General features: G+C 41.5%; 1 protein-coding gene and 1 long non-coding RNA gene across 9 annotated transcripts; one reads left to right on the plus strand and one right to left on the minus strand.

Annotated features, from left to right (window-relative positions):
• The first annotated feature begins 38,759 nt into the window (after nt 1–38,759).
• On the plus strand, nt 38,760–206,083 carry LOC134354150 (protein EFR3 homolog A-like). 8 transcript variants are annotated; one of them, XM_063062985.1, is made up of 26 exons: nt 38,761–38,887; nt 39,419–39,500; nt 63,276–63,363; nt 63,929–64,066; nt 73,658–73,734; nt 83,265–83,392; nt 97,948–98,098; nt 109,562–109,683; nt 119,713–119,862; nt 124,493–124,630; nt 135,855–135,933; nt 137,184–137,319; nt 142,743–142,892; nt 159,941–160,049; nt 164,500–164,551; nt 167,715–167,887; nt 168,755–168,830; nt 171,075–171,236; nt 177,074–177,205; nt 178,633–178,694; nt 188,131–188,258; nt 197,805–197,893; nt 200,981–201,029; nt 202,079–202,182; nt 202,732–202,781; nt 203,267–206,083. In XM_063062985.1, the coding sequence occupies exons 4-26, from the start codon at nt 63,976–63,978 to the stop codon at nt 203,373–203,375; spliced, it is 2,517 nt and encodes an 838-aa protein (XP_062919055.1). In that variant the 5' UTR covers nt 38,761–38,887; nt 39,419–39,500; nt 63,276–63,363; nt 63,929–63,975; the 3' UTR covers nt 203,376–206,083. The 8 variants fall into 8 exon arrangements, with proteins under 8 accessions (XP_062919091.1, XP_062919055.1, XP_062919065.1 ...); XM_063063003.1 differs by having other exon boundaries at nt 38,796–38,832; XM_063062995.1 differs by lacking the exon at nt 63,276–63,363.
• Nucleotides 206,084–268,260: 62,177 nt separating this feature from the next.
• LOC134342893 (uncharacterized) lies at nt 268,261–287,718 on the minus strand. Its single transcript, XR_010017135.1, has 3 exons — nt 287,636–287,718; nt 283,001–283,054; nt 268,261–268,294 (listed from the first exon to the last, which is right to left on the minus strand). It is a non-coding gene; the product is annotated as an uncharacterized LOC134342893 (long non-coding RNA).
• Nucleotides 287,719–288,358: the final 640 nt, after the last annotated feature.

The raw sequence follows: 288,358 nt of genomic DNA on the forward strand, positions 1-288,358 counted from the left end.
GTTAGAGAAGTCAATGTTCATGCCATCAGGTTGGAGGCTACCCAGATGGAATATAAAGTGTTGTTCCTCTAACCTGAGTGTGGCTTCATCTTGACAGCAGAGAAGGCCGTGGATAGACATATCAGAATGGGAATGGGACGTGGAATTAAAATGTTTGGCCACTGGGAGATCCTGCTTTCTCTGGTGGACAGAGCATAGGTGTTCAACGAAACGATCTCCAAGTCTGCATCGGGTCTCACCAATATATAAAAGGCCGCACCGGGAGCACCGGACACTGTTGTGTACATACATCTATTGATGCTTCTGGACACATCTTCAGTGATGTTCCTGGAATCATCGGGTGTTTCGGGTCTTTCAACATCATACAACCTCCTCCAGGTGACCCAGCCGGGGCTGATCAGACCCCAGCTTGTGTCCAAATGGCTAGCTACTTATGACTCCATGGCTCCTCTCTTTTGAGCCACAGCCATCTTGAGGCCCTCTCTGCAGCATCGGTGGTACTGCGGATAGCTCTCCTCTTCCTCTCTCCCTCGATGCTCAAAATGCTGAAGGCTCTAACTAAAGAACGGGCTATGAATCCCCTACAACCAACATCCACTGGGAGACACCTCGCTGTCCATCCAGCCTGCTGATAGTTGCTGACCAGTCCTGCATACTTGGAGAGCTTCCTTTCAAAGGCCTCCTCCAAGCTATCTTCCCATGGGACTGTCAGCTCCAGCAGCACCACTTGCTTAGTAGACTCAGACACTAGGACAATGTCTGGTCGCAGGGTGGTGGCTGCAATATGGTTGGGGAACTTCAGCTGCCCTTCGAGGTCCACCAACAGCTGCCAGTCCCTTGCAGAGGTCAGAATGCCTGCAGATGTTCTTTTGGCAGGTATTGGCTGCTCCCCAGCTCTGACAAAGGCAATGGTCTGCTGGGAGGGTCAGGACCACTTCGCCCACTCAACTCCTGCACTCATGGCTTCAGCGATGGTCTTCAGGACCTGATCATGCCTCCACCTATACCGTCCCTCACCAAGTGCCCTTGCACAGCCACTGAGGATGTGCTCCAGAGTTCCTCGCTTGGAGCACAGTGGGCACGCAGATGACTCTGCCTTGCCCCATGTGTGCAGGTTTGATGGGCTTGGAAGCACATCGTACACTGCCTGGATGAGAAATTGGATGCGGTGTGGTTCGGCTTTCCAAAGATCAGCCCAGGGCACTTTCCTCTCAACCGCATTCTCCCATCTTGTCCAAGCTCCCTGTTGCTTCATTCCCACTGCCTTGCAGGCTCTCATCCCCTCCACTACTGCTCTCACCTCCTCCTGAACTAGACGACGCCTTTCCTTCCTTCTGGTGTCCATTTGGGGAGTTGGAAAGGATCCTAGCCCAGCTCGGCCTCGTGTGACCACTCCCACCAGCCTCCTGTGATGCAGCCTTGCCTCTGCTTCCTGAACAGCTTCCTCTGCCCTCCACTTCCTGCCAGTACTTAGTTGGATCCCTGCTCTAGCCACCTTCGGGTCACTTGAGTCCCTATACTGTAGCACTTCTCTGGCTCTTGTTACCTTGAATTCTTCCTCCAAGGATTTGAAGGGCAGTTGCAGTTTGTTGTGGTGTCCATAGAGTGCGATGCTGCTCAGGCTCTTTGGCAGCCCCAGCCATCTCCTGAGGTGGTTGCTAACCCTCCTCTCTAAGGTTTCGACTGTCGAGATCGGAACTGCATAGACAAGGAGGGGCCACAGGATTCTGGGAAGAATGCCATGCTGATACACCCAGGCTTTAAACTTCCCAGGTAGGCCAGACTTGTCCACAGATTTCAGCCAGCCCTCCAACTCGGTGCAGGTTGTCTGAATGGATGTTGTGTTCCTTAAAGAGCTGTCAAAAACTTTGCCTAAGCTCTTGACTGGCTTTTCTGTGATGGTTGGGATGGCTGTGCCTGCGATGCTGAACCGGAACTTGTTCTCCACCTTCCCTTTCCTCAGCACCATCGATCTTGATTTGGTATATAGGGACTGGATGTCCATGGTGAAAATAAGGCAGTGGGGGCCAGGGAACTTAAAAGCATTGAAAAAATTCAGAGCGTGAGAAGTGTCATGAACATAGGTGGGAAGGGATTGAACAAGGGGGGATAAAACAGTGTTGAAGTATGCAGAGATGAGTTCGGTGGGGCAGGAGCAAGCTGAGACAATGGGTCTACCTGGACAGGCAGGTTTGTGGATCTTGGGTAGGAGGTAGAAATGGAAAGTGTGCAGTGTGGGAACTATGAGGTTGGTGGCAGTGGATGGGAGATCCCCAGAGCTGATAAGGTTGATGATGGTGTGGGAGACAATTTCCAGTACTTAGCTTCATCCCTCCCCCTCCTGTCTTCTCGTATCATTTTGGATCTCCCCCTACTCCTCCCACTTTCAAATCTCTTACTATCTCTTCTTTCAGTTAGTCCTAACGAAGAGCCTCAGCCCCAAACGTTGACTGTACCTCTTCCTATAGATGTTGCCTGGCCTGCTGTGTTCCACCAGTATTTTGTGTGTGTTGCTTGAATTTCCAGCATCTGCAGATTTCCTCATGTCTGCATTTGTATTATACCACTATGTTTATGAGAGTAGGAGATTTATTAGCTGAAATTAACAATGCACAGTCTACAAAACTCAAAAAGGATCTGTTTATATGTCAGACACAGCTACCCCATCCATTTACTGCATGCTTCAAACTGATTTGGACCATGAATAATCCTCTGACTACTGCAATTATCCTCAAGGCACAGACTGAAGATTATTTTATTTATAAAGAAACCAGTACGAGTCTATAATAAATCTTTACGCCTTTATTACTTTAGATGACCTTTTGAAAAGATATCAATAAATTCACAAGTTTTTGAAAATTATTAGCCTTTTCTGTTACCATTTTCAAGACACTCAGAAGTGAAAGAATGGCAAGTTACATACACTGTGCATTAGGACAATCATTATAAGCAAGAATGACTATCTTTGCTCTGGATTTTGTATGCAAGTCGTGAGATCATCAGAGGATTAGAGTATTGTTATGCACAAATTATCAAGAAAGGGGTGTGAGCCTATTACAAACCATGATATGAAAGCAGAAACTAAGGGCATGAAGAAATATTATTGCCCAAAATTGGATCCCATTGTCTGTTGTTTTCTGAGTGCAATGTGATCGGAGATCGATGAAACCTGGAGTATGTTGTGCTGACAGTCACTCCCAAGTGAAATTGTGCCAATTATGAAATTGCACCTGACAATTTCTGGTCAGTCCATAATATCATACAATGACATCAATCACAGGTAACATACTTTGAAAATCTCCCAAGATAAATTGGAGCTTTCAGATCCAGAAAAGTTGAAACTAACAAATAAAACAAAAAGTACAACTCAAGAATGTCAATACTTAGACAGAAAAACTTTACAGGGCAATGATAGAACTCCAAATAGCACAGTGCAGTTCTTTAAGAACCTAACCATAGAAGAACTCTTTAAGAAATGGCCTTCTGGCCTCATTAGGAGGAAGGCTCACCTCCAGACTGTTAGGATTCTGTGCTAAATCTAAGTATCTTGCTTCTTATTCATGGCTGTTCATGTCTCTAAGGATGAAATAAACCACATTACATACATGGAGATTTCTGGGGGTAATATCCATTGGGGGACAGTTAGACATGAGATGTATATTGAGTGAGAGACAGAGAGTGTATGTATCTCAGTCTCTGTCTCTATCTATAATCCTTTGAGATAGGAACCCTCACTGCTGGCATCTGCACACTTTTCAGATCAGAAGCTGGCCAAATCAATGGAGTCTTTTGCACTCACCGAAATGGTGACATTTCAACCACCTCTTACCTTGCAGCACTACTGAGAACAAAGAATCTCCCAGCCATTGCATCAGCAGGCAGTCTCCACCAGCAGAAATCCAAACCACACCGAGATTTTTAGCTGACTTGAACTGCAAACACTAGAAGGTTCACTGAAATCCCAGGAGGGAATGAGATATCTGACTCAAAGAGGGACTCAGGAGTGGGATGAACAAGAGCATAACAATACTAGAAGTCTTGATAAAGGAGTGAGCACCAATTCTAGGTGAAGAGGGTATGTATACCAGTAATAGCACAGTTCTGTACCAGAACTCTCAGACTCTGTGCTAGAGTTCATGATCACCATTTGCCCTTCAAAGTTTACCTGTGGGCAGTTATGTGTTGATGGGTTTCAGAACCTTGGCATAATTGAAAAGGTCTTAACAAAAACAGCTGAATTCTATTTAGAGAATAATATGATCAGGTGAAAATATGATATTTTCAAGACCAACACAAATTTACAAATCTTAGAGTGGTTCTGAAGCAATGCTATTCAGACAGAGTTATGCAAGGAAATAAAATGTTGTACAGAATTACAGTATACAAACATACAAAAATACAATTAGGAACATAAGTTGGCCATCAGGGCCCTCAAAAGTCCACCATTTAATATGATAACTTCAACTCTGCATTCTTATTGGCAGTAATATTACATAGCTCAAAAATATTTAGAAACTACTTTCATTGCGCTTTAGGAAAGAGAGCTCCAAAGACTTAAATTCTTTGAAAGAAAAATCTATTTTGTCATAGATTTAATTGGGAAACCTTTTATTTTTAAACTGTAGCCCTAGTTCGAGATTCTCCCATTAGGATCTTATACTGTATCTTTCAATCAATTCTGAATGCTTCTATAGATATCCAAAGAGCCGCTCAATTAAAATCAAATTAGATACTAAAATAATCAAAGAATTATCTACTTACCTATTTATCAAATTAAATGTTGCAGTGAGACAGCATTATACACTCATATCTAGTAAATTAGACACCCAATATGCCACTTAATTGCTTATACAGGACAAATGCAGGACTCAACTTGAGAAAGCTGTTTCCTGGAGGATATGCATTTAAAGCTGGCAACATGAGCCAAGCACACAAATGAGGGCATAGAATAGAATTCATTGCAATTCATTGAAGGCATGGAACAGAATTCATTGGTAGATTGTAAAATTATATTGGGGAAACAATGTTACTTATGCTTTGCCAAGTGGTGCACATTGTGACCGTTACTTTTGAGTCAGAAGCCGGACGAGACACTTAGACTCAGATTTTTTTCTCTGGCGTTGCTCCATTGTATCCAGGTTCTCCCTTCTGGCATATATTTTCTTCATCTGCACTTCAAAGTCTCCCTTCATGAATCTCAGTGATGAGAACTGCTGTAGTAGCTAACACTGTTGCACACTCGATTAAAGGCATTTTTGTGATCTTTTTGCAGGTTCCAGTTTGAGGTTGATGCTAACAATGAAGACATTAATTTATTTGAAACTGGAGTGAGAAGCTAAGGAAAGCATCAGACTCAGATATGCATTGCTTAGGAAGGATTCCAGCAGCTAAAGGCAAAAATACTCAGAAACATATGTTAAAAAATTTAGACATCGGGATCAGAAATGTTAATGCGGTTGTCTATGAGCTGCCAGTGGAAGTTTTGGATTTAGCTACAATTATGCTATTTGAAAGGCATATGGACAAGTACTTGGATAGGAAAGGCACAGATGGACATGAGCCTATTGGGGGAAATGAGATTAGCATACATAGGTATCACAGCATAGACAAGATGGGACATAAAGGGCCCACTTCTCTGTTCATATGATTCTATCCGCATGGTCCCCAGCACATGGATAACATGAGAATAGCTTCTATTGTTTAATTCAGTCATGAATTATTTTGAGTCATTAAACTTTTCGTCACAATAAACTAACCTAAGGACAATCAACATTAATCCAGACAATAAAGTCCCTTAAAATCACATGGTATTTATCCATCATAAGGATCATATGAGCTTCACTCCGATGACAGGCTCTGACTTACTTTCCTGCACCTCCTTGTATGTACAACCTGTCAGTTTGCTTCTGTCTGCTTATCCTCCTCAAGTCTGATCCAGTGATGTCTCACGGAGGCTTTTGATTCTGTCTTTCAACTTACTGGAAGCACAGTTTGGACTTCCATTAATCAGAGCCATCAGAAAAAAAGAAGCTGCAGAAAAGTCACATTCACATTCCTTGAAGTATGCAGCATGTGAAATTTCTTCCCATCAGTCTCAGGGTGTTTCATTTCTGCCAAACTGATCCTGTAAAAGTGGCTCCAAGTGTGACATTTCTACTGCATGTGGTCCTTAACCATTGGCTACAGCTATTGGTGTATGACGTGCCTATGTTTTGGCAGCCTTAGGACATCAAAGACAAGAAACATTCTTTACCTGTCTCAGATGGTACACACAATTGTAATTTACAAAATTCCATTTAAAAATATGAAAATTATAAATTTAATACTGTTTAGTATGATTGAAAATATTCTAAAATGGACTTTAAAACAAGAAGAGAAACTGCTTCACTTTCAGAAAAATCTAAAGCAAATTATCAGCAAACACAATGTGGAATTATGTGTGTGTATATATATATATATATTTAAATGTGATGTAATTTTTAATAAATATCTGAAATCGAGAATACAATATGATCCATAACTTCATGTTGGAAGCATGGCTTATTTTAGCATCCAATCATGAATGTGGGATGAAACATTATTAAAATATATTCAATTTATTTGATGCAATAGATCTTTCTTTATGTTCCTAGTGTCTTACTGAACAATGTCAAACAATTACATTCCTGGGGGTTAACTAAAATTCACAAGTCAGAGGAAACTTTGGACAGTAAATTGTGCTGCTCTTCAGAAACTAACTTGATGCAAGCTCCACTTTTCCCTGCTCCAGTTATCTAAGAATTAGTTTTATCCCAGGATTGTGAGTTTACTGCTCAGCACCTGACCCTTATTGCTTGGAACATGTGCTTGGAGGCAGAGGATTTGGGCAAGGTTCTAACTGAGTACTTTGCATCAGTACTCAAGTAGAAGGACATGAAGGAGAGTGAGATCAGTGTCCAGCATGCCATTTGATATAAAGACAGAGGTAATGTTCAGTTTCTTCAAGTGTGAGTTGTTGGACTTTGGGAGATCTTGGGGTAAACAGAACGTATTTGACGGTTATTCTTGTCTGTTGGCAACCATACCCCCACCACCACCGGTCGGCCGGTCCGCAGTGCAAAAAAGGTTGGGGGCCCCTGCATTATAGGAAGGGTGTGCAGGCTTTAGCGAGGGTGCAGAAAAGGTTTACCAGGATAATTCTGCATTAGAGGGCCAATGTTATAAGGAAAGCATGGACAAACTTGGGTTGTTTTCTGTGGAGCGGCAAAGGCGGAGAGAAGATCTGATTAAAGTCTATAAAATTATGAAAAGCATAGATATAGCAGTTAACCAATGTCATCTTCCTAGGGTGGAGATAATACCAAAGGATATGCATTAAAGGTGAGAGGAGGTGTGCAGGGCAAGTTTTTTTCCACATAGAGAGTGTGCTGCCAGGGTAAGTAATGGAAGCAGATATCATAGAGATGCTTAAAAGGCCCTTAGAAAGACACATGAATATGCATCTTACAGGCAAAAGGTTGATCTCTTTTGCTGAGCAGGTATTCAGCTATGTAAGACTAAGAAGACATTTTAGCTGGAATTTTGATTTCTGGAAAAAAAACAGTGCAAGCACTAAATGCACATTGATCCATTAATCCAGCATGCTCAGAAATTTGGTAGTGCTTGACTTATTATTGTTACTGAAGATGTTATATCAACTATTACCCCAATGCACTTTAATTCAGTTTTAAACAGAAGTATTTATATTTCCCAGTAAACAGAGAGTTTAAAGGGAATGCAGAAACTGAGGCTCCAATGTGTGAAATAGGTGCTGCTTGTCAGTGAGTATGGGAACCAAAGCTCTGGCATGTCAGAGGAAGTGCAGTAAAAATTCTTAGTGAGCTTGATGTCGAATAGTTGGGATTTTGGAATACTGACAGCAGATTATTGAACTTTCTCCGGAACAGTTTTTTTTGTAGACTTTCTTTCACAGCAAGTGCACAAGGACTCTCAACATAATTACCAGTGTGCATTGCTACTTGCATAAGAAATATGCACTGCTTTGCATACCTTATTTTAGAGCTTAAAACACTACAGTGTTGACAAATCAGACACAGGTGATTTAGAATATCTTGCAAATTATATCTGACATTTATTTATACACAGACCACTAAAACTCTGAAACGTATAGACATAGAACATTTATAATACGGTACAGACCCTTTGGCCCACAATGTTGTGCTAACCTTTTAATCTATTTCAAGAGCAAATTAATTACATATAGAATTTGATAGCTCTCCGTTTATCAGATTCCTTACAACTATTAATGTGTGTCTGTTTATTTCTGATAAAAGTGGAATGTTTAAAACAATGAGCCCATCTAATTTAATTTTGATCAAAGTTTGAATTCTTCAGCCCTTTCTTTTCAAAAATAAATTGTAGCACCAGTGACAGCTTCAAGGGCATAAGGATGATGGAGCATTAATGGTCCCGATTTCTTAAGTAAAAATCATGGTGCCAAAACAGGAGTAATTTTCATTTGGTCAGTGCTAAAACTTCACTCACATTTTACAAGATTGAGACTATTCTAAAAATTACAAAATTGGAGCTCTCATGGAGATAAAAGTATCATGAGGGTGCTGTCAAAAATATGACAGACCTATATTGCTTTCTAATCTTTCTAAGTCTGCTGGAGGTAATCAAAATATGGTTACAGTCGAAACGCTGTAAAATACTGATTATAGATAAGTTCACAATAATGAAACAGTCTGTCATGGGTTGCAGCTACAAACCAGACTCATGAATTTGTTGTATTTTTTCATTTGATAAGATACATGCTTTCTGAATTTTAATGTTAGGACTTATATTTTCTAAATATCTGTACTAAAGCCTGATGCAAACATACAATTTATTCCATATGTGGTTGACGATATGACAACACATCTATGTTAACTGGCAAACAAATGAATTAATTCTGTCATCATCTGTGTTATGGATAAACTATAGCGGAAATATACTTACTCCCAATACCAATTTTCTTTGTTTCAACAATTACAGCAAAATGGTGCTGCATTAGAAATGAATGTGTATGATCATTTCTATTGTACTTATATGATACAAGCAAGAATCAATAAGATCATTAAAGCTCATGTTTCAGTATTTCTACTGGCAAGGGCATTCCATGAGGAATTATTTCTGATGAGAAAATCAAAATATTATATATCAAAATTCAAAGTAAATTTATAATCAAAGCATATATTTGCTACAGCAAAAAAGAGCTTTGACCAGCAACCAATATGTGTTTGGGATTGATTGACAAAAGCAAATTAAAGGAAGGCAGGGGCAAGTGCAGCAGCCGTTGTTTGAGTGGACATAGTCATATTGTTGATCTTGAGGCTTCAGTCAGAGAAGGCAAAGGAAAGAAAAGCTTAAGGTTATTTTTTTCCCTTCCCTTCTTTATAATAAGACCATAAGTCAAAGGAACAGAAGTGGACCATTCGGCCTATCAAGTCTGCTCCACTATTTTATCATGAGCTGATCCATTTTCCCTTTTAGACCCACTCCCCCTTCTCACCATAACCTTTGATGCCCTGGTTACTCAGATACCTATCAATCTCTGCCTTAAATACACCCAATGACTTGGCCTCCACTGCTGCCTGTGACAACAACAACAACCATAGATTCATCACCCTCTGGCTAAAAATTTTTTTTCACATTTCTGTTCTGAATGGGCACCCTTCAATCCTTAAGTCATGCCCTCTTGTACTAGACTCCCCCATCATGGGAAACAACTTTGCCACATCCACTGTCCATGCCTTTCAATATTCGAAATGTTTCTCTGAGGTCTCCCCTCATTCTTCTAAACTCCAAGGAATACAGTCCAAGAGCGGACAAACATTCCTCATATGTTAACCTGCTAGTGTCCCTTTCCAGTCAACTTTGGCCAGTTCCTCTCATGCCAGTATAATTTCCTTTACTCCACTGAAATACGGACACATCAGATTTTGGCTTCTCTTTCTCAAATTTCACAGTGAACTCAATCATGTTATGACCACTGCCTCCTAAGGCTTCCTTCACCTCAATCTCTCTAATCACCTCCAGTTCATTACACAATACCCAATACAGTACAGCCGATCCCCTAGTGGGCTCAACAACAAGCTGTTCTGAAAAGCCATCTCGTAGATATTCTACAAATTCTCCCTCTTGAGATCCAGTGCTGACCTGATTTTCCCATCCACTCGCATGTTAAAATCCCCTACAATTATCATAACACTGCCCTTCTGACAAGCCTTTTCTATTTCCTGTCTGTACGGGGGAATTCTCCAAGGGCAAAAAAGAGTTGGTGCCTCGCTCACACCTCTTCCCGTTACCACCTAAGCCTGTTGAGCCAAAGCCCTACACTGCTACCACTCACTCCGCTGCCCGCTGTACAAGGTGGTCTCCTTTTTAAACTCTCCGCACTGTCCTGTCTACGTCACACGCCTGCGCAGTCTCCTCCTTCTTGCACTTGAAGAAGTTTTTTAAAAAACTGCCTTCCTTCAGAATTCAGCTCTCATGCTGCTCTTCTCGTCCCGATCCAAAAACAGCCGTTGGAAATCCCCTTCCTTTTAATCTGCTCAGCTAGGGCAGTAGAGATGCTGGGCAGCATAGCTGAATGCTCTTCTTGCAGGATATGTGAAGACAGGGAGACCTTCAGTGCCCCTGACAACTACAGCTGCAAGAAGTGCTCCCAGCTGCAGCTTCTAATAATCTGCATTAAGGAGTTGGAGCTGGAACTGGATGTGCTCTGGATCATTCGGAGGCTGAGGGAGTGATAGAGAGGTAGTCATGCCCAAGGAGCAGGACACAGGAAACTGGGTGACATTCAGGAAGGGGAAAGGAGTTAAGAAGCCAGTGCAGAGTACCCCTGTGGCCATCCCCCACAACAACAGCTATATCTCTTTGGATACTGTCAGGTGGGGGGGGGTTGACCTAATGGCCTCTGTGCTCAGAAGGGAAGTGGGGAGAAGGGGCAACCGGTGGTGATCGGGGATTTGTCAGTTAGGGGAATGGACAGGAGGTTCTGTGGTGGGCAAGAATAAGATTCCTGGATAGTATGTTGCAGTATGTTGCCTCCCCGAGTGCCAGGGTCCGGGATATCTCGAATCGAGTCCTCAGCATTCTTAAGTGGGAAGGTGAACAACCAGAAATCATGGTCCATGTTGATACCAATAACATTGGTAGGACGACTGACGAGGTTCTGCACAGGGAGTTCAGGGAGTTAGGTGCTAAGTTAAAGGGCAGGACCTCCAGGATTGTGAGCTTGTGATTGCTACCCGTGTCACATGCTAATAAGGCCAGGTTAGGAAGATTATACAGTTTAATATGTGGCTAAGGATTTGGTGTAGGGGGAAGAGCATCAGATTCTTGGATGATTGGGTTCTCCCAGAGAAGGTGGGACCTGTACAGAAGGGATGGTTTGCACCTGAACTGGAGGGGGACAAATATCTTAACAGAAAGGTTTCCTACTGCTGCATGGTGGGGTTTAAACTGAGTTGTGGGGGGATGGGAACCAGAGTGCCAGTACAGTTAGTAGAGAGGTTGTGGAGGCAGCAGTTGGTAAGGCCTCAGACAAGGTTAGGAATCAAAAGGTTGAGCATGGTGTGACTAGTGTCCTGAGCTGCGTATAGAAGTATCACAGGAAAGGCGGACGATAATGCTGAAGACAAGGAAGCTGGTTTACAAAAGGAAGCAATGTGTAGTGAGTAGAAACTTGATCAGGGAAAATTGCGGTCAACGGGATGAATTGCTACATAAAAGGTGGACAAAATCGAAAAGGGTGATGAATACAGGACTGAAGGTGTTGTATGGAATAAGATAGATGAACTTGCAGCACAGTGGCAGATTAGCACGTATGATGTTGTAGACATCACTGAATCATGGTAAAAGAAGATTATAGCTGGGAGCTTAATGCCCAAGGATACACATTGTATCAAAAGGACCAGCAGGAAGGCATAGGGGTTGGTGTTGCTCTGTTAGTAAAAAATGAAATCAAGTCATTAGAAAGAAGTGTCATAGGGTTGGAAGGTGTTGAATCATTGTGGATACAGCTAAGGAACTACAAGGGTAAAAAAGACACTGATCAGAGTTTGCTTACAGACCCCAAACTGTAGTAAGAATGCGGTCTGCAAATTACAATGGGAGAAAGAAAATGCATGCCGAAAGGGCAATGTTACAATAGTCATGGGGGATTACATGTAGATTGGGAAAATTAGGTTGGTGCTGGATTCCAGGAGAGGGAAATTCTAGAGTGCCTACGAGATGGCTTTTTAGAACAGTTTGGCACTGAGCCCACCAGAGGATCAGCTATTCTGGATTGGGCATTGTGCAGTGAAAGAGAATTGCTTAAAGAGTTTAAGGTAAAAGAACCCTTAGGGGAGAGTGATCATAATATGATTGAATTCACCCTGAAATTTCAGAAGGAGAAGCCAAAGACAGATGTATCAGTATTGCAATGGAGGAAAGAGAATTACCGACAAGAGAGAGGAGTTGGCCAGAAGTGATTGGAAGAGAACACTGGCAGGGATGATGGCAGGGCAGCAATGGATGGAATTTCTGGAAGCAAATCAGAAGGCACAGGATCTATACATCCCAAAGAGGAAGTAGTTTTTGAAGGAAATGATGACACAACCATGCTAACAAGAGAAGTCAAAGCCAACATAAGAGCCAAGGAGAGGACATTTAATAGACCAAAAATTAGTGGGCGTTAGAATATTGGAAAGCTTTTAAGTACCAACAGAAGGCAACTAAAAAGTCATTAAGATGGTAAAAATGGAATATGAAAGTAAAATAGCCAATAATATTAAAGAGGATACCAAAGGATTCTTCAGATACATAAGGTGTAAAGAGAGGTGAGAATGTAGATTGGACCATTGGAAAACAATACTGGAGAGGTAGTAGTGGGGGACAAGAAAATGGCGGACAAACTGAATAAAAATTTTGCATCAGTCTTCACTATGGAAGACACAAGCAGTATGGTGGAAGGTGTCAGCGGGCAGGAAGTGTGTTAAGTTACCATAACTATGGAGAAGGTTCTTGGGGAACTGAAAGGTCTGAAGGTAGATGTCACCTGGACCAGACGGTGTACACCTCAGAGTTCTGAAAGAAGTGGCTGAAGTGATCATGAAGGCATTAGTAATGATCTTTCAAGAATCATTAGATTTTGGAATGTTTCCAGAAGACTGGAAAATTGGAAATGTCACTCCATTCTTCAAGAAGGGAGAGAGGCAGAAGAAAGGAAACTATAGGCCAGTGAGTCTGACCTGAGGATGGGAAGATGTTGAAGTCCATTATAAAGCATGAGGTCTTAAGGTACTTGGAGGCACATGATAAAATAGGCCTTCCTGACGAATCTGTTGGAATTGGTTGATGTTGCATAATGGATTTTCAGAAGGCCTTTGACAAAGTGCCACACTTGAGGCTGCTTAACAAGCTATGAGCCCACGGTATTACAAGAAAGATTCTAGCATTGATAAAGCAGTGGCAAATTGGCAGGAGGCAAAGATTGAGAATAAAGGAAGCCTTTTCTGATTGGCTGCCAGTGACTCGTGGTGTTCCACAGAGGTCTCTGTTGGGACCAATTCATTTTACACTGTACGTCAATGATTTAGATGATGGAATTGATGGCTTTGTTACAAAGTTTGCGGACGATATGAAGATAGATGGAGGGGCAGGTAGTTTTAAGGAAGTAGAGAAGCTTTATAAAGCATTGGCGAGGCCTCATCTGGAGTATTGTGTGCAGTTTTGGGCCCTTTTTCTTAGAAGGATATGCTGAAGGTGGAGAGGGTTCAAATGAGGTTCATGAAAAATGATTCCAGGATTGAAGGGCTTGTCGTATGAAGAGCATTTTGGGGCTATGTGTCTGTATTCACTCAAATTGAGAAGGATTATGGGTGACCTCATCGAAACCTATCGAGTGGTGAAAGGGTTTGATAAAATGGATGTGGAGAGGAAGGTTTCTATGGTGGGAGAGTCTACGACCAGAGGGGACAACCTCAGATTAGAGGGGTGTCCTTATAGAATAGAGATGAGGAGGAATTTCTTCATGCAGAGAGTGGTGAATCTGTGCCACAGGCTGCTGTGGAGGCCAAGTCTATGTTTAAGACAGAGGTTGATTGATTCTTGATTGGTTCAGGGCATGAAAGGATATGGGGAGAAGGCAGGAGATTGGGGCTGAGGGGGAAATTGAATCAGCCATGATGAAATGGTAGAGCAGACTTAATTGGCCAAGTGGCCTAAAACTGATCCTATATCTTATGGTCTTATATATATCACCATATACAATCCTGAGATTCATTTTCTTGCAGACAATCACAGTAACTACAAGAAGCTCAATAGAATTGATGGAAGACTGCACCCAGCAGGGTGAGCAAGCAACCAATGTCCTAAAAGTACAACAAATTGTGCAAATACAAAATGAAAGAGAATAATTAATAAATAAATAAATAAGAAAGAAAGAAAGAAATATCGCAAATATGAGATGCGGAGTCTTTGAAAGTGATTCCATAGGTTGTGGCAACAGTTCACCGAATGGGCAAGTGGACCTGAGTGAAGTTATCCCTGTTGATTCAATAGCCTGATCACTGAGGGGTAATAACGATTCCTGAACCTGGCAGTACGGGTCTTGAAGCTCCTGTACCTTCTTCCTGTGTATATGTATGCTAACAAAACATCAAATTATGTAGATACCTGCTTTAATTCAAAAAAAGATCAAGAAAGGAAAATGTGCCTTTTATTAATATTATTTTCGTAAACAAATTTAATAATTTATAGGAATTTACTCATTGGGTATATTTTCTTCAAGTTTTGATAAATTCTTTGTTAATTTTAATGCTTAATAAAACTCTCTACATATTAAACTCTAAACACATTTTTCTGTGTACACTCTTTTGTGCTTTACACACTGAAATCCAGAAATCTCCAACAATACACATACTTTATCAAGATGTAGCATACATAATTTTTTTCATTTCAACATTGATAATGCTTCTCAAGATGAAATGAAAATAACAGGCTGTTGCAGTAAATGTCTCGTGCGAGGCAGGGACTGGCCCGTGTAAGGAGTATTGCAGCCCCTTCCACTTGTTCCCATTTAGCTGATGACATCATGGTAGGGTTTATATCTAGCACACGGTAAGCATGTGGTCTTTTCTGCTCTCGAGTCACCATGGACTAGGTAGACAAGGTGCCGTGGATATGGCAGACAGTGGGGTTGTGCTGCAGTGCAAGGGGCCCAGGTGCACACTCCTGGTAAGTATTTGTCATTGTATGCCTAGTTAATATCTGTTTTTCCCTTCCACTTCAGGCACTCAGTTTAGATAAGTATCTGCAACCAAGTTTGGCTTGAAGGGTTTGCGGAATGTGAAGTGTCTGTTTTGTCTTGTAAATAAACCATTAACTTTACTGGTAGTGAGTGTCTTCTGTTCTCACTCAGCAAACTGGCAAACCTGATTTCCCACAACACATGCACATGAAAATTTCTCTGTAAAAGTAAATACCATTCATGCCTTACCTGTAAAACCAGAAGTCCCCATGTTTCATGAACTGCCACCTGAGTATGGAAACATTCAATCACCTGCTACTCAGCAAGTTGGGTGATTATGTTATATTACTGGATGGTTAAAATTCATGTTCTATGAGGAATTATCAAATTACATCCAGAAAAAAACTTTCTGCATGTAGAGGATGAATATGTTGTATTTAAAACTGGACTTCATGTAGGACTGACCTGCAATAATTTAATGTGATGTATAAATAATACATTCAGACAAAGAAAGCCTCAAACTTTTCAGAGTGTCCAGGGGTTTGGCACAGGGAGAATGGATTACGGAAATGGAAGACAAGAATTTGATCAATATTGGCCCGAGGGCTATATGGAAACAAATACAATAATCAATGGATGAATGACATCAACATTGCTTTCATCCCCTTTGCTTTCTTCCTTTGCAGGATCAAGCATAATGAGTTATAGATTTTAACAAAGCAGACATAATAACTGGAAATTGTCTTTTAAAGTCATAGAAACAGGCCTTTCAGCACATCTAGTCTGTGTCCAAATATTTATCTGCCTAGTGTCATCGATCCGCACCTAGAACCCTCCCTTTCTATCCATGTACCTATCCAAATTTCTCTTAAATTTTGAAATCAAAACCCGCATTCACCACTTGCAGTGGTGGCTTGTTCCACAATCTCACTACCCTCTGAGTGAAGTTCCCCCTCATGTTCTCCTTAAACATCTCACCTTTCACCCTTAACCCAAGACCTCTGGTTGTAGCCCCACCCAATCTCAGTAGAAAAAGACTGCTTGTATTTACCTTATCTATACTCCTAACTCTCAATCTTTTATGTTCTAGGGAATAAATTCTTAACCTATTCAACCTTTCCCTATAACTCAGATCCTCAAGTCCTGCCAACATTCTTGTAAATTTTCTCTGCACTCATTCAATCTTATTTACATCTTTCCTACAGGTAGATGACCATAACTGGACACAATACTCCAAATTAGGCCTTACCAACATCTTATAAAATGTCAACATAATATCCCAACTCCTGTACTCAATACTTAGATTTACGAAGGCCAATATGCCAAAAGCTTTCTTTATGATCATATCAACCTGTGATGCCATTTTCAAGGAGCTATGGATCTGCATTCCCAGATCCCTTTGCTCTACCACACTTCTAAGAGCCCTCCCACTCACCATGTAAGACCTACATTGGTGGGTCCTCCCAATGTACAACATCTCACACTTGTCTGCATTAAATTCCGTTGACATTTTTTCAACCTATTTTTCCATCTAGTCCAGATCCCACTGTAGGCTTTGATAGTCTTCCTTGCTCACCACTACACCCTCAATCTTGGTGTCACCCCACAAATTTGCTGATCCAATTTACCACAATATCATCCAAATCATTGATAGTGATGATAAACATTAATGGACCCACCTGCGGCACTCCACTAGTTACAGGCCTCCAGTCAGAGAGGCAACCATCTACTAACACTCTCTGGCTTCTCTCACAAAGCCTATGTCTAATCCAATTTACTACTTCGTCTTGAATGCCAAGTGACTGAACCATCTTGACCAACATTCCATGAAGCACCTTGTCTAAGGTCATGCTAAAGTCCATGTAGACAACATCCACTGCCCTGCCTTCATCATCTTTCATCTCTCCTTCAAAAAGCTCTGTAAAAAGAGTTAGACATGATTTACCATGCACAAAGCTGTGTTGGTTGTCCCAAATTATGCATTTTTTTATTAACACACAGCATGAAGTTGGTCCTACCAGCCCTTCAAGCTTCAATCCCCCAATTTAACCCTAGCCTAACCATGAGGGAATTTACAATTTTAGTGACAAAGTAACCTACTAACTGGTGCGTCTTTTGAATATACGAGGAAACTGGAGCACTGGGAGGGAACCCAAGTGGAAACAGTGAGAATGTATAAACTCCTCACAGGCAATGGCAGGAGACCCTGCCTATCCAAATACTTACATATCCACTCCCTTACAGTACCTTCCAACAACCTTCCCAGTACTGATTTCAGGCTTACTATCCTATAATTTACAGAGTTATTCTTAGAGCATTTCTGAAACGACAGAACATTAGCTATCCCCTAATACTCTGACAGCTCAAACGCGGCTAAGGATATTTTAAACACCTCTGCAAAGGTCCCTGCAGTTTCTGTACTGGCTTCCCACGGGGTCTGAAGGAACACCTTATCTAGCCCTGAAGAATTATTCACCTTAATTTGCCACAAAACAGCAAAAACCACCTCCGCCGTAATCTGGATACAGTCCATTACCTCACTGCTGCATTGCCTCACATCCATAGACTCCATATCCATCTTCCAGGTAAACACAGATACAAAAAAATCCATTTAAGATCTCCCATACCTATCTCGGCTCCATATATTGGTTGCAGCTCTGGCCTTCCAAAAGATCAATTTTGTCCCTTGTTATCATTTTGTTCTTAATATATCTGTAGAAGCCCTCAGGGTTTTTCTTCACTTTGTCTGCTGGAGCAACCTCATGACTTCTTTTAACCCTCCTAATTTACTGCTGAGTGTTCTCTTGCATTTCTTATACTCCTGAAGTACCTCATTTGTTCTTACCTACCTGTAGCTGCTATGCATCTCCATTTTCTTTACCAGGGCCTCAACCAGTTATTCTTGCTGTTTATTCTGAAGGGAAGATACAGATTCTATAGTCTTAAAATTTCACATTTGAAGGCCTCCCACTTACCAAATACACCTTTGCCGGAAAACATCCAGTTCCAATCCACACTTGCCAGATCCATTCTCACACCATCAAAACTGGCCTTTTTCCAATTTAGAATCGTATCCCAGGGGCCAGACCTATTCTTTCCCATAATTGCCTTGAAACTAATGGCATTACCATCACTAGATGCAAAGTGTTTCCCTAGATAAACCTCTGTCAGCTGGCCTGTCTCATTCCCGAATAGGAAATCTAGTATCACACTCTCTCTGGTTGGGACTTTTATGTACTGAAACTGTCCAGAGCACAGTTAACAAAATCTTTCCCACCCAGACTTATTACTGTATAAGATCCACAGTCAATACGTGGAAAGTTAAAAACATCCACTATCAGAACCCTACGTTTTTTGCAAAAAGGTGCAATCTCTCTGCAGATTTGCTCTTCTAAGTCTGCCAACTGTTGGGTAGTCTATAATGTAACCCCATTAACATGATCATATCTTTCTGATTCCTCGGTTCTAACCACAAAGAAGCACTAGACGAGCTCTCCTGTCTGCCATGACATTTTCCCTGAGTAGTAAGGACATCCCTCCTGCTATGTCACGATAAAAACAATGGACCCCTGAACATTGAGCTGGCAATCCTGCCCCTCCTGCAACTAAGATTTCCTAATGGCTACAACATCATAATTCCAGGTGTTGGTCCATGCCCTTTCCTACAAATACTCCTTGCATTGAAATATACGCAGCTCATCTTTCCTATAAATCCAGTTCAGAGCTTAAGTTCCACCATGTTCGACCTTTCCATTCCTGACTTTGTACTTAGGCTTAAGAACAACTTTCTCCACAACCATTCCACTGCCTGTTCTGCTTTGGTTCCCATCCCCCTGCAATTTTAGTTTAACCCCCACCCATCCTGTGCAGCACTAGCAAACCCTTCCACTCCAGATCAGGTGCAAACTGTCCCTTCTGTACACATTCCACATTCCCTGGAATAGAGCCCAAAAGTCTAAAAATCTGAAATCTCCCTCCTGCATCATCCCCTTAGCCACATGTTAAACTGCATTGGCTGATCACTCTCCCACTTAAGAATGCTGAGGACTCGATCTGAGATGTCCCTGATCCTGGCACCTGGGAGGCAATGTACCATCTGGGAGTCTCGTTCTCATCAGGGGCACAGTAGCGTAGTTGTTAGCACAACACTTTACTGTGCAGGCGACCAGGTTCAATTCCCAGCATTGCCTGTAAGGAGTTTGCACATTCTCCCTGTGACTGGTTGGGTTTCCTCCGGGTGCTCCAAAGACGTACCAATTGGTAGGCTAATTAGTTATTGTAAATTGTCTTGTGATTAAGTCGGGGGCCGGAAGGGCCTACTATATGCTGGATCCTTTCTTTGGCATCCGTTAGTCTCATGAGACCATGGATTTGCGCCTTGGAAGGTTTCCAGGGCGCAGACCTGGGCAAGGTCGTATGAAAGACCAGCAGTTGCCCATGCTGCAAGTCTCCCCTCTCCACGCCACCGATGTTGTCCAAGGGAAGGGCATTAGGACCCATACAGCTTGGCACCAGTGTCATTGCAGAGCAATGTGTGGTTAAGTGCCTTGCTCAAGGACACACACGCTGCCTCAGCCAAGGCTCGAACTAGCGACCTTCAGATCACTAGACGAACGCCTTAAACACTTGGCCACGTGCCAACACAACGCGCTGAATCCCAATAAATTAAAAAAACCCTCCTTTCTTTTCCTCTAACCAAAGAATCTCCTATCACTGCAGCCTGCCTCTCCTCCCCACTTCTGAGCCTCAGAGCCAGACTCAGAGCCAGAGACCTAACCGCTGAGACTTTCCTCTGCTTGGACATCCCTCCAACGATGTCCAAAGCAGTATAATTACTGTTGATGAGAACAACCGCAGGGGTACACTACACCAGCTGCCTAACCCCTTTCCCTCTTCCTGACGGTCATGCAGTAACCTATGTCCTGCAGTTTGGGTCAACTACCTCCCTGTATGTTCTGTCTATCAACCACTCAACTTCCCGAATGATCTTGAGTTCATCCAGTTCCCGTTCAAACTCCTTAATACGCTCTGGTAGAAATTGCAGCTGGATGCATTTCTTGCAGGGGTTGTAGTCAGAGGCTAGAGGTCTCCCTACCTTCCCACATCCCACAAGAGGAGCATTCCACTATCCGGCCTGGCATCCCCACTGCTCTAAATGTGCAAAAAGAAAGAAAGAAAGAATAGATAATGATTTTTTTAAATCTACCTATGGCCTACACATCTCCTAAGCCCCAATGTCCCATAGCCTCAACTCCCCACTGTAACACTGGCCCACTCACACAGTAGCCACTCTCAGAATGTCTGCTTCACTTAAACCTAACTTTTTATCAACCCATGCCAACTGCTTAATTATGCACAATCTAATGTCTCGTTGGGAACTGTGGTGCACTGAATGACCCAACTACGTTACCCTCCCCCCCTTTCTTTTAAACACCCTCTCCCTCTATGCAATCTGATGTCTTCTCAGGAACTGTGGCGTGCAAAATATGCCGACAGCCACCATTTGCTTCTTTTAAACTCCCTCTCCCTCGATGAAATCAATGTCTGCATGGGGACTACGGTGCACAGAAAGCTTCATAAAACAGCATTAGCTCTCTTCCAATCCTCCATCACCTCACATGTGGCTATGTATGTTTTAAATATCTCTGTTAGGGCCACTGCAATTTCTGCACTAGGCTTCCACAGGGTCTGAGGGAACACTTCGTCAGGCCCTGGGGAGTTACCACTTTAATTTACCTCAAGGCAGCAAACACTTCTTCCTCTGTAATCTGTATAGGATTCACGACTTCACTGCTGCAATGTTTCACATCTATTGACTCTGTGTCCAGCTCCTGAGTAAATACAGATGCAAAAAGATCTCCCCCATCTCTTTTTTGGTTCCATTCATGGATTACCACCCTGATTTTCCAGAGGACCAATGTTGTCCCTTGCTATCCTTTTGTTCTTAATATTTCTGTAGAATCCTTAAGTTACTCCTTCACCTTGTATGCTATAAACAACCACATGTCCAGACTTAGCCATCCAAATTTCCTTCCGAAGTGCTCCCTTCCATTTGTTATACTCCTCAAGTACCTCATTTCTTCCTGCCTGCCTATATCTGCTATACACTTTCTTCTCTTTCTTAAGAAGGGCTTCAATATCTCTCAAAAACCATGGCTTCCTATACCTATGTTTCTTGCATTTTATTCTGACAAGAACATACAAATTCTGTACCTTTGCAAGACGAAAAGTAGATTTGCATGTCTAAAATCTTCATCCTGTGCACTAAATGACCTGTACTTTTCCTTCTCATTTAAAACTCTCAGTAAAATGGTATTTTTAACCAGGTTTTTAGTGACTGATCCTTGTGTTATTTTACATTGATCCCTGTGGCTCTGTGACAAAGCATTTATGCAGGTCTTTGGAAAATTGTTTTCAATAAAATATATTCGTTAATATCAATTCTTTTGGATGTGTGAGCTAACTGGATAAGCATCTTTCAATGCAATGGTATCAGTAGAAGACTTAGTATTTCTTTTGAACCTACAGAAAGTGATGAGAACTCTGGCTACTCTGCATCTGTGATTGACAGTAACAACCATTTATTTAACAATAATCTGAAAATATTCCTTTATTTAAGGAGAGTAACAGAATCAGAATCACGTTTAATGTCATTGACATATGTAGCTAGGATGCCTAAGACTTTTGCACAGTACGTGGAGCAGAGACCAAGTTTGTAAATCTGGCGGAAGCAAAGGATGTTGAGAATGACAAAGGTGGAGCACTATGGGAGGGGTGTGGAGCAGGTGGCAGAGAAGGAGTGCCAGGGTAGGGGTGTGGCACAGGTGCAGACACACCCAGCCTAGAGACACGAGCAACACACACAGAATGCTGGAGTCTTCAGGCTCCTCTACCTCCTCTTTGATGGTAGCAACGAGAAGAGGGCATGTCCTGAGCGATGAGCGATCCTTACTGACTGAATGCCACCTTTTTGAGGTATCACCATTTGAAGATATCCTTGATGTTGGGGAGGCTGGTGCCCATGAAGGAGCTGGCTGAGGTTGCAGCTTCTTGCAGCTTTTTCTGATCCTCTGCAGTGACCCCTCCATACCACAAGGTGATGCAACCAGTTCTGTATGATACATTTGTAGAAATTTGTGAGATTCTTACATACCAAATCTCTTTAAACACAATATAGTCACTGTCATCCCGCCTTTGTAATTGCATCTTCAGAAATGTTCTAGAACTTTAAACTATTCACTCTTTCCACTGCTGACCCCTTGCTGAGGACTGGTGTGTGTTCCCTCAACTTCCCTTTCCTCGTCCACAATCAATTCCTTTGTCTTAGCGATGCAGAGTGCAAGATTGTTGTTTCAACACCTTCAACCAGATGATCCATCTCTCTCTCTCTCTCTCTACTCATCACCCTCTGAAATTGAGCCAACAACAGTTGTGTCATCAGCAAATTTATAGATGGCATTTGAACTGTGTCTAACCTCAGAGCCATGGATATAGAGAGTAGAGCAGTGGGTTAAACATGCTTCCTTGAGGAGAACTAGTGTTGATTTTTAGTGAGGTGGATATGTTAAGTCTGATCTGTTCAGACTATGGTCTCCCAGTGAGGAAGTTAAAGATCCAGTTGCAGAGGGAGGTAGAGAGGCCCAGGTTTTGGAGCTTGTTGACTCGAACCGAGGGTACGATGGTATTGAACTCTGAGCTGTAATGAATAAACAACAACCTGATGTAGGTATTGCTATTGTTAAGGTGATTCAAGGTTGAGTGAAGAGCCAGTGAGATTGGCCATGGTCAACCTCTCAAAGCACTTCATCCCAGCAGATGTGAGTGCAACTGGGTCATACCCATTGAGGCAGCTCACCCTGATCTTCTTGGGCACTGGTATGATTGTTGCCCTTTTGAAACAGGTGGGAAATTCAGACTGCAGCAGTAAGAAATTGAAGATGGCCTTGCACACTTCTGCTAGTTAGTTGGCACAGATGTTCAGTGCCCTACCAGGTACACCATCAGGGCGTGATGCCTTGCAAGAGTTCACCCTCCTGAAAGAGGTTCTGATGGAGGCCTCCAAGATAGAGATCACAGGACGACCAATGCTGCAAGGATTTGCACGGGTGTGGTTTTATTCTTCCTTTCAAAGCGTGTGTAAAAGGCGTTGAGCTCATCTGGGAGTGAAGCATCACAATCGTTCGTGATGTCAGGTTTCGCCTTATAGGAAGTAATGGCCTGCAAACCCTGTCAGAGATGACATGCATCTGATTCCATCTCTAAGTTCAATAGGAATTATTTTCTTACTCTTAAAATAGCCTTCTGAATGTCATACCTGGACTTCTTGTATAGTTCTGGATCAGTGTTCTTGAATGCCACAGATCTAGTCCTCAGCAGACTGTGAATCCCTGATTCATCAACATTTGGGTATGTCCAGTAGGTTCTGAAAGGTACACACTCATCCATGCAGATCTTGATTAAGTCAGTGAACTCTATGGCATACTTATTTGGATTCGAAGATGAATCCCTAAGTACCATCCAGTCCACCAACTCAAAGCTGTCCTCTAAGTGCTCCTCCACCTTGCTTGACAATACTTACTTGGTCCTCACCACTGGTGCTGTGGTCTTTCGTCTCTGTCTGCTCGTCGGGAGTAGAAGTACAGCCAGGAGAATGGACTTTACAAAGTGAGGGAGTGAGAGGGCATGGTAAGTGTCCTTGATGACTGTGTAACAGTGGTCAACTGTGTTTGCTCCTCTGGTTCCAGGGGTGATATGTTAGTGGTAATTGTTCAGAGACTTCTTCAAGCTGGCCTGGTTGAAATTCCCTGCAATGATAGGAAAGGCATCAGGGTGCGCAGTTTTAAAACTGTTGATCATGGTGCTTAGCTCCTCCAGTGCCTGCCTAATGTCGGCCAAAGGTCGAATGTACATTGCTGCAAGGATGAGGGTGAAAACTTCCTCAGCAGGTAAAATAGATGACACATGACTGCTAGATGTTCCAGTCTGGCCTCTTGCTGTATTATAACAAGGCCCTACTCAGGCTTAAGGAATAGTAGGTTCAATAGCTACATTTAATGTCAGAGAAATGTATACAACATACATCCTGAAGTTCATTTTCTTCACAGACATTGACAAAAACAGAGGAGTGCCCCAAAGAATGAATGACAGTTAAATGTTAGAACCCCAAAGCCCCTCCAACCTCCCCTCCCACAAACAAGCAGCAGCAATGCAATGAGAAGCCACCCACCCCCACCAGCAAAAAAGCATCAGCACCCTCCACCGAACATTCAAGCGTGCAGCAAAGCATTAACAAAGACACAGACTTGCAGTACCTGAAAAACCACTTGTTCACCCAGTAATTTGACATAACACAGTCTCTTTGTAAACATAGAAAACCCACAGCACAATACAGGCCCTTTGGCCAACAATGCTGTGTTGAACATGTACTTATTTTAGAAATTACCTAGGGTTACCCAAGCTCCATGTACCTATCCAAAAGTCTCTTAAAAGACCCTATCGTATCTGCCTCCACCACCATTGCTGGCAGCCCATTCCAGGCACTCACCACTCTGCATAAAATCTTACCCCTGATATCTCCTCTGTACCTATTTCCAACCAACTTAAAACTGTGTCCTTTCATGCTAGCCATTTCAGCCCTGGGAAAAATCCTCTGACTATCCACATGATTAATGCCTCTCATCATCTTATACACTTCTTTCAGGTCACATCTTATCCTCCGTCGCTCCAAGGAGAAAAGGCCAAGTTCACTCAACCTATTATCATCAGGCGTGATCCCCAATCCAGGCAACATCCTTGTAAATCTCCTCTGCACCCTTTCTATAGTTTCCACATCCTTTCTGTAGTGAGGTAACCAGAATTGAGCACAGTACTCCAAGTGGGGTCTGACCAGGGTCCTATATAACTGTAATATTACCTCTCGGCTCTTGAACTCAATTCCACGATTGATGAAGGCCAATGCACCGTATGCCTTCTTAACCACAAAGTCAACCTATGCAGCAGCTTTGAGGGTCCTATGGACTCAGACCCCAAGATTCCTCTGATCCTCCACACTGCCAAGAGTCTTACTGTTAATACTATATTCTGCCATCATATTTGACCTACCAAAATCAACCACCTCACACTTATCTGGGTGGAACTCCAACTGCCACTTCTCAGCCCAGTTCTGCATCCTATCAATGTCTTGCTGTAAACTCTGACAGCCCTCCACACTATCCACAACACCCCCAACCTTTGTGTCATCAGCAAATTTACTAACCCATCCCTCCACTTCCTCATCCAGCTCATTTATAAAAATCATGAAGAGAAGGGGACCCCAGCACAGTTCCCTGAGGCACACCACTGGTACTGACCTCTTTGTAGAATAAGGGAAAAAGACATGTCCCTGTTTCGCAGTGAGAGGGGACATAAAAAATAACTCACTGATTTACGAAGTTAAAAGTCTGTTGCATCCCATTTTAATTAGCTCTGTATCCAGAGTCGGCACCAAAAAGGCACAGGTCTCCGGACACACAACCGCTGGCAGCTAACCCACTGCTCCCGATGTTACGTGTTCTCCCGCGACACCTCAGTCAGGGGCATCAGCCTAGAATCAGCATGTCCTCAGAGCCCCCAACACCTGGAACCCTGAAGGTACGCTCATCTTCCAGGCTGCGTCCTTGGGATATCAAAAAGCGGCCGGTTGTGAGGCCCTGAGAGCGGGAATCATTCCCGCAAAGAACCAAAATCAGAGTGTAGCAGTGTCTTCGAAAGAACCCCCCACACCCTGAAAAGGAAAAAAAAGAAATGTCAAAGATAGAAATAATGCTGTTTCCGACAATTCAAGAAAAGGAGTCACCATTTAGCACCATCTTGACTTCATCCCGCCTCCAGCCTTAACTTCTGTCAGGACTTGTTGCAGTTATCCAGTGTTAATATCAAATTTTCCAAATTTAGATAATTCTCTTTCTCAGTCTATATTGAAACTGGAAATTTCTGCTTAAGCTCATCCTTCAGAGACATTGGTTCAGTTTCTCTCTGTCTATTAGTTCTGTCTGACTAGTTGAACATGATCTCCAGTCCTGTTATTAGCAGAAGATAACACTGACAGAAAAGCAAAATCATTCATGCAATATGAGTCCAGCCAGCGCAGATAAAATTCCCATTGTTTCCCACTTTATTAAGCCTCCCTTATATCATAGCCAGCCATATGCTGACTTCACATCAAATTACACTTAACTCATCAAAAGAATTTGGTTCACATATTCATGTTTACACCGAGTTTGCAATGAAATCTGGATGTGAGTGGTCTGGATGGAACCCAAACTGAACATCAGTGAGCCACAGTGTGATTAAGCCACACAGAGCCTATAGCAGGGAGCCAAAAAAGAACTTTATTCAAAACAGCAGATCTTTTAGAGAATCTGTTTCCCCTCTTCTCTGACACTCAAGAGTACATTGATACTTTCTACTTTTAAAGACAAAGACAATAAGCGATTAACTGCACCTCAAATGGCTATAATAACCTGCTATAACACCTTGACTGTTTAGAGCTAACTTTCGTAGTATTACATATCCACATGGCAGAACCAGACAGTTGGCTGGTCAGAGGAGTTCCGAGCACAAAATACCAGATAATGAAAGAGTACCTCTTTTGTCACCGTGTTGAAGGATAACTCTCTGAATATACTAACAACCAGAATATTAAGTCCTGAACTGTGTATTACATAGAACATAGAATAGTACAGCACAGTACAGGCCCTTCAGCCCACAATGTTGTGCTGACCCTCAAACCCTGCCTCCCATATAAGCCCCCATCTTAAATTCCTCCATATACCTGTCTAGTAGTCGCTTAAACTTCACTAGTGTATCTGCCTCCACCACTGACTCAGCCAGTGCATTCCACGCACCAACCACTCTCTGAGTAAAAAACCTTCCTCTAATATCCCCCTTGAACGTCCCACCCCTTACCTTAAAGCCATGTCCTCTTGTATTGAGCAGTGGTGCCCTGGGGAAGAGGCGTTGGCTATCCACTCCATCTATTCCTCTTATTATCTTGTACACCTCTATCATGTCTCCTTTCATCCTCCTTCTCTCCAAAGAGTAAAGTCCTAGCTCCCTTAATCTCTGGTCATAATGCATACTCTCTAAACCAGGCAGCATCCTGGTAAATCTCCTCTGTACCCTTTCCAATGCTTCCACATCCTTCCTATAGTGAGGCGACCAGAATTGGACACAGTACTCCAAGTGTGGCCTAACCAGAGTTTTATAGAGCTGCATCATTACATCACCACTCTTAAACTCTATCCCTCGACTTATGAAAGCTTACACCCTATAAGCTTTCTTAACTACCCTATCCACCTGTGAGGCAACTTTCAGGGATCTGTGGACATGTACCCCCAGATCCCTCTGCTCCTCCACACTACCAAGTATCCTGCCATTTACTTTGTACTCTGCCTTGGAGTTTGTCCTTCCAAAGTGCACCACCTCATACTTCTCCGGGTTGAACTCCATCTTCCACTTCTCAGCCCACTTCTGAATCCTATCAATGTTTCTCTGCAATCTTTGACAATCCTCGACACTATCTACAACACCACCAACCTTTGTGTCATCTGCAAACTTGCCAACCCACCCTTCTACCCCCACATCCAGGTCGTTAATAAAAATCACGAAAAGTAGAGGTCCCAGAACAGATCTTTGTGGGACACCACTAGTCACAATCCTCCAATCTGAATGTACTCCCTCCACCACCACCCTCTGCCTTCTGCAGGCAAGCCAATTCTGAATCCACCTGGCCAAACTTCCCTGGATCTCATGCCTTTTGACTTTCTGAATAAGCCTACCATGTGGAACCTTGTCAAATGCCTTACTAAAATCCATATAGATCACATCGACTGCACTACCCTCATCTACATGCCTGGTCACTTCCTCAAAGAACTCTATCAGGCTTGTTAGACACGATCTGCCCTTCACAAAGCCATGCTGACTGTCCCTGATCAGACCATGATTCTCTAAGTGCCCAGAGATCCTATCTCTTAGAATCTTTTCCAATAGCTTTCCCACCACAGACGTAAGGCTCACTGGTCTATAATTACCCAGACTATCCCTACTACCTGTTTTGAACAAGGGGACAACATTTGCCTCCCTCCAATCCTCCTTTACCATTCCCGTGGACAACGAGGACATAAAGATCCTAGCCAGAGGCTCAGCAATCTCTTCCCTCGCCTCGTGGAGCAGCCTGGGGAATATTCCGTCAGGCCCCGGGGACTTATCCGTCCTAATGTACTTTAACAAGTCCAACACCTCCTCTTCCTTAATATCAACATGCTCCAGAACATCAACCTCACTCATATTGTCCTCACCATCATCAAGTTCCCTCTCATTGGTGAATACCGAAGAGAAGTATTCAGTGAGGACCTCGCTTACTTCCACAGCCTCCAGGCACATCTTCCCACCTTTACCTCTAATTGGTCCTACCTTCACTCCTGTCATCCTTTTTTTCTTCACATAATTACATGGCAGGGATATTGGAATTGGAATTAGACCATAAAACAAAGAAGCAGAATTAGTCCATTCGGTCCATTGAGCCTGTTCTATCATGGCTGACTTATTACCCCTCTCAACCTCCATTCTTCTGCCTTCTCCCAATAACCTTTGATGCCTTGACTAATTGAGAACCTATCAAAATCTGCTTCAAATATACTCAGTGGCACTGGATTTCAGAGGTCCACCACCCTCTGGCTAAAGAAATGCCAAAGGACTTTCTAAAGGAATTGTTTTACTATTGTTACGTGTACTGAGATACAGTGAAAAGCTTGTCTTGCGTACTCTTCATTCAGATCAACTCATTACATAATGCTTTGGGGTGGAACGAGGTTAATCAAAAACAGAATGCAGAATAAAGTGTAAGAGCCACACAGAAAGTACAGTGTAAGTGAACAATAAGGTGCAAGATCATAACAAGATAGATTGTGAGGTCATTAATCTATTATATCATCCTTGGAAGCTACTCAATAGTATTTTAATAGTGACAGAGAAGCTGTCCTGGAGCCTAGTGTTATGTAAATACCAGAGATGGCTATTTAATTCCTTTCTTGATCTCATCAAGAGGGTTAGCAGTGAGAACCAATTAATACAACCATTCATATATTATCTTGCAATAGTTACAATGGTACAAACTCAAAATGCCTCACACCCAACATTGGTTTCAATAGCCATGAAGTATCAATGCAACTTAAATTGCAAACAATTTTTTTGGAACAATGATTTTCATATTAATTCTTACTTATATGTGCTCCATATAATTTTGTAAGTCCAGAATAATCTTCAGCTAGTTACTCCATTTAGTACATGCCACTTCCGAGCAATGTTGAGGACAACATCCACTTCTTGGAGAAGTAAAAGTTGAGCTTCGTGTTTTAATTGGTAAAAGATTCTGAAAATGGGACCATTGCACAGATAATGATGATGAGCTCCTTACTGAGGTACACTGCCACCTCTTGAGGATCTCCTGATGGTGAGGAAGGTTATGCCTGTGATGGAGCTGGCTGAGTCCATAACTCTCCATTATGTTTCCTTGTTCATCTATAGATATGTGTAAGCATCTTTGGTGACATAATGGATCTCTTCAAATTCCTAACAAAGTAGAGATGTGGTGTGTCCTTTTTCATGATTGCATCTAAAATTCAAAGTTAAAAGTAAATTTGTTAATAAAATACATATATGTCACTGTATACAACCCTGAGATTTATTTTCTTGTGGACATACTCAATAGATCCATAATAGAACGATAATCATAATATAACCAATGAAAGGCTGCATCTGAGTGTTCAACTAGTGGCAAAGCCAAAGACTGTGAAAATACAAATATAAGTAAATAATTATGATAAATAAATAAGCAATAAATATTGAGACCATGAGATGAAGAGTCCTTGAAAGTTAGTCCATTGGTTGAGAGAGCATTTCAGTGATGAGGCAAGTGAAGTTGAGTGAAGTTATCCCCTTTGGTTCAAGAGCCTGATGGTTGAGGGGTAATAACTGTTCCTGAACCTGGAGGTGTGAATCCTGAGGCTCCTGTACCTTTTTTCTGAGAGCAGCAGTAAGAAGAAAACAAGTTCTGGACAGTGGGGAGTCCCTGATGATGGATGCCGTCTTCCTGCGACAATGCTCAATGTAGGTGTGCTCACTGGTGGAGCAGGCTTTACCTTTGATGGACAGGGGCATATCCATTACCTTTTGGAGGAATTTCTGTTCAAGGGCACTGGTGTTTCCATACCAGACTGTGCAGCCAGTCAATATCTATACATCTATACAAGTTCGTCAAAGCTTTAGAAGTCTTGCCGAATCTTCGCAAACTCCTATGGAAATCCACTTAACTACTATGCCGTACTGTGTTACTATTCCTCAGAAATAATAACACCAAGGATTTGAAAGTTACTGACCCTTTCCACCTCTGATCCTCCAATGAGGACTGTCTTATGGACCTCTAGTTTCCTCCTCCTTAAGTCAATAATCAGCTGCTTGGTCTTGCTGACATTGAGTACGAGGTTGTTGTTCCGGCACCACTCATCCAGATTTTCAATCTTCCTCCAATATGCTGATTCATCACCACCTTTGATTAGGTCTACGACATGGGTGTCATCAGCAAACTTGAATATGGCATTAGAGTTGTGCTTAGCCACACTGTCATAAGTGTAAAGCAAGTAGATCAGGGGGCTAAGCACACAGCCTTCTGGTGCATCTGTGCTGATGGAAATCACGGAGGAGGTGTTGTTTCCAATTGGAACTGACTGAGGTCTGCAAGTGAGGAAATCGAAGATCCAATTGCACAAGGAGATATTGAGGCTAAGGTCTTGAAGCTTACTGATTAGTTTTGAGGAGAACGTCTTCAATGTGTTAGGCCCAGGATAGAACCTCTGAGATATTGACAGCCAGGAACTTGAAGCTGTTTACCCTTTCCATCACTGATCCCTCAATGAGGACCTGTGTTTATTCACCCAACTTCCCTTTCCTGAAGTCCACAATCAATTCCTTGGTCTTGCTGACATTGAATGCAATATTTTTGATGAGACACCTCTCAACCAGCCAATCTGTCTCACTTCTGTATGACTCCTCATCACTGTCTGAGATTCTACCAACAACAGCAGACTCATCAGTGAATTTATAAATGCCATTTGAACTGTGCTTAGCCACACAATCATAAGTGTAGAGATGGTAAAGCAGTGAGTTTGAGGTACGCTTATTTTGATTGTTAACAAGGAGGAGGATGTTATTGCTGGGCCACTCTGACTGGTCTCCCAAAAACAATCTTGTTGTAGAGAGAGATACAGTGACCAAGGAACTGAGGCTTGGTAATTAGTTCTAAGTGGATGATAGTGTTGAGTGCCAAGCTGTAATCAATGAAGAGCAGCCCAGTGTACATTTTACAGTTGGCTAGGTGCTTCAAGGCAGAGTGGAGAGCTAGCAAGATTGAATCTACTTGTAACCTTGCTTTGGAGGTAAGCATATTGCCAAGTCCCTGCTTAGGCAGAAGTTAATTTCAGACATAATCAATGATTTGAAGCAATTTATTATGGTAAACGAGTGCTACCTGGCAATAGTTGTTGAGCTTACTCTCCTGGCTCTTTTTTGGCACTAGTTTTATTGCTGCATTTTGAAGCCAGTAAGAAATCTTAGACTGCAGCAGTGAAGGTTGAAGATGTTCTCAAACACTTCCACCAGTTACCAGCACGGGTTTTCAGTATTCATCCGGGCGTGCCATTAGGATCCAACTCCTTGCAAGAGTTCATTCCCATGAAGGATGTTCTGATATCAGCCTCTAGGACAGAGATCACAGGGTCACCAGATACTGTGGGGATTCACACAGGTATATGTGGAAGTGCGGAAGTGGCTATGAGTGGCAACTCTGCATGCAGCTCCAATGAGAATCTTCAAGTATTCCTGTTTAGGACTACTACAGCTGAAAACCGCAGTTACAGCCATGGATAATTCACTAAGCAACATCATTTTAAGGTGATTAAACAATCTATCGATCCTCAAAATCTACAAACCGCAGGTGGCAGACTTAGGTCGTGAATGTAGTCTCCCTTTAAAAAAATGGAAGTGGGATAGGCACACTGGGGTACAAGTATGATTGAAACACAGAGGCCTTCAAACTCCACTCCCAACTATCCAGCTGATGAATGTAGAGTCTCCGAAAAATAAAACTGAAAACTTCAGAGAACGTTTACAGTGCAGAGGGACATCAGGGATTGCTGTGTACTTTGCATCATTGAAACATGGTTAATCTTCGTCATTTTGGACACAGTACTGCAGCCTAATGACTTCACCATTCTCTGCAAAGACAGGTCAGTTCAGTCCTCTAAAGATAGAGCAGGGGGAGTATGCTTCATGATTAACTCATCATGGTGAATAGACATATTGGTTTGGTCTCAGTCCTGCTCAGCTGATCTGGAACATCTAGTGGTCATAACCCAGCGTTTAGGCAGAGACTAAAGGCCGCAGTACCAGTGGTGAGGACCAATTTGACACAACTTGATCGATGTGGCAGAATTTCAATTGGTATCTACAGGAGTGACATAGGTCAGCTGGTTGGATGGTGCCACAACAACAACTTTGCACACGACATCAGCAAGACCAAGGATTTGATTGTGGAAGGATAAATTGAGGGAACACATACCAGTCCTCATCCAGGCATCAGCAGTGGTAAGGGTAAGTAGTTTTAAGTTCCTGCGTGTCAACATCTCTGAAGATCTATCCTGGGACCAACATATTGATGCAATTATAAAGAAGGATCAACAGTGGCTACATTTCATTAGGGGTTTGAGGAGATTTGGTATGTCACCAAAGACACTAGAAACTTTCTGCAGATATATCGTGGAGAGCATTCTAACTGGTTGCAGCACTATCTTCTACGGAAGGGGCCACTGCACAGGATCGGAAAAAGCTGCAGGAAGTTGCAAACTCAGCCAGCTCCATCATGGGCACCAGACTCTCCAGCATCGAGGGCATCTTGAAAAGGATGCCTTAGAAAGGCAGCATCTATTGTGAAAGACCCCCTTCACCCAGGACATGCTCCCTTCTCATTACTACCATCAAGGAGGTGGTACAGGAGCCTGAAGAGGTACACTTGTACATGTGACATTTCAGGAGCAGCTTCTTCCCCTCCGCCCTCAGATTTCTAAATGGACTATGAATCCATGTACACCACCTCACTATTTTTGCCCTCTTTTTGCACTACTTTCTTAATTTATATATAGATATGTATACACTTTACATAGCTTTTTATTATGTATTGCACTGTACTACTGCCGCAAATCAACAAATCTCACGACATACTGTATGCCAGTGATATTAAGCCCAATTCTGATTCACATAGAGGTCAGTCAGAATGGACACAAGTTGGAGAATTAAGGTAGCAGAGGAAACAGGAAATTTAAAAGTTACCCAGTAGACAGGACTCAGGTACTCTGCATTGTCACCATCCTATCTGCATTCGGTATCTCCAACATGCAGGGACACCACATAATGAATGCTAAACTCAGTGCAGTAGACTTGACAAAGTGCCAGAGAATCACTGTTTCACCTGAGAAGAGGTGAAAGGGCAGGTGTTGCACCTCCTGTGGTTGAATGCCTCAAGATGAGGGGTGGTTGATAATGACAGAGGAGTGGACTAAAGCATTGCAGGGTGTATGATCTCTTCAAAGCACAAACGAGGGAGGGGAATAGTGGTGGAATCATTTTGGAGTTGGAAGAACTAAGTGGAACAGTATAGTCTGCTGAATGCAGAGGATAGCGCAATGAGAGCAGAGGACCAGGAAACTCCATACTTGATCTTTCTTAGAGAACAAAGATGAAACATAGTCAAGGACTCCATTCACAATGGTGGAATGGAATCCATGGTTTAGGAAGAAGGAAGACATTTCAGAGACCTTTATGAGGAAGGTCTCATCATCTTATTATCAGTGCTGGAGGTAGGAGAATGGGACAGAGTTTTTACTGGAGGAAGACGATAGTTTGACAGTGTGTTTGAAGAACCATCTGACAGGATCCACTATCTCCTTTCTTCCAGGGTTTCAAAATCATTCATGTACATCTCAAACAAAAGAAAATCTGCAGATGCTGGAAATCAAAGCAAAACGCCGAAGGAACTCACCAGCCAGGCAGCATCAATGGAAAAGGGTAAATAGTCGAGTAAAGAGCTGGGAAGTCGACTGGTGAAAGAGATAAAGGGCTGGAGAAGGGAGAATCTGATAGGAAAGGACAAAAGACCATGGAAGGGGTAGGAGCACCAGAGGGAGGTGGTGGGCAGGTAAGGAGATCAGGTGAGAGAGGGAAATAGGAATAGGGAATGGTGAAGGGGGGGGCAATTATTGGAAGTTTGACAAATCGATGTTCATGCCATTGGATTGGAGCCTACCCAGACAGAATACAAGCTATTGCTCCTTCAACTTGAGTGGGGCCTCATTGTCACAGTAGAGGAGACCATGGAGTGACATGTCAGAATAGGAATGAGAAGTAGAATTGTAATAGGTGGCCACTGGGACATCCTTCAGCCCTCATCTCTTTCACCAATTGACTTCCCAGCTCTTTACTTCACCTACCCACACTCCCGGTTTCACCTATCACATACCCCTCCTCCCGGTTTCACCTATCACATACTACCCCCCCCCCAAGTTTCAACTATTACATACTACCCCACCTCCCGGTTTCACCTATCACATACTACCCCCCACTCTCCCGGTTTCACCTGTCACATATTACTCCACCTCCCCTCCCAGTTTCACCTATTACACACTACCACCCCCCCAAACCGGGTTTCACCTATCACATACTACCCCCCTCCCAGTTTCACCTGTCACATACTAACCCCCCTCCCAGTTTCAGCTATCGCATACTACCCCTCCTCCCGGTTTCACCTATCACATACTACCCCCCCCTCCCAGTTTCACCTATCACATACTACCCCCCCCTCAAGTTTCACCTATCACATATTACCCCCCCCTCCCGGTTTCACCTATCACATACTACCCCCCTCCCGGTTTCACCTATCACATACTACCCCTCTTCCTGGTTTCACCTATCACATACTACCCCTCCTCCCAGTTTCACCTATCACATGCTACCCCCCCCTCCGGGTTTCACCTATCACATACTACCCCCCTCCCAGTTTCACCTATCACATACTACCCCCCTCCCGATTTCACCTATCACATACTACCCTCCCCCCCAAGTTTCACCTATCACATACTACCCCCCGCCCCCAAATTTCACCTATCACATACTACCCCACCTCCTGGTTTCGCCTATCACATACTACCCCCCGTTCCCCGTTTCACCTATCACATACTACAGCGGTCCCCAACCACCGGGCCGCGGACCGGTACCGGGCCGCAAAGCATGCACTACCAGGCCGCGAGGAAACAATATGATTTGGCAATAGGAGTCAGCTGCACCTTTCCTCTTTGCTTGTCACGCCCACTGTTGAGCCATTACTCATGCGAGGTCATTACCCGTGCGTCATCCATGTCAGCGCGGGAAGAAGATCAACTTCTCGAGCTTGCAAATGACGGCGGGCTGAAAAGTATGTTTGACATAACATCTCTGCTGGCATTCTGGATCAAAGTCAAGGCTAAATATCCTGAGATAGCCACGAAAGCACTGAAAACGTTTCTTCCATTTCCCACATACCTCTGCAATGAATGAATGGAACGAAAACCAAATTGCGTAATAGACTGGACATAAGGAACCCCGTTCAAGTATTGCTGTCTCCCATAACCTCTCGATGGGACCATCTTGTTGCAGGGAAACAAGCATTCAGCCCAGGGCTCCCACTGATTCAGCGATATTGGTGTGTTGCAATATGTTCATACGGGGAAAATATGTGCTGTGTATTTAATATCCAAACGTTACTTAAAATGTTATGATGCTATTGGTAAATGCTAGGTGGTAAATTGGATTAGACATTGGCTCAATGGAAGAAGCCAAAGAGTGGTAGTAGAGAATTGCTTCTCTGAGTGGAGGCCTGTGACTAGTGGTGTGCCACAGGGATCAGTGCTGGGTCCATTGTTATTTGTCATCTATATCAATGATCTGGATGATAATGTGGTAAATTGGATCAGCAAGTTTGCTGATGATACAAAGATTGGAGGTGTAGTAGACAGTGAGGAAGGTTTTCAGAGCCTGCAGAGGGACTTGGACCAGCTGGAAAAATGGGCTAAAAAATGGCAGATGGAGCTTAATACTGACAAGCGTGAGGTATTGCACGTTGGAAGGACAAACCAACGTAGAACATACAGGGTTAATGGTAAGGCACTGAGGAGTGCAGTGGAACAGAGGGATCTGGGAATACAGATACAAAATTCCCTAAAAGTGGCGTCACAGGTAGATAGGGTCATAAAGAGAGCTTTTGGTACATTGGCCTTTATTAATCAAAGTATTGAGTATAGGAGCTGGAATGTTATGATGAGGTTGTATAAGGCATTGGTGAGGCCGAATCTGGAGTATTGTGTTCAGTTTTGGTCACCAAATTACAGGAAGGATATAAATAAGGTTGAAAGAGTGCAGAGAAGGTTTACAAGGATGTTGCCGGGACTTGAGAAACTCAGTTACAGAGAAAGGTTGAATAGGTTAGGGCTTTATTCCCTGGAGCGTAGAAGAATGAGGGGATATTTGATAGAGGTATATAAAATTATGATGGGTATAGATAGAGTGAATGCAAGCAGGCTTTTTCCACTGAGGCAAGGGGAGAGAAAAAACAGAGGACATGGGTTTAGGGTGAGGGGGGAAAAGTTTAAAGGGAACATTAGGGGGGACTTCTTCATGCAGAGAGTGGTGGGAGTATGGAATGAGCTGCCAGACGAGGTGGTAAATGCGGGTTCTTTTTTAACATTTTAGAATAAATTGGACAGATACATGGATGGGAGGTGTATGGAGGGATATGGTCCGTGTGCAGGTCAGTGGGACTAGGCAGAAAATGGTTCGGCACAGCCAAGAAGGGCCAAAAGGCCTGTTTCTGTGCTGTAGTTTCTATTGGCTTACTTATATAACCATATAACAATTACAGCACGGAAACAGGCCATCTCTGCCCTTCTAGTCCGTGCCAAACACTACTCTCACCTAGTCCCACCGATCTGCACTCAGCCCATAACCCTCCATTCCTTTTTTGTCCGTATACCTATCCAATTTTCCTTTAAATAATATCGAACCTGCCTCTACCACTTCTACTGGAAGTTCGTTCAACACTTACTGTTGTTCAAGCTCCCCTGTCCTTCCCTGATAATTGACTTATCATTGTATTCATGCGAGGAAAATATGCGCTGTGCGTTTAATATTAAATTCGTTAGATAAACCCTTTTAGAAACGAGATTGAGTGTATTAGGCACTTATCACCTATATTCCGGTCATGATTAACATCCCCCCCCCAACAGAATCACCAAAATCAGTTTGTAGAAAACATCTGCACGTACACGCATACGCAAAGCACGCATGCGCACTGGTGCCCTCTCAAGGATTCATGGTCATTGTAGTCTCGCTGTGTAAACAGCGTATTGGCTCTTCTCTTGTCCGTTGGCAACCCTACCCCCCCTCCCCCTGTCAATATGAAACCGGTCCGCAGTACAAAAAAGGTTGGGGACCCCTGACATACTACCCCCCCTCCCAGTTTCACCTATCACATGCTACCCCCCCTCCTGGTTTCACCTATCACATACTACCCCCCCTCCCAGTTTCACCTATCACATACTACCCCCCCCTCCCGGTTTCACCTATCACATACTACCCCCCACCTCCCGGTTTCACCTTTCACATACTACGCCCCCTCCCGGTTTCACCTATCACATACTACCCCCCTCCCAGTTTCACCTATCACATACTACCCCCACCCCCGTTTCACCTACCACATACTACCTCACCTTCCAGTTTCACTTATCACATACTACCTTGCACTTCTTCCTCCCCTCACCTATCACATACTACCTTGCACTTCTTCCTCCCCCTCTCCCACCTTCTTACTCTGACCTCTCATCTCTTTTTCCAGACCTAATGAAGGGTTTCAGCCCAAAGTGTTGGCTGTTTACACTTTCCTATCTATGCTGACTGTCCTGCTGAGTTCCTCCAGCATTTTGTGTGTATTACGATTCACCTGGCTGGCCGGTGGATTAGGGTGTACTCTGTATTACGATTCACCTGGCTGACTGGTGGATAAGGGTGTACTCTGTATTAGGATACAGACATTTCTACAAGGGCAAGATGAAAGGACTTGGTTTAAGCAAATGGAACATGCTGGGACAGCACCGCTGATCCTTCACACCAAACCTATGAGCTTCTGAAACTTAAAAAAAAGGGAAAACAATTTAGCAAAAGGCCCCAAACCCTCCAGATGAAGGATCTCGGCCCGAAACGTCGACTCTTTATTTCTTTCCATAGATGCTGCCTGACCTGCTGAGTTTTGCTGACGTTACTCTGGATTTCCAGCAGCTACTGTTTCACGTTTCCAAAACACTCCTTCTTGCTTTGCCCCGCCCATCTGTGACGGTGACAGGAACTTCCCTGTTGATTGCCGGAAGTATTTTCCCCATCAGTCCGAAATCCGCTGCAAGGTATTTTAAAGCGATTAGAAAGATGAAGATTAATAAAACGGCGGGGTTTCAGGAGGTAAAAGGAACGGACGAAAGGGGGTGGGCGGCGGCGGTTGCGTGAACAACGAAAATCCGGTTCCTAGATGAGGTTCAGGGTGACATAGCGTCTCCGGGTTTCAGGCCCCGGTAATGGGGCAGCTGGTTTTCACCGCTGATGGGGCAGAGGGTTGTCTGCCTTACTGACCACCCCGCACCCCAACCGTCTGTGCCATTGATGTGGCGGGAGGGGTGTGTTCTGCATTACGGACTCCTACTTAGCTGGATGGGGCGGGGGTTATTCCTGTTACTCGCAGGAGTTGTCTACAATGTCTCTGGCGAGAAACGCCAGTGTTGATGCAATTGCCCCTTCTATCCTTGGAGGAAAAGCACTTGTGTCCGCTAACTGAGGCTTGCGGTCACTGAGGGGGATGAAAGCCGAGGCTTGTAGTCACTGAGGGGGATGAAAGCCGAAGCTTGCGGTCACTGAGGGGGATGAAAGCTGGGCAAGAGTTGAATTGGTTTGCGTACGATGCTAGTCCTGATCATGTTTGACTCCTTTATGTTGCAGGTGTTGAAATGATTTATTAGGTACATCGAGTAAGTCTAGTTCGACAGGATTATATGATTGTCGAGACCCAAGATGCCAGCAGGTAAAGACTAGAGTAACCTATGCAAGAGGAAAAAATATTTACACACTTCTCCATAGTCTCTTGTGAAACTTTATTTGTGAGTGATAAATGGTTGGTCTGTGATGCTTTAGTAGAAAGACACTTTGTAAGCCAGGCTTGCAATCTTCTGTTATCTTATGAACTGTGCTAATGCTGTTGAAAGTTAATAAGTGTTTTTGTTAAAAAAATATAATTTGTAATATTTGCTTTTAAGTAGATGAGAGAATTTGTTGTTGCTCCTTTCCTGTATAAGTTGATGTGGCTGGTTAACTTTATTCAAGATTGTTGGGAGAAAAGTGAGTTTTGTAGGATCAGATTCAGCAAAATGTTTAGTTTTTATTTGTGATAGCATTCTTTGATTTTTAAAAAATGTGCTATTATTGTAAGTATTTTTGTGACTGTTTTAAACCTCTTTAAAATAGTCACTTGTAGTTTAAGTTATATGAAATGAAGTTGCTTTGTATTGTACATGTAAAGATATGATAAGGAGTAGCAGCCTGGTAGATATTTCATACGTAGAAGTTTATATGTTGTTGTTTTTAAAAGTGATATGCCCCTCTTACCATGTTTGTCATAACTTAATATTTTAAAATGGTTTAAACTTACCTTGACATACTACCAAGACATATTAGTTGTGTAAATATGTAGGGACATGAGAAAGCAGATGCTGTAATCAGAAACAAATAAAAAAACTGCCAGAGGAACTGCATCTGTGGAAGCAGAGAGACTGCAGGAGTTTTGTGTTGAGACGATTTACAGATTCAAAGATTCAAAAAACTTTATTGTCATTCTAACCGTACATCAGCTCTGCAGGGCAGAATGAGACAGCGTTTCCCAGGAGCAGTGCAATCATAACATAACAAACGCAGCACTAAATAATAAACATAACAATAAATAGTAAAACACAACAGCCGCATGTCAGTTAAAATCAAGTTATAAGTGCCCAGTGCAAGTTAAAAGTGTCCAAAGCAGAGTCAGGTGGAGCAGCTATTTAGCAGTCTGACTGCCTGTGGGAGGAAGCTGTTCAGTAGCCTTGTGGTTTTAGTTTTGATGCTCCTGTAACATTTGTCTGCTAGCAGAAGAAGATGCTGCCTGACCTGAGTTTCTCCAGCTAGTTGTTTCTTTTATATGAGTTTGACATTTTCTGTTATTTGATACTTCAGTCATGTATATGATGCTAATACTTCCACCACCCTCTTCTCATTATTACCATCAGGAAGGAGGTACAGGTGCCAGAAGGCGCACACACAGTGATTCAGGAACAGCTTCTTCCCCTCTGCCTTCTGATTTCTAAATGGACTTTGAACCCAGAACACTACTTCAATAGTTTTTTTTACGTTTTCTGTTTTTGCACTACTTATTTTAACTATTTAAGACGCAGAGTTACAATTACTGTAATTCCTTTTTTCCATACTTTATCATATTGCATTGTACTGCCACAAATTTAACAATATGTCAGTGGTATTAAACCCGATTCTGATTCAGAGCATTTTCAAAATTAGTTACAATAGTATGTTTGGTGCTTAACCTAAAATTTAATCTAGGATAAAATAACCAGCCTGTATAAATTTTGTAGGATTTATTACTATGCAATCAAAGAATAAACTTCAAAAAGATAATTCTTACTTCAAAGGAAAAGTAACTTTCAATTATTTTAGGATTCTGTTTGTTCTGTAATTGTCTTCTTGCTTTATTTTGGCCTGATTAATTTAGAATGTGATTTAGTTTTATGAATTGATGTTTCACTACAAATTTTAAAGCAAATGTGTTCATTTTTCAGGATGTGGGCATTCCTGAGTAGTTATTATCCATCAAGAAGGCAGAAAGCTACCTTCTTTTGAAGGTGTTACAAAGATGTTCTTGGGTGGGAAGATCTACGTTTTTGACCCATCAATTATAAAGGAACATTGGGAAGCTGTGCAACATGGAAGGAAGCCTGCAAAATGCTGGTACTCCTGTGCACCTACCGCCTCTGTTCTCCAGAATGGAGAAGGCCGGGTTAGAGGGTAGTGTTGAAATATCTACACAAGTAATTGCTGTGCACTTCGTTGTCCACAACAGTCTCTGGGTTCCAGTGTTGAAGGAATGAAGCTGGTGGATGGGATGGCATTCAAGTGAGCTGGTTTGCCATTTCATTGCCTTCCTTCCTGGTTAATGCCGTGCTGATCTAAGCAGGAGGAAAGCATCATGCAATTGGCATGTGAGAAAATGAGTTATTTGCTGCAGTTTACCAAGCTTCTAATCTGATCTTGTAGTCACACTATTTAAATGGTTTTTCAGTTGCTTTTTTTTTAAGAACTTAGTGATGAGAGGAATCTTCTCTGCTTTTATGATGAGAAGGTCATTGCTGAACGTGGTTGAGCTAATGACACTGTGCTGAAGAACACCTACATTGATATGCAGATAGTATGATTGTCTTCCATCAACCACACCATTTTCCTTTGTGTGAAAGATGACTCCAACAATTAGTAATAGGCAAATCATTTGTACTAAGCTGCTTGATGTCACATTTCAGCAATTGCTGACAATGTCAAAAGCAGACACTGATTCCCTGAATTTCAGCTCTTTGGTCGACATTGGTCCAAGTTGGTGATTGTATCTGGAACAGAGAAGATGTTGCACAACCCAAATGGGGGCATCGGTGGACATGTTATTGAAAGCACTGTTGATGATACCTTCCATTACTTTGAAGATTAAAAGCAGCCTGGTTAGTTGCCTGCCTTTTTGTTGGCTTTGTGGAACAATCTATGTTCCGTGCTTATTCTGGTATCTGTCCCCCACTTTTCCTTCACTACATCGACGACTGCATTGGCGCTGCTTCCTGCACGCATGCTGAGCTCGTTGACTTTATTAACTTTGCCTTCAACTTTCATCCTGCCCTCAAGTTTACCTGGTCCATTTCCAACACAGCCCTCCCCTTTCTAGATCTTTCTGTCTCTGTCTCTGGAGACAGCTTATCCACTGATGTCTACTATAAGCCTACTGACTCTCACAGCTATCTGGACTATTCCTCTTCTCACCCTGTCTCTTGCAAAAATGCCATCCCCTCCTCGCAATTCCTCCATCTCCGCCGCATCTGCTCTCAGGATGAGGCTTTTCATTCTAGGACGAGGGAGATGTCTTCCTGTTTTAAAGAAAGGGGCTTCCCTTCCTCCACCATCAACTCTGCTCTTAAACGCATCTCCCCCATTTCACGTACATCTGCTCTCACTCCATCCTCCCACCACCCCACTAGGAATAGGGTTCCCCTGGTCCTCACCTACGACCCCACCAGCCTCCGGGCCCAACATATTATTGTCCGTAACTTCCGCCACCTCCAACGGGATCCCACCACTAAGCACATCTTTCCCTCCCTCCCCCCCCCCCTGCTTTCCGCAAAAATCGCTCCCTACGCGACTCCCTTGTCCATTCGTCCGCCCCATCCCTCCCCACTGATCTCCCTCCTGGCACTTATCCTTGTAAGCGGAACAAGTGCTACACATGCCCTAATACTTCCTCCCTTACCACCATTCAGGGCCCCAGACAGTCCTTCCAGGTGAGGCGACACTTCACCTGTGAGTCGGCTGGGTTGATATACTGCGTCCGGTGCTCCTGATGTGGCCTTCTATATATTGGCGAGACCCGACGCAGACTGGGAGACCGCTTTGCTGAACACCTACACTCTGTCCACCAGAGAAAGCAGGATCTCCCAGTGGCCAAACATTTTAATTCCACATCCCATTCCGACATGTCTATCCACGGCCTCCTCTACTGTAAAGATGAAGCCACACTCAGGTTGGAGGAACAACACCTTATATTCCGTCTGGGTAGCCTCCAACCTGATGGCATGAACATCGACTTCTCTAACTTCCGCTAAGGCCCCACCTCCCCCTCGTACCCCATCCGTTATTTATTTTTATACACACATTCTTTCTCTCACTCTCCTTTTTCTCCCTCTGTCCCTCTGACTTATACCCCTTGCCCATCCTCTGGGTCCCCCCCCCTTGTCTTTCTCCCTGGGCCTCCTGCCCCATGATCCTCTCATATCCCCTTTGCCAATCACCTGTCCAGCTCTTGGCTCCATCCCTCCCCCTCCTGTCTTCTCCTATCATTTTGGATCTCCTCCTCCCCCTCCCACTTTCAAATCTCTTACTAACTCTTCCTTCAGTTAGTCCTGACGAAGGGTCTCGGCCTGAATCGTCGACTGTACCTCTTCCTAGAGATGCTACCTGGCCTGCTGCGTTCACCAGCAACTTTGATGTGTGTTGCTTGAATTTCCAGCATCTGCAGAATTCCTGTTGTCTGGTTAGTTGGTAATTAGCTGTGTTCTGACCCTGATTTTTGTGAACAAGCCATTTGTGGATATATATTTCTGAAAGATGCTACTTTTGTGACAATAAGACAGAGCAGAATTAGGCCATTTGGCCCAACAAGTCTGCTCTTCCGTTTGACCATGGCCAATCCATTTCCCTCTCAACTCCATTCTGCCATTTCCCTGTAACCTTTCGTGCTCTGACTAATCAAAAATATATCAACTTCCCCTTAAATACACCCAATGATCTGGCCTCCACAGCTGCTTGTGGCAATAAATTCCACAGACTCACCACCCTCTGACTAAAGAAATTGCTCCTCATCTCCACTATGAGGTTGTGTCCTCTGGTCCTAGACTTCGCTACTGTAGGAAACATCCTATCCACATCATTGAGTCCTTTGAACATTTGATAGATTTCAAAGAGACCTCTCCTCTTTTCCCCCCCCCCCCCGCCACCCCCATGCTTCTGAATTCCAGTGAGTACAGGCCCAGATCCATCAAACACTCCTAATATGATCAGCCTTTCATTCCTGGAATCATTCTTTTGAACTTCCTTGAACTCTCTCCGATGTCAGCACATCCTTTCTTAGATGAGGGGCCCGGAACACTTCAAATGAGGCCTCAACGATGGCCTCTAAAGCATCAGGATTATATCCATGTTTTTATATTCTATTCCTCTTGAAATTAATACTAACATTGTCTTTACCTTCCTCACTACCAATTCGACCTACAAATTAACCTTCAGGGAATCTTACATGAGGGTTCCCAAGTACCTTTGCACCCCAGAGTTTAGAATTTTCTCTGATTAGTCTACACTATACGTCCCAACCTTGTATTCTGTCTTCCACCTCTTCACCCATTCTCCTAATCTGTCCAAGTCCTCTGTAACCTCTCTGCTTGCTCAGCACTACCTGCCCCTCCACCCTTCTTTGTATCGTCTGCAAATTTGGTCACAACGCCATCAATTCCGTCATGCAAATCATTGACATACAATGTAAAAGATGCGGTCCCAACACCAACCCCTATGCCAATCAGCCAATGCTTTAGCCATGCTAGTATCTTTCCTGTAATACCATGGACTCTGATCTTGCTAAGCAGCCTCATGTGGCACCTTGTCAAAGGCCTTCTGTAAATCCAAGTACACAACATCTTGCTTGGTATTTCTTCAAAGAATTCCAATAGATTTTTCAGGCAAGATTTTCCCTTCAGGAAACCATGCTGGCTTTGGCTTATTTATCATCAGACTCCAAGTACCCTGAAGCCTCATACTTAATAATGGACTCCCAACAACTTTCCAACCAGGCCAGGCTATCTGGATTATAATTTCCTTTCTTCTGCCTTCCTCCTTGTTTGAAGAGTGGAGTGACATTTGCAATTTTCCAGTCCTCTAGAACCATGCTAGAATCTATTGATTCTTGAAAGATCATTGCTAATGCCGCCACAATCTCTTCAGCTACCTTTTTTAGAACATTGGGTTATAGTCCATCTGGTTCAGTTGATGAATCTATCTCCAGATCTTTTACCTTCCCAAGCACCTTTTCCCTGGTAATATCAACTGCATTCACTTCTGCTCCTGACACTCTTGAACCTCCGGCATACTGCTAGTATCTTCCACTGTGAAGACTGATGCAAAATACATTCAGTTCATTTGTCATTTACTTGTCCCCCATTACTACCTCTCCAGCATCATTTTCCAGCAGTCCAAGATCTACTCTCTCCTTTCTTTTACTCTTTATATATCTGAAAAAAAAACACTAGTGATATCCTGATATTATTGGCTAGCTTACTTTCAGATTTCATCTTTTTCCTCCTTATGGGTTTTTTAGTTCTTTCCTTGTGGTTTTTAAAAGCTTCGCAATCTTCTAACTTGCTACTAATTTTTGCTCTATTATATAACTTGCTTATTTGTTGGCTTTGACTTCCCTTGTAGTCCACAGTTGCATCATCCTAACCTTTACAATACTACTGTTTTGCAATGTTTCTATCCTGTGCCTTCCAAATTACACTCAGAAACTCCACCTATTGCTGCTCTGCTGTCATCCCTGCTATTATTCCCTTCCATTCAACTTTGGCCAGCTCCTCTCTCGTGCCTCTGTAATTCCCCTTACTCTACAGTAGTTCTGATACATTTGATTTTAGCTTCTCCCTCTCAAATTGCAGGGTGAATTCTGTGATCACTGTCTTCCAACTTTTCCTTTACCTTAAGCTCCCTAATCAAATCCAGTTCATTACACGACACTCAATCCAGAATAGATGATCCCCTTGTGGGCTCAATCACAAACTGTTCTGAAAAGCCAACTTAGACATTCTACAAGTTCTCTCTTGGGATGAAAATCAGCATCAACCCAATTTCCTGAATCTTCCTGCATGTGATAATTAGAAGTGAGGGAACAGATGGATTTAATTGCATATTGCACTGTTCGGCTGCTGGAAAACAAAAAAATTCACGACCTATGCTAATGGTATTAAATCTGATTCTGAGCCTGTGATTGCTATTCACGTAGATGGGGATGTTCTGGAAGCCATGGTAACCACCACCATTCAAAGCTATGCAAATTCAGGTCAAAATGAATGGTGGTTAGCTTCGATGATCAATAAGATAATCCTCCAGATTTAAAAAAAAGTGAACAGGGTCTGCTGAGAATTTTTTGGAGTGAGATTGTGGGAACAGTTACTTGTGGAGAGTAAATACCAGATTTTAAGAAGTGAGCGGAGCCTGTGAGAACTTTCTGCAGAGCGCTGGATCATTTGGGTTAATAGGCACTTTGAAAGGGCCAATAAAAGTGAGGTTTAAGTAGAGTGGCCACTGTGTAAGTGGGACAGTTCAGTGAGAAACTGAGGCTTTTGTTCAGATGTTTCTACAAGAGAGGTGAGGCTAGGTTGAAGTTGCTGTTAAGTTTCTCTTACTTTCTTTGCGCCTAGCTAGAGTAGTGAGAATGGATGATCAGGGATAGCGCCCTGTGAGAATTGCATCGTTACAGACCATGTTAGGGAGCTGGATGACTCTTTTAGGAGAAGGGGGAGGTCACAGGGAGGTGGTCGTACATAAGTTGCAGGAGGCAGTTAGTTATTTTAGTGCATGAACTAAAATAACAAGGGTGATTAACTTGGAGCGTAGATCAAAGCATGGAGCTGCAAGCATTTTGGCAATTACAGAGACTTGGCTGGAACAAGGGCAGGGAGAGCTACTGAAGACTCGGGTTTAGATTCTTCAAAAGGAATAGGGAGGGAGGTAAAAGAGGTGGGAGAGTGGCATTACTTATCATGGATAGTATTGGAACTGCAGAAAGGGGAGGTATGTCCTGGAGGGATTGTCTACTGAATGTGTGAGTGGAATTCCGAAAGAAGAAGGGAGCAATCACTCTTTTCAGACTATTCTATAGACTCTTGGTAGCAACAGAGACATAGAGGAGCAGATAGTGTGGCAGATTTTGGAAAAGTACAAAAATAACAGGGTTGCTGTCATGGCTGACTTTAACTTCCCTAATATTGATCAGTATCTCATTAATGCAAAAGATTTAGATGAGGCAGAATTTGGTAGGTGTGTCCAGGAAGGATTCATAATTCAATATGCAGATGGGCTGACTGGAGGAAAGGTTCTGGGCACTGGCTCTGGTTCTAGGCAATGAACCTAGTCAGGTGACAGATCTCTTGGTAGGTGAGCATTTTGGAGATAGTGACCACATTCAGTGACTTTTACCATAGCTTTGGACAGAGAGAGAGGAGCAGACAGCATGGGGAAAGTATTTAATTGGGACAGGGGGAATTAGGAGGCAAATTGGGATCAGATATACCCATGGAAATACACAGCAGAAATGCGGAGGTTGTTCAGGGAGCGTTTGCAGAGAGTTTTGGATAGATCTGTCTCATTGTGGCAGGGAAACGATGGTAGGGTGAAGGAACTATGGTTTACAAGAGATGTGGAGCATCTAGTCAAGAGGAAGAAAACTTATGTAAGGTTTAGCAAAGAAGACAAGGCTCTAGATTGTTACAAGGTATCCAGGAAGCAGCCTTGGAGTGGACTTGATTCTCTAGATGTTCCTCTGTGCTTCTCACGGCTGTCTCCATCATATCAGAATTGTGCACAGTACCCTATTTAACAAATACGATATCGTTTCACTGGACAGGCTGTGCCGCGCTGCCATCTTAAGAATCCTTTTAAAATTTTGGCCAAACAATACTGATTTTTCTGTTGATGAATGATGAATCTTCTAGCCAACTATAATCATTAAGTTCAATGCATTGTCTACAGTTTTGCGTACTAAATTTGACACACCACCTTCTGCCCATATCCAGACTCTTGTTAAATATGCATTGTCGTTACTGAAGAGATGACACCAGGGAACAAAGCAACTAAAGGAGATGTCCTTGACAATTTGTGAAACTACTTCTGTACTTTGTTCAAACATGATTTGCTACTATTGGAATCTGTGATCTACATTTTGATGGTGTGTTTTTGGGCCGATTGAGCGATCTGACACTTTGCTGTATCCAAGGGAGCTCAGTGAAGTTTGGAGCAGAGTGCTGGGTCTGGAGCCCATGATCAACTCCTTTTTTCACCAAAGTGGCAAACATGATTGAAATCAACGAGGACAACAGTGGAAGGTGAGCAAGTGTTCAGCTCTGACTGCTGCCTGCGTTTGACCGGTCTCTCTCTTTTTCGACCCCCACCCCCATTTATTCTGCTGGAGGAAGGTGGCTGGATTTGACCGGTCTCCGTCTTTTTCTTTCGCTCGATTCTGTCAGAGGATGGTGCCAAAATCTTGTTTTAATCGATGCAGCTTGAGAATTGGAGTTTATAGTTCTTATTATCATGTGTTTCTACTTTCTGGTTACTCCCTTTTCTTTTTATTGTTATTTTTGTGTGATTTTGATCAGGGCAGATGAGCTCAGCAGCCTGCAGTCAGTAAACAACACAGCACTAAATTGACCAGAACTGAATGTTCCTAGACTATTTCACTGGTTTGATATTTTATATTCTGTTTTTTGCTTGTTTTGTGTGTTTCTTTTTGGTGCGTTGGGTGTTTATTTCTTTTCTCATAGCTGTTTGTGGGAAGACTAATCTCAGGGTTGTATACTGCATACATACTTTGATATTAAGTGCACTTTGTATCTTTGAATCTATCCCTCCTGACTTGCCTAATTTGGCTCCTGGTCTTTCTAGTTTACAAGATGAACAAGTTATTGTGAAGATGTGGTGGTTTTCTTCATGTACACCTTCAGCATGAAGACACTCTTGTCTCTTAAGTTGTATATCAATTAATTTCACTGTGTATTTATTTGAAGCACCTTCTGTCTTTCTTGTCTTCAGCACTGAGCAGGCCGAATACTGGAGTTACTTTGCATATGCCAGAACATAATCTGTTTTAAACTCTTTGGAGCAACACACTCTTTGGATTTCTTTCTTTTTTTCCCCGTGTTGGTAAAATCCACATGAGCATGTGGTGTTCTGACTCTTGCAATTTCACATTCAAGTAATGCTTGCTGGACATTTTTACCACATTATTACTAATATTGTGGGTTCAAACATTATAATAGGAGTTCTTTCACAAAACTGCAGAAACTGCAACACTGGAAAGCAACAAAATATATTCCTGCATTCTCATTGGCTGAGCAATAAATTGCAGTTCAATCTTTAGTAATTTGGTTATCTTCAGCTTTCCCTCCCCAGGGCATCATCCTTTGAACTCTATGAAGTAGTTACTTCAGCTTAGTCGTTCAGTCTGCTCATCCTTCTGAAATTTATTCAGGTCAATGGAAGTGTATGGCTGTTGAGGTTTACATACACGCTTCTATTATAATTTGAACTGTGCTTGACTTAGATTTATTGTGTACACCCAAGCAAATAACAAGATTTGAAATGCTAATTGGAGGATGAAACTGTTTTTGCATTCCTTCATTTAAAATAGTCTGGTCTCATAAAATGTTACTGATGAAGCAACAATAACATGTATTCATTGGTACAGTGTTTGAATATTGTTCTTATTCGCCAAACATCGAGTGAACAAGATGATAGTGTGCGACAAGCTGGTCAACCATTAAGAATGATTTTTAGGTTTTGTTGTAATAGGGGAAAAAATACAACATCGCTTTTGTATAGTGTTAAGCTGGGGACTTGTGCAATATTCATATAAAACAGGACCTGAGTAAATCTGCCCCTTTGTGATTTGAAGGTACCAAATCTAAAGCACTGAATATTGGAAGTTAGGTGGCTGTTCAGAGTTTGCCTACCTATTAGTTTGATACTTGGAACTACTATAATTTTTATCTTTCTTTTAAATCAAATAAAGCTTGTGGTGTGGCAAGTGATACAATATATAATCAAAGTAATTCTACTTCACTAAAAAGTTTCTAAATTAAAATTTTAACTATAATAAGAATACTAAAGCTACCAAGTTGCCTGCCAGTTCTCAGTGCTGATCTACCTGCTGTTTGCCAGAATTGTACGAATCCCCTGATGAGAATGCCAATTATAAAGCCTAAGCAACACAGCCATTTTAATGTCACTCTATTGTACGAGATTTGCTTGTAGGGAAAAGATGTGGGAGAGCTACTGGGAGAAGTTTCAATAGATCTGACGGCTAACAAAGTGAAGCTGCCCAGCATGGAGCACATCAGAAACACTGGTGAATGCAATATTAAGAACTGTTGAAAAACTATTTAAGAATGAATTAAGTTCGTGTTAAAGTTAATGAAAATAATGGCAGAAGATAAAAGATTAGAAGTAGAATTGATGGAATTCTGCTGAAGGCACTTGGCCAGAAATGAAAAATGCATAGACTGCACTTGGTCAGCTATAGTACTTAAATGATCCAGATCGTGGCTGTGGCAAATATCTGAACCATGGACTTTGGAGTAATTCAGGATTGTAAATGAAATTGAGAGCATTTAAGTAATTAAGTTAATCTAATAGTTTTTAGTTAAAATGAATTTGGGTAATTTTTGGATTCTTGAGTCTGTTAGGAATGTTATTAACACATCCCTTGAAACTGAAGTTTTTCAGATATTTTCAAAACTGCGGCTGCCAAACCCCTGCTTAAGACAAACCTTGATAGTGAGGTCCTAGCTACTACAGACAGATATCAAATCTTCCCTTCCTGGACAGGATTCTTGAGAAAGCAAGTTTTTACCAACTCCACAAATTTCTGAATGAGAGCAGTATTCTAGAAAAGTGTGTCAGGTTTTCTAGTAAACTGCAGCATGGAGATGGCCATTATCAAAATTGTCAGTGACCTTAGTCTCAGCACAGTGAACAGAATCTCAGTTCTAATTCTTCTAGATCCTAGTGCTGCTTTTGACAAAATCGACCATGGCATTCTCTTAGATTGCATTGAACTGGATTGGTCTCTTTGACAGTGCCCTTAATTGGTTTTGTTCATTTTTCTTTGTGTATGTCTTGGAGACCAATTTTCAATGAGATACAATGTACATTTTGGTGTTGCTCAGGGAAGCTGTCTTGGTTCCCTACATTTCTCCTTGTACATGCTTCCTATAGGAGACATCATTAGAGAGCACAAACCTGATTTCCCAATTATGCAGATGATACACAATTGTAAGGAGAGGTTCATGAAAATGGTTCCAGGGTTGAATAGCTTATCATATGAAGATGGCTGTGGGGCTGTATTCACTAGACTTCAGAAGAATGAGAGGCGACCTCACTGAACCCAGGAGAATGGTGAAAAGCCTTGATTGAGTGGATGTGGAGAAAATGTTTCCTAAGGTGGGAGTCTTAAGACCAGAGGACACAGCCTCAGAATAGAGGGGTGTCCTTTTAGAACAAAGATGAAGAGGGATTTCTTTAGCCAGAAAGTGGTGAATCTGTGGAATTCTTTGCCAAAGGTGGCTGTGGAAGCCATGCCTTTATGTATATTTAAGGCAGAAGTTGGTAGGTTCTTGAATGGTCGAGGCATGAAGGGATACAGGGAGAAGGCAGGAGATTAGGACTGAGAATAAAATTGGATCAGCCATGATGAAATGGTGGAGCAGAATCAATGGGCCAGATGGCCTAATTCTGCTCCTATATGTGTCAGTCTTGTACATTTCAGCTGAGCTTGTCTGCTCTGTCGTCTGGTATGGCTGCAATAAACAATTGGATGAGCAAATTCCCAAAACTAAATGAAAATAAAACTGAAATACTTTTGCTTTGATCCAAAGGGGAAATTTTGAGAGTGCAGAGTTTGTATGTTCCTGTCAGGATTAAAGGCAAATTGAATAGGAATAAGGAACCTTGGTTCTCAAGGGATATTGCAACTCTGATAAAGAAGAGGGAGTTGTATGAAATGTATAGGAAACGGGGTAAATCAGGTGCTTGAGGAGTATAAGAAGTGCAAGAAAATACTTAAGGAAGAAATCAGGAGGGCAAAAAGATGACATGAGGTTGCCTTGGCAGTCAAAGTGAAGGATAATCCAAAGAGCTTTTACAAGTATATTAAGAACAAAAGGATTGTAAGGGATAAAATTGGTCCTCTTGAAGATCAGAGTGGTCGGCTTTGTGCGGAACCAAAGGAAATGGGGGAGATCTTAAATAGGTTTTTTGCGTCTGAATTTACTAAGGAAGCTGGCATGAAATCTATGGAATTGAGGGAATCAAGTAGTGAGACCATGGAAACTGTACAGATTGAAAAGGAGGAGGTGCTTGCTGTCTTGAGGAAAATTAAAGTGGATAAATACCCGGGACCTGACAGTGTTCCCTCGGACCTTGAAGGAGACTAGTGTTGAAATTGCGAGGGCCCTGGCAGAAATATTTAAAATGTCGCTGTCTACGGGTGAAGTGCCAGAGGATTGGAGAGTGGCTCATGTTGTTCCGTTGTTTAAAAAAGGATCGAAAAGTAATCCGGGAAATTATAGGCTGGTGAGTTTAACGTCAGTAGTAGGTAAGTTATTGGAGGGAGTACTAAGAGACAAGCATTTGGATAGACAGGGGCTTATCAGGGAGAGTCAACATGGCTTTGTGCGTGGTAGGTCATGTTTGACCAATCTGTTGGAGTTTTTCGAGGAGGTTACCAGGAAAGTGGATGAAGGGAAGGCAGTGGATATTGTCTACATGGACTTCAGTAAGGCCTTTGACAAGGTCCCGCATGGGAGGTTAGTTAGGAAAATTCAGTCGCTAGGTATACATGGAGAGGTGGTAAATTGGATTAGACATTGCCTCGATGGAAGAAGCCAGAGAGTGGTGGTAGAGAATTGCTTCTCTGAGTGGAGGCCTGTGACTAGTGGTGTGCCACAGGGATCAGTGCTGGGTCCGTTGTTATTTGTCATCTATATCAATGATCTGGATGATAATGTAGTAAATTGGATCAGCAAGTTTGCTGATGATACAAAGATTGGAGGTGTAGTAGACAGTGAGGAAGGTTTTCAGAGCCTGCAGAGGGACTTGGACCAGCTGGAAAAATGGGCTGAAAAATGGCAGATGGAGTTTAATACTGACAAGTGTGAGGTATTGCACGTTGGAAGGACAAACCAACGTAGAACATACAGGGTTAATGGTAAGGCACTGAGGAGTGCAGTGGAACAGAGAGATCTGGGAATACAGATACAAAATTCCCTAAAAGTGTCGTCACAGGTAGATAGGGTCGTAAAGAGAGCTTTTGGTACATTGGCATTTATTAATCGAAGTATTGAGTATAAGAGCTGGAATGTTATGATGAGGTTGTATAAGGCATTGGTGAGGCTGAATCTGGAGTATTGTGTTCAGTTCTGGTCACCAAATTACAGGAAGGATATAAATAAGGTTGAAAGAGTGCAGAGAAGGTTTACAAGGATGTTGCCGGGACTTGAGAAACTCAGTTACAGAGAAAGGTTGAATAGGTTAGGGCTTTATTCCCTGGAGCGTAGAAGAATGAGGGGAGATTTGATAGAGGTATATAAAATTATCCCTGGAGCTTAGAAGAATGAGGGGAGATTTGATAGAGGTATATAAAATTATGATGGGTATAGATAGAGTGAATGCAAGCAGGCTTTTTCCACTGAGGCAAGGGGAGAAAAAAAACCAGAGGACATGGGTTAAGGGTGAGGGGGGAAAGTTTAAAGGGAACATTGGGGGGCTTCTTCACACAGAGAGTGGTGGGAGTATGAAATGAGCTGCCAGATGAGGTGGTAAATACAGGTTCTTTTTTAACATTTAAGAATAAATTAGACAGATACATGGATGGGAGGTGTATGGAGGGATATGGTCCGTGTGCAGGTCAGTGGGACTAGGCAGAAAATCGTTCGGTACAGCCAAGAAGGGCCAAAGGACCTGTTTCTGTGCTGTAGTTTCTATGGTTCTATGGTTCAAAGCCAGAAGAGAGAAACTTGTTGATTAACTTGGGAACTTGGCTCCCCTTGTAAGATCAGAAGTAACTTGCCTGAGTGTTATCCTTGATTCAGATTTGTACTTTAATTCCCACATTTTAAACAAAGTGACCAGGGCATCATTTCTACACTTATAGTATTGCAAAGGTATATATCCACGTCACATAATGATGCTGAAAACCTAATTCATGCCTTTATATCAAAATAGACAAGATTACTGCAATGCACGTTTTACTGGCCTTCCAAAGAGCAGTCTATTGACAAACTTCAACTTGCTGCTAGACATTCAGTCAAAAGCAGGATAAGGGAAGATATCATTTCTATACTAGTTACTCTGCAGTAGCCTCCTGCATCTTTTAGAATTTATTTTAAGACTCTCTTCACAAACAAAAGAAATTTTGGAGATGCTGGAAATCCAAAGCAATGCACACACAATGCTGGAGGAACTCAGCAGGCCAGGCAACATAGACAGATGGAACATTCCAGTCCTGATGAAGGGTCAGCTGGTTTCATATGCTGCCTTAATGGCGAGTGCTTTTATGAAACTACAAATTATGTTTTGTTTGTTTGAAGAAAAAAATCTCATCCAGAATAGTGGTTGGCATCCGTCTGTCTTGAAGGACAATAGGTGGTGATCATCATCACAAGCCTGGGTGGAAGGTACGGAGATCCTGAGATGCCCAGCCCTCAAGATCCCCCTCTCGACCTTACCAGTGTAGTCCAAAGGAAAGTTTATGAAGCAGTGTGTTTGGCACCAACTTGGCTGCAGAAGCTGCTGGAAGGATGCTCAATGATGCCCAGCCACCTTGGGGGCTCCACTCCGGATCTGCTGTCTGGGTTTACTCCCGTAGCCTTCGTCTCTCCTGAGGCTGCCCACAAGGCAGTGGGGCTATTTACCCATAGTTGAGGATCTGGTTCATGAGCACAAGGGAGTGTCCACACACCAGTGAGCCTGTGTGCTATGTGTGCAGGGGCCAGACCACCTCCCCATCCTCTGTAGTTCAGCTTGAGTCCAAAAGGAGTCCAGTTTCCCGTGTGCCACCAGTGAGGAGGCACTACATGAGGCTTGCGGTTGGAGAGGCTATGTACTGGTAGGGAGAGACTCGCACATTCAGCTCTCCTTTTTGCAAGACTGCTAGCCAGCGGTGGAAGCTGAAAGTGGGAGCGGCAAGCACTACCCACTACACTACCACACTAGACAACCACAACAACCATTTTGACACCAGAATACTGCTTGTTGAAATAATGCCTAGAGAACAATGTCCATTTGATTTAATGGAATCTTAATTATTGATTCATCTGAGATCAGTTGTTTTACAATCTCACACTCATCCCTATCAAAGTATAAAAGATACACACTTGCCATAGGCACTGGAGTTGGATGGAGGGAATAAATATGGGAGGTGCTAGTCAAATGGATTAGTTTGACTTGGAATTGTGGAATAACACCTTCTAAAGTAGGTATTACTTTGGGCCTGTACTCACTGGAATTTAAAAGAATGCCGGGTGGGTGGGTGGGGGATCTCGTTGAAACCTACTGAATGGACTAGGTAGGGTGGATGTGGAGAGGATGTTTCAAATGGTGGGGGTATCGAGAACTGGAGGGCACGGCCTCAAAATTGAGGGGCGACTTTTAAGAACAGAGGTAGGAGGAATATTTTTAACCAGAGTAGTGAATCTGTGGAATGCTCTGCCAGACTGCAGTGGAGGCCAAGTTGGTGGGTATATTCAGAGTGGAAGTTGAGTTTTCTGATTGGTCAGGGCTTCAAAGGATATGGCGAGAAGGCAGGTGTATGGGGTTGAGAGGGATCTGGGAGCAGCCATTATGAAATGGCGGAGCAGACTCAACAGGCTGAATAGCCTAGTTCTGCTCCTATGTCTTGTTTACTTTAGACCACAAGTTTGTTTTATTTGCAAGTGGACTACTGTAGATTGGCTACAAGTCACAGCAAGTTGAAATTCAATTTTAACAAAAAGTGAATATTTCATTATCTTGATAATTGTTAGGAATACTATGCTCCTTTGTACCCAGAGGGTCAGATGATCTTCTGTTTTTGCCATGAACTTTAAATTCTAGAGAATAAAGTGCAAAAGTATTACCAATTTTAGAAAATAACAAAGGCCTTAAACCAGAATTATTAGGCATTGTGTAGTGGAAGCAAAGTTGTGATGCATATACTGCTATTACACATGCGCTCACCTAATCCAGGTAACCTTATCTGCTAGTGTTTTTAAACACAAATAATTCAGTTGGCTTCTAGTTTTCAGGACACCAACCTGACCTGGAGTTTGTACCTTTGATCTTGATGTAGTTTCTGTTTCATTTCCTATTTAAAACATGGCATTATGATGCAAGAAATGAGTTAATTACCCAACAGCTTTGCAGTTTAGTAATTTAAAATAAGCCAAAACTTTCTTCGTGATCCCAACAATAAATCCTTTCTACATACATGATCATGCTTCAACAGTCAAATAACCTTTCCACTTTCTCATCAAAAAAATAAGATAGTGTAAAATTTCTAAGTTGCGTGGTTAAAGTTGTAAATGCTTTACTGCCAGTGGCTAATTGTCTTCAAGTATAGGTCACGTATGTGAAATGACCCATTGGTGCATTTTAAACTCCATGTTAATGGTATAAAAATTATTTTGTTTGTAGGGTTCATTGCCAAAAACTGCATTGATTTTTATGATTGGGTTTCAATTTAGATCCTGACCACTTTAGACCAAATTTAAAATGTCTGCTGTAAACAAAAAATTATGGTGCAATTTGTAAGGTTCAAGAATTATTCACTGTAACTAAAATGTAGCATTTTGCCTATCTAGGGTCTTGACTGAGCTTTCATTTGTTATGACCTTGGGGGAAAAAACAAAGCACTGCAGTCAGTGAAACATTTTGGAAATGTTACCTCTGTGACAGGAAATCTTGAATAGTCTTCCATTTTATGCCACCATCTGGTCTATGTTTTTTTTTGAAACAAGTAATTAGAACATTGAACTTCAAAGATTCAGAGAGAAGTCACTAGATTTGTTCTTAGTCTAAAATATATTAGTTATCCAGGTAGGTGGAACTGGTTATATCTGGGCAGGGCCAAAAGTACACAAGGCTGAATTGAACCGCCGTTCCCTCCAATAGCATAGTGGATTGGATAGTAAATGGGTTTGGCACTCAAGCTAAAAATGTTGTTTCTTATATTTCTATCTGTGTGATTGCTAAAGGGGTTTGGATGGGTGGAGTTTAAAGCAGAGTTGCAGGGGGATGGGATCAGAGTGCCAGAACAGATAGTGGAATGGTTGTGGAGACGGATGTTGTTAAGACCTCAGATGTCAGGAATCAAAAGGTTGAGTAGGGTGAGACTAATGTTCTGAGTTGTGTATATTTCAATGCAAGAAGTATTGTAGGAGAGGCAAATGTGCTCAGGGCATGGTTCAATACATGGAATTATGATATTGTAGCTATTAGTGAGTCTTGCTTGCAGGAGGGGCAGGACTGTGGTTAGACATTCTGGGGTTTAGTTGTTTCAGACGCAACAGAGCAGGAAGGATTCAAGGGGGAGGATTGGCGCTAATAGTGTCAGAGAAAATATCACGGTAGTGCTCGGTCATGATGGGCTGGAGTACACATCCAATGAGGCTTTATGGATAGAACTGTGAAAGGAATAACCACATTAATGGGGCTATATTATAGACCATCCAACAGTCCGCAGGATTTAGAGGAACAAATTTGTGGACAGATCGCAGACTGATGCAAGAAACAGAAGGTTATGAGAGCAAGTTTTTTTAACTTTCCACATATTGACTGGGACTCCTATTCTGTAAAAGGACTAGATGGGAAAACACATGAAAACCTGCAGATGCTGGAAATCTAGGCAACACACACAAAATGCTGGAGGAACTCAGCAGACCAGGCAGCATCTTTAGAAAAAAGTAAACATTTGATGTTTCGGGACTGGAAAAAAATGATGAGAAGTCAGAGTAAGAAGGTGGGGGGGGGGAAGGAAGAGAAGAAATACAAGCTGGTAGGTGAAACCTGAGGTGGGGAGGAGAGGAGGGGTGAAGTAAAGAGTTGGGAAATTGATGGGTGAAAGATAAATGGTTGGAGAAGGGGGAATCTGATGGGAGAGGATAGAAGACAATGGAAGAAAGGGAAGGGAGAGGAGAACCAGAGGGAGGGGATGGACAGGTAAGGAGATAAAGTGGGAGGGAAACAGGAATGGGGAATCAAGGAGAAGAGCCCAGTGAGCGGTAGGGCATTGAAGAGTGCAGTAGAACAAAGGGATCTGAGATTACAGGTAGATAATTCATTGAAAGTGGTGTCACAGGTAGATTGGGTCGTAAAGAAAGCTTTAGGTGCGTTGGCCTTCATTACTGTTGAGTACAGGAGGAAGAAAGTTATGCTTAAGTTGTACAAGATGTTTGTGAGGCCCACTTTGGAGTATTGTGTGCAGTTTTGGTCACCTACCTGCAGGAAAGATGTAAATAGTATTGAAAGAGAACAGAGAAAATTTACAAGGACATTGCTGGGACTGAAGGACATGAGTTACAAGAAGAGATTGAATAGGTTAAGACTATATTCTTCAGAATGTAGAAGATTGAGGGGAGATTTGATAGTGGTATACAAAATTATGAGGGATATAGGGTAAAAGCAAGCAGGCTTTTTCTACTGAAGTTGGGTGAGACTACAACTAAAGATCATAGGTTGAGAGTGAAATGAAAAGTTTGAGTAACATACAAGGAAACTTCTTCACTCAGAAGATGGTGAGTGTGTGGAATGAGCTGCCAGCACAAGTGGTGGTTGCAAGCTCTATTTCAGTGTTTAAGTGAAGTTTGGATAGGTACATGGATGGGGGTGTATGAAGGGCTATGGTCTGGGTGCAGGTTGAATGAACTAGGCAGGTTAAATGGTTTGGCATGGACTAAATGGGCTGAGGGTCTGTGCTGTAGTTTTCTAAGACTATTGGCCTGGGTTAGCTTTGTTTTTCCACTTCTCTTAGGAGATAGAGTGGAACATGTTACATAATAAAGTTGAAGGTATGATAAATGAGATACTGCTGACGCTGGAACTCTTGAGCAACACATAGAAAATGCTGGAGAAACACAAAGTCAGGCAGCGTTTGTGGAGGTTAATAAACAGTTGATGTTTTGGGCCAGAAACCTTCATCAAGACAGAAAAGGAACTGGGCAGAAGGCAGAGAAAGGTTGGGTGAGGGGAACAAGTACAAGCTGGCAGGTGATGAGAGAGACCAGGTAAGAGGAATGGAGGGTAGCTGAAGGGTTGAAGTAAGATGCTGGGAGATGATATGGAAAGAAGTGAAGTGCTGAAGAAGGAATCTCACAAGAAGATAGTAGACTATGGAAGAAAGGGAAGGTGGGGTGGGGGTAACCAGAGGAAACTGATAAGTGAGGAGAGAAGGGGAAAGTGTAGCCAGAATGGGGAATGGAAAAAAGGAGGAAGGATAAGTGATTATTGAAAGTTAGAAAAATTACTGTACATGCCATCAGTTTGCAGGCAACCCAGATGGCTTATGAGGTGATGTTCCTCCAAGCTGAGTTTGGCCTCATTGTGTTCAAAGAGGCCATGGGAAGACATGTCAGAGTGGGAATGGGAAGTCAAGTTCTACTGAAATGAAATAGCAGGTATGACAACTCCATTGGGCAGTCTGAATGGGGCTGAAACTGTTGATCACAATTTGATTGTTCATCAGTATTTGTAATGTGATGTTTTGTAATTAGGCCAGCAACCCCCCGCCCCAGCCCCAGTCCCAGTATAGCAATGGCAAACACCAGAGGAAAGTTTAGAGACATAGAACTAATGTTTTTTTAAAAAAAGTGGAGTGTGCCTGGAGCGCAGTCAGGGGTAATGGTAGCGGCTGATACAATAGTGACATTTAAAAAGCTCTTAGGCACAGGGATATAATAAAAAAAGGGAAGATTATGGGTTGTGTAGGATGGAAAGGCAAGATTTATCACGGAGTAGGTTTGTATAGGTCAGCACAACCACATCGATGAAGTGCTGTAATGTTCCAAATTCTATATCCTAACCTGAGGCATGTGAAGCATTTTGAGATTGAAAATAATATCAAAAGTAATGACTTTCAAATGAACATTGGTATTTTGAAACATGGGTTAGATGCCAAATATTTGACATACTGTTGTAATAGACATCGAGAAGATAAAGGCAGGAGACTTTGTTTCAGTGACTTCCTAAAATATTACTGAAATTGGAAGTGCAATCATCTTAGCTGGCAGTCTTCTTCAAGTGTATACACCTTGTTGCATTTGAATCCTGTTGATTTTAAATTATTTATCAATTACATTTTCAACTGGGTCTTAGAAAATGTTGTACTTAATTTGAAATCAGATTAAGATCATAAGACCATAAGATACAGGATCAGAATTAAGCCATTTGGCCCATTGAATCTGCTCTGCTATTTTATCATGGCTGATCGATTTTCCCTCCCAGCCCCAATCTCCTGCCTTCTCCCTGTATCCTTTCATGTCCTGACTAATCAAGAATCTACCAACTTCTACCGTAAATATAGCCAATGATTTGGCCTCCACAGCTGCCTGTGGCAAATACTTCCAGACTCACCACTCTCTGGCCAAAGAAATTTCTCCTCCTCTCCATTCTAAAAGAACAGCCCTCTATTCTGAGACTCTGTTCTATTGTTTTAAAACATTGAATCACAGTGGATTTAATTTGGCTTTTCTGAGACTGATCAACAGGAAAGACTTTTGTGAAAACAAATTTCTACAAACTAGTCTAAATTTATTACAATTATTAAATATACTTGCATGATTACTCACCCCATTCAAGTTGGTGTTTAGTAGATGCACCTTTGGCAGCAGTTACAGCCTTGAATCTTTATGGATAGGTCACTATCAGCTTTACACATCAGGACACTGCAATTTTTCCTCCAGTCTTTGTTACAAAACTGCTGAGCTCTGTAGGATTGCATGGGGATCATGAGTGAACAGCTCTTTTCAACACCAGCCACAAATTCTCAATTGGATTGAGGTCTGGACTCTGACTTGGCCACTCCAGGACATTAACTTCATTGTTACTGAGCCATTTCTGTGTAGCTTTAGCTTTGGCTTTATGCTTGAGGTCATTGTCCTGCTGGAAAACAAATCTACTCTAAAGTCACAGTTCTCTTGCAGACTGCTTCATGTTTTCCTCCAGGATTTCCCTGCATTTATTTTACCCTCTACCTTCACAAGCCTTCTAGAGCTTGCTGCAGTGAAGCATCCCCACAACATGATGCAGCCACCAGCATGCTTCACAGTAGGGATGGTGTGTTTTTATGATGTGCAGTGTTTGACTTGTGCCAAATATAGCATTTAATCTGATGGTCAATCTGGATACTACTTCCAGCTGACTTCATGGTCTCCCACATGCCTTCTGGCAAAGTCTAGCCAACATTTCCTGTAAGTCTTTTCAATTGTGGCTTTCTCTTTGCCACTTTCCCATAGCTGCAACTAGTGAAGCAATTGGGCAACAGTTGTATACACAGTCTCTTCCATCTCAACCACTGAAGCTTGTAACTCCTCCAGATTTGTCATAGGTCTCTTGGTGGCTTTCCTCACTAGTCCCCTTCTTGTACAGTCACTCAGTTTTTGAGGACAGCCTGCTCTGCACGGAATTACACCTTTTATGCTACAATCAATTGAAACACCTTGACTGCACACAGATAATCTCTATTTAACTAATTGTGTGACTTCTAAAACCAATTGGCTGCATCAGTGATGCATTGGTGTATCATGCTAAAGGACATGAACACTTGTGCAATCAATTATTTTGTGTTTATATTTGTAGTTAATTTAGATCACTTTGTAGAGATCTGTTTTCACATTGACACAAAAGAGTCTTTTTCTGTTGATCAGTGTCAAAAAAGCCAAATTAAATTCACTGTGATTTAATTTTTTAAAACAATAAAACATGAAAACTTCCAAGGGTGTTGAATACTTTTTATAGGCACAGTAAATCATTAATTATCAAATCATATTTTCTAACATTGTTTATATTTTGGATTTCTAATAGCAGAATTGATAAGGGTTAGCCATTTCATGTGGTGTATCGGGCTTTCAGAAGATTTTTAATTATTAAGCAAAATTGAAGTGTACAGAATTGAGGATAAAATACTGACATAGATTAAGAAATGAATTATTGGCAGGGATAGAACAAACAGATCCTTTTTGGGTTGGGAGGCTATGACTACGGGGGAGTGGTGGCGTTGGTGCTGTTGCCCATCTGCTTATTTTTTTTTATCAAAAAAAGTAAGTAGATCAAGAGTAATATACCCGAATATGATATAAAGCTAAGTGGTATTGTGTGCTGTGAGGAGGAGGGGTTATAGACAGGTTCAGTGAAATGATAGGAATATGGCAGATGGAGCTATTCACTTTGTTCCACACTTCCTGCAGGCTGTTGTTTTCTGGCAGTCGGATCTCATTGAAACACACAGAATTTTAACAGGGCATGAGAAGGTGGGTGTGAGGTATCTGAAAATGAGTGTAATTCTTTCAACAGAAGTTGTTTGTCATCCAGGAGAAGTTGACAAGAAATTACTTCTTTCAGAGGGTAGCATTGTTTGTATTGATGCTGGTGAAAATGAGGAAAGGCTCTTAGAAGTTGTTTTGAGTGAGCACATGGAAAATGAATCAGTGCACAGTTGATTTGACATCAGTGGCTGAAAACACCAGTGGATTTCCTAGTGGAATGTCATGTACCAAATGTTTGAGGAACTTGGCAAGTCAGGCAGCATCTATGGAGGGAAATTTATCATTCCACCTTTTATGCTCTACTTGCCAGTAAAATGCTTGCTGGGACCATTTTTTTTAAACTCTCGTCCGGGATGCAGGCCTGCTTGCATATCAAGTTCCCACTGGTTTAACCATCTTATGTCTGATGTAATGGACCACAATAGGCACTGTTGCCTTTTCATGCCACCGTTGCTCTCTACACCACGATCATCTAGGCACACAAGCAGGTTGAATATTACATTTATTTTTCTACTTTTAAAAAAAGTACTTCCATTAAGATTTGTGAGGAATTGCTATAGCTGTTGCATTGATTTGAGCCAATTTCTTCCTGATAAAATGTTTAGGCTTGGAGTGATCGAATTTTGTGACACATCCATGAATCTGCACTTACTAACTGTTGCCATGCTTTTCAGGTCTTTTACTGGTCTAACTTTATGGAGCTGAATGTTCCCATTTCATGTATCCTGGACAGATGTCGAATTACAAATGCAGAACATTGTTGTAAGCGCAGTTAGCATGTTTGCTCATCTTTACTGGAAGCATTGTGTTGCTCCCTAATCATTATTCATGCTGTGCAGTCTACTTCTTTTAAACCTTAATTGTACTAGAGGAGATTGTTGCCATCTATTTTGTTTCTGCAGAGATTGTGAAACAGCAAATAGTTTATGATTTGGGGTAATAACATTACTGGTATTTCATTTCCAAGGTGGCTGAGGCTACAAGATTTTTAAGACTAGTCAATCCAAATTCTGTTAAATTGGAAAACAAAACTCCACCATTTGGAGTACACTGAATGGCAAGATACTTTTTTCATTAAAGTAACAGTTCGTTTCATTCTGGACTATATGATTTGTATCATTTTGGTACTGAGAGTTCTTTTTACATCAAAGCTAATTATTATAACTTTTTAAGGCCATATATTCACAGTTTTGGCATCCTGTTTGTGTAGCCAATGGCCATCCTTGATGCTAATTAGTAAGTAGTCTATCCGATATCAAGTCGTCTAGTGTTACTGTAAATGGAATTCAAAGATCACATGTCTGATTATGGGTATACAATTCTGTAGGTGCAGTGAAATCTAAGTCTTAAGTCTGAAGCTACAGAGTGTACAGGATGCGAAGGTATATTCAGGTACCAAGAACTGAACCTGAACAAGTCTACAGGTTTAACACTGGGTGGGAACCAAGACCCTTGCTGTCATGTGGTAAGTTAGAATAAAGCACATTATATGTTTATGCTTTTGTCTGGACGATTGTAATGTATTTTTCTAGGAGGTAAATAAGTTTTGTATTTGCAAAGTACATACTATTAACACCTAATCAGTTCATTATATTTTATAGGGTTTCTTATGATGTTGGAAAAAAAAGTTGCATTTTTACAGTTCAAAAGTTTTTTAGTGCTCTCTCAACCAGCGTGTTGATCTCCAGGTTCAGAAACTCCAGAAAAATGACATGAGTTGTTCAACTTGTTCCTTCTAAGTTCATTGATATATTGCCTGAGAATCCACTTCAAATTGCAAAAAAGTTTCAGTAGATATTGAATGAAACAAAAATCTTGCATTTATTATTTACATAGCAATTTCAGCTCCGAAACAATCCCTTTGAGCCAGCCAGTCCATATCCAGACATGCTCCATAGAAACTCCTTCGTTTTTCTTCATCTACTTTACATCAGTACTATTGCCTGCTCCTCATGATTGAGTCCCATTGTTTGGGTTAAGAGGTTTCTCCTGCATTTCTATTAATTGGTAAGTATATTCATGGCTCCTGGTCCTGATCTCTTCTGCAGGAGGAAGTCTTTGGTTTTGCGTGCCGAATTCTATATAACTTTCAAGGTCTTCAGTCAAGTAATTCCAGTCTTTGATTGGAGATGGGAGCTCTAGCATATTCAGTTTCTGATAGGATTAATGTTGTGCTTCTGGTATTATGCTATTTGTTTTTGCATCTTCTCTAAAAACTTGCACTTCAGAACTGTGAGTGTTGCATTTCCAAAGATCTACGTTTTCAACATCTCTTTTCATTGTAGGAATCCCAACTGCTTTGTTTCTTTTTAGGTTACTTAATGGCCTGCATTGCTCATTATGCTGATGTCTATACCTTAGGACCTCACTTAGTTAAATAATTTGCTTGTAGTTCCTGATTCATTCTATCTACATCTGTTGGCTCAACTTCTTGAACTGAAGATCTTTTGCCAGTTGTGCATATAGATAACAAAGTTTTGAGTAGTGTTCTATTTTGCATCCTTCTATGTGTGATACACAAATTTTGAAGTTGTATCTTCGATTCAGTGTTAAATCATAAGTAAATGATGAAGAGTAGTAATCTCATGACTAGTTCACATGGAGCGGCCCTTGTTACTTTGTATCCTTTTAGTAGCACTTAACCATTTGTATTTCTGTTTTGTAGCCATGTTGCTATTCATTCTGGTATTTTTTTCTGACTCCAGTCTAGCTGAGTATTTACATATCATGAGTTTAATGATATCTAAATATATTGCTTTACTAGATTAACTTTGTCCATTGTTCACTTTCTATGAAAGAAGTCAATGAGTGGACAACCATGATCTGCATTTGGTACTCAATTAGTTCAGTTTTAAAGGACATCTTGTATTTATTCATCCTCTGTCTATATGCATGGTGTTTGAGTATGTTCTTTTACTTTGGCTTCAGTGTCATGCTTAGTTTTGTCATCTATGGCATTTCCTTGCTGATTGGTTTGTTCTAGACCTTTAGTGGAACTTATTTCCCTTGGATATTCCTGGCTATTTTTAAATGTTTCCTCTATTTTTTCAGTTTCTTTAAATAATATGTTGGATTTTCTATTAGTTTTCTTATCAAGTAGGTACAGGGATTAATTACCAGTGGCAGAAGGCAAGGTGCTCTTTGATATCTGATGTCTGTTCTTAAAGTTCTGTTATCTGCAGTACAGGAAACATGAGTTATATACGTTTTATATCAATATGACCATGCAATAAATCACTGATTTGTTTATGCAATGTTATGTCTTGCCACATTTTGTATTATTATAGAAATATTCTTTTGCCTATTTTATTACTAGTCTATCTAATGTACAAATTGCATCTCCTGAAACTTATGTAAACCTATTCACAATTCTGTTGGGCTCCTATTAATATATTTCTATTAAATAGATTTTTGTGTTAATTTAAGAACATAAGAACTTAAGAAATAGGAGCAGGAGTAGGCCATCTGGCCCGTCAAGCCTGCTCCACCAGTCAATAAGATCATGGCTGATTTGACCTTGGACTCATCTCCACCTAACTGCCTTTTCCCCATAACCTTTAATTCCCCTACAATGTGAAAATTTATCCAACCTTGTTTTAAATATATTGCTGAGGTTGCCTCCACTGCTTCATTGGGCAGAGAATTCCACAAATTCACTGTCCTCTGGGAAAAACAGTTCCTCCTCATCTCCATCCCAAATCTACTCCCCCAAATCTTGAGGCTATGGCCCTTCATTATAGTCTCACCTATCAATGGAAACAACTTTCTTGCCTCTTATCGCTTTCATAATCATGAATATTTTTTGTAAGATCTCCTCTCATTCTTCTGAATGCCAGCTAGTACAGTCCTAAGTGACTCAATCTCTCCTCATAGTCTAAACCCTCATCTCTGGGTTCAACCTGTTGAACTTCCTCTGCACCGCCTCCAAAGCCAGTATATCCTTCCTCAGTAAGGAGACCAGAACTGCATGTGGTACTCCGGATGCAACCTCACCAGTACTCTGTACAGTTGCAGCAAGTCCTCCTGTTCTTTAATTCAATCCCTCTAGCTATGAAGGCCAACATTTCATTTGCCTTGATAGCCTGCTGCACCTACAAACCAACCTTTTGTGGTTCATGCACAAGCACTCCCAAGTTCCTCTGCACAGCAGCATGCTGCAATCTTTTACCATTTAAATAATAATCTGCTCTTCCATTTTTTTCCTTCTCCATCTGCCAAACCCTTTCCACTCACTGAACCTAACTATATCTGTCTGCAGACTCTCCGTATCTTCTGCACAATTTGCTTTCCCTCTCAATTTAGTGTCATCAGCAAACTTAGATACGCTACACTTGGTCCCCTCTTCCATATCCTTAATGTGTATCATGAATCACTCACCATTGATTGCCAAACAGAGTAACACCCATGTATCCCCAACTCTCTGCTTTCTATTATTTAACCAATCCTTACCCATGCTAGTACATCACCCCCAACTCGATGCATCCTTAGTCGTTTATGTGATGCCTTATCAATTGCCTTCTGGAAATCCAAGTAAATAACGTCCATCTGTTCCCCTCTATCCACTGTGCTCATTATATCCTCAAAGAACTGCAGTAAGTTTGTCAAACAGGACCTGCCTTTGCTGAATCCATGCTGTATCTGCATGGTGGATGGATTTCTTTCCAGATGCCTCGCTATTTCTTCTTTAATGATAGCTTCAAGCATTTTCTCAACATTAAACTAACTGGCTTAAAGTTATCTGCTTTTTGACTACATCTTTTTTTTGAACAGTGGTGTGAAATCCGCTGTCTTCCAATCCGCCGGGACCTGGCCAGAGTTTCAGTACCCTGAGATGCATTCCATCAGGACCAGGGGACTTGTCTATCTTCACGTCCACAACTTTGCTCAGCACTACCTCTTTAATGGTAGCTATTGTATATATTGAAGCCCTCACCTCCCATGGCATCCATAACATCTCTCTTTGGCATGTTAGATGTGTCCTCCACTGTGAGCACCGACACAAAATAGTCATTCAAAGCCTCTGCCATTTCCTCATTACCCAATATCAATTTCCCTTCTCGTCCTCCAAGAGACCTATGTTCACTTTAGCCACTCTTTTCTGCTTTATATTATTATAAAAAAACTTGTACTATCTGTTTTATATTTTGTGCTTGTTTATTTTCTTAATCTCGTTCCCTTTGTTTTTTTGCTCGCTTACTGATTTTTTTTTGTTGCTTTTTAAAGTTTTCCCAATCGTCCAGTTTCCCATTAGTCTTGGCGACTTCGTATGCACGAGCTTTTAGTTTGATGCCTTCTTTTATTTCCTTAGTTATCCAAGGCTGGCTCTCCCAACCCTTACTGTCCTAACTTTTAACTGGAATATACTTTTGTTGAACGCCATGAAAAATCTCTTTGAAAGTCTTCTACTGTTCCTCAGCCATCCCACCATATAGCATGTATTCCCAGTCTACGCTAGTCAAATCCTCCCTCATCCCATTGTGGTCTCCATTGTTTAGTCAAAGCACACTGGTTTTAGATCCTCCATTTGTATGTGACTGATTTACCTAAGTAACATTAAATTAATAAAATAGACCAAACCTGGCAAATCTGTTGAAGTTCTTTAAGGAAAAGATGAGCAGAAAGCAAAGAGTGGGAATAAAGGGGGCATGATTCTCTTTGGTTGCTGGTGACGAGTGATGTTCTGCAGAGGTTGCTGTTGGGACCGCTTCCTTTTATGTTGTATGTCAATGATTTGGATGACAGAGTTAATGGCTTTGTGGCCAGGTTTCTGGATGACACAGAATAGGTGGAGGTACGGGTAGTGCTGAAGAAGCAGAGAGGCTGCAGGAGGACTTAAGACAGATAGTGAAGAATGGGCAAAGAAAAGGCAGATGGAATACAGTGTTGTGAGTGTAAGATCATGCACTTTGGTAGAAGGAGCAAAAACATAGATTATTTTCTAAACTGAGAGAAGACTAAAAATTTTGAAGTCAAGGGGACTTGAGAGTTCCCCAAATGTTAACTTGCAGGTTGAGAGGACTAGAATATAAAAGCAAGGATGTAATGTTGGTGCTTTATAAGGGACTGGTGGGGCCTCAGTTGGAGGATTTTGAGCAGTTTTGGGCCCCTTATCTGAGGACATTGGGGAGGGTTCAGAGAAGGTTCACAAGAATGTTTCCAGGAATGAAGGTGTTATTGTATGAGGAGGGTTTGATGGCTCTGGGCCTGTATTCACTGGAATTTAGAAGAATTGGGGGGGAGTCGGGGGTGGGGTGGAATCTCATTGAAACCTATCAAATGTTTTCGGCCTAGATGGAGTGGATGTTTAGAGGATGTTTTCTATAGTAGGTGAGTCTAGGTCCCCACTACAAGTTGCACAGCCTCCGAATAGAGGAACATCTATTTAGAATGGAGATGAGGTGGAATTTTTTTAGCCAGAGGATAGTGAATCTGTGGAATATATTGCCACTTATGGATAGGTCATTGGGTGTTTTATGGCAGAGGTTGGTAGTTTCTTGATTAGTCAGGATGTGAAATATTACTGGGAGAAGGCAGGAGAATTGGGGTGAGAGCGAAAATGGATCAGCCATGATGAAATGACGAAGCAGACTCAATGAGCTGAATGACTTAATTCTGCTCCCATGTTTTAGAGTCTTTTTTGACCTCATAACATTTTGGAAATGGTGTTCAGTCACTTAGGACAATATTTTCAGCCAGATCAGAAATTCTTCATGCTGCTGAGTGGATCTCTAAATGCAAAAAAAGTGTTCTTACCAATAATCTCCCTCTATTTTTCTTTATTAAATTCAGTGTTATGTTATGGTAGATGTAGAAGAGCATAGCTGGCAAGGAAAAGAATTGTCAAAGACATTTGTGATACCTTTTGTGAAGGGTGATAGAATTCTACTTCCTAATTGTCCCTGCCATGTTTCTACAATGCTCAAAAATCTTCACCAAGATTTAGGGGACCAGGATGAAAATACAGATGGAAGAATTCATTAAGATCATGACTAATCTGAAGTACATTTTCCTGTCAAAAACCCATAGAATTGTTGTGTCATTCTGAAGAAATATGTTAATTCATTACATTGAAATTGGATAACTCACAAGGCAAATCATTTTTTTTTCAGTCTTTCTTTGCTTACTTGTTATTTCTTTTTACATAAAATGCTATATTTAAGGCTAGCTTTGTTGGGACTATTAGATTCTATGTCAGTATTGAAACCTGAGGTTCTACCAGGCAGCAACAGCTGCAAAAGCTTGAATTTCGTGATTGTTAGCAATTGAAAACTTTAGTCTCTTAGCAGTAATTTGGGCATTGTCTGTGACAACTTCATTTCTCATCATGAGGATTCAGTTGCACAGATTGTGGCATTAATTGTGATTATTGCACAATGCTAGTCTTAAAAGTATAAAAAATATGTTCTTGTAATTAAAATAGTATTAAGTTTTTTGCTTCAATACGATATGAGTTCAGAGACAACTGAAAATGATAAATGATACTTCTCCCTCAGTGTTCAGATCTGATTTCCTGACGAGTGGAATTGAGCAATATAATTAAGACTAAATTTTTGATGACTACAGGGAAACCTTTCTTTAACCATTCATAAAATGCTAAGTGTTTTTACTATCTGAAAGCAAGAACTGGCATGGAAGAGAATATAATCTGTAAACATTTTATTTTCAATTGTGGATGGGCCCTGTTTTGCACAAAATATAAAGCAACTGTTGATGTTTTTATTTTGGTCTTGAATTGGTTAATTTTAATCTAAGTTTTTTTTAAAATATACAATTGAATTACCAGTGCCCGGTTGTCATGACTACAGTGTTGACAACTTTTGGATTTTTTTAACCTGGAATGGCTTCAGGCCTAGAATGTTGCCCAATTATGTAATGTTATTTACTTTTCTAAAATTATCCTTAAGAACCAAACATTTGAGGATCCCTATTGTTGAATCCAATATGCACTTAAATGTAACAATTATTTAGAATCAATATTCAGGTAAAAGCTATTAGTTCTTGAGGGTCTTGTAGTTTCACTTGTAGACCCAATACTGAAGATGATCTTATTTATTTAATCTGCATTGCCTTAATACCTAATGAAGTGAACATGGGAGGTGGCAAGATAGTCTAGCAATTACAGCTATCACTGATCAGGATTCAATTCCCACCGCTGCCTGCGTGGGCGCTCTGGTTTCCTCCCACATTCCAAAGACTTAGTGTTGGGGTTAGTGAATTGTAAGCATGCTATGTAGATGCTGGAAGTGTAGTAATACTTGGGCACTACCCAGCACAATCCTTGTTGACTGATTTAACTCATTTCACTGTATGCTCTGTTGTACATGTGACAAATAAGACTAATCTTTAATCGTTCATCTTTCTTAATGACACGTTATTGAGTTGATAGTTCTGAGTTCCAGCTATAGATCTTGTAATGCTACTGTGACACTGTAATTTCCTTTGGGATCAATATAGTATCTATCTATCTAGATATCTTTCTTCACAGCTTTCCTTCTGATTTGTCAGTTATAGTTATCACTTTACCTCTGATGGAAGGTGAAAAACTGAGTGTCAGAGATGTTTATTGGACCATGGTGTAAAAATTTCAGTTTGACCCAGGAATATCATCAGCAGGCTGTACTAATTCACAGTAAATGGGCCAAATAAATGCGATTACCACAAGTGATTTTTAACACAATTTCAATTTGTCATTTTGTTCCAGTTTGCTACCCAGATCTAAGTTTAGCTTCTCTCAATGTTTTGAATTGGTAAAAATAATGTGACCCTAGATATTGGATTAGAATAGAAAGCATTTGCCCTTTCTGAAAGTATAAATCACATGATGTACATCCATTTCTGGTGGATGACGTGGCCATTGTCAACAACATTATATAATGCACTTCCTGTCATCATTCACCCTTCTGTTGTCATTTCTGTGCCATATTTCTCCCAAGTAGTCATGTTATAACAACTGAAGTTGCATCTACAGCTTGTAATCCTCCACCTTCATCGTTCACTCACTGTTAAAACTTGGAAGTTGAACATCATGTGATTTAATGGGTCACCCAGACTTGCCACAGGAATTAGTTAAAATTCCACATTTTGAATAAAGTGGATTCTGGTGAATTGAGACTGATCAGATCTAGTATATTTTGGCCCAGTTAACCAAAGTTTAATTGAAATAGTGGAAAAGGTTTTTTTTTAAAAAGACAAGCTAATTGACAAATTGTGTATTTAAAGAAATACAGAACAAATTAGAACACGACCAATGGTACTACAGTACTATAAAACTATGTATTGGTTCCTGATAGTTATTAACGGAGGAATTCAATACAATGAACAAAATCAGTGCAGACACTTAGTGCAGATAATGCATTGTCTTCATATAATGCTTTCAATGGTTACATCCTAATCTTCATTTTCATTGCAACATTCAAGATCATTTATTGATACCTTAATTCTTCGTAGCTCCTAACTTGATGTTGCAGCGAGATCATTTCATTTTCACTACTGGACTTTTTTTAGCATTTCCAAGCCTGAATGCTTGAAAGTGCAGTGAGCAAAACAGTTCTGAATTGACTTGTTGCTTATTTTTCATCAGCTTTCAGTGATAAAAATCACTAATTTTTTTAAACACAAACACACACTGGCACTATTTAAATACTGTTTGCTTTAAGAATGGTGTAGCGTCTATCGACCATTATGCGCGTAACTGAAGCTAGTTAGAACCTGTTCAGCAAGTCTCGTGCCCCAGTTAAGCCTCATAGTGTCACAAATAAACAGAGAATCCCAATTATTTTCTTGATTTGTTTTTGTTCTGTAAGAGTTGTACCAAATAAGATTAACCAATGGCCCAATTAAATGGAATCCACTGAACTTGTATTATACTCCATAATCCCTTTTCTCTGAAAGGGCAAAGAATACCAGCCTGTGTTGTTGCTTTCCACGTATCCCTCCATCTCATCAAGCCAGTGAACCTCCTGTGAACCTTTTGCAAGGTTTTTGCATTGATGCTTCTTACGACGTAGAAGGATGTCATTTGGCACACGGGATGCATGTCCACTCGGCATTGAGTAATCCAAGAGTCCTATTGTCCCTTTTGTATTCCTGTAATTCTCTCTCGCTCTCTCTCGCGCTCGCTCTCTCACTCGCACCTTTTGATATTTTTTGCCTTTTATCTACACCAGGAGAGAATAATAGTAGCAAATTAACCACCCAGGGCAGCCCTATGATGTGGGGGGAAATGGTGAACCTTCATGGTGAATTTTTCAAATTATTTACCATTATTAGAGATGCTAAAATGCATTGAATATAAACAAATAGTGGGACGAATGTTCCAACGTGCATGCACAAATCTGAAAACCTACATATCATTGAGAGCATTTGAAAGGCACTACACTTGCCCTACTTTACTTTCTAGAATTAGATCCATCGAACTTGTTGAGCTAGAAACAAGTAATTAATAAAGCTTACCTTTTAAACACATTTTTTTGTGAATCTTGCTCTCCATTTTCTTTGTGCTATATACGCTCTGCTGTCCCAAGTGTATGTTAAGGTAATAGACGTCCACCATTACTGCTGTTTTTTAACAGTCTCTTGAGATTTTCCCACAGTTTTTTTTATCCTCTGTTTCATCCAATATATTGAACACCCAGCATGTAATGACCCCCTTGCAATGCTATAGTAAGTACTTAAAATATTTAAAACTAGTCTGTAGAGCTGTAACAATATCTACACAATTGCTATGACTGGTCTCTACTCCTTTTAATTTGTTTTCTGTCCTGACTATGTCGCAGTTCCTACCCGTGTTTGCAGTTAGTGTCTTCTATAGTCCCTTTTTCATAACCTATATTACAGCTGTAACTTGCCATACTTCTTCACTAGTTCCCTTATTAGCCCACATGCAAACCATGATGCTGCTGTGATCTTCTCCTGTTAATTCCTGCTCTATTCTTTTGATGCAGTTATTCTACTTTCCTTGCTGCTTGAATTGTGTGCACCTGGTATTGCTACTGCTGTTGGTGATCCACCCTCACCAGTTTGTTTAAAGCTTGTTTATTTTTATGTATTTCTGCAGGAGTATGTGGCTGCTGTGGCGCATTGCGCCCAAGATACAAACGCCTGGTTGATAACATTTTCCCTGAAGATCCAAAAGTAAGTCAATCTTTACTTGCTGAATTTTTTTTCAATCAAAAATGCTTAACCTAATCACAACTTCCTGGAATGGTTCTGGAGGACTGAAAAATCGCAAGTGGCACTCCATTCTTGACTGGCTGTATCACAGCTTGGGGTATGGAAATACCAATGCTCTTGAACAGAAGATCCTACAAAAAGTAGTGGATATGGCCCTGTCCTTCACCATTGAGCACATCTACATGGAGTGTTTCATCACAGGAAATCAGCATCCATCATCAAGGACCTCCACCGCTAATTTCCCGTCCACATCGCTGAACTGTTCCCACGATCTACAGACTTATTTTCAAGGACTCTTCACCTCATGTCCTCAATACTTACTGTTTGTTGGTTTATTTATTGATCATTATTATTTTTTTTTTCTTTTCATATTTGCAGTTTGTTGTTTTTGTACACTGGTTGCCATATTACTGTGTCTTTCATTGATTCTGTTATGGTTATTGGATTTATTGAATATGCCTGCAAAAAAAATTCAGTGCTGTACAGTATATGGTGACAAGTATGTACTTTGATAATTTGAAGGGAGGGAGGCAGAAGAAAGGAAATTATAGTTTGGGAAGATGTTGGTGTCCATTATTAAGGATGAGGTTTTGGGGAACTTGGAGGCACATGGTAACATAGGCCAAAGTCAGTATGGTCTCCTTTAAGGGTAACCGTTACCTGACAAATCTGTTGGAATTCTTTGAGGAGATAACAGGGAAGATAGACAAGCAATGGATGTTGTTTACTTGGATTTTCAGAAGATCTTTGACAAGGTGCAACTGCTTAACAAGGTAAGAGCCCATGATATTACAGGAAAAATCCTAACATTTAGAAGGTTGGCTGACTGATAGGAGGCAAAGAGTGGGAATAAAGGGGCCCTTTTCGGTTGGCTACCAGTGACTAGTGGTGTTTCGCAGGGAGTGGTGTTGGGACGGCTTCTTTTCATGTTATATGTGAATGATTTGGATGCTGGAATTGATAGCTTTGTGGCCAAGTTCGCAGAAGTTACAAAAATAGGTGGAGGGGCAGGTAGTGTTGAGGAAGCAGGAAGTCTGCAGAAGGACTTGACAGATTGGGAGAATAGGAAAAGAAATGGCAGATGGAATATAGTGTCAGGAAGTTTATGGTCATATACTTTAGTAGAAGGAATAAAAGTGTAGGTTGTTTTCTGAAGGGAGAGATCACTCAGACATCAGACATGCAAAGGGACTTGGGAGCCCTGGTGCAGGATTTCCTAAAAGTTATCTTGCAGGTCGAGTCTGGTAAGGAAGACAAGTACAATGTTAGTATTCATTGTGAGGAGACTAGAATATGGTTTTGGTCAGACCGCATGGACTGTTGTGAGCAGTTTTGGGCTCTTTCTCTTAGAAAAGACATGTTGGCCTTGGTGAGGTTCCAGAGGAGGTTCATGAGAATGATTCTGGGAATAAAAGGGTTAACATGTGAGGAAAGTTTGATGGCTCTGGGCCTGAATTCGCTAGAGTTTAGAAGAATGAGTGGGGATCTCATTGAAAACTCTCAAATATTGAAAGGTCTGGACAGAGGATGCTGTCTAAGTTGCATGCCATCTTGGTCAATGTCTCCCATCCACTACGTAATCTACTGGGTGGGCACAGGAGTACATTCAGCCAGAGACTCATTCCTCCAAGATGCAGCACAGAGCGTCATAGGATGTCATTCCTGCCTGTGGCCATCAAACTATCAAACTTTACAACTCCTCCCTTGGAGGGTCAGACACCCTGTGCCGATAGGCTGGTCCTGGACTTATTTCATAATTTACTGGCATAATTTACATATTTAATTTACATTTAACTATTTATGGTTCTATGACTATTTATTATTTATGGTGCAACTGTAACGAAAACCAATTTCCCCCTGGGATCAATAAAGTATGACTATGACTACTATGTTTCCTATAGTGGGTGAGTCTAAGACCAGAGGGCACAGCCTTAGACTAGAGGGACTTTAATTTAGAACAGAGAAGAGGAAGAACTTCTTTAGCTAGAGGGTAGAAAATCTGTAGAATTCATTGCTGCAGGTGGCTGTGGGGGCCAGGTCATTTAAATTGGAGGTTTATAGGTTCTTGATTTATCAGTGTGTCAAAGGTTTCAGGGAGAATGGATTGAGAAGGACAATAAATCAGTCATTATGGAATGGTGGAGCAGACTAAACAGGTCAAATGGCCTAAATCTGCTTCTATTTCTTATGGTTTAATCCAAAAGACATATAATGTAAATTAGTAAACTAACCAAATTCTGTCCATTTTTTACTTCGCTGGGACTAATTTAATAATTGATATACTAGAAAAAAATGTTCATATAAGTCATTGTAGGAAACTTGTGCGAATTGTCCAGTGGTCCAATCTAACTTAACCTAAGTATTATAGATTATTAGCCATAGATTACATCTATTAATGCTTCAGATTATCAATGCCAAAGTAAAATTTATTATCCGAGTATATACACGTCACTACATACAATCCTGAGATCCTTTCCTGCGGGCATACTTAGCAAATCAATAGAATAGTAACTGTAAATAAGATCAATAGACAACAAACTTTGCAAATGCCGATATAAATAAATATCAATAAATAAGGAGCATGAAATAACAAGATAAGAGTTCTTAAATGAGTATTGTTATCCCCTTTTGTTCAAGAGCCTGATGATTGAGGGGTAGTAACTGTTTCTGGACCAGGTGGTGTGAATCCTGAGGCATTTGGACTTTCTACCTGATGGCAGCAGTGAGAAAAGAGCATGGGCCTGGGTGGTGAGGATCTTTGATAATGGATGCTTCTTTCCTGTGGCGATGTTTCATGTTGATGTGCTCAGTGGTTGAGTGGGTTTTACCCGTAATGTACTGGGCCAAATCCACTACCTTTTTGTATGATACTTATGCTCAAAGGCACTGGTGTTCCCCTACCAGACAGTAATACAGCCAGTCAACACAGTTTCCACCACACATCTATAGAAGTTTGCTGAGGTTTTTGATGACATGCCAAATCTCCCCAGACTCCTGAGGAAGTAGAGGCAATGTTGTGCTTTCTTTACAATTATATTTATATGATAGGGCCAGTACACACCCAGGAATTTAAAGTAACTGGGCCTCTCCACCTCTGATCCTCCGATGATCATGGACCTCTGGTTTCCCTGTTCTGAAGTCTACAATTTGTTTCTTGATTTTGTCGACATTGAGTGAGAGGTTGTTGTTGGTACACCACTCAGTCAAATTTTCAATCCCTCTCCTGTATGTGATTCATCACCACCTTTGATACAGCCCACAACAGGTCGATGGTGTTGGAGCTGTGCTTGGCCACAGAGTCATAAGTGTAAAGCAAGTAGAGCAGGGGGTACACATCCTTGCTATGCTGCTGGACATTGTGGAGCAGATGATTTTGCCTACTGGGGCTGACTAAGGTCTACAAGTGAGGAAATCCAGGATCCAGTTGCATACAGGGATATTGAGGACCAAGTCTTGGAGTTTACTGATTAGTTTTGAGGGGATGATGGTGTTAAATGCTGAGCTGTAATCGATAAAGAGCATCCTGATGTATGTATCCTTACTGTCCAGATGTTAGAGGGTTATGTACAGAACCAATGAGATAGCAACAGGTCTATAGCAGATGCTTTGGTAGGTGAATTAGAGTGGATCCAACATGCCACTCAGACAGGAGTGATATACTTCAACAGCAGCCTCTCAAAACACTTCATCATTGTGGATAACACGCACAAAAAGTGCTGGTGAACGCAGCAGGCCAGGCAGCATTATAGGGAGAGGTACAGTCGACGTTTCCACCAGCATTTTGTGTATGTTGCTTGAATTTCCAGCATCTGCAGATTTCCTGGTGATCATTGTGGATACAAGCGCAACTGGGTGATAGTCATTTAGACAGGTTACCACGCTGTTTTTGGACACCGGTACGACTGAAGCCTAATTGAAGCAGGTGGATACCACACACTGCCAGAGTGAGAGATTGAAGATATCAGCCAGTTGGTCAACACAGGTCTTCAGTACTCGGCCAGGTACTCTGCCCAGACTGGATGCTTTCCGTAGATTCACTCTCTTGAAGGCAGTGCACATGACATCTTCAGTTACTGAGACCAAAGGATTATTGGAAGACATGGGGGTGTGTGAGGGTTCCTCCCCATTCTGATGGTCAAAGCAAGCTTAGAAGGCATTACACTGATCTGGAAGTGAAGCTCTGCTGACCCCTATGTTGCAAGATTTAACTTAATAGGAGGTTATGGCATTCAAATCCTGCCACAGCTGTCAAGCATCCCTCATTGATTCCAGTTTAGTCCGAATCTCCAATATGTCCATGAGATGGCTTTCCGGAGATCATACCTGTAGCACTTGTAGCTTTCTTGGTCTCTAGACTTGAATGCCTCCGATCTGGCTCTCAGCAGATTCCGGACTTCGTTGTTCATCCTGGGCTTCTGATTAGGGAAAACCCTGAAATGTTAGTCAATGATATTTTAACATTTTTGGAGCAGTAGGGGTGAACTTTGCCTTCAGATGTAGGAAAATGCCTCTCCATCTCCAGGATTAGTGAGAGAAATTACAATAGTGGGAAAATAAATACAATCTGTGAATACACAACAGAGAATAATAACCTTTGCAGCACACTTAAAATGCTGGAGGAACTCAACAGGCCAGGCAGCATCTATGGATAAAAATACAGTTGACATTTCGGGACAGAACCCTTTGCAGGTCCTGCATTTTGTGTGTGTTGCTTAGATTTCCAGCTTCTGCAGAATTTCTCTTGTTAACAATGACCTCTATTATACTTGTCAAAATGTTTGAAATAGTTCATTGTACTGATTGAAATTGCCCTTCAATGTTGCTTCATGATTGGTATCGATCTTGTGAGTTATTTCAATGGAAATAATACTGTTCATTACTGGTTCTTACTAACTGGATTGTTAGATGTTAAGTTAAAATTTGCTACTTGAAGGAAATCTTGTTTATCACTTCAATTATATAGTTATTGCAGGATGAAGTTGGTATCCCGATGTACAATCATTCTGCTCATTTAATAGCTTTGCACTTCAGCTATTTTGCTGAATGATCTAATTGAGCGCTGAATGTCCAAAGAGCATTGTAGGGCTAAGAGAATTAGGATCATAGTCAGGTTTGTTATCACTAACATATTTCTTGAAATTTGGTGTTTTGTGGGAACAGTACAGTGCAAGACGTAAACATTTACCATAAAATCACAAGAACAAATAGTGCAGAAGAGGAATAGTGAGGTAGTATTCATGGTCCATTCAGAAATCTGATGGCAGAGGGGGGAAAATGTTCATTGTGGGTCGTTAGGTTCCTGTAACTCCTCGCCGACATTAGCAATGAAAAGAAGGTGTGTCCCAGATGATGTGGGGTCTTGGTAATGGATGTTGCCGGTTTGAGGCTCTGCCATTTATAGATATCGTCGGAGGTGGGCGGGTTGTGTCCATGATGGAGCTGTCTGAGTCTACAGTTGTCTACAGCCTTCTGCACATTGGAGCCGCTATACCAGGCAGTGAGGCAACCAATCAGAATGCTCTCCACTGTATATCTGCAGAGATTTGCTTGGGTCTTTGTTGACATACCAAGTTTCCTCAAACTCCTAATGAAGTATAACTGCTGGTGTACTGCCTTCATCATTGTATCAATGTGCTATTCAAAGGGCAGAATGGATTGATGGAGAATGCATTCCAAATACCGGTCAGAAACTGGGTAATGAAGGATACCATACAATATAAATTCCAGCAGAGATCCTGTGTCAGGTAGTTGAAGGCATCTGTTTCTTTAAAATACCTTATGGTGGTAGCTGTATCAATTGCTGGGGAAATGCATTCTATGTATCAAACATTGAGGGAGAATTAGAAATATGCTAAATAATGCTGTCATGTCAGTGCCTACTCTACAACGAAGACTTGTGTTTCAAACAAGTAAGACCAGAAGACCATAAGATAAAGGAGCTGAAGTAGGCCATTCGGCCCATCGAGTCTGCTCCACCATTTTATCATGAGCTGATCCATTTTATCCTATTCAGTCCCACTGCCCCGCCTTCTCACCATAACCTTTGATGCCCTGGCTACTCGGATACCTATCAATCTCTGCCTTAAATACACCCAATGACTTGGCCTCCACTGCTGCCCGTGGCAACAAATTCCATAGATTCACCACCCTCTGACTAAAAAAATTCCTTCGCATTTCCGTTCTGAAAGGGCGCCCTTCAATCCTGAAGTCATGCCCTCTCGTACTAGACTCCCCCCATCATGGGAAACAACTTTGCCACATCCACTCTGTCCATGCCTTTTAACATTCGAAATGTTTCTATGAGGTCTCCCCTCATTCTTCTAAACTCCAAGGAATACTGTCCAAGAGCGGACAAACGTTCCTCATATGTTAACCCTCTCATTCCCAGAATCATTCTAGTGAATCTTCTCTGTACCTTCTCCAACGTCAGCACATCCTTTCTTAAATAAGGAGACCAAAACTGCCCACAGTACTCCAAGTGAGGTCTCATCAGCACCTTACAGAGCCTCAACATCACATCCCTGCTCCTATACTCTATTCCTCTAGAAATGAATGCCAACATTGCATTCGCCTTCTTCACTACTGACTCAACCTGGAGGTTAACTTTAAGGGAATCCTGTACGAGGACTCCCAAGTCCCGTTGCATCTCAGAACTTTGAATTCTTTCCCCATTTAAATAATAGTCTGCCCGTTTATTTTTTCTGCCAAAGTGCATAACCATACACCTTCCAACATTGTACTTCATTTGCCACTTCTCTGCCCATTCTTCCAATCTATCCAAGTCTCTCTGCAGACTCTCCGTTTCCTCAGCACTACCGGCCCCTCCACCTATCTTCGTATCGTCAGCAAACTTAGCCACAAAGCCATCTATTCCATAATCCAAATCGTTGATGTACAATGTAAAACGAAGCGGCCCCAACACGGACCCCTGTGGAACACCACTGGTAATCGGCAGCCAACCAGAATAGGATCCCTTTATTCCCACTCTCTGTTTCCTGCCAATCAGCCAACGCTCTATCCACATATGTAACTTTCCTGTAATTCCATGGCTCTTATCTTGTTAAGTAGCCTCATGTGTGGCACCTTGTCAAAGGCCTTCTGAAAATCCAAATATACAACATCCACTGCATCTCCCTTGTCTAGACTACTTGTAATTTCCTCAAAAAATTGTAATAGGTTTGTCAGGCAGGATTTTCCTTTAAGGAATCCATTCTAAGTTCTGCCTATCTTGTCATATGCCTCCAGGTACTCTGTAACCTCATCCTTGACAATCGACTCCAACAACTTCCCAACCACCGACGTCAAGCTAACAGGTCTATAATTTCCTTTTTGCTTCCTTGCCCCCTTCTTAAATAGTGGAGTGACATTTGCAATCTTCCAGTCTTCTGGAACCATGCCAGAATCTTATCGACTTTTGAAAGATCATCGCTAATGCCTCCGCAATCTCCACAGCTACTTCCTTCAGAACACGAGGGTGCATTCCATCTGGTCCAGGAGATTTATCGACCTTTAGCCTATTCAGCTTCCTGAGTACTTTCTCTGTCGTAATTGTGACTGCGCACACTTCTCTTCCCTGCCACCCATGAGTGTCCGGTATCCTGCTGTCTTCCTCAGTGAAGACTGATGCAAAATACTTGTTCAGTTCCTCTGCCATCTCCTCATCTCCCATTACAATTTCTCCAGTATCATTTTCTATCAGTCCTATATCTACTCTCACCTGTCTTTTACTCTTTATATACTTGAAAAAGCTTTTAGTATCCTCTTTGATATTATTTGCTAGTTTCCTTTCATAGTTAATCTTTTCTCTCTCAATGACCTTCTTGGTTTCCTTTTGTAAGGTTTTAAAAATTTCCCAATCCTCTGTCTTCCCATTAATTTTTGCTTCCTTGTATGCCCCCTCCTTTGCTTTAACTTTGGCTTTGACTTCTCTTGTCAACCACAGTTGCATCCTTTTTCCTCTCGAAAATTTCTTCTTTTTTGGAATATACCTGTCTTGCACATTCCTCATTTCTCGCATAAACTCCAGCTACTGCTGCTCTGCCGTCTTTCCTGCCAGTGTCTCTTTCCAGTCAACTTTGGCCAGTTCCTCTCTCATGCCACTGTAAATTCCTTTACTCCACTGAAACACCGACACATCAGATTTCGGCTTCTCTTTTTCTAATTTCACAGTGAACTCAATCATGTTATGATCACTGCCTCCTAAGGGTACTGTATCTATTCTTCAATTTTTTTATTTGACTTAGTGAAAACTGGCAAATGAGTTGTATTTGAAATAGACTGCCAATTGAATTGATTTCCATTAAATGAGTTGGATTGAACCTTTCTATTGTTGATAGTTGATTCTAAATCAATTCAAGCTGAAGTTTATTGTTATCTGACTGTGCGTATATACAACCAAATGAAACCACGTTCCTCTGATCCACGGTGTACCCACAATATATATCACACACAGTACAGAAAGTAAAATATTATACTATAAATAAGTTAACAAAATATTCAAAATGTATGTAGTAAAGCACAGCATAGGTAAACAGTACAATAAACAGCTCGCTGTCCTATTGATGAGAGCATGGTGGTGACAGGGTATTCATTAGTCTCACAGCCTGAAGGAAGAAGCTGTTACCCAGTCTGGCAATTCTAGTCCTGATGCTCCTGCACCTCCTATCTGTCTGTAGTGGATCAAAGAGACTGTGGGATGGATGCTAGGCAGAAACAATTGCCCCTTAAAAAGAAATTGGTGGAATGGAAGTATACATACCAAGAGGTAAATGAATATAAACATTGTTTGTTTGGAGAGCTGTTCTTTGAACAATATGGCTTCTAAGCAGATTTTTTTTTTGCCATTTATGAATGTGTTACAGATCAAGGAGTATAATACCACCTAATGGTCAAAATTGTAAATACGGCTAGAATGCATGGAGAGCAAAAATACTGTTGCCTATACCATGAATATAAATCTATAGATGGGGCTTTATTCTTAAATATTATTGTGTTATGTATGCCTTTTATATTTGAGATTCAAGGAAATAAGATTAATGAATAGATTAAACCGTGCCACTGAGTGAATTATTGCAGATTTTGAGTACAAAGATGTCTTTGCTTTCTCCCCAGAGGAAAAGCATTTGTTTTTTGAATTTTAAAACTGAATTCTTGCTTTTATAAAATAAATAAATCTAGTGGTGCGAGATATTTTGTCTTTCTGTTTTTGTAACAAAGATTTTATAATGCAGAGCATGAATTGTACATGAATTCATGAATTTGTAATGTACAACATTTGATGCTTGAACATTTGGTTGAAGTATGTTGTTGATTAGGAAGAGTAGAAGTTATGTCCGGGAAGGCTGGCTGGGAGCACCAATGCTATATGATTATTATCCTGACAAGTACATGATTTGGTTTCAGTAATAATATATGGGGAGGAAAAATTCAATGCGTAACAGCATTGTAAGGGGAAAGAATGCTTCTTAACTTACTCAATACTTTCTAACTAGGATGGTCTTGTGAAGGCTGACATGGAGAAGTTGACGTTTTATGCAGTTTCAGCACCAGACAAATTGGATCGAATCGGAAAGTACCTTGCAGAAAGGCTCAGTCGGGATGTTATCAGGCATAGATACGGGTAAGTAACTATTAATATTTTAAAACTGCATTGTCACTTATTTCAATGTGTTACTTACTTAAAAAGTGATTCAAGTGACAATGGGACTTAAATTACCTAGACAATTCCAAGACCAAATGGATCATGAGCTTTTTGATTTTGGTCACATCACACCTTGTATGTGTAGATAAAGATGGCATGGGTGTTGACCTATTAGGAACAGCAGGCAGATAATCCTGGAGTACCCCATAATCCATATTGCCCATTAAGAGATTTTGCCTTTTCCAGTTAGAATTATAGTACGGCACCACGATTGGCTCAACTCCATGGAAGGAACAGAAGAAGAGTGTGAAGACAATAGTGAGGGGTATAGATAGACATTTCTTTGGCTGTTGAAATGATTCCAATGTGGTATGTTGTTGTCTTGTTGCCAGCATATATGCAAAGCAGCCTGAAGGGGGAGGGTGATGATGCAGAAGTAATGGTACTGATATAGGAGTGATGAGGTCCTGTGAGAGATTTTGGGGAGATGAGAGGTTTAAAGAAAACACTGGCAAATTTTTAGAGGTTTTGAGAGCGTACTTATTGCCACATGGCAGTTAAGATCGGAAATCACAAATTAAATTGTGGTTGGAGAGATGAAGCAGGAGGGTGGACCTATAGACACTGGAATCTCTACTGGGGCAGGTAGTTCAAAGTAAATTTATTATCAAACTGCACGTAAATCACCATATACTACCCTGAGATTCATTTTCTTGTGGGCATTTGTAGTTCGTTTGCTCATCGTGCATTGATGAAAACCACTCTAGTCATCCATGATTTGTAGAGGCTGGAGTGGTCTGTGGGTATGCAGATGGCTAGAGAGGCAAATCCATGCTTAGTTCTTTGACAGTGGGGACAAAAGATGGTAGCCACGTTGGGTTGGTGTATGCTGGAATGGGTTTCCTGGCCAATCTATGCCTCTCTGCTGGAATTGTCCTTTCTGCCTTGTGTCACTGCATCCTTATGGAGGAAGGAGTGCCACTCGACCTGATCCATGGCAATATGTTCCCATATGTCTCGGCTGATGCCAAAGGCTTTTAGTGAAGTTTTTAGGATATCTTCATAGCATTTCATTTGGCCTTTACAGGAACGCTTTTATTTATGTAGCTCACAGTAAGGCAATTTCTTAAGCAGCCAATTGTCTGGCATGTGCCCTCTTCACACTGTTACCATTGGGAAGGAGGTACAGAAGCCTGAAGGCACACACTCAGCGATTCAGGAACAGCTTCTTCCCCTCTGCCATCTGATTCCTAAATGGACATTGAACCCATAAACACAACCTCGATACTTTTTTTCTCCTGTTATTTTTGCACTAATTATTTTAATTTAAGCAAGCACATGCACACGCACTTTAATTCAGCTTTTTCCCTGTATTCAATGTAACTGGGACTGCATCAGGATGGTATAGATGCTGGGCAGGCCCACATTATAAGTTTCTCAGTGTCAAGGATTCTATCTTGTCACTTAATTTTCATACCGTCTTGAAATGGTTCAGTTTCTTGGCATGTTGTTGGTACACTGTCCATGATTCGCAGGCATAAAGCAGAATGGGAAGCACTGCGGCCCTATGCACCTACAGCTTCATCTGTAGACTTGTGCCACTTTGTTTGAGACATTGATACTATTGTTTCTTATTATACCAATGATAAATCACATACAACCGAAATGGCCAAACAACCAAAGTACAAAAGGCAACAAACTAGAAATAAAAAAAAGGAAAGAAAAAATAAATAAGCAATTAATATCAACCATATGAGTTATTGAGTCTTTAAAAGTGAGTTCATAGGTTGTGGAATCAGTTCAATGTTGAGGTGAGTGAGGTTGAATTAAGTTATCTCCTCTGATTCAAGAGTCCAGTGGTTGAGGGGTAATAACTGTTCCTGAACCTGGTGGTGTGGGATGTGAGGGTCCTGTACCACTTCCCTGATGGCAGTATCAAGAAGAAATCATGGACTGGATGGTAAGGTCCTTGATGATGGATGCTGCTTTCCTGTAAAAGTGCTCTATGTAGATGTGCTTAATGGTGGGACAAAGCCACTTGAAAAATTGGAAACATCACTCCACTCTTCAAGAAGAGAAAAAGGCAGAAGAAAGAAAGCTGTAGGCCAGTTGGTCTGAACTCTAGTTGGGAAGATGCTGGAATCGATTGTTAAGGATGTGGTTATGGGATACTTGGAGGCACATGATAAAATAGGCCTAGTTAGCATGGTTTCCTCAAGGGAAAAGCTTGCTTGACAAACCTGTTGAAATTCTTTAAAGAAATAACAAGTAGGATAGACGAAGGAGAGTCGCTTGATGTTGTGTATTTGGTTTTTCAGAAGGCCTTTGACAAGGTGCCATACATGAGGCTGCTTAATGAGCTACAAGCCCTTGGTATTGCAGGAAAGATTCCAGCATGGATAAAGCAGTGGCTGATCGGCAGGGGGGCAAGGATTGGGAATAAAAGAATCCAATCACAAACGAGAAAATTTGCAGATGCTGGAAATCCAAGCAACATACAAAATGTAAGAGAAACTTAGCAGGCCAAGTAGCATCTAGGAAAAGAGAACAGTCAGGCCAAAACGCTTCCTTTTGTCTTGTATGTCAATTGGCTTGTCATATGAAGAGCATTTGATGGCTCTGGGCTTGTGTTCACTGGAATTCAGAAAGATGAAGGCTGACCTCATTGAAACCTACTAAGTTGTGAAAGACCTTGATAGTGGATATAGAGAGGATGTTTCCTATGGTGGGAGGATCTAAGACCAGAGGACACAGGCTCAGAATAGAGGGCCTTCTTTTTGGAATGGAGAAGAGGGGGAATTTCTTTAGCCAGAGTGGTGAATCTGTGGAGTTCTTTGCCATAGGCAGCTGTGTAGGATAAGTCTATCTAAGGCAAGGTTATTGAGCCAAATGGTCTGATTCTGCTCCTATATCTTATGCTCTTCTGATCTTGTATCCACTACTTTTTGTAGGCTTTTCTGTTCAAGGGCATTGGTGTTCCCATACCAGGCTGTGATGCAACTAGTCGGTATACTCTCCAAGCTTGTCAAAGTTTTAAATGACGTGCAAATCTGTGTAAACTTCTAAGAAGGCAGAGGCACTGCTGCGCCTTCTTTGTAATGGCAGTACAAAGTACCTTGTAGTGCACTAAAAGGGACTAATATTCTCAGAGCAAGGTTTGGGGAATGTTTAAACTAGCTTAGTAGGGAATCAAAACCTTAGAGTGTCAAGATAGACAGAAGAACAGCTAGAATTGCAAGTTAGGTTGGTCCTGACTAGACTGAACTCCTGCCTCAGCAAGGACCTGGACCTGTTGCAATTTGCCGATCACCACAATAGGCCAATGGCAGATGCGATCTCAATGGCTCTCCATGTGGCTTTAGACCACCTGGACAACACAAGCACCTATGTCAGGATGCTGCTCATCAATTATGGCTCAGCATTTAATACCATCATTCCCACAATCCTGATAGAGAAATTACAGAATTTGGGCCTCTATACCTCCCTCTGCAATTGGATCCTTGACTTCCTAACCAGAAGACCACAGTCTGTGTGGATCTCCTCCTCGCTGATGATCAGCACTCGTGCACCTTGGGGGTATGTGCTTAGCCCACTGCTCTACTCTCTATATACCCATGACTGTATGGCTAGGCATAGCTCAAATACCATCTGTAAATTTGCTGACGATACGACTATTGTTGGTAGAATCTCAGGTGGTGACAAGGGAGAGTACAGGAGTGAGATATGCCAACCATGGAGTGGTGCTGCAGCAACAACCTGGCATTCAACGTCAGTGAGATGAAAGAGCTGATTGTGGACTTCAGGAAGGGTTAGATGAAGGAACACATACCAATCCTCATAGAGGGATAAGAAGTGGAGAGAGTGAGCAGCTTTAAGTTCCTGGGTGTTAAGATCTCTGAGGAGCTAACCTGGTCCCAACATATCGATGCAGTTATATAAAAGGCAAGGCAGCAGCTATACTAGGAGTTTGAAGAGATTTGGTATGTCAACAAATACACTCAAAAACTTCTATAGTTGTACCGTGGAGAGCATTCTGACAGGCTGTATCACTGTCTGGTGCGTGGGGGGGCTACTGCACAGGAACGAAAGAAGCTGCAGAGGGTTGGAAATTTAGTCAGCTCCATCTTGCGTACTAGCCTACAAAGTACCCAGAACATCTTCAAGGAGTGGTGTCTCAGAAAGGCACCATCCATTATTAAGGACCTCCAGCACCCAGGGCATGCCTTTTTCTCACTGTTGCCATCAGGTAGGAGGTACAGAAACCTGAAGGCACACACTCAGCGATTCAGGAACAGCTTCTTCCCCTCTGATACCCAATGCCTAAATGGACATTAGGACCCTACCTCACTTTTTTTAAAATATATAGTATTTCTGTTTTTTGCACTATTTTTAATCTATTCAGTATATGTATACTGTATAGAATACACTGAATAAGCTTTATTATTATTTTATTTTTTTCTTCTATGTATTGCATTGAACTGCTGCTAAGTTAACACACTTCACATCACATGCCGGTGATAATAAACCTGATTCTGATTTTGAATGTAATAAGCCAAATAAAGAAATGGTGAAAACAAAGGTAATGGCAAATATTGAACAATAAAACTATATTTAGAGGTGCTTTATCTAAATGCAAGCTACACCTGCAACAATTAATGGTGTGAATAGTGTTAAATGGATAGGAGCTAATTACCTGCAAAATGAAAGGATCTTGGGCTTTATTGTAGAGTATCAAAAAGGAACTTGGTTTGGTATGTCAAAATATAGAATTAGTTTGCAGCAGGCATACTGCTGGGAGATGACTAAATACCTCCAATTTAGTAGTGGTGGCGTTAATGAGGAAAATGAACGTGCATGTAACATGAATGATTCCGCTTTAATCTATGAATGGACAGACTAATTCCAATTAGTATTGACAATGTCGAGGATAAATACCTGGATTGTGTATGAGATGGATTTCCAGTCGTTATGTTGAGAAATTGACAAGGGACCAGGTTAGTTGAGATTTTTGCAGATCAGAAATGACGCCTCCTCACTGATGATCAACACTTGCGCACCTCAAGGATGTGCTTAGCCCACTTCAGTACTCTCTCCATACCCATGATTGTGTGGCTAGGCATACCCCAAATACCACCTGGAAATTTGCCAACAGCACAACTATTGTTGGCAGAATTTCAGATGGTGACGAGGAGGCGTACAGGGGAGAGATAGATTAGCTGCTTGAGTGAGTGGTGTTACAGCAACAATCTTGCACTCAATTTCAGTAAGACCAAAAAATTGATTGTGGATTTTTGGAAGGGAGAGTCGAGGGAACACATACCAGTCCTCATTGAGGCATCAGATGTGGAAAGGTTGAACAGTTTCAAGTTCCTGGGTGTCAACTTCTGAGGATCTATCCTGGATCCAACATATTGATGCAATTATAAAGAAGGCAGCGACTATATTTCACTAGGAGTTTGAGTGGAATTGGTATGTCACCTTAGACTGACTCACAAATTTCTACATATGCACCATGGAGAATATTCTGAATGTTTGCATCACTGCCTGGTATGGAGGGGCTACTGCAAAGAATCGGAAAAAGCTGGAGGAAGTTGTAGACTCAGTCAGCCAGCTTCACTATGGGCACGAGCCTCTCCAGCATCCAGGACACCGTCATAAGCCGATGCCTCAAAAAGACAGCATCCATCATTAAGGACCCCTATCACCCAGAACATGCTGCCTTTTCATTACTACCATCCAGGAGGAGGCACAGGAGCCTGAAGCCACACACTCAATGTTTCAGGAACAGCTGCTTCTCCTCTGCCATCAGATTACTGAGTGGATAATCAACCCATGTACACTACCTCAGTATTTTTCCCCTCTTTTTGGATTACTTAATTTTCTTTTTTATATATACTTATTGCAATTTATAGTTTTTATTATTATGTATTGCAATGTACCGCTGCCACAGAGCAACAAATTTCATGACATATGTCAGTGATATTAAACCTGATTATGATTCTATTACAAGAAAAAGTTAATGAGTAATCTTGTTGCAGAGCATTCCATAGGAACGAGTAACAATAATATGGTAGAATTTTGTATTAAGTTGAAAGTGATTTAATTTGCTTAGATTGAATTCACCTGCGAAAGTGGGAGAGACCGGTTGTCTGTGGTATATTGAGAATTGGCTTTAAAAGGTATATGTCAATGGCTAGCATTTTAAAGTAAAACATTGTTTGCAACAAATATACATTTGATTAGGAATAGTCAGCATGCCTTTGTTAAAGGCATGTCGTGCCTTACGAGCCTGATTGAATTTCTTGAGAATGTGACTAAACACCTTCATGAAGGTAGAGCCATAGATGTGTATGTGGATTTCAGCAAGGCATTTGATAAGGTACCCCATGCCAGGCTTATTGAGAAAGTAAGGAGGCATGGGATCCATGGGGACTTTGCTTTGTGGATCCAGAATTGGCTTGCCCACTGAAGGCAAAGAGTGGTTGTAGACGGGTCATATTCTGCATGGAGGTCGGTGACCAGTGGTGTGCCTCAGGGATCTGTTCTGGGACCACTTTCCCTTTTGTGATTTTTATAAATAACCAGAATGGGGAAGTGAGGGATGGGTTAATAAATTTGCTGATGACACAAAGGTTGGGGGTGTTGTTGATAGTGTGGAGGGCTGTCAGAGGTTACAGCGGGACAACAATAGGATGCAAAATTGGGCTGAGAAGTGGCAGATGGAGTTCAACCCAGGTAAGTGTGAGGTGGTTCATTTTGGTAGGTCAAATATAGTATTAATGATAACACTCTTGGCAGAGTGGAGAATCAGAGGAATCTTGTGGTCCGAGTCCATAGGACACTCGAAGCTGCTGCACAGGTTGACTGTGTTGCAAAGAAGGCATACGGTGTATTGGCCTTCATCAACCGTGGGATTGAGTTTAAGAGCTGAGAGGTAATGTTATAGCCATATAGGACCCTGATCAGACCCCACTTGGAGTATTGTGCTCAGTTCTGGTCACCTCACTACAGGAAGGATGTGGAAACCATAGAAAGGGTGCAGAGGAGATTTACAAGGATGTTGTCTGGATTGGGGAGCATGCCTTATGAGAAAAGGTTGAGTGAACTTGGCCTTTTCTCCTTGGAGCGGTGGAGGATGAGAGGTGACCTGATAGAGATGCATAAGATGATGAGAGGCATTGATCATATGGATAGTCAGAGGCTTTTTCCCAGGGCTGAAATGGCAACACAAGAGGGCACAGTTTTAAGGTGCTTGGAGGTAGGTACAGAGGAGATGTCAGGGGTAATTTTTTTATGCAGAGAGTGGTGAGTGCGTGGAATGGGCTGCCAGCGACGGTGGTGGAGGCGGAAACGATAGAGTCTTTGAAGTGATTCCTGGATAGGTACATGGAGCTTAGAGAAATAGAGGGCTATGGGTAACCCTAGGTAATTTCTAAAGTGAGTACATGTTCGACACAGCATTGTGTGCCAAAGGGCCTGTATTGTGCTGTAGCTTTTTCTGTGTTTCTATGTTTTATGTCATAATGGCACAAGTGACCTTTTTATTGGGAAAACAAATTACAATGAGTAAAATGGTATACAGCATTAAAAAATATTTGGAGGTATATAAAAAGAAAAGGTAGCAGGAGCAATTGTCAGTCCTTTACAGAGTGGAGCATTTATAGTTGTGTATAAGAAAATAGCAGAGAAATTATGCAAATATGTGAGCCTCCTATAGTGAAGGTAGCCAAAACAACCATAGAAATAACGGGGAACCAAGGTTTCTATGGAAATAAAGGAGTATTACTAGAAAGAAGTATGAGCCTGCAAACTGAATTTATCAATATCCCAGAGTTTTGAAAGATGAGGTTGTGGAATTTGTGGAAGTTTTAAATATTATATTGTGGCGACCCACTTTCTGGCACACATGAACCGGCTCACAACAGCGCGCGCAGGCAGAGGGCCGGCCCCAGAAAGGGCGCCAGGCCATCTTCACCAGTGCGCGGAAAGGGTCTGGGAATAGGCAGTCCCCACGGTAGTCCCGCCCAGGGAGGGCGGGAACGGGAAGGCTGTAAACCAGGCCGTGAAGTTAGAATAAATCTCTTTCATCGCAACTCTAACTCACCAACTCCGTGTGGTTATTCTAGCGCTGTGTGTAGCACACCGCTACAATTGGTGACCCCAACGGCCCAAATGATATTTGGACCAGAGATGACCGACGCCGCATCTGTTCACGCAGTTTTGTTAAAACTGCCAAGCTTCTGGACGAAGCGATCCCATTTATGATTCGAACAAGCAGAAGCACAATTCCGCATTTGGCAGATAACCTCGGAGTCCACTCGCTACTACTACGTGCTGAGCTCCCTCAACCAGGAGACAGCTGCACAAGTTGAGGAGTTTATACAGTCGCCCCCGGAGGACGGCAAATACACAGCATTTAAAGCCCTGCTCATAAGGACTTTCGGACTCTCACGGCGCGAACGAGCACGCTGCTTAATGCACCTGGATGGTTTGGGAGACAGACCGTCGTCAGCATTAATGAACGAGATGCTGGCCCTGGCTGAAGGACACAAACCGTGCCTCATGTTTGAGCAGGCGTTCCCAGAGCAACTACCCGAAGACATATGCCTGCTGCTGTCCGACGCAGATTTCAGCAACCCCTGAGAGGTGGCGGCCCGAGCAGATGTGCTGTGGAATGCCAGGAAAGAGAGAGGGGCGCCCGTCGCACAGATCACCAAGCCGCGTGCCCAATGACAGACCAGACCAGGCCCGGCAGCAGAGCCTACAAAATCCGGCGATGGGAGTGAGGAGCCCAACAAACAATGGTGCTTCTACCACCAGCGGTGGGGCACAGAGGCCCGCCGCTGCAGACCGCCCTGCAAATTCCTGGGAAACGCCAGGGCCAGTCGCCGCTGATGACTACGGCGGCTGGCCATCAGGACAGCCTCCTGTACGTCTGGGACAAGCAGTCAGGACGCCGCTTTTTGGTCGACACCGGAGCAGAGATCAGCGTCTTACCTCCAACGAGTTATGATACCTGCAACAGAGAACCGGGACACACCCTGAGGGCCGCAAATAGCAGCACAATACGAACCTATGGCACCCGCACGGTGCGGCTACAGTTCGGCTCCAGCCGGTTCACGTGGGACTTCACACTGGCCGCCGTGGCCCAACCGCTCCTGGGGGCGGATTTTCTACGAGCCCACAGCCTGCTGGCCGACCTGCAAGGGAAGCGATTAGTCCACGCCAGGACTTTTCAAACTTTCTCCCTGGGTGAAGCACAGTTGTCAGCCCCACACCTGGACTCCATCACGCTGTCCGACGACAAATTCACCAGGGTCCTGGTGGATTTCCCATCAGTACTGACACTGCAGTTCACGGCAGCCATGCCCAGACACGGAGTACAGCACCACATCCCGACCCAGGGACCACCCCTCCACGCCCGTGCTCGAAGGCTTCCCCCGGACAAGCTCCAACTGGCGAAGGAGGAGTTCAAGAAGATGGAAGAATTGGGGATCATACGACGGTCCGACAGCCCATGGGCCTCCCCCCTTCACATGGTGCCCAAGGCAACGGGGGGCTGGAGACCATGTGGTGACTACCGCAGACTGAACGAGGCTACAACGCCAGACCGCTACCCTGTGCTGCACATTCAAGACTTCGCAGCAAACCTACACGGCGCAAGGATCTTTTCCAAGGTAGACCTCGTCCCGGGATACCATCAAATCCCTGTACATCCGGACGACATCCCCAAAACAGCACTTATCACCCCGTTCGGACTTTTCGAATTCCTCCGAATGCAGTTTGGTTTAAAGAATGCCGCACAGACTTTCCAGCGGCTAATGGACGCGGTGGGACGCGACCTGGACTTTGCATTCATCTATTTGGACGACATCCTCATAGCAAGCAGTAGTCGGCAGGAGCATCTGTCCCACCTCCGCCAGCTCTACTCCCGCCTGAGCGAATTTGGCCTTACAATCAACCCAGCCAAATGCCAGTTCGAACTCAACACCATCGACTTCCTGGGCCACAGGATTACTAAAGACGGGGCAACCCCGCTGCCCGCCAAGGTAGACGCGGTCCGCAACTTCCCCCGACCCAACACAATCAAAGACCTGCAGGAATTCGTGGGTATGGTGAATTTCTACCACCGTTCCCTCCCCTCAGCAGCCCGAACCATGCGACCCCTGTTCACTCTAATGTCGGGTAAGGGCAAGGACATTACCTGGGACGAAGAGGCCTCAACCGCTTTCGTTAAAACGAAAGAAGCCTTGGCAAACGCCGCGATGCTAGTGCACCCCAGAACGGACGTTCCTACTGCCCTCACGGTGGACAACACAGCGGTCGGTGGAGTGCTGGAACAACTCATCGAGGGTCGCTGGCAACCCCTGGCATTCTTCAGCAAACACCTACGACCACCTGAACTCAAATACAGTGCTTTCGACCGGGAGCTATTGGCAGTATACCTGGCAATCCAGCATTTCAGTTACTTCTTAGAAGGTAGGCCCTTCACCGCATTCAACGACCACAAACCGCTTACCTTTGCGTTCATGAAGGCGTCCGACCCCTGGTCGTCCCGCCAGCAGCGACATCTGTCCTACATCTCCTAGTACACGACGGACATCTGGCATGTCTCTGGAAAGGACAACGTCGTGGCGGACGCACTTTCCAGACCTACCATACAGGCCCTGTCCCAGGGGGTGGACTATACAGCGCTGGCAGAGGCACAGCAGACAGACGCTGAGATCCCCAGTTACAGGACTGCAGTCTCCGGTTTGCAGCTCCAAGACCTCCCCGTAGGCCCAGGTGAGAGGACCCTACTGTGTGACGTAGCTACCGGCCAACCCCACCTTGTCGTCCCAGCAGACTGGCGCCGGCAGGTTTTCGAGTCCATTCACAACTTAGCGCACCCCTCCATCAGGACAACCGTCCGGCTGGTCTCCAACAGGTTCGTGTGGCATGGTCTGCGTAAACAGGTCAGTGAATGGGCCAAAACGTGCATGCAGTGCCAAACGGCCAAGGTGCAGCGGCACACCAAGGCTCCACCGCAGCGGTTCGAACCCACCCGCCGGAGGTTCGACCACATCCATGTGGATATCGTGGGGCCCCTGCCAGTGTCGCGAGGAGCGCAGTACCTACTAACTGTGATAGACCGGTTCACCAGATGGCCAGAGGCAGTCCCGCTCACCGACACCACCTCCGAATCCTGCGCCCGAGCACTGATCGCAACCTGGGTAGCCCGCTTCGGGGTACCGGCCCACATTACCTCCGACAGGGGCGCCCAGTTCACCTCCAGCCTGCGGTCGGCTATGGCCAACCTTTTAGGATCGCAGCTACACCACACAACTGCCTACCACCCACAGTCAAACGGACTAGTGGAGCGTTTCCACCGTCACCTGAAGTCGGCTCTCATGGCCCGCCTGGAGGGACCTAACTGGGTGGACGAGCTTCCCTGGGTCCTGCTCGGAATCTGCACGGCGCCCAAAGAGGATCTGCACACCTCGTCGGCCGAATTGGTGTACGGCGCACGCCTGGTAGTCCCAGGAGAGTTCATACCAGCCCCAAGGGGGCAAGAGGAAGAACCCACAGCAGTCCTGGACAGACTACGGGACAGGCTGGGTAACCTGGCCCCCATCCTCACTTCACAGCACGGACAGAGCCCTACCTGCGTACCCAAAGACCTGCAGAACTGTAAGCTTCTTTTTGTACGACGGGGCGGACATCGGGCACCGCTACAGCGGCCCTATGAGGGGCCGTTTAAGGTGATCAGGAACAATGGGTCCACGTTCGTGCTGGACATTGGGGGGAGAGAGGAGGTTTTCACGGTGGACCGACTCAAACCGGCCCATGTGGACTTGGCGCAGCCGGTCCAGGCTCAGGCACCGCGGTGCAGGGGCAAACCTCCCAAACAGAGGCCGATCCAGACTGTGGACATTGGGGGAGGTATCGCCGGTTCTGGGGGGGTGGGTGGGTTATGTGGCGACCCACTTTCTGGCACACACGAACCGGCTCACAACAGCGCGCGCAGGCAGAGGGCCGGCCCCAGAAAGGGTGCCAGGCCATCTTCACCAGCAGGGGGAAAATCCTGCGCGCGGAAAGGGTCTGGGAATAGGCATTCCCCATGGTAGTCCCGCCCAGGGAGGGCGGGAACGGGAAGGCTTTAAAGCAGGCCGCGAAGTTTGAATAAATCTCTTTCATCGCAACTCTAACTCACCGACTCCGTGTGGTTATTCTAGCACTGTGTGTAGCACACCGCTACAATATTTTAAAATTATGGTTCTGGGATAGTTTCAGTAAATTGGAGGCAAAGTGACCCCACTATTTAGGAAAAGGAGAAGAGCTGGGGAACTAGTTACCTGCTTGCCTTATATCAGTGGCAGTACAAATACTGCATTTTATCATGAAGAAGATCATGTCAAGGTCAAGGCATTTGGAAAATAATAGCATGGATTTGTGAAAGTGAAATCATATTTGTGTAACCTTTTGGCATTCTTTGAGGGTGTTCCTAGTAGAGTGGATGAAGGAGCACACGTTGATGTGATACTTTGACCTTCAATAGACCAAAGAGATAGTGACAACAATGTAATAGAATTCCAGATGCAGCTTGCATTGAAAACCACTTCACCATATCGACATTCTTCAACTTAAGGGAAGTTATAACAGAATGGAGGAATTGTCTAAGGCGGACTGGGAGGAATGATGGCAGATAGGCAGATATTCCACAACCCTCAGCAGGAATTCATTCCATGGGGAAACAGCACAATCTGTGATTAACAGAAGGTCAAGGCTAATACAAAATGGAAAAAGTGAGGAATACAAAGTGGCAAATGCTGGTGGTAGGCTAAAGGGCAGGGAAGTCTAGGATCCAGCAGTGAAAGACTAAAGAAATCAAGAAGGGAGACAATTGATCTTGAGAGAAAACTTGCACGTAATTATTAAAACATACAGTCAGAGTAGATATAAGGTGGCTAAGTTTGCTGTGTTCTTTAATCATTTATAAAATTTAAATGTAATCATACTTGGTCAATATGTTGAATCCTCTGAATTTTTGACCCTGAAGGAGTGTGGAGATTTGGTTATTACATTCAAAACTAATGAATTTATTTCTGAATATGAGAATTAAGGGTTAAGGGGCTAGGACTAGATATTGAGATAGAATATCAGCCATGATCTTGTTGAATGATGAGCAAAAAAAAGGGACTCATTGGCCAATCAATTTTTGATATTTTTTAAACTATTAACAGACTAAAGCATATTTTCTGAGTTGTGACTGTGTGGAGAGCGTATGGAGGGAGAAATGGTGGAAGGGTATTTAAATTTAAGGGATACTGTAACTGAAGATGCTCAGTAGGTTAGGTGGCATCTGTGGAAAGAAAAACATTTAACATTAATGTTTTACATTTGGGATCCTTCATTAGAGTACTTCCATTTCAGAGCATGATTTAAGAACAAATACCATTGAAGACACCCCACTTGTTTGCAACATCATTCTGCTCTTTCTCCCCCTTTTCTCGCACTTTAAAAATTCTGACTTGAATAAATTGTTGCTAACGCTAAGTCCACAGCTTGTCTTTGTGTAAATTCTCTTCAGTTATTTACTAAAAACCTAGTTAAATTATTAATATTAAAATACCAGTCATAAAATCTTAAACGCAGCATCATGAATCTACTATTCTACACCATTCTCTATAAAGACATAAACTAATCACTGTTCTATCAATAACTGTATTGCTTGAAATTGCACCTTTTTCCCTGAAAAATTAATTCTCTATTTCAATAAACACATTATTTGATCTACTGAATTTCTTGTTATTGTCAGAATCTTTGTGTATTCTTGTTTCCTTAACATAGAATTTAAGTCTACATGGATACTTCTGTGGGATCATTTTGTAGCAGTGTTCTTTAAAATATGATTAAGATTTTTATGTTTGTTTATCTCCTCTTCCTTGCTTGCCCAATCCCAATATATACCTTGGACCACATACTTTATGAATATTGTGCTTTAATTTGGTTTCTACTTATTATGAAAATGTTGCTGTGTAATGACGTCCAAGCATTCATTGCTCTCTATTTCTGGAATTTGGATCCATTGAAGCTAAATACATATTTTGCTTCTTTTCATGTTCACCTCTTTTTTTCCTTGTCCCTTCATCATTTTTATCATTTAATCTTTCCTTTTTTTGTATCCTAAATCTTTCCTCATTTTCTTCTGCCTCTGTACTTACAAAACTTGTAAGTAAAATAACACTGTCTTCATCAACAGATGCTGCCTGAACTGAACATTTATATTTTATTTTCTTTTCATTATATACAGTATATTTCCCTTGTGATTTCTTGAAAAATAAGCCTTCATTAAAATGTTGAAGAAATAAATATGAATTTAATGTTTATTTTTGTGCATTGTCTGATTAAGCAGTCCATTTTTTATTAGTTTATTTGTATTCTTTCAAATCCTAAAGTTGGATGTTAAGAACTACAGAATATTTGGAAAGGATGAGGGAAAGAAGGGGGAGAAGTGATTGTTGCTTTAGTTCATCATTCCTTTTTTGTGCCAGGTATGTTTTCATTGCGATGGAGGCATTGGACCAGTTGTTGATGGCTTGTCATTCCCAAAGCATTAATCTGTTTGTTGAAAGCTTTCTTCAAATGGTAGCCAAGCTACTGGAGTCAGGAGAGCCTGAGCTACAAATTCTTGGCTCCAATTCGGTAAGTAAGATGGCCAAGCTTCTTAATTTAAATGGGATAGCTCCCATGCATTTTAGCTTGAATCTTTCTTGGTTCTGATATATCTACTGCACTGCTATTCAGGATGAAGCAGAAGTCACAATTTTAAAATGTGTGCAGATTTCTTAGTGTTTGTGTAACGTGTATTTGTGGAGCATATGCAATATAAAAACCAAGAAAATAGGAGCAGAAATAATCCCACTTGAGCCTGCTCAACCATTCAAAATGATCACAGCTAATCATCCAATATTCAGTTCCTGGTATATATTTAATTGCAGGTATTCACAATATCAGACTAGAATGGATTGAAAACGGTCTCAGAATTGGAATAAATATGTTCCTTTCAGACTGGAGGGTGGTAACTAGCAGAGTACCAGAGGGATCAGTTTTTATCCCACAATTGTTGGTTATTTGTATCAGTAGTCTGGAGGAAAATATAAATAATTTTGTCAATGATACTCAAATGAGTGGAAGGACACATTGTGAGAACGGACAATGCATTTCTGTGACAGGATACAGATATCTCTGAGAAGGAGAATGGCAAATGGAATTTAATGTGGGGAAATGTGAGCTTGTGTACTTTAGAAGGTGTTCAAAAAGCAAATTGTATATAAGGGAAGGGACTGAGTAAAGTATAGAACCATCAAGGTGTTATAGTGCATGAATTGCAAAAAGCTAGCAGCCATGTCAATGTAGTTAAGAAGGCAAATGACATTTTGGTTTTCATTGGGAGCTTAAAAATAAGGAGGTTTTGTAGTTTCTAACTTCCCTTTGTGAACGTAAATTAACTTTTACAAATCATATTGACCATTGTTCCTAACTTCTGACCATTTAGAAAATACTCTGATCTATCCATTTTAGAGTAGATAATCTTTCATTTATCCCCATACAACTTCATCAGCAAGTGTTGTACCCAGTCATTTAATCCAGTATCCCATTGCAACTTAATTTCCATCTACACAACTTGCTGTGTGTCTAACATAACATTATCAGCAGATTTAATTATAAGGTTCCCTATGTTTTGATCAAAGGCGGTTATAAATATAGCGAAAACCCAATGCTCCAGTGTAGTTTCCAAGGAGATATCATTCTGCTAGTTGGAGCACACACCTCTTAATCTTTCTTTCCTCTATACCAAAGCTCATCTTTACACTTTTGCTTGCATTTCCTTTAATTTTTGTCTCTGTTCTTATGAAAGTTCACTTTTTTTTATCTTTTGAACATCAGTAAAAGACGTTTTTAAAGTGATTTTTTTTTGGTACAGAGGTTTTTTGGGTAGATTAGTAACTTCTGATACCTTAAGGTGATAAGAACCAATTTTTAAATGATCTCGCTAAAACATATGGTAAAAGAGAAAAGTAAATTGAGTATTCACTTACTAAACAGATCTTCTAGTCAGAGTAATATGGGAGTGCTGTGATTATACCATAGAAATGGATTCCATATATATTCCCACACTCTAGGGCATTCATTTAAGTATTTGTAGCAAATATTATTATAGTTAAACAGCGTAGGGACTTTGGCCCAACACTTCAATGCAAAAACATATCTCTCTAACCCTTTCCTATGCATGTAGCTGTCTAAATGTCTTTTAAAACATTGTAATGATCTTACCTTTACCACTGGCAATTATTTCCATATACCCTCCACTCTGTGAAAACCTTTCCGCTGTCACATTAAACCAGTGCCCTATGGTTTTATACTTCTGTGCCCTGGAGAATAAGATGGTGATAATTCTCCTTATCTAGGCACATCATGCTTTCATAAGGCCACCCTTCAACTTCCTATACTCTGGTGGAATAGCCACAATCTACCCTTTTAATTCAAGCCATCTGATCCAGAAAAATCCTTCTGAATCTTTTCTGCACTTTTTTTTTGATTTAATGTCCTTCCTTCTATAGCTGGGCAACCAGAATAATACACAATATCCAAGTATAGTCTCATCAACTTCTTGTACAGCTCCTTTACTCAGTGCCCTGATGCATGAAGGCAAGGATGCCAAACCCTTTCACCACCTTGTCTGTGTGTCATAACTTTCAAGGGACAATGAACTTGTTTCCCTAAGGATCTGTAGTCTACAACACTCTCCAGGACCTTGCCATTTACTGCACAAGCCCTGCCTTCAATTAACTTCCCAAAATACAACACTGCACTTGTTCAAGATTGCAACTGCCATTCCTTGGCTTACTTTCCGAGTTGATTTACATTGAGTTGTATTTTTTGATAACCATCTTGACTCTCCACAATGCACCTGAGTATGGTGACATCTGCAAACTTACTAACCATGCTCCTTACATCATATGAGATTTGTTAATGAAGATTGTTGACAATGGGGCACCCAGCACTGATTACTATCGCACACCACTGGCATAGGCCTCAAATCTAGGGGAGAAAAAACAATTCTCTCATTTCTACACAAAGCCAATTTTGTGTACAGTTGACTTGCTGACCTTGTATCCCATGTGTTTTAATCTTTAAGATGGCCCTTGCAATTTATTTCCCTGGCTTCCCACAATTTCCTTGGGTACATTCGGGTGTTTTATATGCAGTTCTGACTTGGTGGGCTGAATTGCCTGTTTTCATGCTGAACAACTGAATATGCAAACTGCATACAAATAGCATTAAGGTCAGGACTCTGCTTACTCCACCATGCTGTGAAACACCTGGATTTCCTGCCTGTCCCCAACAAAGTGAATGTATAATACCTTGATTTCCTTTGCCCAGAAGAGCAATGTTGACTTTGCACTAACACTCCATTAACCTAAGTTAGTGATTTTCATGTTGTTACTAATGTATTGTGCATGCTTTAGAAATGTTCTAAAATTGCTGGGAATACCGACTGTCCAAAGAGGAAGACACTTTTCCTATTTTTTTTAAGCTTTTTCTGCCATATTAGTGTTTAACAGCAATGGTAGAAGCTTTGGAAATAGGATGGTACTTTGAATTTCTTGGAATAGTTTCAAACTCTGCCATTATGTCTATAATGATGGAGTTTCAACCAAAAGTCTGAACCTCTCAACTCTACTGATAATTGATGTAAATATATGGAAAGCCTTGTCCACTTTTCAGAACAATCCTTATATGTTAGCAATATGTATTTGTCACTGATTCATTGGTTAAATCTCTCTCAAAATCTTAATACTGTATTTGAGAAAACAAATCTAATAACTGTTCTAGTTCATTAATAAAAAATATTTAATATGAAATATTTAATATACTTGAAAGGTATTGTGAGGTTTATAAAATAAACGGACTTACATGGTGATGCTTTATGTAGCTGGTGTACTATTTAAGCAGCTCTTGATTTGCAATGCTCCTGCTAATTGTTTGAATCATTTTATTGAATTGTGCCACTGACTCTTTGTTCAAAATGTAACTTTGTTTTATTGACCCATCTATTTTTCAAGTCAGTGCTCTATTTTGGGATAATTGAGCAGGAATTTTATGTTGGAGTAAATGAACATAGTGAGCAAACTAAATTCTCATAGTTCAGTATGTACAGGGATCCTGAATTTCCAGCATCTACAGATTTCCTTGTGTCTTGATTTTTTTTTCCCTCAAGTTTTGATTTTGTTTCCTCTATTAGACGAGCTTCAAGTCTGTCAGTGAAGTTGCAAGGATCTAACCCAATTATTTCTACCTACATGTGAATAACGAGCCTGCTCCAAGTCTCAGGCTCTGGTAGCAGTTATTTAATTTCAGTCATCAACATAAAAGAGATATTGGATAGCCAGAAAATGTTGATTATTAGCTCTCCACTGATGTGGCCCAGTTTTTGTGCAGACTGAGGTGTCATTCTAAAGTTGATTGCAACAACCAGTGAAGAATTCAGAACAAATTGTATCCCTTCAAATAAAATGTTAATAGAGCCATTCTGTGTTCTACAACACAGAAACAAGTCCTTCGGCCCACCTAGTCAGTGCTGGGTCATTAATCTGCCTGGTCCCTTTGACCTGCACATAGTCTGTAGCCCTATATACCCCTCCCATCCATGTATCTATCCATATTTCTTTAATGTTGAAATTGAACCCGCATCCACCACTTGCACTGGCCGTTCATTCCATACTCTCGCCACCCTCTGAGTTAAGAAGTTCCCCCTCATGTTCCCCTTAAACACTTTACCTTTCACCCGTGACCCATGACCTTTAGTTGCAGTCTCATCTAATCTCAGTGGAAAAAGCCTGTCTGCATTTACCCTGTCTATACCCCTCATAATTTTGTATACCTCTATCAAATCTCCCCTCAATCTTCTACATTTTAGGGTATAAAGTGCTAAGCTATTCAATCTTTCTTTATCGCTCAGGTCCTCGAAAGTCCCAGCAACATTCTTATAAATTTTCTCTGCACATTTTCAATCTTGTTTATATCTTTCTTGTAGGTAGGTGACAAAAACTGTACATAATACTCCAAATTAGGCCTTACTAATGTCTTATACAATTTCAGTATAACATCCCATCTCCTGTACTCAATACATTGATTTATGATGGCCAATGTGCCAAAACCTTTCTTTATCCTTCTTTGTATCTGTGATATCACCTTCAAGAAATGATGGATCTGTATTCCCAGATCCCTTTGTTCTACTGCTTACCGGGTAGACCCTGGCTGATCCTTCCAAAGTACAACTCCTCACACTTGTCTGCATTAAATCCCTTCTGCCATTTCTCAGTCCATTTTTCCAACTGGTTGAGATCCTGCTACAAATTTTGATAGTCTTCCTCGCTGTCTACTACATCCCCACTACCACTCTCCCGCTAAGCCAATGTCTCATCCAGTTTACTACCTCATCTTGAATGCCAATGACTGAACCTTCTTGACCAAACTCCCATGTGGGGCTTTGTCAAAGTCCATGTAGCCAACATCCACTGACTTGCCTTCATCAGTTTTTCTGGTAATTACTTTAAAAAATTCTATAACATTGGTTAGACATGACTTACCATGTGCGAAGTCATTCTGACTGTCCCTAATTGGTCGCTGTCTATCCAAATACTTGTATATTCAATCCCTTAGAATATCTTCCAATAACACTAATTCAGGCTCACTGACCTATAGTTTCCTGGCTCAATTTTAGAACCTTTCTTAAACAATGGGACGGCATTAGCTATCCTCCAATACTCCAGCACCTCACCTGTGTTTAGGGATGTTTTAAATATCTCTGTAAGGGCCCCTTCAATTTCTGCACTTACCTCCCACAGAGTCCAAGGGAACACCTTGTCAATCCCTGGGGATTTATCCATCTTAATTTGCCTCAAGAAAAATAACACCTCCTCCTCCATAATCTGTATAGGGTGGATGACCCCAATGATGTGAGGCAATGCAGCATGGTCTGTCCATCTCCCGAGTTAATACAGATGCAAAAAATCCATTTAAGATCTCCCCGCCCCCCCCCCATCTCTTTTGGCTTCCCGCATACATTACCACTCAGATCTTCCAGAGGACCAGTTTTGTCCTTCGCTCTACTTTTGTCCTTAATATATCTGTAGAAGCCCTTGGGATTTTCCTTCACCTTGTCTGCTAGAGCAACCTCATGTCTTCTTTTAGTTCTCCTGATTTCCTTAAGTGCATTTTTAATAGTCCTCAAGTACCTCATTTGTTCCAGCCTGCCTATACCTGCTGTGTGCCTTTTTTTTTAAACCAGGGCCTCAATATATCTCGAAAACCAAGGTTCTCTAAACTTGTTATCCTTGCCTTTTATTCTGACGGGAACATACTAACTCTGTACTCTCAAAATTTCGCTCCCACTTACCAAGTACACCTTTGCCAAAAGACAATCTGTCCCAATCCACACTTGTCAAATCCTTCCTGATGCCATCAAAAGTGGCCTTTCTCCAAGTTAGAATTTTAACCCGAGGATCTGACCTATTAGACCATAAAACAAAGGAGCCATTCGGCCCATCGAGTCTGCTCCACCATTTTATCATGAGCTGATCCATTTTATCCTATTTAGTCCCACTGCCCCACCTTCTCACCATAACCTTTGATGCCCTGGCTACTCAGATACCTATCAATCTCTGCCTTAAATACACCCATTGACTTGGCCTCCACTGCTGCCCGTGGCAACAAATTCCATAGATTCACCACCCTCTAACTAAAAAAATTTCTTCGCATTTCTGTTCTGAAAGGGTGCCTTTCAATCCTGAAGTCATGCCCTCTCGTACTAGACTCCCCCATCATGGGAAACAACTTTGCCACATCCACTCTGTCCATGCCTTTTAACATTCGAAATGTTTCTACGAGGTCTCCCCTCATTCTTCTAACCTCCAAGGAATACAGTCCAAGAGCGGACAAACGTTCCTCATATGTTAACCCTCTCATTCCCGGAATCATTCTAGTGAATCTTCTCTGTACCCTATCCTTTTCCATAATTACCTTGAAACTGATGGCCTTACGATCATTAGATGCAAAGTGATTCCCCAACACAAATTTCTGTCACCTGTCCTTTTCCATTCACTTATGGAAGATCACACGCTCTCTAGTTGGGACTACTATGTACTGATTAAGGAAACTTTCCTGAACACATTTGCAAAACAGTTTTCTATCCAGCTGTTTTACAGTATGGGAGTCCCAATCAATATGTGGCAAGTTAAAATCACCCACTATTACAGCCTATGTTTCTTGCAACAGTCTGCGATCTTTCAACAGATTTGTTCCTCTAAATCTCGTGGACTGTCGCGTTGTCTATAATATGCCATTAACCAATCTTATTCCTCAGTACTGCCCATAAAGCCTCACAAGACGAGCTTTCCAGTCTGTATGGGCTGAGCACCACTGTGACTTTTTCCCTGACTAGTGTTGCCACCCTTCCCCCTTTAATCCCTCACACTCTATCATGTCAAAAACAACAGAACTCTGGAAGATTGAGCTGGCAGTCCTGCCCCCTCCTACAACTAATTCTCACTAATTCCTACAATGTCATAATTCCACTTGCTGATCCATGCACTAAGCTCTCCTTCTTTCCTACAATACTGTTTGCCCTGAAATATATGTAGCTCAGAAAATTGGTCCCACCGTGCTTGGCCTTTTGATTCCTGACTTTGTATGTAGGCTTAATATCATCTTTCTCCACAGCTCCTCTATTATCTGTTCTGGCACTCTAGTTCACATCCCCACACAACTTTGGGTTAAACACCGCCCCCCCCCAACTCCCGTGCAACACTACCAAATGTTCCTGCAGAGATCTTGGTCTGCCTCCAGTTCAGATAGAAACCATCCTTTCTGTACACATCCCACCTTTCCTGGAACAGAGTCCAGTGATCCAAAAATCTGAAGCTCCCTTCTTGCACCATCTACTTAGCCTTGTGTTCAACTGTATGATCTTCCTAGTTCTGTCCTAACTGGCACGTGACACAGGTAGCAATCCTGAAGTCACTACCCTGGAGGTCTGTCCTATATCATTACATGTAACTCCCTGAACTCACTTTGCAGGACCTCATTTCTTCCGGCTGCTCACCCTCCCACTAAAGAATGCTGTGGACTTGATTCGAGATGTCCCTGACCCTGCACCCAGGAGGCAACATACCATCTGGGGATCTCATTCTCTTCCACAAAATTGCCTTCTGTTACCCTAACAAACAAATAATCTATCACTACAGTTTGCCTCATTTCCCTCCTTCCTTTCTGAAACACAGAGCCCAACTCTGTGCCAGAGACCTGACTGCTGTGATTTTCCTCTGCTAGGTTATTGCTGTCCTTTCCCAAATGTATCTAAAGCTGTTTTAGAGAGGTACGGCCACAGAGGTACTCTGCACTGGTTGCCTATCAACTCTTATCCTCTCCTGATGGTCACCTGGTTTCCTGTGACCTGTACTTTGGGTGTAACTACCTCCTTATATGTCTTCTCTATCAACCCCTCAGCCTCTTGAATGATCTGGAGTTCATCCAGTTCCACTTCCAGCTCCTTAACATGGTCTAATAGAAGCTGCAGCTGGATGCACTTCTTGCAGAGGTAGTTGTCAGGGACACTGGAGGTCTCCCTGCCTTCCCACATCATGTAAGAGGAGCATTTCACTATAATGTCTGACATCCTCATTGTGCAAAAAGAAAGGAAGAAAGAATAAATAATGATTTTTAAAAAAAATCTACTTGTGGCCTCTGCCATTCCTAAGCCTCGATGTCCTAAAGCAACAATTCCCCACTCTAATGCTAGTTTACTCACACAATAGCTGCTCCATCTAAACCTAACTTTGTTATATTGGCCCTTGCCAAGTGCATAATTATTCACAATCCAATCTCTCCTCAGGAACTGTGGCGTGCAAAAAATGCCAACTGCCCCAACTTGCTTCTTTTAAATTCTCTCCTTCAATGCTATCTGATATCTCCAGAGTATCTGTGATGCACAAAAACTTCATAAAACAGCTCTTTGTTTTTGCAGAGTTACTTTTCAACAATGATAAAGTTTATGTTACTATTTAGAAAGAAAAAAATTGGTGCATTTTAGCTGGAGATTTGTTTCATAATCATCAAAAATATTTACCATTATTCATAATATACATGTTCTGCACAATTATGGTAAAAGTAGAGCGTAGAACCATACAGTCCCTTCAACCCACAAGGTGTGCAACCTTTTAATCTACAAGATCAATCTATCTAACACATCCTTCCCACATAGCCCTCTATTTTTCTTTCACTTATGCGTCTATTGAAGAATCCTCTTCTAGCTCCCTAATGTAGATGCCTGTGTCACCATCCCTGCTAGTGCATTCTGTGCACTTACCACTCTGTGTTTTTAAAATAAACCTACCCCGATATCCCTGTAATGCTTTCCTCCAATCACTGTAAACTTACTCCCACTAGTATCAGCCATTTCTCCAATCAGTGTGAACTTATTCCCACTAGTATTAGCCATTTCTGCTCTGGGTAAAAGCGCTCATACTGTGTTCACTGGAGCAATGGAGGCTTAGGGCATGGGTAACATAGTCAATTTTTCCTGGATGAAGCTTTTGGGTGCTGAAGGACGTGGCTTTAAGATGTACGTTTTAAAATAAAATGTGGGCTCCATTGAGTGCTGGATGCCTGGAATGTGCTTCTGGGGTGGTGGTGAAAGCAGACAGGATATGGTACTTAAGAGGCATGAACACAGGCATGTGAGCAGCTGAGGATGGAGAAATCGGGATCATATGAAGGCAGATGGGTTGACTTTAATTTGCCATCACAGTTAGCACAGACATGGTGGTCCAAAGGGTGTGTTTCTGTGCTGTATTCTCTGATGGCTGCAGTCCTTGGGTCAGGGAATCTAAATGTACGTGGGTGCAGGTTTAAGGTGAGAGGGGAGAGATCTGAAGGTGTGGTGAATATGTGTAGGAGCTGCCAGAGAGATGGGGTACAATTACAGCATTTAAAATGCATTTGGTCAGGTACATGGATAGAAACCATTTAGGGGGATATGGGCTAAATGCAGTCAAATGGGACTAGCCCAGATAGGCGCCTTAGCTAGCATGGACAGGTTAGGCTAGAGGGCCTGTTTCTGTGCTATGATTCAATGGCCTTGCTCTGTGAGGAAGTGAGGAGACAGCAGGGAAACCATGGGTTTGAATCCTGGAGTGGGTGGGGATTGCAACACTCTGGCCCCTGACCTCTAGCACTCACCTGTACCTGTGTACCTGTAACAGATGGTGCGCTTCTGCAGAGCCAAGCTGGGTCATCCCTGGTGATATTTCCACCCCGCCACCTGGTCTGCACTTGCCTGAAACCTCAGGAGTCAGGCCTCTGCTTGGGTTGGCGATGGTGTGGTGAGAGGGACTCCCGCCAGGCATCACTTGGCTCTCTTCCTGCCTGCCCAACTCCGTGGTCCCAGCATTGTGCAACTTCCTACGCACTTTGATCCATGGGCGATGGGAGCAGGTGTGGGGTGTCGAGAGCAAACAGATGTGTCCTGGGTGGAGGGTGGCAGCTGGGACATCCTTGCCTCTCAGAAACCTGTTTGCCACTCCAGCATGACCCCTGCCTTTCACCTGAGACCATTTTCCAACAGCAGCTGTCAGTTCCTCAGCACAGGGGCTCATTGTTTTAGTCAAGTTACACAGGTAATGAAAATACCTGTTCAGCTCAGGAATGAAACATCTAACATGTAGGCTAGAATGTAGTTCTAATATGTATTATACACAAAATGCTGGAGGAACTCAGAAGGCCGGGCAACATCTATGGAAAAACTTTTTTCCATGGATGCCACCTGGCCTGCTGAGTTTCTCCAGTATTTTGTGTGTGTTGTTCGGATTTCCAGCATTTGCAGATTTTCTTTTCTTTGTTCTCTTGTTTGTAAATATGCATTATGCCAGGTTTGGAAACTGCAAATAATACCTGATGAATGATCTCAGCCCAAAACATTGACTGTTTATTGTTTTCCATAGATGCTGCCTGGCCTGCTGAGTTCCTTCAGCATTTTGTGTGTTGCTTAGATTTCCAGCATCTGCAAATTTCCTCTTGCTTGTGATTGAACTAATATCTGGGCCAGATTGTGTTTATGGTTACTGCCAGCTTCATGGAGAAATACCAGTCAGCTGCAGTGCATTGTTGAAAACATTCTTTGATTGTATACTGTAATATTTATTCTTTAGTATGGTTGTGCGCCAAGGGGCTGGATGGTTCTGATCAGTGGAGGCATTTCGAAATAGTGAAAAGGCCTTCTGAAGATCTGAATTCATCAGCAAACTTTTAGATTATTTTGGAGCAATGGGGCACAGGTTAGAAAGAGCAGTTGATGGTTCCCAATTTTATGGTTGAGTAGAGTTAAGGTTTTTTTACTTTGGATCATACATTTTATCAACAAAGGACATTCACGATTCCTGTTCCTTGTGCTGTCTCTCTTTTATAATGTTTTCTGAACTTTCCATATAACATCTAGCCTTTTCAAATCTTTTGAAATGATGTAGATTACTTAGATAATCAGTCAGTCAGTCAGTGGGTGCCGTCCCGAATGCGGGGTTGGCGGCTATGCACCTCCATCTTCTTCGATCTTGCGACAGCACCAAGTACAGCCTCTCCTCCAGTTTGTTCTTGCTGGCAGCCTTGGCACCGCCCACCGCCGCCCCCTTTGATCTCGAGCCCAAGGCCGCGTCGACCTCCAGCCACGGTTGCTTTTTCGAGCTCAACCCTTCCTTAGGCGGAGACCTTGGGCAGGTCCAGGCACATGGTGCAGCACCCAAGTTCATCGTGTCTCTTCTAACTAAGTGCGTAGCATACGATTCGTAGATACGTGGTGAGGCTTTAATCTCTTCCACGGAAGATGGCTGTTGGTTCACAAGGAGCTCATCCGCCCTTCGTCAGGTCTTGTTTTTTTTAGTCCTGCTGGGTGTCCTCACACCCTCCTCACCAGACTAAGTCCTGTGGGGGACTCCCCTCACCGGACTTAGATAATCAATTGTGCCCTAAAGTGCTAGGGCAGAGAATTGTATCTTAACAATCTGTGTTTATGTCTATCCTAGTATTAATCTTGCATACTATTTACCCTAGTTTGTCAAGTTTGCAAACATCGAGGAAGACACTGCTTCATACCATCGACGCTATGATTTCTTCGTGTCTCGATTCAGTGCAATGTGCCATTCCTATCATGATGATTTGGATACCAGGACTAAGTGAGTACAAAAGGCTATTCCTGATTGTTTTAGAATCCTTTAATTCATGTTCAGATATTATCCAGCATTGCATGTTGTTTTTTTTACAGAGGGTACAGTAAAATTTCCAAAAAGAATTTTTCCTCGTACTTTACAGATGGCATTCTGCATCAATTAAATCTTGATCTGATTAATGCAGACAGGTTTTCACACAACTCTTTCTCACAACTGACAGCAAGAGCTGCAGATCCCAGTTTTTAAAAATAAAACCCCTTAAAACATGAAATTTCTGTGATGAATAAGGGTGCTAATTTAAACCCTGGAAAATGTGCTAATTATTGCAGGAAAGTATTCAGATGACGCAAGTTGTGTTTCAGTAGCACTGTTTCTATTTTTGTTCCGCTCAGTACCTTCTAACATGTAAAGTCTGTTCTCTGGTTTTGTGTTTAATTTGCAAGTTGACAGTCAGAGACTTGCAAAAGCAATCTTCTTCTGCATTAGAACCTAATAATTTTCAGCATCTGTTTTTCTTCGGAATGTGTACATAATTATTTAACTTTTGGATGTATAGAAGTATATTAAAACTACTTTTAGTCTTTGGTTTGGCATTTAGAGAGTCACAGGCAATACTGGCTACAAACTGAATTCTAGGATTTGGGATTCTTCCCTACATATCTTTGTTGACTGTAATTGCAGCCTATAGTTATGGTGATAAGTAATTTATTAAATTTCTCACTGTAGGGGTTGGGGATAGAAGCAGTGCCAGCAGAACAATGCAATTTGTTTTTATTTTATGTCTGCTATTCAAATTTCATTAAGACATTTTGCTGTATTCTGACCATCTACATATGCTTGTTTCCTTTCTGTTGAATTCTGGATTATAATCATATAACATATAACCATATAACAATTACAGCACGGAAACAGGCCATCTCGGCCTTTCCAGTCCGTGCCGAACGCTTACTCTCACCTAGTCCCATCTACCTGCACTCAGCCCATAACCCTCCATTCCTTTCCTGTCCATATACCTATCCAATTTTTTTTTTAATTACAAAATCAAACCTGCCTCTACCACTTCTGCTGGAAGCTCGTTCCACACAGCTACCACTCTCTGAGTAAAGAAGTTCCCCCTCGTGTTACCCCTAAATTTTTGCCCCTTAACTCTCAACTCATGTCCTCTTGTTTGAATCTCCCCTACTCTCAATGGAAAAAGCCTATCCACATCAACTCTATCTATCCCCCTCATAATTTTAAATACCTCTATCGTCCCCCCTCAACCTTCTACGCTCCAAAGAATAAAGACCTAACTTATTCAACCTTTCTCTGTAACTTCGGTGCTGAAACCCAGGTAACATTCTTAGTAAATCTCCTCTGTACTCTCTCTATTTTGTTGATATCTTTTCTATAATTCGGTGACCAGAACTGTACACAATACTCCAAATTTGGCCTTACCAATGCCTTGTATAATTTTAGCATTACATCCCAACTCCTATACTCAATGCTCTGATTTTTAAAGGCCAGCATACCAAAAACTTTCTTCACTACCCTATCCATATGAGATTCCACCACTGACATCAAATTATTTCAAACATTTTGTCAGCTTTTGAATATTTTAGGTTTTTCCATTACATGCTCTAGATTTTCAACCTCATTTTTAGTTAAGAAATTACTGATTGCATACAGGTCTGAAAATTAGATGTCTTGTGAAGTGAAATGAGGCAGATTTTATTTTGTTTACCTAAGTCAATGGAGATCCGGTTCTTTCCCCTGTAGGCCCTGTGGCACTGAGTCAATTGAAGTTAAGATTGAGACATTAGACTTCTGTTTGGTTACTGAAAATAGGCAAATAGAGCTGAAGCACAAGTCTCAAACAAGAGAAAATCTGCAGATGCTGGAAATCCAAGCAACACACACAAAATATGCTGGAGGAGCTCAGGAGGCCAGGCAGCATCTATGGGGAAAATAGTACAGTCGACATTTCAGGCCAAGACCCTTCGGCGGGACTGGAGAGAAAAAAAGATTAGGAGTAGATTTGAAAGGTGGGGGAGGGGAGAGTGAAACACAAGGTGATCGGTGAAACCAGAAGGGGGAGGGATGAAGTAAAGAGCTGGGAAGTTGACTGGTGAAAGAGATACAGGGCTGGAGAAGGGGGAGTCCAACAGGAGAGAACAGAAGGCCATGGAAGAAAGAAAAATGGGGAAGAGCACCAGAGGGAGGCAGTGGGCAGACAAGGAGATAATGTGAGAGGGGGGAAAAGGGGGATGGGGAATGGTGAAGGAGGGGGTTGGTGCATTACCAGAATCTGGAGAAATTGATGTTCATGCCATCAGGTTGGAGGCTACCCAGACAGAATATAATGTGTTGTTCCTCCAACCTGTGTGTGGCCTCATCATGACAGAGGAGGCCATGGATTGACATATCAGAATGGGACGTGGAATTGAAATGGGTGGCCACTGGGAGATCCTGATTCTTCTGACGGACAGAGCGCAGGTGCTCGGCGAAGCTGTCTGCCAATCTATGTCAGTCTCGCCAATATACAGGAGGTCACACTGGGAGCACCAGACACAGTATGTGACCTCAACAGACTCAAAGATGACATGTTGCCTCACCTGGAAGGACTGTTTGGAGCCCTGAATGGCAGTGTAGGAGGTGTATTCCGCTTGCAAGGATAAGTGCCAGGAGAGAGATCAATGAGGAGGGACGAATAGGCAAGGGAGTTGCTTAGGGAGCAGAAAGTTGGTTTGGGGGGGGGGCCTGGTGATGGAAAGATGTCCTTAGTGGTGGGATCCCATTGGAGCTAGAGGAAGTTCCGGAGAATTATGTGCTACACGCGGAGGCTGGTGGGGTGGTAGGTGAGGACAAGAGGAACCCTATCCCTGGTAGGGTGACAAGTGGATGGCATAAGAGCAGGCATGTATGAAATGGGAGAGATGCAGTTGAGGGCAGCGTTGGTGGTGGATGAAGGGAAGCAACTTTCTTTGAAAAAGGAGGACATGTCTTTCAATCTAGAATGGAAAGCCTCATCCTGAGAACAGATGAAATGGAGGAATTGAGAGAAGGGGATGGTGTTTTTACAAATCTGCTCTGATTTACCTAAGTGGCGAAATACTGGTGAGGTTAATTGTCTACTTTGGTTCCCATATGTTTATTATTTTGTTACTATTAGTTAAAAATCTTTGTTTCCATTATTTGAGTAATTAACTTAGATTCATTGGGCAAATCTACCCAAGCTACTACCACGCATCTGCAATGTTTGATTTCCTCTTGATGGAAACTTGCTCAGAAATGTATGCATGATGCAGGGCAAATCTGACTTGGCAAAATGCTTCCATATTGGACATTTTCCTCCTTAAGCAACCAGATGTCAAACAATACTTACTAATGACCTATTCTCTAGTGCTTTTTTGTAGGTTCTTTGAGGACTTTTTGGTTCCTGACTGTTATAATCTTCATCTAAATCTGGAGAGAGCTTATTTTGGGGTTGTTTAATCAATAATGTGCCCTCTATTATTAAATGGTGGAATGCTTGCTGGTGGTTTATGCTCATATTTTTAACTTTTAACCCCTTGATGAGTACTGTTACATACTTAAAATATTCATTGCCTATGGTACAAACCCGCCAGAGTTTGCTAGGTGACATGGGCACCAAATCTTTGGCTTCTGCATTATCTGGCATTCCTTAGGAAATTTGAACATTTATTTCTCATATAACTTGGTGTGGTGGTGAAATTGTTAACAGCTTGCATTCTAGAAACTCTGAAGAATGCAGAAGAAAAATTTTACGAGATTGCATTGCAGAATTTTCTGCCGCCACAAGTTTCATTTAATCACATTTATTCAACTGATAAAGTCATGGTTGGTTAATGAAAAGTACTTAAATTAGTCAACCTTTGCTGAATTTGCTTAATTTGTCAATCCTAGTTTGCTTAATTATCAAACTTTACTTCAAATGCCACATTGATTGAAAACTAAATTAGCCTGAAAGCAATCTTGTTTACAAAGATTTGTAGTATGTTTGATAAGTAATGGCAATCTGCATTTCTGATCCTGAATTTGACCAACTATTTATGCTGTCATTTTCTTTATGTATTTGAATATTTGCATGAAATTAAAAGGGGTAAAATGAATGTAATTTAAAAATATAGGTGATTCTACATCAATGAAATGGGGAAATGCCTTTCTGATACACTGACCAGAAGAAAACATTATGGTTTAGTGGTTATGAATGCAGCTCTGTAATGTGATGTGGGACCTGGAGAATAAGATTATGTACTTGTGAAATCATTATCACTCTTTCTAATTATAATGAACCCGTGTGCCACTGAAGCTAGGATTCTGCAGCAAAGTGAGTGGATTTCATGTGTGCAGTGGTCTTTCCACTCAAAACTTTCCCAACAGAATTCTTTTGCGAACCTCATTCCACCACCTGCTTGTTAGTCCAGGTCGCTTGGCAAAAGTGCTGCAGCAAAGCAGAAAGGAATTGGTGGTTCCTTTCCAAGCAGAGAAGAAACTTGATGGAATACCTGGAAAATTATATTCATTTTAAAATAACACTTCTCAAACGTTTTAAGGGGGAAGTAAAGAAAAGCTGCAATATCCATTGCCTGCACAAAAACTTGATGGTCACTGCTGGGTGATTGTATGCAATTGTTGAAAAACTCTAATAAAACATATTTATTCTTTGAACAATGGAATGTCTGGACCCTTTCTTCTGAGAGGAGAGCAGCTCTTCAGACAACCAGCCTATCACAATAATATTGAAGCACTATATGAGACAAGATGGGAGAAAGTTCCATCTCTGAGCTGGACAGTCAATAACTTCTGTAAAGATGAAGCACTTGATGAAGTCAGGTCAGTAGAATTCACTTGTAATCAGGCCAGATTTTTCCTAAAAACAACTTGATTTCCTCTTGGCCTGAATAAGTAACTCCCTGAAGCCCCTCAATTCCTCAAGGCATTTTATCATGGTTAGTGCTTATGCAGCAGCATGACCACAGCAGTAGAAAGTAATCCTCTGAACTGCACCTCATCCTCAAGCCAGCATCTGCAAGTGATGAACTCGCCCTGGTGGGGTGTTTCATAATTGAGTTTGGTAAGAGGTGGCAGTAAAGTGGAACAGTAATGGAACAATTTAGAATGAATGAGCAGCAATGTCCATCGCTAATAAATGCAATGGATGTAAAACAGACGTATTTGCACTTCGTACAAATTTTGGAATATGATTAACCACTGCCAGCCAGACATTGCGAGTGGCAGAATTAACAGAGCCATGAGTAGTGCAGATTTTTGGACAGGCCAAAGACTGGTATAAGTGATGTACTGTCTCCCCAAAGCACAACCCTCCTCCCTCCCTCACCTCTACAAGCTCAGCACCATAGATTTAAGCATAATAAAGATCAAGCACATTGGTATCAATATCATTTAGTACAAGTCACTATCGACTTGTCAGTTGTGACCTAACATTGGATTTGGTTCAGAGATATAGCCATTAATATAACTAACTCAGTGCTGGGGCAACACTAATTGTATCAGAATTGATTTGAAACATAGAAAACCTAGAGCCCAATACAGGCCCTTCAGCCCACAATGCTGTGCCGAACATGTACTTACTGTAGAAATTATCTAGGGTTACTCATAACCCTCTATTTTTCTAAGCTCCATGTACCTACCCAGTGTAGAATACACCTGCTGGTGCTACTTGGACACGTTTTCAGTGATGTACCCGGGGCCATAGGGTGTTTCGGGTCTTTAATCATCAGACACCCTTGCCCGGTCGACCCAGCTGGGGTGATCAGCCCCCGACTTGTGTCCAACTGGTACACTAATCCACGGACTCCCCCCACCACCGGATCCACAGCCACCGCGAGGCCTTTTCAGCAGCCTCTAGAATATTCTTGTGAACATTCCACTTTAATTCTAATGAAATACTACAAAACTCTTTGAATCACTTTCACGAGAATTATCCAAATTTCTGTCTCACTTGTTATCTTTTTATAATCCCTTAACATTTGTTCAATTGACACGTAACATAATTGAGCACCCTTCCTATTTCTTATCTATACTCTTACACTTGGCTTCTCAAGGTTTCATTTATTCCTTCTCAATGCTGTGGACACTAGTTACTTTAATGATTTTGTGAGCAGCATCTGTGAGTGTCATTTTAAAGGTCCATTCCATTAATAGTTTAAGACAAGAAACATGATGTTTCTAATTTTTTAAAGCAAACAACCAAGTTTCTGTTGTTCAGGCATTTATTGTATTTAGAATATTTGGTGATGGTATATATTTGTGCATTCTTTATTTCCAAAATAATACATTGTGTCCTTTGTTTACTTGACTACTCCACTGCGGTGTAGTTACAACTACAGAAAAATCTCATAATCTTGGTGCTGCTTGACCTGTTCTGGTGCTAGCCTAGTATATTTTATTGGCTTTTGAAGGTTACCCCTATTAATACCCAAACACGATTAATGTTTTTATATGTTACACAACAGTATATTTTCACCAGTAGAATGGGAAATACATCAGCATTCCTGGGCTCTGGCTGCAAGCCTAGCCACTGTCCTGACCTCTGTCTGGACCCCCAGCTCACATTGTGGACTAACCAGTGCATCCGATGCCAAACAATCAAGCTTTCTAAATAATCTAACACTGGATTTAATTTTTTTTTTATTGCCTTGGTCATTTATATTTTTGATTTAAAATGATTCTTTAATTATGCAGACTACTATCACAATAACTTGTAAATGTAATTTTTTTGATACAACATGTGACTTTTTAATACATTATTGTGTTCAGATTATTGTGGAAGCTCCTCTGAATTAAGATTTATTAAAGAGTGCAATTAAATTAGTTGGTTAAAGGATAGGAAATTCTATAATATTTGAGCATGTTATATCAGATTGAAGATTAGTAAACAGCCAGGGATCAGTGTTTGGACCAGGGTAGCACGATACTATTGCAGAGTCGGAGTTTGGAGTTTGATTCCGATATCGTCTACAAGGAGTCTGTACGTTCTTACCCTTGATTGTGTGGGTTTTCTCCAGGTGCTACGGTTTCCTCCCACAGTCCAAAAGATGTACTGGTTAGTAGAATAATTAATTTTTGAAATTGTCCCTTGATTAAGCTAGGTTTAAAGCGGGATTTGCTGAGCAGCGCAGCTCAAAGAGCTGGAAAGGCCTATGTGGTGCTGTATCTTAATCAATCAATCAATAAATAGCATAAGATATAAGAGCAGGAGTAGGTCATCTGGCCCATTAAGCTAGCTCCACCATTCAATAAGATCGGGGCTGATTTGGCTGTGTACTCAGCTCCACCAATTTTTCCCCTCAATAACCCTTAATACTCCTGCTATGCCGAAATCTATCTGTATCTTAAATATATTTAGTGCCTGCCTTGTTTTGTTCTGCTTTCTTTTTATCTATATCAAACAATTGATTATAAACTTGGCAGGAAAAGCCTAAAATTTCAATATGCAGACCATAAGACCGTAAGGTATAGAAGCAAAATTAGGCCATTTGGCCCATTGAGTCTGCTCCTCCATTTTAACATGGCTGATCCATTTCCCTCACAGCTCCAATCGCCTGCCTTCTCCCCGTATCCCTTCATGTCCTGACTAATCAAGAATCTATCAACCACTGCTTTAAATATACCCAATGACTTGGCCTCCATAGACAACTGTGGCAGTGGACTTCACAGATTCACCACCCTCTGGCTAAACAAATTCCTCTTAAATGAACAGGCCCTGAGTACAGGCCCAGAGCCATCAAATGCTCTTCATATGATAAGCATTTCAATCCTGGAATCATTTCCTTTGAATCCTCTCCAAAGTTAGCACATCCTTTCTTAGATAAGGCACCTAAAACTCTTCATAATATTCCAAGTGATAAATCCTCAACATTATATCCTTGCTTTTATATTCTTGTCCTTTTGAAATGAATGCTAACATTTGCCTTCCTCACCAATGACTCAACCTGCAAATTAACCTTTTGGGGAGTCCTGTGTGAGTCTTCTAGGTCCGAATGTAGCCCCTATGCTTCCTCAAATCTACCTGCCCCTCCACCTATCTTCATATCGTCTGCAAACTTGGCCACAAAGCCTTTGATTTTGTCATCCAAATCATAGACACATAACATTGAAAAGAAGCAACAGATCGTGAGAATGGGCAAATAAGTGGCAGATGGAATACAGTGTCATGAAATGTATGTTCATACACTTTGGTAGAAGAAACAAAAGCATAGACTATCTTCTAAATGGTGAGAAAAGTCAATAATCTGAGGAACGAAGAGAGTTGGGAGTCCCGTCAAATCTGTTGGAATTCCCCAACAGGGCGGACAAACAACCAATGTGCAAAAGGCAACAAGCTGTGCAAATGCAAAAGAAAAATAAATAAATATCGAGAACATGAGATGAAGAATCCTTGAAAGTTAGTCCACAGGTTGTGGGAAGAGGTCAGTGATGGAACAAGAGAAGTTGATTGAAGTCATCCTCACTGATTCAAGAGTGTGATGGCTGAGGGGTTATAACTTGGGTTTCCTCATGCAGGATTCCCTGAAGGTTAACTTGCAGGTTGAGTTTGTGCTGAGGAAGGCAAAAGCAATGTTAGCATTCATTTCGAGAGGACTAGAATATAAAAGCAAGGATATAATGCTGAGGCTTTGTAAGGCACTGGTGAAACTCACTTGGAGTATTGTGAGCAGTTTTAGGCTCCTTATCTAAGAAGGGATGTGCTGACATCGGAGAGGGTTCAGAGGAGGTTCACGAGAGTGATTCTGGGAATGAAAGGCTTATCATATGAGGAGCGTTAGTCTCTGGAATTTAGAAGAATGAAGGGGGATTTCATTGAATGTTGAAAGACTGAGAAAGAGTAAATATGGAGATGATATTTCCTATACTGGGGGAGTCTAGAACTAGGGGGCACAGCCTCAGGATAGGAGGCATCCTTTAGAATGGAGATTAGAAGGAATTTCTTTAGCCAGAGAGTGGCAAATCTCTGTAATTCACTGCCACAGGTGGCTGTGGAGGCCATGTTGGGGTTTATTTATTACTGAGGTTGATAGGTTCTTGATTTGTCAGGACAAAAAAGATTACGGGGAGAAGGCAGGAGAATGGGGTTGAGAGGGAGAGGTGAATCAGCCATGATGAAATTGCACAGCAGGCTCAATGGGCTGAATGGGCTAATTCTGCTCCTGTCAATTGTGGAATGCAAAGCAAATTGATCAATAATGCAAATGACAGTACCAAAACTTAATGCAAAATGATGTGACTTTTTTGTGAGTAAATTGGTAATGCACCTAATAGTTTTAAAGGGGGTAGAAAAACAATTTTGCTTCAAGGCATCTGTTAAACTAGGAGATTTATGATTTGGTCTAACAAACTATGGTATCTTAGGTTTTATAATTACAGAATATAAAAGAAGCAATGGCAAACCTTTACTTGTCTTTGTTAGCATCCTGTTAGAATATTCTGTCCAATCTTGCACATTCTTCTGTAGCGATCCAAGCAGCAGAGGTAAAGGGTTAAGAGATTTGCTAAAGTGAATGTGAAATAAATTATGTTCACGAAGGGAGATGTAGTGAAAGCTTTTAATAAGTATAGTTGTTAGGATATGTTGCATCTATCAAAAAAAAACTCTGGAATTCATAATTTTCCTCAAATAGAGCTCTTGGGATGTGGCAATAGAAGTAATTGAGACCAAATGATTGCACCGATATTATAGCTTTTTATGTACTTACAAAAGTTTCCAGTGGTCAAACGCATTGGCTCATTTAAATAACCATATTACATAGTACGTGTAGAAGAGAATGATATGAATTATTAAAAATATATTTTTAACTTGGTAGTTGCTAATTTTTACTACCTGTACTGTTCAAAACAGAAGTTGTAAGAAAAACATGAATAAAATGGTCAAAAATGTGAATGAGTTTGGTTCTGCCTTATGAATATGAATTTGAAGTTGCGTTTTGAAGTCATGATCTGTATAAACTTTGCTACAGACTTGAAGGGTAAAATGGATGATCATTGTAACGATTAAATTTGTTTTGTTGACAGGATCAGGATTGCAGGCATAAAAGGTATTCAAGGTGTCGTACGGAAAACGGTGAATGATGAGCTCCAAACTATAATCTGGGAACCTCAGCACATGGATAAGATTGTTCCTTCACTACTTTTCAACATGCAAACAACAGAGGAACTTGACAGGTTAGGACGCAACAAGAAGGGAATTGAACCGTGTTATGAAAATCTTTGAGGTATGGTAGTTTGTAGTTGCTGTTTCCTTCGCAAAGTGGAAGCAGGTTTAGTTTATAATTATTGCCTTTTGATATTGTTACATACTAGGGTGGTTAGTGAGATGTAGCCTTCAGCTTTCTTTGATGTTTAGAATTGCAGACTCTTTCTCTCTGAGAAATCTCCAGAACATATTATTCCATTAAAATTGGTGATTTTATAGGTTTTTGGTCCTTACCAAAAACCTCTCTTATGCCTCTTAGTATAATGGGATAATCAAGCAGAAGGGCCCTATTGTGGTTGATCTTGCAGCGTACAACACTTCCATAGTAGAATAGCCATGCTCCAGCACTACTTCAGCTGTGTTTTGTGGTTCTGTCCACTCTTCTCACTGTGGAAATCCATTGGCTACATAAACCAATCAACAAAGTGCTGGAGGAACTCAGCAGGTCAGGCAGCATCTATGGAAACGAATAAACAGACACTTCTTCAGGATTGGAAAGGAAGGGGGAGGATGCCAGAATAAAAAGGCGTGGGAAGGTGAAGGAGGACAGCTAGAAGGTAATAGGTGAAGCTAGGTTGGTAGGGAAGGTAAAAGGCTGGAGTGGAAGGACATCTTGTATTCCATCTGGGTAGCCCCCAACCTGATGACATGAATATTGATTTCTGCTGCTGGTTTAAAAAAATTCTTTCCCCTCCCCTCCTCTTCTATTCTTCACTCTGGTCTCTTACTCCTTGTCTGCCTATCACCTCCCCCTGAATCCCTCCTCTTTCTTTCTTTCTTCTATCATCCGGTCTCCTCTCTTAATCAGATTACTTCTTCTCCAGCCCTTTATCTTTTCTACCCACCTGGCTTCACCATCACCTTCTAGCTATTCTCCTTCTCCCTCCCCCCCCCCCCCACCTTTTTATTCTGGCATCTTCCCCCTTCCATTCTAGTCCCGAAGAAGGGTCTAGGCCCAAAACGCCAGCTTCAGCATTTGTGTTTCTAGGCAAACCTTGGCTAACATCACCAGTATCAAGTCTCTAATTATTCATTGTTAATTATGATGGACTGACCAAATTAATGCACACCCAATCTGACTCCAAAGCAGTTATTCTTCAAGCTAAATAACAGCAAGAGACTGCCAAGTGGACAGAGGAAACTTTTAAGAACTATTCAAGCATGTTTGAAGAAGTCTTATCATTCCCATTGACACTTGGGAATCCCTAGACAAACTTGCTTTTTTTTAAAAAAAAAGGAATACTTAGGATGGCATTGTGAATCTCCTCTTTTGGGTGCAGTGGGTTTATTGCAAAAAAAATTATTTGCTTCATAGTATCCATTATTGACAAAAGTTTTCCATTCCAATTGTCCTTTAAATACTTTCAATACTGTTGCACTGCAATTGGAATTTCTGCTTGTCAAAAGTTCAGGCCTCTATATATTAGTCCAGTGCTGGTTACTATCATTTAACATCATTTTACAAAATATGCAGGTATTCCAATAAGTGTTTCAATTTATTTATACAAACATGAAAACACAGTTAGAAAATGTTAGCTGAGGATATGTGAAAAGTTAAAGGACAATGTTTCAGTCCAATGAATGTAAAGTATGCCTTCCAACATGTGTAGCTGTTAGTGAATAATATTGCCAGTGGGAATAATCATGAGCACTACTTGAGATTTTTCTTCTAGAAATTGAGAATATCTGTGCCTTTATTACAAGTGAAGAAAGTGTGTGCCCAAAGGTTATATTTTTAAAAAAGCTAAAAATTATACATAGCAATGTGCTGACTGTTGAAAGTTCATTATCAATTACTATTTAGTGAGGTTATTTTAAGCTTTAAAATACCATATTCATTTTGATTTTGAATTAATTTGCTTCAATACCAGGAGCGGCTGTATTTGCGATTTGGTTTTTATGTTAATGATTCTACAGGTCATTTAATTTTACAATAGCTTTCAGTTATTGAGAATATTTTTAATACTGTAGAAATTAAGTAGCTGGAATTATCCAGCCCAAGCAATATGATACTATTAATTGCTTTCCAGGAGTGAAATCTACAGGGAATTAATCATGTGATTTAATTGGACATGTTTTGCATTAAGCACTATATAAAATTGTCTTGTAATATCAGGAATACTCAACATGTTTTTTTTAATCAGTTCTCAGTAGGCAAGGTTATACCATTTGAAAGATGCGTCTATTTTTGTTCTGCAACTTTCACAAATTATTACTGCATGGTTAACTCAGCAAATAGATTTATTTTTAGAGAAGTGGTAATGCAAAAGTTTGAGTAGGAATGCTGCTTATACAGGCAAATAGCCTCAAATTGGGCATGGATTTCTATGTTATCATTTAAAGTCTTTTGTATCTTTACCATTAACTGGAAGGCAGCTTTTAAAATGAAAGGTTTAGCAGGTTTCAACAATCTGCTATCCTCCAAAAAGAAGATTAGTTAACTCTTGATCTTCCATAACAAATTTTACAGAAGTTCTGTGTGGAGATAAATAGTCAATGATGTAACCCTCATATAAAATAGAGTTTAGGACTGGACACAGCAATAGGCCCTATCAATGTAAACTGTAGTTGCAGCCACCCTGTAAATGTTGTTGCCGTTCCTCTTTACACAGCTGATTTCTAGAAAACTTTGTTAGTGATTTTTGTTAAAAGTCTCCACTCTTGCTTGCTGGGCTCACTTTACCTGATCTTGCCATGGTCACAACATATTTTATTGGATTTGCTAACAGCTAGTCTGAGAGTCTATGTTAGGGTCATCAGTCTAAATGGCTTGCCTTTGAACGTTATATGTAGCATGAGCTCCAGTTTCCAGATCTGAAATGTGCAGTTGTTCCTTTTTAGTAAACCTTGTATTTGGTATTGAGCAAATGAATTTTGATATCTGTTAACTACAGATTAGTCTGTAAATTAATATTTTATGGAAAAACTATTTCCTAGCTGGTAGCATAATGATAGGAGTGTTACCCCCAACCAAACTTTAGCAACACACTCAAAATGCTGGAGGAACTCAGCAAGCCAGGCAGCATCTATGGAAAAGACCACAGTCAACGCTTTGGACTGAGACCCAACCAAATTTTTATCTTTCACGTGAGATTTGCAATTATTGTACAACAGTCACTTGGGGTCTTTGTGCCGCTGTTACAACTGACCTTGGGATGTGCTCCAGAACTGAGCATTAAATATAGCAAAATAAACCATGTAGGAAAACTGCAACATTGTTGTTGAAGTCAAAATGCATCAGGACATAACTACACATATAATGTGTTTTTAATTGTGTCCTGAAGTATATGAGCTGATACATCAATAACAATATGCAACTTGTGCTCAAATCTTGTCACCTTTCCAGAAAAAATGCTGCTCTTTGATATTGAATGAAGAGAAATGAATGCTCGTCATATTTTAGCCGTATGAACCCTTGCCGTTTTTTAGCTTTTGTATGTTCTGTTCCAATGAACTGGTAATCGTATCCTCTGATATTTTCGAACTTTAATTCAAATTGCTTTATAGGATCATCTCCACTTGCCCCCTTCAAATGTGTTGTGGCTATTTATGATATTTGTGGAAGAGAATTACATATATTCTGGAGGGGCTAGAAGTGAGCCTATCTTGGCCATTAAATTATTTTCTAAATCGGCAATATTGTGCTTGTGTTTACCATCAAACAGGTGTCAGGAATACTGGGTAACATACATAAGAACATAAGAAGTAGGAGCAGGAGTAGGCCATTTGTCCCACCGAGCCTGCTCCGCTATTCATTAAGATCATGTTTGATCATGCTGTCCAGTTTTCCAAGGTTTATTTTGCAGAGTTACATTGGGTGTAAAACCACCTGAGATAATTGTAAAGTAGAAGGAGTAGTAGTAGAAGTTCTTATTATAGGGTAAAGTTTATACTCATTAAGATTTGTTTTTCTTTGTGTTATTTTCTATTTGGAATTGCACACATTGTTCAAGTAAAGATTAAACCTCTTTGTTCAGGCATAAAATAAAAAGTGCTAAGAAAGCTTGTTATTAAGCAGTAAGGTAACTGGGGGAAAGTAATGTTTCCTTTAATTTAACACCTGTCAAAGTATTGAATGCCCAATATTTTGACAGGTGTTGTAGGAACAAACCATTAAATCTGATTGCTGCACGTTAAAATTGCAATTTCTTCATTCTGCTTTGCAAATTTGAGAATATGGGTGGAGCGCAACTCTTGTGCTTCCGGATACACCAGAATAACAGACCAGGCAAAAGACTGGACAGATACTGAAATTGTAGTTTCATTTTGATGGCCTTTATTTTTGATCATTGGCTAGTAGAAGGTCATGCGTTTGTGTTTGCAAAGCTGGTACTGACAAGATATGGGTCCACTTTGTTGGCAGTGAACAAAACTGCTAATGGTTCAACTACATTTACTTTTTTGATGCAATGTTCACACCTAGGAGGTCTTGTTCCTTGTTGGTATGTTGCATTGGATTTTAAATTCTCTGACCTGTACAAGTAAAATTAATTTTTGCTTCACTGATTTTATCCGGTTCAAAATTTAAAAAAATATTATTAAGCATATGTATAACCATAATTTAAGATATATATTTAACATTCTGCTTTCATCTTTCAGCAGGAGCAACCATCCATCAATATCACGAACTGCTGATAAAGATGAGAACCCTGCTACTCTAGCAGAGAGTTGCTTCCGGGAATTGCTGGGTCGAGCAGCTTATGGTAACATGAACAATGCCATCAGACCTGTACTAGTGTAAGTTGTATAGTGCTTCTTCCAAGACCTGATAAGACAGTAGAGAGTAAAACTTGAAACTGCTTTCATTTGAAAGTCAGTTCAGATTGAACAATATGTTAATTGAAATATGGAGTGGGGCATTAGCGAAGGATTGAGATGCAGGTGTATTGTAAGGTTTGCTCAGTAAAAGGGAAGGAGGAAAATTGTGAAGCATCTTTATGTGGTAGGTGGTGTTAATTAGGTCTTTCTCTTAACGAGAGAAATAGAAAAGTAAGCAGAGGTTTTGGTCAAGTTAGACCATCTTCATATCAGGCGGTTGCAGCACAAGGGAAGAAAGAGCTAATTCAAGTAACACCTACCATAAATAAATGTAACATGAGTTTTACTGAGGCTGTATGAATGTTGGCAGGCCGAGGCTGGTTAACACTTCTGGGAAGTCCAGCAGCAACACGTGCTTGAGATGTAACTGCCATGTGTAGTATATTTTTGGGCATTAATATAAAATTTCTACTTTTAAAAGATAATCCTTTTGTTCCAGAGTTACTGTATTTGCTCTGGAATTTGGTAAGTGTGTTATAACTTGCAATCAGAGAGTAAATTCTGTTATTCCATGATCCTTTTAGGTTTTCGGCCATAAAACTGAATAAAACATGTGCTTGTGCGTACCTACGTGTGTCCATTGGACTTCACCCTCTTGGTGCATAATAGGGCATAAGTACTCAGTAATTTTTTTCCTGAGAGTGGACAAAGAATCAGAACCACAGCACAGAAATGGGCCCTTTCAGCCAACGTCTATCGTGTCAACCATGATGCCTAGCTATGCTAATACAGGTTGTCTGCAACATATTAGGCCTGTATTTCCCTGGAACCTTTCCAATCTAATTACCTGTACCTGTCCATATTCCTTTTAAACAGTATGGTTCTATCTGCTTGTACCATGTCCTCTCATTGCTCACCCTCTGGATTGTGAGTGAGTGTAGTGAATGAGCCACTTACCTCTCAAATCTTCTTTCATTTCTAGACTCCCTGCCCTGCAAAATGGTTCTGACTGTCTGCCCTATTCAAGCACTTCATTTATTTTATAAGCTTCTGTGTTCCATTGAGAATAAACCAAACCTATCCAAAGTCTCCTTATAATTCTGGTGCTCCATCGCAGGCAACATCCTGATGAATCTATTCTCCGTAATTCTTGCTTTCTGTCACATCCTTTCTACAACATGACCAACATTCATACTCAGAACCTCCGCGTATAAAGCCCGGCATACGAATTTTTTTTCACCTCCCTATCACCTTGTGATACCATTTTCAGGACGCTATGAGCTTGCACCCCTGGGTCTGTCTGCATCAATACCCATAATGTCCTTGCCATTTACAGTATCTGTCCTACCACAATTTGCCCTCCCAAAGTGTGTTGTACTTGAATGGCTAAAACACCACTTGCTCCTGCTCTGTCTGACCTTCCTGTTGCATCCTTGGACAGTCTTCATTGCCGTCCACAACTCCAATATTTAATGTCATTTGCAAGCTTTCTATTCAGACCATCTACATTCTCATTGACAATTACAAACAACAAAGGTTCCAGCACCAATCCTTGTAGTTTCCAGTCAGATTTTGAATTAGGGTTTAGAATTGTTACTTTTCTTGAATTTTCCTTGTAGTTTAACACACCTGTGCTTGCTTATATTTTTATATAATCATCCATATACGTACATGTAATTGTTCAGTGAATGTTCCAGTAATTACGGTCTAGTTGCATCCATATTCTTCCAGAAGCCTAGTTTTCAATAGCCACGTGAATCTGACTATAGGTTAATTGTTATCACCGGAATTTTATCTCTCGTCTGAGTATGAGATGAACACGACTGCTTTATCCTTTGTTCTCTCAGCTCCTTTTTCTTTATTCATTACCACAACATTTAATAAAACTGCTTAGCTATAAATTTTATGCCCCAATCTTGACTTCCAAACATCCTTTAGATCACAACACAGGTCATCCACCTCTGCCCTTTGCTTCCAATCACCCAACCAATTTTGGATCCATTTTGCCAACAAGTCACAAATCCCTATTATCTTCTGGACCAGAACACTTCCCATAGCAGCTAGAACAACAAAAAAGACTGGCATGAAGATGAAGGAAAACATTATGATAAAAAACATTCCCCCCGCCCCCATATATATGAACACTTCCAGTGCAATAGGCTGGCCCACTTGATACCTGAGCCATGAGAGGTTTTGGTCCACTCCAAGGACTGGGCTGATGACGAGGATAGTGATTGCAGCATGAAGTTTAGAATTGATTTGCACAGAGTTGTTGTGATTAATGAAAGGAGCAGCACAGAGTCATTTTCCTATAATCCTGACTGCTTAAAACCGAAGCTGGCAAATGCTATATGCAGCATATGGTACAGTGATGACCCTTTAATTGCCGTATTATCCCTTTGCTTAATAAGGAAACCTGGGTTGATAGGTTAAGAAAAGAAAACCTGTGTTTCAGGTATAGTGAGCAAATTGGGGTCTTTGGGGGATACAAGGAATGTAGGAGTACAAAGAAACACAAAGGTTTGTAGAAAACCTACTGCACAATACAGGCCCTTTGGCCCACAATGCCATGACGAACATGTACATACTTTAGCAATGACCTAGGGTTACCCATAGCCCTCTATTTTTCTAAACTCCATGTACCTATCCAAGAGTCTCTTAAAATACCCTATCGTATCCGCCTCCACCGCCATCGCCAGCAGCCCATTCCACGCACTCACCACTCTCTGCATTTTAAAAAAAACAACGGCAACTTACCCCTGACATCTCCTCTGTACCAACTTCCAAGCACCTTAAAACTGTGCCCTCTCATGCTAGCCATTTCAACCCTGGGAAAAAGCCTCTATCTATCCACACGATCAATGCCTGTCATCATCTTGTATACCTCTATCAGGTCACCTCTCATCCTGCACTGCTCCAAGGAGAAAAGGCCAAGTTCACTCAACCTATTCTCATAAGGCATGCTCCCCAGTCCAGGCAACATCCGTGGAAATCTCCTCTGCACTCTTTCTATAGTCTCCACATCCTTCCTGTAATGAGGTGACCAAAACTGAGCACAAAAGTCCAAGTGGGGTCTGACGAGAGTCCTATGTAGCTGTAACATTACCTCTCGGCTCTTAAACTCAGTCCCATGGTTGATGAAGGCCAATACGCCGTATGCCTTTTTAATCACAGAGTCAACCTGTGCAGCAGCTTTGAGTGTCCAATGGACTGGGACCTGAAGATCCCTCTGATCCTACACACTGCCAAGAGTCTTACCATTAATACTATATTCTGCTATCATATTTGACCTACCAAGATGAACCACCTCACACTTATCTGGGTTGAACTTTATCTGCCAGTTCTGAGCCCAATTTTGCATCCTATCAGTGTCTTGCTATAACCTCTAACAGCCCTCCACACTATCCACAACACCCCCAACATTTGTGTCATCAGCAAATTTACTAACCCCACCCCTCCACTTCCTTATCCAGGTCATTTATTAAAATTACAAAGAGAAGGGGTCCCAGAGCAGATCCCTGAGGCACACCACTGGTCATTTGACCTCCATGCAGAATATAACCCATCTACAACCACTCTTTGCCTTCAGTGGGCAAGCCAATTCTGGATCCACAAAGCAATGTCCCCTTGGATCCCATGCCTCCTTACATTCTCAATAAGCCTGACATGGGGTACCTTATCAAATGCCTTGCTGAAATCCATATACACTACATGTACTGCTCTACCTCCATCAACGTGTTTAGTCACATCCTCAAAAAATTCAGGCTCATAAGGCATAACCTGCCTTTGACAAAACCATGCTGACTATTCCTAATCATATTATACTTCTCCAAATGTTCAGGATCTTTTTCATCAACCTAGCAACCACTGAAGTAAGGCTCACTGCTCTATAATTTCCTGGGCTATCTGTACTCCCTTTCTTGAATAAGGGAACTCACCAATCCTCCGGAACCTCTCCCGTCCCCATTGATGATACAAAGATCATTGGCAGAGGTTCAGCAATTTCCTCCCTCACCTCCCACAGTAGCCTGGGGTATATCTCATCCAGTCCCGGAGACTTATCCAACTTGATGCTTTCCAAAAGCTTCAGCACATCCTCTTAATATCTATATTTTCTAGCTTTTCAATCTGTAAGTCATCCCTACAATTGCCAAGATCCTTTTCCATAGTGAATACTGAAGTAAAGAATTCACTAAGTACCTCTGCTATCTCCTCCAGTTCCATACGCCATTTTCCACTATCATACTTATTCACTCACGCCTTATCCTCTTGCTCTTCACATACTTGCAGAATGTCTTGGGGTTTTCTTTAATCCTGCTCGCCAAGGCCTTCTCATGGCCTTTTCTGGCTCTCCTAATTTCATTCTTAAGCTTCTTCCTGCTAGCCTTATAATCCTCTGGATTTCTATCATTACCTAGTTCTTTGAACCTTTCATTAGCTTTGCTTCTTGACTAGATTTTCAACAGCCTTTGTACACCACAGTTCCTGTACCCTACCATCCTTCCCGTCTCATCGGAACGTACCTATGCAGAGCGACACGCAAATATCCCCTGAACTTTTGCCATATTTCTGCCATACATTTTCCTGAGAACATCTGTTCCCAATTTATACTTCCAAGTTCCTGCCTGATAGCTTCATATTTCCGCATACTCCAATTAAACACTTTCTTAACTTGTCTGTTCCTATCCCTCTCCAGTGCTATGGTAGAGGAGATAGAATTGTGATCATTATCTCCAAAATGCTCTCCCACTGAGAGACCTGACACCTGACCATTTCCCAATACCAGATCTAGTACAGCCTCTCCTCTTGTGGGCTTATCTACATATTGTGTCCCTAAACCTTCCTGAACACACCCAACAAACTCCACCCCATCTAAACCCCTTGCACTAGGGAGATGCCAATCAATATTTACTACATGAGAAAGAAATTTGGGGCAAAAGGGAGCCAATAGATATCCCTGGCAGATCAGATAAAGAATCATCCTGAAAGATTCTCCAAGTACATTAAGACTAAAAGGATGGCTGTGGAGAATGTAGCCCTTTATGGATCAATCTGGAGTCACTGGAAATGGCGAGGTCTAAATGAATTCTTGTCTGTGATGAAGAACACAAAAGCAGATGAATTCTGGGGGATGAGCAATGATGGTTTGAATGTCAGTATTATGATGGAAGAGATGTTGAAGATCTTGAAACTTGAAGGTAGATAAACCTCTGGATCTTGATTATATGGATCCTGGGATATTATGAGAAACAAGGAAGGTAGTCACTGGGGCCCTGTTAGAGAGTTTTGTATCTGAGTCAGAGAAAAGGTACCACAAAGCTGAAGGTTAGCTAATGGGTCCTTGTTTAAGTAATTAAGGAACTACAAGCTGGTGAGTCTTGCTTTATTGGTAGGAAAGTTCTGAGAAGGGATCTGGTGAGGCAGAATTTATTCGCATTAGGAAAAGCAAGAACAGATTGGTGATAGATAAGACAGCATGTAAAATCGCAGCTCAAATTTAAGCAAGAAACGAGATGGTTCATGAATTCAAAAGGTCATGAATTTAGTAAGACCTCTAACAAAATCCCACACAATTGGCTTGCCTGGAAGATTAGATCATGGAATCCAAGGTAGCATAGCCAAGTTTAGTTTAGAGATGGGAGGCAGTGTGGTAGTGGTGGGTTCTTTTATTCTTAATGATTTCTAACATATTTAGCAAGTTTGAAGATGACACTAAAATTGCTGGTGTTGCTGGCAGTGAAGGAGATTGAGGTTAAAACAAGATGTAGATCAACTGGGAGTGTGGGCAAGGGAATGGCAGATGGAATTTAGGTTAAACAGGTGTGGTGTGATGCATTTTGGGAAGTTAAGCCAGAGCAGGATGCACTTTGGGAATTTGAACTAAAGCAGGATATAGACAGTGAATGGCAGGGCCTTGGGAATTGTTGTTGAGCTGAAAGGTGTTGGGATGCAAGGACATGCTTCCCTGAAAGTGACAATACAGGTAAGTAGGTACACAGAATGTGAAAGTGATTTATGGCATGATTGCCTTTATTGGCCAAGGCATGGAATACAAGAGTTGGGATATTATGTTACAATTATATAAAATGTGGAGTTCTAGTCACTGCACTATAGGAAAGCTGTGATCAACCATATAACAATTACAGCATGGAAACAGGCCATCTCGGCGCTTCTAGTCCATGCTGAACTCTTACTCCCACCTAGTCGCACCAACCTGCACTTGGCCCATAACCCTCCATTCCTTTCCTGTCCATATATCTTGTCCTCTTGTTTGAATCTCCCCCATTCTCAATGGAAAATGCCTATCCACGTTAACTCTATCAATCCCCTTCATAATTTTAAACACCTTTATCAAGTCCCCCCTCAACCTTCTTTGACGAGGGTAGTATCTGGGTAGGAGGGCTTGAGTTGTTAGGATAGAGTGGAGAGGCTGGGTCTGCTTTCTATGGAACAAAGAAGACTGCAAGGTGATTACAGTAAGTCCCCGGGTTAAGAACGTCCGACTTACGGACAACTCGTCCTTACAAACGGACTGCCATAAAACCTGTTATAAATTTTGAGTTAAGTATAATGGTTCGTAATAAGGAACGCACACACTACTTTGTGACGCTCATGAAAACATTGCACGGCTTCAGTGGTTGGTTGGCTCGGGGAAGGAGAATGCCATCCGCCATTTAAGTCGGATCACGTTGCCGTTAACTTGTGTTGAGTGTGTAACTTTACATTTGGCTTAAATTGATACACACAGATTCTGTCTGTCTCTCTCTCCAGTACAGTACCGTATGTAGTTACTTTTATGATTACTGTATTATGTTTAAGATGTTTTAGTGTATTTGGAAGTGTTTCTTAAGTGTTTTATATGCATAGAAAGGTAAAATATATACTATATTGTAAGACAAACATTTGACTAACTGACGCTAAATAAGAACCGTATGTACCTGTTCCGACTTACCTACTATCTGGACTTAAAGACAGACTTAAGAACGGATCTCGTTCGTAACCTGGGGACTGCCTGTATCAAAGAGGAATTTAAAATTGAGAAGCATAGATTGATAGCCTGTCTGCTTTCTATGATAGTGGTGTCTAAAGCTAGAGCATATACTACTAAGGTAATAAGGAAGAGCTTTAAAGGGATCTGAGAGCTCAACTTTCTACATTAATTAGTATCTGGAATGAGCTGAGGAGATAGTTGCGGTAGCAATATTAAAACATTTAATAGGTATCTGGACAGGTACTTAAATAAGCAAAACCTAGAGTAGTATGAAATTAATACAGGTAAATAAATATGTTTTGTTGTTTCTTAACTTTGCTCACAATGATCCCAACCCTCATTATTATAGATAGGCATGATGGTCAGCATAGACAGAGTGGGCCAAAGGGCCTATTTTGACTCTATTGATATCTCCAGTTCATTTGTCCAGCTGGTGAGATTTTTCTTTCTCTCTCATGGGACTATTTAATGCACCTTTCTCTAACGGCAAAAGGATCAGATTTTCTTTAAACTTCATTAGCTGATTTGAAAGTAGCAACCAATTAAAAAAAGAACAATGAACAGACAGATGACATTTAACTTATCCCACAGCTTGCACAAACCTTTAACAAGGTAACCAGAACCGGAGCTTTAATCTGCAAGATGTTTGTTCACGTCAAAGAAAAAGCAGATGAAAGGGTTGTAGTAGTATGCTTTGCATTACCTATTACAATCCCAGTAGTGCTGTGAAGTGCTAATTTCCTAATTTAAAAATTGCAGTGTATGTAATGAAAATATTCTTGCTATAATGTACATAATTCAAAAACTTGGTGTTTTGGTTAATTTGTGACAGCACACGATTTTTCATTCAGTTTTTAAATTGTAAAATTATACAATATTTGCACACCTAATCGCTGTCATACTTTGGAAACTAGTTATTACAATATATACTATATAATATTTTTGAATATTTTTCTTCAGACAGACTGTAAGGTATGGATGTGTTTGATCTTTAAAAAAAATACTCTGTAGTTCCTTGAAAAACATTAGTTTACATCTGATGAAACAGCAAAGCTGAACCTTTTATTTTTCAGTTATGCTGGTATCTCTGTACAGATTTTCCCATTGGATTAGTCAAACTGCAGCACAGAAGCGAGCTCTATGTTCATCTAATCTGAGTTTAACTATTAATCTGACTCGTCCCGTTGATCTGCACCGGGACCATAGCCCTTCGTACCACTCCATACACATACCTATCAAAATTTCTCTTTAATGTTGAAATTGAACCCACATCTACCACTTCCACTGGCAGCTCGTTCCACACTCTTACCACCTTCTGAATGAAGAAATTCCCTCTCATGTTCCCCTTAAACATTTCATCTTTCACCTTTAGCGCAAGACCTTAGTTCTAGTCTCACCCGACCTCAGTGAAAAAACCTGCTTGTTTTACCCGATCTATACCTCTCATAACTTTGTATACCTCTATCAAATCTCTTCTCAATCTTCTACATTCCCTGGAATACAATTCTAACCTACTTAACCTTTCCCCAGAACTCAGCTCCTCAAGTCCTGGCAAAATCCTGGTAAATATTCTCTGCACTCTTTCATCTTATTGACATCTTTCCAAAAGGTAGGAAACCAAAACTGCACACAATACTTCAAATTGGGCCTCACCAGCATCTTGTACAATTCAGGATCCTGAATATTGCTTCAAGAGGTTCTACAAAACCTTTCTGAAGCCCACTTCTCCATGTGAAAGATTAATCTGAATTTCCTTAAATTGTGTGAATAACAATGTTAGTGCCAAGTTGCACCAAAAATTTAGACAGAGCATGTTTCATTTTTTGTTCAACTATTCTCCATAGCTGTACACCCCTTTCTTTTGAATTCAACTATCTGACAATAATTAGGCCTTTTCATGATTGTTACCTTCCTAATGTTTTAACTTGTTTGTTTTAAACATTTTGACTGTTCTTGATCCTTTGTTTAAATCGTGGTATCTTTTAAAAGGTATTTGATGAGCTACTCGGTAATAGCCTTGTTAGAACAATTGATGCTTATAAGGAGGCTTTGTTACTCAGCTCAGTTTTGCCTTGAAACTTGAGGACAAAGAATTAAAACTTAAGGCACTGAAATGTGAGAAAAGTGTTAATGAAATTCAGATGGTATTCCCTTTTCTCAATTCCTTCATCGCTGCTGCATCAGTTCCCAGGCTGATGCTCTCCTTTCCAGGACATCTTCAATGAATGGGGTTTAGCTTCCTCCACCATTGAAACTATCCTCAGCCTTTTCTCTTCCATTTCCTGGACATCTGCGCTCACCCCATCTTCCCGCTGCCTGAAGAGAGGTGGAATTCCTCTTGATCTTGCCTACCGCCCCATCTCCGCATCCAAAATATCACTCTCCGCAACTTCTGCCATCTTCAAGGGTATCCTACCACCAAGCACATCTTTACCTCCCACTCTCTGCTTTCCTCAGGGACTGCTCCCTCTGTGATTCCCTTGTCCATTCATCCCTCCCCATGAGTCTCCCTCCTGGCACATATCCCTGCAAGTGATAGAAATGCCTATTCATGTCCCTTACCTCCATTCAGGGCCTCAAACAGTCCTACCAGGTGAGGCAGCACTTCACCTGTGAATATGTTAGGGTCATCTATTATATCCAATGCTCCCCATGCATTCTCCTTTACATTGGTGAGACCCAAAGTAAATTGGGGGACCGCTTTTCCGAGCACCTCCATTCTATCTGCCAAAAGCGGGATTTCCCATTTCAGTTCCCATCCCTATTCCCAGTCCATAATCACCTCTTTTGCCACAATGAGGCCACTCTCAGGGTGGAGGAACGACACCTCTTATTCTGTCTAGGTGGCCTCCAATCTAACGGCATGAACATCTATTTCTTCTTATGGTAATTTTTAACCCCCTCTTCCCACTTCTTCTATTCCCCACTCTGACTTCTTACCTCTTCTCCTCACTTACCTGTCACTTCCCCCTGGTGCCCCCCCCTTCCTTTTCTCCCATGGTCAACTCTCCTCTCCTATCAGACTCCTTCTCCTGCCCTTGCCTTTCCATCCCACCTGGCTTCACCTATGACCTTCTAACTTGTCCTCCTTCCCTTCTTCCCTCCCCCCATGAAGTCTTCCTCTTCCTTTCCTGTCCTGAAGAAGGGTCTCGGCCTGAAACATTGACTGTTTATTCAATTTCCTTAGATGCCGCCTGACCTGCTGAGTTCCTCCAGCATTTTCTGTGTGCATTGCTCTTGATTTCCAGCACCTGCGGAATCTCTTGCGTTCTCTACAGTTCTATTCTTCCTATTTAATGATTTCTTGTCTAGAAATTCTACCCTGTTCAGTAACACGAGATATGCCATAACATTTCTAAAGACCATGTTTTAATGTAATAAGAAAACATGAAAAACTGTCTGCTGAGTCCTGCTTTGTCTTGTCCACTTATGGGCGACATTGTAGCGTAGTGGTTAGCACGATGTTACGCATTCCAGATTTCATTTCTGGTGCTGTTCTGTAAAGAGTGTCTGTACATCCTCCCTGTGGAATGCATGAGTTTTCTCTGGGTCCTCGTGTTTCCTCCCATACCGGGTAGTTTAATTGATCATTGCAACTGGTCTTGTGGTTAGGATAGGGTTAAATCAAGGTTGTTAAGGGCTGCTGATTGGTGTGACTCGAAGGGCTGAAAGCCTATTCCATGCTCTGTCTCTAAATAAAACAAATATATTGTTTGGTCATTAAGCAAATCTTCTGTTTAAAACGTCTCACTTTAGTAGCCTAGCCTCCATCTGCGAAGGCTGAGATTTGGAATTCCCTTTCTAAACCTAATCCACTCCTCTTACCTCCAATACTCATGAAACTTCGTCATGGTTTTGGAAATTCACTTCATTGTCAGAATTTTCCTGTGAGATAGCATGGTGTATTTTACCATGTTAGAAATATCACACAAATAATAATTGGTGAATACTCTTTCATCAACATTCAGGAAATATTCGGTCAAAATCGGTGTTTTTTAAGTGAAACTTTGTGTACTTTCCTCCCTTCAAAATAACTTGGCTAATAATATATGTAATGTAGAAATACTGATTTTGATATAAATCATCCAAACAGAAATTTGGTCTTCAGGGTTTTACTTGTTCACTCTGCTGACTGCTTGCATTATAAATTTGCTATGATTAATAATTTCTGGAATGTATTTTAATTATACTTTTTTATTTTTGTATTAATAGGCATTTAGACAACCATCACCTCTGGGACCCAAATGCATTTGCTGTTTCCTGCTTTAAAATTACAATGTATTCCATACAGGTTAGTGTGTAATATTTTGCAAAGCAATTTTTGTTATTTCTGAAAGCCATTTTACTGCTTTTCCTACCTCTCCTTAAGTCCATTATGGATTGAATAAAAATATTGAAAAGTCTAATTTAATTGCTATGAGTCCAGTGGCAATATACTGCACATTTGGAGCGCATGGAAATTTTTAAAAAACTGCCGATGCTAAAAATCCAGAATAAAAACAAAATGCTAAAACATTCAGCGGGTTAGTCAAAGTCTGTAGAAAGAGAAAGAGTTAACAATTCAGCTCAAAGATCCTTCTGCTGAGCTAGGCAAAATAGGAAAACATATCATTTCCTATATCATTTGCAGAGAGGTGGGTGAGACAAAGTAAATTTGAGTTGTGGGGATGAAGGTGATCTGGCTAATAGGTTAATGAAGGAAGATAGGGAATCTTGAACAAAGGACCAGGAACACAATAAAATGAGGCATTTGGTGCATAATAATATCAAGGAACGTAAGATTTCCCTATATCATTTCCAATCCAGCCTTTCTGTCCATCGCCTCCTGCTTTGTTACTACAGAGGTTGATGTGAGCTTGAGGAACAGTAACTTATTTTCCATCTAGCCACCTAGTGGCTCCTGGCTTATTACTAAATTTTTCAACTTGTGACTCCCTATCAGAATTGGCAAGCCTGTCGATGATACTTGCTCAGTTCTTACTAGCACAAATTGATCTGCCTGGCTTGTTGTACAGCCCTACATTTCACAACTTTACATTCCTTTGTTTGCTTTTACCCTTCAGCTCCTTTGATTTCATTGCTTGTATGTTTTTGTTCAGATTCTCTAACTTATTAACCCATTGAAGCAGCTGACCTTGTTTACAGCTCACTCCTAACTGTAACTTCTCAGGCAGTCGTTTAGTGTTATTCATCCCTTTCCATCCTTAAAATAACTGTTTTCTCTTTTTGCTGGTTCTCACAAAGAGTCATTAACCAGAAACATTTCACATATGTTGTCTGATCTGCTGGATGTTTCCAGCATCTTGTTTTATTTGAAGCAAGTGGGCTTCATTTTTGTTGGGCTTTTTTATAATAGCATTTTATCCATTTCATCCACGATGAGGTCGAGTGAAATAATGTGTGTAAAGTGCATGGAAACTTAACATTTTCTGCTTAGTTTCATTTTAAAGCTCTCTTCCTGGCCTTGCATAGAAGTTGTTCTCTAATGTCTCAATTGCATGTGCTCTTGGTGTACTCGTTACAATATAGCTAATGTTACAGGCTCAGCATTCTCATCATGTGATTCAGCAAATTCTTCGACACCTGGACGCTCACAACAAGGATTCTGCAAGGGTCCGAGCTGGCATTGTACAAGTCCTTTTAGAGACTGTTACTATCGCAGCAAAAGGTTCTGTTGGTAAGTAGCGCTAACCGTTGGAGGGATAGCGAGTAAATGCTGATTACATGTTCATTTATTTGCTGTGTATGCAAGAGTAATAGTAAGCTATAAACTTACTGATTCTCTCTTCAGTCTGCCACCACTATCTCGATGATGGTTTTTCTGAGTTCTAGAGTGTTTGTGTACGTCTGCATCATTCTTTTGTATCTGGTGTTTATTCTGGAATGTAGTTTGTTCCACATTTTCAATGAATCATGGATTCAAGATTATTATCAGCTTCTCTAATATAAACTGGGACCACTTTATTGTAAGGGGTTTAGATGGGGCTGAATTTGTTAAGTGTATCCAGAAAAATTTCTTCTATCAGTGTGTGGACTGTCCATTGAGATGAGGGGCCTAATGTTGGATAATGAGCCTGACCAACTGACTGATCATTTCGTGGGTGAACATACAGGGAACAGTGACCCACAACTCCTCATCTTTCAGGATAGCTATAGATAAGGATATGAGGGCATTAGGCAGTAGCTAAGAAGTGTTAATTGGGAACATTTTTTTCTCTGGCATGTCCATATCAGACATGTGGAGGGTGCTTAACGATCAATTGTATGAGTACAGGAAAGATATCCTCCTTTTAGAAGGAAGGATGGGGATGGAAAGATGAGAGAACTTTGGATGTCCAGAAAGATGATGAATTTAGTCAAAAAGATAAAGGAAAAGTATGTAAACCTTCAGAAATCAGGTCAAATGAAGGACATGAGTATAACAAAGTACGAAAAGAACTAAAGGAGGCAATTAGGAAAGCCTGGAGGGGTCTTGGAAAGTCTTTGGTAAGTTGGAATAAGATGAATCCCAAGGCATTCTGTACATATATAGGGAGTAAAAGGATAACTAGGGAGAGAGTTTGACCACTTAATGATGAAGAGGGCTTCTACAAAAAAGGATCTTGGCAATTGTAGGGATGACTTGCAGCAGACTGAAAAGCTTGAGCATGTAGATATTAAGGAGGATGTTGTGCTGGAGCTTTAGGAGAGCATCAAGTTGGATAAGTCACCGGGACCAGAAGAGATGTACCTCAGGCTACTGTGGGAGGTGAGGGAGGAGATTGCTGAGCCGCTAGTGATGATCTTTGCGTCATCAATGGGGATAGGAGAGGTTCCGGAGGATTGGAGGGTTGCGGATGTTGTTCCCTTATTCAAGAAAGGGCATAGAGATGGCCCAGGAAATTATAGACCAGTGAGTCTTGCTTCAGTGGTTGGTATTGGAGAAGATCCTGAAAGCAGGATTTATGAACATTTGGAGAGGCATAATATGATTAGGAATAGTCAGCATGGCTTTGTCAAAGGCAGATCGTGCCTGACGAGCCTGACTGAATTTTTTGAGGATGTGACAAAACACATTGATGAAAGTAGAGCAGTAGATGCAGTGTATATGGATTTCAGCAAGGCACTTGATAAGGTACCACATGCAAGACTTATTGAGAAAATAAGGAGGCATGGGATCCAAGGGGACATTGCTTTGTGGATCCAGAACTGGCTTGCACACAGAAGGCAAAGAGTGGTTGTAGATGGGTCATATTCTGCATGGAGGTTGGTGACCAGTGATGTGCCTCAGAAATCTGTTCTGGACCCCCTAGTCTTTGTGAATTTTATAAAAGACCTGGATGAGGAAGTGGAGGGATGATTTGTAAATTTGTGATGACACAAAGGCTGGGGGTGTTGTGGATAGTGTGGAGGGCTGTCAGAGGTTACAGTCGGACATTGATAGGATTCAAAACTGGGCTGAGAAGTGGCAGATGGAGTTCAACTCAGATAAGTGTGAAGTGGTTCATTTTGGTAGGTCAAATATGATGGCAGAATATAGTTTTAATGGTAAGACTCTTGGCAGTGTGTAGGATCAGAGGGATCTTGAGGTCTGAGTCCAAAGGACACTCAAAGATGCTGCACAGGTTGACTCTGTGGTTCAGAAGACATACAGTGCGTTGGCCTTCATCACTCAGGATTGAGATTAAAAGCTAAGAGGTAATGTTGCAGCTATATAGAACCCTGGTCAGACCCCACTTGGAGCACTGTGCTCAGTTCTGGTTGCCTCACTAAAAGAAGGATGTGGAAACCATAGAAAAGGTGCAGAAGAGACTTACAAGGATGTTGCTTGGTTTGGGAGCATTCCTTGTGAGATTTGGTTGAGTGAACTCAGCCTTTTCTCCTTGGAGCGACGGATGATGAGAGGTGACTTGATAGAGGTATACAAGATGATGACAGGCATTGATCGTGTGGATAGTCAGAGGATTTTTCCCAGAGCTGAAATGGCTGGCATGAGAAGGCATAGTTTTAACGTGCTTGGAAGCAGGTACAGAGGAGATGTCAGGGGTAAGTTTTGTATTCAGAGAGTGGTGAGTGCATGGATGGGCTGCCAGTGACGGTGGTGGAGGTGGAAACGATAGGGTTTTTTAAAAGACTCTTGGATAGGTACATGGAGTTTAGAAAAATTGAGGGCTATGGGTAACCCGAGGTAAATTCTAAGGTGAGGACATGTTGGCACAGTCTGTATTGTGCTGTAGGTTTTCTATGTTTTTATTTGCTTGGATGCAGAGAATGTGAGTGAGGTATTTGAAGTGCATTACTTTAGTATTTACCAAGGAAAAGGATATGGAGGACCAGGAGATCAGTGCTGAGTGTATAAATACATTAGGGTGTTTAGAGGACAAGGAGGAGGAAGTATTGGGGCTCCTAAGGAACGTTAAGGTGGGTAAGTCCCCAGGGCCTGATGGGATTTACCCCATGTTATTGGAGGATGCAAGAGATGAGTTTGCTATATCCTTGACTAGTATCTTTATGTCCTCTTTCACCACGGGCGAGGACCCAGAGGACTGGCGAGTGGCTAATGTACCTCTATTTAAGAAGGGAACAAGAGAAAAACCTAGGAACTATAGACCGGTGAAACTCATGTTAGTTGTAGAGAAATTGGAGGAGAAGATTCTTAGGGACAGGATACATGAGCATTTGGAAACCCACGGCGTAATTTGGGAAAGTCGGCATGGCTTTGTATGGGGTAAGTCATGTCTTACCAACTTGATTGAGTTTTTTGACAAGGTGATGAGAGAGATTGGTGAGGGTAGGACAGTGGATGTTGTCTACATAGCTTTTAGTAACCAGAAGATTAAGATGCATGGGGTCTGCGGCGAATTGATTGTTTGGATGAAGAACCGGTTTGCACATAGAAGACAGAGGGTAGTGATTGAAGAGACGTATTTGAGCTGGAGGTCTGTAATTAGTGGACTTCCATGGGTATTTGTGTTGGCACTTCTGCTGTTTATAATGTACATAAATGACCTGGATGAAAATGTAAGTGGGTGGGTTAGTTAATTTAAGAATGACACGAAGATTGGTGGAGTTGTGGATAGTCTAGAAGACTGGTAAAGAATACAGTTGAAAATATGGGCTGAGGAATGGCAGATGGAGTTTAACCCCAATAAATATAAGGTGTTGCACCTTGATAGGGCAAATGCAAGGAGAAACTACTCTGCTAAAGGCAAAGTAGCTGTTGATGAACAGAGAGATATTGGGATCCAAATTCATTGCTTCTTGAAGGTAGCTACACAAGTCAATAAGGTGATTAGGAAGGCTTATGGAATACTTGCTTTTATTAGTCGAGGCATTGAGTGCAAAAGTCAGGAGGTTATGTTGCAACTTTATAAAACTCACTGAGGCCATTTCTGGGGTATTGCATACAGTTCTGGTTGCCCTACTATAGGAATGATGCCAAGGCTTTGAAGAAAGTGCAGAAGAGTTTCACCAGCATGCTACCTGTTTTAAAGGGCATGTGCTATCATGAGAGCCTGGATGAGCTAGGCTTGTTTTCTCTGGAGCGTCGGAGGCTGAGGGGAGATCTGATAGAGGTTTACAAAATTATGAGGGGCATAGACAGAATGAACAGAAAGTATCTGTTTCCCAGGGTAGAAATGTCTAATACCAGAGGGCATGCTTTGAAGGTAAGAGGGGGTAGGTTCAAGGGGTAAGTTTTTTACTCATTGTCGTGGTTGCCTGGAATGCACTGCCTGATATCGTAATAGGGGCAAATACATTAAATGGCCAGTTCCTGTGCTGTATGTTCTAAGAGCATGGAACTGGACCTTCTTGGCCCACAACTTGCATGCTCAGCACAATCCCATTTGACTGCTTAGATAGGAAAGGTATAAGAGGGATATAGGCGTAAGTGAGGATTCCTGAGGAGACTGAGGTCCTTTAACATCTGCCGGACGATGCTGAGGATGTTCTACGAGTCTGTGGTGGCCAGTGCTATCATGATTGCTGTTGTGTGCTGGGGCAGCAGGCTGAGGGTAGCAGACACCAACAGGATCAACAAACTCATTCGTAAGGCCAGTGATGTTGTGGGGATGGAACTGGACTCTCTGACGGTGGTGTCTGAAAAGAGGATGCTGTCCAAGTTGCATGCCATCTTGGACAATGTCTCCCATCCACTACATAATGTACTAGTTGGGCACAGGAGTACCTTTAGCCAGAGTCTCATTCCACCGAGATGCAACACAGAGCGTCATAGGAAGTCATTCCTGCCTGTGGCCATCAAACTTTACAACTCCTCCCTTGGAGGATCAGACACCCTGAACCAATAGGCTGGTCCTGGACTTATTTCCTGGCATAATTTACATATTACTATTTAACTATTTATGGTTTTATTACTATTTATTATTTATGCTGCAACTGTAACGAAAACCAGTTTCCCCCGGGATCAATAAAGTATGACTATGACTGAGTAAACTTAGTTTAGAAGTGAGCAGACTAGCTCAGTTTTGGAGCAGGCCTAATGCTGTTTATACGCTGCCAGTTGTTCTTGCCCCGCATGACAGTTTCTTCTTCAGTGATCTGATTATTGTCTTTTGCTTCGGCTCAAGGCTATGTAGGAACTTCAGTATTAAAGATAGTGCTTAAAATCGTAACTATTAAGACACATGCACATTTTAAAACATCTAGAACATTTAATCTTCAATTGAATAGTAAGATTTAATACTTTTCTACTAGCAATCTTTATTTCCTTCCCCTTACTTGAAGGTTAGTGGAGCTAGTAAATCTGGTGGATTCCAAGGGACCAATGGGAAAAGTCTATGGAACTAGAACGGAAGTCCCACAGCCAAATATATTGCTGATCTAGGTGGACTATATGACCCATTTGTTTTCTTTTCCCCCCTTGTGGGATTTCTTTAGATTATTTCTAACAGAAGAAGTAAGAATGTATTTGTGGATTATTCTTATTAAAATTGCTTACAACTTTTGTAGCGTGCTATATGCTTAATTGCTGTATGTCTAATTCAGACTGTGCTTGATCACTTTTATTTAGACATGCCTTTCATTTGTATTTTCTTTTAGAAATGTTATACAGTTAATAACTTGGAGAGTACTAACCATAAAGTTGTTTTCCCACGTCAGGTCCAACTGTTTTAGAGGTGTTTAACACATTGCTGAAACATTTGCGCCTCAGTGTTGATTTTGAGTTGTCAAATCAGGATGCATCTACTGGTGCTTTATCAACAAGCAATGATGAGAAGGTAGTTCAGGATGCAATTATCCAAACGATTGGTGAGTACATATTTTAGCAATGTGAAATTGTGTGTTATTTACAGATGACACTAATTCTCCATGGATGTTAATGGTGTAAATTGAAATGGAAAATATTTAGCATGAAATCCATTTTGTGTGGTGAACTTGTACAAAACCTCCTGAGCCTTCAGTAGGTGTGAAGCTGTGTGTAATTTACTGGTTTTATTGATTAGTTAAGCTCCATGTTGTAGCACCAAGCATAATTTATGGGCCAGAACATGTGTGAAATGCTAGGGCTCGAGTGGGTAAATGTCAGCAGCCAGGCTGCGCGCAAAAGACGCAGAAGTCCCACAGTTGTTCACCGAGCTGCATGATGATTTCCGAGCTGCATTTATGTATAGACGTTCATAATTGTGCAGCATTTGTACTGGGGAATCTTCCCACTCTATGTACTTCTGCTTGGACTGGGCTAACGTCTAGGATCCTACTGATCTCAAATAGGACAGCTATAAGGAAGAACATTAAAAGTAAAATGTTCAGGTTTTTTAGATGTTTTAATAATTTAAGTTCTGTTTTGGAATGTTTCTGAATGCTGAAGACATTTAAAAGGCAAGAAACAGTTGACAGTGTAGCTTTGACAGTTGTCATAGTTTCCAGTTATCTTACAGACTGAGCTTGGTTTGATTGTCACCTTATCAGCAATTAAATGTTCAAAGTTCTGTCATATAAGCTTTGCGGTTTTGGATCCTGAGTTAGCTTAGAGCAAGTTCAGCCTTTGGTTTTCAAATCAGGTGTGGAATCCTGCTGTTGCTCAGTGGTTAGTGGAGCTGGTGTCCTATAATCAGGAACTTTGGGACTATATATTTTGCTTGAGAGGAGAAGAATTTCCTTGGTATATAGGGTTAAGTTTATGTTGGGTACTGAAGACTTGCATTATAGTGTTTTGAAAAAAATCTGTCACCATAGTAACTGTTTCCATTCAAATATCATCATTATTTATGAACCAGCTCTTGCATTTTTTCCTCTAGCTAGTAATGATATTGATATGAGATCACAAGAAAAGATGAGCCTGCATCATTTGATTTGTGAGTTCTTACTGCTAGCTGTGAATGAAATTATTGGGAGGTTGACAGCTTTTGATGTTGATGCAGTTGATGTTATGGGGTTAACTGAACATCCGTTAATCTTGCGAGACCATGGATCTGCGCCTGGAAAGTCTTCACTCTCCAGGGCACAGGCCTGGGCAAGGTTGTATGGAAGACCAGCAGTTGCCCATGCTGCAAGTCTCCCCTCTGCACTACACCAATGTTGTCCACGGGAAGGGCATTAGGACTCACAGCTTGGCACCAGTGTCGTCGCAGAGCAATGTGTGATTAAGTACCTTGCTCAAGGACACAACACATTCCCTCGGCTGGGGCTCAAACTCATGATCTTCAGGTAGCTAGTCCAATGCCTTAACCACATGCCACGTGCCCACATGTTAACTGAACATGATTCAAATTTATTACATATTGCTGGTGTTGCTTTGGTAATAAGGCCTTAGTCTCCTGTTTCTAATATTGGTGGACTTAGGAGTACGATGTGAAACTGGACCAAACCATCATTGCCTGCGATTTTCTTTCTGTTAAAAGTTCAAAGTAAATTTATTATTGATGTACAAGTGATGTCACCATACACAATCCTGAGACTCCTTTAATTGTGGACATTCACAGTAATCACAAGAAACACAGTAGAAAGAATGAAAGTACATCCCCGACAGGGCAGGCAACAACTGATGTTAAAAAATAACAAGCTGTGTGCAAATATAAAAGAAAGAAAAGTAAATACGTAGGCAGTAAATATCAAGAACATGAGGTGACGAGACCTTGAAAGTGAATCCAGTTCATTAATTGGGTGAGTGAAGCTCTTCCCTCTAGTTTGACAGCCTGATGGTTGGGGGGTAATAACTGTTCCTGAACCTGGTGATGTGGCTCTTGAGGGCCTGTGTTCCGCCTTCCTGATGGCAGCAGTGAGAAGAGAGCATGGCCTGTATGGTGGATGCTGCTTTCCTGCGACAGCCCAGTGTAGAGGTGCTCAGTGGTGGGGAGGGCTTTACCCGTGATGGACTGGAGACTAATGATAAAACAAGTCAAAGTCAGCATGGTTTCTATGAAGGGAAATCTTGCCTGGAAAATCTGTTAGAGTTCTTCGAGGAAGTGGATGTCATTTACTTGGATTTTCAGAATGCATTTGATAAGGTGCCACACAGGCTGCTCAACAAGTTGAAATCTTATGGCATTACAGGAAAGATACTGGCATGGATAGTGGAATGGCTGACAGGCAGGGGGCAGTGAGTGGGAATAAAAGGGACCTTTTCTGGTTGGCCACTCGTGACTAGTGGTGTTCCTCGGGGATCAGCATTGGGACCGCTGCTTTTCACATTATAGAGTTATAGAATAGTACAGCACAGTACAGGCCCTTCGGCCCACAATGTTGTGCCGACCCTCAAACCCTGCTTCCCATATAAGCCCCCACCTTAGATTCCTCCATATACCTGTCTAGTAGTTTCTGAAACTTCACTAGTGTATCTGCCTCCACCACTGACTCAGGCAGTGCATTCCACGCACCAACCACTCTCTGAGTAAAAAACCTTCCTCTAATATCCCCCTTGAACTTCTCACCCCTTACCTTAAAGCCATGTCCTCTTGTATTGAGCAGTGGTGCCCGAGGGAAGAGGCACTGGCTATCCACTCTATCTATTCCTCTTATTATCTTGTACACCTCTATCATATCTCCTCTCATCCTCCTTCTCTCCAAAGAGTAAAGCCCTAGCTCCCTTAATCTCTGATCATAATGCATACTTTCTAACCCAGGCAGCATCCCAGTAAATCTCCTTTCTACCCTTTCCAATGCTTCCACATCCTTCCTATAGTGAGGCGACCAGAACTGGACACAGTACTCCAAGTGTGGCCTAACCAGAGTTTTATAGAGCTGCATCATTACATCGCGACTCTTAAACTCTATCACTCGACTTATGAAAGCTAACACCCCATAAGCTTTCTTAACTACCCTATCCACCTGTGAGGCAACTTTCAGGGATCTGTGGACATGTACCCCGAGATCCCTCTGCTCCTCCACACTACCAAGTATCCTGCCATTTATTTGTACTCTGCCTTGGAGTTTGTCCTTCCAAAGTGTACCACCTCACACTTCTCCGGGTTGAACTCCATCTGCCACTTCTCAGCCCACTTCTGCATCCTACCAATGTCTCTCTGCAATCTTTGACAATCCTCTACACTATCTATAACACTGCCAACCTTTGTGTCGTCTGCAAACTTGCCAACCCACCCTTCTACCCCCACATCCAGGTCGTTAATAAAAATCACGAAAAGTAGAGGTCCCAGAACAGATCCTTGTGGGACACCACTAGTCACAATCCTCCAATCTGAATGTATTCCCTCCACCACCACCCTCTGCCTTCTGCAGGCAAGCCAATTCTGAATCCACCTTGCCAAACTTCCCTGGATCTCATGCCTTTTGACTTTCTGAATAAGCCTACCGTGTGGAACCTTGTCAAATGCCTTACTAAAATCCATATAGATCACATCCACTGCACTACCCTCATCTATATGCCTGGTCACCTCGTCAAAGAACTCTATCAGGCTTGTTAGACACGATCTGCCCTTCACAAAGCAGTGCTGACTGTTCCTGATCAGACCATGATTCTCTAAATGCCTATAGATCCTATCTCTAAGAATCTTTTCCAACAGCTTTCCCACCACAGACGTAAGGCTCACTGGTCAAAAATTACCCAGACTATCCCTACTACCTTTTTTGAACAAGGGGAACAACATTTGCCTCCCTCCAATCCTCCGGTACCATTCCCGTGGACAACGAGGACATAAAGATCCTAGCCAGAGGCTCAGCAATCTCTTCTCTCGCCTCGTGGAGCAGCCTGGGGAATATTCCATCAGGCCCCGGGGACTTATCTGTCCTAATGTATTTTAACAATTCCAACACCACCTCTCCCTTAATTCAACATGCTTCAGAACATCAACCTCACTCATATTGTCCTCACCATCATCAAGTTCCCTCTCATTGGTGAATACCGAAGAGAAGTATTCATTGAGGACTTCGCTCACTTCCACAGCCTCCAGGCACATCTTCCCACCTTTATCTCTAATCGGTCCTACCTTCACTCCTGTCATCCTTTTTTTCTTCACATAATTGAAGAATGCCTTGGGGTTTTCCTTTACCCTACTCGCCAAGGCCTTCTCATGCCCCCTTCTTGCTCTTCTCAGCCCCTTCTTAAGCTCCTTTCTTTCTTCCCTATATTCCTCAATAGACCCATCTGATCCTTGCTTCCTAAACCTCATGTATGCTGCCTTCTTCCACCTGACTAGATTTTCCACCTCACTTGTCAACCATGGTTCCTTCACCCTACCATTCTTTATTTTCCTCACTGGGACAAATTTATCCCTTGCATCCCGCAAGAGATCTCTAAACATCGACCACATGTCCATAGTACATTTCCCTGCAAAAACATCATCCCAATTCACACCCGCAAGTTCTAGCCTTATAGCCTCATAATTTGCCTTTCCCCAATTAAAAATTTTCCTGTCCTCTTTGATTCTATCCTTTTCCATCATAATGCTAAAGGCCAGGGAGCGGTGGTCACTGTCCCCCAGATGCTCACCCACTGAGAGATCTGTAACCTGACCTGGTTCATTACCTAGTACTAGATCTAGTATGGCATTCCCCCTAGCCATATACTGTGACAGGAATCCGTCCTGGACACACTTAACAAACTCTGCCCCATCTAAACCCTTGGAACTAATCAGGTGCCAATCGATATTAGGGAAGTTAAAGTCACCCATGATAACAACCCTGTTATTTTTGCACCCTTCCAAAATCTGCCTCCCAATCTGCTCCTCTGTATCTCTGCTGCTACCAGGGGGCCTATAGAATACCCCCAGTAGAGTAACTGCTCCCTTCCTGTTCCTGACTTCCACCCATATTGACTCAAAAGAGGATCCTGCTACATTACCCACCCTTTCTGTAGCTGTAATAGTATCCCTGACCAGTAATGCCACCCCTCCTCCCCTTTTTCTGCCCTCTCTATCCCTTTTAAGGCACTGAGATCCAGGAATATTGAGAATCCATTCCTGTCCTGGTGCCAGCGAAGTCCCTGTAATGGCCACTACATCATAATTCCATGTATGTATCCAAGCTCTCAGTTCATCACCTTTGTTCCTGATGCTTCTTGCATTGAGGTACACACATTTCAGCCCTTCTACCTTACTGTCTTTACACCATTTATTCTGCTTCTCTTTCCTCCAAGCCTCTCTGTATGTTAGATCTGGCTTTACTCCATGCACTTCGTTCACTGCTCTATCGCTCTGGGTCCCATCCCCCTCGCAAATTAATTTAAACCCTCCCGAACCATGCTAGCAAACCTACCTGCAAGGACGTTGTTTGTCAATAATTTAGATAGAGAAATTGAAGGCTTTATGGCAAAGTTTGAGGATGATATGAAGATAGGTTGGGGGGGTAGGTAGTGCTGTGGAAGCAATGCAGTTGTAGCAGGACTTAGACAAATTGGAAGAATGGGCAAAAAAGTGGCAGATGGAATACAGTGTTGGAAATTGTGTGATGCATTTTGGTAAAAGGAACAATAGTTTGGACTATTACCTAAAATGGGGAGAATGTTCGAACATCAGAGGTGCAGAGAGACTTGGGAGTCTTCATGCAACACTCTCAGAAGATTAATTTACAAGTTGAGTCTGTGGTAAAGAAGGCAAATGCAGTGTTGGCATTTACTTCAAGGGGAGTAGAATATAAAAGCAAGAAAATAATGCTGAGCCACTATAAGGCACCAGTCAGGCCACACTTAGAGCATTGCCAACAGTTTTGGGCTTCATATCTCAAAGTCCAGAGGAAGTTCACGATGATTCCAGGAATGAAGGGGTTAACATATGAGGAACATTTGGCAGCTTTGGGCCTGTACTCACTGGAATTTAGGAGAATGTGTGGAGATCTCATTGAAACCTCCCAAATGTTGAAAGGACTAGATAGAGAGGATGTGGAGAGGATGTTTCCTATGGTAGGGGCACTCAGAACTGAGGGGAAACTATTTAGAACAGAGGTAAGGAGGAACGTTTTTAGCCAGAGAGTAGTTAATCTGTGGAATGCTCTGCCACAAACTACAGTGGAGGCCTAACAAATAACATGCCCTGTTGGTTGAACCTGTCCTCTGTGAACAACCCATAGAAACCATAGAAACTATAGACACTACAGCCCAGAAACAGGCCTTTTGGCCCTTCTTGGCTGTGCCGAACCATTTTCTGCATAGTCCCACTGACCTGCACACGGACCATATCCCTCCATACACCTCCCATCCATGTATCTGTCCAATTTATTCTTAAATGTTAAAAAAGAACCTGCATTTACCACCTCGTCTGGCAGCTCATTCCATACTCCCACCACTCTCTGTGTGAAGAAGCCCCCCCTAATATTCCCTTTAAACTTTTCCCCCCTCACCCTTAACCCATGTCCTCTGGTTTTTTTCTCCCCTTTCCTCAGTGGAAAAAGCCTGCTTGCATTCACTCTATCTATACCCATCATAATTTTATCAAATCTCTATCAAATCTCCCCTCATTCTTCTACGCTCCAGGGAATAAAGTCCTAACCTATTCAACCTTTCTCTGTAACTGAGTTTCTCAAGTCCCGGCAACATCCTTGTAAACCTTCTCTGCACTCTTTCAACCTTATTTATATCCTTCCTGTAATTTGGTGACCAAAACTGAACACAATACTCCAGATTCGGCCTCACCAATGCCTTATACAACCTCGTCATAACATTCCAGCTCTTATACTCAATACTTTGATTAATAAAGGCCAATGTACTAAAAGTTCTCTTTACGACCTTATCTACCTGTGACGCCACTTTTAGGGAATTTTGTATCTGTATTCCCAGATCCCTCTGTTCCACTGCACTCCTCAGTGCCTTACCATTAACCCTGTATGTTCTACATTGGTTTGTCCTTCCAACGTGCAATACCTCATACTTGTTTGTATTAAACTCCATCTGCCATTTTTCAGCCCATTTTTCCAGCTGGTCCAAGTCCCTCTGCAGGCTCTGAAAACCTTCCTCACTGTCTACTACACCTCCAATCTTTGTATCATCAGCAAATTTGCTGATCCAATTTACCACATTATCATCCAGATCATTGATATAGATGGCAAATAATTAATGGACCCAGCACTGATCCCTGTGGCACACCACTAGTCACAGGCCTCCACTCAGAGAAGCAATTCTGTACTACCCCTCTTTGGCTTCTTCCATTGAGCAAGTGTCTAATCCAATTTACCACCTCTCCATGTATACCTAGCGACTGAATTTTCCTAACTAACCTCCCATGCGGGACCTTGTCAAAGGCCTTACTGAAGTCCATGTAGACAACTGCCTTCCCTTCATCCACTTTCCTGGTAACCTCCTCGGAAAACTCCAATAGATTGGTCAAACATGACCTACCATGCACAAAGCCATGTTGACTCTCCCTAATAAGTCCCTGTCTATCCAAATGCTTGTAAATTCTGTCTCTTAGTACTCCCTCCAATAACTTACCTACTACCGACGTTAAATTTACTGGCGTATAATTTCCCAGATTACTTTTCAATCCTTTTTTAAACAACGGAACAACATGAGCCACTCTCCAATCCTCCGGCACCTCACCTGTAGACAGCGACATTTTAAATATTTCTGCCAGGGCCCCCGCAATTTCAACACTAGTCTCCTTCAAGGTCCGAGGGAACACCCTGTCAGGTCCTGGGAATTTATTCACTTTAATTTTCCTCAAGACAGCAAGGTCCTCCTCCTTTTCGATCTGTACAGTTTCCATGATCTCACTACTTGTTTCCCTTAATTCCATAGACTTCATGCCAGTTTCCTTAGTAAATACAGACGGAAAAAACCTATTTAAGATCTCCCCCATTTCCTTTGGTTCCGCACATAGCCGACCACTCTGATCTTCACCAATTTTATCCCTTACAATCCTTTTGCTCTTAATATACCTGTAAAAGCTCTTTGGATTATCCTTCACGTTGACTGCCAAGGCAACCTCATGTCTTTTAGCCATCCTGATTTCTTTCTTAAGTATTTTCTTGCACTTCTTATACTCCTCAAGCACCTTATTTACTCCCTGCTTCCTATACATGTTATACAACTACCTCTTCTTCTTTATCAGAGTTGCAATATCCCTTGAGAACCAAGGTTCCTTATTCCTCTTCACTTTGCCTTTAATCCTGACAGGAAACATACAAATTCTGCACTCTCAAAATTTCTCCTTTGAAGTCTTCCCACCTACCAATCACATCCTTGCCAGAGAACAACCACGCTTTTTTAGATTCTTTCTCATTTCTTCAAATTTGGCCTTCTTCCAGATAAGAACCTCAACCCTAGGCCCAGATCTATCCTTGTCCATGATCAAGTTGAAACTAATGGTGTTATGATCACTGGAACCAAAGTGCTCCCCTACACAGACTTCTGTCACTTGTCCTAACTCATTTCCTAACAGGAGATCCAATATTGCATCCCCTCTAGTTGGTCCCTCTATATATTGATTTAGAAAACTTTCCTGAACACATTTTACAAACTCTAAACCATCTAGACCCCTAACAGTATGGGAGTCCCAATCAATATATGGAAAATTAAAATCCCCTAACACCACAATTTTATGTTTCCTACAGTTGCCTGCTATCTCTCTGCAGATTTGCTCTTCCAATTCTCGTTGACTATTGGGTGGTCTGTAATACAATCCCACTAATGTGGCCATACCTTTCCTGTTTCTCAGCTCCACCCATAAGGACCCTTTTCAGTTGGTTTATCAATGTCCGTCCTTCATAATGTTGGAAATGGGTATGTTCACTGATGAATGGATAACATTGAATTCCATTAGCAACTCCTCAGCAAATGACTGCATGGAGCAAGACCTAGAGAACATTCATTAATAAGCATCAATTAACAAGGACATGACAGATAATTTGTATCAGGAAGAAGATGAAGAGCTTTGTGTCATGGTATCATGACAGCAACCTTTCCCTCGATGTTTACAGAAGAACTGGTCGTTGACTTCAGAAAGGGTGGTGGTGCATATGCTCCTGACTACATCAATGGTGTTGTTGAATTGAGAGCTTCAATTACCGACTGTAGGTGTGAACATCACCGGTAGCCTGTCCTGGTCCAAATATGTTGATGTCATAGCCAAGAAAGCTCACCCACACCTTTACTTCAAGAGGATAAACACATTTGGCATATTCCCATCAATCCTAATCAATATTTTATCGACATACCATAGAAAACAGTCTGTCCAGATGCATAACATGGTAACTGGCATAGCTCAGTACATCTTCTCGTCCAAGGACTCTGATTATGCTGGCTGCTTTACTGAGGCAGCGAGCAGTATAGACAAAGTCCCCACCCACCCTGGACATTGTCTCTGCTCCCCTCCCTTTGGGCAGAAGATAGAGAAGCGTGAAAGCACATACAGTCAGGCTGAAGAACAGCTTCTGCCTCACTGTTGTCATACTGCTGAATGGACCTCTTGTGGGATAATATGGACTCTTGGCCTCATAATTTACCTTGTTATGATATTGCACTGTTTCGTTTATCTGCACTTTTCTGTAGCTTTTACACTTTATTCTGTCATTGTTTTACCTTGTGTTGGCTTAATGTGCTGTGTAATGATTTGATCTGTATCAACAGTATGCAAGATGAGGTTTCCACAGCACCTTGGTACTTTGCAGAATGATTGTAGCTCTTGGCCCTCAATTATTTACAGCCATTAATAATGACTTGAAGGGAGCGGAGTGTAAGATATCTACATTTACTGATGGATCATGGATTTAATCTAGGAAAGTGTGAAGTAATGCACTTTGCTAGGAGGAATCAAAAGGCAGATGGCAATCACAATGGAAAAGTATGCAAATGATCACAGCAAATCAGAGTGTGCTTGTGCCTGAAATACAAAGTTATGAAGGTGTAGCAAATCGTTTAAAAGGCAAATGGCATAGTAAGAGGTTGAAGAAGCCTGATCTGTATTCTTGCCCAGTTCAGTAGAATCAGAGGTGATGTTGTTAAGACATTTAAAAGGCAGGGTAGGTGTGAAAATATTTCCACTAATGGGAGCGATTCAAGTGAGGGGCATTGTTGGAAGGCAAGCAATCATTTAAAACTGCATTGTGTGGGAATTCCTTCACACAATAGTTGTGAATTTCTGAGATTCTTTGTTCTGGGGTTGCGGAGAGTTGTCATGCCACAAAAGTGCTGGACAACAACTATCTGTAAGAAAGAAATCTAGTCACCTGTTCTTGACATTCAATGGCATAATAATTGTAAAATTACCCACCATCACTGTCCTGGAATGTCACCATTAACCAGAAATTCAATTGCATAAATTTCATAGGCACAGGAGCAGACTAGAGACCGTTGCATGATTTACAAGGTACAGTTTAGGAATGTGTTTGAATACTCTTCAGTTACATAGAGAAGTGCAATACCAGCAACTCTCAAGAAGCTTGATGCATCCAGATGTTGCACACTTGGACACAAAAGGGACTTCCAGGCATGCAGAAGTTTAAAATAACGTTTTTATTTTCCTTTCTGGAAATACAGGAACACAAGCGCATCGGCTTACCATCACTCACAACACGCTGGAGGAATTCAGCAGGTCGGCTTACCATGCATGCTGTGGGGCCGTCTCCACCTACTCCATCACGTGCGCACTCCCGTGCCCCCCAGGACCCCTCAGCTGCCCTCAGCTTTGCCCCTTGTCACCATAAACCAACCCACTAAAATATTACCGTTGCTAGTGCAACTGAACATTAATCAAATTGTGAACGAACAAAATAACAAACCAAAGCAATAAAAATAATATGAACATAATATAAGAAAATTAGGGGGGTATCCAGTGTCCATTAATATGCTCCGCATTACTGTGGGTCCCACACAGAACAAAGCAGTCTGCTCGACTGGCATCATTCACTGTATCACTATTGCACGGTAGCTGCTGTATGAACCTTCTCCAGAGCTGCACCACTGTTACGCACCCAGGCACTATCCAATTCTGTGATCTCTACCATAAGCACCTGCGGATTCCCCTTAAAGTCGTTTATTGGCCACATAGCATCAATTTCATCATCTGGAGTATTAACATATAACATGAATGTTAGTGGATCCAACACCAGCCCCTGTGAAGCACCACTGGTCACCAGCAGCCAAACAAGAAAAGGCCCCTTTATTCCCACTGTTCCTCTTCAGCCCAGGCTAGTACCTTTCCTGTATTACCATGGTCTCTTATCCTGTTTAACAGCTTCATGTGCGGCACCTTCTTAAAGACCTTCTGAAAATCCATGTTTGGGAGTGAAAGGGTTAATGTATGAGGGGCGGTTGATGGTCCTGGGCCTACATTCTCCGGAGTTTAGACAAATGAGGGAGCTGAAAGGTAATGTTACAGCTATCTAAGACCTCGACCAGACTCCACTTTAAGTACTGTGCTCAGTTCTGGTCACCTCACTACAGGAAGGATGTGGAAACTATAGAAATGGTGCAAAGGAGATTTACAAGGATGTTGCCTGGATTGGCGAGCATGCCTTATGAAAACAGGTTGAGTGAACTTGGCTTTTTCTCCTTGGAGTGACAGAGGATGAAAGGTGACCTGAGAGAGGCGTATAAGATGATGAGAGGCATTGATCGTGTGGATGGTCAGAGGCTTTTTCCCAGGGCTGAAATGGCTAACATGAGAGGGCACAGTTTTAAGGTACTTGGAAGTAGGTACAGAGGGGACGTCAGGGGTAAGTTTTTTACGCAGAGGGTGGTGAGTGCGTGGAATGGGCTGCCGTGGACTGTGGTGGAGGCGGATGCAATAGGGTCTTTTAAGAGACTCCTGGATAGGTACACGGAGCTTAGAAAAATAGAGGGCTATGGGTAACCCTGGGTAATTTCTAAAGTAAGTACATGTTCGGCACAGCATTGTAGGCTGAAGGGCCTGTATTTTGCTATAGATTTTCTGTTTCTAAATCAAGTTGAAAACCACTGGATATTGAAATAGAGTGTTCATGGAGAGGATGTTTCCTATAGTCTCCCGCTGGAGAGTCTGGAACCAGTAGGCACAGCCTTAGAGTAGATGGATATTCCCATTACAGCAGAGATGATGAGAAATTCTTTGAGGAAATAACAAGCACAGTAGACAAAGGAGAATCAGTAAATGTTGTGTACTTGGGTTTTCAGAAGGCCTTTGGCAATGTGCCACATATGAGGTTGCTTAACAAGTTAAAAGCCCATGGTATTATAGGAAAGATACCAGCATGGATGGAGGATTGGGTGATGAGCAGGAGGCAAAGTGTGGGAATAAAGGGGACCTTTTCTGATTGGCTGCTGGTGACTAGTGGGGTTCCATGGGGGTCAGTATTGGGGCTGCTTCTTTGTACATTATATGTCAATGATTTGGATGACAGAATTGATGGCTTTGTGACCAAGTTTGTGGATGATATGAAGATAGGTAGAGGGGGCCAGCTAGTGTTTAGGAAGCGGGGAGGCAGTAGAAGGACTTGGACAGATTAGGAGAAGGGTCAAAATGGGAAATGGAATATAGTGTCGGTAGATGTATGGTCATGCACTTTGTAGAATGAATAAAAGCATAAACGATTTCTAAATGGGGAGAAAATTCAGAAATCCAAATTGCAAAGGAACTTGGGAGACCTCGTGCAGGATTCCCTAAAGGTTAACTTGAAGGTTGAGTCAGCGGTGAGGAAGGCAAATGCGATGTTGGCATTCATTTTGAGAGGGCTAGAATATAAGATCAAGGCTGTAATACTGAGACTTCATAAGGCACTGGTGAGTCCTCACTTGGAGTATTGTGAGCAGTTTTGGGCTGCTTATTTAAGAAAGGATGTACTGACATTGAGAGGGTTTGGAGGAGATATACCAAAATGATTCTGGGAATGAAAGGCTTATCATATGAGGAGTGTTTGATGACTCTGGCTTGTACTCACTGGAATTTATAAGAATGAGAGGGGTTCTCATTGAAACCTATCGAATGATGAAAGGCTTAGATAGAGTGGATACGGAGAGGAGGTTTCCTATAATGGAGGAGTCTAAGATCCGAGGGCACAGCCTCTGAATAGAGGGACGTCCATTTAGAAAGGAGATGAAGAGGAATTTCTTCAGCTAAAGAGTGGTGTATTTGTGGAATGCGTTACCACATGCAGCTGTGGAGGCCAAGTCATTGGGTGTGTTTAAGGCGGAGGTTGATAGGTTCTTGATTAGCTAAGGTTTGAGAGGGAAATGGATCAGCCTTGATGAAATGGCAGAGCAGATTCGATGGGCCGAATTCAGCTCCTAAATCTTACGGTTTAAATTTCTTTTGCCACAGGGTGGTGGATCTGTAGAAGCTAATGCCCCAGATGGTTGTAGAGATCAAGTTATTTTGTATATTTAAAGCAGAAGTTAATGGACTCTTGTTGAGTTAAGTGTGTCAAAGGTTACAGGAAGAAGGCAGGACGATGGGGTTGAGGATGAAAGCAAATCAGCCATGATTGAATAGCAGTATAGAGTCCATGAGCTGAATGGCCTAATTCTGTTCTCATGCCTTTTCATCTTGTGATCCTAAGTGGTACACAATATAACTTGGTAGAAGCAGGACTCAGTGGAACAACGAGCTTGAAATGAAGATGTCATTACAAGAAACTAAAAATAAATTATGAAGCAGCATATCTGACAACTTAATTTTGGTTATAAATGGCACATCCTGTTGTAGTGGGATATATACAGTGGTATGCAAAAGTTTGGGCATCCCGGTCAAAATTTCTGTTACTGTGAATAGTTAAGTGAGTAGAAGATGAACTGATCTCCAAAAGTCATAAAGTTAAAGATGAAACATTCTTTTCAACATTTTAAGCAAGATTAGTGTATTATTTTTGTTTTGTACAATTTTAGAGTGGAAAAAAAGGAAAGGAACATCATGCAAAAGTTTGGGCACCCCAAGAGATTTGAGCTCTCGGATAACTTTTACCAAGGTCTCAGACCTTAATTAGCTTGTTAGGGCTATGGCTTGTTCACAGTCATCATTAGGAAAGGCCAGGTGATGCAAATTTCAAAGCTTTATAAATACCCTGACTCCTCAAACCTTGTCATGAAACCAAATCAGCAGTCATGGGCTCCTCTAAGCAGCTGCCAAGCACTCTGAAAATTAAAATGATGCCCACAAAGCAGGAGAAGGCTATAAGAAAATAGCAAAGCATTTTCAGGGAGCCGTTTTCTCAGTTCATAATGTAATTAAGAAATGGCAGTCAGTAGGAATGATGGAGGTCAAGTTGAGGTCTGGAATACCAAGAAAGCTTTCTGAGAGAACTGCTCGTAGGATTGCTAGAAAGGCAAATCAAAACCCCCATTTAACTGCAAAAGGCCTTCAGGAAGATTTAGCAGACTCTGGAGTGGTGGTGCACTGTTCTACTGTGCAGCAATACCTGCACAAATATGACCTTAATGGAAGAGTCATCAGAAGAAAACCTTTCTTGCATCCTCACCACAAAATTCAGCGTCAGAAGTTTGCAAAGGAACATCTAAACAAGCCTGATGAATTTTGGAAACAAGTCCTGTGGACTGATGAAGTTAAAATAGAAATTTCTGGCCGCAATGAGCAAAGGTATGTTTAGAGAAAAAAAAGGTGCAGAATTTCATGAAAAGAACACCTCTCCAACTGTTAAGCAGGGGGGTGGATCGATCATGCTTTGGGCTTGTGTTGCAGCCGGTGGCACGGTGAACATTTCACTGGTAGAGGGAAGAATGAATTCAATTAAATACCAACAAATTCTGGAAGCAAACATCACACCATCTGTAAAAAGAAAATAAAAGCTGAAGATGAAAAGAGGACGGCATCTACAACAGGATAATGATCCTAAACATACCTCAAAATCCACAATGGACTACCTCAAGAGGCGCAAGCTGAAGGTTTTGCCATGGCCCTCACAGTCTCCCGACCTAAACATCATCGAAAATCTGTGGATAGACCTCAAAAGAGCAGTGCATGCAAGACGGCCTGTGAATCTCACAGAACTAGAAGCCTTTTGCAAGGAAGAATGGGCGAAAATCCCCCAAACAAGAATTGAAAGACTCTTAGCTGGCTACAGAAAGTGTTTACAAGCTCTGTTACTTGCCAAAGGGGGTGTTATTAAGTACTGACCATGCAGGGTGCTCAAACTTTTGCTTCTGGCCCTATTCCTTTTTCGTTATTTTGAAACTATAAAAGATGGAAATAAGAAAGTAATCTTGCTTAAAATATTAAAGAAATGTGTCATCTTTAACTTTATGCCTTTTGGAAATCAGTTCATCGTTTACCAGCTTAGCTATTCACAGTATCAGAAATTTTGACTGGGGTGCCCAAACTTTTGCATGCCACTGTACATAAATAAACAATAATTTAATTACAAATTTTGGGCCAAGGTAACATGGTTTTAGGCAATAGTTGATTAGTGGCTTAGCAAAGATATTTTTGTTCTTGCTCTGACATGTTTTGGTATAAGATAGTGAACTAGATTCATAGTTCTGCTCAGAGAAATGGGCCTTTTAGCCCAACTTTTCCATGTCATCCTGAGCTTGGTACCATTTGTCTACATTTGGCTGGGATCCCTCTACACCTTTCCTATCTATATCCCTGACTAAATGTATTTTAAGCTTTATAATTGAAACTGTCTTTACCATTTCCCCGGCAGCTTGTTCCACACGCCCACCACCCCCTCTGTGGGGTGGAAAAAGTTGCCCCCCTCAATTTCCCTTTAAATATTTCCCCTCTTACCTTAAACCTACTCCCCCTCGTTTTAGCAACACACATAAAAGTTGCTGGTGAACGCCGCAGGCCAGGCAGCATCGCTAGGAAGAGGTACAGTTGACGTTTCAGGCCGAGACCCTTCGTCCTGACGAAGGGTTTCGGCCTGAAACATCGACTGCACCTCTTCCTAGAGATGCTGCGTTCACCAGCAACTTTTATGTGTGTTGCTTGAATTTCCGGCATCTGCAGAATTCCTGTTGTTTGCCCCCTCGTTTTAGACTCTTTTTTCCTTGGCGAAAACAAACTGTTTATCAGTAGGTAATAAAGACGCACTTTGCATTTTTTTACTGATTTTTTTTTAAAAACGATACTGTTAGATATCAAACCATATTAATAATGGTCCGTGATTCAGTGTCTCACTGCATTTTTGTATTAACTTTTAAAATTTAAATCTTATCATAAGTAACAGCTTAGTAGAAACTTGGCCCTCCTCTGTGCGACACGATTGTTTCTTAATTTCTGATTCAGTTGTTCCATCAGCTGTAAAGGCTGATCGCTAACAAAGTTCAGTTAATCCACCACGTTAGTGGTCTGATTTGCATATACATGAGTATATGTGGAGGAGAGCATCTCTGCAAGATTACTTCATTATACAACCTGCAGTGAGGGTAGTTGGTCCGATCTTAAGTATAATTATCTCAAGCTGTTATCCTTTGTCCTGCAATCTGCAGACCATTTATCCAGAAATTACATGGTTGAACAGCCAAAGCTACATGTGTACAGTGATGTTTGTGCAGAACCTTAAATTTTGGGCAATATATTTTAACATTTGCCTTGCAACTAATAGAACATGATTCTGGTATAGCATAAAAAGCATAGATTTATAGAAATTGCATGAGGAGGGTGGGTGTTGAGATGTTTAAAGTTTCTCTTATTCTTGCTCCAAGACTAATTGCTGTTCTGTCCAAAAATATTTAAGCTGTTGTTAGTAGGAGAATACTGGGCCCTCAGAACTGTTAATAATTAAGAAGGGAGTCAGTGTAATGTCTCCAAGTTTAACTATAACAGGCTAAGTAGAAAAGTAAGTTGAGAGAGGTGAGGACTGTCTGCAAAATTATATCAATTTAAGCAGGTCAAATATACAGTAAATATAGAAAATGTTAAGTCTTGTTTAGACTTAGGTTAGTCTTTTGATGTGTGAGAATTTTATTACAAAATTTTGTCATTGTGTATTAAAAATTTAACTCATCGTAAAAATGGCTGAACTTGTCAACTTTGTTTTAGGCTCTTTTGGGAGCAATCTTCCAGATTATCAAAGATCTGAAATAATTATGTTTATTATGGGAAAGGTGCCCACCTTTGATGCTGGAGCCCTGGAGTCGAGCTACTCTGGGTAAGTTGTGATTCTGACTTGTGCTTTCTCATTAATAGGTACTGTCATGTGTTACCTTCTGGTTTAGATCAGATATTAAAATATTGTTATCTGGTTGGTTTATGCTTTGGGCATGTTAGCCACTGCAATCAAATATACCACTAACAGCAAGGTTCATAATGATGGGAAATGTACTGAAGACACTGCACATCCATGCTGTCATATCCATTATGGATCAATACCTCAAAGTGAAATGACTTCGTATTGTCCTATCCTTAAAAAATCTTTCTTATTTTGATACTATTTTAACTCCTGCTCCTTTGTTCAGTTTATTTCTTCTCATTTCACTATTCCTTTCAGTACCTCTGTGTCTGCCAAGTTTAACTCTCCATACCAAGGACTGGCGAATCCCCCTTCAAGGGCTTTGGTCCCAGCTTTGATGTCCAATATACCTGGCCAGTGCCGGTGCTATGTTCCTTCGAGCTAGCCTAATACTGCAGGTACTAGGCGTTCTCAGGATTGCTGCCAGTGCTACGTGATAGTGATGGTAAGAATTGGAGGAGATGGCAGTTGACTGTATGGCTGAGGAGTTGGTTCAGGGGGCAGGGTTTTAGATTTTTGGATCTTTGGGATTTCTTCTAGCGAAGGTGGGACTTGTAGAGATTGGATGGGTTGCACTTGAACATGAGGAGGAGCAATATCCTTGCAGGTAGGTTTGCTAGCATGGTTCGGGAAGGTTTAAACTAATTTGCGATGGGGATGGGATCCGGACCGATAGAGCAGTGAAATAAGTGCATGGAGTAAAGCCAGACCTAACATATAGAGAGGCTTTGAGGAAAGAGAAGCAGAATAAAGGGTGTAAAGGTAGGAAGGTAGAAGGGCTAAAGTGCGTGTAGTTCAATGCAAGAAGCATCAGGAACAAAGGTGATGAACTGAGAGCTTAGATACATACATGGAGTTATGATGTAGTGGCCATTACAGACACTTGGCTGGCATCAGGGCAGGAGTGGATTCTCAATATTTCTGGATTTCAGTGCTTTAAAAGGGATGGGGGTGGGGGAAGGGGAGGATGGGTGGCATTACTGGTCAGGGATACTATTACAGCTACAGAAAGGGTGGGTAATGTAGCAGGATCCTGTTTTGAGTCAGTATGGGTGGAAGTCAGGAACAGGAAGGGAGCAGTTACTCTATTGGGAGTATTCTATAGGCCCCCTTGTAGCAGCAGAGATACAGAGGAGCAGATTGGGAGGCAGATTTTGGAAAGGTGCAAAAATAACAGGATTGTTATCATGGGTGACTTTAACTTCCCTAATATTGATTGGCACCTGATTAGTTCCAAGGGTTTGGACGGGGCAGAGTTTGTTAAGTGTGTCCAGGACGGATTCCTGTCACAGTATGTTGACAGGCCGACTAGGGGGAATGCCATACTAGATCTAGTATTAGGTAACGAACCAGGTCAGGTCACAGATGTCTCAGTGGGTGAGTATCTGGGGACAGTGACCACTGCTCCCTGGCCTTCAGCATTATCATGGAAGAGGATAGAATGAGAGAGGACAGGAAAATTTTTAATTGGCAAAGGGCAAATTATGAGACTATAAAGCCAGAACTTGCGGGTGTGAATAGGGATGATGCTTTTGCAAGGAAATGTACTATGGACATGTGGTCGATGTTTAGAGATCTCTTGCAGGATGTTAGGGATAAATTTGTCCCGGTGAGGAAGATAAAGAATGGTAGGGTGAAGGAACCATGGGTGACAAATGAGGTAGAAAATCTAGTCGGGTGGAAGAAGGCAGTATACATGAGGTTTAGGAAGCAAGGATCAGATGGGTCTATTGCAGAATATAGGGAAGCAAGAAAGGAGCTATAGAAGGGGTTGAGAAAAACAAGAAGGGGGCATGAGAAGGCCTTGGCGAGTAGGGTAAAGGAAAACCCAAAGGCATTCTTCAATTATGTGAAGAAAGAAAGGATGACAGGAGTGAAGGTAGGACCGATTAGAGATAAAGGTGGGAAGACGTGCCTGGAGGCTGTGGAAGTAAGCAAGGTCCTCAATGAATACGTTTCTTTGGTATTCACCAATGAGAGGGAACTTGATGACGATGAAGACGATATGAGTGAGGTTAATGTTCTGGAGCATGTTGATATTAAGGCAGAGGAGGTGTTGGAGTTATTAAAATACATTAGGACGGGTAAGTTCCTGGGGCCTGACGGAATATTCCCCAGGCTGCTCCACGAGGCGAGGGAAGAGATTGCTGAGCCTCTGGCTAGGATCTTTATGTCCTCGTTGTCTACGAGAATGGTACCGGAGGATTGGAGGAAGGCAAATGTTGTCCCCTTGTTCAAAAAAGGTAGTAGGGATAGTCTGGGTAATTATAGACCAGTGAACCTTACGTCTGTAGTGGGAAAGCTGTTGGAAAAGATTCTTGGAGATAGGATCTATGGGCATTTAGGGAATCATAGTCTGATCAAGGACAGTCAGATAGCTTTGTGAAGGGCAGATCGTGTCTAACAAGCCTGATAGAGTTCTTTGACGAGGTGACCGGGCACATAGATAAGGGTACTGCAGTGGATGTGATCTGTATGGATTTTAGTAAGGCATTTGACAAGGTTCCACATGGTAGGCTTATTCAGAAAGTCAGAAGGCATGGGATCCAGGGAAGTTTGGCCAGGTGGATTCAGAATTGGCTTGCCTGCAGAAGGCAGAGGGTCGTGGTGGAGGGACTACATTCAGATTGGAGGATTGTGACAAGTGGTGTCCCACAAGGATTTGTTCTGGGACCTCTACTTTTTGTGATTTTTATTAACGACCTGGATGTGGGGGTAGAAGGGTGGGTTGGCAAGTTTGCAGACGACACAAAGCTTGGTGGTGTTGTAGATAGTCTAGAGGATTGTCAAAGATTGCAGAGAGACATTGATAGGTTGCAGAATTGGGCTGAGAAGTGGCAGATGGAGTTCAACCCAGAGAAGTGTGAGGTGGTACACTTTGGAAGGACAAACTCCAAGGCAGAGTACAAAGTAAATGGCAGGATGCTTAGTAGTGTGAAGGAGCAGATTGATCTCGGGGTGCATGTCCACAGATCCCTAAAAGTTGCCTCACAGGTAGATAGGGTAGTTAAGAAAGCTTATGGGGTGTTAGCTTTCAAAGTCAAGGGATAGAGTTTAAGAGTCGCGAGGTAATGATGCAGCTCTATAAAACTCTGGTTAGGCCACACTTGGAGTACTGTGTCCAGTTCTGGTCCCTCACTATAGGAAGGATGTGGAAGGATTGGAAAGGGTACAGAGGAGATTTACCAGGATGCTGCCTGGTTTAGAGAATATGCATTATGATCAGAGATTAAGGGAGCTAGGGCTTTGCTTTTTGGAGAGAAGGAGGATGAGAGGAGACATGATATAGGTATACAAGATAATAAGAGGAATAGATAGAGTGGATAGCCAGCGTCTCTTCCCCAGGGCACCACTGCTCTATACAAGGGGACATGGCTTTAAGGTAAGGGATGGGAAGTTCCACGGGGATATTAGAGGGTCTTTTACTCAGAGTGGTTGGTGCGTGGAGTACACTGCCTGAGTCAGTGGTGGAGGCAGATACACTAGTGAAATTTAAGAGACTGCTAGATGGTATATGGAGGAATTTAAGGTGGGGGGTTATATGGGAGGCAGTGTTTGAGGGTCGGCACAACAATGTGGGCCGAAGGACCTGCATTGTGCTGTACTATTCTATGTTCTGTGCCTTGAAGGTTCTCTCTGCTGCACTATTTGTTTAGCTGAACATTTATCTCTGAGTTTCTACAATTTCTTTTCTTGCTGGCATGAAACATGGCCAGTAATGAGGAGTTGACCAGCTTTTGAAGCTCTACTTCTTAATATCTTTCCTAACTCTGGTTTTAAAAAAAATAGATCTTTTCAACTTTTTTTCTAATCATGACTTAGTTACAGCCTCTGGGTTTTTTAATTTCCACTTCTGATGAGGGATCTTTGACCCAAAATGTTTATTCTGTTTCTTTTTCCACAGATATTGCCCAATTTGCTGAATGTTCCTGGCTTTTTTTTAATACTAATTTCCTCTTCATCTGTTTAAATTTTTATTCATTGACAATTAGTTGCTGTAGCACTATATTAGACTGTGAAGTAACACTAATTGGCATACTCGTATTTGAAATCGTTTTTTTTTGCAGTTGAAATAAATACACTTCAAATCACAATTTAATTATTTCATTTAATGTTTAAAATTTGGCTTCTGGGTCATGGTTGAATTGAGGTCAAAATTATATTTTCATGACAAAGACTTGACATTTCATGCTGAGATGTCGACTCTTTATTCCTTTTCATAAATGTTGTATGAACTGCGTTGTTCCTCCAGCAGTTTGTGTGTGTTGTTCTGCATTTCCAAAATCTGCAGAATCTCTTGTCTTTATGATATTTTCAGATCTTAAGATAATGAGGTCTATTTTAATTTGCAAGTCTGAATTGTTTATAGGGACCGTGGAACAAGAGCAATCCAGGTCAAGCTACTACGATCATTACTTATGGTAAGATTTAAAAGAAAAAGTGTAAATAGGATTATTTAAATGGAACTTAGTTTTCTGATGAAATATTTCTATAGAGTAGTCCATATAAACACCATAGCTATATGCAGCTTCGGAATCCTTCATCAGAACTGGAAAAAATGAGATGATATTGTTTTTTAAGCGGGGAAGGGTTGGAGAAAGCAATGGAATGTCTGAGAACGGATAGAAGCCAGGTTATGAAGGTAACAACTTAAAAACTGGCAGTTGGAGATAAAAAGACAATTGAGATGGAGGAGTGCAGGAAAGTCTGTGGCCTGAGGGAGGAAAACATGAGATTTATCTGAAATTGTAAACTTCAGCTTTAAGTTCTGAAAGCTGTAATATCCTGGCAAACGCATTGCAAAACAAAAATGCCCCATTAAACATTGTTGGACCATTGTTGAAGGCTGAAAATAGAGGGTAGAATGGAAATAGGATAGAGGATAAAAATTACAAAGACTGAAAAGTTAGTGTCACAGTTCTGCACTTAATAGAGGTTTCCCGCAAAACAATCATCTACACTGTATATTTTTCAATGAAATAGAAACCATATTGTGAGCAGCAAATGCAATGTGCAAGTTTGTAAATAGTGAAACTGAATTATACATCATATAAAAGGACCCTTTGATTCCTTGAATGATGAATAGAGAAGAGGTAAAAGGGCAGATAAATCCATTTCCCAAGACTGAATGGGAAATTGCTATGAAAAGGTAAGATATTGCTAGAGATGATGGTGGACTTTGATTTGTGAAGGGAATATTCTTATCAAAAAGGAAAGATGTGACTGGTGACAGAATCCTGTTGGAAATTATAAAAGGATCCAAAATGAATGTGGAGAAAAGATGAGGACAGTAAATTCTTTCCTTTGTCTGGATCTGTGGAGAGAGGGTCAGCACAGAAATAAGGTTAATGGAGAAGGTGTGATTGAAAGCCTGTAACTGTGGCGAGAGAACCACAATTAAGGCACTGGTATGAAAAATCTCAGCATTAAAGAAGATACAATGGATGTGGTGCTTAGAAGACCAAGAAGGTGTAGTTGAAACAGTTGTAGAAGTCAGATGGTTTTTTAATGGATATTGGTAGCTAACCTATCTGCTGAGATGGACATTTATATATAAAAAAAAAAGGAAAGGAAGGAAAGGGATTTGCCTGTATGGTCTATGTAAACAAGACACAAGCCCAGAAATTGACGGCAAAGATAATGAAGTTTTTATTCATTCTGTTCAAGCTTAGGAAGCAGTATCAGTACAACCATCAATGTACCAGAAAGAGTTGAGGGAAGAGAATCACATCAAACAAAGAGGCAGACTTAGCTTGAGCCCCCGTAAGTTCATAGTTACACTTATTTTCATAGAAAATGAGTATATTTGTGTAAGGGGTTGTTCAATGAATATGTTCAGCTAGCTAAGGGAGAGTGGAGGCGAAAGGAGACTGAGTTTTGTTCAAAGAAGAGGCAAAAGGTTTTCAGAGCTTTATGTGGGATGCTGGGAAAGAAGGATTGAACATCCATTGTGAAGATGAGTCAACTGGGACCAGGAAACTGGAAACTGTTTAGGTTACTGGAATACAAATTGGAATGAATTAGACAAAGGTTAAAAGATAGAGTCCTGGAAGGGAAAGAAGTTCTGTGAATCAAGAACATGATGTGGAACATCATCCTACGTGAGTATAGATTAACTATATATAACATCAGGGGTCCCCAACCTTTATTGCAACAGGGACCGGTTTATAATTCACAATATTCTTGCGGACCGGCCGACAGGGGGTGTGGGGGGGGGGGGTAAGGTTCCCAACAGACAAGAGTAGCAGTCAAATATGTTGTGTTTACCTCGAGAAAGACTACAATGACCATGAAGCCTTGCGCTGGCACGAGTGCGCATGCGTGTACGTGCCGATTTTTTTTTCTACAGATCGTTTTTGGCGATTCTGTTTGGGGGAGGCGGTAATCACGACTGGAATATAGGTGATAAGTGGCTAATACACTCAATTTCATTTCGAAAAGGGTTTCTCTAACGAATTTAATATTAAACACACGGCGCATATTTTCCTCACATGGATATAGTGATAAGTCAATTATCAGGGGAGGACAGGGGAGCTTGAAGTAAGTGTTGAACGAACTTCCAGTAGAAGTGATAGAGGCAGGTTCGATATTATCATTCAAAGAAAAACTTAATAGCTATATGGACAGGAAAGGAATAGAGGGTTCTGGGCTGAGTGCAGGTCGGTGGGACTAGGTGAGAGTAGCCTTCGGCACGGACTAGAAGGGCCGAGATTTCCGTGCTGTAACTGTTAAAATGGTTATACAAGTCACTTATAGGTCAATAGCATCATAACATTTTAAGTAACGTTTGGATATTAAACACACAGCACATATTTTCCCCATATGAACATATAGAATCATTGCAACACACCAATATTGCTGAATCAGTGGGAGCCCTGGGCTTGTTCCCTGCAACAAAATGGTCCGATCGAGGGGTGATGGGAGACAGCGAACCTCGAAGGGGGTTCCTTATGTCCAGTCTATTCCGCAGTTTAGTTTTCATTGTATTCATTGCAGAGATATGTTGGAAATGGAAGCAACGTTTTCAGTGCTTTCGTGGCTAACTCAGGATATTCAGCCTTGACTTTGATTCAGAAAGCCAGCAGAGATGTTATGTCAAACATACTTTTCAGCCCGCCGTCATTTGCAAGCTCGAGGAGTTGATCTTCTTCCCACACTGACATGGATGAGGCTTGCATAATGACCTCGCGTTTGTTCAAGTTCAACAGTGGGCGTGGCGGGGAATGAGGAAAGGTGCAGCTGATTCATATCGCTAAATCATATCATTTCCTTGCGGCCCGGTGGTTGGGGACCGCTGTATAACATTACTGGAAAAAGGTCAAAAAGAAAATTTGGCTTTTTTTTGTGGAAATCTGGTGCTATTTTGTACTGCTGATTTTATTTTACATAAAATACTCTTTAGAATGTACAAGTACAGAAAATAAATAGTTTAGTGGCAGATGAGCATAAGAGACTGACAGTTAATTTTGGTAAGTATGTACCTGCAGTAAGTTTCACAAATAAGTAAACAGAATATAAAATGAGACTTTTTTGTCCATAAGCCTGAGAGGTAATTAAATTGTTTACTATTTTTAATTAATACAGGTAACTTCAGGATACAAGGCCAAAAGTATAGCAGCTGCACTTCCTTCTCCATTTTTAGAGCCAATATTATCAGTTTCTTTAATGGAAGACAGTGAGCTGAGATTACTTGTCCTGTGTATTCTACATAGTCTTATTGATCGTCATGAGAACAAAGCGAAGTTCAAAGAAATGAGGTAAAATCAGTTTGTTGGAATATTATTACAGATCTGTGTCTAATTTCATACATTTGAATGTAGGATTCTGGATTCATGTTGGTTTGAAATTTCTGGCAAAGTAAATTAAGTTGGGTCAAAATCTGAATTAAATTGTGTCGTGTTTTTGAGAGTGCACTGTCATGGAAGTTTATCTCCCGTCTACTCTGTCCTGGTGCGGAGTTTTGACCTAAACTGTTGTCAATTCCTTTCCCCTGCAGGTGCTGCTCAGACCGCTGAGTTACTCCAGCAGGTTGTTTGTTTGTTCTAGATTCCAGCATTTACAGTCTGTTGTTTCACTCTTGCTGTAAAATATTCTTGGATGAATTAAATGGGAAATGCATGGTGGTTTAACAAAAAAAAAAGTGAAGGTGTGACATTGTATATGAAATATGAATTGTCCAGCAGACAGCAGTGGTGCTGGGTTACCAACCTATAGACATAAGCAGCATCAAATCAGTTTATGTAGTTTAGCAAGATTATTAGAACTAGTGTTGTGAGTAATCTTACAGTATAATGTTGAATAGCAATATTGTATAGGTTGAAAATAACTTGAGTTGCACATCCTTGAACTATTATTCCATTTATATTTTGAAAATCCTGCTTTGTCTAGTAGTTAAGTTTCCTTTAAAGGCTGCATGCATGAAATATATTGATGGAAACTATTTATATCAGGTTGTCACTTATGAGTTTAATGGTCAAATACAACTATAATTAAAATGGTAAAGTAATGTAAAGGTTATTTCAAAACTGTTCATTTAAGATCCAGCATATTATTGAACTGTCATTTGTATTTGCTTTAGTGTCCTGTTAAATTATTCACTAATATTTCCGTTCTTTTCTAATCAGAATCATCCCAGATGTTTCAGCACTGAAGATAAAAAGAGACAAGAACTCAAAGCAAGACATAAGTTTCATGAAAAAAGTAATTGACATAATTATGTATTTCATTTTGCTTGTAATGAACAGCTAATTCAAAACGTTGAAAAATGTCACAGGCATTAGTTAGGCTTTTGAGTTAATGTACTGGTGTATTCTTGTAGTTCCTCAAACAAGACAATTTCTCAGGCTGATATTCTAAATTTAAAAGTTCTAAGAAAATCCTGAAATTGTTCAGGAATTACTTCTATCCTTGTTTGATTCTGTGGACATTGGCTCTATGGTTCATGACCCTATATTTGCTCTCCTGCACTTTCATATGAGTCTTTCAAGTTTGTATATGGGCTAGAAATCAGTGAATGAATCTCCTTCCACCATCAGCATATTAATCTGTTTCTGATTTCCCTCTTGTTTCGACTTCTTTCCCTGCCAACTTACCCACGTATCTCTATCAGTACACCTGTTCTCACATCATCTATTCCATGTGGTTACAAGTTATATATTCTTTGCTGACTTTATTAGTGACTTTCTTGGCCCTCAGTTTGGACTTCTCAATAAAGTGGGACCTTTCTTTTCATCCCAACCTGTGAGCCCCTTTGCCCTTTTCTGATTAAAGGCCTTAATCGGGTCCTTTCTTTTTTCCAGAGGCTGCTATAGAATTTGGTCCAGCAATTGGTTTCCGAATCATTCTATTTCATTCTTTTATTTCAATTTTCAGAATTTCAGTGATTCTTTATACTCTCTTATTGTATAGGCTGCCTGAAGTTTTAAACACTTCGTATCAAAATGTGTTCTCTTTACAAGTAACCTTTAGTCAAAAAACAAAATTTAACCAAATTTTCTCAGCCAGTCAGGTAGAACTGAATAGCTGGGGTCCATAATCTTTTTGTTAATGGGCTTTAATGTAAGTTTTGTGAAAACTCAGTTGCTTCAGAGTCTTTTCACTTAATTGTTGACAAACTCTTCATTTTAACCAATTAGTCGTTTGCAGTACAACATAAACAAGTATGAAGCCTGGTTTTACATTATTGGCAGGTACTGAAGATACCAAGCTCATGTACTTGACCTTAATGGAAACCATGGTAATTTGGACCAGTGGAATAGATGAGAATAGAAGGATTGCACCCATAATGTTATATTTTGTGTTGTTGTACAATACCACACATTAATGTCAATAGAGTTCAAAATGCTCTTAAGCATCTGCACTTAATAGAATAGAAAAATCTACATTCTCTTCCTTTGCTGCCTGACTTGTAATATATTGATTGGATTCTGCTGCCTGGGCATCTTTTAATGGTGAATGTTATGAAGACCCCCTCCTTGCCCCATTTTAATTTTAGCTGAATGTTAGGCTTTTGTGAGTATAATTACAAAGCCGACTCTAGAGTAAATGAGTATAATCATTTTATGATAAAGCAATGTTATGATTCAACATAATGGGAACTTTACATAATAGTCCTTAGCACATTTCCTGACACTAAATTGACTTTGATAAGCTAAAGATATTAAGAGCTAGATATCGTTTTTGGTAGTTGTTTTACAAAATATATTGCATTCACTGTGGATTTTAAAACAAAATCCTGTAGTTTTATTATTTTCAGCCAACTCTCTCACAGATGATTTAACAAAACATCTAAATTGCTAATTGTTTCAATAGTGCAGTTGGTAATAGTTCTATTGTTAGATTGTTCAAGATAATGAACAGTTTGTTTCTACTAAAAATGTAATTTCATTTGAGAAATTGCAATACAACAGAAGAAAGCAGGAAAACTGAACATTATTGCAGGAATTTTCAGCAATAGAATTTTTGATGGCTTCTGGGAGATTACTGGAATGAAGTTGGTGCAACCAACAGATCTTGTTGGAATCATCAGCTCTAAACCACATAGGTCAGTGTGCTGTCCTTTATACAGTGAAAAATTGATGATGAGGAGGTAACGTTAGGGAAATTTGACAGCTCAGTGGTTGTGGAGGAATCAGTAAAGGTTTGAAATGTAAGGATAGTGGTGCTGAATCTGCCTGGGTTTCTGGGAGTGAAGTTGCTTCCAGTGCAAACAAAAACCTTGTGTACAGAACAGATTGCAGTCAATAATTTTGTTACAAAGAAATTGCTTCTCATCACTGATTATCAAAAAATGTCTTTTGAATAATGAATTTCAAAGACCAGAGCAGTACGCTTTGTAATGATGTTGGGCAGTTACTATAATGGTCATGTGCATTTACTGAAGTGCATCAGTCATTAACAATTTTCTGATCATAACCTGCAGTTTAATCTCATTCCATTTTTCAGCAAGGACAGCAGTTATACAGACACATTTATGTGGGATGCAAAGAAGATGATAATGAACAGAAAAACTTTGAATCCCTATTCATTGCTCTCGTACTTATTACAATAGAACTGGCCAATGATGAAGTGATTGTGGACTTGATTCGTCTTGCTCTAGCTATTCAGGTACAGTTCACAAATATGTTTAAATCTATAGTTTAGTATTGAAAATGATAAATGATTGAAAATGGAGGAGGAGAAGATGGCGCGGCAGCAGCGCGCGCAGCCACTTCGGTGGTGATGTCTGTTATCTGTCAAGTAGGGGACCGTGCACAATTCTGATTTGATGGAGACAGAAGTGAGAGCATGGAGGAACATCTGGAAAACTTCTGAAATGCCCGCTTCGCTGCCGTTGCTACTGTGTGGTAACCGGAATCTCCGGAGCAGAAGGCCCCGAAATCTTCGGCTTTGCGTGTTTTCAGCAGCCGGGCGAGGTCGAAGGCACACGGGAGGCTGTATCGGAGAGGCTGGTCGGAAGCTCGAATTTTTCGGACGGATGGACTCAGTATCGGCTGTGGTCGGCTGCTTCCAAGGCATCGGCAAGTTGACGGTGCCTGGAGGTTTATGGCAGGGAGTTTCTCCCTTTTGCTGCCTGCTATCAGGGACTCGGGAGTCGATCGACTCGGAAACTTTTGAGACTTTATTTACCGTGCCCATGGTTTGTTCTTCATCAAATTATGGTATTGCTTTGCACTGCTGTAACTATATATAATTATGTGGTTCTGTCAGTGTTAGTCTTTGGTTTGTCCTGTTTTCTGTGCTATCACTCCGGAGAAACATTGTATCATTTCTTAATGCATGTATGCATTTCTAAATGACAATAAAAAGAGGACTGAGTGTTCTCATAATCTAAAATATTTTATAATTAACAACTGTATGTTAAATTAGTGCAAATGATTGTATTAATCAAAATTGTTGTATGGAAGGAATTGACTAGGATGTAATATCTAAAACATAAGTATTGTTAATTGCAAGCTTTTAGTTTATCATTTTAAATGTGTCAGTTGATACACTAGGCTCAGGATTCTGCATAGGACTTAGTTGTTATTCCATTTGCAAATTATGCTCAATATCGCAGTTCTTTCCCACAGTAAATTATGTACATAAGCTAATACAGTGGATCAAAATGTTATCATCAAAAGCTATTTCAATAATTGAAAACAATTGTTTCTAAAAAAAAAATCCACGTGGAGCCTTTTATTTGTTACACTGCTGTATTATAACTTTTATATTTGATCTGTAGAAAATTGTGCATTATTAATGCGGTTAGGTCTTTAAAATTTATGAATGAAGCTGGAGACAGAAACATAAGAACTTAAGAAATAACGGTGGTATGCCATATAGCTTTTTGAAATACCTTCACCATTTCAATAAGGTTGAAAGCCTAATTTGGTCTTGTGTGTATTCAGCGATTCAGCACCTCCATAGTTCCTTGGCTCTGAATACCAAAGGCTCATCATCTTCCTCATCTTCATCTTAAAAGAGCAATCATTATTGTGAAACCTTGCCTCTTTATTCCGGAATCCAACCACTCCATCCATCCACCAACACCCCTAACCCCTATCAATTTAAACACCCACTTAGATACTGAGGCCTTGATCTACTTTAATGATTAGGATATGGTCAGCACCTGCATAATTTTTTTGAACTAGCAGAAAAATCAACCGAAACTCAATTTGCACTGGAATTAAAAATGCTTAAATTTCCTTGATATTTTATATCACAATTGATTGAAAAGAAAACTCGCAACCTTGTATCTACGTAGTGATTTTATTGTTTTGCAAAACCTCTTAAAAATGTGTTGAATGACATGGATGATGATTACATAATCTACTGTTATTTGGAAAAGCAAAATCCATGTCCTCATTAATTATTTCTAAACATCTTGTCCTTTGCATAATTTCCTAATATATAAAACTTCCATTAGCTCCAATACATCAGGGAGTTCAATTTGGTCATGAAAATCTCCATCATTCAGTTGTGACATTGAAGACACACTTCTCAGATTGAAATTCAACAACGTATTACCCTATATTAGGAGTGAAATATAGAAACATAGAAAATAGGTGCAGGAGCAGGCCATTCGGCCCTTCGAGCCTGCACCGCCATTTATTATGATCATGGCTGATCATCCAACTCAGAACCCAGCCTTCCCTCCATACCCCCTGACCCCTGTAGCCACAAGGGCCATATCTAACTTCCTTTTAAACATAGCTAATGAACTGGCCTCAACAGTTTGCTGTGGCAGAGAATTCCACAGATTCACCACTCTCTGTGTGAAGAAGTTTTTCCTAATCTCGGTCCTAAAAGGCTTCCCCTCTATCCTCAAACTGTGACCCCTCGTTCTGGACCTCCCCAACATCGGGAACAATCTTCCCGCATCTAGCCTGTCCAATCCCTTTAGGATCTTATACGTTTCAATCAGATCCCCTCTCAATCTTCTAAATTCCAACGAGTACAAGCCCAGTTCATCCAGTCTTTCTTCATATGAAAGACCTGCCATCCCAGGAATCAATCTGGTGAACCTTCTTTGTACTCCCTCTATGGCAAAGATGTCTTTCCTCAGATTAGGGGACCAAAACTGCACACAATACTCCAGGTGTGGTCTCACCAAGGCCTTGTACAACTGCAGTAGTACCTCCCTGCTCCTGTACTCGAATCCTCTCGCTATAAATGCCAGCATACCGTTCGCCTTTTTCACCGCCTGCTGTACCTGCATGCCCACTTTCAATGACTGGTGTATAATGACACCCAGGTCTCGTTGCACCTCCCCTTTTCCTAATCGGCCACCATTCAGATAATAATCTGTTTTCCTATTTTTGCCACCAAAGTGGATAACTTCACATTTATCCACATTAAATTGCATCTGCCATGAGTTTGCCCACTCACCCAACCTATCCAAGTCACCCTGCATCCTCTTAGCATCCTCCTCACTGCTAACACTGCCACCCAGCTTCGTGTCATCCGCAAACTTGGAGATGCTGCATTTAATTCCCTCATCCAAGTCATTAATATATATTGTAAACAACTGGGGTCCCAGCACTGAGCCTTGCGGTACCCCACTAGTCACCGCCTGCCATTCTGAAAAGGTCCCGTTTATTCCCACTCTTTGCTTCCTGTCTGCTAACCAATTCTCCACCCACACCAATACCTTACCCCCAATACCGTGTGCTTTAAGTTTGCACACTAATCTCCTGTGTGGGACCTTGTCAAAAGCCTTTTGAAAATCCAAATATACCACATCCACTGGTTCTCCCCTATCCACTCTACTAGTTACATCCTCAAAAAATTCTATGAGATTCGTCAGACATGATTTTCCTTTCACAAATCCATGCTGACTTTGTCCAATCATTTCACCGCTTTCCAAATGTGCTGTTATCACATCCTTGATAACTGACTCCAGCAGTTTCCCCACCACCGACGTTAGGCTAACCGGCCTATAATTCCCCGGTTTCTCTCTCCCTCCTTTTTTAAAAAGTGGGGTTACATTAGCCACCCTCCAATCCTCAGGAACTAGTCCAGAATCTAACGAGTTTTGAAAAATTATCACTAATGCATCCACTATTTCTTGGGCTACTTCCTTAAGCACTCTGGGATGCAGACCATCTGGCCCTGGGGATTTATCTGCCTTCAATCCCTTCAATTTACCTAACACCACTTCCCTACTAACATGTATTTCGCTCAGTTCCTCCATCTCACTGGACCCTCTGTCCCTTACTATTTCTGGAAGATTATTTATGTCCTCCTTAGTGAAGACAGAACCAAAGTAATTATTCAATTGGTCTGCCATGTCCTTGCTCCACATAATCAATTCACCTGTTTCTGTCTGCAGGGGACCTACATTTGTCTTTATCAGTCTTTTCCTTTTTACATATCTATAAAAGCTTTTACAGTCCGTTTTTATGTTCTCTGCCAGTTTTCTCTCATAATCTTTTTTCCCCTTCCTAATTAAGCCCTTTGTCCTCCTCTGCTGAACTCTGAATTTCTCCCAGCCCTCAGGTGAGCCACTTTCTCTGGCTAATTTGTATGCTACTTCTTTGGAATTGATACTATCCCTAATTTCTCTTGTCAGCCACGGGTGCACTACCTTCCTTGATTTATTCTTTTGCCAAACTGGGATGAACAATTGTTGTAGTTCATCCATGCAACCTTTAAATGCCTGCCATTGCATATCCACCGTCAATCCTTGAAGTGTCATTTGCCAGTCTATCTTAGCTAATTCATGTCTCATACCTTCAAAGTTACCCCTCTTTAAGTTCAGAACCTTTGTTTCTGAATTAACTATGTCACTCTCCATGTTAATGAAGAATTCCACCATATTATGGTCACTCTTACCCAAGGGGCCTCTCACGACAAGATCGCTAATTAACCCTTCCTCATTGCTCAAAACCCAGTCCAGAATAGCCTGCTCTCTAGTCGGTTCCTCGACATGTTGGTTCAAAAAACCATCCCGCATACATTCCAAGAAATCCTCTTCCTCAGCACCTTTACCAATTTGGTTCACCCAGTCTACATGTAGATTGAAGTCACCCATTATAACTGCTGTTCCTTTATTGCACACATTTCTAATTTCCTGTTTAATACCATCTCCGACCTCACTACTACTGTTAGGTGGCCTGTACACAACTCCCACCAGCGTCTTCTGCCCCTTAGTGTTACGCAGCTCTACCCATATCGATTCCACATCTTCCCGGCTTATGTCCTTCCTTTCTATTGCGTTAATCTCTTTTTTAACCAGCAACGCCACCCCACCTCCCCTTCCTTCGTGTCTATCCCTCCTGAATATTGAATATCCCTGAACGTTGAGCTCCCATCCCTGGTCACCCTGGAGCCATGTCTCTGTGATCCCAACTATATCATAATCATTAATAACAATCTGCACTTTCAATTCATCCACCTTATTACGAATGCTCCTTGCATTGACACATAAAGCCTTCAGGCGCTCTTTTACAACTCTCTTAGCCCTTTTTAATGCTTGCCCTGGATTTGTCGGCCTGCCACTTTTACTTTTCCCCTTTGTACTTTTTGCTTCTACGCTCACTTTACACCCCTCTGTCTCTCTGCACTGGTTCCCATCCCTCTGTTGTGAACTAACCTCCTCACACCTAGCCGCTTTAATTTGATTCCCACCCCCCAACCATTCTAGTTTAAAGTCACCTCAGTAGCCCCCGCTAATCTCCCTGCCAGGATATTGGTCCCCCTAGGATTTAAGTGTAACCCGTCCTTTTTGTACAGGTCACACCTGCGCCAAAAGAGGTCCCAATGATCCAAAAACTTGAATCCCTGCCCCCTGCTCCAATCCCTCAGCCACGCATTTATCCTCCACCTCATCGCATTCCTACTCTCACTGTCGCGTGGCACAGGCAGTAATCCCGAGATTACTACCTTTGCGGTCCTTTTTCTCAACTCCCTTCCTAGCTCCCTATATTCTTCTTTCAGGACCTCATCCCTTTTCCTACCTATGTCATTGGTACCTATATGTACCAGGACCTCTGGCTCTTCACCCTCCCACTTCAGGATATCTTGGACACGATCAGAAATATCCCGGACCCTGGCACCAGGGAGGCAAACTACCATCCGAGTCTCTGGACTGCGTCCACAGAATCGCCTATCTGACCCCCTTACTATCGAGTCCCCTATCACAACTGCCCTCCTCTTCCTTGCCCTACCCTTCTGAGCTACAGGGCCAAACTCTGTGCCGGAGGCAGGGCCACTGTCGCTTCCCCCGGGTAAGCTGTCCCCCCCAACAGTACTCAAACAGGAGTACCTGTTGTTAAGGGGCACAGCCGCCGGGGTACTCCCCATCACCTTCCTTTTCCCCTTCCCCCTCCTAACCGTGACCCACTTGTCTGCCTCTGTTAACACTGATCTTGTTTCTAGCTTGGACTATTACAGCTTTCAGAAACATATTTATGAAATATATTATTTTTCTTGTCTCTAATTTTTCAAATTGTCACTAATAGGATTTGGCAGTGACTAATGAAGATAATTTGCCCACGTACAACCGTTGTGCCATTCTAGCTCTTGTGGCTGCATACTTGAACTTCCTAAGTCAGATGATTGCAGTACCAGCTTTTTGTCAGCATGTAAATAAGGTTGGTAGTTTAGTTTTTGAGACTTTCTTGAATTATCTAAGGAACTTGTGCTGGATAAGTTTCCAGAGGATTATGCAATGCACTGATCAGCCATTAGTTACATTGGATGGAAGTATTTTTAAAATAATATATTTTATTGTTGAGCATTGCAGCCAAATGCTTTAGTAAATACTGCCCAATGTACTCTTTCAGTGCTAAAGGTACTTAGTAAGTAATGTCAATGTGAATGATGGTGAAAATATAACATCCCTTGCTCAGTGGGTAAAGCATGGGAAGTAGTTAACAAAATGCAGCTAGGGTTTAAATTCCTTCCTAAGAATTGGTCCTGTCTAGCCTGAGCTGAGATGAGCTTTCAGGCCACATTTGAGCCATTACTAAAACTACCTTTTCTCATCACCTCCTTTACCTTGTGTAATTCCAACCCTGCATCTCTTAAATCTCACTCACATAGCAATTTTTAAACTCTAGACTGATTAGTCCAACTTGCAATCAGCTTTTCCCTTTCATTTTACTCTCTATAAATCTTGAACTCTTTACGAAACCACCTATCTGTCTCTTCTTATGCCATTATCCATTTGCTCTTCACTGTATTGTTTTACTGACTTGCCTTCTTCCCTGGCTAAGTTATTAGTTGATTTTAGGGTTTTAACATGTGCTTTCAAATCTCTTCTTGATCCTAACCCTCTATCTGTATAATCTCTTCCATCACTTTATCTGTTTGATTTATTTGCATTCGTTTTAATTCTAGCTACTGGAAAAGTAACTGCTTCATCTTGGCAGGCACTTCAATAACCAAAGCTCAGAACTTATATTCCCTTCCTAAATCCTTCCACCTCTCATTCCAACTTTATGATGCTAATTATGTCAATCAATGTTGACCAGACAATAGGATTTTAGATATCTACTCAGCTTTCTCCTTAACCTGTCAACCTTTAGTTGTCAATGCTCCTGTGAAGTACATTTGCATAGTTATTCAAAATATGCTATATTTTTGAACCTAATAGTTTAAAATTAAATTGACCCAAGATTTTGTAAAATTTACTTTGCTATTCCTCTTCAACCGAGTAAAAGCTATAAACTGGAATATGCTGTAGATCTCTAATTTTGTCCATGAAAGGTGAAAGCTGTTGGGTTCTGAGCTTGGATAACTAGGCAACATTCTTGTATCCATTATCAGGTCTTCAGCTCCCAAAGTTAAGTTCACCAGTTACCTTTGGACTGTACAGTGTCCAGTGGAAGATAGTCCACTAAGACATGGGGTAATGAATACAGTTTCAGCAAGAATGGGAGCTTTACTGAATAGATATCCATATTTGCATGGTATGGAAGCAAACTGTAGAAACAAAAATCCAAAGATGTAGAATAAGCGATGTATGTATCGAATCATCTTACTTAACTACTGTATGACTTCTGACTTCCTTTTTAAGGTGATTGAAATACGAAGCAAAGAAGCACCTTATCTTCTGCCTGAAAACCTCTCCAGAGAAAAGTATGTGCAAGTACAGTAGATGTTGCTTGAAAATTAATTTCTGTTTATTTTTATGTAAGGGAAATGACTGTGGTATAGCAAATCTGAACCATTAACATTGGTAATTCAATTTCTCAAAAATAAGTTCATAAGTAGAGAATCTCGTGAAAAAGACAAGGGTCTGGGCCCGAAACGTCGACTGTACCCCTTCCGGTAGATGCTGCTTGGCCTGCTGCTTTCACCAGCAATTTTTATGTGTGCTGCGGAGAAAAATTATTCCTTGTTCTCAGTTCAAATGTTTCAAAGGAACATTTAATATCAGAGAAATGTATACAATGTGCGAGGGGTGATTGATAAATTTGTCTGGATCTACAACCTAATTTGCTTACGGCAATTTTTGGGTTTATCCCATCGGAAGTAGGAAATATTCCTTTTTCCGCTCAACGTATGCTAGCCTTTTCGACCTTTCTGGTTAGGCGAGCCATTTTATTGAAGTGGAAGGATTCTAATCCACCTACGGTCTTTTATTGGCTCTCCTCCATTATGTCCTGTTTAAGTTTAGAGAAAATAAGAAGTCGGACATTTGATACATCCTTTAAATTTGAGCAAATTTGGCGACCTTTTATCCAATATTTTCATTTAGTTTGATTTATTACTCTTTCAGTCATTTTTTTTCGAAGTTTTAGATTTGATCAGAAAGCCTTTTTCTTTTTTTTTAGTCGTATCCTCAAAATGGACGGCCCAGTCCCTTTTTTTCATTTTTTTTTTATATAGTGTGGGTTTTTTTTTCTCTTCACTTAAAACCCAATGTTTTTTCTTTTCTTTTCATAAACCGATAAGAGGAGAATTGCTATTTTCATTTTTTATTATATATTTTATACTAGTTTTACATTATCTATGATTTGACAATGTCTATCTTAGTTTCAGTTTGATTTGTTACTGATATATATATTTGAGATAATTCTCCTGTTGATTGTATTTATGCTGCTTTTAAATCAATGAAAAGATTAATAAAGAAAGAAAGATAAATTTGTGGCCTAAGGCAGAAGGAGTCAATGTTAGAAAACCTAGCATATTTATTTTTCAACGTAGTCCCCTCCTACTTGTACACACTTAGTCCAGCAGTCATGGAGCATACGGATCCTTTCTTTGTAGAAGTGGTCCACAGCAGGGGTGATTGATAAATCCGTGGCCTACGGTAGAAGGAGGTGAGTTATACAGCTCTCGTTACATGCATGTGCAGTTCAACTCTGAGTGAAAATGCAGAAAGTTTGAAGTTTCTCCTCATCTCCTTCTACTTTAGGCCACTAACTTATTAATCACCCCTGCTTAGGACCACATTCTAGAGGTCCAAGATGCTGACTTCTACAATGAAGGAATCCCTATGCTCCACGACCGCTGGACTGAGTGTGTAAATGTAGGTAAAATAAGTGTGCTAGGTTTTCTAAAATTGACTCCTCCTGCCTTAGGCCACAAACTTATCCATCACCCCGCATACATCCTGAAATTCTTTTTCTTCACCACCATCCACGAAAACAGAGGAGTGCCCCAAAGAATGAATGATAGTTAAATGTTAGAATCCCAAAGCCCCCCCACCCGCTCCTCCCCCTCCCACGCAGAAGCAGCAGCAAAGCAACGATCCCTCCTCCCCAACAAGCAAAATAAACATCGGCACCCCCCAGCCAGCATGCAAGCGTTGTAGCAAAGCATCAGTAAAGACACAGACTTGTAATACCCCAAAGACTACTCGTTCACCCGGTAATTCGACATACCTCAGTCAGTCAGTCTGTCTCTGTCTGTCTGTCTCTCTTCCCCCCTCTCCCTCTCTCTTCCCCCCTCTCCCTCTCTCTTCCCCCCCTCCCTCTCTCTTCCCCGCCCTCTCCCTCTCTCTTCCCCCCTCCCTCAATAAGGGAAAAAGAGGTGTCTCCATTTCACAGTGAGAGGGGAGAAATGACTAACAGCTTGCTGATTTACAATGCTAAAAGTCTGTTGTGTTACTTTTTCTAAGCTTTTGGATAAATGTCTTGAAAAACACCAGACAGCATTAAAATAGGCAGAAACGTTTATAGGAACAATCGATCAGATCTTGTCTCAATTATGAGCTCTGTGTTAGCATCCATGCCATGGAAATGAAAATGAAATTAAAGCAATGGATGTGCTTGAATGGCCCACACAGATATGTTGTATTTGAGGATTGTAATGCCTCCATGCACCAACAGACACATCATCAGGGAGGTAAAGAGAAACTTAAGACCAATTTGTAGATGAAAATAATTCTGTATATTTCTCCTGAAACCAATAAAGTTATATTCATAGAAAAGTATGGCACTGAGATAGGCTCTGTTGCCTACCCATCCATGCCAACTTTTGTAATCATCTATTCCGATTATATTTGTCCATGTTAAATCTGTAGTCTTCTGTGTCTTCATAGTCAATTGTCTCAAGGCATTTTAAATGTTGTGATTGTATCTACCTCCTCCACCACTTCGGGCTGTGCATTCCAGATACCAGCTACTCTCTGTGTGGTAAAACCTTTCCTCTTTGATTTGGTCTGAACCTCCACCCTCTTACCTTAAGCCTATTACCTCTTGTCTTAGACATTTCTCCCACCACCATGGAAAAGAAAATAAATTACTGTTTGTTCAGAATTTTCATAATCATATTTACTTCTATCAGTTTCTAATCATTATCTCAATATGACAACTGTACTACATAGACTTTTTTTCTGATCATGTTATTGCTTGTATAGTTTTTCATATTTTGTTCTTTTTGTCAATGATTCTGTGCCTGCGATACTGCTGCAAATAAGGCTGTCATTGTACCTGTGCATTCATGTCCTTGTACATATGACAGTAAATTTGCCTTCACTTCAGGGAAAAACAAGCCCAGCCTTTCCAACTCTCCCTGTAGGTAAAGCCCTCCAATCTGCATTGTGAGTCCTGACTAAGGGTCTCGGCCTGAAACGTCGACTGTACTTCTTCCTAGAGATGCTGCCTGGCCTGCTGCGTTCACCAGCAACTTTGATGTGTGTTGCTTGAATTTCCAGCATCTGCAGAATTCCTGTTGTTTGTGAAACCCTCTGCTCTTTCTCCAGCCATATCTCATCCAAACTAGAACTGCACATGACACAAACACAAGAGATTCTTCAGATGCCAGAATTCCAGAGTAACACACACAAAATTCTTGAGGAACTCAGCAGGTCAGGCAGCATCTATGGAGATGAATAAAGAGCTGATCTTTCAGGCCAAGACCCTTCATTGAGACTGAAGGATTGCATGTTTTTTGAGTATGTTACATGACACAAGTTCTTGGTTTGGATGTAATTTGAGTAAAGTTGTAAAGTAACATTCGAACTCTGTAATTGGTATCCTGGCCAATGGACACAAACATGCCATATGTTTTTTTTTTAACCACCTGTATTCATCTGTGTTGCCACTTTAAAGGAAAATATTCCAAGAGATTACTGACTGCAAGAGCTACAAAGCACATAACCTACCTTATGAGCACAGCAATTTCTGCCTGAGCTGAGAATTTTTCCCACTTCCTTTTGAAGGTTTGCAGTTAATCTACTTTTATTGCAAGAGCTAACATTTTCTAAAGATCATTTACTTGTATCTCACATAGTTGTACCTTAAAATTATGGAAACCTACAGCACAGACACTTTTTTGGTCCACCTCATCCAATGGGCCACATTGTGTATCTACAGTCCCCTTGTTTGCTCATATTAGACCCATATGCCTGCATATTATACCTTTCCTATGAAGAAGAAAGCCTTTAACTCCGAGTGGAGTCATCGGGACGCCGTCATGATGGCTTTTGTTTTAGCAGACTTTCCTATTTTTACGAGGCCGAGTTGCTAGCTCGATGCTCAACCCAGCACGGATGGAAAGTGTGCATGGGAGCCGGCTGGATTCAAACTCGGGTGCCTTCACTCCGAAGTCCAGCATTGATGCCACTACACCACCAGCTGGCACCTTTCCTATCCATTTTATGCCAAATTGCTGAAATCTTATCTAATTGCATTTCTTATTATTGCATGATTTTTCATAATTTGTGATCTATCTAACTGAACACTATATAATGGATGCATTTTGAGTTCATCAATAATGTATCCAAGTTTATATACAATTGGAGTACAATGCCTCATCTCTACCACTCATTCTAGTGGTAGTTTTAAATTTTTTTCAGAGCTTCTCCACTGCTTTCTGAGGCATGTCCAAAGTTAATACTTGTTTATTATGGAAACTCGGTCAGCCAGTCAATGCCATATCTGACATCACTTTAGGATTATCCTTGGGCTGCCTCTTCCTATTAAGTGCGATAGGCTGAATCTGATCAACTTAGTGTCATGCTTGATACTTAACTGAGCTCTCAGGCTATTTTCCATTTTAAGAGCAACTTGTTTCCATCCCAGTAAATTAGCCTACCTCTTATTTTTGGTTCAGAATGCTGTTGTTTGCTTCAATTCACAAAATAATCTGCAGATGCTGGGGTCAAAGGAACACTCACAACATGCTGGAGGAACTCAGCAGGTCAGGCAGCATCCGTGGAAACGATCGGTCGACGTTGAAGGGTTCCGGCCCGAAACGTCGACCGATCTTTTCCACAGATGCTGCCCAACCTGCTGAGTTCCTCCAGCGTGTTGTGAGTGTTGTTTACTTCAATTGTTTGCACAACTTGTATTTTTCTTTCTTTCGCTTGCGCATCAATTGCTAATCTTTTATTTTTATTTTTATTTTTTTAGTTGAGTTCTTTCGGGTTTCTTGCTTTGTGGCTACCTGTGAACAAGCAAATCTCAAAGTTGTATAATTTATACATTATTTGATACTAAATGTACTTGAATCTTTGCCCTTATTTCAGTCCATTTGCTGTTGAAATTCTCATACATACCATAAGATGTAAGAGCAGAATTAGGCCATCTGGCCCATCGAGTCTGTTCCGCTATTCAATCATGGCTGATCATTTTTTTTCCTCCTCCTCAACTCCAGTTCCCAGCCTTCTCCCGTAACTTTGATGCCATGTCCAATCAGGAACCTATCAACCTCTGCCTTAAGTACACCCAACAACCTGGCCTCCACAGTTGCACGTGGTAACAAATTCCACAAATTCAACACCCTTTGGCTAAAGAAATTTCTCTCTATCTCTGTTTGAAAGGGCACCTCTCTATCCTAAGGCGGTGCCCTCTTGTCCTAGACTCTCCCACCATGGAAAACATCATTTCCACCTTCACTTCTTCTAGAATTTATTTTAAAATGTCTTTCAGGCTGGTCTGTCTTGCATACACAACTAACTTCAGCTAATTCAAATCTCTCATCTGTGTATTAATTCCAATTTACATATTTCTTCTGATCTTGCTGATATACTTCATTATTCATCCCTGTTTCACCATGTTATGACTATTCTTGTACAAAAAGCACTGAACAAGTCAAGTAATACTAATGTTTTGTGAAATACCTTTCACTAGAAATTAAAGGATATAGACATAATAATAACTTTAAGATGCAGAAAAAGGGTAGAAGGGAAAGCAAAAGTGAAAAGTAGAATGCCTCTCACAAGGTCAAAGCCAAGAGATTTTTACTATATTACTCCGGTTACTTAAATGAGGTTTTCAAGTTCTATCTCAGAAACCTAAACTTGCTCAAAACTTTCCACTTTTTCTTACTCTTCTCCTTATCCTCCACTCTGTCATTGTGAACTCCCAACAGACTGCAACCGGCTCTGAACTCCAATTCTAGCTCTTTATGCGTTCCTGCTTTTATTGGTTTGCATTGGCAGCTTTAGTTTCAGTTGCCCTGCCAGTTGTTTAATATGAAAAAATGTAGTGCTTTGACGGTCAGACCATGGAGGAACCATCGTGCACCCCCACATCTCCAGATGATCCTTTGATCTTAGTATCTGAGGCTGACGTGGGATGCCTTCAGGAGAGTGAAACCACAGAAAGCATCCAGACCTGACAGGGTACCTGCCCACATACTAAAGACCTGGGCTGATCAACTGGCTGATGTGTTCACTGATATCTTTAACCTCACGCTTTGGCAGTGTGAGGTACCCACCTGCTTCAAGCAAGTTTCAATTACACCAGTGTCCAAGAGGAGCGTGGTGGCCTGCCCCAATGACTATTGCCCATTTGTACTTGCATCCACAGTGATGAAGTGTTTTGAGAGGCTAGTGATGAAATGTATCTGCTCCCGCCTGAGTGGAATTTGGATCTGCTCCAATTTACTTATCAGAGCAACGTGCCCACAGCAGAAGCCATCTCATTGGCTCCTCACTCAATCCTGGGACATTTGGACAGCAAAGATTTATACATCAGAATGTTCTTTATCGACTACTGCTCAGCATTCAATGCCATCAACTCCTCAGAACTGATCAATAAGCTCCAAGACCTTGACTTCACTACCCCCTTGTGCAATTGGATAATGGCTTTCCTAACTTGTAGATCCTAGTCAATTTGGATTGGCAAAAACATCTCCTCCACAATCTCTATCAGCCCAGATGCACCAAAGGGCTGTGTGCTTAGCCCCCTGCTTTCCTTACTTTATACCTACGACTGTATGGATAAGTGTAGCTCCAGTGCTATATTCAAGTTTGCTGATGATACCACTGTTGCGTGCCAAATCAAAGATGGTGATGAATCAGCATACAGGAGGGAGATTGAAAATTTGGTTGAGTGGTGTCTTAACAACCTCTCACTCAATACCAGCAAGATCAAGAAACTGAATGCAGACTGCAGGAGAGGGAAACTAGAGATCCATGAACCAGTCCTGATCAGGGGATCAGAAGTGGAGAGGGTCAGCAACTTTAAGTTCCTCAGTGTTATCACTTCAGAGGATCTGTCCTGGACCCAGCACATAAGTGCAACTGTGAAGAAAGCATGGCAGCACCTCTACTTAAGAGTCTGTGGATATTCAGTATGACATCTGAAACCTTGACAAACTTCTATAGATGTGTAATAAAGAGCATATTGATTAGCTGCATCATAGCCTGGTATGGAAACACCAATGTCTTTGAATAGAATATCCTACAAAAGCTAGTGGATTTGGCTCAGTATATCACGAGTAAAGCCCTCCCAACCATTGAAACTTTGCTGTTGGAAAGCAGCTTATCTATCATTAGAGATCCCCACCACCCAGGCCATGTTTTCTTCTTGCTGCTGCTGCCAGCTAGAAGGTAAATGTGCCTCAGGACTCGCACCACGAGGTTCAAGAACAGTTGCTGCCCCTGAACCATCAAGCTCTTGAATACACTCACTAGCCTCATCTTTGAGATGTTCCCACGACCAATGATTTTCACATTTAGGACTCTTTATCTCATTTTTTCATGTTCTTATTATTTATTGGTATTTATTTATATTTGCATTTTCACAGTTTGTTGTCTTCTGCACTCTGGCTGATCTTTTATTGATTCTGTTATAGTTACTAGTCTGTAGATTTGCTGAGTATGCCACAGAGAAATGAGTCTCAGAGTTTTATATGGTGACTTGTGTATTTTGATAAAATCTGCTTTGAACTTTGTATTTCACTTTGAACTTTTGTTCGGGCTGGTTGCAATTTCTCTAGCTTGTTAAATTGCATTGTGCACCGTCAGATAAGTTGTGTGTCAATGTGGTCAATGGAGATAATGGGCTTTAATTAGTTCCTTGAAATATTTTTTATGTTGACACCTTTAAGGGAAATGTGATTCTTGGATTTTGTTTTTTTTAGTTGGTTACCTTGTTCATTTCAAAAATGTTCACTGCTGTGGATTTCATGAAGTTCTAGATTCATCTGCCTTTTAATTTATAGGAATAATTTAAATTTATGGTGCATTTTGATCAAAGGCAAACAACCCAGTTGACCGTGTAACTCCATGCAAAATTAAAATTTAATTTAAATGTCAGTAGCAGTTAGTCTGACAGTATCATTACTTAAATAACATGCGAGCACTGATTATTGTAATTCATTTCAGTGGAGAAGAATGAGGTTGCCATCTTGCAATTTGCCATCGTGGGATCTATTTTTATCGACTGGGATTAAGTTCATGAATTATTTTGTATAGATTGCTTTTTAACTATACCAACAGCAATTTATGTATTGTACTCTAGACACTGCTTAATCTTTCAGCCAAACTTATTTGAACTCCTCATGAATATTTGCTGTTGTTCATTCAGCTGTTCAATCTTTTTTAAGATGATCAGTTTAGATATTGTTTCTGCAAATTGGCAGTAGACAAGGACCATGGCCCAAGGTGTGGAGTTGGTGGAAGTGTGTCAAACCGAGACATTTATCCAGGCTACACTTGGGTCTCTGACTTGTTTACTAACTCGGAGAACATTAAGGATCCATGCCGTCTTGTCTTAATTTGCTGTATAATTATAAAGTTATCATTTCTGGGTTCCAAGTACTGTGGATCTGGCACCAACTGTATTCTTTGCCTCCCAGTTCCAGATCATTTAATCTTCAAACCAAATGCAGATATAGTACCAACCTAATCCTAAACTCGAACCTGCAATCGTTATAGAAATATCACTCATGAACTGAAGGTTTTCCCAGTGATTCAGGAAGATATTTTGTAGTCTAGTTTCCAATCACTGCAAAACATTGAATTAAACTAGACTGGTTGACATCTGACTTGCCTGCCAAAACAAAGTCTGTGTTAGACCTTGATACTGATACATCTGACCTCCTGTTCCTCTGTTGGATTTGCCATTATCCAGCAATGAAGCTTTAGGAGTCTGCGCAGAAGGACCATATCAGACCTCTCAAATTCACATTGAATGAGATTGTCAACTGTTTGGAAAAAGTGACTTTTTGTTTACATTGTTTTGATGTTTTTATTTGTTCATGTTTGAAGGTTCTAATCTAAGTTTTTAATTAAATCTACTGGCATAGCTTTTGAGTATCTATTTTTCTGAAACACTTCTAAGACCTTTCAAGGGAAAAATTTGTCAATGTCAGAGCATTCTGGGGTTATCGAGTTGATGGTATTCTCTCTGAGCTTTACGTGCTGTCTGGAACCTATTCTACTTTACTATAACATCTCTAAGGAGAGTGTTTGCCAAGGTTCAGTGTTTGTAGTCAGATTGTTCAGACTTGTGCATTTTGGAAACTGTAACTCCAGATAAACTCTGCACACAATGCATCCAGTAAGTAGGCCAACTTTAGCATGATGTCATCTACCTTGAGGCATTAATTTCATTGCTGTTCACAGGATTTTTACTGCATCTAAAGATGCTGTCATTAAAATGCTCAGACTCATTTTAAAATGATTAACTATACGCAAAGCATTTGGGATGCAAGTAGGTGATTTTTAAATAGCTGTTTCCATTGCACATTTATTGCATGATTCAGATTTCATGACTTGAAATTATTTAACACTGAATTTCAATAAAAATTCAATATTTAAGAAAAACAAAATTGTATTACTGGTTTCACATATTCAGAGAATTTGTATAATCTTGTGTTTTCTGTCGTATAGATTGCCCAAGTCCTTAGAGATGCAAGACAAAAGCTGTCTTTTCTTGCAAAACAGGATTGCAGATGCACTTGCTGGCAGTGGCTACAGTGTGGACAGACTGTCTGTACCTTATGTACCCCAACAAACAGGTATTACAATCTGTGTTAATGGTAATAACAGTCAAAAAATGCATGATTGTATTGACTTATTTCGAGAAGATTTGCTGGAGTTTCTAAAACAAAATTATAAAAATGTTCACTTAATTTAGGCAAATCTGGTCCTGAATAATTTATTTTGACAATCTCTCAGTCTTACAGGAGGTGTGTTCCACTGCCTTAACTACCATCCTCCCTTATGTCATTGAGTCATAAAACACTACAGTACAGAAAAAGGCCCTTCAGCTCATCTAGTCTGTGTCAAGCCTCTAATCTGCCTCTGACCATAGTCCTCCATACCCCTCCCATCCATGTACCTATCCAGATTTTTCTTAAATGTTGAAATCAACCTTGCATCCACTACTTGTGCTGCCTTCCACACTCCCACCACCCTCTGAGTGGAGAAGTTCCCTCTTATGTTCCTCTTAATCATTTCACCTTTCACCCTTATCCTATGACCACTAGATGTAAGCTCATCCAACCTCAGTGGAAAAAGCCTGCTTGCATTTACCCTACGTATACCCCTCATAATCTTGTATACTTCCATCAAATCTCCTCTGAGTCTTCTAGGTTCCGATGAATAAGATCCTAACTTAATCAGTCTTTCCCTATAACTCAGGTTCTCAATTCCTGGGAACATCTACAGTCTTTCAGTCTTACTTATGCTACATCTTTCCTGCTGGTGTGTCCAGTTTTGGTCACCCAATACTCCAAATTAGACCTTATCGTCTTATACAATTTCACCATAACATCCCAACTCATGTAGTCAACATATTGATTTATGAAGGCCAATGTGCAAAAATTGCCCAGGCCTGCGCCCTGGAGAGTGAGGACTTTCCAGGTGCAGATCCATGGTCTTGCAAGACTAACGGATGCCTTTAATGTGCAGAAAGCTTCTTTAAGGATCCTATCTTCCTTTTTATTCGCAGTTATTTTGTAAATAACACTATTCTTTGCATTTCTGGTTCGATGCTAACTGCATTTTATTGGCTTTGTATCTACTCGGCACAATAACAATAAAGTTGAATCTAATCTAATCTAAAATCTATCTACATGTGCCATTTTCAAGGAATTACGGATCTGTATGCCTAGTTCCCTCGATACTACCATGTCGCTCAATGCCCTACCACTCACTGTGGAAGACCTACCCTAGATGGTCAAATCAAGTCACGTTTATTGTCCTTTAACTATATACATGTTTAAAACATATGAACCATGTAATGTATATAGAAATGAGATTTTTTAAAACTAGATTACAGTAGTACACATAACATAAAATAACTTATGAAGGCAAGGATAAAATCTGCAGATGAATCACACATAAGTAACAAATTAAAGTGTATTAATATTAAATAGTGTAGGGTATGGAACAGATTAACCAGTGACACTTCAAATATGATGCGGCCGGGAGTTCAGAAATCTAATCGCCTGGGGGAAGAAACTGTTTCTCATCCTGGCCATTCTTGCTTTTATGCATCGTAGTCTCCTGCCTGATGGTAGAAAGCCTGAGGATGCTGAATGGGTGGGTGGGATCCTTAATATTACCAAGGCCCCTGTGTACGCAACACTACTGATAAATGACACCAGTGGATGGTAGGGAGACCCTTATGATCCTCCCAGCTGTTCTTGCAGTCCTTTGTAGGGATGTCAGGCCTGATGCTCGACCACTCCCATATCAGATGGGGATGCAGCTTGTCAGGATACTCTCGGTGGTGCTCTTGTAAAACTTGTTAAGATGTGAGGGTTGGCAGCCATGTTTGCCTGAGTCTTCTTAGGAAGTGGAGGTGCCGCAGTGCCACCTTGTTTAGGGAGATGAGGTGAGGTCATCTGTGATGTGAACTTCCAGGAACTTGGTACATTAACACTCTCTGTGGAGGAGCCATGTATTTGCAGAGAGGGATGGTTCATCTGCACCTTCTAGAAGTCCACAATAATCTCCTTTGTCTTCTCAACATTCAGACTTAGGTTGTTCTTCTCACACCAATCCACCAGCCACTCCACTTCCTCTCTGTGTTCCATCCCATCATTGTTCTTGATAAGGCCAACCACTGTTGTGTCACCCACAAACTTAATGATGCAGTTTGAGCTGGAATCTGTGACACAGTCATGCATCAGCAGTGTGAACAGCAGTGGGCTGAGCACACAGCCTTGGGGTGCGCCTGTGCTCAGTGTAATGGAATGAGAGACGTTACTGCCTATAAGAACTGACTGTGGCCTTACTGTTCAGAAGTCCAGTATCCAATTGCAGAGGAAGGTGTTGAGACCCAAAAAGGACAATTTCCCCACCAGCTTCTGGAGTATGATGGTGTTGAATGTCAAACTGATGTCATATGAGACCCATCTTCCACGTGGGACAGGACAGAGTGGAGGGCAGAGGCTATTGCATCATCAGTGGATCAATTTGAGTGATAAGCAAACTGGAACAGGTCAAGTGTAGCAGAAAGAAAGGCTTTAATGTGCTCCATGACTAGTCGCTCATGTTAATGCCACCAGACAATAGTCATTTAGGCAGGTTACTGTCGCCTTCTTTGGCACTGGAATGATGGTTGCTGCCTTGAAAACGCAGAAGCTCTCCTCGGAGCCAAGCGGGCAAACAGCCATCACATCGCTGCTACTGGTAACCATGTACTCCAGTACAACATGTTCATGGTTGAGTGGTCGGCGACTAAACCGGCTCCCCCACTGGATTCAGTCTGGTAAGGAGGGTGTGAGGACACCCAGCAGGACTGAAAAACAAGACCTGACAAAGGGCGGATGAGCTCCTTGTGAACCAATGGTCATTTTCCGTGGAAGAGATTAAAGCCTCACCACATATCTCCCTCTTACGAATCGTATGCTATGCACTTAGTTAGAAGAGACGTGCATTGTGCAGATGAATCTAGGCGCCTTGCGAGCGATTCTGCTGTACATAGTCACAAAGAAGAAGATAACGTCCTTGGAAATTGTAGGCCTGTTGGGAATGAAGGCGGCACACCAAATCCGAAAGGACGTGTGGCACTGGCTAAAGATAGACTGAAAACTAGGGGAAGTATCGTATGGATAGGGACATGGAATGTTCGAACAATGTATCAAGTGGTGAAGCTTGATAATGCAGTTTTTGAGATATCTCGAATGAAGCTGGATATTATGGGAGTAAGCAAAGTCCGTTGGACAGAGGCTGGAACAGTTGGCAAGAGTGATTTTGCGTTGATATACTCTGGAGGAGAGAGCCATGCCAATGGCGTTGGAATTATTATGAAGAAGAAAATGTACAATGCAATGGATGGGTTTTGGCCCATATCTGATAGAGTCATAATGGTAAAATTAAAAGGGAAGCCTTTCGATGTTACGATAGTCCAAGTGTATGCACCAACAGGTGAGCATGAGGATGAAGAGGTGGAACGGTTTTATGAGGACGTAGAATCTGCTTTTAAAAAAATGCAAAGAGCTCTGATGTACTTTTTGGGAGAAATGAATGCTAAAGTAGCCAATGTGAAATACAAGGATATCATTGGTCAGTATGGCTTAGATGAGAGAACTGAAAGGGGGGAAGATTTATACAATTTTGTGAACAGTGTGAGCTGATAGTAGCAAACACATGGTTCAAATTACCCAAATGAAAATTATACACTTGGAAGAAGCCTGGGGATACTGGAAGGAGACAAACTGACTATATTGCAGTGAGCAAACGCTCCAGGAGAAGTATTAGGATGGCCAAGACTTATCCAGGTGCCGATATAGGCTCGGATCACAACCTGGCGGTTGTTAGCGTGAAGATTGCACTAAAGACAAAGATTAAGGCTGCAACCAAGATAGCCAGGCTGGATATGGACTTACTGAAGAAGAGCGAGTATAGTGAAAGATTTTCTGCAGTGGTACAAGAGTGGTACTAAGGGACTGAGAGCAGACACCAGATTACATGTGGTCAAACCTGAAGGACTGTATGCAAATGGCAGTTTCCCCAAAAGATGGCATGTAGCTAAACAAGCCTGGATGACGGATCACATTCTGAAGCTCATGGAAGAGAGAAGGAAGCACAAGGAGGACACATCTAAGTACAAGGAATTGGACCAGCAAATAAGAGCAGAATGTGCAAAAGCTAAAGATCAATGGTTTATCAAACGGTGTGAAAAGATAAATACCATGGGCATGTTGCATCATTCAAGGAATATGCACAGGGAGATTGTAGAGATGACCAACAGGAGCAAGAAACAATCGAGGACTGGCATTATTCAAGACAAGGACGGGAACGTACTCTTTGAGAATGACAAGATGGAAAGTAGATGGATGGAATACATTAGGGAATTTTACTACAATGCTAGAAATGATCAAGTGAGTGAGAAGAACACGGAAAGTCCTGAAATTTTGGTAGAGGAAGTAAGAGCAGCCATTGGGAGTTTAAAAACTGGTAAAGCTTGTGGTGTAGATGGTATTACAGCCGAAATGTTGAAATGCCTTGGTGACTCGGAGGTTGAGGAGATCACGAGGCTTTGCAATACAATCTACTCAACAGGAAAGTGGCCAACAGATTTTGTGATGTCAGAGTTTGTCATAATCCCAAAGAAAAGTAAGAGCACGAAATGTTCAGACTTTAGAACTGTAAGTCTTATAAGTCATGCCTCCAAGATCTTGTTATTAATACTCCTAAGCAGAATAAAAAGGACAGTTCTTAATGAAATTAATGAGTGCCAGAGCAGATTTATACCAGGTGAGGGTACCCGTGAAGGGATTTTCAATTTGCGAATGATTGTGGAACGAGGTCTAGAAAAAAAAAGACATTTACATGTTTATTCTTTATTTCACTTTTAATGTATATCTGTGAACATGTAATGCTACTGCGACATTGTGATATTCTTCAGGATTAATAAGAACCTATCTAAAATTCTGCACTCTCAAAATTTCACTTTTGAAGACCTCTTACTTACTAAGTACACCTTTGCCAGAAAACAGCCTGTCCCAATCCACACTTGCCAGATCCTTTCTGATACCATCAAAATTGACCTTTCTCCAATTCAGAATCTCAACCCAAGGACCAGACTTTTCCACAATTACCTTGAATCACTAGATTCAAAGTGCCCCCCTACAAAAACTTCTGTCACCTGCCCTGTCTCATTCCCTAATAGGAGATCTAGTATTGCACACTCTCTCATAGACTTCTATGTACTGATTAACAATGCTTTCCTGAACGCATTTAACAAATTCTTTCCCATCCAGACCTTTTACAGTATAGGAGTCTCAGTCAATATGTGGAAATTTTGAAATCACCTACTATAACAACCTTGTTTCTTGCAACCGCCTGCGATCTCTCTACAATGTTGCTCCTCTAAATCCTGTGGACTGGTGGGTGGTTTATAATATACCTTTCTTATCCCTCAGTTCTACCCATATAGTCTCACTAGAGAAGCTCTCCAGTCTATCCTGGCTGAGCACTGAACTCTGACTAGTAATGTCACCTCTCTTCCTTTAATCTCTCCCACTCTATCATGTCTAAAACAAAGGAATCCGGGAACAGTGAGCTGCCAGTCCTGCCCCTCCTGCAACCAAGTCTCACTAATGGCAGCAATGTTGTAATTCTATGCGTTAATCTGAGCTCATCTGCCTTTTCTACAATACTTCTTCCATTGAATTATATGCAGCTCAGAACATTAGTCCCACCATACTCAACCTTTTATTCCTGACTTTTTACATAGGCTTAGCAACATCTTTCTCCACAACTGCTCCACTATCTGGCACTCTTGTGCCCACCCCCTGCAAATCTAGTGTAAAACTCGCTGTACAGCACTAACAAAGCTTCCCACTATGATATTAGTCCCCGTCAAATTCAAGTGCAAACAATCTCTTCTGTACAGGTCCCTCCTTCCCTGGAAGAACATCTGAAGCACTCCCTCTTGTGCCAACTCCTTAGCCACGTTTTAAACAACATGACCTTCCTATTTGTGGCCTCACTAGCACATGGCACAGGTAGTAACACTGAGAACACAACCCTGGAGGTCCTGTCCTTTAACTTAGCACCTAACTCCTTGAACTCACTTTGCAGGGCCTTGTCACCCACTCTACCCACTGCCATTGGTACCTTCTGGCTGCTCAGCCTCCCACTTAAAAATGCTGTGGAATCTATCCAAAATATCCCTGACCCAGGCACCCAGGAAGCAGCAAACCATCGGAAAACTTATTCTCATCCACAAAACCTCCTTTCTGTCCCTCTAATCAACAAATCCCCTATCACTACAACTCACCACCTATCCCCACTTCACTCCTGAGCTACGGAACCAGATTCGGTGCTGGAGACCTAACTGCTGTGTCCTTCCTCTCATAGGTCATTCCCCAACAGCAGTATCCAAAACAGTGTACCTGATGTTGACTGGAACAGCCACAGGGGTGCTCTGCACTTCTTGCCTATCCCCTTTCCCCCTCCTGAAGGTCATCTTTTCACATTGTACATGAATGGTTTGGTGATGGAACTGATGGCTTTGTGGAGACTCAGGTATTGCTGACCAGGCAGTGAGTCTGCAGAAGGCCTGAAACAGATTTGGAGAATGGGCAAAGAAGTGGCAGATGGAATACCGTGTAGGGAAGTACATGGTAATGAACTTCGGTAGAAGGAATAAAGGTATAAACTATTTTCTAAACAGAAGAAGATTCAAAAATCAGGGGTACGAAGGGACTTGGGATTCCTTGTGCAGGATTCCTTACCAGTTAAAGTGCAGGTTGAGTTGATGGTAACGGAGACAAATGCAATGTAAGCATTTATTTCGAGAGGACTAGAATTTAAGAGCAAGTATGTATTGCTGAGGCATTATAAGATGTTAGTAGTATAGCACTTAGATTATCGTGAGCAGTTTTAAAGGTTCATTTCATTATCAAAGTATACAACTCTGAAATTCTTCAATTCTCTGGGTAGCCATGAAATCAAGAAAAAAAAGAAAGGCAGCCTGATCATCAACCCCCAAATCGCCCTCCCCGCAAAGAAAAATGAACAAAAACAGAACAGGCACATCAACCCCCAAATCCCCCCTCCCCACAAAGAAAAATGAACAAAAACAGAACAGGCACATCAACCCCCAAATCCCCCTCCCTGCACAAAAAATAATGAGAAGATTGGGCAAAAAAACACAAAATATAAAAACAATAAGATGCAATAAAAGATTTTATGGTCCCAATTCCACATCCAAAATGCAGAAAAAACCTGGGCAACTCTCCCTGCAGTGGCAGGCTCTTCCCTCTCTGGTAGCATAGCTGATACTCACCCTCTGCACTTGTGTCAATGGCTAGTCGCTTGAATCAGTGAAATGGAGCCAAGCATTGACGTACGCTCCAGCCTGCAGCAAGCCTGCTATGAGGTTCGCGCAAGCTGCCTCTACCCCTCGCAATCCTCTCAGAAACTGCAGGCCACTGGAACATCCAAACGATCTCCAAATTTCCGCACTCGCATTGATGTTTCTGTTGCCATCACTGCTTTAATTGGCGAATGATGGAAGCTATAATCGGTGAAATGGGGTCAAACGTTGGCTCATGCAGGCTTCTTGCCACTGAGGTTCACTCATGTTGCCTCTGCCTCTGGAATCTTGGTAACTGCAGAGTGGTGAAGCACCCAAACAATCTCCAAACAGCAAAACACAGGCTGCAACAGTTCTAGAATCACATCCAAGACGAGAATCAAACGTAAAAGACATAACAGAAGTGAAAAAGATGGTTCCATGATCTAACCAGAAGAAGTCAACCAAAGGAACGTGGTACGCAGGCACCATCGTGACAGAACTTGGATGAGTTTTTGGCCCCTTATCTAAGAAAAGATGTGCTGTTATTGGAATGTATCAAGAGGTTCAGGAGAATGATTCTGGGAGTGAATGGGTTAATGTAAGAGGAGCTTTTGATGGCTCTGGGCCTGTACTCACTGGAGTTTAGAAGAATAAGGGGGTGATCTCATTGAAACCTATTGAATATTGAAAAGCCAAGATAGTGGATTTGGAGAGAACGTTTCCTATATTGGGTGAGTCTAGGATCAGAGGGCACACCCCTAGAATAGAGGGACATCCATTTAGAACAGAGTTGAGGAGGAATTTATTTAGCCAGAGGCTGGTGAATCTGTGAAATTCATTGCCATTTATATTTAAAGTGGAGGTTGATAGGTTCTTGATTAGTAATTGCATCAAAGGTTACGGGGGCGAGGACAGGAGATTGGGGTTGAGAGGGATAATAAAACAGCCATGTTGCTAATTCTGCTTGCATGTCTTATGATCTTAAACTCTCTTGCCTTCCACCTTATCAGAGCTCTTTTCACTCCATTTTCTCTGCAATATTAAAGTCTGTTTATCTACAGCTGTTCCTAACTCTGATGAAAGATAATTACATTGAAACACTAACTCTGTTTTGCTCTCCTCAGATGTTGTGTGACTCAGAGCGTTTTAGTAGCTTCTGTTTTAGTTTGCCTTTCATCCTCATCTAGGATTTGAACAGATTTATTTCTTGAGCATTTGTTTGATCTGTGAGTTTGTTATAATGGTTTATCACTTTCTCCATATTTAAAAGAAATCTCAATGATTCTTCTTCCTAATATTTATTTAATTGCATTAATATGTCCACTAAACACTATCTATCTCCCAAGTTTTAAGTATGACAATCAAATCACCTGAAAGAACTTTGTTTTCTGGACTAAAATGTCCCAGATAATTGAGTGCTTTTATTTTGGATATTAAATTAATGGCTTTCATCTGAAGTACTTTTAGCTTTATATTGCCCACAATATCAAAGAAATGAAAAGTTAACGCAGTTATTTAGCTGTAACCTTATTGAATATTTAAAGCTTAATAATGCTTTCACTACTGTTCCCTCCAAGCTGCATGGGTGCATGGCCATGCAGTAACTGAAATGTTCCTACGCACATAGCCTCTGCCACACAACTGGAATTTTCTTTTATATAATGTTTTATTAAAGTTTTCAGGCCATGTAAAACTTTCCTGCTCAGAGTAATGGTTGGTTCCCGCAGCTGTAAAAAAAAAATAGAGGGAACATTGGCTTTAACAGAAGGAATATCCTACCAATAATGTTAATATCTGAACTGCCACATTGTTAAACTTTTCTTGCTAATCACAGTGAGCAGAGATATTACCACATGTCTTCTGTACATTTTCAACGAACTACACCTTCAAGTACGAATTAGTGTGGCAAGCTTCACCACTATCCACTTTTGGTAACTTGATACTATTGAATGCTTAAATGTTTGAGAATAGATATTTTTTGTGATTAGTATTGATAAAACGTTAAAGGATAGGTGGCTGGTGTATATAACTCTTTTGTGAGAAATATAGTTATTCTGTCTAATGTTTTTATCAGTTTCCAAATGCAGTTTTAAATGAATGGTAATAATGGGTTTTGAATCTTGAATAAATCTGAGAAAGCGTGTGATACTACATTATTCATAGAAGAATAAATTGTTGTACATTTGGATCCTAAAATACTTTACAACATGTCTATAAGTTTTGTTCGATTGTTCATAAATGCCTAATTGCATTTCATAAGTTAAAAGAACATTTACTTCCATTGCATATAAATGTTTTTTAGATGAAGATAGACTGTCCAGAAGAAAAAGCATTGTTGACACAGTGTCAATCCAAGTTGACCTCCTTGGTGTCAATGTTCCACAGGACAAGGTAAACAAACCCTTTTCCATTATTCCTGGCTTTCTGCTACTTTTGTAGTTTTAAGACAGAAATCTCTTCTTTATGTAAAGTAAATGCTTGTCGAGTAAGTATAATTTTTCTCACCATTTTTCACCAAACCACTTTCTCACCCAATTCCCAACTATATAACTTTCATCTTACAATCGAATTACTTTGATTTCTTTGGAACTATATTTTGGGGCCTTTGCTTAAAGGATCTCCAGTGTAGGGAGATGAGATTTATTTGTTTATCTGTCTGTCTGGTTGTTTATTTATTTATTTATTGACATGCAGTGCGGAGTAGCCCCTCTAGCCCTTCAAGCCATGCCACCCAGCAATCCCCGAATTTATTCCTAGCCTAATCACAGGACAATTTACAAAGACCAATTAACATACCAACTGGTACATCTTTGGAATGGGGAGAAAACTGGAACACCTGGAGGAAACCCATGTGGTCACAGAGAAAATGTATAATGTTAAAACATTGAATAGTACAGCACACTACTGGCCCTTCGGCCTACAATGTTGTGCCAACCCTTAAACCCTGCCTCCCATATAACCCTCCACCTTAAATTCCTCAATATACCTGTCTAGAAGTCTCTTAAATTTCACTAGTGTATCTGCCTCCACCACTGACTCAGGCAGTGCATTCCACGCACCAACCACTCTCTGAGTGAAAAACCTTCCTCTAATATCCCCCTTCAACTTCCCACCCCTTACCTTAAGGCCATGTCCTCTTGTATTGAGCAGTGGTGCCCTGGGGAAGAGGTGCTGGCTGTCCACTCTATCTATTCCTCTTAATATCTTGTACACCTCTATCATGTCTCCTCTCATCCTCCTCTCCAAAGAGTAAAGCCCTAGCTCCCTTAATCTCTGACCAATAATGCATACTCTCTAAACCAGGCAGCATCCTGGTAAATCTCCTCTGTACCCTTTCCAGTGTTTCCACATCCTTCCTGTAGTGAGGTGACCAGAACTGGACACAGTACTCCAAGTGCGTTCTTACAGGCAGCAGCAGGAATTGAACCCATGTTGGCAGTACTGAAAAGTGTTGTGCTAACCACTATGCTACCATGCTGTACATTTCCTTCTGTTAAAGCCAAAGCTCCCCCCTTGTAAAATCACTCAAGCTGTGCCAGGTTAGTTGGGAAGCAACGGTAGACAGCAATCTTGAGGAATTTCCAGAGATGTTTGATCAGGTTAAGGTCAGGACTCTGGGCCACTCAAGGACATCAATTTTCTTTGTTTGAAGATACCCCATGGTTGCTTTGGCAGTGTGCTTTGGATTGTTGTTTTGCTGAAAGATGAACTTCCTCTCCAGTTTAAGGTTTCTAGCAGAGGCTAGCAGGTTTTAATTCAGGATCTCTCTGTATTTAGCAGCATTCATCTTCCCATTAAGCCTGAAAAGCAGTCCCTGCTGCTGAAAAGCATCCCCATAGTATGAGGCTACCTTCTCCATACTTCACAGTAGGGATGGTGTTACCTGACAGATGCGCTGTATTAGATTTACGCCACATGTACCCCTTAATATTGAGGCCAAAAAGTTCCACTTCAGTAACATCTGGTCACAAGATCTTCCACATTTAAACAGTACCTTCCAATTGATGCTTTGCAAAGACTTCACGGCCAAGGATAAGCTGTTTTTTTTAGCCAGGGCTTCTTCCTTGCCACTCTTTCATAAATACCCTTTGTGCAAGGCCTTAGAGATTGTGGAGCTATGAGCTTCATCTCCACTAGCAGCCTCTTAATTGTACAACCTACTCAGGATGACTGTTGTGTTACAGTAGCCCCTCTTACAAGTGCCATTCTTCTCTGGCAACTAAGAGGAATGGCCTGACCTAGATAGTGTAGCTGTGATTTCAATTTTTACATCTTTTTCAAAATGAAATGCACTGAGCTCCGAGGTATGTTCAGTGCCTTGTAATGGTTTTGTATCCTTTCCCAAATTTGTGCTTCACTGTTATCATTTCCCTGACTTGCCTTGAATGCACTTTTGTCTTCGTTTTGGTTTGGTCTGCTGAAAATCTACCATACTGTTTAACCTTATGAAAAGAGAAGGTATTTCTTCAGGTGATCCTCCAATTTTCTATATCAACATATTGGGTAAGGTAATATACAGTATTACACCTGAGGAAAGTTAGCACAGTAGTTACAAAAGGAATGGATACTTCTTGACCTCAATTTTGGTTTTTAATTTTTAGTAAATTGTTGACAGGTTTTGGAATTTTCTTTTGGTTTGACATGGCACACAATGTTTTGCAGATTATCTCAAAAAAATCCTACTTCAATATGTTTTAAATTTAGATAATGTGACAGTAAAATGTGAAAATAGTTGTGAGGCTGAATAGACATTATGCGATGAATTCACTCGTCTGTGTTGATGCCTGGCTGAAATAACTGCATTTTTGGAAAAGCTGGCTTATAAATTATCATCAATGATAAATCACAGAATCGCAAAGTTCACAGTATGAAAGAACAACATTTAGCTCATCAGATCTGTCCCCTTAAAATCCTATAACTGAGTTGGTCTCTACTTTCCCCTTCTCACTTTGGCAAGGCATCTTGTTGCTAATGGCTGACTGTTTTGTAATTCATTCTGTCATTGGTTTGCTTACCTACCACCTTCATTCTGTGTCTCCTGAGAATGGTCAGTTTCTCTACCTACTGTCTATACCCTTGATGATTTTTCAAGCCTGTATCAACTCCTTTGTAAGAGAGAATCAACCCTGCTTTCCTAGTTGAGGACGAGAGGTGGGGAGCTTTCATTTGCAGCTTTCAAAGGAAACTTATTTAAAATTTAAATGACGGTCTCTGGAAAGAAAGGATGTGAAAGGAAAGAATGAGCGCAAATATGTTGTAGATTTGTGTGGTTTCCTCCAATATGTCAACTATATAAGAATAAGATTGGTGTAATTCCATGCTGTTACCATTCTGTGAATCTCAGTCTCTCCACAAAACTAAAGATGCTCATCCTAGAATTGAGTGGATAAAATACTTCTACAGATCCTCAGTGGCCTTTGCACCACTTTAAGGAATGATGCATGATTTGATTCAAGTACTTTATTTTATTTTCCACAGGCAAAGATAGTTGAAGAAATCACCTTTGAAACATTAAAGAAAGCTATTGGTATGTCTAATATAAATATTATATATAGGCATCTGTTAGTCTCGTGAGACCATGGATTTGCACCTTGAAAGGTTTCCAAGGCACAGGCCTGGGCAAGGTTGTATGGAAGACTGGCAGTTGCTTATGCTGTAAGTGTCTCCTCTCCACACCACCGATGTTGTCCAAGGGACAAGGACTAGGACCGCTACAGCTTGGCACCAGTGTCATCGCAGAGCAATGTGTGGTTAAGTGCCTTGCTCAAGGACACAACACGCTGCCTCAGCTGAGGCTCGAACTAGCGACCTTCAGATCACTAGACCAACGCCTTAACCACTTGGCCACGCGCCAACGCAATGTTATGTAAATAACAGCAGATCATAGTATAATGTGACAGTGGACGAATTGCTAATAAAAGGGGAAATCTTTGATCTGCACAAAATTTGATTCCGGATTCTCCATAAAACATTGTTTCTTTAATCTTTTAATGTTATTTCTCTCCGTCGATTAACAGATTGCACAGTTATTAACACCTCCCATCCAATCTTCATTTTATAAGTGCTTTAAAGAAAAGTTATTTTGTAAAAGCCTTGCCTTTTAGCCATTCTTGGAAATAATCCATAACATGCTATAATATTCTTTTACTAATTTGTTTCATAGTTTTTTCATATTTTCCTGACCATCTTGATTTCTGAATTGAGGGCTACAGGGGCAAACAAAATGTATGTCTTTAATTCTGGAAGAAATCGGTATTTAAAATAAACTCATGTAATCCAAGTCCACATTTGTTTGAATTATTTTACAACCTGGTTCTGGAGAGAATTTGACCTGGGTGTATAAGTAAGGGCAAATTTAGGATTGTTCATAGGTTTGTGATACAATGTTGATCAGATTCTAGTATACTGTTCATAGATTAAATGTAGCAAAAAGTTGTTCTAATATTAGTGAGTCATTTTGGATAATTTGTGACTGAATTTCACTGTGTATGTCAATACAATGAATCTGAATTAAACTAAGAAATTGAAATTTTATAATACACTTCCCTGGCTTAATTCATCCTTTCTATAAATCAGATAGTCAAAATCTTGAAGAACAAGAAAGAGAGAAGCGACGTCAAATAATTGAGAAGTTTCAGAAAGCACCATTTGAGGAGATTGCAGCCCAGTGTGAATCCAAGGTTAGTCAAACTTCTAATACTGTGCAAACACGGCATGTAATGCTAATAAAAGCAAATTTGTTTTGTTGCATTTCACCTAGTAGTGTATTTCACATGCCTCATCAATGTTCTGTTTATTGCATTCTCCTTCCAACTGAAAATATTATTTTCTTTGAGAGTGAGCAGCCTAGTGGCTATTGTGAGAGATTTCCTTTTTTTCAAGCTACTGATCTATAGTTGCATGCACATTGTAGAAGGGGATTATGTTCATTTTGGGGTCCACTGAAAATGGAATATTTCAATACATTTTAATTAATGTGAGCTTGAAGGATGATGTATATTTTTAAATGGTTTTCTATGAATAAGAACCAAAATTGTCTTTGTCATGATATTCAACATTATTGCTATAGCTTTTTATAAAAGGGGGAAAAGATATCTGGGAAAACTCCAGTTACAGGACTGGTCTTAAAGCTTGACTCTTTCAAAAACTATTGTAACTTTATACAAAACTTACTAAGCTTTTGTCACTAGTTTACTTCCCACAATAAGTCCTATTTATGTCTCTTTCAGTCAAACTTTCTTCATGACAGGCTTGCAGAGATATTTGAATTGACAATAAGGTGAGTACTTGTGTATGAGTAAAAGTGGTTAAGTATATTTATTTTGTTTTGGCCAACTAATATATAATGAAGTTTAAAAATAAGTGGATTTCCAGTTATTACTAAGCAATTAGAGATTGCTAATTTGCACATGGGATTACTTTGTTATTAGTTTCTGATTTTACCAAAAGTGAAGAATCTTTATCAAATTGTCCTTTCAAATACCAATGTGTGATAACCTCTTAACTAACATTTCATCACATTACTACAGTTGCACTGCTGAGTAGAATTCTTCCTGGGCATGATGTGGACATCTTCCATACTTGATCTGATTTTTTTTTAAATTTAAATACAGCTTTATTAAATGGAAATAATAACTATTCTTTGAAAATATTTTGCCTTTGTAGCACAGTAACGGATGTGTATGCATTGAGTTCTGAATGTTTGAAAATGACTTTTTTCAAAGTGGGAAGTAAGTCAATAATCTGATGTAGAATTTTCTCTAGCAGACCGCCTCCAAGTCCGTCGGGATCTATGAGTGTGACAGCCGGACATGTTCAGTATCATTCCATCCCAGTCTACGAAATGAAGTTTCCAGACCTTTGTGTTTATTAGTTGCTGCTTCTGTTTGAGATGCCTCCATTGATTTATATCTTGTGAAATATTTTCACTGAATCTCTCAATAAATTAGGTGAACAATCAGTTATTTATTAGGGCTTGCTGGCCTGGTGATCATTGTGATGCACTCTATTATGTGTAAATGTACAAGTATCAGGTAGTGTAAGTGTGTATTTAAAAACTTGCTATTTTCTTGAGCAAAATACTTTGTTTTACCCTGCAAGAGGTCCACATTCACAACTGTGAAAGTGCCACCAGCACATTTATGCATGACTTTTATATTAAAATATGGACTTCATCAAAAAATTGAGATAACTATGTTATTCATCATTTACCATATTTGTTAACAACTTTTAAATGAAGTTCTGTCATTTTTGTTCAGTAGCATTCCAAACTTGTAAAGATGTAACAAAACATTTACTTGTTAACAATTTTCAGTTCTAATGTATTCTCCAAACCATCCATATTGAGTGTTTTGGATTAATTTTATTCACATTTGGTACCTAGAATTCCATTTACAGTGGCATGCAAAAGTTTGGGCACCCCAGTCAGAATTTCTGTTACTGTGAATAGCTAAGCGAGTAAAAGATGAACTGATTTCCAAAAGGCATAAAATTAAAGACGACACATTTCTTTAATATTTTAAGCAAGAAATATTTTTTATTTCCATCTTTTACAGTTTCAAAATAACAAAAATGGAAAAGGGTCTGAAGCAAAAGCTTGTAAACACTATCTGTAACCAGCTAAGAGTCTTTCAATTCTTGTTTGGGGGATTTTCACCCATTCTTCCTTGCAAAAGGCTTCTAGTTCTGTGAGATTCTTGGGCCGTCTTGCATGCAATGCTCTTCTGAGGCCTATCCACAGATTCTCTATGTTTAGGTCGGGGGACTGTGAGGGCCATGGCAAAACCTCCAGCTTGCGCCGCTTGAGGTAGTCCATTGTGGATTTTGAGGTGTGTTTAGGATCATCATCCTGTTGTAGACGCCATCCTCTTTTCATCTTCGGCTTTTTTACAGACAGTGTGATGTTTGCTTCCAGAATTTGCTGGTATTTAATTGAATTCGTTCTTCCCTCTACCAGTAAATGTTCCCCGTGCCACTGGCTGTAACACAATCCCAAAGCATGATCGATCCACCCTCATGCTTAACAGTTGGAGAGGGGTTCTTTTCGTGAAATTCTGCACCATTTTTTCTCCAAACATACCTTTGCTCATTGCGGCCAAAGAGTTCTATTTTGACTTCATCAGTCCACAGGACTTGTTTCCAAAATGCATCTGGCTTGTATAGATGTTCCTTTGAACCTTTTGAATAGAACTTTTTTGTTATTTTGGAACTGTAAAAGATGGAAATAAAAGTTTTCTTGCTTAAAATATTAAAGGAATGTGTCATCTTTAACTTTATGCCTTTTGGAAATCAGTTCATCTTTTACTCACTTAGCTATTCACAGTTACAGAAATTTTGACCAGGGTTGTCCAAACTTTTGCATGCCACTGTATGTAAACTGGAGGATCCAAACTGCTTAATGCTCTCCACTACATTGCTTTTTTTGCCTCTGCATCCCTCCCCAGTCTTAGTCTCCACAGTGAGTAAAAGCTGTTTTTTGTTTAGGAAGTAAAACAACTTGAGTACAAATTTGTTAATGCATAATCTCTTATTTAGAATCTGGACTTGGCCAGTGTTTTTAATATCATTTTGAAACTCAACATTTTTTAGTTTGTTTCAGTGCTTTTAAGTAATTCTGGAGGGTGCGACATGAAATGTTTAAACTGGTCCAGTGCATAGATAAATCTGAGATGGTGAGGTTAAAAGTCTATATGTAATACATAGTTTTTTGTATTAGCTTATACATTTAAGATGTGTAAATGAAGATTTACAAGGAATACTAGATGAATCAATTGCTAGTTTTTTTTGGAGGTTTTGTGAAAGCTCAGCGATCAGCCACATTTGAAGTATCAATTTTGGGAGTGGCAGGGTTATGTTATTTTATAATAGTGTTGAAATTCATTCCTTTGCTATTCCAATCAAGTTATTACAATTAAACAATGCTTTTTGTCTTCTTTAATTTTGGTTACATTTGTTTTCAGTTTGAAACTCCATATACTTTTAGAAATAATAGGCAAGTTGCTGCCTGTTTTGGTCTTCTACATTTAGAATTCTGATAACTGTACAATGTGAGAAAAGGCTGCATTGGACAACTCTCTCGATTGGCAATTTTTTTTTTATTAATCAAATAAATGGCAAACCTAAAACGTTTCAATGCTGAAACTAGACTTGATTGATACTGTGAGCAAAAGTAATTTTGTATTGGTTGAAGTCATATACTTGCATTAAATGAACGTTGTGACTTTTCTTAGCATTTTTGAAAATACCATTTGTTCTTGAGCAAGTTGTTTTTAATAGTATCAGTGGATTGTTCGTGAATTTATGACATATGACCAGAGGTGATTTTGTTCATAAAGGCTTATGGACAACATTTCTTCAATTTTAGACTGCTTTCATGCATGTGCTGAAAACAAGATCATGTGGGATGATGTATTGTGCAATCCTAGTCATGTGTTATGTCTTCAGATAATGCTTTACACTTTGAATGTATTTGTTCATTTTTAAAGCATAGACATCTATGAATTCAAATTTTATCAACCTTCAGAAATATTATAAACTTAATGGGATGTGAAATGTTGCACAATTAAAAGGACAAAACAAATAGTATTGTTGTATCTTGTTTTTTCATTATGGAGATGGATTTCACAATGCATGATTGACATTCAGACAACTCACATTATGAAATTATGCAGTGACGTGTGAAAATTGCAAAACAATTGCCTGGCCAGTGTGTTTAAATATTAAGCATAAGAATGACATGACATGTTATCGGTCTTAATTATACTTGTTATATAGTAGCTTTTCAGATCTCTGAATTTTATGTAAGATTTTTGACATAATGCACTGCTGTGTTCTTCCTCATGGTAATTTGCATGCCTTGAACCTATCGCAGTGCAAAAGGTCACAAATGGAGCTTAACTGTTTGCTTCTGCACTGTGTCACATCTATGTGAAAACAGACTTGGCCAGAGTAGAAAAAAATAAAGGTGGATGCATAGAAACTGTTTTTGCCATGAACCAAAGTTCAATGTATGTATCTATATTCTACTAAAACTCTCATGCTGTGACCTCCAATTAGCGCAAACGGTGCATTACAGTGGCACCTTTTTGGCTAAATCGAATTAAAATGCACTAACTTACAGAATGCAGGCAAAGTTCAAAGTTTATATTTCATATAAAATTGCTCATTCGCCAAAATCAACAGGCTCGCTTTGACCCGAGGGACAATCCGCCATCATGGAAATCGGGACGCGACAGCCCAACGCATGCACACAGCCAGCCTCAGCAGCGACACCTACCGGAGCAAAAGGGCAGGGCAGCTCTATTTCGAGGGGTCACATTCTGCTAATCACCATCAGCATGTGCAGGATTGGGACAGATCTAACTGCCACCCATCAATAAGAGATAATTAAATCTTATTGTAATGACGTACTTCGAGGCACCCATAAAACCTTTTGCTGCAGTCAAAGGGCATCAGTGACTATATCACATCCATTTAGGAGAGCGACAACCACATCAAGAATAATCAGCATCCTTTGGTGTTACTGCTTCGTATCTTCTATCCAGCATTAGGGTTAAAAAAAAAAATGGTCAGCCTAATTATGCCATGTGGAAAGGGAAGGGGGACACTATGGTCAAGAGATGACACCAAACATCATCGGAAAGTGGCAAGGAGAGGGAGAGAACAAGAATCGGATGAGGCCAGGGCCGCACGACTCCAGGATCAAAGATGAGAGAAGAAGAGACAGGAGGAGAGGCATGCACATCTCCAGGATCAGAGACAAACAACAAACAGCAGAAGAGATGAAGAGACGGGGGATGGAAGGACTGCACGTCTCCAGAATGACAACGAGAGGCACAAGGGTGGCAGATAAATCAGAAATGATGCCATCAAAAGTGTCCTCCGTTAAACGAGGAGCAGCTATATTTGCTTTGCTACGCGTCGTTCTTTTTAAATAAACAGGTTTTCTACTTCAGTTTCCAAGGCAAAGCGATACCAATAGTGTTCAGGAAAATTTAATGTACATTCTGGTCACATCAGACTGCACTACCCTTCTCTCAAAGGGTGCCCCAGCGGGTCACCCTGTTGTCTAGTACTAAATCCCAAGGGTTTCTACCTTTATATAAATAGCAAAAGGATAGTGAGGGATAAAATTGGTCCCTTAGAGAATCAGAGTGGAGGGCTATGTGTGGAGCCAAAAGAGATGGGGGAGATTCTTAACAATTTCGTTTCTTCCATATTCACTAAGGTGAAGGATATTGAATTGTGTAAGATAAGGGAAACTGGTAGGGAAGGTATGGAAACTATGATGATTAAAGTAGTAGTAGTGCTGGTGCTTTTAAGGAATATAAAAGTGGATAAGGCTCCGGGTCCTGACACGATATTCCCTAGGACATTGAGGGAAGTTAGTGTGGAAATAGAAATAGAAATATTTCAAATGTCATTAGAAACGGGGATGGTGACGGAGGATTGGCGTATTGCTCATGTGGTTCCGTTGTTTAGAAAGGGTTCTAAGAGTAAACCTGGCAATTATCGGCCTGTGAGTTTAACGTCAGTGGTGGGTAAATTGATGGAAAATATTCTTTGAGATGGTGTGTATAATTATCTGGATAGACGCAGTCTGATTAGGAACAGTCAACATGGATTTGTGCATGGAAGGTCATGTTTGACAAATCTTTTTGAATTTTTTGAAGCGGTTACTAGGAATGTTGATGGTAAAGCGGTGGATGTTGTCTATATGGACTTCAGTAAGGCCTTTGACAAGGTCCCACACAGAAGGTTGGTTAGGAAGGTTCAATTGTTAGCTATTAATATTGAAGTAGTAAAATGGATTCAGCAGTGGCTGGATGGGAGATGCCAGAGAGTAGTGGTGGAAAACTGTTTGTCAGATTGGAGGCCAGTGACTAGTGGTGTACCTCAGGGATCTGTACTGGGTCCAATGTTGCTTGTCATATACATTAATGATCTGGATGATGGGGTGGTAAATTGGATTAGTAAGTATGCAGATGATACTAAGATGGCTGGCGTTGTGGATAATGAAGTAGGTTTTCAAAGCTTGCAGAGATTTAGGCCAGTTAGAAGAGTGGGCTGAAAGATGGCAGATGGAGTTTAATGCTGATAAATGTGAGGTGCTACACTTTGGTAGGAGTAATCAAAATAGGACATACATGGTAAATGGTAGGGCATTGAAGAATGCAGGAGAACAGAGGAATCTACAAACATTTGTAGGAATAATGGTGCATAGTTCCCTGAAGGTGGAATCTCATGTGGATAGGGTGGTGAAGAAAGCTATTGGTATGCTGGCCTTTATAAATCAGAGCATTGAGTATAGGAGTTGGGATGTAATGTTGAAATTGTATAAGGCATTGGTGAGGCCAAATTTGGAGTATTGTGTACAATTCTGGTCACCGAATTATAGGAAAGATGTCAACAAAATAGAGAGGGTACAGAGAAGATTTACTAGAATGTTACCTGGGTTTCATCACCTAAGTTACAGAGAAAGGTTGAACAAGTTGGGTCTTTATTCTTTGGAACATAGAAGGTTGAGGGGGGACTTGATACAGGTACTTAAGATTACGAGAGGGATAGATAGAGTTGACGTGGATAGGCTTTTTCCATTGAGAGTGGGGGAGATTCAAACAAGAGGACATGAGTTGAGGGTTAAAGGGCAAAAGTTTAGGGGTAACATGAGGGAGAACTTCTTTACTCAGAGAGTGGTGGCTGTGTGGAACAAGCTTCCAGCAGAAGTGGTTGAGGCAGGTTCAATGATGTCGTTTAAAGTTAAACTGGATAGCTATATGGACAGGAGGGTTATGGGCTGAGTGCAGGTCGGTGGGTCTAGGTGAGAGTAAGAGTTCGGCACGGACTAGAAGGGCCAAGATGGCCTGTTTCCATGTTGTAATTGTTATATGGTTATATACAACCTTGAGATTCTTCTCACAGGCAGCCACAAAACAAACGCAATAGAACTTTTTTTTTAAATAAGCACCCAATGTGCAGAAACAACAAATCGTGCAAACAATAAAAGTAAGCAAATGACATTCAGAACTGAAGTTCATGAAATTGAGTCCACAGCCACGAAACCAATCACAGCTGATCCAGGAGCCTATTCGTTGCAGGCCCCAGCCTCAGTTCAGCACAGGGACAAGTAAACCTTGTGGAACAGCGAGCTGAACACTGGCCTGTTCCTCGCCTCTGTCCCCAACACCCTGATATTTTCAATCTGGCCCAGCACTTAAATTAGCCAAACCTCAGGTCGTTCCTTGTTCTCGGACCCAGGGCCTGCTTCTTCCACACATTCTCAGGCTCAATGCTTAAATCAGCAAAACAGCGAGTTGTTTCTTGATCACGGGCCCTGCCTCCTCGACTCTGCTGCGCCTTGGTTCTGGTACTTTGAATCATTTCCAAGTCAGCACAAGCAATGGCCAAACATTGACTCATTCCCTGCCTCTGGGCCTGGGCTTGGCTGCATAGATTTGGTTCCTGCACACCACACTGCAACCGTCCTGCGCCTTCAAGACTTCAGTTCACACCACAAAAATGCCAGGCCATACAAGCAGTTTAAAACCTCAACTCCGAAAGGGAAGTTGCAGGCTATTGATTGAAGTGATCGTTTGAGAAAAAGTGTGAGTAATAAAATGGCTGCGTTTGCTGCTAGCAAGTCATCACTGCTCTTCACTAGCACCATTTTAAACCACAATCAAATCATTATTCCTAGTCTCCAATTTCTGTTTATCAATCAATCCTTTATCCACACTGGTATATTATCCCCAACTGCTCCTACTTTGATTAATAACTTATTAAAGCCCTCTGAAAATATATCCATTAGTTCCACCACATCCATTTCTGTTCTGCCAGTTACAGCCTACTTACGGTACGGTACACTACACAGGAGAAAGACTATTGCTCTAAAGCGACCAAGCTAATGTACAAATGAGAATAAAATCATAGAACATCGAAGACTGTGGCACAGTGCAGATCATTCAGGTCAATCATAGAAAAGTACAGCACTAAAATAGCTCCTTCAGTCAATCTATTCTGGGCAGAATCGGTTAGACTGCCTAATGCCATTGGCCTGCAACTGAACCAAAGCCATCTACCCTCTACCATCTGAGTAGCTATCCAAACTTCTCTTAAACGTTGAAATCTATCTTGCATGCACCACTTATCCTGCAGTTTGTTCTATATTCTCACAATCTGTTGTGTTACCCTTAATTTTCTTGCCTTTCACCCTTAACCCATGACCTCTAGTTTTAGTCCCACCCAACCTCAGTGGAAGAAGCCTGCTTGCATTTGCCCTATCTATACCTCTCATAATTATGTATACCTCTGCCAAATCTCCCCACTGTTTACTACTTTCCAAGGAATTAATCCAAACCTCTTCAATCTTCCCTTATAACTAAGATCCTCCAGTCCAACAACATGCTGTAATTCCTCTCTGTACTCTTTCAACCTTCTTTACATCTTTCTTGCAGGTAGGTGACCAAAAGTGCACACAATACTCCAAATAAGACCTCACCAATGTACTACTTCAACATAACATCCCATCTCCTGTACTCAGTAGCTTGATTTATGAAAGCCAATGTACTAAAGCTTTTTTTTTGTTACCCTATCAACCTGTGCCACCACTTTCAATGAATTATGGACCTGTATTCCAAGATTACTTTGTTCTACCACACTCTTGAGTGCCCTACTGTTCACTGTGTAAGACTTACCCTAGTTGGCTTTATCAAAGTGCAAAACCTCGCACTTGTCTGCATTAAATTCAATCTGCATTTTTCCAGCTGGTCTAGATCCCACTGCAAGCTTTGATAGTCTTTCTCACAGCCCACTGCACCCCCAGTCTTGGTGTCATCCACAAATTTGCTGATCTAGTTAACCACATTTATCATCAAGATCATTGATATAAATGACAAACAACAATGGACTCAGCACTGATCTCTTCGGCATACGACTAGTGACAGGCCTCCAGTCAGAAAGGCAATCATCTATTACCACTCTCTGGGGCTTCTTCCAGAAAGCCAAAGTCTGATCTAATTTCCTACCTCAATTTGAATGCCAAGCAACTGAACCCTTCCCAACCAACCAACCTTGTCAAATGTCTTTCTAAAGTCCATGTAGACAACTTCCAATCTCTTGCCTTCATCAATTTTCTTGGTAACTTCCTCGAAAAACTCCATAAGATTGCATAGGCATGAACTACCATGCACAAATCTATGCTGACTATCCCTAATCAGTCCTTGTCTATCCAAATACTTGTATATCTGGTCCCTTAGAATACTTTCCAATAACTTTCCCATTACTGTTGTCAGGTTCAGCGGCATATAATTTCCTTGGTTTATTAGATACATAGAAACAGAAAACCTACAGCACAATACAGGCCCTTTGGCCCACAAAACTGTACCAAACATGTCCTTAGAAATTACCTAGGGTTACCCATAGCCCTCTATTTTTCTAAGCTCCATGTACCTATACAGGAGTCTCTTAAAAGACCGTAAAGTTTCTGCCTCTACCACCATTGCCAGCAGCCCATTCCACGCTCTCAGCACGATCTGCATAAAAAAAACTTACCCCTGACATCTCCTCTGTACCAACCTCCAAGCACCTGAAAAGTGCCCTCTCATGCTAACCACTTCAGCCCCAGGAAAAAGCCTCTGACTATGATCAATACCTCTCATCATCTTGTACAGCTCTATCAGATCACCTCTCATCTTCCGTTGCTCCAAGGTGACAAGGCCAAGTTCACTTAACCTATTCTCATAAGGCATTCTCCCCAAACCAGGCAACATCCTTGTACGTCTCCTCTGCACCCTTTCTATGGTTTCCACATCCTTCCTGTGGTGAGGCGATCAGCACTGAGCACAGTATTCCAAGTGGGATCTGACCAGGGTCCTATATAGCTGCAACATTACCTCTCGGCTCTTAAACTCAGTCCCATGATTGATGAAGGCCAATCTTAACCACAGAATCAACCAGTGCAGTAGCTTTTGAGTGTCCGATGGACTTGGACCCCAAGATCCATCTGATCCTCCACACTGCCAAGAGTCTTCCATTAATGCTATATTCTGCCATCATATTTGACCTCCCAAAATGAGCCACCTCACACTTATCTGGGTTGAACTCCATCTGCCACTTCTCAGCCCAGTTTTGCATCCTATCAATGTCCCACTGTAACCTCTGACAGCCCTCCAAACTAGCCACAACACCCCCACCCCTTGTTTCATCAGCCTCCCACAGTAGCCTGGAGTACATCTTGTCTGGTCCCGGTGTCTTATCCAACTTGATGCTTTCCAAAACCTCCAGTACATCCTCTTCCTTAATATCTACATACTCAAGCTTTTCAGTCCACTGTAAGTCATCCCTACAATTGCCAAGATCCTTCTCCGTAGTGAATACTGAAGCAAAGTACTCATTAAGTACCTCTGCTGTCTCCTTCGGTTCCATACACAATTTTCCATTGTCACACTTGATTGGTCCTATTCTCTCACGTCTTATCCTCTTGTTCTTCACATACTTGTAGAATGCCTTGGGGTTTTCCTTAATCCTCCTCGCCAAGGCTTTCTCATGGCCCCTTCTGGCTCTCCTAATTTCATTCTTAAGCTCCTTCCTGCTAGCCTTATAATCTTCTAGATCTCTATCATTACCTAGTTTTTTGAACCTTTCATAAGCTCTTCTTTTTTTCTTGACTAGATTTACAACAGCCTTTGTACACCATGGTTCCTGTAACCTACTATCCTTTCCCTGTCTCATTGGAACGTACCTATGCAGAACGCCACTCAAATATTCCCTGAACATTTGCCACATTTCTTCCGTAGATTTCCCTGAGAACATCTATTTCCAATTTATGCTTCCAAGTTCCTGCCTGATAGCCTCATATTTCCCCTCACTCCAATTAAATACTTTCCTAACTTGTCTGTTCCTATCCCTCTCCAATGCTATGGTAATTTTTAGAGCCTTTCTTAAACAGTGGAGCAGCATTAGCTATCCTCCGACCTTCTGATACCTCACCTGTCACTAGAGATGAGTTAAACATCTCTGCTAAGTCTGCTGCAATTTCTGCACTTGCCTCCCACAGGGTCCAATGGAGCACCCTGTCAGGCCCTGGGGATTTATTCACCCTAATTCACCTTGACAGCAAACACCTCCTCTTCTCTAATCTGTGTAGGGTCCATGATCCCACTGCTGCTTTTCCTTACTATTCTGAGTCTTTCTCCCGCGTAAATACAGATGTAAAAAGAAACTCCACTCAAGATCTCCTCTTTTGTCTCTATGCATAGATTACCATTCTGATCTTCCAGAGAACCAATTATGCCCCTTGCAATCCTTTGCTCTTAACAATCCTTTTCTACTAGGAACTCCATGCCTTCTTTCAGCCATCCTGATTTTTTCCTTAAGTGTTCTCTTGCATATCTTATACTCCAGAAGTACCTCATCTGTTCCCACCAGTCTATACCTTCTTTGTGCATCCTTTTCTTTTTCTTAACCAAGGCCTCAATGACTCTTGAAAACCAAGTTTCCCTACTCCTGTTTCCTTTATATTTTTATTCTGACTGGCACATACAAGCTTTGTACTCTCAAAATTTCACTTCTGAAGTTCTTCAACTTACCAAGTACACATTTGCCAGAAAACAGCCTGTCCCAATCCACACTTGCCAGATTCTTTCTGATACTATCAAAATTGGCCTTCCTCAAATTTAGAATCTCGACCCATGGACCAGACCTACCCTTTTCCATATTTACTTTGAAACTAATGGCATTATGATTATTACACGGTAAGTGTTCCCATACAGAAACTTCTGTCAACTGCCCTCTTTTGTTCCTAATACGAAGCTATGTATCACACACTCTCTCACTGGGTCTTCTATGTATGATATGCCAACCTTTTAACCGACTCTGCCATCCATCCTTCCTACATAATCTTTCATTTTTCTATCATCCATGTGCAACCTAAGTTTCTTAAACACCCTTATTGTATCTAACTCTACCAACACCCCGGCTACTTGCTGTATAAAAGAACTTATTTCTGACTGTCCCCCTATATTCTCCAATCACCTTAAAAATAATGCCCCCAGTCCTTTAATGCAAAATATAAACGCTGTAATGGAGGACTAAGTCTTTGTCACTTGAATAACTGTTTCCAAGGAAACCGATCATTAGTTGATCTTTGAGGACAAACGATACCTCTTAAGTCTGAGAGAATAACATGTAACTTTGCTTAGTTAACTAACAATATACACAGAAGAAAAGGGAAGAGTTGAGGAATTGTACAGCATAGTAATGGAACCTGTGGTCCAACTGTGATGCTTATCTGCACTAATCCTATTTCCCTGTATTTAACCCATATCTCTCTTCCTTTTCTGTGGTTATAGCTGCTCTTACCACTTCCATCAGCTTGATTCATATATGCAGCCCCCTTCAAGGGAAAACCTTGCCTCAAAACTTTGGTCAGGCCACACCGGTGCAGTTCTGGTTGCTACATTATGGAAGGATGTGGGGGATTTGGAAAGGTACTGAAGTGGTTTACCAGATGTTGTCTGGTTTTGATGGTATTAGTTATCAGGAGACATCAGATAAAGTTATTTTCTCTGGAGCAAAGGAACCTGACACAAGTATATACAGAACTGTGCAAAAGACTTAGGCACATATACACAGCTAGGGTGCCTAGGACTTTTGCACAGTACTGTATTTGTCAATATGGAGCAGGGAGCCAGTTTGTAAATCTGGCTGGAGCAGTGGATGTTGGGAATGGAGAGAGCACAGCACCGTGGGAGTGTTGTGATGCAGGTGACAAAGGAGGAGTGCCAGGAGCAAGGGAGTGGTATGGGTGCAGACACACCCAGCTCTAAGATATCAGGCAAGATCATTTGATTCCAACTAATTGGTTTATTGATCATTGCAGAATGCCTTTCCAGAGCTTCCCGCTCCCTCCCCTCTCCCCTTTCCCAACCATGATTCCCCTCTCCCTGCCCCCTTGCCACTATCAGTCCACAATCCGAATTAGATTTATCATATATATCACATATATCATGAAATTTGATTTTTTGCATCAGAAGTACAGAGCGATATGTAAAATCACTACAATATTGTGTGAAATTCATAGGCACCCTAGCTATAGGTTATATGTGCTTAAGACATTTTCACAGAGATTTCTGCATGAGGTTATGAGATGCATAAATAGAGTAGGCAGTCAAACATTTTATCCCAGTGTGGAAACATCAAATACCAAAGGGTATAGTTTTAAAGCAAGAGGGGGGATATTTACATGGAGTGTGTGCTCCTTTTCACATGAGCAGTAGTTGCCGGGAATGCAGTGCCAGGGCAGCTGGTGGGAGCGGACAGGCAATGTCTGAGGCATTCAGACAGCCAGTGGACTGTTAACAAGTGGAGGCACAAGCAAATGTACAAGCAAATGGGATTATTTTAATTTGGCATCATGATTTGACAGACATGGGGTACCAAAGAGTTTGCTCCTTACTGTACTAGTCTATATTATAATTAGACGAATGAGCATTTCAATCTAATTAATGATTGATTTGCATTTGCCAGTCTCTAAAATATGCTCTAGAAGCAGAAAGAGTGGGAGGGACAAAGGAAAGGGAAACAGAAGACAGTGCATTCACTAGTCTGTTCCTTACCATGATTGTTTCAAGGTATGAAGGTCTATTTCCAAATCTATGTCATTTTAAAAAAAGCAGACCCTAGTTTGACAAATCATTCCAGAAATTGCAACTCTGGGAGGAAGGAAGCCATGAATCATCTCAGTTCTCAAATTTTCCAATCCCAGATCTCAGAAATATAGGACACTGATCTGGCTTTTCCAGCCCAGTGATTTCCATCATCTATAGAAGAAAAAGTGTATTAAAGAATCCTTTGTTAGTGAAGCACACTTGAGTTATGGAACGGATGCACATCCAGGATTGTTTTTACATTCCATTGGTATCAATTAGCCCAGGTATGAGAGAATTAATTTACCAGGCTATTAAATTCATTGAATAAGTACTTGGTCATGTTGGCTCATTACAAGCTGCCTGATAAATGGCACAATTGTAGCTGGAAATGTATGAAGAATGTTTTTATTGTATAATCTGTGTTGTTACATCTTGGTCCATGTAGCAGACTTTAAACCAGCTTTGCATACAATGTACACAGAGCAACTAGTAACAGTATCATTTGGTCAGTGATTACAGTTAAGATGTAGATTTAGCAGCAAAGTGACCATTTCTTTTCATACCCTTTTTGCCATACTTATGACCTCGGGTCACTCATTCCATTTGACACACCGGTGCTGGTTTCCCTGCTTCCATTTACATGTCAGGGTGCTTGTTCCTGCATTCACTGTTACTCTCTGGCATGCCAGATCAAGTTGCATTTTAATGCACAGGGCTCTTGTTCCTGTGCACTTCGATTACACTGGGTCTCCAATTCCCATTGTTTTCCTTAACTCCCGTGTTTCTCGTGCTTCCCTGAAACAGTGGTGTCTCATTTCCTGCATTCCCTTCAGGCTTACTGGAAAATTTATTATACTGCAGTGTAACATCTGAAAAAATTAATTAAAATATTTGAAATTTAATATGAATCCTATCTAATAAATAATGGGGAAAATCTGTTAAACAACTAAGGGGAGAAAGAATGCTCAAGGTAATTCCAATTCCCAACACTCACTGAGCTCGCTACTAAAAGCAATAGACAAAGTTGAATTTTTCTGCAGTTAGTTATAAGTAGATGTGCTGAGCCAATGCTACATACCCATAGTCATCCAGTTTTGAAACAGGCCTTTGGCCCCATCGTAACCATACCATCCATCAAGTATCTATTTATACTATTTACATTTAGCAGCGTTAGTAAAAGACTTCTGTTCTGTGGCGAGTCAAATACCACAGTCTACTTAAACAATGTGAGTAGATCCATAACAGATTTCAATCATCCTTGTGGCTGTAAAGATCTTCCTCAGATCACTCTAAATCTCTTATTCCTTTTGTCTCAACCTTTGTTATCTAAAACTAGAGGGATATGCTACAGAGAAAATGCAGACAATGGGGAGAAACCACAATGTACAACCCGCTTGCATTGTTCTCATAAGGATGTATGATGGACCAAAAGCCATCACCTCTAGCTGAATCTGTAATAAAAAATGCTGATGAAGAAAGCCTATTGACGTTACATATGCAATGGCACAACCATGTATACCCATCATTCTCCATGTGATTTAACTCACTATTTTCACTTCATACATGTTAGTGTCAATTATTCCATAATTAATTCAAGTGGTATGATTTATCAAGATCCAAATCTAACCATGCATGAAATAAACAATATTCTCCACTCATTTAACATAATTTGAATATATTGTAAACTCTTAATACAAGATGATGCTATTGCAAATCAGCCCTAAACATATTTCTCTAAATCAAATTGAATGTCAATCTGGAGCACTATAGAAGGGACAGGATCTTTGGCCCATGGCTCCTGCACCAACCATGTTGCCGATTCAAACTGAACATCTGCCTGCCTATGGTTCATGTCCCTCATTTCCTGCCCCTTAATGGACCTGGTTAACTGCCTTTCAAGCATTACTACTGTATCTGTTTCCACTGCCTCTTCTGGCAGTCCATTCCAGACACCTACCAACATCTATGTAGGAAAACTTGCCAGGTAACTCTCCTGTAAGCTGTCCAACCTTTCCCTGTGGTTAATACTGTCTAATCCAGGCAGCATCTTAATAAGCCTCTTCTGCATCACCTACTCAAAAACCATACAACCTTCTATAATGAGGCAATCAGAACAGGCACACAGCATCCTAAATGAGACCTAACCAAAGTTTTCTACAGCTGCAACATTGCTTCTGGGCTTTTATGCTCGACACCCTGACTGCTGAAGACAATTGGCCCATATGACTTTTTTTAAACCACACTATCTACTTGTGTTACCAATTTCAGGGAATTATGGACTTGCACCCAAATATCGCGCTGTACATTAGTGCTCCATTCTGCCATTTACTGTGTTCTTCCATCTTAAGTTCTGCTTCCCTCAGGTGCAGCAACTCACTTGTCTGATTTAAATCCCATCTACCACTTCTCTGCCTATATTTCCAATTCATTAACCTCTGCCCACATTTCCAGTTGGATAACCTCTGCCCACAATTCCAACCGGATAACCTCTGCCCACACTTCCAACCGGATAACCTCTGCCCACACTTCCAACCGGATAACCTCTGCCCACAATTCCAACCGGATAACCTCTGCCCACACTTCAAGAGCACCCAAATTAAAGGAAAACTCAAACAGTTATTTTTTTTTTCTATTTTGAATAGCAAGCAAAGTAACTGCTTCCAGAAAGTGGCAATTGATGGATGGTCTCCAATATTTCAATTTACAACCATTCAAGTAGGTGCAGATTTATCCTGAGGCTTTTAGTAGAAACACTGAATTATATTACATTAAATTCCCTTCCTGAGTAGCCAGTAGCACAGTCTCTTTCAGACTTGGAACATTTTAAAGCTAAAGGACATTTGCAGACTGACAAAGGTCAGTCTGAATCACTGGCAGCTTTGGCACACAAGTTTGATTAGAAAGGTCATTTAAAAGAAAACATTTTCTGTCATTGGTGTTTCTACTCCAAATTTAGGAATACTGTGTCTGAACCATCCAGAGCCATGTGAAAATGTTTCAAATTTTGATCCACACTTAAATGCCCCAAGGATATATAAAGTACAGACAATCTTAAATTAAGTTCAATTGAAGGGAGAGAAAAAACAAGGTTCCATGATGCATGTCAAGTGAATCACTGCCTCTTTTATGATTGTTGAGGTTGAGCTTTCTCCCATTACTGCCTATGCAAGGAATAAAAAATGTAATCAAAGTAGCATCTCCGAGACACAAGAACTGCAAATACTGGTATCTGGAGCAGAGCAACTCAGTCTGTGAATGGAAATGTACAGTTGTGGTCAGCTATGGCCATCCTTTTAGGAATACAGCTACACCACACAACTGCCAACCACCCACAGTCGAACAGACTAGTGGAGCGTTTCCACCATCACCTGAAGTCGGCTCTCATGGCCCGCCTGGAAGGGCCTAACTAGGTGGACGAGCTTCCCTGGGTCCTGCTCGGAATCCCCACGGCGCCCAAGGAGGATCTGCACACCTCGTCGGCCGAGTTGGTGTATGGCGCACCCCTGGTAGTCCCAGGAGAGTTCATACCAGCCCCAAGGGGGCAAGAGGAGGAACCCGCAGCAGTCCTGGACAGACTACGGGACAGGCTGGGTAACCTGGCCCCCATACCCACTTCACAGCACGGGCAGAGCCTGACCTGCGTACCCAAAGACCTGCAGAACTGTAAGTTTCTTTTTGTACGACGGGGCGGACACCGGGCACCGCTACAGCGGCCCTACGAGGGGCCGTTTAAGGTGATCAGGAACAACGGGTCCACGTTTGTGCTGGATATTAAGGGGAGAGAGGAGGTTTTCACAGTGGACCGACTCAAACCGGCCCATGTGGACTTGGCACAACCGGTCCAGGCTCAGGCACCGCGGCGCAGGGGCAGACCTCCCAAACAGAGGCCAATCCAGACTGTGGACATTGGGGGAGGTATCACTGGTTCCGGGGTGGGGGGGGGGGGTTATGTGGCGACCCACTTTCCAGCGCACACGAACTGGCTCATAAAACAGCGCGCGCCGGCAGAGGGCCGGCCCCAAAAAGGGCTCCAGGCCATCTTCACCAGCAGGGAGAAAATCCTGCACACGGGAAGGGTCTGGGAATATGCATTCCCCACAGCAGTCCCGCCGGGGAGGGCGGGAACGGGAAGGCTTTAATGGGGGCTGCAAAGTTTTGAATAAATCTCTTTTATCGCAACTCCAACTCACTCGTCGTTATTCTAGCGCTGTGTGTAGCACACTGCTACACAGTCAATGTTTCAGGGTGACACTCTCTGGACAAAAGAATATAGGAGTGACAACCTGTATAAAAATAATAGGGCGCAGACAGAGACAGAGGCTGGGGGTGATAAGTGGAGAGTGGCAGACAGAGTCAAGTGCGGGAATGAAAGGTGAGATCAAGCAGAGACCAGGCAACTAATTCTCTGAGAACCTGTACTCTGTCACAGTGGCCATCTGGAGCTTGTGTCTGCTGGCCATTTTAATTCCATTTCCTATTACCATGCCAAACCTCTGCCATGGTTGAGACAAAATGCAAACTAGAAGAGCAGGAATTCATATCCTGCCTGGGTAGTTTGCAACCTAATAGCATGAACATTGAATTATCCATTTTCAGGTAACCAGCTCCCCTGTTGTTCCTTCCTCTCTTCCTCTGATCCAGACAACTCCTCCCACACACACCTTTTTTTCTAAACTCCCTCTCACAGTTTATTTCTCGCCTCCCACCTACTCAATCCACCCATCACCCTCACAATGCTGTCACTGGGTCCCCTAAACCCACCTTCAATGTTCCCATCTGCCTGCCATATCTCCCTTATTTTGGTTCCTTCATTTTTTAAAAAATCAGATTCCATAAAAATTTTATAGTCTCCATTTATCACATTCCAACCTCTGTTGCTATCTGCATTCTTCCCTCACCAACTGGACTCCACCTGCAAATCAACTCCTCCTAACCTGAGGCCTACATTCACTTGCCATCTCTTGCCCATATCTCCCTTCTCTCCTTTTTATATTGGCTATTCCCCCTACTCCAGATAAAGGATTTTATCCCAAAACATTGACTGTCCATCTTCCTCCACAGTTGCTGCCTGACCTCCTGAGTGCCTCCAGCAGCTCCTTTCGTTGCTCAAGGCAAAATATCATAATGTACAGCACTTTGTGGTAACTATCTACAGATTCACCATTCAGCTGAGGAAGGTTTTCTGAACAGCTTCAATACTTTTAATTTATGAATTTATAATCATACAATGCTCTATTCTGCTATTTTCAAATACTTGCATCCCTTTGATTTTTAAGTTTCACGTTGATCACCTTTAGAAGTAGGAAAATTTAGAAAACAACCATGTTTACACTGGAAGCGTAGGGAGATCAGTGGAGTGAAGGAAGGAAACATGACTGAGTGGAGAGGGAGAGAATAATGTTGACAAGGAGAGGGTGTTGAAGGCCGGATAATGGCTGAAAATCTGCCACTGCACCTGCACCAGCAACTGTAGTCTCTAGTGGTAGCAAATCTGTATGGGAAAAGTGCAAATGGACAGAAAACATCTGAGTGATGCATAACACAGCAACTGCTGGAAGGTAGAAGTAAAAGAGAGTGCTGGGAAAGCCCAATAGGTCGAACAGTGTAGGCGGAGAAAGGAAAATTGGATTACATCAGGAGTGGCCAAGAGAAAAAAAAATCAAGTCTCCCAAAAAAAAACTGCAAATGCTGGAAATCTTAAACAAAACAAGAAAATGATAGAAATACACAGTAGTACAGGCAGCATCTATGGAAAGTAAAACAGAGTTAATATTACAGGCTAATTACCCCTCAACACAGGCGGCTATTGACCCCAAACCCTACCTTTTCTCTCACCCTTGTTTGCTGTTTGGTTTATTTAGCACCCCCAACATCCCCAGCCTCTACACCAGAACTGGTTGGTTCTGACACAAACTTAAAGGCTGGTTATCTGAAATTGGTGAATTCAATGTTAAGCTGCCAAGACTGAAGTTTGATTAAAAAGGAGAGATGATGCTCCTTCAGCACATATCAGGCATTGTTGGAACAGTGCATGAGGCAGATCAAATGAGGTCATAATTGGATGAAGATAGACAACTGGAAGCTTAGGGTTACTCTAGTGACTTAACAGAGATGTTCTGCAAATTGGTCCCCAAATCCATTTTTTGTTTTGCTTCTCCAATGTAGAGGAGACCACATCACAAGCACCAGGTGCTAACCTGGAAGGAATGCAAGTGATTGTAATGCCTGCACTGTTCTTGTGTACTTTATGCAGTCCTGGGTAGGTCTGTAGTCTAGTGTAGTTTTTGTGTTGTTTTACGTAGTTCAATGTAGTTTTCGTATTGCTTCATGTAGCACCATGGTCCTGAAAAACGTTATCCCGTTTTTACTGTGTACTGTACCAGCAGTTATGGTCGAAATGACAATAAAAAGTGACTTGACTTGACCTGAAAGGATGGTCTGGGTCACCACATGGCAGAAAGGAAGAAAGGAAAGGGCAAATGTTACATCTACTGTTCTTGCATGAGAAGTTGCATGAAAAGGTGGGGGGTGTGGTGTTGGTGAAAATGGAAGATTAACAATGGGTGGTGGAGTGAAATGAGTTTGAGGTGGAATACTGTTGATATAAATTGCAGTGAATCATTAATCTAATGAACATGGGGGTTGCTGAGGTGAAAGAGAAGGAAAAGGGGAACACTGTCCTTGCTCTGGGTGGAAGGAGAGGGGTGAGAGTAGAAGTAGTGGAAATGGAAAAGATGTATTTGAGTACCCTGTCAATTATAGTGGAAGGGGAGCAACAATTAGTGAAAAAGGAAGACATCACAGAATTGAAAATACACTTGGACTAAGATGTTAACTGTCCGGTGCTATCACCAGTGGGATCATCAGTTGATCTGCCACCTGTCTTGAGGAGTTTCGGCCGCTTATGATCAAGACTCCCTCAAGGTGGAGGGCTAGCAGTGCTAAAGCACCACCTCCCACTGGTGAGCTTAAAAACTTGGCATCTGCCTCTATCAGAGTTGTTTGTCGCTTCCATCCAACAGATAGTCTACTCTTCAGGTGTCTATGCAACTACTGAAGGGTTTGCAAAAGATGACTGTCTGACTATCTGCCCCTCTGGACATACTTGGTCCACACCCATGATGATCCTTTCTCTGCTGCCTCAGCTACAGCCCTGCGGGTTGATTTGATCTCTCTTCTTGTGAAGCCAAGGTCATGCAGCCACTTCTGGAAAGTGAACGCAATAAAGCCACGGCAACCTCTTTCGAATGGATAGCATGAGACCTTCCACCCTCTGTCTCTGCACTCTGATCTTAATTCTGCATACTTGGTTAATTTGCGCTCATGGGCTTCATCGATGTTGTCTTCCCAGGGGACCGTGAGTTCACCAATAACCACTTCTGTGCTGGTGTCAGACCATACGATTATATCTGGACGCAGCGTGGTGAAAGCTATTTGCTCCAGGAGACTGCCTTTCCCGTCCAGGTCAGCCTTGACACACCAATCACTGGCAGAAGAAAGTATACTTGATCGTGAGCCTACGCTGTACACCCTTGACTTGGAGCCTTCTTTCACAAATGTTATGTGATATTCTGTGCAGCATGGGACATGAGATAAGTTGTGCTGCAGTACTCTCTGCTCAACCGCTTCTGTTACAACTTTGAGAACATTGTTATGTCTCCAGGTGTACATGCCGCTGGAAAGATTGACTCTGCATGTATTCAAGATATGCTGAAGTGTTCCCTTCTCGCCACAAGCAGCACACCTGTCTGTCTTATCTTCATACCAGGTGCTGAGGTTGGCAGGTGTTGGGAGCAGATCGTACACTGCTCTGAATAGAAAAGAAATGCCGACTGGTTCCATCTGCCACAGAACATTCCAAGATAGATGTCGTTGTTCAACACTTTCCCACCAGGTCCAAACCTCTTGTTGGGCCAGGCCAGCTGTTTTAGCTAACCTCTTCTCCTCTTCTACCTCTTGTGTTTCTTGCGTTACAAGCTCACGGTTCTCCTTACCCATAGAAGATGACCACCACCTGTGGGTTGTCCATCCAAGTCCCTGGTGGCCTAGCTTCATAGCCCCAACCGTCTCCTCGTGCTTCAATCTAGACTCTGCCTCATCAACTGCTACACGGGCTGACCACTTCCTGCCTGATCTCACATCTGGCTGGGTGTTCTTGACGACAGGGTCTTTTGAGTCTCGAAGCATCAAGAATGATCTTACCTTGGCTACCTTGACCTCTTCAACAAGGGATTGCACTGGGATGGTAAGCTTTGTCTGGCTACTGTGGATTGCAACATTGGTGAGGCTGCTCGGTACTCCAAGCCACTTCTTCACATACTTGTTGATCTTCTGTTCCATTGCCTCAACGTGGGACATTGCCACTTCATAGACAGTTAGTGGCCACATTATCCGTGGCATCAGTCCGTACTGCAAGCACCACAACTTCAACTTGACAGGCAAGCCACACTTGTTGACAGAATACACTGATTTGGAAAGTGGTGTCATCACAACAGATATACTTCTTTCCTAGTATTCCCTTTTGTTTCAGATGCTCATTCAATAGCTTCAACAGGCTTTAGTTTCTCTCCTCCATATAGAGTGGCTACCCATTCACAAGCCTTCAGCAACTTATTCTAGTCAACATCAATGTGTATCTCCTCTTTTGTTTGATCTCCTACCTGTCCAGGATATAGCAAAAACTTTGGTTTCTTCACATTACAGCTTCTCTTCTTCTCTATAAGTTTAATGTGTCCATCCAAAGGAAAGTTATTGACCTGAAATGGTACCTGGTTATCCAAGTTCAGTTGCCAACCAGCCTGTTAAGTATCTCCAGAAATTTCAGTTTGTAAATCAGAATTCCAGCATCTGCAGTTTTTGGGATTTGATTACTTCTTAGTTCTCGACCTCAGCCAGCCCCTCAAACCTAGCCATACTTTCTTAGCTGACTCACGGATTCATTTTGCGCAGAACATAAGCGATATGAGAAACAGCTACATATGACCCCTAATATTTCTTCTCATCCACTTTCCTGCCAGATCCCTGTATCAACTGATTCTCTTTCTGAACACAAATCTATTTATCTCATCATTGAAAACACTTAGTGACTGAGCACCCACATAATGTACGTCTGAGCCCATTATCATTTGAATTTTACTGTGTCAGGAAAAACCATGTTTTTGCTTTAGTAGTTTGTTCCCTTGCATTTTCAAATCTAAACAACAGGAATTCTGCAGATGCTGGAAATCCAAGCAACACACATAAAAGTTGCTGGTGAACGCAGCAGGCCAGGCAGCATCCCTAGGAAGAGGTGCAGTCGATGTTTCACGCAAAGACCCTTCTTCAGGATCAAATCTATCCTGTTTTTAATATCCTGCAGAAAAGTAGAAATTTAATTAGTTGTGCTTTCACACCAGCAACAGAAATCCTGTCACAAGGGAGCCCTCTGTAATGAATCTTCCCTTGCTATTGGATGGGTAATTACTCTGACTGTTGTGAAACCATCATACAGGATCCTGGGTCCAAGTAAAGCCCTAGACTTGAAATAAAAGGATATAAGACATTATTTCTACTCCAGACCATTATGGAGAGGGACAATATATGCTGAAAAGTGTAGGGGTTTGTATCATTAGATTGATAGGCGAAACCTAGTATTAAGTCAACTTCTTATGAATTGTATTTCCATTGACACTGCTTCTTCCACTGATGTCTGGATGTCAAGCAACAACATGGTCAAGTGTGACCATAATATTACCAAAGTGTGACCATGATGTTGCCAACAGCCAACCAAAAATATCGATGCTTCATATCCTTGGAAACACATCCCAAATTAAGCTATTCCCAAAGCAGCAGAGAAGAAAAAAATAGAAAACTAAAGGCACAAAACAAATCAGGCAGTCCTGCTCCCAAATCAGGCCCAAAAGGCATCGTTTGCAGAACGTCCCCACCAGAATCATACCACAACATTTAGCATAGGTGAGAATTGCAGTAAAACATCTGCTGAAATCTGGAATCTCTCCAGGATTTAATCTGCAGTTAATTTCATTTGGTTCTTTGTGCTAGAAATAGCAGCTGCAAAATATTGTGTAGAGCAACGTTGCTTCAGTCAGTCACATAACCATGGTAACAATGTCTCTCATTCAAAAAAGATGGCAGAGTTAAGACCATATTACACTTAAACGTTATATAACTGCAACAGTATTTGCTTAATTTCAAATGAATCATCGTGCTTAATTTAGAACATAATAAGCAGCCTTCAATCATATTAACATATTAAAAAGCAATAACTGTATCAGTTGGGAATTTGGAGCAATGGAAGTCGTGATAATTAAAACTCATGATAATTTTAATGTTGTGTAAAAGTCCTCCAGAGGAGACATCTAAGTTGATGTTTATACATTATTTATATCCCGTTTCTGGATTGAGAGGAAATGTTTATGCGTACGTGAAAGAAAGGTTACATCTGGATTTTTGCACTCTTCGCTGATTTTTGGCAGGTGATTGTATTTGTGAATAAACTATAAGAGATATTGTTTTTGAAGAGAAGGGTATTTATTTTGCTCTAAGCATTTTCTTCTGAGGGCTGTCATCATGACAAGGTGTTTTCCCTAGAGGCTTTACAGATGTCCAGAAATAAGAATGCAATAGCTATAGCCAGATGATAAATTATACTGTCAATCATCTTGTCAATTAGCCACTTAACATCTTTACTTTGAAAAATATTTTTTTATTAGATTAAACTGCCCATCTGCATGCAATTCTTATGGCACAATTTATTTTCCTGTCAGGGAGTCTCAGTACTCTAGGACATGATATTGTCTACAGACAGAAACCAGGTCATATACGATGTATGAAGGTGAGAATCAATAGAAAGGAATGAGGGATATAGGAGCACAGACTATGGAAAAATTATTGTCATGCCTCGCCAGACATCATGTATCTAAAATGGTTTCTACTCAAATTATATCATCTTGTTCTTCCTGAGGTGATATGTAGATAGATGAAAACTGACTTGTGAACTTCTGCTTGTTGGTATTAGTAGTATGACCAGTGCTGAGAAAATGCACACCTGGATAGAATGATATTGTTTGTGTATGAAAGAAAAGGATAACTAAAGATGTAAAGAAACTCCTTCACTGTTATAATGGCTATTGCAGTTGACAATGGCTTGTTTTCAACAGTTTTATTGGCTCTGCTGTGGATTATTTGGTCAACGTGAGATCTGTAGACTCTGCTACAGATGGGGTGAATAGTTTGATATTTTGGGATGTTGTGTAATCCTTCGGCAGTTTACTTTGGGCTTCTGTGATCTCTTGCTAAAAGGATCTTAAACTTTCAATACAGCTGCATCCCTCCTTTTTCAACCCGATCATTCATTGGCCAGGGATTCTCAAGGTTTACGCTTTTTCAGAGAGGATTTGAGCATACTCTTGAATCATTTCCTCTGTCTAGTTGATAATGTCAGGCCTTAATAGATCTTAGTGTATCAGTTTCAGATGCTGGTATTGTTCATATGAATGGCACATTCTGCCTATTCTAACCCTTCCATTAAGATGGCAGTGCATTGGGCGCAGCAGCCAATGGGGGCCAACAAAAGGTGTTTTTTTTTATCTTTTTTATGACTGCAGGACAATGCTAGACATTAAGAACTTCAGGTACTGCAGGTCTACCCCATCAGCCAGCTGCTCATTGGTGGAGATGCTGGACTTAATGTGGACCATTTTACTGCCTACTACAGGAAGGTGTTGGAGTTGGTTTGCAAAGGTGGTGTGAAGTCTAACAGGAAATGATTGTCTAGGATGTTTCTCTTTCAATCACAAGTTCCTTTTGGGCATTGATAATGTACAATGCCCCTGTTTATTGGTGAGACAGACAGTGGGGAGCTGTGTGACCTTCGTTGTAGCAAAGACTAGGCCTCAAGCCATGTAACAGTCCAGGAGAGGAGATAATAGACAATAGGTGCAGGATTAGGCCATTCAGCCCTTTGAGCCAGCACCGCCATTCACTGTGATCATGGCTGATCATCCACAATCAGTATCCAGTTCCTGCCTTATCCCCATAACCTTTGATTCCGCTATCTTTAAGAACTCTATCCATCTCTTTCTTGAAAACATAGAAACATAGAAACATAGAAACATAGAAAATAGGTGCAGGAGTAGGCCATTCAGCCCTTCGAGCCTGCACCGCCATTTATTATGATCATGGCTGATCATCCAACTCAGAACCCCGCCCCAGCCTTCCCTCCATACCCCCTGACCCCTGTAGCCACAAGGGCCATATCTAACTCCCTCTTAAACATAGCCAATGAACTGGCCTCAACAGTTTGCTGTGGCAGAGAATTCCACAGATTCACCACTCTCTGTGTGAAGAAGTTTTTCCTAATCTCGGTCCTAAAAGGCTTCCCCTCTATCCTCAAACTGTGACCCCTCGTTCTGGACTTCCCCAACATCGAGAACAATCTTCCTGCATCTAGCCTGTCCAATCCCTTTAGGATCTTATACGTTTCAATCAGATCCCCCCTCAATCTTCTAAATTCCAATGAGTACAAGCCCAGTTCATCCAGTCTTTCTTCATATGAAAGTCCTGCCATCCCAGGAATCAATCTGGTGAACCTTCTTTGTACTCCCTCTATGGCAAAGATGTCTTTCCTCAGACTAGGGGACCAAAACTGCACACAATACTCCAGGTGTGGTCTCACCAAGGCCTTGTACAACTGCAGTAGTACCTCCCTGCTCCTGTACTCGAATCCTCTCGCTATAAATGCCAGCATACCATTCGCCTTTTTCACCGCCTGCTGTACCTGCATGCCCACTTTTAATGACTGGTGTATAATGACACCCAGGTCTTGTTGCACCTCCCCTTTTCGTAATCGGCCACCATTCAGATAATAATCTGTTTTCCTATTTTTGCCACCAAAGTGGATAACTTCACATTTATCCACATTAAATTGCATCTGCCATGAGTTTGCCCACTCACCCAACCTATCCAAGTCACCCTGCATCCTCTTAGCATCCTCCTCACTGCTAACACTGCCACCCAGCTTCGTGTCATCCGCAAACTTGGAGATGCTGCATTTAATTCCCTCATCCAAGTCATTAATATATATTGTAAACAACTGGGGTCCCAGCACTGAGCCTTGCGGTACCCCACTAGTCACCGCCTGCCATTCTGAAAAGGTCCCGTTTATTCCCACTCTTTGCTTCCTGTCTGCTAACCAATTCTCCACCCACACCAATACCTTAACCCCAATACCGTGTGCTTTAAGTTTGCACACTAATCTCCTGTGTGGGACCTTGTCAAAAGCCTTTTGAAAATCCAAATATACCACATCCACTGGTTCTCCCCTATCCACTCTACTAGTTACATCCTCAAAAAATTCTGTGAGATTCGTCAGACATGATTTTCCTTTCACAAATCCATGCTGACTTTGTCCGATCATTTCTCCGCTTTCCAAATGTGCTGTTATCACATCCTTGATAACTGACTCCAGCAGTTTCCTCACCACCGACGTTAGGCTAACCGGTCTATAATTCCCCGGTTTCTCTCTCCCTCCTTTTTTAAAAATTGGGGTTACATTAGCCACCCTCCAATCCTCAGGAACTAGTCCAGAATCTAACGAGTTTTGAAAAATTATCACTAATGCATCCACTATTTCTTGGGCTACTTCCTTAAGCACTCTAGGATGCAGACCATCTGGCCCTGGGGATTTATCTGCCTTCAATCCCTTCAATTTACGTAACACCACTTCCCTACTAACATGTATTTCACTCAGTTCCTCCATCTCACTGGACCCTCTGTCCCTTACTATTTCTGGAAGATTATTTATGTCCTCCTTAGTGAAGACAGAACCAAAGTAATTATTCAATTGGTCTGCCATGTCCTTGCTCCCCATAATCAATTCACCTGTTTCTGTCTGCAGGGGACCTACATTTGTCTTTACCAGTCTTTTCCTTTTTACATATCTATAAAAGCTTTTACAATCCGTTTTTATGTTCTCTGCCAGTTTTCTCTCATAATCTTTTTTCCCCTTCCTAATTAAGCCCTTTGTCCTCCTCTGCTGAACTCTGAATTTCTCCCAGTCCTCAGGTGAGCCACTTTCTCTGGCTAATTTGTATGCTACTTCTTTGGAATTGATACTATCCCTAATTTCTCTTGTCAGCCACGGGTGCACTACCTTCCTTGATTTATTCTTTTGCCAAACTGGGATGAACAATTGTTGTAGTTCATCCATGCAACCTTTAAATGCTTGCCATTGCATATCCACCGTCAATTCTTTAAGTGTCATTTGCCAGTCTATCTTAGCTAATTCACGTCTCATACCTTCAAAGTTACCCCTCTTTAAGTTCAGAACCTTTGTTTCTGAATTAACTATGTCACTCTCCATATTAATGAAGAATTCCACCATATTATGGTCACTCTTACCCAAGGGGCCTCTCATGACAAGATCGCTAATTAACCCTTCCTCATTGCTCAAAACCCAGTCCAGAATAGCCTGCTCTCTAGTTGGTTCCTCGACATGTTGGTTCAAAAAACCATCCCACATACATTCCAAGAAATCCTCTTCCTCAGCACCTTTACCAATTTGGTTCACCCAGTCTACATGTAGATTGAAGTCACCCATTATAACTGCTGTTCCTTTATTGCACACATTTCTAATTTCCTGTTTAATACCATCTCCGACCTCACTACTACTGTTAGGTGGCCTGTACACAACTCCCACCAGCGTCTTCTGCCCCTTAGTGTTACGCAGCTCTACCCATATCGATTCCACATCTTCCCGGCTTATGTCCTTCCTTTCTATTGCGTTAATCTCTTCTTTAACCAGCAACGCCACCCCACCTCCCCTTCCTTCATGTCTATCCCTCCTGAATATTGAATATCCTTGAACGTTGAGCTCCCATCCCTGGTCACCCTGGAGCCATGTCTCTGTGATCCCAACTATATCATAATCATTAATAACAATCTGCACTTTCAATTCATCCACCTTAAAACATCCAGAGACTTGGCCTCTACTGCCTTCTGGGGCAGAGCATTCCACATATCCACCACTCTCTGGTGAAATAGTTTTTCCTCAACTTCATTCTAAATGGCCTACCCCTTATTCTTAAACTGTGGCCTCTGGTTCTGGACTCACCCATCAGCAGGAACATGCTTCCTGCCTCCAGCGTGTCCAATCCCTCAATAATCTTATGTGTTTCAATCAGATCCCCTCTCATCCTTCTAAATTCCAGAGTATACAAGCCCAGTCACTCCAATCTTTCGACATATGACAGTCCTGCCATCCTGGGAATTAACCTTGTGGACCTATGCTGCACTCCCTCAATAGCAAGAATGTCCTTCCTCAAATTTGGAGACCAAAACTGCACACAATACTCCAGGTGTGGTCTCACCAGGGCCCTGTACAGCTGCAGAAGGACCTCTTTGCTCCTATACTCAATTCCCCTTGTTATGAAAGCCAGCATGCCATTAGCTTTCTTCACTGCCTGCTGTACAAGAACACCTAGATCTCATTGTACTTCCCCTTTTCCTAACTTGACTCCATTTAGATAATAATCTGCCTTCCTGTTCTTACCACCAAAGTGGATAACCTCACATTTCATTATCGTGTAGTGTAACGCTGGAGGGGGTGCAGCTGAGCTGAGATGGAGGCTGGCCCCGCCCATCTTTGCTGCCCTCAAGTTTTAGATGGAGAGAATGACAAGCTGGACGGTGTGTGTGCACACGCTCATCTGCCAATTGTTGAAAATTGCTTCTTCTTGCCGATAACACCCATGCATCAACAACTTACAGGACATTGATGACTTGGACTGCATATGTGTTTTGTGTGACTGTATGTCTACTTGCTTTCTTATACATGTCACATGTGCCTTGTGCTGTATATGACAATCAGCCCCGTGCTTTGCTCTCAGTCCCAGAGGAACACTGTTTCGTTTGGCTCGTTTCATGGGTATTCATGTCTGGTTGAATGATAATTAAACTTGAACTTGGACTTGAACTATCGGAACTGATTGAGTACAAATGGACCTCAGTTCTGGGGGACTTTTGTTTTAGAAAAGCAGGTAGTGTAGTTGGAGGGTTTTGCAGAGACAACATTTGTGGTATTCGTCCAGTGCCTTGGGATAATGGCTACAGTCCATGTACCTCAATGCATCCTGAAGACAGGAAAGGCCATGTTGAGTGCTGAAAATGGACATCCCTCTATTCTGAAGCTGTGCCCTCTGGTCTGAGACTCACCCACTATAAGAAATAATTTCTCCACATCCACTCCACCTAAGCCTTTCAATATGTTTCAATGAGATCCCCCACATTCCTCTATAGTCCAATGAGTACAGGCCCAGAGCCCTCAAATGCTGCTCATACATGAACCCTTTCATCACAGAATCATTTTCATCAACCTCCTCTGGACCCTCTTCAACGTCAGCACATCTTGGATAAGGGGCCCAAAGCTGCTCACAATATTCCAAGTGCGGTCTAACCAATGTCTTACAAAGCCTCAGCATTGTATCATTGCTTGTATTTATGTATGATTCACAGAGTCTTAGAAAACTACTGCACAGAAACAGGCCCTTTGGCCCATCTAGTCCATGCCAAACCATTTAAACTGCCTACTCCCATCCAATTGCTCCAGGAACTTAGCCCTCCATACTCCTATCATCCATGTAACTATCCAAACTCTCTTAAATATTGAAATCAAAGTCACATCCACCACTTGTGCTCCCAGTTTGCTCCACACACTCACCACCCTCTGAGTGAAGATACCCTTTTACCCTTTACCTATGGCCTCTGGTTACCACCTAACCTCAGTGTAAAAAGCCTATTTGCATTTACCCTATCTATACCCTTTATAATTTTGTATACCTCTATCTACTCTCCCCTCAATCTTCTATGTTCAAAAGAATAAAGTCCTAACCTATTCAATCTTTCCTTATAGCTCTGGTCCTACAGACCCGTCCTTGTAAATTTTCTCTGTACTCTTTCAACCTTATTTACATGTTTCCTGTAGGTGGGTGACCAATTGGTGTGGCCTCACCAATGTCTCATACAACTTCAACATAGCATCACGTCTCCTGTACTCAATACTTTGATTTATGAAGGCCAATGCGCCAAAGCTTTCTTTACAACTATCTACACTTTCAACAAATTATGCACTTGTACTCCCAGATCCCTTTGTTCTACCACACTCCTCAATGCCCTACTATTCACCATGTAATGCCTACTGAAGCACAACACCTCACATTTGTCTGCATTAAATTCCATCTGCCATTTTCAGCCCATTTTTCCAGTTGGTTCAGATCCCAGTCTTCCTCACTGTCCACTACCTCCCTAGTCTTGATGTCATCCGTAAAATTGCCGATCCAGTTAACCACATTATCATCCAGGTCACTGATTATAGATGACAAACAACAACGGACCCAACACCGATCCCTGTGACACACTGCTAGTCACAAGCCTCCATTCAGAGAGGCAACCATCTACTACCAGTCTCTGGCTTCTCCCACAAAACCAATGTCTCATCCAATTTACTACCTCATCTTGAATGCCAAGCGACTGAATCTTCTTAACCAAGCTCCCATGCAGGACCCAGTCCACTCAAAATGAATGCCAACATTGCATTTGCCTTCCTTACCATGAACTCAACCTGCAGTTAACCTTAAGGAAACCCTGAACAAAGTCATCACTATGCACCTTGAATTTTTGAAATTCTCTCTGTTTAGAAAATAGTCTACACCTTTATTTCTTCTACTAAAGTGCATGACTATATGCACACAGCATTCAATCAGCTATTTCTCTGTCCATTTTTCAATTGAACATAGAACATAGAACAAGGTTGTGCTGACCCTCAAACCCTGCCTCCCATATAAGCCCCCACCTTGAATTCCTCCATATACTTGTCTAGTAGTCTCTTAAACTTCACGTGTGTATCTGCCTCCACCTCTGACTCAGGCAGTGCATTCCATGCACCAACCACTCTCTGAGTAAAAAACCTTCCTCTAATATCCCCCTTGAACTTCCCACCCCTGCCCTTAAAGCCATGTCCTCTTGTATTGAGCAGTGGCGCTCTAGGGAAGAGGCGCTGGCTATCCACTCTATCTATTCCTCTTATTATCTTGTACACCTCTATCATGTCTCCTCTCATCCTCCTTCTCTCCAAAGAGTAAAGCCTTAGCTCCCTTAATCTCTGATCAGAATGCATACTTTAGATAGAAAGATACTTTATAGATCCCAGGGAAATAACTGTGTCTTAGTCTATTACTGAAAGTAGTCATCTTTTCAGCCAAGGTGGCATGCAGAGGGTGAGAAACATTGTCCCAAATTGCCAGGATTTTCCATAGGTCCTTTGTTCTACCACTGCCTCCAGTATGTCCAGTGTGACTCCTACAAGAGCCAACCTTTAACAGAATCAGTCTAATTGCTTCTGAAGACTCCCTGCTTTTGCAACCCCTACCTGCCCCTCCACCTTTGTATTATTTGCAAACCTGGCTACAAAGCTATCAATTCCATAATCCAAATTATTGACATACAATGTGAAAGGAAGCAGACAAAACACCAATCCCCATGGAATGTCAACAGCTACTGGCAGCCAACCACAATAGACCCCTTGATTCCCTTTCTTTGTCTCCTGCTAGTCAGCCGATCAACGCCAGTATCTTTCTTGCAAAACCATGAGCTCTTAGCTTGTTAAGCAGTCTCATGAGTGGTACCTTGTCAAAGGCCTTCTGAAAATCCAAGTAAACAATATCCACTGACCTTCCTTTGTCTATCCTACTTATTAATTCCTTAAAGAATTCCAACAGATTTGTTAGGCAAGATTTCCCTAAAGGAAACCATGTTGAATTTGGTCACTCTGCTCTGACCTCTGACATTAAGGAGATGTTTTCATCCATAGAACTGCCTATCACTGGATGTTTTTTTATTGTATTTCGCACCATTCTGTAGCCCCCAGAGATTGTTGTGTGTAAAAATCCAAGGAGATCAGCATTTTCTAAGATACTCAAACCAATTCATCTGGCACCTAGAATCTCTCCACGGTCAAAGTCAGTTAAGTCACATTTCTTCTACATTCTGATATTTGATCTGAACAACAAGTGAACCACTTGACCATGTCTGTATGCTTTTATGCATTAAGTTGATGCCATGTGATTAGCTGATTAGATATTCACATTATTGAGCAAGTCTACAAGTGTACTTAATGAAGTGGCCACTGGGTGTACATACTAATTAGATTGATGTGGGCTGAGGATAAAGAATTGTACTGAGGCTTGCATATCAAGCTGATGCAATGCACTATCATTCAGCAGTAACAAATCCCTTGCTGAATGGTGAGGACTAATTGAAGGTAAATATCTTGGAACAACTGATGAAGACCGACCCAGGGAAGGACCAACCTTCACGGCAACTGGATGTGAAAACTTTGATGTACCACACAATCCTGCACAAAGAATAACAATGACATATACACCCTCTGTGCCACTGCCAATCCCACCCCAATGGGGTGAAGAAGGGGCTCCAAAGAACAGGTAACATAAGAGATGATGTTTGAGCTCAGTCTTACATAAACATAAGAGCCCGACCTATAAATTTTATGAAAACAGGACAAGTGGCAGAGAAGGTTCCTGAGATAACAATTGATCTTCAAGCTAAATCATTGCTGAAATATAAAGCAGCTCTCATGTGGTCACATTAATCCAGAGTAATTTGTTCTAGTGTAATCAAGCAAGCTTTTTGATTTGAGAAGCATCTGCTAGCAGTAACCAGGTCTGACCTTGAATGAGTTTACTTGAGCTATCCGACTTCATGAGGCATGACAGGATATGTGCCAACACCAGCAGCTGACAGACAACTGAGAGTTCTCAGTGTACATTCAAGAATATCATTTTCTGACATTTGGAGACATTCTCTGGGAGGTGTGTAGGGTAGAATGTCAATGGTGAGTTCAGGCTGAGGATGATATGAGAGAATGTGATTTGTGTGGCAGTATGGTTCGAGTGACAGGTTATGTTGTTACAGCTTGTGCATGCAGGGTCTGTACCTGAGTATTTTGTGTGTGGGTCTCCCGTGGTGTGCAGCTCACCCTAACATTCAATACCAACGTCCTGGCTTTTATCTCATTAACCGCCATGGTCTGTCTACATGGGAAAGTGCCTTAAAGGATCGATTGATGTCTGCAAAGTGACAGGCTGCTCCTGTCAGGTGGAAAACAGGTGTGCTTTGGCACTTCTTTCCAGGTGGAAGACAGCTCCATGACTTTCAGAAGGGGACCCAAACTGGCATTAGTGCTAAATACAGTGATGTGTTATAATGGCAAAAATGTGCCTCAAATTTTTGGTTAATATCGGCCAACTAAACCAGAAGTTTGTGAATAAGGATCAAAGGAGATATATTCTGCTACCTTTTCAAGGGTATGTGCTGAGCTCACTTCTCTACTCCTACGCTCATGACTGTGTGGGAAGCACAGTTCAAAACCATCTACAAGTTTGCCAATGATATTTGGCAGAATCTCAGATGATGATGAGGAGGTGTTCAGAAGTGAGAGAGGTTGGCTGGTTCAACCTCACACTCAATATCAGCAAGTGCAAAGAACTAATGGATCTGGATGTCTTGGAGCTACTGCAGGATATTCTCAAGAGGGAGGGTGAGTAGTCAGAAGTGGTGGTGCACATTGCTCCAATGACATAGGTAAAAAGCAGGGAAGAGATCCTGTACGGTGAGTATAGAGAGTTAGGGAAGCAAAGCCTCCAAGGTCGTACTCTCTGGACAGGAATAGAATGATATTCCAGATGAATAATTAGCTGAGAAAGTGGTGCAGGGGGCAGAGTTTCAGATCTCTGGATCGCTGGGATCTCTTTTGGGGAAGGTATGACCTGAACAAAGAGGGCAGTTTACACCGGAACACAAGGGGGACCATTATCCTTGTGGAAAAGTTTACAAGAGCTCTTGGGGAGGTTGACAAGGGATTGGAGCTGAGGATGGAGCAGTTGATATACAAGTAGATGCAGTGTGTAGTGGGACTGCGAGGGAGGACAGGGAAATGGTAGGGCAAAATTGCAGTCAGTAATATGAGCTGAAGTGTAACATGGGGGAAAGGGGGAAAAAGTGAAAAAGGAGGTGATTAAAGGACTGAAGGTTTTATACTTAAATACATGCCATCTATGGAATAAGGTAGATGGTCTTGTAGTGCAGTTAGATATGGATAGGTATGACGTGGGCATCACTGAGACATAGCTGAAAGAGGATCATAGTTAGGAGCTTAACATCCAAGGACGCACATTTTATTGCAAGGACAAGCAGGTAGGCAGATGGGATAGGTTGACTCTGCTGGCAAAGAAATGAAATTAAATCCTTGGAAAGTGGAGATACAGGATTGGAAGATGTAGAAAGCTTGTGGGTGGAGTTAAGAAACTGCAAGTGTAAAAAGACTCTGATGGGCGTTGTGCGTGCATCTCCAAACAGTGTCCAGGATATAGGATACAAATTCAATGGGAAATAGAAAAGGCATGTAATAAGGGCATTGTTATGATAGTTTTGAGGCAATTCGATATGCAGGTAGATTGGGAAAACCAGTCTGGTGCTGGATCCCAAGAGAAGGAACTCGTAGAATGCCTACAAAATGGCTTTTTAGAGCAGAAAAAGAGAGCTGTTAGACAGCATTTGAGCCCACTAAGGGATTGCAATTCTGGATTGGCTATTATGTAATGAACCAGATTTGATTGAGAGGAAGAAGATAAAGTTAGGTGTATCAGTATTACAATGGAGTAAAAGGAAATGCAGAGGCATCAGAGAGGAGCTATCCAAAGAGGATTGAAAGGGGACACTAGCAAGGATGATGCCAGAACTACAGTGACTGGAGTTTCTGGGGCAATTCAGAAAGTGCAGGATAAATACATCCCAAAGATGAAGATTTATTCTAAAGGAGGGATGAGATGATCATGACTAATAAGGGAAGTCAAAGACAGCATAAAAACATATAACATAACAAACATTAGTGGGAAGTTAGAGGATTAGGAAGCCGTTAAAAATCAACAGAGGGCAACTAAAAATCCATAAGTTAAAAATATGAAATATGAAGATAAGCTAGCCAATAATATCAAAAAGGATGTCAACAGTTTTTACAGATATGCCATATAAAGAGTAAAAGAGAGGTTAAAGTGGATATTGGACTGCTGGAAAGTGATGCTGGAAAGGTAGTAATGAGGACACAGAAATGAAAGACAGACTTAATAAGTATTTTTCATTGGTCTTCACTGTGGAAGACACAAGCTATATGCCAAGAATTCAAAAGCGTCAGGGGACAGATGTAAGTGTCATTGCCATTACTGAGGAGAAGGTGCTTGGGAAGCTGAAAGGTTTGAAGGTAGATAAGTCACCTGGACCAGATGGATAGTAACCCAGGGTCTGAAAGAGGTAGTTGAAGAGATTGTGGAGATGCTAGTAATGATCTTTCAAAACTCACTAGATTCCGGAAATTTGCAAATGTCACTCCACTCTTTTTGAAGGGAGGGAGGCAAAAGAAAGGAAGTTATAGGCCAATTAACCTCACTTCAGTAGGTGAGAAGATATTATTAAGGGTGAGGTTTGGGGGTTCAAGAAGGCATGTGATAAAATAGGGAAAATCTTGCCTGTTGAATTTGTTGGAATTCTTTGAGGAAATAACAGGGAGGATAGACAAAGGAGAGGCAGTGGTTGCTGTTTACTAGGAATTTCAGAAGGCTTCTGACAAGGTGCTGCATATGAGGCTGCCTAACAAGAGACCATGGTATAACAGGAACAACACTAGCATGGATAGAAAATTGGCTGACTGGCAGGAGGCTAAGAGTCAGAATAAAGGGGACCTATTCTGGTTGGCTGCCAGTGACAAGAGCTGTTCTGCAGAGGTTGGTATTGGGACCACTCCTTTTCATGTTATAGTAAATGATTTGGATGATGGAACTGATGGCTTTGTGGCCAAGTTTGCAGATGAAACAAAGATAGGAGCTGATAGTGTTGAGGAAGCAGAGAGTATGCAGAGGGACTTGGACAAATTGAGAGAATGAGCAAAGAAGTGGCAGATGGAATATAGTGTAGGGAAGTGCATGGTCATGCACTTTGGAAGAAGGAATAGAAGCATAGACCATTTTCTAAAAGGGGAGACAATTCAATATCAGAAGTGCAAGGGGACTTGGTGGGTCCTTATGCAGGATTCCCTAAAGATTAACTTACAAGTTGAGTCGAAAACAATGTTAGCATTCATTTTGAGAGGACTAGAATACAAGAGCAAGGCTGTGATGCTAAGGCTTTAAAAAGCATTGGTCTGATCACACTTGGAGTATTGTGAGCAGTTTGGGTCCCCACCTAAGAAAAGATGTACTGGAATTGGAGAGAGTCTAGGGGAGGTTCACAAGAAAGATTCTGGGAATGAAACAGTTAATGTATGAGGAGTGTTTGATGGCTCTCGGTTTGTTGTCATTGGAGCTTAGGAGAATGATGGGGGATCTCAATGAAACCAATTAATATTAAAAGGCCTAGATAGAGTGCATGTGGCGAGAATGTTCCCTATACCGTGTGAGTCTAGGACTACGGGACACAGCCTCAGAATAGAAGGATGTCCTTTGAGAAGAGAGAGATGAGATAGAATGTCTTTAGCCAGAGGCTGGTGAATCTGTGCAATTTATTGCCACAGACTGCAGTTCAGGGCAAGTCATTGAAACTATTTAAAGCAGAGGTTGATAGGTTCTTGGTGAATCAGGGTGTCAAAGGTTATGGGGAGAAGGCAGGAGAATAGAGGGATAATAAATCAGCCATGATGGAATGGCAATAGGCTGAGCAGACTTTTCGGCTCCTAAGTCTTATTGTCTTATGATCTTGATTGTGGACTTCAGAAAGGAGAAGTCAGGGGAATACACATCAGTCTCATTGAAGAGTGAGTGGTAGAAAAAGTGGGCAGTTTCAAGTTCCTGGGCATCAGCATTTCAGAGGATCTACCTTGGGCCCAACACATTGATGGCACTCTGGCAATTCCACTTCATTAGAAGTTTGAGGAATTCTGGTGTGTCACCAAAGAATCCTGCAAATTCGTACAGATTTATGGTGGAAAGCATTTTCAGTGGCCAGCAATCAGCATGACAGATCGTTTGCTGGTGACATAGCATAAGGTTTAAAAAGAGCTCGGCTGCTTTCAGCTTTTGTTCCCAGCGGGAGGCAATCAGTGCGAGAGGACGCACATTGGTGACGCAGCGCGAGCTTTAAAGAGAGCTCAGCTGCTTTATTTATTTTTCTCGGCGGGTGACAATCAACGCATGACCAATAAAAAAGAAAGGGGGTGCAAGTCTGTGGCCATTGTTGGAGTGAGGCACTTTTAGAGTGGTCTGGCTTTGGCTCCGCAGGACTGGGCAACAACAGACATGGGCAAGCACAGGCAGAGGTTCTAAGTAAGTAAGTAAATAAATTTCTTATAAGATTTTTTTCTGTTCGTATATAGCTAGTGCACTGAGAATGGATCCAGAGGTAATGGTATGTTCTTTCTGAAAGATGTGGGAACTCTGACAGACCTCCAGTCTCCTTGATAACTACATTTGCATGAAGTACTTCAAGCTGCAGCTCCTTATAGGCTGTGTTAAGGAACTGGAGCTGCAGTTCAATAACCTTGGGCTCATACAGGAAAATGAAGAGGTGATAGAGCTGCAGGGGATAATCACACCTGAGCTGCAGGAATCAGGTACTTGGGTGACTGCCAGGAGAGAGAAAGGGAATAGGAAGCTAGTGCAGAGTACCCCTGTGGCTCTAGCATATTGCTTTGGATATCGTTGGGGTGAGGACGGGGCTGCGAGGGGCTACAGCAACCAGGTCTCAGGGGATAAGAGGATTGCAGTGGAGGTAGGGAATTCCTTAAGAGGAGCAGAAAGCAGATTCTGTGGACATGAAAGAGACACCCAGATGGTATGTTGCCTCCCAGGTGCCAAGGTGAGTGATGTCTCAGATCAGGTCCACAGCATTCTAAAGAGTGAGGGTGAACAGTGGAAGTCATACTACATATTGGTACAACTAGGTAGGAAGGAAAAGGGAGAAGGTCCTGAAGAGAGATTGTAGAGAGTTAAGCAGGAAGCTGGAAAGCAGGACTTCCAGGGTAATAATCTCTGGATTATTGCCCGTTCTAAGTGCAATTTGGGGTAAAACCATGATGATTTGACAGATGAATGTGTGGCTAAGGAATTAGTGCAAGGGATGGAGTTTCAGATTTCTAGAACATTGGGATCTCTTCTGAGAAAGTACAACCTGTATGAAAATTATGGGTTACACCTGAACCATGAGAGGAGGTTTGCTAGAGCTTCTGGGAAGGGTTTAATCTAATTTGGCAGTGGGGTGGAAATCAGACTGATAGGACTGAGGATAGGAGAGTTGGTATGCAAGGAGGTGGAATGAGTTGTGTGAATGTAAAGGAGGACAGGCATAAGATAGGGCAAAATTGCACTAAGTGATATGAGTTGAAGTGTTACACAGAGATCAAAATTGGAAAAGGGTGATGAATAGAGGACTGAAGGTGTTATATTTGAATGGTTGCAGTGTATGAAATAAGGTAGATGATCTTGTAGCACAATTAGAGTTTGGCCGGTATGATGTTGTGGGGATCTCCAAGTCATGGCTGAAAGAAGATCATAGTTGGGAAGGATACAATGTCTCAAAATGATAGGCAGAGGAGGTGGGTTGGCTCTATCGGTAAAAAGCGAAATCAAATCCTTGGAAGAAGGTGACATGGGATCAGAAGATGTAGAATCCCTGTGGGTAGAGTAAAGAAACTGCAAAGATAAAAAGTCCCTGAAGGGAGTTATATACAGGTCTCCGAACAGTAACCAGAATGTGGACTACAAATTACTATGGGGAATAGAAAAGGTATGTAAAAAGGGCAATGTTACAATAATCATAGGGGATTTCAATATGCAGGTAGATTGGGAAAATCTCAAGAGAGGAAATTTGTAGAATGCCAACCCGATGGGGTTTTTTTTAAAAAAAAGAGTATCTGGCGGTTAAGCCTACTAGGGGAATGGCAATTTGGGATTGGTTGTTGAGTAATGACTGGATTTGATTAAGGAGCTTAAAGTAAAAGAACCCAGAGGAGGCAGTGATCATAATATGATAGAATTCACCCTGAAATTTGAGAGTGAGAATTAAAATCGGATGTATCAGTATTTTAATAGAGTAAAGGGAATTACAGAGGCATGAAAGGGGAGCTGGCCAAAGCTGACTGGAAGGGGACGCTATCAGGGGTGATGGCAGAACAGCAGTGGCTGGTGTTTCTGGGGGAATTCTGAAGGTGCAGGATAGATATATCCCAAATATGAAGAAGAATTTTAAAGGGAGTATTTGGGGTATTGTGAACAGTTTGGTGCTCTTTATCTAAGAAAGGATTAGTTGGCATTAGAGAGAGTCTAAAGGAGGTTCATGAGAATTATCCCAGGAATGAAAGGTTAATGATTGCGGAGTATTTAATGGCTCTAGACCTGTACTTGCTGTAGTTCAGGAAGAATAGTGCTGGTGGTGTTGGCGGGGGGCAGGTGGATCTCATTAGAACCTATCAAATATTGAAAATCTGGATAGAGTGGATGTGGAGAGGATGCTTCCTATAATGGAAGATCTAGCACCAGAGGGTACAGTCTCAGAACTGAGGGACATCCATTTAGAACAGAGGTGAGAAAGAATTTCTTCAGCCAGGTTGTGGCGGACCTGTGGAATTCCGTACCACAGATAGCTATGCAGGCCAAGTCATTCGGAATACTTAAGGCAGAGGTTGAATGGTTCTTGATTAATCAGGGCATCAAAAGTTATGGGGAGAAGGCTGGAGAATAGAGTTGAGAAGGATAATAACTTGCCATGTTGGAACAGCAGAGTAGACTTGATGGGCTGAATGGCCTAATTCTGCTTCTAGTTCTTAATGTGTTGTGATTGCATTACATGATTGATTTGTTCTGCATGTTCCAAAGCACAGGATCATAAGACACTGCAGAGTGTTGCAGATTCAGCCAGTTCCACCACAGGCACAACCCTCCCTGCCATTGAGGACATCTTCAGGAGGCAGTGCCTGAAGAAGACAACATCCATCAGTGAAGACACTCGATATCTGGGACATGTCCTCTTCCTTTTACTACCATCGGGGGGGGGGAGGGACAAGAGCCTGAAGACTGACACTCAACATGGCAAAATTAAGGTTAAGATTAGGTTTATTTGTCACATGTACAGTATTTTGAAAGAAACAGTGAAATGCATTGTTTGTGTCAACAACCAACACAGTCTGAAGATTGTGCTGGGCGCAGCCTGCGAGTGTCACCATACTTCCATCACCAGCATCGCATGCCTACAACTCAGTAACCCTATTTCTGACCATATGTCTTTGGAATTTGGAAGTAAACCAAATCACTCAGAGGAATCCCATGGAATTACGGGAAGACCATGAAATTCTTTAGTGGTGGGAATTGAACCCTGATCTGTGATTGCTGTCACTGTAAAGCATTGTGCTAACCACTACCACTACCCTACTGTGTCATGTATTAAGGACAACTTCTTCCCTTGCACTGTCAGATCTGTGAATGATCATGAACCCATGAACGCTATCTTGGTATTTGTTGTTTGCACTATTTACTTAGTTCTGGAATTTATAGAATTTTTTTTTGTCTTGCACTGTACTGCTGCTCCAAAACAACAAATTTCACAGCATCTGCCAATGATAATAAACCGGATTTTGATTTTGATTCATTGCAGTGTAAGGCAGAAAATTCTCAGCTACCTGTACCAAATGTCAAAAGAAGCCTCATTTTCAACTTGGGAGAATTATCCAGCAATATTCTGCCTAAGTCTGTACTGGAAGACAACTCTGTCCTAGTTCTGTTACTTTAACAGTCATTCAAAGTCCAGTCCTAATATTTTGCTGGGCTGAAGATTGCATATATGTGGTAATACTAAAAATAGACTCCTGATTGGTATGCAGTGTCTCCTCATTGAGAAACACATGTACAGTACATGCAGCAATGTGCACCAAGATTTATGAGAAATTTAGAATTTATAGTGCTATAAATTTGTCATTACAAAATTAATAGGACCATATCCCTTAGCTTTTTTCTATTAGCTGTGTCAAAGCAAGATTAAAAATCACTTCTCACTAACTTGTAATTAGAAATGACAAGAAAATCTCATTTCGCTTTTAATCAAAACCAGCCTAATGATGTATTCACTATCAACACTAATTTTAAACTAAACAGAGACCCCTGTGTACACCCTGCTAACTCCAAAGCTCAACCCAGCATCTAAAATTTAAGATCTGAAATAATTCTGTAACATTCTATGGCAGCTGTTCCCCCACCCCACCATTAACAAGCCCTTACAGTAGCTAACCTGTAACATTTTTAAAGAAAGCATTATTAACCAATAACCTCACATGGTCTGTACACACCAAATGTGTAGTGAAAAAGGCACAACAGTTGAGGTAGAGCTTTCTACAGGGGCACAATTGAGAGCATGCTGACTGGCTACATCACTGCCTGGTATGGGAACTGTACCTCCCTTAAACACAGGACTCTGCAGAGAGTGGTGCGGACAGACCAGCGCATCTGTAGATGTGAACTTTCTATGAATGAGGACATTTACAAGGAGAAGTGTGTGAAAAGGGCCCGAAACCTTCGTCAGGGTTCCGGCCCGAAACGTCAACCGATCTTTTCCACAGATGCTGCCCGACCTGCTGAGTTCCTCCAGCGTGTTGTGAGTGTTGCTTTGACCCCAGCATCTGCAGATTATTTTCTGAAAAGGGCCCGTAGGATCATTGGGAACCCAAGCCATCCCAACCACAATCTATTCCAGCTGCTACCATCCAGGAAGCAGTACCGCAGCATAGAGGCCAGGATCAACAGGCTCAGGGACAACTTCTTTCATCAGGCCATCAGTCTGATGAACTCACGCTGACTTGAGTGTACTCTAGATTACATTGACTGTTCTATTTATTATAAATTAGTATGATTGTACATTGCACATTTAGATAGAGACGTACCATAAAGATTTTTACTCATGTATGTGAAGGATGTAAGAAATAAAGTCAATTCAATTCAGCTGATTTAGACAGAATATGAAATAGTGCTTTCATTAGCAATTCCACAATACATCTGACAAGCAAGTTGAACCTAGCTGAGAACCTTAGAGATACAGCATGACATCAGAATATTTAGAACATAGAACGTAGAATAGTACAGCACAGTACAGGCCCTTCGGCCCACAATGTTGTGCCGACCCTCAAACCCTGCCTCCCATATAAGCCCCCACCTTAGATTCCTCCATATACCTGTCTAGTAGTCTCTTAAACTTCACTAGTGTATCTGTCTCCACCACTGACTCAGGCAGTGCATTCCACGCACCAACCACTCTCTGAGTAAAAAACCTTCCTCTAATATCCCCCTTGAACTTCCCACCCCTTACCTTAAAGCCATGTCCTCTTGTATTGAGCAGTGGTGCTCTAGTGAAGAGGCGCTGGCTATCCACTCTATCTATTCCTCTTATTATCTTGTACACCTCTATCATGTCTCCTCTCATCCTCCTTCTCTCCAAAGAGTAAAGCCTTAGCTCCCTTAATCTCTGGTCATAATGCATACTCTCTAAACCAGGCAGCATCCTGGTAAATCTCCCCTGTACCCTTTCCAATGCTTCCACATCCTTCCTATAGTGAGGTGACCAGAACTGGACACAATACTCCAAGTGTGGCCTAACCAGGGTTTTATAGAGCTGCATCATTACATCGCGACTCTTAAACTCTATCCCTCGACTTATGAAAGCTAACACCCCATAAGCTTTCTTAACTACCCTATCCACCTGTGAGGCAACTTTCAGGGATCTGTGGACATGTACCCCAAGATCCCTCTGCTCCTCCACACTACCAAGTATCCTGCCATTTACTTTGTTCTCTGCCTTGGAGTTTGTCCTTCCAAAGTGTACCACCTCACACTTCTCCGGGTTGAACTCCATCTGCCACTTCTCAGCCCACTTCTGCATCCTATCAATGTCTCTCTGCAATATTTGACAATCCTCTACACTATCTACAACAACACCAACCTTTGTGTCGTCTGCAAACTTGCCAACCCACCCTTCTACCCCCACATCCAGGTTGTTAATAAAAATCACGAAAAGTAGAGGTCCCAGAACAGATCCTTGTGGGACACCACTAGTCACAATCCTCCAATCTGAATGTACTCCCTCCACCACCACCCTCTGCCTTCTGCAGGCAAGCCAATTCTGAATCCACATTGCCAAACTTCCCTGGATCCTATTCCTTCTAACTTTCTGAATAAGCCTACCATGTGGAACCTTGTCAAATGCCTTACTAAAATCCATATAGATCACATCCACTGCACTACCCTCATCTATATGCCTGGTCACCTCCTCAAAGAACTCTATCAGGCTTGTTAGACACGATCTGCCCTTCACAAAGCCATGCTGACTGTCCCTGATCAGACCATGATTCTCTAAATGCCTATATATCCTATCTCTAAGAATCTTTTCCAACAGCTTTCCCACCACAGACGTAAGGCTCACTGGTCTATAATTACCCGGACTATCCCTACTACCTTTTTTGAACAAGGGGACAACATTCACCTCCCTCCAATCCTCCAGTGCCATTCCCATGGACAACAAGGACATAACGATCCTAGCCAGAGGCTCAGCAATCTCTTCTCTTACCTCGTGGAGCAGCCTGGGGAATATTCCATCAGGTCCCGGGGACTTATCTGTCCTAATGTATTTTAACAACTCCAACACCTCCTCTCCCTTAATATCAACATGCTCCAGAACATCAACCTCACTCATATTATCCTCACCATCATCAAGTTCCCTCTCATTGGTCAATACCGAAGAGAAGTATTCATTGAGGACCTCGCTCACTTCCATAGCCTCCAGGCACATCTTCCCACCTTTATCTCTAATCAGTCCTACCTTCACTCCTGTCATCCCTTTTTTCTTCACATAATTGAAGAATGCCTTGGGGTTTTCCTTTACCCTACTCGCCAAGGTCTTCTCATGCCCCCTTCTTGCTCTTCTCAGCCCCTTCTTAAGCTCCTATCTTGCTTCCCTATATTCCTCAATAGACCCAGCTGATCCTTGCTTCCTAAACCTCATGTATGCTGCCTTCTTCCTCCTGACTAGATTTTCCACCTCACTTGTCACCCATGGTTCCTTCACCCTACCATTCTTTATCTTCCTCACCGGGACAAATTTATCCCTTACATCCCGCAAGAGATCTCTAAACATCGACCAAATTTCCCTGCAAAAACATCATCCCAATTTACACCCGCAAGTTCTAGCCTTATAGCCTCATAATTTGCCTTTCCCCAATTTAAAATTTTCCTGTCCTCTTTGATTCTATCCTTTTCCATGATAATTATAAAGGCCAGGGAGCGGTGGTCACTGTCCCCCAGATGCTCACCCACCGAGAGATCTGTGACCTGACCCGATATTTGGCTCAACTCACCCATGACAACCAAGATACCTATTCTAGCTAATCCCCTCTGCCTATATTAGCATGTAAGTGTCATCACAAAGAAGGTACAACAACATCTCTAATCTCTTTGAAATTAGTGTAAATTTGTTATGGCACCAGAAGCTTTGATAAACTTCCATAAATGCACAATGAAGAGTATCCTAACTAGTTGAATCACGGCCTGGTATGGAAACTCCAATGTCCAAGAATGGAAAAGGCTAGAGAAAGTGGTGGACACAGCCCAATCCATCACTGGCAAAGTCTTGGCCACCATTGAGCACATTTACATGGAGTACTGCCACTAGAAAGCAACATCAAAGACCCCACCATCTAGACCATGCTCTCTTCTCACTCTACCATTGGAAAGGAGATACAGAACCCACACCATCAGCTCCAGGAACAGTTATTATCCTATAACCATCAGACTCCTGAACCAGTGTGGGTAACTTCAGTCACTACTACTCTGAACTGATTCTCACTTTCAAAGATTATTTGATAACTCATGTTCCCAGCATTATTTTTTTTTAAAAACAGGGTTTTTCTTGTTTTGCATGTTGGTGGTTTGTCCATCTTTCACTGTTTATTGTATTGTTTTTTTTTCTAGTAGGTGCCTACAAGAAAATACATTTGTAGGTAATATATGGTAACATATATATGCTTTATTAATAAACAAAGCATCTACATATATGTTACCATATACTATCTACAGACTCACATGATAGGTAAAGATAGAGATGTACAAGATGCTAAGAGGTAGGGGTCGAATGGATTGCCAGAAACTTTTTCCCAGGGTAGAAATGACCAATACGTGGATGCATAATTCTTATGTGATTGGAGGGATAAAGGGAGAATATCAGAGGTATGTTCTTTACACAGAGAGTGGTGAGTTCATGGAATGTCTTGCCAGGGGTAGTGGTTGAGGCAGATATATTAAGGCATTTAAGAAACTCTTAGTTGGGCACTTGAGTGATAGAAAATGGAGGACCAGGAAGGAGAGAAGGGTTAGATTGATCTTTGAGTAGGTTAAAAGGTTACCACAACATTGTGAGTTGAAGGGTCTATACTCTGCTGTACTGTTCTATATTCTAAATTTACATTGAACTTTTCTATTTGGCTTACATTACTCTAAACTTTTCATATGCATGTAACTATTCAAATGTTTTAAATGCTGTAATTGTACCTGCCTCTTACACTTCCTCTTGTTCCATATACCATATTTAGAATTGTCTAGCAGATTTGTGAAAACCTTTTTATAGGTAGCGCTGTAAATAATAGGAGGACTTTAAGCAAAAAAGCAATCCTTAGAATAAAATTCCTAATTTATTGAATATAGCAAATTGTTCTTGTGATTTTATAAGCTTTATAGGCAAATAGGATTAGTCCAGATGGGCAAAGGGATCGACATGGGTTTGATGCACAAAAGTGCTCAATTCTGTACTATAAAATATTATGACTATGTAATATTACACTGCATCCTATTATACAGGAAAATAGGAAGAAATAATCTGTTCATGCCTGTTTTCAATTATTAATAGCTGAAACTGTATGAATAATAAATATGAGAAAATATATCCATAAATACTTGTAATGCTTTCCCTTCCTTTTGGTAGAATAAATCGATACATAGTTAGAGGCACCTAATAGAAACAACAAAATTAGCAGAGGTTCACATACTAAACTGTCTACGAATAAGAAGTTGGCAGAGCACTATGAAGTTATTTCAATATTTTCTTCTGCACTGAGTGCACAGTTTTTTTCATCTATTATGCCTGTCTTTCAAATGCCTGTGACATTTAGAAATGGCAAGACAGCTCTCCAAGAGGTACAGCAGGGGTATCAGAAAACTAGCGGTGATGCCTATCTGTTCGACTGTTTCAAGCTGGGAGGAAGCGTATCTGCCTCTCTCCTCTTGCCATTTTGTTTTGGTGGTGTCTGCGACATTAATGCAAGCAATGCAAAGAGAAAAGGAGAAAAACAAATATATTCAAAGCCTCAGCAAAAACAAAATATTTTAAACTATTTTCAACGAAACACTTTTAAACAAATGATTCATTATTTGTCACCCTCTTAAAGAGTGCATTTATATTTTTTATGAGACAAAGTGCTGAAATTGTAAGTTATTAGCATTGCAGTGAGTAAAACCCGATTCCAGGGGGGAGAGAACAAGCAGCTGTTGTTAAACAGAGTAAGTGACTTGGAAATTAACAGTACAAAAACTGAGAAGGAAGTGTAAATTACCGTGGCTGCATTTTACTGACAGATCACACCAAGAAAGATGAGAGTAGAAGGGAAAGACTGGCTTAAAAGAGAGGAAGAACAAAGAGACATAAAGGAAAACATGCATGGGACATAGAACAATACAGTGCCAGACCAGGCCCATCGGCTCATTATGTCTGTGCCAGCCAAAATGCACAAAGTCCACGCCCTTCAATTCCCTGTCTATTCATTTTCCTGTTTCACTGCTTCTTAAATATTTCTATTGTATCAGCTTTCACCATTGAAAACAACTTTACTGGAACAATATTGTGTTTGTTCCAGGCATCTACTAGTCTCAATATAAGCAAAAACCTGCCTTGTAAGTCTCTCTTAAACTTTCCTCCTCTCTTGTGAAAGCTATACCTTCCAGTATTTAAAAAATAGGGAAAAATTGCTCTAACTATCCTATAGAATTTTATATACTTCTGTCAGGTTACCCTTCAACCTCTGATGCTCTGAGAAAACCAACGAAGTTTGTCCAATTTCTCCTTATAGATAACACTCTCTAATTTTTACCTCTTCTCCAACTTCTCCAAAGTCTTCAAACCCTTCCTGTAACTTTGCATCTTACATCTATAAATTTCCAATAACAATATCTGAAGAAATATGTGAGAAGTTGAGCTTCCAGTACCTTTGGTGCAGTTAATGGGTGCTATTTATGGTATTGATGGGTACAGTGGTACCAGGATTACATGTGTCCAGGACAAGTGGGCTGTCAAGCCTGTTAGATACATGGTCCAGAGTTTTACTTCAATAAATTTCCTGGTAACTGCATGAATGCATTCAGGCTTCAAGCAGTATCCATCATGCGTCCTCAGCAAGGTAGAACCCCACAGGCTGCTGGGGGAGTGGGGGGTGGGTGGGCAGTGAAGCAATGGAAACCGGATGTTGGTATTTGTCAACGTGATTCAGCAGACATGCCTAGACACTGATATAGTGGTGGCATTGCCTAGCTACCAGCTAACTATCGCACCTTCATCTACACAATCCTGTAGCAAGATCTTGACAGTCAAAGAGACCTTGCAACATTCTCGAAATTCACTTTCAATTCAGCTGCGAGCACGTCATATTTCATTGTGACTTAAAGGCAGTCAACTGAGTAAAGGACAGCTGGAGAGAGAATGGAGAGAGCATACATGGCATGAGAGTGTGAGGTATCTTGGTGAAGATAGAAAAATGTGAATCAGAAGAATCTCTGGGATTAGGATTTTTACGTTCATGTGCGTGCTTCCTGGGGTGGATTCCCATTCTAGTCAGCATGCCAATCATCACCATACTGATTACTCCAGTACTTTGACCAGAAAAGGTTCCTAATTCTTGGTGTCTATTAAATACTGTAAAAGTCACTCAGTGTGGGGTTTCAATCAAATCAATGAGTTTTGGAACTTGCTTCAATAGCCCATCCTAAAATCTCAAGGATGACAGTGATGTGCCTTTAAATCACAATAAAATGCGATGTACACACAGCTGAGTTGGAAGTGATTTTTGAGAATGTTGCACCCAATAAGCTGATTATGAATTAAAGGCAGAAAACAGAGCTTCGCCCAGCAATGCTATTTTAGCTGCAGAAATAATAGCCTGAAATTGTTTTCTGTACACAGGTGAATAGCAGATGTAAGTGCCCAGGCTAATTTATGATATGTGCTAATTCTAACCAAACCTCTGCATCAAGACTTTATATTATACATTAAATAGTTTATATCTACTACTTGGTGTGAAAAAGTGACTTAGTGAGTCCAATTCTAAGCACTGTAAGAGCTAATTTTCTGTACCAGAGTGGTTTACTGGTTGTAATTCACCTTATTACTTTGCTAAACTGACAGGGCAAAAATATACTTCTGCCTAGCAAATTTATTGTGTAATGCATATGTTCAACTCTTTGCAAACAGCAAGATAGGACTTTCATAAACCCAGCAGAGGAATGGCACAACTCAGATGATAACTTTGGAGCTTAACTGTGTGACTGTCCATTCCTGAAGACACTGCACCAACTGTAATGACAAGATATAGAAGCCTCACAATTTAGAAAACAAATAATTCTTCATTATTGTTATGATGTTTAAATTAATATTCAAGGTAACCACAATTTAAAAACTATTTAAACTAGCCATTCCATTTCCTAGTTGTTTCTAATGAACTGTTGGATATTGATCATGGTTCCATCTGAATCAATAATTTCTTCTGCAGCCTATTCAAAGGTAAAACCTTGCAGCTGTTGTCTTCAGTTGGTAGGGCAGAAATCCAAAACATCAAGTAAATCAGGATAGTCATTTCAAAAAAGAGCAACAGATTGGATAGAATGTAAATGCTTTCCAATGAAAAGATAAAAGAACACTCCGAGAAAAGCCTTTAATAATTTAATCTTTTTAAGTCCAAATCTCCTCCTTAAGCATTACAATATTGATTAACATTTAACATTTGATGGATTAAAATAGAGCATATTGATTAATTGATCAATGTACTTATATTAACTACCTCTCATGTTACTGGATTCACCATGTCCATTTAACACAATATTAATAAAAAGTTATTGCTAATAGATATAGAAATTATTTTTCCAGGATATTCCAAAGTGACTCATAGTTTCATGAGAATATTTCTTTTCTTAATTTATGGTAGTCAGTTTGATTTGCAGATTTTTGACAGGCATATCTTCTTCAAAGCTGCAGTAGACAGAGGTAGATACTGTATTACAGATCTGAGGATTTTCAGCTTACATACAAACGAAGGAGTTCTTCATAAATGTCATCAGTGATAACTGAATAGTGGTAATTTCATATTCAAACACTTTGAATTGAGGATACTAAAAAGGATCATATCATTAGCTCTCAATGATCCCTGCTTACTCATTAGCACTGTCTGACTGCACTAAATTTAACTCTTACTTATCATGCAGTATATATCCCTACTGCACCCTTCAATTCTCTGAATCTGGACTTTCATGCATCCCTTTCATGCATTCTAGGCCCTGTCATTGATGGTAAAAATTACAAATGCCTGGATAGCCTCCATAAGCAGTCCCTCAATCCCTGTCCCTTTCTCCCCATTTTAACTAGCTTTAAAGCTGCATCTCTTCTGCTCTGTTGTACTTACATTTCAACTTAGAAGATTTCTTTGTGACCCTGCAGATGTTATTTTTTTGTGCCTGGTACCAGGAATAGTGATCAGTGCAATACCTGCATATACATTAAATTACTGTTAAAATTTCCATTCAAGAAGAGGTACACACATTTTAATCTGCCATTTTGTTTAAATTATTTTCACAGATAAATGAATGAAAAGGAGAAAAATAATCATCACAAAGAAGTGATCAGTCAGTAATTAGCCATCAAAGTTGAAAGGATTTAAATCCAATTACTCAGACAGTTTAGGAATGATTTTGGAGAATAATTCTAATAAGAGGAGAAGGTATATGTGGTCTTCCCATTCACTGGAAGTTTTTTTCCCCCCCGCTGAAAATTCCTCTGATATGAAGCTTTAGAACAGTTTATGTTACTTGTCAGGAAAATTGTCAGGAGTATCACTGAACCTGCTACACAGATCTTCAACGCAAACACGAGGAAAACACAGATTTTCAAACCTCCTCTCCTCAGAAGAGGCATTGTAATTGAATGTTTAAGAAATTAAAGTTTACCTTAAACATCCCAGATCCTTCATTTAAACAATAGGTTACATTTATGTTGCTTTCAATGGGGAGAACACAGCAAAGACTTTCATGGGACCAATGAAGTTAGACAGTGACTATTTATATGCTGACCTTTAAAGCAGCTGAAAAATGTTTGGACCTCAAATTCTATTCTGGGGAGATCCTGCTACTGCTGATGGTTCTCAAAGAAACCACAGGCATCCTTTGTTGCTCTTCATGAAGGAATCATGGAAACGGTGTCTTTAAGGCAGAGGTCATTAGGTATTTGATAAAAGGTGAAAAGGTTACAATGGCCAGCCCAGGAATGTAGAATGGAGGTTATCATTAGTGCAGTCATTAATAGCAGGACAGCATGAGGTACTCCATCTCCTAATCTTTATATTCACACATGTAAGCTGTGATGTTTATCCTGTGAAATTCCTTCAAGGAAATAGTTCATACTTAGCACAGAAATTCAGACACCTTCCATTGTCCATCTTACTTGACTGAAGCAAAAGATAGACAGATTACATCCAAACTAAACTTGTAACCAAAATATGACATTGCAACAATGTGTAAGTGAAAGGCAGGTAAGACTAGCTGATTACCTGCATCCCATGAATAGGGGCTGTACCACTGGAAAGCACCCATATTTTATATCTTACTTACCAAGAACCAAGTTTCTTACAAGCATCGGAGATTATTTATGAATTCATGATATTGCTTAAAATCCAATGTTAATTTACATGTCAACATCCTATTTCTGAGTCAGAAATCAAATCCAAAATAATATTCAGTTTCACTTACATTATGACAGCTCTCTGTGATTGAATTCCTCTCTTAATTTTGCATAGGCATCGTTGAAAGAATCGGCAAAGTTCCAGAACACACTGATCTATGTTTTGTATACCCTCAATGGGCTTTTCTTCCTCTTTTTGCTTGGGAATACTTCTGCAGTCTACCATAAAAGTTAAATCCTTGTTTATAATAAACTTAGAGCAACATGATGTCCAGTCAGCAGCATTACAAACTCCAGGGTATCTTTATCCTAAGCTTTATTACTTTAATAGGTCATTGAACCACATGATCCTACAGCACAGAAACAGGCCCTTGTGGTCTGCATTGTCCATGGAAATTGTAACGCCCATCTATGCTACTCCCTTTGCCTGCATTAAATCTATATCCCTCCATGCCTTTCCAACTAAATGCCCTTTAAAAGTTGCATCTGCATCTCCATTCACTATCTATTCTGGCAACTTCTTCTAGATAACTTTCACATTCTGTGTGAAAAATTTACCCATCAGATCTCCTCTAAATTGCTCCCATTTCACTTTTATCCTGGGATTTGAGGTCATTTTCCACTGCCCTGGGAAAAGTCTTTAATTATCCATTTCAATTTTTGCCCATAATAAATTTAAAACCACCTTTGAAGATAGCCCTCAACCCTCCATGTTCCAGTGAGAATAAACCCAGTCTATCCAATCCCTCCTTATAACTACAGCCCTCTATTCCAGGGAATATCCTAGTGTAGCTCCCCTACCACAAAAAATTGGATTGTTCCAGTACTATGTTGATAATTCATTAATAACTTCATGTTCAAAGTATATGATAGCCACATTGATCCAAGAATTTCTGTGGGTGTTACAAAGGTTTCAGGGTAGATAAAAAAAATAAAAAACACAGATTTATATTATGCATGATATCCTGCTAATTGAACCATTTGGCTAATAGCCAACAGGGAACATTTGGAAGTGAAAAATGCTGCTGGAGATTTGAGGGACATTTCAGTGCAGACATGATCAACTGAATGGCCTCCTGCTTTGCTTTGTCATAAAATTTTAAAAAAAACATCATTTCAGACTACTCTCTTCTTTTGATTGCTTGGATGTTGGGAAACTGAGCTTTAATTTAACCTGAGATTAATAAAATCCCTACATTATTAAAACAAAAACACAGCTACACCCTATAGGACATCTGAAAATGCTGGAAGTACTCAGCAAGTCAAACAGTATCTGTGACAAAAAGACAATCTTCTGGAGAACTCAACAGGCTGAGTAGCATCTGTGGGAGGAAAGGAATTGTTGCTATTTCAGGCCAAAGCCCTGTATTTCTCCTGATGCAGGTTTTTGATCCTTAATACTAATCAACCAGCTGAATTCCTCCATCAGGTTGTTCCTTGTTCCAGATTCCAGCAGCTGCATTCTCTTGTGCCAGCATCTGCTAAAAGGTGAAATGTTATTGAGACATAAACTCCATTTCTTTTTCCACATTTGCCAACCGACCTGCCAAGTATTTCCAGCAGTTTCAGTTTTTATTCCATATCTTATTGAAACTGAACTGAACTGAGAGTACAGGTCATTCGTTAACTCTTGGAGTAAATTGAACCACATATTTAGGAGATGCTGGAAAAGAATACACAGATTTTATTGAAATGCCATCTTGTACAAAATTTATTAGGACTACCAAGTAAAGAATATGCTGTGGCATAATATCGGGCTACTCTGTTATTTTATTTGTCAGTCTAATGTTTTCGTTTACTCTGTCAACTGATTCATAGCTTTCAATGTTTTTGCTCTGATATATGGCTAAATACTATTCTATCCAGAAAATTGACCTTGGGATCTTTCTTTCACTTACTTCCATTAATGGTTCACATTGTTCTATGTTTCTTTTTGTTATTTTCTTACTAACCTTCCTTCTTTACTAACAACAAATTCAGAGACACAAGTAAGCCAGGCTGATTAATGTTCCCAGGAACGGTACCAGAAAACATGTTTGCACCAAAACTAAGTTTCTAACACAGCTCTGATGAAAGAACATCAGTGCAGTGGAGGCAGCTCTGTGGAACTTCAAACTAAGATGTATTCTTTCCTGAATAAAATTAGGTCAAGCCATTTGAGACTTAGAATTTCATTCACAGCTCTGCTCCACTGTGAGAAATTATTCATTTTCTCTCAATATAGCGTTAGTTCAATTACATCAAAACAATTGAACATTTACACCACATGCACCTGTGAGTGGCTGTGCCTGTAATGGGGTTGTCTTCCTCCTTCTGGGACCTTCAGTAGATGATGTGATCAATGTAGAAATGATTGGTGGTACTGAAATGTAAAAGCAAAGCTGTTTTAAAATCTTATACATATTTTAATTTTCCTTTCTTTTGTGGGTGAGAAGCTACATGTCTAAAGAGATGATTAATGATAACATAGACAGAAACTTTACTCAGTCTTGTCATTATCAATAAAGGCAAGAATAATGCGCATTTATATAGCACGATTGAATAGGAACATGCTTCCAGTCTGTTCAATGAGTCACCTACAATGGACAGCAAAGAATTTGCTTCCTGAATACTTCTGGGTGTATCTCACGGATTTTGGGCTGCTGATCATGAAAATCACCATGAAATATCCCTATCACACATCATATTTTTGTAATAGCTTGTAATTTTTATTTCAATTCATAATTCAAGTCAGAATAACTGATGCAAGATTAAGTTTTTATTGGTCCACAATTCAAACAGGTCATCAATGACAGTCAATTTGAAGAACTTCTAGTGAGACTGAAGAAAATTGCATGGAAGGAATTTAAGGATGTTGTTGAAAATTGTGTTGGCAAGTACAGAACACCAAACTACATGCAGCTGGTTGACAACATGTTTCAAACATACAAAATCATGAAGTATAATATGTCACTAAAGATTTATTTTCTGCATTCCCATTTAGACTTCTTCCCTGCAAATCTTGGTGCTGTCAGTGACGAGCATGATGAAAGGTTTCATCAGGACACTGCAGTCATGGAGAAACAGTGTCAGGGCAACTAGAGTCCATCGATGCTGGCAAATTATTGTTGGACACTTAAACAAGAAGCCTCAGACACTAACACAAACAAAAACCATCAACAAAACATTTTTAGGTTAGTTGAACAATTGCAAAGTATCAGCACTGTTATGCAATTAAATGCATTAACTTCAATAAAAGTTAATTTCTTGTTTCTTCAAATTCCTATGTAATACAAGTAGTCTGAAGTTATATTTGTGTTCAGCTGTTCAGCTTCAAGCGGTCTATCATAAACAAAACCAACTTCCAAGGAGGCAACACTTTCGATAAGATATTGTTGTCCAGTGTTAGTAAAGGAGATGAACAATAACTTGGTAAAAGAGATTAGTTACAAGGAGCATTTTAAATAATGTAAAGAGGCCAGAGGAGGATCTCCCAGGGAAATGTAAGAATAGAGATTATAGTTACAGGGAGTGGTGAAGAAATGATCTGAAAATACCCACGGATCAAGGCACAACTGCACAAGCGTGTAGACGTCACCAAGTTACACCAGCACAAAGAGTTTAAAAGGAGATAGCTTTATAGAGTGGCGGTGTTGTGGATAGTGTGGAGGGCTATCAGCGGTTACAGCGGAACATTGATAAAATGCAAAGCTGGGCTGGAAAGTGGCAGATGGAGTTCAACCCAGATAAGTGTGAGGTGGTTCATTTTGGTAGGTCAAATATGATGGCAGAATATAGTATTAATAGAAAGACTCTTGGCAGTGTGGAGGATCAGAGGGATCTTGGGGTCTGAGTCCATAGGACACTCAAAGCTGCTACGCAGGTTGACTCTGTGGTTAAGAAGGCATACGGTGTATTGGTCTTCATCAATTGAGGGATTGAGTTTAAGAGCCGAGAGGTAATGTTACAGCTATATAGGACCCTGGTCAGACCCCACTTGGAGTATTGTGCTCAATTCTGGTTGCCTCACTATAGGAAGGATGTGGAAACCATAGAAAGGGTGCAGAGGAGATTTACAAGAATGCTGAGTCTCTTAATTCAGAGATTAAGGGAGTTAGGACTTTACTCTTTGTAGAGAAGGAGGATGAGAGGAGACATGATAGAGGTGTACAAGATAATAAGAGGAATAGATAGAGTGGATAGCCAGCACCTCTTCTCCAGGGCACCACTGCTCAGTACAAGAGGACATGGCTTTAAGGTAAGGGGTGGGAAGTTCAGAGGGGATATTAGAGGAAAGTTTTTCACTCAGAGAGTAGTTGATGCGTGGAATGCACTGCCTGAGTCAGTGGTGGAGGCAGATACACTAGTGAAATTTAAGAGACTACTAGACAGGTATATGGAGGAATTTAAGGTGGGGGCTTATATGAGAGGTAGGGTTTGATGGTTGGCACAACATTGTGGGCCGAAGTGCCTGTACTGTGCTGTACTATTCTATATTCTATGTTCTATGTTCTGCCTGGATTGGGGAGCATGTCTTATTGGAATAGGTTGAGTAAACTTGGCCTTTTCTCCTTGGAGCAATGGAGGATGAGAGGTGCCTTGAAAGAAGTGTACAAGAAAATGAGAGGCATTGATCATCTGGATAGTCAAAGGCTTTTTCCCAGGGCTGAAATGGTTAGCACGAGAGGGCATAGTTTTAAGGTGCTTGGAAGTAGGTACGGAGGAGATGTCAGGGGTAAGTTTTTTACGCAGAAAGTGGTGAGTGCTTGGAATGGGTTGCCGGCGGCGATGGTGGAGGTGGAAACAATAGGGTCTTTTAAGAGACTCCTGGATGGCTACATGGAGCTTAGAAAAATAGAGGGCTATGGGTAACCCTAGGTAGTTCTAAGGTAGCGACATGTTCAGCACAACTTTGTAGGCTGAAGGGCCTGTATTGTGCTGTAGGTTTTCTATGTTTTTAAATGGGTAACAGTAAGGTGAGGGAAGGGCAAGAGTCAGAAACTAGTGAGTACCCCTAAGGCTATTATTATAAGTACTCCTGTTTGAGTACTGTTGGGGGGATGGGCTACCTGGAGGAAGCCACAGTGGCCACGGCTCTGGCAGAGTTTGGCCCTATGGCTCAGAAGGGTAGGGAAAGGAAGAAGGCAGCAGTAATAGGGGACTCTATAGTTAGGGGGTCAGACAGGTGATTCTGTGGACGCAGGAAAGAAACACGGATGGTAGTTTGCTTCCCTGGTGCCAGGACCTGGGATGTTTCTGATCATGTCCACAATATCCTGAAGTGGGAAGGTGAACATCCAGAGGTTGTGGTACATATTGGTACCGACGACATAGGTAGGAAAAGGGAGGAGGTCCTGAAAACAGACGACAGGGAGCTAGGAACGAAGTTGAGAAGCAGGACTGCAAAGGTAGTAATCTCGGGATTACTGCCTGTGCCACACGACAGCGAGTATAGGAATAGAGTGAGGTGGAGGATAAATGTGTGGCTGAGGGATTGGAGCAGGGGGCAGGGATTCAGATTTCTGGATCATTGGGACCTCTTTTCGGGCAGGTGTGACCTATACAAAAAGGACGGGTTGCACTTGAATCCGAGGGGGACCAACATCCTGGCAGGGAGGTTTGGTAAGGCAATTGGAGAGAGTTTAAATTAGAATTACTGGGGGTGGAAACCAACCTGAAGAGACAGAGGAAGGGGCTGTTGGCTCACAAATAGAGAAAGCTTGGAGACAGCGTGAGAGGGAGGATAGGCAGGTGATAGAGAAGGGATGTGCTCAGACCGATGGTTTGAGATGTGTCTATTTTAATGCAACAAGCATCACGAACAAAGCAGATGAGCTTAGAGCGTGGATCAGTACTTGGAGCTATGATGTGGTAGCCATTACAGAAACTTGGATGTCTCAGGGGTAAGAATGGTTACTTCGAGTGCCAGGCTTTAGATGTTTCAGACAGGACAAGGAGGGAGACAAAAGAGGTGGGGGTGTGGCACTGTTGATAGTGTCACGGCTGCAGAAAAGAGGGAAGTCATGGAGGGATTGTCTATGGAGTCTCTGTGGGTGGAGGTTAGAAACAGGACGGGTCAATAACTCTACTTTGTGTTTTTTATGGACCGCCCAATAGTAATGGGGACATTGAGGAGCAGATAGGGAAACTGATTCTGGAAAGGTGTAATAATAACTGGATTGTCGTGGTGGGAGATTTTAATTTCCCAAATATTGATTGGCATCTCCCTAGGGCAAGGGGTTTAGATGGGGCAGAGTTTGTTAGGTGTGTTCAGGAATGTTTCTTGACACAATATGTAAATTAGCCTACAAGAGGAGAGACTGTACTTGATCTGGTATTGGAAAATGAACCTAGTTAGGTGTCAGGTCTCTCAGTAGGAGAGTATTTTGGAGATAGTGTTCACAATTCCAGAAGGGGCCATGAGATGACCTTGGTGACCAGGATTAAGGAAAACCCCAAGGCACTCTACAAGTATGTGAAGTGCAAAAGGATAAGATGTGGGACAGTAGGACCAATCAAGTGTGACAGTGGAAAAGTGTGTATGGAACCAGAGATAATAGCAGAGATACTTAATGTATACTTTGCTTCAGTATTCACTATGGAAAAGGATCTTGGCGATGGTAGGGATGATTTACAGGGGATTGAAAAGCTTGAGCATACAGACATTAAGAATGAGGATGTGCTGGAGCATTTGGAAAACATCAAGTTGGATAAGTCTCTGGGACTGGATGAGTCCCTAGGCTACTGTGGGAAGCGAGGGAGGATATTGCTGAGCCTCTGGCAATGATCTTTGCGTCATCAATGGGGACGGGAAAGGTTCCGGAGGACTGGGGGGTTGTGGATGTTGTTCCCTTATTCAAGAAAGAGAGTAGAGATAGCTCAGGAAATTATAGACCAGTGAGTCTTACCTCAGTGGTTGGTAAGTTGATGGAGAAGATCCTGAGAGGCATAATATGATTAGGAATAGTCAGCATGGCTTTGTCAAAGACAGGTTGTGCTTTACAAGTCTGTATGAATTTTTTGAGGATGTGACTAAACACATTGTTGAAGGTAGAATAATAGATGGATATATGGTATATGGATTTCAGCAAGGTACCCCATGCAAGGTAGATGAGTCATATTCTGCATGGAGGTCAGTGACCAGTGGTGTGTCTCAGGGATCTGTTTTAGGACGTTCTCTTTGTGATTTTTATAAATGACCTGGATGAGGAAGTGAAGGGATGGGTTAGTAAATGTGCCGATGACACAAATGTTGGGGGAGTTGTGGATAGTGTGGAGGGCCGTCAGAGGTTACAGCGGGACATAAATAGGATGCAAATCTGGGCTGAGAAGTGGCAGATGGAGTTCAACCCAGGTAAGTGTGAGGTAGGTCATTTTGGTAGGTCAAATATGATGGCAGAATATAGTATTAATGGTAAGACTCTTGGCAGTGTGGAGGATCGGAGGGATTTTGGGGTCTGAGACCACTGACATTTAAAGCTGCTGTGCAGAATGACTCTGTGGTTAAGAAGGCATACAGAGCATTGGCCTTCATCAACCTTGGGATTGAGTTTAAGAGTCAAGAGGTAATGTTACAGCTATATAGGACCCTAGTCAGGCCCCACTTGGAGTACTGTGCTCAATTCTGGTCGCATCACTACAGGAAGGATGTGGAAACCATAGAAAGGCTGCAGGGGAGATTTACAAGGATGTCGCCTGGATTGGGGAGCATGACTTATGAGAATAGGTTGAGTGAACTCGGCCTTTTCTCCTTGGAGTAATGGAGGATGAGAGGTGACCTGATAGAATTTATAAGATGATGATAGGCATTGATCATGTAGAATAGATAGTCAGACGCTTTTTCCCATGGGTTGAAATGGCTAACACAAGAGGGCACAGTTTTAAGGTGCTTGGAAGTAGGTACAGAAGTGATGTCAGGGTTAAGTTTTTTACACAGAGAGTGGTGAGTGCATGGAATGGGCTGCCGACAACAGTGGCGGAGTCAGATACGATAATGTCTTTTAAGAGACTCCTGGATAGGTACATGGAGCTTAGAAAAACAGAGGGCTATGGGTAACCCCAGGTAATTTCTAAAGTAAGTACATGTTTGGCACAGCGTTATGGTTCAATGGGCCTGTATTGTGCTGTAGGTTTTCCATGTTCTATGCTCTATGAAACCTAGATCCATTCTTTAAATGAGATTCAAATAATGATTACTGTTAATGCAAGACCTGCTGCACCCATGTCTTATACATATTGATTTGTTCGCAGCAATAAGAAGAGAAAAAATAAGAAAGTATGTCCTTGCTCCATTGGTGTGTAGTAAAAGAGAAAAGAGAAGGAAATGATTTGCATATTTATAGCAATTTGAATAAAGCTTTATGGTCAATAAATACATTTGTTGAGTTGTTACGCAGGGAAATGAATTGGTCAGTTTATACTTGGCAAGACCCCACAGAGAGAAATAACAATACAGCAATATGACTGCTTGAGAGATCTTGAGTCACCCAGACTGCAGTGAGAACTGCCTGCTCATCTTTGGATAGAACTGTGGGATCTTTTAAGGCTGAGAGGGCACTTGGGGTCTTGGTCTATTATCTTGTCTGAAAGTAATCACTTTCAACAGTGTGACACTTCTTCAGTAATGAATCGAAATGTCAGCCTGCTTTATATAACGAAGTCTCTGTAGTTTGGTTTGAACTCATTACTGTGATCTTTTCAATGAATCAAGAGTGCTTATGAATAGATTCTACAGAGATTGACAATATTCGTCTACTTTAAATAGTTTCAAATGTCCATCTGGAGCCATGCAGAAAAATAGCTACTGAATTCTCTGTTAAAATTTCCCAAAAAGGAAATGGTGAATGGTATATTAAGGGTGATGTATCTATGGTGCCAATGATTGCTATATGTCAGTATTTATGGCATCATGCTGAAGTGTTGCCATTAGTATGCTGATGCTTATGGACATGCACTAATTGTGACGGGAAAATGCTCAGGCTCACAGGTGAGAGGGGAAAGGTTAAAAGGACAACAGAGAGACAAGTTTTCATACAAGGGTGGTGGGTATATGGAGTGAGCTGACAGGGAAGTGACAGAACCAGATACAGTCACAACCTTCATCTGGCAATTGAATACATTTATGGATAAGACCATAAGACATAGAAACAGAATTAGGTCATTGAAATCGCTCTGCTATTCAATCATGGCTAGTTATTTTCCATCACAGCTCCATTTTCCTGCCTTCTTCCCAAAACCTTTGATACCCTTACTAATCAAGAATCTATCAACCTCCACTCTAAGTAAAGACCACAAGATGATAAGACAAAGGAGCATAATTAGGCCATCTGGTCCATCAAGTCTGATCCACCATTTTATCATGGCTGACTTACAATCTCTCTCAACCCCTTTCTCATGCCTCCTCCCCATAACCTGTGATGCCCTTATTAATCAACTACCTATCAACGTCAGCTTTAAATATACTCAATAACTTAGCCTCCACAGCCACCTGTAGAAATGAATTCCACAGATGCACACCCTTAGGCTAAAGAAATTCCTTCTTTTCTCTGTACAAAAGTGATTTCCTTCTATTCTGAGGCTGTGTCCTCTGATCCTAGACTCTTCCACTATTGGAAACATCCTTCCCACGTCCACTTTCTCTAGGGCTTTCAATATTTGATAGGTTTCAATGAGATCCCCCCACCCCCTTTTTCTTCTAAACTCCAGTGGGTACAGGCCCTGAGCCATCAAACACTCCTCCTACATTAGCCATTTCATTCTTGCAATTATTTTCATGTACCTCTTCGGAACTTCTCCAATGCCAGCACATCCTTTCTTAGATAAGGGGCACAAAACTGCTCACAATACACTAAGTGTGGTCTGACCATTAGTCTTGCGAGACCATGGATCTGCACCTGGAAAGTCTTCACTCTTCAGGGCGCAGGCCTGGGCAAGGTTGTATGGGAGACCAGCTGCAAGTCTCCCCTCTCCACGACACCAATGTTGTCCAAGGGAAGGGCATTAGGACCCTTACAGTTTGGCACCAGTGTCGTCGCAGAGCAATGTGTGATTAAGTGCCTTGCTCAAGGACACAAAACGTTCCCACGGCTGGGGCTCGAACTCACAACCTTCAGGTCGCTAGTCCAATGCCTTAACCACGGCCACGTGCCCACATGTGGTCTGACCAATGCTTATAAAGCCTCAGCATTGCATCCTTGCTGTTATGTTCTAGTCCTCTGAAAATAATTGCTAACATTGCATTTGCCTTTCTTACCACTGATTCAAACTACAAGTTAACCTTTAGGGAATCCTGCACAAGGACTCCCAAATTCCTTTGCGCCACTGATTTCTGAAATCAGTGTCCCTCCACCTGGAATAGGAAAGGCTTAGAAGGAAATGGGCTGAATGCAGGCATATGGAAACAGCCTGGGAAAGCACCTTGGTTGGCATTGATACCTTGGACTGAAGGGCTTGTTTCCATGCTGTGTAACTTTAATTTCACCAATACTACTCTGTAACCATGTGAAAAAATCAACCTTTAATTCAGATACTTAAGCTGGATTCTTTTCTGTCTTTAGGTGTAACAGGTTTAAGGTGCTGGGGAATAGGTACAGAGGAGTTGTCAGGGGTAAGTTTTTTATGCAGAGAGTGGTGAGTGCGTGGAATGAGCTGCCAGCGACAGTGGTGGAGGTAGATACAGCCGGGTCTTTTAAGAGACTCCTGGATAACTGCATGGAGCTTAGAAAAATAGAGGGCTATGGGTAACCCTAGGTAATTTCTAAAGTACATGTTTGGCACAGCATTGTGGGCCAAAGGACCTGTATTGTGCTGTAGGTTTTCTATGTTCTATGTTCTATGAAATTTAGATCCATTCTTTAAATGAGATTCAAATAATGATTACTGTTAATGCAAAATTTGCTGCACCCACATCTTATAGATATTGATCTGTTTGCAGCAATAAGGAGAGAATAAATAAGAAAGTAGGTCCTTGCTCCATTGGCGTGTAGTGAAAGATAAAGAGACAGAAATGATTTGCATATTTATAGCAGTTTGAATAAAGTTTTATAGTCAATAAATACCTTTGATGAGTTGTTACGCAGGGAAGTGAATCGGTCAGTTTATACTTGGCAAGACCCCACAGAGATATAGGTTTTCTATATTTCTATGCTTCTAAACAAGGCAATGTGTTGTTTTGACTCCGAATTATTTTTGCCGGAAACAATTTTTGGAGTGGTCAGAAAGGAATGCCTCCTTAGAAACTGTAAATGATCTCAAAAATGAGGTAATACAAAACATGAATGATAGACCAAAGCTTCAGCTGATGATCTGCACATTCTGCCACTTCTGAGTGTACTCCCACAAAGACTGTAAGAGTTATCATTTTGGAGCTGTGATTGTTCATTATTACCAGTAATTGTTGAAAGATGGCTGATTTGAACTACTGCTTCTTCTGATGAAACTTTAGACAAGAGTAAAAGAGAACTGAATGGGTCAGTCCATTGACTCCAGGCTGAAAGTCTCGGATGTAGTCCTAAGTTACAAATGGAAAAACCTAAGCCTCCCTGTTGCTTTTGATGGTACTGAAAACATTAAGGATGATTGACCTGAAGCAATGGGTTGGATTGTGTCAGCAACATCACATCCCAGAATCACATACATTTTTTGCCAATTGTTCCCATTAACGCTGATATTTTGCAGTCATTGGGCTCCAAACATCCTGCCAGCCTCGTTTCTTCCTGCTAAGGTGGGCCGTGGCCAGCGGTGAGGTCACAGAGTGCAGGAACGTGGACCACCCTGATGTCCTTCCGATGACCCATGCTACCAGAAAGTTATGGCCACTATTTCTAGTGTCTTTGATTTATGAAATTAAAAGGTATAAATTAAAAACAATAACTTCATGTAAAACCATATTGAACATGTGTAAATTAATCAACATCAATATTAAATAAAGTTTCAAGAGGTACCTCAGATTTTAATGAAGCTTAATGCACAAATTCATATGACTAGGATTATGCTAGATACATCAGTTATGGCAGACACAATACTGAGAGGTCTGAATTTTTAGAGTCCAGAGGTAGGCAGAAAGTCACCTGCACTCTCCAGTGCATTCCCTACTTCGGTACTGCAGTGAACAGATGTGGAAGTGTGGAACATGCAGACACAAATGCAGCAGCCGGCTGATGCGTCTATATGGACATTTAGACTTGTACAGCATGCCTTTCAATCTTTTCAGTCATTATCTTTATATCAGCACCAAAGAAACAAGGGCAGTCACGTCCCTCTCACTAGTAAAATAGTTAGTCCCCTCAATCTGCAAGCACCTGCAATTGGTAAAGGTGCAACATAAATGCAAATTAATGTAGTCAAAATGATCTTTTCCACACATATGACACTGCAGCAAAATATTTCAACAATTGTTTAGATGTCTTTAATTGTTTAAATGTCTTTAATTACAGATGTCTGTAATTGAAAAGCGCAGATTTATGGGATTAACTGGAGTCATATTTTCACATTATCTAATTGATCCAGCCCATATTGTGGGCTAGCATATTTGGGCTTAAAAGCATTTGTTGGGGAAGCGGTTAGCAGGGTGATGAGGTTCATAGTCTCTGCACTCAAACTCACATCTCTAGGAAGAGGTACAGTCGAAGTTTCAGGCCGAGACCCTTCGTCAGGACTAACTGAAGGAAGAGTTAGTAAGAGATTTGAAAGTGGGAGGGGGAGGGGGAGATACAAAATGATAGGAGAAGACAGGAGGGGGAGAGACGGAGCCAAGAGCTGGACAGGTGATTGGCAAAGGGGATATGGGAGGATCATGGGACAGGAGGCCCAGGGAGAAGGACGGTGGGGGTGGGGGACCCAGAGGATGGACAAGGGGAAAGTCTCCCTCTGTCCCTCTGACTATACCCCTTGCCCATCCTCTGGGTTCCCCCCGCCTTGTCTTTCTCCCTGGGCCTCCTGTCCCATGATCCTCTCGTATCCCTTTTGCCAATCACCTGTCCAGCTCTTGGCTCCGTCTCTCCCCCTCCTGTCTTCTCCTATCATTTTGTATCTCCCCCTCCCCCTCCCACTTTCAAATCTCTTACTAACTCTTCCTTCAGTTAGTCCTGACGAATGGTCTCAGCCTGAAATGTCGACCGTACCTCTTCCTAGAGATGTTGCCTGGCCTGCTGCGTTCACCAGCAACTTTGATGTGTGTTGCTTGAATTTCCAGCATCTGCAGAATTCCTGTTGTTCACATCTCACCTCCACTTTGTAATTGGTGGTATGGCTGACTCAGAAATGAACTTCTATTTCTCATAGGACCAAATAGTATGAAGTGAAATACACTTATAATTTACAGCAACTGTTAAGGGCTTTGACCAAATAGAAACATTTATCAAATTTAAGATTACAGTTTAGTTTATTTGTCACATGTATATTGAACCATCAAAATATGAAACTGTAACATGCATCATTTCCATCGATGACCAACACAGTTCGAGGATTGTGCTGAGGGCAGCCTGCAAGTGTCACCATGTTAGCATTCCCACAATTCACTAAACCTAACTGTATGCCTGTGGAATGAGGGAGGAAACCAGAGAACCCAGAAGAGACACACGTCGTCACGGGTAAAACGTACAAACTTCTTACAGCCAGTGGTGGGAATTGAACCCCAACTGGTGAGTGCTGTTGCTATAAAGCATTGTAATGACTGCCATGCTACTGCACTGCCTTTTTGAACGCTTCTAAATACGGACCACAACAGTTCAACATTTCATCATCAAGATTCGCCTTGCCTTCTGGCTATTTCCTGACTCCAGCGCCCAGATGCTCAGTTTCATTTCACCACTGCTGTTGTCTGATTCTCCACTCTTCACCTTGTTGCTTGTTTCCACTATTGCTTTAACCCCAGCAACCTGCACCTCTGACCTTCGCTCTGCCGACACAGTTTATCTGGTATCGTCCTTGATCCTCAGAGCAATGCTCCAGGAGACGTAATAATAAGAAGCAAAAGATGGACAAATGAGCAAGTAAGAGTACTGACCAGTGGTAGTAGATTTTCTGTTGTAAAATGTTTCATTTATAACTGGCTGCAGTGAATCTGAAAACCACAGCGACGTCATATCTCTGTCTGCAAAATCAACAGAATATCAAACGGTTAATACCTCTGTTTTGCATTGTATTTTCTAATGACTTAAAGGAGACTGTTGATTCTATGCTGACTCCCAGAACACTCCCATCAATCATATTCTTGTGTTTATTTCCCAGCAAACTACCGTCTCACACATGTCCTTAAAAACCTCCTGATTCTCCTACCAGCCACCTGCATCAGGGGTAACTTACAGCAAATTAAATGAACATCTAGGATGAAAATGAGGTGTGAAGCGCTCAAGAAACACCCTCAAATTCACAGGGAGAATACACAAACTGCACATAGTTAGCATCGAAGGTCAGGATCTAAACTGGAGCTTTGAAACACTTGCACTCTACCGTATTCTAATATAACTATTATCACAGCATAACAATTAAAGGTTTCGAGATATTCTTGTACCTTTGTATTAAATTTCCATCTACTGCCATTTTCATCAATAGTATTTGGTTTATCCTTGTGTTAATGACAATACCCTTTCTGTGTTTCCCCATAATAATGATATTGTTGTAGTAATAAATATACATTGGTATATTTTTTCAGGTAAACACTGGTACTAGGTACCAGTGGCCATTGCCGTCAACTAGGTATGAGCAACACACACAAAATGCTGGAGAAACTCAGCAAGTCAGGTAGCAACTATGGTGGTGCGGGGGAGTAAACAGTTGACACTTTGGACTGAGACCCTTCATCAGGGTCTGGGCATGAACATCAACCATTTAGTCCCCTCTGTGGATGCTACCCTACTTTCTGAGTTCCTCCAACATTTTGTGTGTGTTGCTCAAGATTTCCAGCCTCGACAGAATTCCTTGTTTTTAGCAGAAGGCATGCTTTGCCTAGCGTTCATCACACCTGCGCCTGTCACAGTACAGATAGTCTCTCATTAGTAGTCAGGTGAAGTGCTGTAATGAATACTTAACAATCTAAACATAATGGCCTAACATATCAACATTCCATGTTCAAGAAATATTTGAAAAATATGAATAGTATTTGCAAGCATTCATCCACCTGAAGGCCAAGCAGATCACTTGGATATAGCATGGAAGATGCTAATGTTTATGATGCAGCAGTATTCATGATCAGTGAAGGAAGGAACAGAAATGAAAATTAGTTTGAAAACCACTTAACAGAAATAATAGATATAATTGAAGAAATGTACGCTACTCGCAGTCACACATTTCCTAATTCTAAAACATTTTGAAATCTAGACTAAGTTAATGAAGCTGAGTAAAAAATGACATAGGATGCAAACCAACAACCTACACTAAAAAATTCAGATCATTGCACAAGGAAATTTTCAAGTACTGAAAATGACGGACTTGAAAATTTCATGTCATGCGCTTGTCCTTCAATTACTAAAGTTGCCTCTTTGAAATCCATGAATAGTAAAGTCCTTACCAAAAGGAACAAGCAAATGATCTGCTGGACAGGGCACTACTTGAGATGTATCCAAGTGAGATGGATATCTCCCAGCCTGTGCTTGATGCTCTTCCACAGCTGCCTGGTATGAGAGAGCTCAATGCAGAACCTTCACAAACTGAACTCAAAAACGCTCTTTTGAGATAAGAAAGCACCTGGCAGGATTGTAATTCCAAATGAAGTTCACATCTTGTCATATTCCCATCAGTTGCTAATCCTCTATGGGCTCCTCCTTCTTGGTTGCCTCTCCCCATGGGTTGCACAAAGAACAAAAGTAACTGGGAAGGCAACCAAAACATCTCCATCCATAGCAAAATTGGAAGGACCTTTGCCAGAGTCATGCTAAAGGTTCTGTCAATTATCTGGCAGATTATATCCGGTGGGGACAGTGGAAAGATTGATAGCGAGCATTATCTTCTTTTTAAGTTGTCTTCAAGGCAAGTCAAGAGAACAGCAATGGCACTTTCTTCTGCTCATCCAGATTTGGCAGTGACCAGGATGGGTCACCAGCAGATAATGGAGGGGACCTGTCATCCCCTAAACATCGCAGTCTCTTTTGTTTCTGTCATGACAACAGGCACACCACTGTTTAGCAACATACTAGAGAGTACCCCAGTGGCTGTCCCCCTTAACAATAAATACTTCTGTTTGAGTACTGTTGGGGACGACGGCCTACCTGGGGGAAGCAACAGTGGCCATACCTCTGGCACAGAGTCTGGTGTGGCTCAGAAGTGTAGGGAAAGGAAGAAGGCTGCAGTAATAGGGGACTCTATAGTTAGGAGTCAGACAGGCGATTCTGTGGATGCAGGAAAGAAACATGGATGGTAGTTTTCCTCCCAGATGCCAGGGTCCGGAATGTTTCTGATCGTGTCCAAGATACCCTGAAGTGGGAAGGTGAACAGCCAGAAGTCGTGGTACATATGGTACCAACGACATAGGTAGGAAAAGGGAGGAGGTCCTGAAAACAGACTACAGGAAGTTAGGAAGGAAGTTGAGAAGCAGAACCACAAAGGTGGAAATACGTGGTTGAGGGATTGGGGCAGGGGACAAGGATTTAGATTTCTGGATCATTGGGACCTCTTTTCAGGCAGGCGTCACCTATACACTTGAATCTGAGGGGGACCAATATCCTGGCAGGGAAGTTTGCTAAGGCTATTGGGGAGAGTTTAAACTAGAATTGTTGGGGGGGGTGGGAACTGAAATGATGAGAAGGAGGAAGGGGCTGTTGGCTCACAAGCAGAGAAAGCTTGGAGACAATGTGAGAGTGAGGATAGGCAGGTGATAGAGAAGGGATATGCTCAGACCAGTGGTTTGAGATGTGTCTACTTTAATGCAAGAAGCATCATGAACAAAACGGATGAGCTTAAAGCATGCATCAGTACTTGGAGCTATGGTGTTGTGGCCATTACAGAGACTTGGATGGCTCAGGGGCAGGAATGGTTACTTAGAGTGCCAGGCTTTAGATGATTCAGAAAGGACGGGGAGGGAGGTAGGGAGGACGGGCGAGACTGCGCAGGCGCGTGACGTCAATAGGACCGCGCGGAGAGTTTAAAAAGGAGACTACCCTATACAGTGGGCAGCTGTCAGAGCGGGCAGCAGATTGAGTGGGAGCAGAGCGTAGGCTTTGGCTTCAACGGGCTTCGGCGGTAAACGGGAAGAGGCGAGAGCGAAGCGCCAACTCTTCTTTTTTCTCCCCCCGCCCCACTTTCGCGAATCAGCCCGGACAGACAGGAACAGCAAGGCTCACACAGCTAATGGTTTAAAAAGTTCGTCTGTTTGGCGAGGTAAGTGGGTGAGTAGACTTATTTTTCCTGTTTCATTCCTGCAGAATTAGATAGCATGCCTGCAGGGTTAGTGCTTTGTTCAGGGTGTCAGAAGTGGGAATCCTGGGAGATCTCCAGCCTCCCTGATGGCCACAACTGCGCCAGGTGCACCGAGATGCAGCTCCTCAGAGACCGTGTTAGGGATCTGGAGCTGCAGCTTGATGACCTACTGCTTATTAAGGAAAGTGAAGAGGTGATAGACAGGAGCTACAGGGAGGTAGTCATCCCTAGGCTACAGGGGTCAGAAAACTGGGTCACTGTCAAGAGAGGGAAGGGAAATGCCCAGATAGTGGAGAGCACACCTGTGGCTGTCCCCCTCAGCAACAAATATCTTGTTCTGGATGCTGTTGAGGGGGATGACCTGACAGGGGACGCCCACGGTGACCGGGTCTCTGGCACTGAGCCTGGTGCTGTTGTGCAGGAGAGAAGGAGGGAGAAGAGAAATGCGGTAGCTGTAAGGGATTCCATAGTCAGGGGAATGGACAGGAGATTCTGTGAGCCTGATAGAGATACCCGCATGGTGTGTTGCCTCCCAGGTGCCAGGGTACGGGATGTCTCGGATCGGGTCCTGAATATTCTACAGAGGGAGGGTGAGCAGCCAGTTGTCTTGGTACATGTTGGTACCAATGACATAGATAGGACAAAGGAGGAGGTCCTGAAAAGATATTTCCAGGAATTAGGAAGGAAGCTGAGAAGCAGGACCTCCAGGGTAGTAATCTCGGGATTGCTACATATGCCACGTGCAAGTGAGGGCAAGAATAGTCGGATCAGGCAGATAAATGCGTGGCTGAGAGACTGGTGTAGGGGGCAGGGCTTCAGATTCTTGGATAATTGGGATCTCTTCTGGGGGAAGTATGACCTGTTCAAAAAGGACAGGTTACACCTGAACCTGAAGGGGAACAATATCCTGGTGGGAAAGTTTAATAGAGCTGTTAGGGAGGGTTAAAACTAATTTGGCAGGGGGATGGGAACCGGAATGACAGGGCGGAGGATGGGGAAAACAGAAATAAATCTAAGATAGTGAGCAGTAGAGATGTCAGGAAAGATAGGCAGGTGATGGGGCAAACTTGTAGCCATTAGGATGAGTTGCAGTGCAATAAAGTTGCAGTGAAATCAAAGTGAAAAGTATCAAATACTGGTCTTAAGGTGTTGTACTTAAATGCACGCAGCATAAGAAATAAGGTGGATAGTCTTGTCGTACAGCTACAGATTGGCAGGTATGATATTGTGGCCATCACTGAGACCTGGCTAAAGGATGCATGTCTCTGGGAGCTGAACGTCCAAGGATACACGGTGTATCGGAAGGATAGGAAGGTAGGCAGAGAGGGAGGTGTGGCTTTATTGGTAAGAAATAATATTAAATCATTAGAAAGAGGTGATATAGGATCGGAAGGTGCAGAATCTTTATGGGTTGAGCTGAGAAATAATAGGGGTAAAAGGACCCTGATGGCAGTTATTTATAGGCCTCCAAACAGCTGCAGAGATGTGGACTACAAATTACAACTGGAAATAGAAAAGGCTTGTCAGAAGGGCAGTGTTATTATAATTGTGGGGGATTTTAACATGCGAATGGATTGGGAAAATCAGGTCGGCACTGGATCTCAAGAGAGAGAATTTGTAGAATGTCTGCGAGATGGCTTTTTAGAACAGCTTTTTGTTGAGCCCACTAGGGGATCGGCTGTGCTGGATTGGGTATTGTGTAATGAACTGGAGGTGATTAGAGAGATTGAGGTGAGGGAACCCTTAGGAGGCAGTGGTCATAACATGATTGAGTTCACTGTGAAATTTGAAAAAGAGAAGCCGAAATCTGATGTGTCTGTATTTCAGTGGAGTAAAGGAAGTTACAGAGGCGTGAGAGAGGAACTGGCCAAAGTTGACTGGAAAGAGACACTGGTGGGAAAGACAGCAGAGCAGCAGTGGGTGGAGTTTATGCGAGAAATGAGGAATGTGCAAGACAGGTATATTCCAAAAAAGAAGAAATTTTTGAGTGGAGAAAGGATGCAAACGTGGTTGACAAGAGAAGTCAAAGCCAAAGTTAAAGCAAAGGAGAAGGCATACAAGGAAGCAAAAAATTAGCGGGAAGACAGAGGATTGCGAAGTTTTTAAAACCTTACAAAAGGAAACCAAGAAGGTCATAAGAGGGAAAAGATTAACTATGAAAGGAAGCTAGCAAATAATATCGAAGAGGATACTAAAAGCTTTTTCAAGAATATAAAGAGTAAAAGACAGGTGAGAGTAGATATAGGACTGATAGAAAATGATGCTGGAGAAATTGTAATGGGAGATGAGGAGATGGCAGAGAAACTGAACAAGTATTTTGCATCAGTCTTCATTGAGGAAGACATCAGCAGTATACCGGACACTCAAGGGTGGCAGGGAAGAGAAATGTGCGCAGTCACAATTACGACAGAGAAAATACTCAGGAAGCTGAATAGTCTGAAGGTAGATAAATCTTCCGGACCAGATGGAATGCACCCACGTGTTCTGAAGGAAGTAGCTGTGAAGATTGTGGAGGCATTGGCGATGATCTTTCAAAAGTCGATAGATTCTGGCATGGTTCTGGAGGACTGGAAGATTGCAAATGTTACTCTGCTATTTAAGAAGGGGGCAAAGAAGCAAAAAGGAAATTATAGACCTGTTAGCTTGACATCGGTGGTTGGGAAGTTGTTGGAGTGGATTATCAAGGATGAGGTTACAGAGTACCTGGAGGCATATGACAAGATAGGCAGAACTCAGCATGGATTTCTTAAAGGAAAATCCTGCCTGACAAACCTATTACAATTTTTTGAGGAAATTACCAGTAGGCTAGACAAGGGAGATGTAGTGGATGTTGTATATTTGGATTTTCAGAAGACCTTTGACAAGGTGCCACACATGAGGCTACTTAACAAGATAAGAGCCCATGGAATTATGGGAAAGTTACATACATGGATAGAGCGTTGGCTGATTGGCAGGAAACAGAGATTGGGAATAAAGGGATCCTATTCTGGTTGGCTGCCGGTTACCAGTGGTGTTCCACAGGGATCAGTGTTGGGGCCGCTTCTTTTTACATTGTACATCAACGATTTGGATTATGGAATAGATGGCTTTGTGGCTAAGTTTGCTGATGATACGAAGATAGGTGGAGGGGCCGGTAGTGCTGAGGAAACGGAGAGTTTGCAGAGAGACTTGGATAGATTGGAAGAATGGGCAGAGAAGTGGCAAATGAAGTACAATGTTGGAAGGTGTATGGTTATGCACTTTGGCAGAAAAAATAAACGGGCAGACTATTATTTAAATGGGGAAAGAATTCAAAGTTCTGAGATGAAACGGGACTTGGGAGTCCTCGTACAGGATGCCCTTAAAGTTAACCTCCAGGTTGAGTCAGTAGTGAAGAAGGCGAATGCAATGTTGGCATTCATTTCTAGAGGAATAGAGTAAAGGAGCAGGGATGTGATGTTGAGGCTCTATAAGGCACTGGTGAGACCTCACTTGGAGTACTGTGGGCAGTTTTGGTTTCCTCATTTAAGAAAGGATGTGCTGACGTTGGAGAGGGCACAGAGAAGATTCACTAGAATGATTCTGGGAATGAGAGGGTTAACATATGAGGAACGTTTGTCCGCTCTTGGACTGTATTCCTTGGAGTTTAGAAGAATGAGGGGAGACCTCATGGAAACATTTCGAATGTTGAAAGGCATGGACAGAGTGGATGTGGCAAAGTTGTTTCCCATGATGGGGGAGTCTAGTACGAGAGGGTATGACTTAAGGATTGAAGGGCGCCCATTCAGAACAGGGATGCGAAGAAATTTTTTTAGCCAGAGGGTGGTGAATCTATGGAATTTGTTGCCACGGGCAGCAGTGGAGGCCAAGTCACTGGGTGTATTTAAGGCAGAGATTGATAGGTATCTGAGTAGCCAGGGCATCAAAGGTTATGGTGAGAAGGCGGGGCAGTGGGACTAAATGGGAGAATGGATCAGCTCATGATAAAATGGCGGAGCAGACTCGATGGGCCGAATGGCCAACTTCTGCTCCTTTGTCTTATGGTCTTATGGTCTTAAAAGAGGTGGGGACGTGGCACTGCTGATCAGATATAGTGTCACGGCTGCAGAAAAGGAGGAAGTCAAGGAGGGATTGTCTACTGAGGCTCTGTGTGTGGAAGTTAGAAACAGGAGCAGGTCAATAACTCTACTGGGTGTTTTTTATACACCACCCAATAATAACATCGAGGAGCAGTTAGGGAGACAGATTCTGGAAAAATGTAATAATAACAGGGTTGTCATGGTGGGAGATTTTAATTTCCCAAATATTGATTGGCAGCTCCCTATAGCAAAGGGTTTAGATGGGGTGGAGTTTGTTAGGTGTGTTCAGGAGGGTTTCATGACACAATATGTAGATAAGCCTACTGTACTTGATCTGGTATTGGGGTAAGAATCTGGTCAGGTATCAGATCTCTCAGTGGGAGAGCATTTTGGAGATAGTGATCACAATTCCAGTTCCTTTACCATAGCATTGGAGAGGAATAGGAACAGACAAGTTAGGAAAGTGTTTAATTGGAGTAAGGGGAAATATGAAGCTATCAGGCAGGAACTTGGAAGCATAAATTGGGAACAGATGTTCTCAGGGAAATGTACGGCAGAAAAGCGACAAATATTCAGGGGATATTTGAGTGGCGTTACGCATAGGTACATTCCAATGAGACAGGGAAAAGATGGTAGGGTACAGGAAACCTGGTGTACAAGGGCTGTTGAAAATCAAGTCAAGAATAAAAGAAAAGCTTATGAAAGGTTCAAAAAACTAGGTAATGATAGAGATCTAGAAGATTATAAGGCCAGCAGGAAGGAGCTTAAGAATGAAATTAGGAGAGCTAGGAGGGGCCATGAGAAGGCCTTGGCGAGCAGGATTAAAGAAAACCCCAAGGCATTCTACAAATATGTGAAGAGCAAGAGGATAAGGCATGAGAGAATAGGACCAAGCAAGTGTGACAGAGTAGAGATAGCCCAGGAAATTATAGACCAGTGTGTCTTACTTCAGTGGTTGTTAATTTGATGGAAAAGATCCTGAGAGGCAGGATTTATGAATATTTAGAGAGGCATAATATGATTAGGAATAGTCAGCAAGGCTTTGTCAAAGGCAAGTCATGCCTTACAAGCCTAATTGAATTTTTTGAGGATGTGACTAAACACATAGAAGAAAGTAGAGCAGTAGATGTAGTGTATATGGATTTCAGCAAGGCATTTGATAAGGTATTCCATGCAAGGCTTATTGAGAAAGTAAGGAGGCATGGGATCCAAGGGGACATTGCTTTGTGGATCCAGAACTGGCTTGCACACAGAAGGCAAAGAGTGGTTGTGGACTGGTCATATTCTGCATGGAGGTCGGTGACCAGTGGTGTGCTGCAGTGATCTGTTCTGGGACCCTTACTTTTCGTGATTTTTATAAACGACCTGAATGAGCAAGTGGAGGGATGGGTTAGTAAATTTGCTGATGACACAAAGGTTGGGGGTGTTGTGGATAGTGTGGAGGGCTGTCAGAGGTTACAGTGGGACAGTAGGACATTGATAAGATGCAAAACTGGGCTGAGAAGTGGCAGATAGAGTTCAACCCAGATAAGTGTGGGGTGGTTCATTTCGTAGGTTAGTTATGATGGCAGAATGTAGTATTAATTTTAAGACTCTTGGCAGTGTGGACGATCAGAGGGATCTTGGAGTCTAAGTCTGTAGGACACTCAAAGTTGCTGCGCAGGTTGACTGTGTGGTTAAGAAGGTTAAGAAGGCATATGATGCATTGGCTTTTATCAACCGCGGGATTGAGTTTAAGAGCCGAGAGGTAATGTTACAGCTATATAGGACCCTGGTCAGACCCCACTTGGAGTACTGTGCTCAGTTCTGGTCATCTCACTACAGGAAGGATGTGGAAACTATAGAAAGGGTGCAGAGGAGATTTACAAGGATGTTGTCTGGATTGGGGAGCATGCCTTATGAGAATGGATTAAGTGAACTTGGCCTTTTCTCCTTGGAGTGGCAGAGGATGAGAGGTGATCTGATAGAGACGTATAAGACAATGAGAGGCTTTGATCATGTGGATAGTCAGGCTTTTTCCCAGGACTGAAATGGCTAACATATGAGGGCACAGTTTTAAGGTGCTTGGAAGTAGGTACAGAGAAGATGTCAGGGGTAGCTTTTTTCAGGGGTAGGGTAGAGAGTGGTGAATGCATGGAATGGGCTGCTGGCAATGGTGGTTCTACCTACATTGCGTCACAAAAGAGAGGTCATTCAGCTCATCATTAGGGCCCAAGGCAATTTATTCTCTCTCACATCTCCATGTACTCCTCTTAAGTTCTTTAGCCTCTATTTAATTTTAGCCTCTCTAGCTTCACTAGGGGAAATTATTTTAGCCTCTCTAGCTTCACTAGGGGAAATTATTTTAGCCTCTCTAGCTTCACTAGGGGAAATTTATAATATCTAATTAACAACCAACAATTCTTTGGAAATCCAACAGTGAAAATGCACATGGTTACAGGGAAAATATGTTAACTTTGCACAGGCTACTCCTGAGGTCAGTATTTACCCAAATTCCTGGAGCTACACTAACCACTGTGCTACCTTTCCTTATAAAGGTGGTCTCAGATAAAGAGTAAAGTGAAGCAGGCCTATGTGATAACCCCTACTTTATCGGACACCATGTTTTCCTGTTGCGGATTTACAGCTTCCCTCAGGATTCACAGGGTTTCAAGTTCAAGTTCAGTTCAAGTTCATTGCCATTCAACAATGCACATGTATGTAGTTAAGCGAAACATCATTTCTCCGGGGCCAAGATGCAAGACAAGAGTACATTTGGCCGCACACTGCACATAGTTAGGATGCAGCACAGACAAGTCACAGAATACTACTGAAGTCCCTGTGTGACATGGCCTGAAAATTGACAGGTTGACATCAAGTGTAAGGTGCATGTTTATGTATGACAGTATAGTGTTACTGGTGCTAGTATAATAAAACAAACAAAAATATGTGAAACATTAGCAGTAAAAAATGAAAAGTGACCAGTGCAGGATGAGAGTGTATCTGTGAGCTGGGGAGTGGGTGGAGGCTGGTCATTCAGACAGGGTGTATATGGGCGCTGGGTGGCAGTAGGGTGTCTAACAGCCTAGGGGAAGAAGCTGTCACCCAGCCTGACAGTTCTAGTTGTTATGCTGCATTACCTTCTGTCATCAGGTAGAAGAGATAGTGGAAAGGATAGGAGGTGTCTTTGACAATGCTGGATGCAGTGTGCATGCAGCATTTCTGATATATATCCGGAGTGGGGGGGGGGAGGGAGAGACCCCAGTGACATTTACAGCAGCCCTTATTATTTTCCAACCTGATGCATTGCCATTCCCATACCAGACTGTGATGCGGATGGTCAGGGCACTCTGGATGGTGCTCCAGTAGAACGTAGTGAGAATAGGGGTTGTAAAGTTTTGCTTGCCTCAGTTTTCTCAGGAAGTGAAGGTGGTGCTCTGCTCTCTTGGTTGAAGGGGTAGTGTTGTGGGACGAAGTGAGATCGTCAGCTATGTGCACGCAAAGAAACTTGGTGCTCCTGTCTCTCTCTATGGAGAAGTCCTTGATATGCAGTAGAATGTGGTCAGCCTGCACCTTCCTGAAATTGAAATCATCTCATTAGTCTTGTCCACGTTGAAACTCAGGTTGGTGTGTTTATACAAGATGCTCTATCTTCTCTCTGTATGCTGTTTCATCATTGCTGCTGATGAGGCCAACTACTGTTGTGTTATCAGTTAACTTAATGATATGATTAGAAATGGATCTGGCAGTTCAACCAGGCGTTAGCAATGTGAACAGCAGTGGGCTGAGCACACAGACCTGGGGGGACTAGTGCTCAGCGTGATGGAGCCAGGATTATTGCTGCCAGTCTGGACTGTTTGTGGCTCTTGCATCTGTATAGATTGAAAGCCAAGGCAATGTTGCTACAAGTCCTGATCGGAGAGTTTTCTAGTGTTAACGATGCTGCCCAGCTGCCCAAACAGATACAGTAATCATGTTTAGCAGATAATGGAGCATCCTCTTCATGCATGCGCCATGTTCTCTCTCATTACCAGTGTCAACAAGTATATGGTTATGAGACAAGACAATATGCTTTGCCCATGATCAAACTCAGCAATGCTATGGTGGCAACAGTCATAACAGATGAAAATTCTCTTGATGAAGAACTCAGTATAAGGATTGGAGAGACAGACAGCAAATTCAGCTGATTACCAAATTGACACAAGAGCATAACAAGCTTATTGTTGGGACTAAGATTCGGAACCACAAGTGCTACATCCTTAGAATACTACTGCAGGCAGTAAAAGAAGTACCTGTAAAGAGACATGAACAATTTCCACCTGGAAGTAAGTCACCTCCAAGCCATTAATCGAGAGAGCAGATGTAATACATCTCAGCATTCATCAAGCAAAGCAGAGCTTGCTAGTTTGGGTACATGCAAAGGCTGAAAGCAAGCCACACCCTCACAGTTATGTTTAAAGGGGGGGGGGACTGTCAGAACCACAGGTGTTCTGAGTTTCATTTTCAAAGATGCTAGTGAAAGCCTTTAATGTTGATTATGAGAAGTGGGAAACTACACTGGATTTCATAAGAACAGCAACAATGGCTGCAGGTTGGGATGTACCACTATCACAATTAATGGTTCCAACAGTTTCAGTGGGGCTATGTGACTATAACTCACCCAGCATAGTCAGCTATCGACACTTTCAATCACGACACACACACCAATTCTGGATTTCCAGAAATGGCTTATTTATTCTTCAGTAAAATGCACAATGTGACATCGGTGGCAGTATTGAAAATCTCATCTCCATCCTCATCTGGAATATGAAGGATGGCAACACTTCATAACACTCATCTGTACTTCCCCTTTATAATCTTTATCTGTAGTTGATCCAAGCAACAAGCACCTGGGCCTGGATATACTACTGGAATGCCATTCCTAGTTGGATGACATTGTTGAGCAAGGTTAACAGGTTAGTTAAGCTCCACATATGATGATTACATACTGCATGAAAGAAATCTTCTTTTAAACATGATTGAAATATTGGCTAGTCCAATCACAAACAAGAGAAAATCTGTGATGCTGGAAATCCAAGCAACACACACACACAAAAAACGCTAGAGGAACTCAGCAGGCCAGGCAGCATCTATGGAAAAGAGTACAGTCAACGTTTCATCAGGACTGAGGTCTCGGCCTCAAACAGGGAAAGAGGAGGAGACCTGGGGGGGAGGAAAGAGACCAGTGTGGAAAATAGATGAAGAAGGGAAGGGGAGGTAAGGAGCAGAATGTCTCTTATATCTTGAAAAGGAAAGCTATATTCTGGGAACAGATGCAGTGGAGATGAAGGAACTGAGTAAAGGGAATAGCATTTTTACAGGAGACAGGGTGGGAAAAAGTATGGTCCAGATAACCATGGGAACTGGTAGGTTTATAATAGATAGTGTATTGGTAGACAGTTTGTCTCCAGAGATGGAGACAGATAGATCGAGAAAGAAGAAGGACGTGTCAGAAATGGACCAAGTGAATTTAAGGGTTAGAGAAGTTAGAGGCAAAGTTGATGAAATTGACGTGCTCAGCATGGGTTCACGAAGCCATAACAATGCTGTTATCAATGTTGCAGAGGAAGAGTTGGGACGCATTACCAGAGATGGTGTGGAACATGGACTGACCTATGTAGCCAACGAAGAGGCAGGCATAGCTGCCGCACTTTGAGTTTGCAGAAGGTGGGATGAGCCAAAGGAAAAGTTGTTGAGGATGAGGACCATTTCTGCCAGAAGGAAGAGGATGGTTGTAGAAGGGAATAGTTTGGTTCTTTTATTAGAAACCTGGCACTCAACATCAGTAAGACGAAAGAGCTGATTGTGGACTTCAGGAAGGGTAAGACGAAGGAACACATAGAGGGATCAGAAGTGGAGAGAGTGAGCAGTTTCAAGTTCCTTGGCGTCAAGATCTCTGAGAATCTAACCAGGTCCCAACCCACTGATGTAGTTATAAAGAAGGCAAAGACAGCAGCTATACTTTATTAGGAGTTTGAAGAGATTTGGCGTGTCAACAAATACACTCAAAAACTTCTATAGTTGTACCATGGAGAGCATTCTGACAGGCTGCATCACTGTCTGGTATGGAGGGTCTACTGCACCGGACTGAAAGAAGCTACAGAAGGTTGTAAATCCAATCGGCTCCATCTTGGGTACTAGCCTACAAAGTACCCAGGACATCTTTAGGGAGCAGTGTCTCAGAAAGGCAGCGTCCATTATTAAGGACTTCCAGCACCCAGGGCATGCCCTTTTCTCATTGTTACCATCAGGTAGGAGATACAGAATCCTGAAGGCACACACTCAGCAATTCAGGAACAGCTTCTTCCCCTCTGCCATCCGATTTCTAAATGGACCTTGAAGCTTTGGACACTACCTCACTTTTTTTAATATATAGTATTTCTGTTTTTGCACAGTTTTTAAAAATCTATTCAATATACCTAATTGATTTACTTGTTTATTTATTATGTTTTGATTTACTTATTGTTATTATTATTTTTCGCTCTCTGCTAGATTATGTATTGCATTGAACTGCTGCTGCTAAGATAACAAATTTCACATCACATGCCGGTGATAATAAACCTGATTCTGATTCTTATTCTGAAGAAAAAGGTGGAGCGCTTTAAGAACTTCTGATGGGAGATAAAAGTGTATAGAGGCTAGACATCCATGTGAAAGTGAGGTGGGCAGGCTAGGAAATTGAAAGTTACTGAGGAGAACGAGAGCATGAGTAGCATCATGGATGTAGGTGGGAAGGGACTGAACCAAGGGGGATTGAATGGAGTAGAGGTATGAGGACATGAGTTCACTGGGACAGGAGCAGGCAGTGACAGTAGGCCTACCCAGACCATCAGGTTTGAGGATCTTGGGTCAGACGTAGAAGCAAACAGTATGGGGTAAGGGAACTACTGTATTAGTTCGGTAGCAGTGAATGGGAGTTCTCCAAACTTGATAAGGTCGGTGATGGTATCTCAAAATACCAGTGATAAAGTCTAAGCCTTTATCCTGAGTGATCACTAATATGCCATGATGAAGTACAGAACATCACAAATATAATGTTACAATGCAAAGCTCTTATCTACTGAATGTAAAAGCTCTTATCTACTTAATATAAAAATTTTTTTCTTCTAATGCATTTACATAAAACCAAGTTGCCCATACTAAATTAGAATTGTACTGAGAATTTTGTTTGGAATAGGAAACAATTCTGACAATAGATCTTTCCAATGAATTACAAGCTAGGATACAGACTAAGAAATGTGAACTAAAATCCATCACTTTCAGGAGGATTTTGTTGATTAGAAGGTTAGGTCATTCATATTGGAAATCTGCAATAAAATATTTAATTGCAAATTTTGAATGTATTAGAGCATAACAAGAAAGCATCTCACCTAGAACACCAGCCATAACACAGATGAAAATGCAGTCCGTCTCATTTTTACTCACTGCAATGGAAATAGATTTTAAATTAATCTGTTCTTAATTACTGTAGCCTGTCTCACAATTTAGAGAGTAGTAGATTTCTCAGTTAAAGTAACTGTCTATCTTTTTTGGGACAAACATGCAACGCTTTGGTGCGTTATCTTATTTTGACTTCTCACAATCATTCTGACTGCTTTTCCTCTTCTGTGAAGAAGTATCAGATGCTTCACACATAAAATTTCTGAAAACGTTTACTCAGTTGTATGAGGCAACTACGAACACTGCTGTTGCTAGGACCTCCATATCCTGTATTTTGTACTAGGTGAGCCAAGTCAAAATAAAATTATGAGAAGCTTAATTCAAATTAACTTTCCTACTTTGCATGTCTTTCCTACTGTAAAAAAGAGAAGTATTGATATTTGGTCTGTTAGATACAGGATTTGTTCCATCCTCTATAAAATCCCATTACGTTAAACTCACATTAAAAAGATAAAATTTGTAGTATATACTTTCTCTGCTTGTAAATTATACTATAGTATCGAGTCAAGCTCATGAAGATACACTCTCAATTATCCATTATTAGCTGGTCCTATCAGTGGTATTTTCATTGTGATCTAGAAAGCTGGTCTTCAATAACTTGAAAAAATATTGCCAGAAGTAACTGCAGGAATTAAGAGCAGAACTACATTTTGTGATGAAAACAATCCCCTTATCCATTAACTTACTGAATAGAGGACAATATTTATGGGAAACAGATGTTATCTAATTAACCATTTGCTGCAAAGTTCCTCTTGATTTTTGTTATACATTGACGTTATCTGGCAAACTAAAAGTAAAAATATCACCAAATAAAGTTTGTATACTCCAATCAGTCTTAAAGTTCCTGTTACATTGGAAATAATCCTGAAATATACAAAGTTTACTAAAAACTAGCTCATATGCAAGATTACTAGCCCATGGGCCAAGACGAAGAGCACTCATCTTTTTTTAAATAAACAAGATCGTAAATCTTGCCTTCATTCTGAGGATCATCAACGTTTTCGGCATTCCCAGGATTACCAACCCTCACCACTATCCAGAATCACCAACCCTTCTCTGATTCCTGGATCATTATCTCCCCCCTCGTTCACAGGTCGCCAATTCTTCCCTCATTCCCAAGATCCCAAACTCTTCTTCCTTTTCCATTTTCACTCCACTTCTAGGTAACTAGACTTTTCCCCCATTGTCAGAGTCAAGAAACCTATCCGTATTACCAAGATCACAAGATCTTTCCTCATTCCCAAAAGTACAAATGTTTCCCCTGTTCCCAGGAACGCTAGTCTGCTCTTATTCTCGGAATCACTGATTGCTCTACAAATTCCGGAATGATAGAGCGGAGGAAGGGGAAAACAGAAATAAATCTAAGATAGTGAGCAGTAGAGATGTCAGGAAAGACAGGCAGGTGATGGGGCAAACTTGTAGCCATTGGGATGAGTTGCAGTGAAATCAAAGTGAAAAGTATCAAATACTGGTCTTAAGGTGTTGCACTTAAATGCACGCAGCATAAGAAATAAGGTGGATGATCTTGTTGTACAGCTACAGATTGGCAGGTATGATATTGTGGCCATCACTGAGACCTGGCTAAAGGATGCATGTCTCTGGGAGCTGAACGTCCAAGGATACACGGTGTATCGGAAGGATAGGAAGGTAGGCAGAGGGGGAGGCGTACTTCTTTGGTAAGAAATGATATTAAATCATTAGAAAGAGGTGATATAGGATCGGAAGGTGCAGAATCTTTATGGGTTGAGCTAAGGAATAGCAGGGGTAAAAGGACCCTGATGGCAGTTATTTATAGGCCTCCAAACAGCTGCAGGGATGTGGACTACAAATTACAACTGGAAATAGAAAAGGCTTGTCAGAAGGGCAGTGTTATGATAATTGTGGGGGATTTTAACATGCGAGTGGATTGGGAAAATCAGGTCGGCACTGGATCTCAAGAGAGAGAATTTGTAGAATGTCTGCAAGATGGCTTTTTAAAACAGCTTGTTGTTGAGCCCACTAGGGGATCGGCTGTACTAGATTGGGTATTGTGTAATGAACCGGAGGTGATTGGAGAGATTGAGGTGAAGGAACCCTTAGGAGGCAGTGGTCATAACATGATTGAGTTCACTGTGAAATTTGAAAAAGAGAAGCCAAAATCTGATGTGTCTGTATTTCAGTGGAGTAAAGGAAACTACAGTGGCATGAGAGAGGAACTGGACAAAGTTGACTGGAAAGAGACACTGGCGGGAAAGACAGCAGAGCAGCAGTGGCTGGAGTTTATGCGAGAAATGAGGAATGTGCAAGACAGGTATATTCCAAAAAAGAAGAAATTTTCGAGTGGAAAAAGGATGCAACCGTGGTGACAAGAGAAGTCAAAGCCAAAGTTAAAGCAAAGGAGAGGGCATACAAGGAAGCAAAAATTATGGGAAGACAGAGGGTTGGGAAGTCTTTAAAACCTTACAAAAGGAAACCAAGAAGGTCATTAAGAGAGAAAAGATTTACTATGAAAGGAAACTAGCAAATAATATCAAAGAGGATACTAAAAGCTTTTTCAAGTATATAAAGAGTAAAAGACAGGTGAGAGTAGATATAGGACCGATAGAAAATGATACTGGAGAAATTGTAATGGGAGTTGAGGAGATGGCAGAGGAACTGAACAAGTATTTTGCATCAGTCTTCACTGAGGAAGACAGCAGTATACCGGACACTCAAGGGTGGCAGGGAAGAGAAGTGTGCGCAGTCACAATTACGACAGAGAAAGTACTCAGGAAGCTGAATAGGCTAAAGGTCGATAAATCTCCTGGACCAGATGGAATGCACCCTCGTGTTCTGAAGGAAGTAGCTGTGGAGATTGCGGAGGCATTAGCGATGATCTTTCAAAAGTCGATAGATTCTGGCATGGTTCCAGAAGACTGGAAGATTGCAAATGTCACTCCGCTATTTAAGAAGGGGGCAAGGAAGCAAAAAGGAAATTATAGACCTGTTAGCTTGACGTCGGTGGTTGGGAAGTTGTTGGAGTTGATTGTCAAGGATGAGGTTACAGAGTACCTGGAGGCATATGACAAGATAGGCAGAACTCAGCATGGATTTCTTAAAGGAAAATCCTGCCTGACAAACCTATTACAATTTTTTGAGGAAATTACCAGTAGGCTAGACAAGGGAGATGCAGTGGATGTTGTATATTTGGATTTTCAGAAGGCCTTTGACAAGGTGCCACACATGAGGCTGCTTAACAAGGTAAGAGCCCATGGAATTACAGGAAAGTTACATACGTGGATAGAGCGTTGGCTGATTAGCAGGAAACAGAGATTGGGAATAAAGGGATCCTATTCTGGTTGGCTGCCGGTTACCAGTGGTGTTCCACAGGGATCAGTGTTGGGGCCGCTTCTTTTTACATTGTACATCAACGATTTGGATTATGGAATAGATGGCTTTGTGGCTAAGTTTGCTGACGATACGAAGTTAGGTGGAGGGGCCGGTAGTGCTGAGGAAACGGAGAGTCTGCAGAGAGACTTGGATAGATTGGAAGAATGGGCAGAGAAGTGGCAAATGAAGTACAATGTTGGAAAGTGTATGGTTATGCACTTTGGCAGAAAAAATAAATGGGCAGACTATTATTTAAATGGGGAAAGAATTCAAAGTTCTGAGATGCAACGGGACTTGGGAGTCCTCGTACAGGATTCCCTTAAGGTTAACCTTCAGGTTGAGTCGGTAGTGAAAAAGGCGAATGCAATGTTGGCATTCATTTCTAGAGGAATAGAGTAAAGGAGCAGGGATGTGATGTTGAGGCTCTATAAGGTACTGGTGAGACCTCACTTGGAGTACTGTGGGCAGTTTTGGTCTCCTTATTTAAGAAAGGATGTGCTGACGTTGGAGAGGGTACAGAGAAGATTCACTAGAATGATTCCGGGAATGAGAGGGTTAACATATGAGGAACGTTTGTCCGCTCTTGGACTGTATTCCTTGGAGTTTAGAAGAATGAGGGGAGACCTCATAGAAACATTATACATCTAGTACGAGAGGGCATGACTTCAGGATTGAAGGGCGCCCTTTCAGAACAGAAATGCGAAAATAATTTTTTAGTCAGAGGATGGTGAATCTATGGAATTTGTTGCCACGGGCAGCAGTGGAGGCCAAGTCATTGGGTGTATTTAAGGCAGAGATTGATAGGTATCTGAGTGGCCAGGGCATCAAAGGTTATGGTGAGAAGGCGGGGCAGTGGGACTAAATAGGATAAAATGGATCAGCTCATGATAAAATGGTGGAGCAGACTCGATGGGCCGAATGGCCTACTTCTGCTCCTTTGTCTTATGGTCTTAAAAAAAAAATTCAAGATCACAGTTTCCTATGCAGAGAAAGTTTCACCTTCCCTTATTTCCAGACTCACCATTATTTCCTACAGCCGTAGGATCACTAACATCTTTTTAATCCACAAGGTTACTAAACCTTTCCTCATACCCAGGTCATAATTTTTCCTCTATGCCTAGAGCAATATTTCCCTAATATACCACTTGCTGCTTTCTTGTTCTGAAAGTATCCAAGAGGCCATGGCAAAGATACATAATAATCAATAAAACAGAAACCATAGAGAATGGAGTTAGACTTAAAAATCTCCTTGAAGAAACTGGTGGTATTTCCCACAAAGTCAACGACAATAGCAGTGAAATCTGTAAAAACAACATAGAAAATTGATCTATAATAATAAAGTAACTTAACAATAACATTTAAAATGTTCCATAGTAATGAATTATTATCATGAACATTAGAATATATGTTTTTGTAAGGTTAATTAGTTTATACTTTCATTCCAACTATTTAAGGAATAACAGAGATGAATCAGCATAATTAAGTGACTTGTGTGCAAAATTGTAAAATACTCAGCCAGTCAAGCAGCAACTGCAAGGAGAGAAACAAAGTATTTTAGTCTATGGTCTTTCATCAGAAGTGATAAAGAGACTATTAATTGACAGATGTCTAAAACATTAACTCAATTTCTTTCTGCACAGATGTTCCTTGACCTACCGAGTATTCCCAATGACTTATTATACATTTAAGATAAATGGCAAAATACCCAGTTAGGAGATAAGGAAATTTTTGAATTCAGTTAATGACTTAGAATGCACTTCTCAGTTCTCAGTGATATTAATAGCAGTATATATAAAACAGAATTGAATCAGCAACATAAAAGACAATTCAATCCATCAGGCTTCGAAAGGGTTACCAAATTAGCTTCAGAGGGTGGTGGAAGTCGTTTCAAAATTAATTTTCCAAAGCAAGCTGGATATATATTTGAAATAAAATGTATT

Source organism: Mobula hypostoma, chromosome 1 (assembly GCF_963921235.1).
Source record: "Mobula hypostoma chromosome 1, sMobHyp1.1, whole genome shotgun sequence".
Lineage (NCBI taxonomy): Eukaryota > Metazoa > Chordata > Chondrichthyes > Myliobatiformes > Myliobatidae > Mobula > Mobula hypostoma.

Excerpts from the sequence above, each read along its gene's own strand:
- LOC134354150 (XM_063062985.1), top strand. The coding sequence starts at position 63,976 with ATGCGAAGGTATATTCAGGTACCAAGAACTGAACCTGAACAAGTCTAC. Across the intron at positions 168,831-171,074 it reads ACATAAGTTTCATGAAAAAA|CAAGGACAGCAGTTATACAG; the intron begins GTAATTGACATA and ends TCCATTTTTCAG. Across the intron at positions 188,259-197,804 it reads TTATGTACCCCAACAAACAG|ATGAAGATAGACTGTCCAGA; the intron begins GTATTACAATCT and ends AATGTTTTTTAG.